Source organism: Maylandia zebra, linkage group LG18 (genome assembly GCF_041146795.1).
Source record: "Maylandia zebra isolate NMK-2024a linkage group LG18, Mzebra_GT3a, whole genome shotgun sequence".
Taxonomy (NCBI): Eukaryota; Metazoa; Chordata; class Actinopteri; order Cichliformes; family Cichlidae; genus Maylandia; species Maylandia zebra.
In genome coordinates, this window is record NC_135184.1 from 33483696 (window position 1) to 33724962 (window position 241267).

At 41.3% G+C, this 241267-nt stretch overlaps 2 protein-coding genes across 7 annotated transcripts; both read left to right on the top strand.

The window, feature by feature from the left end:
- The first annotated feature begins 1577 nt into the window (after positions 1–1577).
- On the top strand, positions 1578–164409 carry dlgap1a (discs, large (Drosophila) homolog-associated protein 1a). Of its 6 annotated transcripts, XM_004565093.3 has the most exons (17): positions 1578–1736; positions 45356–45430; positions 63296–63362; positions 89360–90898; positions 101655–101869; positions 104154–104349; positions 105717–105996; positions 138617–138741; positions 141240–141365; positions 141511–141669; positions 141990–142072; positions 142982–143027; positions 144349–144630; positions 149314–149446; positions 151374–151465; positions 152163–152315; positions 156826–164409. In XM_004565093.3, the coding sequence occupies exons 4-17, from the start codon at positions 89474–89476 to the stop codon at positions 157048–157050; spliced, it is 3540 nt and encodes a 1179-aa protein (XP_004565150.1). In that variant the 5' UTR covers positions 1578–1736; positions 45356–45430; positions 63296–63362; positions 89360–89473; the 3' UTR covers positions 157051–164409. The 6 variants fall into 6 exon arrangements, with proteins under 6 accessions (XP_004565150.1, XP_004565149.1, XP_076732617.1 ...); XM_004565092.3 differs by lacking the exon at positions 63296–63362; XM_076876502.1 differs by lacking the exon at positions 63296–63362 and having other exon boundaries at positions 104154–104211.
- Positions 164410–178656: 14247 nt separating this feature from the next.
- On the top strand, positions 178657–180070 carry ptf1a (pancreas associated transcription factor 1a). Its single transcript, XM_004565098.2, has 2 exons — positions 178657–179349; positions 179575–180070. The coding sequence occupies exons 1-2, from the start codon at positions 178731–178733 to the stop codon at positions 179775–179777; spliced, it is 822 nt and encodes a 273-aa protein (XP_004565155.1). The 5' UTR covers positions 178657–178730; the 3' UTR covers positions 179778–180070.
- The last annotated feature ends 61197 nt before the right edge of the window (positions 180071–241267 follow it).

A 241267-nucleotide genomic window follows, 5' to 3' on the forward strand; every position in this document is an offset into this window, starting at 1 on the left:
ATACTTTTCTGAGACAAGGCTTATGGAGCAAATACTGCAAATACCTCAGAAAGCCCCATCTGATTCTGCATAAGGACAGCAGACTCCAGAGCATGAAGTATAACTCTTTCACAAACATTAAACATCTCGAACAAATGAGTATCTGCATAGAAACCATTTACAAATCATAATCAAACATTCACATGTACACTGTTGTACACAAGCAGATGGAACAATTGAATTTAAGATGAGTTAGGAAATATAATATTGGACATTTTTATCCCATCGTACATATATAACATGACTGAACACAGACAACAGTGCTGCTGTAGGTAAATTAAACCGTTCTATTGCATGCCATAACATGTGATAAACTTGGTTAATAGTAAAAATTAATTAGATGTTGATTATGCAGTTACGCAATATTTCTTTAAAGTTTATTGACTATGGGTTTAATTCAAAACGCTTAAGGTTACTTGGCAAAGGTGTCTTTGTGTCATTAGCATTCATCACATAAGTTAGCACTGGTGGTGTTGATTTACATGTTAATATGTGTTTACTGTGCTAGTGTTACTTTTTTTCCTGTGTTTTTCCATTGCCAGTATAACCTGATGTTTTATATGGAAATGATGAAATAATTTGTGCCCACATCCATTTAAGGGCTAAAAATGAAGCCAAAACCAAGCTTGTCTGCGTTTAAGATTTCACCAACATGTGAATATCGCCAGCAGACTATAAACAATTATAGCTCACCATTAGCGGTTTTGGCAAAGAAAGACAGACAACCATTTAGTTTATCACTTAAAAGAGCAGGTGAACAACTTCATTTAAATTGGTTATATGTCTGTGTGTTTACAGTAATGAACAAGAGCTCCATTGCATTATACTCAATACATGAAAATGATATACCTCACGCATAATTTTTGTGTACCTCCAAATTTATACATAAAGACATTTCTATGATAAACTGATACAGCAAAATGAGAAATTGCTGCATATAGTTTAGTAGAAGGCTGGAAATGGAGTCTCTGCTCAAAATTACATTGAATAAAAACCTTATCAACACACTAAGATTCCTGTTTTCCTTTATCTTAACCCTCAATTCTCCAAGTCCCTTTTCCCCCGGAGTTAAGTTTGTTGCAGTAACAAAATTGCACTTCCTTTCTGTTTCAAAATAAAATACACTTGATTGTATTTACATAAATGTATGCTGTATCAGTATCAGAAAAAGACTCAAATATTTTGGACTGATTTTGAATTATTGATTGCAGTAGTCACTGTTGGTGTCACATGGTTGCCAAAGGCTAGATATGCTGTTTAGGGCATTTACACGTTAAAAAAAAGCAGATCTGCATTAGGTATATATGAAACAGTTCGAACACATGTCTGCCTGGAGGCTCGTATATAACGACACCTCTGTCAAAGGATGACCTGAGGATAGTACAAATTCCAGAAAGACCCCAGTCTAATTTTGGTAGGTAAGCCATATTAATTCATTAAAACTTGCTGTAACCCGCCGGTCTTCCGGTGTCATTCTGGCTGCCTGTTGGTAATTTATCGTTTGCGGACGGCTGTCTTGCGCCACCCGTGCCCCCACATCCACGCTCACGCAAAAACGCACATCCAAGCGAGTCACACACATACACACACATTCCACCGGTGACTCTGTAGTCATCGCTTTGCTTCCAGATACCGACGTGCTTTTGGATTTAGCAGCCGGTGCGTCCTTTCAGCGATGGTGTAAGGAGCTGCCAGAGGTAAGATGTGCTTTAATTGATAGATTCAGGTTGGAGCGCGTGACAGGATACAACAGTTTATCAATACATCCGCTACCTGTTTTGGAATGAGTCACACCGGTAACAGAACGATACCCGGTGATACCTTTAGACGCGCTTCGTAATGTGACAGCTGTCATTAACAGCCGTATGCTTCACATTTATTTTGCCCTGAGCTGCAGCGGCGTTAATGGAAGATCCAGCGGCAGCCCTGAGAACGTGCCAGGCTCGCGCGTGGGAATGTATGCTGCTGTCGCCTTTCAAATTGTCGGCTGATTTGAGGTGGTATTGCTCTGTTCTTAAGCTGTCAAATCCTTAACATATTTTGACGAAAATCTTCGATGTGTTCAGCAGAAATCGGTTAAATGTCTCCACGCAACGCGTCATCAATATCAGTGCAAGTCAAAGTTTGTGGATGTGATCGGCGCCGAGCCGCTAGCAAAGAAAATAGTGCTGACAAGAAGCCAGTGGAGCTAAAGAGAAGGTGTGTCGAAATTTGAAGGATTTCCCCAAAGAGATTGTGAATAATAAGCTAGGGTATTGCGGGGGGGCTGTCGGCTTCAAAAGACACATAACGAATGACTGGACATGTAATGTGGCTTTCGCTCCGTGCCAGTCAGACATAACTGATGAAGGAATACCTCGATGCTGTTGGACTGGATGTGCCTGTGCAGACCGCACTGGCACAGCTGGATGGAGGTTTTTGTGGAGAAAAGCAGTCAAGGTTACGTTGGCCGAAAATGAGCTTATCTCGACATTAAATGCAAAGGTTGATGAGATGTCAGACGTGCTGTATGTTGCAGTCTCATGCGGGGATGTACGCACTGTATCTTCCGCTCCAGTGAGGAGTTGTGAGCTCAGAGGAGCTATGTCAGTTGTCGCCTGTGGCTGAGGATGAGAGGACATGCAGATCCAGCATGTTTCTAATTCAAGAAGACCAACTGGTAGGCTAATGATAACAGTGTGGGCAGTGTGAGTGTCAGCTCTGAAAGGATTATTTTATCGTGATTATTCTCCCACACAATGTGGAAATCTCAGTTATGCAGTACAGTCATTTCTTACAGAAGTGACTTAGACAAAACATCAGACACAAAATTTAGTTTACCCTCTCTCTATTTATACATTCAGCATAAGAAGAAAGCGTTGATATTCCACACAATAACACATTGTAAATGCATAATTATCTGATAGGGAGGGTGGAAGCAGCATTTGCTATTCATTGGCATTATTAACAAGAATCCTGTGACAGTGTTTGTAATTGTGTAATGATTTCAGTTCAAGGCGTTTTTGCAAAACTCAACACAGTATGAGGATGTGCTCCAGCTTTATGCCATTGTACATTAAACGTTAGGGTTTTATAGCGTCCAAGTCCATTAGAAAGGTTGATTTTGCACCAGAATAAAAAGCATTTCTTTTAAACATAGAGTAGCTGCAGTGGTTAGCAGTGTTGCCTCACAGGAAGATGGTTCCTGGTTCAAATCTCCTGGGGGGGGTTGCTTTTCAGGTATTCCAGCTTCCTCCCACAGTTAAAAGATGTGTGTGCTTGGACAATATTTTCTTTATCAACTTCATTAGTTTAATCACATCTTGAGCCTTTAAAAATAATAATATACAAAGTGAAGACTGCTCTTTTTTAAGTTAAAACACATGTAAATGCATATTTATTGGCTGTCCCCGATCTTGTTCTCTTGACCGGTTGTCAACATATTGAAGCTAAAGAAACTGAACTTTAACACTAAAAGATGCCCTCTGCTACCCTTCGTGATTAACTATTACTCTGAGAGCCAGATGTCACCAGCACCAAGACAAATACAAGCAAGTCCTGTTACTAAGCAGCCATGTTGAAATACATCTTTGCTCATATTTGGAAGCAACATCTGAATTAACTTTTATTTCAGTGGTCAAGGAGACATAAAAACTGCATATACAGAACATCCAGCAAAATATGATCGATGCTTTCGTTTTAGAATTCTAATCTCAATTCAGATTTCTTTGAGTGACATGCCACTCTGATAACATCTCTGCTGCTACCCAGGACCTGCTCCTCTAGCAGTGGCTTGGATACACTTGGCCCTGTAACAGACATAACGGTCCACAGCATTCAATGGACACACATGCAGAAGTTGCAGTAAGCTGCAGGACCTGCAGAGAGATATTTTATTTCAAGTAAACATGAAAATAATCAGGCAGACATTACGAACACATTTACATATAAATACATATTAGCCACCTAGCTTAATCATTTCTGGCATAGAAGGACCCTGAAATGTACGTCATACCTTCCTTGCACAATAGTAACTTCTTAGCTTTAAATAAATGATCTCCCCTGTTGGTACTGCAACTTCTGTGTGTGAGTACATTTCACGCTTTGGAGAGGCAAAGTGTGAAATGGACACAGTGGACTGGCGCGTCTGACATGACATGCTTTGCTGTGATATTGTGTTGAAACTGTACCAATGTTGAATAACGTGGAATGTCATGCAGGCCATCTACTAATCAGAAGTTTAGTGTTTGGATCCCAGTCTGCATGCCGACATGCAAACCCCCCCACATAGTAAGGAGGTCTGGCCCGGATGTGGTATCAAGCCGGCACTGCTGGCTGACTTCTGACATGATAAGACGTATGCCATCCAGATATGGGCTAGGCCTGGCATAGATGGCACTGTTTATGTGATGGCATGCCACATCTGGCTTGATTGTGCTTTGGTTTATGTGGCCCAGGCTCATAGAAAACAGGTCTGGCCCGGATCCAGCATCAAGCTGGCACTTCTGATTGGCTGGTGTCATGGCAGGGTGTATGTCAACCAGATGTGGGCCAGGTCTGGCAATGATATTTATGTTCCTATTTTCCTATTTTAGGTAGAAGACCAAAATGCCATGTTGCAATACTATACTGCTATGGTAGCCAACGTTTCTAATGCAGGTTTGACAGGTTTGTGAGTGTACACTTTATCCAAAACCTAGTGAGGGTTTACTCATGTGTACCACTGGTTGGCTGTAGCTCAGGAGGTAGAGCAGGTCACCCACTGATCGGAAGGTTAGTGGTTTGATCCCTGGGTCCTCTAGTCTGCGTGAATGTGTGTGAATGTAGTTAGGAAGCACTCAGTTTAGAGAAAGTGTGTGAATGTGGCATGTTGAATAGAGCACTTGGAGTAATCTGGGAGACTAGAAAAGCGCTATATAAGAGTCAGTCAATTCACTGTCTGAACAGAGTTTTTTCACGTTACTTTTGCACTGTTTTGCATGTTCTGGCGCATGTTGTTATTACATGGCTTGATTAAGGTACACATTAGACTGACATCTGATGCCAGAGCTGAAACTGTTCTGGGCCAGCACAGGGCCAGCAGTGTGTCTGCAACTGGCCCGTGGGTGCACAAAACTTACATAGGCCCACATACCGCAAAGAATGACGGCCCTTTGGTGGCCCACATTTGGTTTGCCAGATGTGGCCCACACATGGACCAGCACAGGACCACCAGTGTGCCTGCAACTGGCCTTGTGCTGGCCCATGTGTGGGCCACATCTGGCAAACCAAATGTGGGCCACCAAAGGGCCGTCATTCTTTGCGATATGTGGGCCATGTGTAAGCACATTGTGTGGGCCAGATCCAGGCCATACCAATTTTGCTATGTGGGCCAGGTTTATCTCTGACGTGTCTGCTAGAGTATGAATTTGTATGAATGTGTTTAAATTGGTGAATGAGGCATACGAAGCATGTGTGCTCAGGTAGAGTAGAAAAGTGCTTTACAAGAACCAGTCCATTTACCATTTAATTTGATATTAAAGATATTTCTCTATATAAAATGGCAAGATAACTTGAGCAACCTATCATGTAGATTTACTGTCAAAATCTAACATACTTCACACAAATTCACATTTAAGCTTTACATTTCCAGTTTATCGGCAGGTCTTGCTTTAAAAATAACCTCTCATCTTCCTCTCCTGTCTTCTCTTACTCATTTTTTTCTCCATCTCTAAGAGTGAAGTTATCACACATGGCAAAACCCCCCTCAAAAAACAGAAAACCAAAAAACAAATGACTCAAATGATTCTTTTAAGTGCCATGATCACAGTTGAAATCTGCATGCATGACTGCATGACAGTCATGCAAGCCAACGGGGCCTTGTGCTGACTTAAGTGCCTCCATGATCGAAACTCAGGCTACATCTATGGGGTGGCTGTAACTCAGGAGGTAGAGCAGGTCATCTACTGATTGGAAGGTTGGGTGGTTCCCAGTATTCAAGTAGCCAAGTGTCCTTGGGCAAGATACTAACTCCATTGGAGTATGAATGTGTGTGAATATTAGCTTAAGAGAACAAAGTGCTTGGGTGAATGCAGCATGTATAGAGTGCTCCAGGAGAGTAGAAAAGCGCTATAAGAATCAGTCCATTGGCAGCTAGAGCTCGAACAATAAAGGAATTCTAAGACTGTTATCTATGCACAATATTTTGTGATTAAAAATTATATAAATTGGTCTAAATCTTTTCAGACAAATGGAAAACAAGCAAAGTGTGTTTTCAGGTAGTATGATTTAAACATTGTTTACTGTTAAAGGTCAAGGAATACCTGTTGCCAACAGGGCTGTTGAAGAATGCCTTCTGGTGCACATCATTAATCTCAAAACATCACACAGAAACAAAATTGTGTGATGAGTAGTTTGAAAGAAAAACCCCATATTCATTTGTGTTTTGGAGATGAACTAAAACTTTTGTTTTTGGACAGGGATGGTGACAGAAAATCTTTTTCCAGTTCCCGCTAACCTAACTCACTCAGCTGTGTTTGTGGATGCAGTCAACAAATCACAGTGACACATTACATTGCAGTGTCCTTAAGCTCTTACTGCTGCGTATTAAGAGCTTAAAAATAGCTAAAATTAACAGTCTTTCTTGTGTTGATCACCTGCGAGCATTGTGCATTGACCAGTCACACAAATGCAAGACAAGTTGCTGTGGGGAGAAATCAAATACATACTGCTGTCATAAACTATAATATGCTAGCTGAGATTGACGCTGTATTCTCTTAATCTATCCTTGCTCTGGACACATGATCTGTTTTGTAAAGAATGATTTACAGTGTGGATTCTTACTAATGCAGGTTTGATTTGGGTCTGGTGAACTCAAAGCTCACGGTCAGAATCTGTCACACAGGGTAAAGTGGAAGAAGCACAGCCTTGAAATTCTTTTTCTTATATAGTCATCATCCTTTTTTCCCCTCTTGCACTCTCTGCGCCTCTCTCTTTCCCACTAATGCACAAATGGACGTAAATGTCAGAATCATTTGGTCTAACCATGTTTTTGGTCATCATTTCAAAGTCCTAGCCTGTTCCCATGTTATTTGGTATGTCTCTCATATTTATCCTTGCAGTCAATGCAGCACTCATTCGACACAATGTGTTAGAGGCAGTAAAGTGTGTAGTAATGCGGAACTTTTTCTGAGCATTATCAAGCTTCTCTGTTTTTTCCAAGTACTTCCTGTGACTCACGTTCAGATTCATTTCTCTTTTCTGTGACTCAGATGAAGTTTGGATGTTCAGTGGCCAGTTTAATAAGTAAAAGAAAAGAAATGTGATACAACACTGTAGCAAAGCTGACAAAGAGTTAGAGATCAGTTGAGACTGCTCAAAGAAGTTTCACACTCAAAAATGACCCCATGTTATTTGACTGTTATTTAAAGCCTATAGTGTATATAGTTCTGTGTTACATCTTTAGTCTTAGTTCAGTTCATTACCACAAAATCTTCTCTTCATTTTGGAATTCAATTCAATTCAATTCAATTCAATTCAATTCAATTTTATTTATATAGCGCCAAATCACAACAAAAGTCGCCTCAAGGCGATTCATAGATACAGAGAAAAACCCAACAATCATATGACCCCCTATGAGCAAGCACTTTGGCGACAGTGGGAAGGAAAAACTCCCTTTTAACAGGAAGAAACCTCCGGCAGAACCAGGCTCAGGGAGGGGCGGGGCCATCTGCTGCGACCGGTTGGGGTGAGAGAAGGAAGACAGGCTAAACACATGCTGTGGAAGAGAGACAGAGGTTAATAACAGATATGATTCAATGCAGAGAGGTCTATTAACACATAGTAAGTGAGAAAGGTGACTGGAAAGGAAAAACTCAATGCATCATGGGAATCCCCCGGCAGCCTACGTCTATTGCAGCATAACTAAGGGAGGATTCAGGGTCACCTGGTCCAGCCCTAACTATATGCTTTAGCAAAAAGGAAAGTTTGAAGCCTAATCTTGAAAGTAGAGATAGTGTCTGTCTCCTGAATCCAAACTGGAAGCTGGTTCCACAGAAGAGGGGCCTGAAAACTGAAGGCTCTGCCTCCCATTCTACTTTTAAATACTCTAGGAACAACAAGTAGGCCTGCAGTGTGAGAGCGAAGTGCTCTAATAGGGTGATATGGTACTACAAGGTCATTAAGATAAGATGGGGCCTGATTATTTAAGACTTTGTATGTGAGGAGCAGGATTTTGAATTCAATTCTGGATTTAACAGGAAGCCAATGAAGGGAAGACAAAACAGGAGAAATCTGCTCTCTCTTTCTAGTCCCTGTCAGGACTCTTGCTGCAGCATTTTGGATTAGCTGAAGGCTTTTCAGCGAGTTTTTTGGACATCCTAATAATAATGAATTACAGTAGTCCAGCCTGGAAGTAATAAATGCATGAACTAGTTTTTCAGCGTCACTCTGAGACAGGATATTTCTAACTTTAGAGATGTTGCGCAAATGGAAGAAAGCAGTCTTACATATTTGTTTAATATGTGCGTTGAAGGACATGTCCTGGTCAAAAATGACTCCAAGGTTCCTCACAGCGTTACTGGAGGCCAAGGTAATGCCATCCAGAGTAAAAATCTGGTTAGATACCATATTTCTAAGATTTTCAGGGCCGAGTACAATAACCTCAGTTTGATCTGAATTAAGAAGCAGAAAGTTAGCGGCCATCCAGGTCTTTATGTCTTTAAGACATTCCTGCAGTTTAACTCATTGGTGTGTGTTATCTGGCTTCATGGACAGATAGAGCTGGGTGTCATCTGCGTAGCAGTGAAAATGTATGCTCTGTCTTCTAATGATGCTGCCTAATGGAAGCATGTATAATGTAAACAGAATCGGTCCTAGCACTGAACCCTGTGGAACTCCATAATTAACCTCAGTGTGTGAAGAGGACTCTCCATTTACATGCACAAACTGGAGTCTATTAGATAGATATGATACAAACCACTGCAGCACAGTACCTGTAATACCTACAGCATGTTCTAATCGCTCTAATAGGATATTATGGTCGACAGTATCGAATGCTGCACTAAGGTCTAGCAGGACAAGCACAGAGATGAGTCCACTGTCAGAGGCCATAAGAAGATCATTTGTAACCTTCACTAAAGCTGTTTCTGTGCTGTGATGAGCTCTGAAACCTGACTGAAACTCTTCAAATAAACCTCTGCAGATGATCTGTTAGCTGTTTGACAACTACTCTTTCAAGGATGTTTGATATAAAGGAAGGTTGGAGATTCGCCTATAATTAGCTAAGACTGCTGGGTCTAGAGATGCTTTTTGAGTAAAGGTTTAACTACAGCCAGCTTGAAGGCCTGTGGTACATAGCCGATCATTAGAGATAGGTTGATCATATTTAAGATCGAAGCATTAATTAATGGCAGGACTTCTTTGAGCAGTTTTGTAGGAATGGGGTCTAAAAGACACGTTGATGGTTTGGAGGAAGTAATTATTGAAGTTAACTCAGAAAGATCAATTAGAGAAAAAGAGTCTAACTTAACATCAATGGTACTAAGAGTAGCTGTAGATAATATTACATCTGTGGGATGATTATTGGTAATTTATTCTCTAATGATAAAAATTTTATTTGTGAAGAAGTTCATGAAGTCATTACTAGTTAATGTTAAAGGGATGGTTGGCTCAAAAGAGCTCTGACTTTTTGTCAGCCTGGCTACAGTGCTGAAGAGAAACCTGGGGTTGTTCTTATTTTCTTCAATCAGTGAATTTAGGGCCAATAGAACTCGTTTCCATTAAAGTATATCACACCTCGTCCTCTAGGGTCAAAATTGGCCCCATGTGGTTTAATTGTTATTTAGAGAATAGAAAGGTGATACTTCACCCAATTCTGTTACACTTCCAATTACAGCTTGTTCAGACACATTAACACAATTTCTTTATGCCATCTGAAATTTGCCAATAAGACCTCATTCACATGACCTTTTTTGAGTAAAAATAAATAAAATCATCAAGTATTCTTATTATAGTTAACAATCAGAGTGACTTGTTTTGATAGATCATCACAGACTGATATAAGTAGATGTTGAGATAGGATGCTGGTTTTAAACCACTTCAATTTTTTTTAACGGCTGCACATTATCACACCTGTTGTCCTCCTGGGTTAAAAATGACCCCGTCTGGTTTCGCTTTGTATAAGGCATAAAGTATTATCACCCACCTCTGTGTTTCAATTTTTTGTTCAACTTTATTCCAGCTTGTTACCTGACTTATGAGATGTATGCATTGCATTTTTGGCACATTTTTGATGTTTTGAGATCACTCTGGCGAGGGCAGAATTTGCACCCTCTGCTTTTGGGTGATGAGCCAGGAGGGGCAGCTAGGCAAGGAAGGACTGGTTCTCCATAACCAGTCTGGCTGCTGCTGGTGTACGGGGAATAGCCTGTCAAGTCAAACTTTATTATAACAAATCACAGTGCAAATACAGTAGTTCAAATTCTGAGATCACTATAGAAGGAAGAGCAAAAGAAATGTAGCTTAATTGCTAACCTCCGTCGCTTGATGTGAGGTATCACCAGTTGTTGCCCAAGCTCCTCCATGAACAGTCTCCTTTGTATACCTGAATGTTATACAGAGGATTGTTGCAAATTATGCAACAATCCTCAGAACGGTGAAGAGCCAGTCCATTGTTCTGCGACCGGAACAAAAAAATTTTTTTTTCTCCTGTACATCCCAAAAGGTTGATTCTGTTCATCTGGACGAAGCGTTTTCAGTGGGAAAAACCTTTCGTCAATCATCCAGGTGACTTCTTCAGTCTCAGCTGACTGCAGGTTTCCCCAATCTTATAAACAGTACATTTGCATAATGACTGAAACCAGCCCACTGAATGAACAATGGGCTGGGAGGTCAGTTCCTGGATCATTAATATGCAAACTGTCATGGCCACTGATCAATGGCCATGAGTAGGGATGGGTATTGATAAGATTTTAACGATTCGATTCCTTATCGATTCTCTTATCGATTCTTTTTAAAAAAAAAGGAGAACACTAAAGTAGATTAGCTTAGAACTGTGTTTTATATCTTCTCTTTGAACAAGATAGAAATTTAGGAGTAACATGGCCTTACAAACCCAACAGTGAGATCTTAAGAGATCCAGCCTACGGCTCTTCAATGGGGTGTCACAGGGTCCCCAGGAAAAAAAAATGTATATGTAAAATAATAAAATAAATATTCTCCTGTAGCAATAACAAAGTTTAACATAAATTATTCTGTAGCAATTACACAAGAATATCCAGTAATGTCCTGCCTACAATTAAACACATTCACTTACCAAAGTGAAATCGGGGGCATCTGCTGTGGCAAATGGGTGCAAGCCTTTGACCACAAACTTAGACACTGCTGGGTGACATTCGTCTATCCTGCCTGAAAGGAGACGCTACCGGTAGACTGCAGCGAGAACTGCCAGCATCTGAGCCAGCCAGACTCTGTCTCTCTCATCATGGTTATCTAAATGCAACGCACAGTAATAGCAGGTTTTGTAATAAGGTAAATCGCGCTAACATAATATGCAATGCTAATTGATTAGTTACCTGCAGTATTAACGGGAGAGGACGTGGAAACGCTACCGCTGCTGCTGGGTTGAGCTTCGCTAGTCCGGAGCGGATCAAAAACACGACATTCGTTGAAAGCAATCGCGTGTTTTTTGAGCAAATGCTTTTGCATGTTCGTAGTGTTTCCTCCCTTTGATGAAATCTCTACTTTGCAAGTATTGCAAGTTGCCCTGTTGTCATCCTTTCTCATAAAGTGTAACCAAACTTTTGAGCGTTTGTGCCGCTCAGGCGCCGTGTTTCCTACTGGGTAAAAGACGCTACTCAACGTGATGACGTCATTCGGGGCGACTGGAATCAATAAGGGAATCGTTTTTAAAAGTGGCAAACGATTCCAAGGAATTGAAACAGTGGGAACCGGTTCTCAACAAGAACCGGTTTTCGATACCCATCCCTATCCATGAGTAGCATTTACAGAGAGTTGGGGAATGGCTGCAATCACAGCATTGTAAGATGGCGAAAGATGTACCCTTAGGCCCCCTCCTCGATTCAGAGATGGTCTTTCCCTTTTCACGTAAATGGCCTCCTTGACTCCGCCCTCAAACCAGCGTTCCTCCCTGTCTATCATTGAAAGAGTGTCCACTGGCCTGTAGGTGTGAATAGACTGTAGAGTCCTGGCCTGACGAGGTGGCTCTTCTGTGTTATGCCATCCTCTTCGCCAGAGGTTGTTTGGTTTCCACGATGTATAAATCATGGCAGTCCTCCTGGCACGTAACAGCGTACAGTATATTACTCTGTTTGTGTCGGGGGACCCGATCCTTGGGTGGACCAGTTTTTTGGCGCAGCGTGTTTTGGGGTTTGAAAGCCACAGAGATGCGATGTTTAGAAAAAATGTGTCTCAACTGTTCGGATACTCCTGACATATACGGGATCACTACAGGTTTTCGCTTAGGTGGCGGTTGTCCTTCTCTCCTGGATCGGCTGGACCTTTCTTTAGGCGCCTTCCCAGCTTTGACAAAAGTCCAGCTGGGATAACCACATTTACTCAGGGCCTTCTTGGTGTTCTTCTGCCTCCCTGGCCGCTGTGTCTGTGGGGATGGTGTTCGCTCTGTGTTGTAGCGTCCTAATGACACCCAGTTTATGCTCCAGTGGATGATGAGAGTCAAACCTTAAATACTGATCCGTATGCGTAGGTTTACGGTACACGTCAGCTTTTTGCACATTTGCACAGCCCATTGTTCATTCAGTGGTGCTAGTTTCAGTCATTGTGCAAATGCCCTGTTTATAAGGTTGCAAACCTGCAGTCAGCTGAGACTGAAGAAGTCACTGGATGAGTGACGAAAGGTTCCTCCCAGTGATGAACAGAATCAACCTGGGTTTTACTCACCTGGATGATCGAACATGCATCAAGACTTCCTCCTTTACAGTTTCCACGTACAATGGTTAAAATGGCTTTATTGTAACCATCGAGTATAGGTTGCCATGGAAATATTAAGCTATCTGCATGTAATTCACTGTGAGTTTTTTTTTTTCTCACACGGTGCGAATTCATAATAAATCCTCCCCCGCACCCGAAAAACTTTCTACCCGGCACACTGCGGCGAGCATGCTTGTTTAAATGCGACCAAATATGGCAACAGCCTGAAATTCCTGCTGTGAAATTATTCCACCAGATGAAAAGTCATCCATTGCAAAATGAAGAATGTTTTAAACTCTGCATGTCGGTGTCTCCCCACACACTAAAGAAAACGTTAAATAAACCAGCTGTGATACCTGTGACTGTTCTTGGTCAGTCGTATTTTTTGTCACTGTCTAGGCTTTTGTTTCTGCAATTTGAGTTCATCACATTTTTTATTTTATAATTTTATAAACAAGAAAATGTTGAATAGTTGATTTGAATGAGTATACCAGTGCTATTTTAGCCACTATATGTTTGAAAATAACATTTGTTTTTGGACATGATTTAACATCTGAAGCACCACTGGGCTTTCTGAGCTTCCTGCTCCAAAATGAATAAAGTATTCCTCTGCAATTACAAACTCTGTGTAAACAATATTGGTATCAAAATAAAGCTAACACTTTCATCAGAGTGTAAATATTACAGCAGATGTTAAGTGACTGAGGCTGGAACATAGAAATGCTTTAACATTTTTTTCTTTGCCTAATTTAATTTAGGATTTTATTGCATATACCCACTTTGAAAATATGCATCAGAAGACAATAAACTCCAGAAAACCAGGAATGAACATGGATATTATTTGTGCAAAGACTGATGCTGCTGAAATGAAACAGTGAAAAATGAGGTTTTAAAAACAGAGCTTTAAAATGTTCTGCCAATGAACAGTGATAATAAAAACCGAGAGGGGCCGACAGTGATCACTGACTTTTCTTTTTAGGGGCTTATTCAGATTAAGTAGAACAAGATACAAAGCATTAAAACATGTTAAAAACACAACAGCATTAATAAACGCAGAGTAGGTTGGAGCCACAAGCAGGGTTCATATGTCATCACTTAACAACTAGATTGTGTCCAGTAAAGGAGCTACAGCGGCTATTGGCGAGAGGAACAGAGAAAAATAGCATGTGCAAGTTTCCATGTTATTGTTTTTCGAATTTGAAATATATTTGTAGTCTTCTTTTGCGGCTGGAATTTTGGTCGGGTATGACGAAACTTGCAGTCTTGTAATCGGTGCGATCTCTGCTTTTAGACAATGTGGCGTTTGCTTGGTTAAATGAAGCTGAGTGAGTTCATGGCTTGGTTGTTTGTGTTTAGGCATATTTTGTGAAATTATGCAACTGCTCTTTTAATTGTTTGTTGTTTTCACTGTGTTTGGTTGGTTGTTTTGTAGAAAAGGTTTATATGAGCTTTTAGTGGAGATTCAGAGGTTTCTGTGGATAACACGCATGCCAAAAGACTTGACTTCACGGAGTCGATCCGTGAAGTCAAGCTCAATCAAAAGTTCAATCTAAACTACAGCTCACCCCCTGATATGTCGGGGAATACATACATTACCAGTCAAAAGTTTTAGAACACCTTCATTTTTCCAATTATTTATTGCAGTTCAAGTCGTTCAAGTCCAATGAATAGCTTGAAATGGTACAAAGGTAAGGTGTGAACTGCCAGAGGTTAAAAAAGAAAGGTAAGGTTACCCAAAACTGAAAGATAATGTAGATTTCAGAATAACTATACCAGAAAGCCTTTGGCCACAAAAAGGAAGGAAAGGCAAGTACAAGGTGTAAAAGTTTCTGATCCGGGAACCTGTGCAAAGATCGTTAACAGCTGCAGCTGATAGTTGCTGACAGCAAATCAACACACGGGTAGCGAGAGCTGTCGGCCTCACATCGCTGTGGCTGCTGTAGAGGTCTCCTGAGTCACGTGACTCCACTACAGCCTGAGCTTCTCATTGTGCCTTTCTGCCATCACAGACATCCTATGATGGAGACTGCAGGCTGATAGAGACCAATTTGTGCCTTGTGACATGGGCTTTACTTTCAAAAACACCTGTCAGTTTGGGCTTAACTCCACGACTCCACAGGACCCTGGGTCTCCTAACGTGCCCCCCGACAAATAGTCTTTTTATTGGGCTATTTAAAATTGATGAAAATCCTTGTGAAATATGACGTCGATAAGTTAATTTTACAATATTTCCCCAAAAGAGTCCATTTAAGTACTTGTCATATAGACTATAATTTAAGCCAGTTCAGTGAAAAAAGGGCCTCACACTACAGCAGCGTTCTCAAATAGTGGGGCGGTGCGATGTCAGGCGGGGTGCGCGTAACCCGGTGGAACATGCTTTTTTGCCATACTAGAATAAAGTGTAATTGCACATCCACCACAGTAGGTGGCAGTGTTTTTTGCACCAAGAATAGAAGAATAGTAAACAAACCATCAAGCAAAAAGGAAAGATATTTAACAGTGAAGAAAAGAAAGGCAGAGATAATGAGACAAATGAGAAAAGGAACTATGACGAAGCATATGTAGAGCTTGGCTTCACTGTGACTACAGTGCGAGACGAGGAAAGACCGCGGTGTCAAAAAATGTTTAAAGTTTGAATAAGGATTTAGGTTTTTTCTTTGTTATTTCAGGCAAATTGATGCAAATTGGAGCATATCTCAGTTGGGGCAGGGATAGCTCAGTAGTTAAAGTTGTTGCCCCATGATCACAAAGTCAGGGGTTCGAATCCACTGAACGGCTACCCTTAAGTACCCCTGAGCAAGATACCATCCCCACATGCTGCACTGGTGGCTGCCCACTGCTTCACTGGGTGAATGGGTTAAATGCAGAGGAATACCCATATGGAAAAGAAATAGTAAAAACTTATAAAAGACTTGCATAAGATGTGGCTTACTTCATATAGTGAATCATATAAGGCTTATATGATTTACTCATGAAAGTGGCCACTTTCATATATTGTTTTAGTAAGTATCCAAAACGTACAAGTTTCACACAAGACAGATACAAACTTTATAAGATTTATATATCTTTTCCATATGAGTAATTTCCCTACGGGGACTAACACATATACATTATTAAATGTAGTAGCAGTTTAGAGAGTTGCAGTACTACATGCACTTCAAATCTTTACTGTTACAGACTAAAAAACAATGTTAATAAAGTTATTCTTTGTTTTAAGCTGATCCAAATTTCTTTCTCTCTCTTTTTTTTATGTTTATAAGGATACAATGTTATACGGAGATGTAGTTATAATAACAATTTTATAAACAAATGATACTATTTGTAGTCACGGGGGAGAGTGGTGGGCGTTTTCCTCTTCCTAAGAGGGGGCATAACAGAAAATAATTGAGAAGCACTGCACTACAGTGAGCTGGAAGGCAGAATTTGTCCTGGGTCACTGTGTCGCATTACTGGTGCCTAGGCATGGAACTAAGCACTTTCAGCCACCAATTAGTCTGTGTTGCATTATTTGACAGAAACCTATACATACATACATCTTTGGAGAAGGTTAAAAAAAGCACAAGTGTTGTACAATAGTAAAACAGAAACAGTTAAACAGTTGCATTTAAAATCTAAAAAGTTGTAGAGTCACCCTTTTGAACTAAAATAATTAGTACATGTACAAACTAGTACATTTTTGTCAAGGTTAGGCAAGAAGGACCCAAACGGAGGACTCACAGGTGCTGTGGAAATTCAAAACAGGAGCATAAAACACACAAGGGAACAAACATGGGTATTACAAACAGACAACCTGACAAAGTCTGAAGAGAGATAAAGGTTACATATATAAACAAATACAAATAGTTAGCAAATAAAACAGGAAGTAACAAATCACAGAAACATTTAACACAGAGAGGACATACATGAATGTATGACAAGGGGAACACGGAATGAAACACAAGGAGGGGAACATGGGAACAGAAAAGGGAGATGAAATATAACGACACAACTAAGGCTACGGTCCACATGTACACACAGCTGTTTCTGTGGCTTTGGGCCTTCCGTCCACTTGTAAATGAGAATTTTAAAAAGATGATTTTCGAAAACGGTGTTTTTGTGTTTATGTGTGGACGAGGAAAACCGAGATTTCAAAGCCTTTTTTGACATCATGCTGTGCGCCACCTTATTGTTTACATGAGATGAATTTCTACAATGGCAGATAGAAACAAAATACTGTTACTGTCAATCTACTGTCTGCACTTTTTCACGTTTTCTTGTGTTTTATATTCCAGTGTGATATTGAGGAATAATTCCACTGTCTGTCCATATTAGGACTCATTTCTGCTTCCATGCACCATCTTTGTTTACCTTTTCCCTCCCAGGCTTCTAGATTTCTGATTGGTCAACATTCCTACACAGTATGGATTATATCGCCACCTGTTGCTTTGGCATGTTCTTAATAGCGTTTCACTTTGTTTTTTGCGTTTACATGTGAATGGTTTTTTTTTTTTTAAACAAAAACGGAAAATTTCAGAAAAATACCCGTGCACACGTGGACGTAGTCTAAGACACACCGAGGGCGAGGGAGTGATATGCACAGAAACGTAAACACGGACGAACAGACATGGAGACAAAGACAAAGGCACAAAAGGGACCTAATAGACAAGAGAACATGAACCAGAATTTACCAATAAAATCAGTTACAGTAAAAGGGCTAAATTCAATAATAAATTATAGAAACTAAATCATTACTGCTCAAGGAACCAGAAAAACGCAGTTAACTCAAGGAGCTGGGTCCAATGACAAGTTCTATTTAAGAAACCGAACCATTGAATTTTGTTTCTGGTGTCCTTGTTTAAAAGTGTTTGTTTGTAGGTTTCTCCTTTTCTTGTAAAACTGAAAAACAACAAACATATTTGGGCAAAAGTGATTCATGGTGTCAGAGAGAATTCCTGTGGGTAGTTTAGAGCGCTTGGTTTTGGTGTGCTGCCTAGACGACACATGTCATGTGAACACAATGAGTGGCTTGACACTTAAAATGTGATGCAACATGTTCTATCTGAATGGCTTGTTACTCATCCTCTGTTATTTCTACTCAATGTGCAATGTTCATTGTCCTCAGTAGATTTAATAATAATGTTTCTTTTTGTTCTTCCAATGTGTCACGTTTGGCTGATTTTATGCATGGCTGCCATCTATTGTGGAAATTTGGAATACTGAAAATGCATTTTCAGAGTTTAACAGTTAATGAGCCACAGACCTAAATTTACTTTCAGTGAGTTATTCACTGGGATTTTATTTAAAAGAAATTCCTGTTGTTGCTGGTTTCTGCTTCCACATTCAGCAAAAACCAAAACCATTTTGTTCTGCTGTTTAAGAAATAATAAAGGTTCACCTATACCAGCGGTGTCCAAGTCCAGGCCTCAAGGGCCGGTGTCCTGCAGGTTTAACCACTTAAGCCCCACGCCCTGGGTACCGGGGGCAAAAAGACGTAGCATCGTTACTGTGATCCTATTGGCTCAAACGATTAAAATGAGGTGTCAATCATGCAAATTGACCAAAAGAAACCAAAGTTACGGCCCCTCAGAGTTTAAAGGGCCAGAGGCCAATTAAACACATGGCAGAAAAGGGCCATTGCCATGTAAATATGTGGTTAATTCTTCAATTCTCTTTGAGGCCTGGAATTGGACAACCCGACCTATACAGTTGCTTATTCTTGAGCACTCGGACTAATATGTTGGGTAATGTTCTTTAGTGTTTCCAATCTGTACATCGGTCATTTGTTGACTTTATGCACCTTTAAGGAGGAAAGAAAATTACATGCATTGACACCATGGGGAAAAAGAACACATGCTTAATCATATTTTCTTCTTTTGGCTGCTCCCTTTAAGGATCACCAAAGTGGATCATCTTCCATCTTCCTCCATATCACCTTATCTCTAGCATCCTTTGACTACATACATTCCTCAGAGGAAGCTGCCTGCTTAAGCATAAACATATATCTTCTTTTGTTTTTTTGTTTCTACATCAGTACATCAAATCTGCTTGTTTACTGACCAGCTCGTACTACATGATCAGGAGATGACCAACCAAAATTGGCACGCAGGTACATTTTGTGGTTTCTTATCTTCATTGGGTATTATGACATTCAAAAAGAAACCATTTGTAGTGTCTTATAAAAGGAATACTTCATTTTAATTTTAGTGCAGGACATGTATGAGGACAGAGAGACAGTGGTGAGATGTGTGGTAGGAGTGGGGATGGATTTTCCCTGCTCTGAGCCCCTTGTTGTTTGCAGTGCTGATGGACAGGCTGACAGGTGATGTCAGGCTGGAGTCTCTGTAGACTACGATGTTCGCATATGACACTGTGATCTATTGTGAGAGTAGGGAGGAGCTGAAGGAGAGTCTGGAGAGGCGGAGGCATGCTCTGGAGGGAACAGGAATGTAAGAAGCAAGTGTATGAATGAGAGGGAGACAGGTGTGACAGTGCTGGGAGTGAGGGTGGACGAGTTTAAACACCTCAGGTCAGCCACCCAAAACAACAAACGGTGGACAAGCAAGGTGAAGAAGAGAGTGCATGGAAGGGTGGAGGTGTTGAAGATGAGTTATTTGGGGTTATTGTGACAGAAGGATAGCAGCAAAAGTGAAAGGGGGGACTTATAAGATTATAGTGAGACCATCTATAATGTATGGTTTGAAGATGGTGGCACTGACAAAAAAGACAGGAGGCAGCTGAAGCTGTTGATTGGGAGGGAGCTGAATAAACAGGATTAGAGTACATCAGAGGGACAGGTTAGGTTTGACAAAATGTTAGAGAGGCACGGCTGAGATGGTTTGAACATGTGCAGGGAGGGAGAGTGGAGGATGAAGCTCGAGCTGCCAGGGAGGAGGGTAGGAGGAAGACCTCAGAGAGGATGGATGAAGTGAAGGAGGACACATGCCGAGGGTTAGTGTGACAGAAGAGGGTGCTAGGGTTAGGGTGAGATGGACACAGATGATGTAGTATAACTACAATGACTACTTGGCCATCGATTTTCCAGCTGTCTGTGCCTATGTCTGCAACGGAGTATAATCCAGGCTTAACAATAGGATTTGTAGAGCTTAACGTTTTGCTCTAGTTTCAGCTGAATGAGTGCATACAGCTTTTTAAATAAAGCTGAGTTGAGTTAAAAGTAGTAAAAAGTTGCAACAGCGATAATAATGGTCACAATGATATTCATAAAAATTACAGAAGAATAGATAATTTCCAGCATTGTTCTTTGTGGGTTTTTCTCATTTTTCAAGCCATTCTCCTACTATCCTATTTTATTCAGTAATCTTTACTGCGTAATTGGCTGTGGTGGCTGCTGCAGGACAAACAGGTCTGGGTGCTCTTTATCTGTAGTGAGTTTAGTCTGTCTGCTGTTGACCTCTGCTGGTATCCACGTCTGTTTACTGGAGAAGGCTGTTAAAAATTTGGGATATCTCAGGCCCTCCAAGGTATGGAGGCCTATCTCCCCCCACCACTCCCCCTGCCGGTGGCAGACGCCCTCAGACATCGGTGCATCGGTGGTTCTTTGTGTCCGGGGATGGGCGTCCAGGTACACACCGGCTCACTCCTGGTGGCTGCTTGTCGGGGCCTGGAGCCTGGGGCTCGCTCGGGCCACTTCGGAGGTGGGGTGCCCCCGGCCTCTCGGCCTGGGGCTCGGTCACTCAGGCACAGCTGGCTGCCGGCGGAGCTCACGGGCACGTCACTGCAACCCCCCCTGGCTTCTGCTCCGCGGCTGCTGAGCGACCCCTCATCTGGGACTCTCCTCAGCTCTTTCTGGGATAGTGTCACGGCTGCCCCTCTGTTGGTCTTCCTTGGTCTACTTTGCTCTTGGGGCCTCTGGATGTCTGGAGTTTTGATCTCCTCCATACCTGCTTCATGCCCTGGAGGACGGGGCTGTGGCCCCCCCACACCCTCTAGCAGATCATTACATGAAGGAACCTTTTAAAAACAAGCGCGTCCATGCTCACAGGTGTACACACGGGTGCTCAAACACACAAACTACACCCTTTTTGGCTCCTACCTCAAAGCACACTGTGCGCTGTCGATCCTACACAATAATGTTTAATATTTAGTATTTACAGTTATTCCCATAGATCATCGTAATGATGTTGTTTATTATATTACTCTCTTTTTCTTTGCTTGTCTTCTCTTTTTTCTTTCTCAACAGGTGATCCAGGTGATTGATAGATGTATTTTTTGTCTGTTTGTTTTGTTGGTTTTTGCCCTTTATCACCGTCCCTCTTCCCCGCTCTTTTTCTTTCCCTCTTTTTTTCTCCCTTTTCTTTCCCCCAGTCAAGTCTATCCCGTGTTCAGCAAATGAAAATAAAATAAATAATAAAAGCAAAGGTGAATCAAATAGACCATTACGGCGAGGCTGGGATGGTCCATTTGGTAAAGTAAATCTGTTGGGCATCTTTCTTTGCCCTTAGACAACAATTCTGATGGCTAAAGATCCAAACGGGACAGGCAAAAAAACCCAAAAAACGTTGTGGAGCTGTATTTTGTCTTGCATTTTTTGTCAGTTATATCATTATCGCAAATGTTCATATATCGTATTCCTATATATCGTGATAAATATTTTTGCCCATATCGCCCTGCTCTCTTGTGGATGGATTATCTCAGTTGTTCTCCTGACTGAAGTTTGGTCCGTTTACAGCATCCTGCAATGCGATTGCATTTCTCCCTAACCATCAGGAACCCTCACGTTAACTTTTATCGAGTGAAAAAAAGTTAGCGTTCATCCTCCAGCTTCACTGTGTTTATGTTATGCTAAAAAAGTCACTACTGTTTAGTTTTCTGTCTTCATTTATGTTGGAAGTGATAGCAGAGCTGTACGTTTTAATTTGTTTCAGAAATCTCTCAGACAGAACATGGTATATCATGTGTAGGTGGAAACTAGCGAGCTAACTTCCTGCTAACTTCTAACTCCGTTAAATTGAATAAATTTTGTTTTCATGGATGTCTGGACGCTGATCATTTTATTAAAGATGAAAGAATTTAGACAGTTTTTAACTCTCAGTGATGCCACAGTGTTCGTGTTAGTGTTTATATCAGTCTGTGTTTGTTCATCTCCTGTGTCTCACCAGTCAGCCTCCTTTTCAAGTCCTTGCCTGTCTCCTGTTTCCTGTTTTATTTTGATAGTCCCTGGCTGTGTCCAAATTCAGGGGCAGCATGTTTCGGAGGCCGCATTTGTAGGCAATTACATCACAGCGACGCGACAAAGGCTGTCCAAATATCTGCTCTTTTATCAAGACATCACATATTTGCAAAAGAGTTCTGATGTTTTCGGAGTTGCCTGTTGCCCTACTAGGTCGATAGCTGACCGGGAGGTCGAGGCTCACTAGAACTGTTTAACTGAGTTTTCAGTGATGAGTGTGTTATCAGTTGAAGTCAGCAACACCCCACCCCCATTATAAACAGTGTGTCTAGGGCACTAATTTCTCATCCACAGTTACCTGAGAATTTAACAGAATCTCACTGAGGTAAACTTTTCCATGGCCTCACATAAATCATCCCATGAGGTTTTGCTAGAGCTACTGCCTGGGCAACATTCCACTTGGCCTGCCAGCACTCATCAGCTGCTTCTGAAGACCCACAGGTTAACCATCTCTCATAGGACTCCTTCTTCAGCTTTGGCTCGTTTTACCTCCAGTGTCCACTCTCTAGTATTTGGATTATCACCAAACAGGCACCAACCACCCTGTAGCCGCAGCTCCTTGCAGCAGCCTTGGCAATTGAGATGCAGAACATAGTCCATTTGGACTCACTGTACCCAGCCTACTTTGGAATGTCGTTGAAGTTTTGCCAGTGATGGGAGTTGAAAATCTCATGGACCCGGGCTTCTCCACAGCATTCCCAACACACCCTCACAATACATTTAGGTGTGCCAGGTCTGTCTGGCATCCTCCCCTATCATCTGATACATCTCACCACTATGTGGTGATCAGTTGACAGCTTAGTTCCTGTCTTCACCTGAGTGTTCAGAAGATACATCCAGAACTCACCATATATCCGATGATACGATTACAAAATCAATCATCAACCTGCAACCTAGGTTGTCCTTGTGCCACATGCACTTTTGGACATCCTTATGTTCGAGTCTGTCGTTCGTTGTGGGAAAACTGCTATTTGCCCAGAAGTCCAATAACAGAACACCAGATAAGGCAGGACGTTCCTCCCAAGTATGCCCCCTTCACAAAAAACAATAAGGACCCCAACCCCAAGGCGCATGGAAACAACCCTCTCGTCCACTGGCCTAAACCTCAAAACACAGCCATGTGCAGCCTGAAACTGAGGAGATATAAAAATACCCAACAGGGCCCGCAATCTCTCACCAAGGACAACTCCAAACTGAAACAAAGTACAGCCCCTCTCCAAGACACTGGTTCAAGAACCCAAGCTGTGCATTGAGGTGAGCCTGGCTATCTCTAGCTGGTATTTCTCAACCTCACAAATTAGTTCAGACTCCTTTCCCACCAGAGAGGTGACGTTCCATGTCCCAACAGCCAGCCTTGATAACTGGGGATCAGTCTGCCAGGGCCTCCACACTAGACTGCTACCTGACACACAATGGACCTGACCCCTTTAGTGCCTCCTGCGAGTTGTGGGCCTGCAGACATTTTTTCCCTAAAAGTAGTGGCTTTGAGATGTCTGTGAGAGTAGTTTGCACAGGGTGGCAAACTGGTAGTGTTGGTAGTGTTCTGTAAAGTCTTAGTCGAATGCAATTACTTAATTAACTAATGTGTGCGTGTGTGTGTGTATTGTATGTGTAGTGTAAACAATGAGCTAATCCTACTTCAAATCCTATAATGGGAAGGTGACTGCTAGAGCAATTTTACTCATGTTGTGCAGACCTTTTTATCTTTACCTGGTTACTTAGTGGAACATCTCTTACTTGTACCATATCTAAGTCAATAAACGTTTGAGATGAAAGCTTGTATTGAAAGTTTGCGTAAGGGTTAGCGCTAGGCAAGTAGAGTTACTGTGTAGAAAATGAATGCAAGTCAGTGTTATGTTCTTTGAAATCATAGATACGCTCATGTTGTGAGAGACAGAGGATTCCCTACTAGTCAGATAATATCTGTGCTGCACAAAGACCATGTAGTAGAGAGGAATATTCCATCTGAAGAGCAGTCTATAACAGGCGCTCACATTGTGTGTGCACAGTAATCTCATTGAATATTTACAAACACTTCCACCACCTTCATGAACTAATGGAAATAGCATACATGTTCCTCTAACCGATATACATGTATGTGAATAAACAAGAAAATTATTTTTACGAAAGTGAAGTATCACACTATTTGTGTGGAAATGAGCTCCACTGCACCAGAGAGAAGTGACTGTCCCACAGGGAGGGCTGAGCCAGCAGGAGACAGAAGATGGAGTGAGGTTCAAGTTTTTCCTCAGGGATACATTCTGAGGGCTTTGTGTGTGGGTATGTGTGTGCCCAGCATTCAGTTAAAACAGCTTTAGTAGTTCCTGATTATTTTGAAGTGCAGTAGCTCACTTCTCTAAAACAATGAATCCCATACTGGGTGGGATGATTAGTGACCAAAATGATCAGGGTTATCTCTGAAAATGTCAAGTGTTCATGTACCAATTCAAATAATTTTTATTGAATGAAAGAAAATTGACATCTAAATTGTACTCACACAGATATGTATGATAGGGTTTTGCATTCTGTTTAATAACTAGTGTGTATGATACTAGGTTTTGTACGTAAAACAACACACACGTTTATCAGTGTTGCAGTAACTTACAGTATATTCAATGGCATCATGCACAATTTCATGAATAAGTTTTTAGAATACATAATAAGGAGTCTTCCATGTAGTCTACGGTTTTTCTCTGGCTGAACACTTAAAACCAAATCAACAACAGCTATTTCTTTTAATGACTCACGTATTTTGATTGGATGGCAAGCAGTATTTACAATACATTGACACCATGAGATCCCTACATGATGTACTGAGGAAACAATAAATAAAGTAGTGGGTGATGGTTGGAAAGTGATGTTCTTTCTTTATATTCTGCAGACAGGGTGACCATGTTTGATCAAGACTCCCTCAGTACTCTTATATAATCCACACTTCAGACTTTGTCCTCTGACAGGGAGGCTGAAAATAAAACTCCAGTGTGCAACAGTAATGGAGTAAACTATCAGAACTAAAATGGCCAAACAAAACCAGGAAAAGGTTATGCTAATTTCTTAGTTGATGAGAAGTTGTTGGGAACATTTATTGGGCCTCCTTTCCAAGCGCTGCATTAAAAAAAAACAATCTGTGCATAAATTATGCATACAAACAATCTGGGATTTATCAATATTTGCTTACTCAAACCTAATGATGAAGGCCTGGCTTTTTTAGAAAATGTACTCAGTGCTCCTACCTCTACTAATGTTGTTGATGTTATTATTATTTTTTATTTCTTTTTGGTCACTATTTAGTTTTCCAAAAGCCTGAAAGTCGAATATACACAGAATTGCAGTTAAATACATGACAGTAATATTTCATTACCTGTCATCACTTACAATCTAATTTCTTGGCACTATCCCACAGATAATGGAAAAGCTGGATGCTTTTAATAACTGCTGTGAGATTTGTGAGATCATGTGCTCCCTGTGTACCTGTGTTCTTATGACCCTATGGGTTTTCCTCTTCCAATGTCATTAGCACTTTCTCCATGTATGTAGGTACTTAGAAAAATGAGGGCATAACTGTATGCAGATTGCAGATAGGAATCTGAGATGGTGCACGGCTTTGCTAAACTAGAAAGACCATCATGAGAAAATTTTGTCACTGCTCAGTGACAAAAATACTTATGAGCCCCTGAAAAGAGACCCAGGAAGTGGTTTTCTGTGTGTTATTGTAGGTTCTTTACCTTACAGTACAGTGTTTTGAGGCAACTTTTGTTGTAATTTGGTGCTATAGAAAGAAAATTAAATTGAGTTGGGCTCTGCCTCTTAGTTCCAGTGAAAGGAATTCTCAATGCTTCAGCATACCAGCATATTTTGGACAATTACATGCTCCCAACTTTGTGGGAACAGTTTGGGGATGCCCCCTTCCTGTTTCAACAAGACTGACCCATGCACAAAACAAGGTCCATGGAGTGAACAACTTGACTGGCCTGCACAGAATCATGACCTCAACATGATAGGACACCTTTGGGGTCAATTAGAGCCATGTCTCCTTGTCCAACACAAGTACATTTCTGGAAGAATGTTAAAAGATTTTCGTAAACACCAGTTTTTGGCAAGTTACTTTGAAAAATTAATTAATTATAGTTACTAGTTACTTCTTCAAAAAAGTAACTGAGTTAGTAACTGAGTTACAAGATTCTAAAAGTAATTAATTACTTTAAAAATAACTATTGCGTTACTTTTAAAAAATGTTTAACCATGTGGTCCAGGGTATAATTGGCCTTTTGATGTTTCCTCTACATTTTACCTTTAAAAACGATTTACTTTGCCTTGTTTGGTATCATCCTTTTCAGCACAACCTCACGTGTCTGAATTTACAGTTATGTTTTCATTTTGACATACTGTATTAACACAATTGATTTAAAATCAGACAAAAACCATACAATCCGAGTACATAAAGTTACATTTTTTACTGTAACAACCACAAACATGTTAACAAAATAGAGCAGGGCGATATGGCCAAAAATATTTTAACATGATATATATTTGAAAATTTGCAACATTAAACTGCAGTGTGCCAAATAAAAAAGCCAAATACGTATTTTTCGGTCCATAAGGTGCTCGGGATTATAAGGCACATTAAACAAAACAAAGCAGTCAGATAAATCAAACTTTATTCAACTCATACGTCTTGCTTCCTCCATTTCTGTATCATTGATTCATTAATGCTGTATTCTATTACAGCTGCTCTATTCCCATGTTGCAGTATATTAATGACTAACCTCATATTGTGGATGGATTATCTCAGATTCTCCAGACTGAAGTTTGGTCTGTTTACAACATCCTGCCATGTGATTGTATTTGTCCCTAACCATCAGGAACCCTCACGTTAACTTTTATCGAGTGGAAAAGTGTTAGCGTTCACCCTGCAGCTTCACTGTTTATGTTATGCTAACATAGCTGTGTCGCTAGCAATCTTGTAGCACATCATTATATGCCAGCTAGCCCAACTTCAGTAACCCTACAAATGTCACTGCTGTTTAGTTTTCTGTCTTCATTTACCTTGGAAGTGCTAGCGGAGCTGTACGTTTGAATTTTTTCAGAAATTTCTCAGTCAGAACATGCTATGTTATGCTTAGGTAGCTAGCGAAACTAGCGAGCTAACTTCTGCTAACTTCCTGCTAACTTCTAACTCTGTTAAATGCAACAAATTCTGTTTTCATGGATGCCTGGATGTTAAACTTAATTGTTACACCTGGTAAAGCAGCAATGCTGATCATTTTTATTAAAGGTGAAAGAATTTAGACAGTTTTTAACTCTCAATGTGCCGCAGTGTTTGTTTGACTTTGGGACCTGAAATGGATGGAGTTTTGGACCCAGATTACTCCCAGATATACGAGCACCTTAGTCCGACAAATATGGTAATAACGACGGCCCGCTTGCATGTTCTACAAAAAAATGTCTTTTGGTGGGTATTTGACGGACAAACACCAAACCAGTTCCACATCACTGAAGTTGCACCATTTTTACAAACCAATTCTGGTTCATCCGTTTCACTCATCGATGCGCTTTCCCCCTTCTCATTCTTTGTTGCCGCCATACTTTTTCGGCCATGTGCGTATGAAAACAAAGGCACTGCGCATGCGTGTTTTACCCATATTCTATCGTGATATATAATTTTCTTATTGTTGCCTAACATTATCCTGGTATTACCGTGAACGGTATAATATGGCCCAGCCCTACAACAAAGTTATTTGCAGCCATTTACCTTTTACTCTTTTTTTATAACCATTTCAAACTGTTTACTTAACATTCAGGTGTTTTGCGTTTAATAAGATGTCACACAAGGGCGTAGATTTGGCATGGACGGAGGGGACATGTCCCCACCAATATCCAGCGATTATTGAATTGTCCCCACCAATAATTTGATCTCTTCAAGTAAAGAAAAACAACCCGATAGAAAGAAAAAAACGATCTGTCAGCGTCTCATTCAGCGAGCGGTGCAGAAAGAGTTAAATTTGTTCTCTACTGGAGTCCAATGTCATGTGACAAATATGACCAATGTGATTGGCTGTGCCTTTCAGGGAGCTCTGTTTAGTTTCAGCAGCGGCAAACCTGCGCTGAGAGGAGGATGGCAGCGCAAAGGAAGAACCTGGATATAAGAAAGTATTTTTCAAAGAAACCTGTAAGTCACTTAAAGTCAAGTGTGTCCGTCACAATAACGTTACAGGCTATGCTAGGACATACATGCCAACACTCCCGATTTTCCCGGGGAATCCCGAATTTCAGCGCCCCTCCCGAAAATCTCCCGTGGCGACCATTCTCCCCAATTTTTCCCGATTTTCCACCCGGACAACAAAACTGAAAACCATATCCCAGACTGGCCCAGCCAATTCCAGTTTCCAACGATGGCTACCATTACTGCAGCTACTTAGTTTTAATATTACTCTTATTACTCTTTCTGGGTTGCAAAATAAACTTTTAACACATTTTCAGGCGAGAATGTAGCTGTGTAAACGTCAAATAACTTAAACATGTTATTGTTTGGCCTTTTTCTGTATTTTATTTGTTGGTGAGTAAATCGTTTTGGCTGAGATTAAAGTTATTCGATTAAATTAGATTAAATAAAACTTTATTAATCCCTCGGGAGGATTCCTCTGGGGTTCTCACACAGCTGAATAAACTGCTGTGTGAAAACAGCACTTTATTCGACCATCTACGCCAGCGTCCGGTTATATTTTAGACAGCAAGGAGCAGACGGCAGGTGACGTAATTCTGAAGGCTAGACTAGTCCGATTTCACCGTTTTTTCACAGTCATTTCCGGTCTACCCGGCTTTTGGAGTACCGGCCCACTTAGACCACAAAGGGCAGATCCTCAGGTGGACGCAGCTTCTGAATTTGGACACCCGCGGCCTGTTTCCGGTCGGACAATAATAACGGTGACATTTAACTTATTTTATCCGATAAATAAACACTGTAAGATTCAAGTTTTTTGTATATATATGTACATGTCATTTCAGCTAACGAGAGGAGCAGGCATGTGTTTGTTGTGTGGGGCATGTAGTCCATGTCTGTTGCTGTAGTTCATGTTTAGAATAAAACATCCCAGCTCACTGATCTGATAGAGGGCAGTAGTGCCTAAAATGTTGCATAATGTTGCTGAGAGATCTTTTACTTTGTGGTAATCTTAGATGAGTAGTTTTATGGACAAAAACCACCAGGTCATTCAGTGTTGCCTTAGTGCTAATGTGTCAGAGATGTTGGTGTAACTGAAGTAATGATGTTAAGTCCTTAAAGTCATATTCTTTTATTGTCATGACTGTATTTGAAGCTATTTTTATTTTTGTATGATACCTGATTTATATGGAATATGGCTGAAGTCTAAAATACTTAGTCAGTCATTGGTTTAATAGTAATTTAACATTATATAATTCACATATAAAACTATGAATTGTAATTTTAAATGGTTTAAAAGCAGGTAGAATAGCATATGTAGGCAAGTATAGTTCTACTTTTATCAAGAAGCAAAAACAAAAAGGAAAAAATAAGAAACGGGACCGGGTTCGATGGTTGAATCATCCATCCCCACCAATGCCACAACCAAATCTACACCCTTGATGTCACACAAATTATTTGTCCCACTCCAAAAAAACATTTTCTGTCCACTATAAAGGAGAACATCACAGCCTGATACCTGCAGGTCTGACAGCAGGTGTATCACTGCTCCTGTTTTCATTCAGCATTTTTTTGACACACAACACAAAACTATCCACAACACTACACACTAACTACACAAGACACCACATTAACTACACACTCTAAACATGCTAAACATCTCAAAACTCGATGTCGCTGTCTTTTTCTGCAGTCTTTCTCTCTCTCTCTCTCGCTCTCTCGCCGTCACTCCTAAAACTTCCCCCTTTCCCTAAACAACCAAATGTCATGTATCATATCATTTTTTCATTGGTCAACATGGTACATTTTTCCACCAACACAAAAGGCCTGTTTTTTGTTTTGTTTTTTGGTCATAAGCAGAGAGTGCTTGCTAGCGCTGTACTTAGACAGTAAATGTGACAAAACTATTCAGGAAAAAACACTGCGTATATATTGTTTATCATGACTCTGGTTTTACGTGGCCTATCAGCACAATTTAAAAGCTGGTATATCTCACCAGTTGCTTTGTTTTTTTTGTTGCTTTGTCATCTTGAAGTGGTCATGTGATTGGCGTACCACGACTACTTTAGTGTTCCTCAGTCAAACAGCAGCACTCATGCAATGTTTTGCCCCCGAGCTCCAGGTGTTGTGCCAAAAACAGTGTTGCCAACTCCTCAGTAAGGAAAATCGCTACTGGATGTCCTAAAAGTCGCTAGAAGTCGCTAAATGACGTCATCACCTAATTTGCATAATTGGTAATGCTTATGTTATTGTAACCGACGCTGTAGGAGAGAGAAATAACATCGTGGAAGAGACACAAAGTGAGTAAAAAACACCCTAAATGCATTTAGAATATATTTATAACTACAAATTAAATTTCTTCTAGCAATTATGTTTTTTTAATGTCACAATTCCAACCCCTCGCCTTTATTCGGGCTTGCGATCAACAAAATTGACCCAAAATAGGCACTCTGGCATAGTGGCATAGTATGTGTGTGCGTGCTTTTAAGTAGTTTTAAGCCTTGTCATCCACAAAAAGTAACAGTAAAAGAAAAACTGACTGCATTACAGTCAGTGCAGGAGCAACGGCTTCGCTCATGCGCGATTTATTTGCAGTTTGGATGCATAGGTGGAAACATCTCCTGTTCTGACAGCAGCTGGAGGCGACTGCTACGTGAGGACTATCCGCAGCCTGTGAGCGCTTTGCACGGGTGAGGTGCCCACGGCAGAACCCGCTGCTTGTTGAAAGTGAAAGCAATACATGCTTTCACGTCAAAAAGCCGTCATAAGTCTTCAATAAATGGTAAATGGCCTGCATTTGTATAGCGCTTTACTTAGTCCCTAAGGACCCCAAAGCGCTTTTCACTACATTCAGTCATTCACCCATTCACACACAATAACACCAACAAAAGTCACCAGATTTGTCGCTAGTCACTTTTTTCTAAAAAGTCACTTTTTAGAAAAAAGTGACTTTTTAGAAAAAAAGTGACTTTTTTCTAAAAAGTCGCTAAGGGGATCTGAAAACTCACTAAATATAGTGACTTTGTTGCTAAGTTGGCAACACTGGCCAAAAAGTGATCGTCTGCCAGAAACTGATATAAGATGCGGTAAGCTGAACACAGCTTCAATCGTCTGTTTGTTGAAAAATAGTAACGCGACCACATTTTCTTGTCAGTAACGTTGTAATGATAGAAATAGTAATTAGTTAGATTACTCGTAACTGAAAAAAGTAATGCCGTTACTTGTAACGCTGTTATTCCCATCACTGGTAAACACACACCTCAACCTTCACAGAAGAGTTAAAGCTGTCAGAGCTGCAAACAGTGGTTGACATCATATTAAACCCTGTGGACTAAGAATGGGATGTCACTCAAGTTCACATGCCTGTGATGGCAGATATTGAACACTATGTTGAAAATTTCGAGTACATTATGACTGTAATATAGCAACTGCAAAAATAAATCCACACTCAAAATATCCCTGGGATTCAAGAAATGTGCACACAGGAATATTTTGTTAACAAAGGTTGCATATGTTACTGAATCAGGCTCTCAGGCCCCTATTTGCAATCTACATACAGTTATGCCCCAATTTTTCTATGTAAGTAACTACATACATGCAAACAGAGAAAATGCTGATGATTGTTGGAACATGTTGGAGGGAAGCCCATAGGGCTATAAGAATAACACTGGTAGACAAGGAGCATATGGTCTCACTAATCTCACAGCAGTTTGGGATTGGAAATGTAGATCCCAATCACTTTCACTTTGTTATAATACCACTAACAGCTGATATGTAATAATTTAACGACTGGACTGGACAGGACCTATCACTGTACTATGCTGGAAATTACTGAGCTCCTGAGAGTAACCCATTCTTTCACAAATGTTTGTAGAAACTGTCTACATGCCTAGGTGCTTGATTTTATACACCTGTGGCCATGGAAGTGATTAGAACACCTGAATTCAACGAACTGGATGGGTGAGTGAAAGCAAATAGTGTACAATCCATATTATTTCACAATGATAAGTTCAATAAGTTTAAGCATCAACATCACGACTAGCTCTTTCGGTACACTGCTCAGCATGTCAGGTTTAATTTCGGCAGTAATCTGTGAAACAGGTTTTCCAACTATGGTGATGAGATTTAACTATGGCGAAAGAAAGAGTACTGGTAACATAGGAAGACAGACTCCTGCTTGGTCTTTGTCAGGATGCTGAAGAAATGTTAATTTCTTGAGCAGGAGTCAGAACGCTGACAGCATGGGAAGATTTTGCCCTCTCAGCACACAGCATACAAACACCTCCCAGAGGACATGTTGGATTGACGGTAAACTCTCTGGAACACTGAGAAACACATCGGAATGTCACAGTTTCTTACATTATGTAACAATACAAAACCGGTTGCATTCAGAAACCTTCTAGCATTTTTTGTGATAGGAAATTGAAGAAGACCTGAACATTTATCCCTGGAAAGAATAGTTTTCACAGTTTACCACGTGTACGTCCTGAAGATTGTCTGTCTGCTTGCATTGTAACACATTTGGCTCTGCATGACTGCTGTGTGGTCAGATAATGAGAGCAAGGAGTTTCAAAAGGAATGGCTACAACACAGACTGTTAGCTTTGTTCCCTCTAATTTTTTATGTGTCTGAGCAAACACACAAACTCCCTGAGCGGTCCCTCGGTGACCGCTGTGAGCAACATCAGACGTGAGCACCATGGTCACGCCAGCATCGCATCCATCCAAGTTACACGGTTAATTAAAAGAACCAAATTACAGCATTTACATTACTGTTAGAATACTTTTAATTAAGTGCTTTGTCCCACTTACAGTAAAAATGACAACAATCTTGTTCATAACCTCTGTAAAATGTTAACACTATTGGAAGTATAAATATTTAATTTTAACTATGGCAAAACATGAACTGCCAACCAAACAAAGCCAACTATAAACTCCAATTTTGAAAACACACTTGACATTTTATTATAATGCTCTGACTTGTATTATGAGTATTAGCCAGTGTGCGAAGCTCCTGGTACTGGGTGAGACTGTCATACTGTGGTCTGGGAAAGAGTCTTGTAACTCTTTGTCTGCAATGTACAGTAGTAGAAATGTATTTAATGACAGTATTTAATGATCAATTTAATGAAAATTATAAATACGCTAGATGAGCACAAATCTGATTGAGAACCTATATTTCAACTTATTTTTCCTGTGTGTCCTTTTCCCATCTCTAATGCTTGTTCACTCCTCATCTGCCACACCGTTTTGCTAGCTAAAATGCGGATGGCGGCGAATAAGGATGATGACTAGCATAAGGACGTTGATTAGCTGCATAAAAGCGTTTGTGAATCGCATCATTGGCTGGAACAGCCAGTCACCGGTCACTCACTGGCTCACATTGCAAAATAGCACAGAACATGTTTATTTTATTTTCAATTCATGTTGGACTTTTTTTTTTGTGCGCAGCGCAGATTGTCTGTGTGCGGAGACCCCGTCAGCAGTCTGCACACGTGCAGCTTAGAGGGAACAGTGCTGTTAGCTGCATGAGCGCAGGTTGGATAATTTGAGCAAGTGAGCTTTTGATCCTATTTAAAACATATGTCTACAAATAAAGGTGTGAAACTCAGACAAAACTACATAAGTCACTACCTCATTTCTAAACAAGAATATAATCTGATATAAAAGTCTTTTGTTAAAAAAGCAAACCTTTGTCTGACACTGTAGCAATCTGAACTATTGTCTGCAATCAAAACGCACAGGATGGGAAAGAGAAGGATGAAGTAAAGAGAAGTTGGGAAGAGACTCAACAGAAGGAAAGGGAAGGAAAAACGGAGGAGAAGAGAGAAAAGACAATAAAAATCAGTTTGATCACCTGCTGAAAAAAAACAAGCAAAAAGAGAACAACACAGTAGGGAAACCACAGCAACGACCAGCATAAGCATTAGTAAAAGTAATATAATAAATATTGAATTTTACTAAGCCTAACCCTAACCCTAAACAGGCACACAGACACAAACATTACTTCCCAACCTCATGCACACATATACAAGTAATGAAATGAACGCATTACACATCCCCGTGCATGCACCCACCCACAACCACAGGGATACACCAGCCTGAACCCCAAGCCCACCCTGGACCCACCCAAGAGCAGTGCAGCTACCAAGGTAATGTATGTCAACCGGCACATACCCTCCCCCACCCCTGCTCTATGCAGCCACCAAAAGAACACCACCCAAGTGCCACCAGAGTCCCGTCCAGGTCATGACCACAGCCCTCAGATTGAGACCCCCAAGAAACCCGTCCCTAGGGAATCCCCAATACCCCGAGCCTGTACCCACCCCCACATGAACTACAATAACAAAGGCGAGACAAAACCATGACCACCAAGCCCCCACTAGGTGATGGAGCCGATCAATGAAAGTGTGAGCAGTTGTTAGAAGATGTAAAACCCATCCTGACATCTGTTGACCTGTATAGTGCACTCTGTGTAGTATTTTATGTTGTGTTAATTGTAGACTGGGGTTTCTAATACATTTAAAGGTTTTTAAGCATATCTGAGACCAGAATTGTTGGTCTAAGCCAGTGGTTCCCAAACTTTCTTTGCTGGCCCCCCCTTTGTTTTACAAGAAAAATGTTCGCGCCCCCCGCGTGCACGCACACATCCTCCAACCGCACACGCCCATATTTTGCTCCACTGCGGTTTATTTCACACCTCAAACATTTAGTAAACAATTAAACAAATAGAAGTAATCTGCAATAAATTACAGGTAGTAAGAAAATAAACTACTAACTCTGTTACGCTGGGTCCTCACCTACAGGGGTATTTGTGAAAACGCAGCTGTTTCGTCCACACGTAAACGGCGTTTTGAATCACCGAAAACTGAGATTTTTTTAAAACTCCTTTTTTGCCTTTACGTGTGGACGAGGAATACAGAGTTCGTCACGCACCGTCAAAGGTATGTGCCTTTATTCATGTCACGCTGTGCGCCACATTATTGTTCACATGAGATGAATAGCAGAATGGCAGATAGAGACAAAATACTGTTAATCTGACTGTCTGCAGTTTTTACACACTTACATACATACAGTTACTGTCCCTCCATTTACAAAGGCAGAGGCGTCACGGTGTGATAATTTTACTGTAGTTGTTTTTTCCTGTGTAATAATATTCAACATTGATCTCAATACATTTTTCAAAAAATGCCTCTCTGTGCAAAATGGGTTCAAAAACATAAACAGCTGTAGGATCCTGTTAGTCCGTGATTTGAACCGGGGGAACAAATCGTGGCAGGATCAGCCTGATGTTATTTGTATCCCACTGTAACTTTACTGTATAAAGAGCTAACATCTCCAAAATGTCAGGAGTAGTTAGTCATTATGAGATGTGTTTGTGAACTAAAAATCAAGAATGTGGGATCCTGTTTGTCCGTGATTTGAACAGCCCAGCGCTGCTCCCGACGAAGGGAAAACCAATCCTGTAGGGGAGACCTACCTCGGCACCTGTGCAGGTGAAGCCAAAGGGCAGATTTGCTTCACCATATTTTCTAGTCTTTGGCTTAGAATGAAGTTGGTTTGGAAACATATTCAGCGATGCTTCATCTCCTGCTTTGCGTTTCTGTAGGCGCCCTGTGCTGGCAGTGTCCAAGTGTTTTGTTTTTTTCCCCCCTTTTCATCCCGCGCCCCACCTGCCATGGGCCCCACACTTTGGGAAGGTCTGATCTAAGCTGACTGATAGAGCCGCCTCCTGTTTTGCAGTAAGAAGAGACATTGATTCATCTATTTTGTCCTGTATATTTTAGACAGTAATTTGGGGTTTTGAGATTAAGGAATTGCACCACACTCAATGGAGTTCGTAATTCTACTTGATTAGGTTTAAATTTCTTTTTAATTATAGATTTAATTTGTTGATACTCTAAAAATCGATTCTTGTTAATACCATACTGTACAGCTAGTCTGTTAAACGTAATAAAGTCTGTTCCTTTGAATACATGTTCCAAGTATTTAATTCCTCTACAACTTCAATCTTGGAAGTTAATCATATTATTATTCTGTAGTATATCAGGGTTGTTCCAATTGGGTGTGAAGACTCTGTCATTTTTAGAAAATCCCAACATGCTGCCAGAGCGTAGCTGATGTTGATGCTTTTGAAGCATACATGTCATTTAATGTTTGAGCTAATGAATGGTAAGTCTGAAATCTCTATATTACTGCATAGTGCCTGATCGCTGTCTATCCAGGGCTCATCTAAAAGGGTGTTTTAACCACCTTGAAATGAATTGTAGCCTGTTGGCTAAGAAGTTGAAAGTTATGCAGAGCTAGTCATCCTTTATCCTTAGTCCTTTGTAGCATTTCGAAGCTAATACATGGGGGTTTATCTTTCCAAAGGAATAAAGAAATAGACAATTCCAGAAATCTAAACCAGCCTGGTGATGGTTAACTTGGGATCATTGAAAATAAATTACTGATTCTTGGCAAGAAGCTAGGGCTGAGTATTCAATTCTGATTCAGTTTTAACTCAGACAGTCAGAAATATTATAATTCTGATCATTTATCAGTACTTATCCATATATATGTATAAAAACAAAGCTGTCACTTGTGAGACTTCATCAGAGGTGTGAGCATCACAGCAGCTGCCTTTGTGTCAAAGTAACTGAGGATAAAACACAGAAAAACATGAAGGAGTAATGAAACCTGCAGCTTCAGAATCTGTGAGATGTCTTCTTTCAGCACCCGACGGCATGTCTGCAGACGTGCTGTCAGGTGAACGAACCGCGCTCTGTGTTTTCATGGTTTTTGTGGAATTCGTTTACCTGCTCTTTAATCATTTACTGTTTTAGCTGTTTGGTGGTTGTTGAAATAGTTTTGTGAGCTTTAACCTGAGATGCTGGCGTTTCTGGCAAAATAAATTTATATTTAAAAACCGATTCAGGATTTAATGAATCGATATCACATTATTCAAACTAAAATCAGTTTGAATTGGGAAACTGATTTTTTTTTAAACCCACCCCTAGTGGAAGCGACCCTTCCAATGAGTGATATGAGTAGAGATTTCCATCTAGAAAGATCGTCTTCTATTTTCTTTTAAAGTCGGATGTGGTTTAATCTGCAAGCTTACGAGAGACATTAACACCTAAATATTTGATATTTCCATATTGCAGTGGGGTAGAAGAAGAATAATGGAAAGGAGCAATTAATCGCAATAACTGTAGATTTCAACCAGTTTATTGAATAATGGGGAAGAGTTTATTAATATAATTACCTCAGAGAGAGTGGTTTGTGAGTACTGGAGAATAGTAACACATCATTTGCATAAAGACTGATGTTATGTTCTACATTCTTGCATTTCATATCCTTCATCACTTTAGCCTGTTTAATTGCTGCTCCTGGTGGTTCAATAAAAATTGCAAACAGTAAAGGGGAGCGTGGGCGTCCCTGCCTGGTGCCCCTCTGGAGACAGACGCTGGAGGATGTTTGGTCATTTGTTCTAACACATGCTTTTGGGGAATTATAATATTAATATAAGATTTTAACCAGTTTGTGAAAGAGTTTCCAAAACCAAATTTATGGAAAGTTGCAAATAAAAATTTCCAGTTAACCCTGTCAAACACTTTTTCGGCATCTAGAGAATAGTGTGGTTTCAATTTTTTTACTACATGAATAGTCTATTAAATTAAGTAATCTACATATATTTGTTGATGACTGATTGCCTTTTATGAAACCGGTTTGGTCAGGATGTTTTATGAGGGGGTTTCTCTTCTCTAATCTGTTTTTAGAGAGCTTTCAGATAATTTTATGGTCAACATTAATGAGGGATGTTGGACAATAGCTGGTGGGAAATACAGGGTCTTTGCCTGGTCGTAGCAGGAGACTAATGTAAATATGAATTCATACTTGGTGGTAGCCAGATTTGTCCAGAATTCTTTGTAGAATTCTGATGGAAAGCCGTCTGGACCTGGAGCCTTATTATTGGGTATAGTTTTTAGGGCCTCCTGGGGTTCACCTGATGTCAGTGGTGAATCCAGTGCCTTTGCTTGACTGTCTGGTAATTTCTAAAGGGTTACGTTGTCAAGAAACTTATCATGGTAGTTTTTAGTTGGGTTTATCTGTAGTGAATATAAAGTTTTATATAAGTCCCTAAAAGTGGTGTTTATTCTTTCAGGGTCATATACCGTGTTCCCAGATAAGTCTTTAATGTCACATATAGGCATTTTTTCTTTCATCCATCCATCCATTCGCGTCCACTTATCCTTTTCAGGGTCGCGGGGGGTGCTGGAGCCTATCCCAGCTGTCATAGGGCGAGAGGCAGGGTACACCCTGGACAGGTCGCCAGTCTGTCGCAGGGCCAACACACAGGGACAGACAACCATTCATACTCACATTCACTCCTAGTGGCAATTTGGATTATCCAATTAACCTATCCCCACAAGCTGCATGTCTTTGGACGGTGGGAGGAAGCCGGAGTACCCGGAGGGAACCCACGCAAACACGGGGAGAACATGCAAACACAGAAAGACCCCAGCCTGATGGTGGAATTGAACTCAGGACCTTCTTGCTGTGCGGCAACAGTGCTAACCACCGTGCCGCCCCATTTTTTCTTTCTTCCTTTTTAAATAGCTAGCTAGAAATTGACCGGATTTGTTACCATGTTCAAAGTTTTTCAAGCAAAGTCTTTGTACTAAGAATTGCATCTTTTAAATTAATAATTTCATTTAATTTAGTTTTACATATTTCGTTCAGTATTTCCTGTTCCTGGCAGGACACATAGGCTTCTTCTAAGGATTTGATGGTTATGCTTACAGTTGGAGTGACGGGAGCGCCATGTGTTGCAAAGTCCGAAATCACTCATGCACTGTTTAAGTATATTTGTGGACTGCTGAGTTCCTGCTGTGTTGAGCCTATCCATTTCTTCATTTAGTCCAATAGTTGAGGTCGCCCCCAAGAACAAGCGAGCAACCTAGGTGTTCAGAGGTGCACCAAAAAAACATGGAGGGGTCATCAACATTTGGGCCATATATACTTTAAATACATAACTTTTTGTTAAGTATTAACAATTTAATAATTACAAATCTACCCTCTGGATCTATAAGTGCGTTGAATACTGCGAAATTAATGTATTAATTAATGTAATGGATTATGTATTAAAGTTGCTACTCCCCTTTGCCTAGTTTTAGAAGACTGAGAACACATTAGGTCTATGAGTCTACTGTAATAAAACAAACATCAGTTTTTTAAACTGGTTGAATACATTTAACCTCTTCTCTCATATTCCATGTGGCAAACCTTAGCATGCCCATAGCTGTGTGTGTACAGCTAATGTTGCACGATGCGTGTGATGCACAAACGAGTGAGGAAAAAGGAAATACATCACTCATTTTTAAGTCTGATTAAGTGTGTGTATATTAATTTATACAAGCGAGCGTGTACACACTTCTGTGTGTGTGTGTTCTATATGTCTGTGTGCACTGGGAGGCTGCAATAGATGCGCTAAAGCTGAGCGTGTGTGTCTGATTGTGCCGTGCAGATGTGTAAAAATAGTTTGTTGTTCATGACTGCGTCGGGAAACAGGTGATCGATGCAGTGAAAGAAAGGGGAAGGAAGAAAAGCGAGGACTTGCAGCACACCTACAGCATTCTCTGTCTCTTACCTTTTCGTCTTGTTTAGTGTTGGTACTAGAGAGTTTTTTTTAGCTAATATGCATAACTGTGAAATCTCCCTGGAAACAGACTTTGATTATTTCACGTGAACTGGTGCTTCAGACACAGTGTTTCCTACGAAGGAGTCTTTCCTTTCATCCCACCATGTAGCTGCAGTCTTAATACCATTAATACACGTTTGATATTCCACGTGCTTCGTGTGTTTCCTTCTTTAAGATCTTTCCCAGTTTTCACGTTGCTCCAGTTGCCCGTGAGTTTAATCTACAAATAGTGTGTGAAAGTCAGTTCAGTTTTCAGAATCACCTGACACACTCCAGAGGCACTATCAGACTACAGAGCTCTACACAATATTGAATTCCTTTGAAAACCTTATAGGGCCTTTCAAGTAATAACTAGCAGCCAGGAGACATGGCAACAACCACACCCATAAAAACAAGAGGGTGGCTGTCATCACTAGAGCTGTGGTTTTGTTGTGTGTGGTATTGTTAAAGAAGTATAGATGTAAGAGTTTGTTCTGGGTGGGTGGCTGTAGCTCAGGAGGTAAAGCTGGTCATCTACTAATTGGAAGGTTTGTGGTTTGATTCCTGGTTGCTCTAGTCTTGCAGAACTGGTTCTTATATAATGCTTTTCTACTCTAACTGAGCACTCAAAGCGCTTTACACAACTTCACACAGGTACTTTTTAAAAGCTCTTTCTATGTAATGCTTCACACACACATTTTTCGTAGATGCACCTATGGTATGAATTTTAAAATTTCCGTTTGTGTTATCCCATTTTCTGTAGAAGAAAAGAAAATCAGGCTCGATCTTTGAGAAAGAGTGTATTTATTTATTTTATTTAACCTTTATTTACACACATTGTCCCATTGAGACCCAATATCTCATTTACAAGACAGACCTGTTCCAGACAAACGTGTTAAACTTACAACATTAAAAAACCTGGTAAAACTGCTAAATATGTCTATTGTACACAGTCATACTACACACATACTAAACACAGCTCTGACTCTTTGTCAGGCTGGCTACAGTGCTGAAGAGAAACCTGGAGTTTCTTGTTCCTGATCACTGATGTGTAGTAAGAAGGCCCTGCTCTATGCAGGGATTTTTTTTTAAACTAGGTTTTTCTAGAGTTGTCAGAGCTCTCATTTCAATTGGACTTTTGATTTTTTAAAAGGATTGCATTATCATTTAGACTTGTAAGTTATTTTCAGTGTGTTTTTGCTGAACAGGTGCTCTATATGAAGTATGCAATCAATTTTTTTTATGATAATGTGCAGCTATGTGCTATACAAATACCTACGGATAAATTAAACTGCTTTGAAATTAATTAGTGTGTGCAGAAAAAACACACACAACAAACTGTTACATATTTCCAGAAATCTCACACTGATACTCATCGGGGAATGCCAAACACTCATGCAGGCAATAAAAAACACAGGAAGTGTGATGATGATTGCCAGCAGGCGTTTGCTGGTTTATTATATGGTGGTCATTACGTTTATCATAACTTGCACTGTAGGTTTTATATATAAATAAGTTGTGCATGATGTATCTTTTTTGCAGTTAGCTGAGTGAAGAGTAGTAGCACTTTGATATTTCCGTCTCACAACATGTAGCATTTAGCACATACAGGCTGAACAGGACTTCAATTCAAACTCTTGGTTCAGCAAGCGCCATTTTTTGAGGAGCCTGTTTCTAGGCAACATCTTAATCAAGTTTCCACCAGAGGGGGAAAAAAAAAAGCTTAATAGGCCCTCAGGGTGCGATTTTCTATCATCAGCTGTGAGACAAATCTGAGCTGTTAACAAATTAATCAGTCAAACAGGGGAAAAAGACATTTCTTATTTGTAGACAATTAGGCAACTGCTGCTCATGTGTGTTATAAGCACACAAGCAGCTACGTTTAAGGCTGATGTCTAATGGAGAAAAACCCAAAGACAAAATGCCTTGTGAAAAATTGTGATTAATTAGAATTTATGCTTTCAAACGTCTTTACTGCCTCAGTGTCATGTGTAATGAGAAATACACTCATGGAGCTGATCACTCAGACACACACGAATCACAGTGAAAAAGTTTATTGTCACACATCTATTTACACAAATCCAACCAAGGGAGCAAGCAGACAGAGAGGGAGACGAGGGTCAGTGAACGGCTGATGCGTAAACACAGTAAGTGAAACGAAAAGGGAGGATTAGTGAAACTAAGAGCTTACTTGTTACATGGGTGGGAGTTTGGGTACAGGTGGCTGAGGCCAGGCGAAGGAGAGAAGAGAATGGATAGATGGACTGGATACTTGTACTGAACTTCAGTGCTCTAAATTATAGAGAATAAAGTCCTAAATACTACGTAACATTTCCCACATTAGTTGTTATTACAGCCTCAGAATGAAAATACACATGCAAATATTAATCCAGACATCATTCTGTTTTAGAACGGAGTCTTGTTCATGAGTGAGGGGCAATGGCAGCAGGAAATTGACAGATGGACTGGGGCTGGAGCTTCAGTCGTGCACATGCTGTGGTCATTGTGGACTTCCTTTCAACATCAAACTTAGACTCATTTTATACATCATTTTTATACTGCTGTGGTCTCATGTTTTCAAAGGGAGACATGGGAAACAGTTATGTGTGAAAGGATGCAGAGCGATCAGTGGACATCTCCAAGATGGCGTGGGGGGTCTTGACGCTAAAACAAAAGTAAGCAGCTGCACAGTGGTTTTCAAGTAGAAATGTCCCCAGCTTGCCACAGGCAGTTTGCAGCAGATAGCAGATAGTCAGTTCATACAAGCACATTTGCACAAACTTCTTGTAATTTCAACAACTTCTCTTCTCAGGTCAATAAAAACAAAGATTACCCAGTCTAAAGGTCAAATGTTGAACAACATATTGATCCAATCCAAGCTGGGTCATGGCTGGACGTCCAATCTGCAGGCCTAGTTTGGACATCATATAGATGTCCAGAATTGGTCACCAACAACCAAACATAGACATGATGTGCATGTCTATCCGAAATCCAGTGTTTAGTGGGAATATCTTCAATATCTAATAACTTGGTCTAACAATAAATGTTTATTCCAGAAGTAGTAACAAAATGTGCTGCTGACCTGTTCCACTTCACTGTCCATTCCCTGTTGTAAAGCTTGTCTTTTTCTTAAGACCTGAACTCATCTATTTTATACATATAATGCACACTTGTGCTTTCATTTATTACTAATTCTCAAACTGTTATGAGAACAAGTTAATAAAGTTCAAAACTTGATTCAAAATTGGCTGATAATTAATTGTTGTGTACCTCTAGAACATTTCCAGCATGGCTGCTATTTCTGATCTCTTACTAGAAGTCCTGCCATGTCCTCTTCTATTTGGGCCTCTACAATGGGAGGTGAACTAAGCTGAATGGAGGCGAATCTAACTTTAAATCATGTGGAAGATAGTACATTGATGAAGAGCACAGGTTGTTTCTATATTTGTTCCTCTTAATGTTCCCACTCAGACCCCTGAGGCTATCACAGCACAACTCCACTTTAATAGTCTGGCCCTTGGAAATGAATTTTCTGAGCAGAATCCAATGAATGTTGGGAGAGAAAAAAATATGCATTGTCCAGGTCAGACTGCTCACCTCACACTGCTCTAAACACAGCCTCTGAAAACTGACTAATCACATGGAAGATCATGGTAACACAGAGAATATAGAGACATTAAAATTCAATGATGATTCCCAACAGTTCTTAGAAGTTTTCTGTTGCCTAATAATTCCTATATTCCTATAGTCAATGACGTGCACTGTAAGCGACAATGATTACTAAAAAAAAACAAAACAAATTACTTTCATGAAATGAATACTACTGTAAACTGCTCATATTTTTCGACAGAAATGTTCGGTCAGCAAATAACTTTCCATTTATGCTGGAGTTCTAAAGCACTTTATGCTGATGTCAGTGTCAGAAGTGTTGTCACCACTGTTGCAGATGGTGTTGAAGCCAAAGCCATGAAGGCCTAGTGGAAATGTTGTGACTTGTGCTACGGCTGTGTTGAGAGCACTTGCATACACAGTGATGATATGAGAATGTTACATCATGTAAAAATATATACCATTATTATTGTGAACAATGGAACAGTCCTACTATCAACTGAAATATTTGAAAATGCACTTTTGTAGTTCCTTGTAAAATACATTGTAACAGTTTTCTCAGTATTCAGGCATGAAGATTTAGCCCAATTATTGTTATTGTTCATGATGGTCCATGCAAGGCATAAACTCTAGTCAAATTGTAATAATTATTACATTTTTAAAGAAGACTTATGCGAATACTGCTAAATACTTGTAAAAATGAGCAGTTTGTTGATGTTTGTGAAACATCCACAGCACTCAAGCACCTCATCATTTTGCGCATGTGTACACTTGACAGTTACTTAAGCATGTTAGAAAATATTGGGTGGTCTCAGAATCTCATCTCTGCTTTTCGCGGATGATGGGTTTCTGTTGGCTTCATCAGGTGATGGCCTCCAGCTCGCACTGGAACGGTTAGAAGTGAGTGTAAAGCGGTGGGAACAAGAATCATCACCTCCAAATCTGAGGCCATGGTCCTCAACCTGAAAAGGGTGGAGTGCCCACTCCGGGTCAGGGACGACTTCCTGCCCCAAGTGGAGGACTTTAATTACCTCGGGGTCTTGTTCATGAGTGACGGGAGAAGGGAGAGGGAGATCGACAGACAGGCTGATGCTGCGGCTGCAGTGATGCGGATGCTGTACCTGTCTGTCGTGGTGAAGGGAGAGCTGAGAGTAAAAGGGAAGCTTTCGATTTACTGGTCAATCTACATCCCTACTCTCACCTATGGCCACGAGCTGTGGGTAGTGACCGAAAGGATGAGATCGCGGATACAAGCAGCAGAAATGAGCTTCCTTTGAAGGGTGGCTAGCCTCTCCCTTAGAGATAGGGTGAGAAGTTCAGCCATCCGGGAGGGGCTCAGAGTAGAGCCGCTGTTCCTCCACATTGGAAGGAGCCAGTTGAGGTGGTTCAGGCATCTGACAAGGAGGCCCACTGGGTGAGGTGTTCCGGCATTTCCCACCGGGAGGAGGCCCCAGGCTAGACCCAGGACACACTGGAGAGATTATATCTCTCGGCCTTGGTGTTCCCCCAGACAAGCTGAAGGACGTGGCTGGGGAGGGGGAGGCTGGGGATTTTCTGGTTAGACTGCTGCCCCCAGATAAGCGGAAGAAGATGAATGGATGGAAAATACTGAATGTTGAATAAACAATTTTGTTGTTTCAAAAAGGGCACATACAGGTAGATACAAAGCTGAAAATGACTCGTAGGACTTCTGAGGAATTTATCTATGTCTCTTAGGTATTTTTTGCACACATGTAACATGTAAGTATAGTGATGGTGTGTTTATGTTGGTGTGTTTTTGTGGTATTTGTCTGTTGTTTCCATCGTCCTAGGCAACTGGAGTTAATGTGAGACCACTTATACAGAGATGTTAGCATCAACTCTACAATGATGGGGATTTAAAGGAGGTGAGTAGGCATGAACCAAAACTCAATGTCTAATACTAACTATTAATAACATTTAATTATACACAACGACAGTATATGGAAGATCAAACAGTGAAGCCAAAACGTCTCTATCACCCTCTGGTGTTATAAACCCCACCTTCTGTCAAATTAAGACCAAAAAGGTCTAATCAGATCACATTTCCTGAAAGATTCATTCTGCCATTATTAGTAGTTCTCATCTTGCTGATTTGGGTTCAAGGGGTCTAAGTTCTCATCAGTTAAATTTTAATTATCAACTGTAAAATTGGGATGCAACGTCATCATGACAGCTTTGATTGTCAGCTGCAGTCACGACAAACTTCCACGTCTCTGCTCCGGGACTGCAGCTAGAACCATATCCACAGCTATCTGTTTCAAACTGACAGTGTTAGGTGTTCTACAATAAACGGGAGTAACTGACAGAAGAACCTAAGGCATCCTGACTTTATTTTGGTAAGTTAAATTTGTGTTTTGAGCTAATCAATAAATTCATGCCTTTAGCAGTCAGCAAGGGAAAACAACAGTGTTTGGTAGCTTTGTACACGAACAAATTTACACTGAGTAGAGAAATCACTTTGTTGAGCTAAGTGATTTAATGCTAATTAAAAGTCAGTGCTCTAGTTCAGACATTAGCTCTGCTGCTCTGACTGCAGCAGGCAGCTGCTCAGTCACTACCTAATGCTATTGTTATTGTACTTTTATTATGAATAGTATACTGTAAGAGCAATAGGCTGGACTCTTATGCAGAGTCGAGAAGAGTAATAAGTGACGAGTAACACTATTCTTTTTGAAAGGACATAAAAAATACCTAATAGAACATAATATTTATATTCTGAGACCAAATCATGATATTTGATGTGTTAGGTTAAAATTGTTGTTTTGATTGAAGAACAGGATGTTTTTCTGTTTTTTCCTGCAGGTGACCATAATTCAGAATCAGGACAAGAAACCTGTTCCTGGTTCATGTCATCTTTGCAACTTTCCTTTTAAAAAGCACCAATAGCTCCAATGTAAAAACATTATACTGTTGGTTAGGGCTGCCACAAACGATTATTTTGATAGTCGACTAGTCACCGATTATTTTTGCGATTAGTCGACTAATCAGATCATCATCCACTGGATGTAAAACGTACAGCTTATTGCACCAGCAGCATCTGCTCTTATATAACTATCATTAGCTTACAGCTTTAAGTGTTTAAGATATGTGCTAACTAACAATAAAGACAAGATGATAGTTTATTAAATTTTAATGAAATTTGCAGATTGTTTCGGTGGAGTTTAATAAACTCAGCCGTCTGCTCCTTGCTGTCTAAAATATAACAAGATACCGAAGTATATTCTCGAGCATCTCACACTTCTGATGATCAGCTGTCTGCTTGACGTTGATTCAGCTGTGTAAAAACTATAACTTTAATCTCAGCCAAACCGATTTACTGAGGAACAAATAAAATACTGAAAAAAGCCAAACAATAACATTTTTAAGTTATCTAAGTGACTTATCTATCATGTTTAATTTGCCTGGAGTTCTCACCAGCTCTAGTGAGCCTTGCCCCCGGCTCGCTATCGAGCTGGTGGGTAACAGACGTCTCCGAAAACGTCGGAGCGCTTTTGAAAATATGTGGTGTCTTGATAAACTGAGCAGATATTTGAGGTTTACACAGCTACATTCTCGCCTGAAAATATGTTAAACGTTTATTTTGTGACCCAGAAAGAATAATAAGAGTAACATTAAAACTAACCAGCTGCCGCCATCAGTGGCGGTCCTAGCCTGTTTGGCGCCCTGGGCGAACACACCCTCTGGTGCCCCCCCTCCCCCACCACACACACACACACACACACACACACACACACACATTAAGGATTGTCCATTGACATAAAACTGTTGTCGGAACCATACTGAATTTCACCAGAAAAACACACACATATGAAATTCAAATTCAAATTTTATGAAGAGAGAGAGAGTATGCATAGTATGCAAACGGCTACCAAACAGCCATCATAATTTGTCATACAATGAGAACGGGACAAATCAACAATTGACAATGACTAATTAATATTAAAACCGCCCCGCCCTCTCCTCCCTGTGCCGCAAGCAGCAGGCGTACCTCGCAAACGGAGGGCTCCCTTACTCCCAGCAAATGGGCGATAGAAAACCGATCGGTGCCTGTACCATTCCCAGTATGCGCTGGCATGACGTCGGGGCAGCATGAATACGAGCAATTTTTATTATTTTTTATTAATTTTTTTGCCGATGCCCGTGATGCTGCCCCCCCACCACGATGCCGCCCCCGGCAACCGCCCGTGTCGCCCGTATCAAAAACCGCTACTGCCCGCCATTGTTGGAAACTGAGGATGGCCGCGCTATGAATTCTGGGATAGAATGGGCCACGAAGTATACACCCGACCCATCCTTCAAATCTGGGGAAATGAAGGACGCATTTGTCGGCCGCATTTGTCGGAGTCTTCGAATTTGGACAGTCATCGTCGTGTCGCTGTAACGTAATCGGCCTACAAATGCGGGCACAGGAGGATGCGGTTCCTGAATTTGGACACAGTTACTGCTTCTTCTTCTTCTTCGAGATTTGACGGCAGCTGGCATCTTTATACATGCAGTGCTGCCATCTTCTGTTTCAGTCCGTTATTACACTCTTAAATCCTACTACTTATTCCTGCGTCTTTTGGGATCTTATAAAGTTTTAAACTACGCGTCGTCTATTAAAATAGTCGTCGACGATTTTAATAGTCGACGTAATCGTGGCAGCCCTACTGTTGGTATATAAAGTTTTTTCTTCACTTAACAAACAGGCCACATCTTAGCTATAGACTGGAAAAAGTTAAGAAAACTTCCAAACCTGAATTCTGTCAGCTTTGAGGAGTACGTGTTTGACAGTTTGTGATGATTCTTTTCTCTTTGTGATCACAGGAGCTGATTCAAATTCAGACTTCAGCATGAGCTAGTGACAGCATCATCATATATGTCCACACTTTATGCTGAATACACTTATTTGTTTTAATACTGGAGTAAATAAAGTACACAGGCTAAACTACCATATGATGTACTGTCAGCAAAACCTGCAGCTGTTCTGTTGAGAAAGACAAATTATGGGTTCAGGTCAAATTGTTATTACATTATAATTATGTAATTGGTTTCATTATACATATGTGTATGTATATATATATATATATATATATATATATATATATATATATATATATATATATATATATATATATATAAAATAATAATTATTATTATTATCATTCCCTGCTCGCCCCTGTGGACGGTCTATCCTCCAAGCTTGGGTCCTCTACCAGAGGAGCTTGAGGGTCCTGTGTAACCAGTATGTAACAAAATATATAAACAATGGGCAAATCAGAAGACTTCAGGAACGACAGGAGCCCAGAGGATGGGTAACCACAATGAAAACACAACTGCAAATGATGAAGCAATGGTTCAACTGTATTTGAAATTTTTGCACTGTATTGCATTTACAATAACAACCAAAATTGTGTGTGCGCGCACAGATACCCAAAATAAAAAAGAAACGAATGTTAGACCCGGGTCTTTTAAAGTGTCAATAGGATCCAGATCAGGCCTGTTTGGTGATCTGGTGAGTTATTGGTGTGAGTTCAGTCCACGATCGATGTATGGTTTGCACTGTTTTGTCCTACCACAGTTCAGGCAACCACACTTCAAGATTAAATTCCAAATGGGCTGTGGCTCGCCATCCATTACAATGGAAATTTATTCCTCTTCTGCGGATTTCCACAAAGTCTGTAATCCAATGTTCTCCGGGGAGTCTCAGCTCATTCTCCAACTGAAAAAAACCTGACCTAAGAGTGAGGTCAGAATTACTTCAAATGAACATTGTTCACACTTAACTAACAACACTTCTGTTTAAAGTATAAAGCATGAACAAAATATGTTTCAATTTCTAATGTTGTACAACTAATCAAATTCTAAACGTTTTCATTACATGGCAATGTAGCTATCAACAATCATTAAAGCAATTCACACTGCTCATTAAAAGCAGCAAACTCAATATACTCTGCTCACTGTCAAGTAAGATAAGATAAGATAAGATAAGATAAGATAAGATAACTCTTTATTGTCATTGCACAGTCATACATAGTACAGTAGTACAATGAAATTGGAAAACTGTCCTACGTCGGCACTACATATAACACAACACGACACGATATGACACATCACAACGCAACAAACAACACAACACAGTATATTAACTTAGTATAAAAAAGAAGAATAAGTGTATTTGTATTGCACACTGTTATTATTGCACATTAATTGTGTGACAAACCAGTGTGTGAATGTGTGTGTGAATGGGTGGATGACTGGATATGTAAAGCGCTTTGGGGTCCTTAGGGACGAGTAAAGCGCTATATAAATACAGGCCATTTACCATTAATTATTATTGCACCTTGTTATAAATATAAATATTATTATTGTTATTGTTTTAAACATTGTTACCTCCCCCCTAAAAAAGTCCAGGGAGGTATCCAGTCAGGTCAGCTATTTACATTGATCAGGGCTATTGCCCTGTTGTAACAGCTGTCCTTGAGTCTATTTGTTCGGGACCTCAGCAGCCTGAACCTCCTGCCAGATGGCAGCAGCTTAAACACCCAGTGTCCTGGGTGTGTGCAGTCCCGTACGATGCTGCGTGCCCTCTTGAGACAGCGAGTGCTGTACAGGTCCTTCAGGGAGGGAAGAGGATGTCCAATGATTTTTTGGGCCATGTTGATGACCCTCTGGAGTGCCTTTCTGTGTGCTGTGGTGCAGCTAGAGAACCACACACCGATGCAATATGCCAGCACACTTTCAATGGAGCAGCGGTAGAAGACGGTCAGCAGCTCCTTCTTCAGGTCCATTTTTCTGAGGATTCTCAGAAAGTGGAGACGCTGTTGGGCCTTCTTTAAGACCGCAGAGGTGTTAGAGCTCCATTGGAGGTCTGTGTCTATGTGCACACCCAGAAACTTGAAACTGGAGACCCTTTCCACGCACTCCCCGTTGATGCTGACAGGCTGCAGCTCGGACTTCCTCCTTCTGAAGTTAACTACCAGTTCTTTTGTCTTGGTGGTATTGAGGTCCAGGTTGTTATCTACACACCAATCTGACAGCCTCTGAACTTCAGCTCTGTACACAGTCTCATCTCCCCCTGAGATGAGCCCCACCACGGTGGTATCATCTGCAAACTTGATGACTGTGTTGTCTGGGTGGGAACTAACACAGTCATGTGTGTACAGAGTGTACAGTAGGGGACTCAGTACACAGCCTTGTGGAGAGCCGGTGTTGAGGTTGAGGGCTGAGGAAAGATGAGGCCCCACTCTAACTCTCTATACACGGTCTGAGAGGAAGTCTCTGATCCAGCGGCAGGTGGTGGAAGGAAGTCCAATTTCCAGCAGTTTAACTATTAGTCTGTCCGGGAGTATCGTATTGAAAGCAGAGCTAAAGTCAACAAAGAGCAGCCTGGCGTAACGGCCCTGCACTTCCAGGTGAGAGATGGTGGTGTGGAGCGTTGTAGCAATGGCATCTTCAGTTGATCTGTTAGCTCTGTATGCAAACTGGAGCGGGTCGAGTGTGGGTGGCAGGCAGGACATGATGTGACGTCGGACCAGTTTCTCGAAGCACTTCATTATAACAGGTGTTAGAGCAACTGGTCGGTAGTCGTTGAGGCTGCTAATGTTAGTACGCTTTGGCAGTGGGACAATTGTGGCTGACTTTAGGCACGGCGGGATGCAGGACTGGGACAGTGAAGTGTTGAAGATCTTGGTGAAGACCCCAGCCAGCTGGTCTGCACACTCTTTTAGGACCTTTGCGGTTACCCCATCTGGTCCGGCGGCCTTCCTGGGGTTCACTGCCCTCTGTGTGTGCCTCACCTCATATTCCTGCACTATGAGGCTTGGGCTGCTGCTGCTGCCTCTGGTCCCTTCACCTCAAAGCGTGGTTCAGCTCCTCCGCAAGCTCCGCGTTACCCTCAGTCAATGTGGTATTGCAAGGTTTGTAGTTGGTTAAATGCTGAACTCCCTGCCATACCTGTTGTGAGTTGTTCGTTGTGAAGTGGTCTTCGATCCTTCTCTTGTACGCTGCCTTGGCCTCTCTGATGCCTCTTTTCAACTCAGATCTGGCTGTACTGTACTGCATACCATCACCGGATCTAAAAGCGGCGTCACGTTGCTTCAGCAGGACCTGGACCTCTTTAGTCATCCAGGGTTTCTGGTTGGAATACACCCGGAGACGTTTGTCCACAGTGACACTGTTGACACAGAAGTTAATATATGAGAGCACTGATGTTGTGTGCTCTTCAAGGTCCTGATGTTCGAACACGCTCCGGTCCGTGTTTTCAAAACAGTCCTGCAGCTGATGTGATGCACCTTCTGGCCAGGTTTTCACAGTTTTTGTGACTGGGGGGGGGGCTCTTCTCCTAATGGGAGTGTATGCAGGGATCAGCAGCATGGACATGTGGTCTGACAAACCTAGATGTGGTAGAGGGGTTGCTCTGTAGCCTTTTTGGATGTTGCTGTAGGCTTTATCCAATGTGTTTTTCCCTCTCGTTGCACATTTAATATGCTGTTCAAATCTGGGGAATACTGACCTTAAATCAGCATGGTTGAAGTCCCCAGCTATAATGTGCACTGCGTTTGGATGGGAGTTCTGCTGATTGCTTATTGTCTTGTGCAGCTCCTCCATGGGCGAGTTAGCATTAGCATCTGGTGGTACATACACAGCCGTTACCATGACAACAGTAAACTCGCGAGGTATGTAGACGGGTCTGCACTTCACAGTCAAATATTCCAAATCTGGGGAACAATGGCTGTCTACAGTCTTTGTGTTTTTGCACCAGCTGTCATTGGTGTAGATGCATAAACCCCCTCCTTTGATCTTACCGGAGTGGCCATTCCTGTTGTGACGGTGGACCGTGCGGCCTGCTAGCTCAATAGTCGAGTCCAGAATTGATGGCTGCAGCCAAGTCTCTGTGAGTTATAATATTATGCTGCTGTTCCGTACACATTTGTTGACTGCAATTTGTAATCTCAGTTCGTCGATTTTGTTGGTTATAGAAACTATGGAAACAAACTCAGAAGGTCCTGACGACTGTAGGTGGACTCTACTTGATGTATAATAATAAAAAACACACACATCCACACAGATACACTTAGAAAAAGTAAAAAACAAAACACTGAACATGAGGAGCAGTGAGCCGCTGCGTCTGTGCGCGCTGCCATCTTGAAAGTAACAACAGTGATGAATAAAAGTAACACAATAAAACATTTCAATGCAACAGAGAGACATACTTTTTTCCCCTAACAACAGCTAATAAGTTCTCAACTAACACTTAACAACGGGAGTGTGCGTTTAGCTAGTACCCGCTAGCTACTTGCATAGTACCGTCACCATTAGCGTTTGTTTTTTGAAGCGAACAACGTCAACATTTCAGGATGCCGATCAGCGGCTATAACAGTTTGGTTACTCACCAGTGCAAAACATGAAAGCACAAGGCGGGACAAACAATCCCATTGGTTGGACCGCATTTGTATCCAGGTCAAAAAATAACCTTTGAGAAACAAAAATAAATAAATAACACAAATAATGCAATTCCGTACAAAATAATTTGGATTTTTTTTCTTTAGAGTCTCTCTCCAATTATGAGTGTTTTCAACTGAACAGAATAAAACACCTTTAATAATAATTACAATAAACAGTCTCTAATTGCATCTGTTTGCCACTGGGCTACACCTGCGCAGTATCTTAGCTGTTCCTAGGACTGCGCTCTTCTGGACAGAGATGTCCGATGTTGTTCCTGGAATTTGCCGGAGCCACTCGCCTAGTTTGGGAGTCACCACACCTAGTGCTCAGATTACCACTGGGACCACCGTTACCTTCACCCTCCACATTTTCTCAAGCTCTTCTCTGAGCCCTTGGTATTTCTCGAGCTTCTCGTGTTCCTTTTTCCTGATGTTGCTGTCATTCGGAACTGCTTCATCGATCACTACAGCTGTTTTCCTTTGTTTGTCTACCACCACTATGTCCGGTTGGTTAGCCATCAACATTTTGTCCTTCTGTATCTGGAAGTCCCACAGGATCTTAGCTCGGTCATTCTCCATCACCCTTGGGGGCGTCTCCAGTTTTGACCTCGGGACTTCCAGGTTATACTCGGCACAGATGTTCCTGTACACTATGCCGGCTACTTGGTTATGGCGTTCCATGTATGCCTTGCCTGCTAGCATCTTGCACTCTGCTGTTATGTGCTGGATTGTCTCTGGGGCATCTTTACACAGCCTGCACCTGGGGTCTTGCCTGGTGTGATAGACCCAGGCCTCTATGGATCTTGTGCTCAGAGCTTGCTCCTGTGCTACCATGCATTAGTGCCTCTGTGCTGTCTTTCAGTCCAGCCACTGGTAGGATTTATGAATATCAGCCACCTGCCGGTGGTACATACCGTGCAGGGGCCTGTCCTTCCATGATAGTGCCTCCTCTTCCTCCTCATTCTTGGGTTTCTGCTGCCTGAGGTATTCACTGAGCACTTTATAATATATAAAAAGAACATTTTATATTAAATGTTAGATTTAAAAACAAGCAAACAAAATATTGTGTAGAAATATAATTTGCTTTTTTCTTTTAACAACAGGACACAGATTCCATATTATTATTGACAGCTACATCCACCCTGGGGGAAAGTGAGTGAGACCATCAGGATAAAGCTGGGTCTGGATTCTTCGGTCCAGTGATTTTTAGAAACTTCTCCCTTTCTTACATCAAAGCTGTCCTGTGTTAGATGTTTTGTTGCAAACGCTGTCAAACCTAAAATGAGGATGTGGGCCCAGCTAGTGAATATGCCAATTGTCATGACCATTGATCAACAACCACTGATCACAGATCATTTGCCATGAGTACCATTCACAGCGAGAGAGAGAATGGCTGCAATCACAGTATGGTGGTGACAGATGTATCCTTAGGCCCCCTCCTTGATTCAGAGATGGTCTTTCCCTTTTCATGTAAATGGCCTCCTTTTCACTTAGGCAGCGGTTGTTCTTCTCTTCTGGATCAGCTGGAGCTTTCTTTAGGCGCCTTCGCAGCTTTGACAAATGTCCAGCTGGGATAAACACAATTACTCCGGGCCTTCTTGGTGTGATGTTCTTCTGCTTCTCTGGCTGCTGTGTCTGTGGGGATGGTGTTCACTCTATGTTGTAATGTCCTGATGACACCCAGTTTATATGGATCCATATGCGTAGGTAGGTTTATGGTACACATCAGCTTTTAGATGTCCCCCATTACTGATGGAAATCTCTCAGTCTAAGATAGCTAACCTGCCACTTTTCATATCCTTCCTGGTGAATTTGATGTGTTGGTTCACTGAGTTAATGGGATCTATGAATTGTGGTACGTCCTGAGATGTGATTTTCAACCAGGTGTCATCCACATACCTGAGTCAATGACTTGGTGGTGTTTCAGGGTAGGATAGCAAAGCTCTCTTTTCCACTTCTTCCATGTACAAGTTGGCCACGATGGGTGAAACTGGGGAGCCCATGGCACACCCATGTTTCTGCCTGTAGTACTGACCCTTGTATGTGAAATATGTGGAAATAAGACACAGTTCCAAAAGCAAACACTTGGTCGATGCTGAGAGTGGTCCTGTCACTTCAGTGACTGGAATACAAGTGAAGAACAAACCGTGCACCTACCCTTGTGTGCCGGAAGGATGATATTGTAGTTGTCATTACTTAGTGATGTGAGTGAAATTACTAAGTGTGAAATTGAACAATGACCCCGAAAAAATTCAAAGAGTAATTCTTACAGTATAAAACCAAAGAAACTGTATAGATGATGCTATATGCACACTTAATAGCATCTTCCACATTATCAGTGAATCTTTTCAATGTATGTACACTCCTTTAGGGTGTGAATAAAATGTAATCCTTGATAAACCCTTTGCACAATTAATACTTGCTCTAGTGTGAAGTGACCTTATTAAGTGCATCTATTTACCTTTCTCTATCTAATCACCCAATCACACGGTAACAACTCAATGTATGTAGGCATGTAGAGGTGTTCAGGAAAACCTGCAGAAGTTCAAAGCTACATCAAAATTGAAAGTTTATGAGGAAAATGACAGAAGATAGGTGTTGAAGATATGATTCATGCTTCTTTTACAGTCAGCTGGTTGTTTCCGTCCCCACCTCTTTCACACATCCCACTGCTGAGCTGTTCCTTTCTGTCTGTCTATTGTAGGTTTCATAGGCAGGCACTAACCCAGGATTTAATTTCAGAAGAAAAAAGGGTAGCTTTACAGCTCTGTGCAGAAGGAAAGCAGGTAGTGAGATAAAGAGAGAAATTCAGGGAGAAACAGGGTAGGCCCACGCTCTTCTCTTCTCAACCTTGCTCTAAAGGGTGAATTGAATCATAACAGTAAGTGGGCGAAAAGAAAGAGAAAAAAATCCTTTCCACGCAGATTCTGACGTACATCTCTAGCTGACTGGGGGTCATCTGATGATGTGATGAAGTAGGATAATGGGAGTATAGGAAAGAGAGAAAGTGATGGAGAGGGAGTTGTTGATAGCTTCCAACAGCTCTGGGTGTCTCCCTCTCTCTCTCTCTATTGGATTTTAATGGCTGTCTCTTTGTAAAATCTGTCCAGCTGGGGGAAATTGTCGTGACTTTCTTCCAGAAGCTGACTTAAACATACATCATATGTCATACATATTAGACATACGTATGACTTAGAAATTAACTGTTTAAAGCAAATGTCTACACTGAGTGTTGGCAATAAAGACTCTACTCTGGTAAAGAACTGTGGAACATATTCAGGGCAATAACAGTAGTTCTTATAGATTAAAACCCCCCCAAAACAAAAACAGAGAGTAAATGAACACTGATGTGTTAGCTGACATTTTATTTTAGCTGTGCAAAGCAGCAACTGCATTTTCATAGTAAACCAACAGAATGGTTTTTTTTATTAATAATGCTGTTATTGCTACGTGAAGGCTTTGTGTTATGTGTTTTTGCCTTTTATGCCACTTAGCTACCACAATTAGTCAACTATTTTGACCAATTTTTTTTTTAAATAAAGATTGTAAAGTATTTCATTTGGACTTTAATAACACAATAATCAGCACATTATGTCAAACAAAGATGCACAGATGGATTAAACAGTGTAATATATATGGTGTTGCATTGACAATGCACAATGATTTGGTCCTCAGAACATCAACTTGGGGAAACCGGGCATACTGTTGTGATTCTGTGTACATTATTAGAGGAGGAGGAAGGCTATAGAGTGAGCATGTGTGTGAGCTCCTCACATTTCTTTTGAATACAGCAACAAGAGAAATAAACAAGAATAACAAGAGAAAACTGGTTATTTAGATCCCCAAACTCAAAAAAAAATAACAATTTGAATGAACATAAACAAAAATCATGGAAAGGATTTCCACGTGATTAAATTGCATTTCTGAATTTCATGCAGCTCTAACATGATATAATTACGTTCACCTTAGAAACAAGAAATTTTTCTGTTCCAATTACAAGTTAGACTCTTGTAAATGTAACAACCACCCAATTTACTTATTTTTTTAATGCATAAGCTATACTGTGACAGTACGGTTACTTCTTTGGTGGTTTCATATATAGCCAGGGGTTTCAGACTTTGGATGAATTGGCATGAAGTTTTTGTCCACTTCAGTACTTCAGAAGCAACAGCATTTCTTTTACTTATCCTTACTTCCTACTACAGATGTGGCTTGTGCAGGTATAAGTAACCAAACAGTGAATAGCTAGAGGTGGGACAGCAAACCTTACTGGCCTTAAAAGGCCTGGCGCTGATTTGAGATGTGGTGCTTCCATTTAGATGGTTTTGCTGTGAACAGACATCATGAAGTCAAAGAAGCTCTCCATGTAGGTGAAACAAGCCGTCCTTAAGCCATCTGAGAAACTGCAATACCGCTCCAATATTAGGAGTGACAAAATCTATAGTTTGGTACATCCTGAGAAAGAAAGCAAGCAATGTTAAACTCAGCAATGCAAAAAGACCTGAATGTCCACGGAAGATAACAGTGCCATTGAGAGCATCCTCACTGGATGCATCACCACCTGGTATGGCAACAGCACCGCCTACAACTGCAAAGCTCTCCAGCGAGTAGTGCGGTGCTCTGAACGGATAATTGGAGGTGAGCTTCCCTCCCTCCAAGACATCTACAGGAAGCGCTGCCTGAGGAAAGCGGGGAGGATCATCAAGGACTCCAGTCACCCCAGCCATAAACTGTTCAGACTGCTTCCATCAGGAAGGAGGTTCTGCAGCATCCGGTCCCGAACCAGCAGACTGAGAGACAGCTTTTTCCATCAGGCCATCAGACTGCTGAACACGTCATAGACACCTCAGCTTCACTACTGGAACTTTAACATTATGCACTCCATACTGTACAGTAATGCCACTGTTTTGCACATGTCTCACTCTGTATATTTTATTTTATTTATTTTATATATTCTATTTATTGTTTACTCTATTTAATTTGTAAAATATGTGTACACACACACACACACACACACACACACACACACACACACACACACACACACACACACACGTAGAAAAATATTTAGTATACACATCCAGAAATGCATACACTATTATATATTGTACATATATTTATTAGTTTCAGATGTAGCCATTCTTGTATTTTGCTTGTTTACGTTATTGTATTTTGCACAACTCTGTTGCTTGTGAAGCTCGCACACAAGAATTTCACTCACATGTGCTGTACCAGTGTACCTGCACATGTGATGTGACAATAAAAGTGATTTGATTTGATTTGGTGGATGATCAAAACAGAATCGAAGAATAAAATAGAATAGCCCTTTATTTTTATTTTTTAGCCAGAATTCAGTTACACTCCTAGACAAAGAGGTTGTAGTAAAGCTCTGATTGTCGCTCCTTTGTTTTGTTTGCAAGGGATATGGTGTTGATGATAGATGGAAGCGGGTTCTTGTTTTCGCAGCTGGAAGCGATAGTCAGTCCTGCATTTTATTTTTTCTCCCTGCACCGTCTGCGTCACTTGCTGTTCCAGACAATTACCCATGGTGCACCCAGTGGTCTCGCAATCTTGGGTGGGATACTGTTGATCCAACTTGAAGTAAAGTCCGGGTTCAGGCTAAGGCTGATGTTTATCAGTTTCTGATGATCAGTGCACTTCAGGAAGATACAACAAAAAGGAAACAAAAACACAAAAAGTGCACAGTAATTAGAAGCGCTGTGGTGCATCCGTACATCCGTATGCAGCGTCATCTCATCTTCATATCCATTGTGATTAGAGCAGAGCGATATGACCAAAAATATTTATACATTAAAGTTATATAAACTTTAACAGTGCAAATGCAAATTTCTCGCTGACAGTTCAACCAAAAGGCATTTCCAGTGGAAACTGGCCGACATATCCTCAGCATAACCATGTATAATATCCACAACACTTAAAAAGAGGTTATACACACACAATACGGTAATATTATGTTTAAGCACAGTACATATCACTCTGCGAGGCTCCTGCCTGCGATAGCCGTAATGCTCCGACAATCCATCAAGCGGTGCGGGTTCGTAGCTTAGAAAAAGTCGTACTAAAACATTTGACAGATTTTCGAGCGCCGTGTACATAAAATCGTTTCGAGGTCAGTAAACACAACCAGAGTTCATACATAAGTCACACGGGATTATAAGGGGATCTGTCGACTTTCAGAAAAATCAAAGGATTGATTTTAAGTGCCGTATTTTCCAAAAAACATGGTAATAACGACGGCCTGCTAGCATGCGCTACCAAAAATAGTGCTTTGTTGTGTATCTGATGGACAAAAGCCAAACCAGTTCCACACCACTGAAGTTGCAGCATTTTTACAAACCAGTTCTGGTTCATCTGTTTCATTCAACGATCCGCTTTCGCCCTTCTTATTCTCCGTCGCTGCCATGCATTTTCCGCCATGTGCGTATGAAAACAAAGGCACTGCGCATGTGCATTTTACCCAAATTCTATTGCGATATTTCATTTTCTTATTATTGCCCAACATTATACCGGTATTACTGTGAACGGTATGATATAGCCCAGCCCTAATGGTGATGAGAAACTGCTTCACAACATCCAACAAAGTGAATATAGTGGATATCCAAGTCTACCATAAAAAGAAGACTGCAGGAAAGGAAATACAAAAGGTTCACTGAAAGTTGCAAGCCACTCATAAGCCTAAAACATAGATAGAATAGACTGCACTTCCAAAAAAAGCTGAAACAATGAAACAGCTCTTCAGTGTCATTTTTATTCATTGTGGCAATGTACAGAACTAAATCCCTCCAGCCCATGGAGGAATACATTAGCTACATATTAAGACTTTGTCAGATATTTTCTCTGCTGGTCACATATTGCATACCTCAGCCCTGACGTGGGTCATGAAGAGTTAGAAGTCCCTGGGCTTTTTGCGTGAGAACCTGTATTCAGGGACAAATACTAAGGTCAGAGAGCCATCGGATCTCATTTTAGGGTGAGTATAGGGTCATTTGATCCTTACAACCATTGCAAGAGCTTGGTCCATGGCAATAAGTTGGACTTATTCCCGGTGGGTGTTGGACTCCACCAGAGATGGACTTTGTCACCGATTGTGTTCATGATTGTGTTCATGGGGCAGGGATAGCTCAGTAGGTAAAGTGGTCGCCCCATGATCGGAAGGTCGGCGGTTCGAATCCACTTAACGGCTACCCTGAGGTACCCCTGAGCAAGGTACCGTCCCTACACACTGCTTCCCGGGCGCCTGCTTAGTGGGCTGCCCACTGCTTCACTGAGTGAATGGGTCAAATGCAGAGAAAAAACAAGTAATTTCCCCATGGGGATCAATAAACTATCCATTATTATTATTTTTATGGACAGAATTTCTAGGCATAGCCAAGTGGCAGAAAGTGTCTATTTGATCTCAGAAACTTGTCACAACTCAAAGCACCTCCAAGTTCAAGGCCATGGTCCTCAGCTGGAAAAGGGTGGAGTGCTTGCTCCTGGGAGAGGTGTTCCTGGCAGGTCCCACAAGGAGGAGACCCCTGGGGCAGACTCAGGACACACTGAAAGGTTATATCTTTTGACTTGCCTGGGAACACCTTGGTGTTCCCCTGGAAAAGCCGGAGGAGGTAGCTGGGGAGAGGGAGGCCTGGGTGTCCTTGTTTCTCTATCCAAATTTGAACTTCCTACAATTATTCAGCTATCTTCCATAATTACTAAGTTAAAGTCATCATCATGTCTTTTGGATAAAAGAACAAGCTGATGCTATGGTGCTCTGAAATTTATTCCACTGCTTCATCCAAAGCAACAAGACAGACAAAGTTTTTATATGATTTAGCATTATAGAAATGAATTCTAAAATGCTAAACGCCTATATACATTTGAATTATTATTGCAAAGTTTGCATTGCATGACTAAGTGTAATTGATTCATACTTTATGCATATTGTGGTCCCTGTATATTGCGTCTTGTATAAGGATTGTACACCAGCCCATTGTCAAAGGGAAAACTACAGAATCCTGATTATAGTTAGCTGGTTTTATCTTTATCTATATTAAAGGAAATTGAAACCTGAACAGTCCAAGCTATATCTAACAGTGAAAGCACCAAGCAACCGTGGGTTCTCCCTGGAAATGCCTCATATTAGACTGCATTCCTTATGTGAAGCATTTGTAATGCAGTCATAAAGTTATGCACAGATCATGGTCAGACCTTCTGAGAGATGGAGTAATATAAATATCTGAGATCAGCTGAAGTGGACTCACTGCTCTACATCTAGTTACAGCTTGCCACTTCCACTGGAGAGTAGTCATGGAGGCAGGTTAAATGAATAAAGGCAAACCTGTAATCACTGATAAAAAATAAAGATAAAAAAAGAGTAGAAGAAACACACAACCTCCTAAGTAAAACAAAACAGGAAGACAGACCAGAAGTAGAAAGACCAATAGAAGAACAATATGGCCAAATTTACTAACAACATCAAACCCTATTTTGGTGTTTAAAAGGCCAATTTTGCCCACAGTAAACAGTGTCTGAAATGAATGGACAATGGAGTTGCGGTGGAGGTGTGTTCTGAGGGGAGGTGCAGCGGGCTTGAGGGACAGTGCCAGGGAGGCTGTTAGGGCAGCTGACAGCACTTAAGTAATTGCGGTCATGCTACTTCAGTGACGCCGAAGAGGAGAGGGAAGTGTAGGATGTGACAGCTCGAAAGCTGCGGCAAAGCACAACACACAATAAAAGAGTTCTCACAGCTGCTGTGTGTGTTCTGGGTCCTAACTGTTCACAGTGGTGCCGCAAGATGTCTGATCCACAGACTGTGCAGCCAGTGCATGCCCTGGCTCAGTTGTTGGCAGAGCTGGGGGCTATGCACCGGGAGCAGGGAGCGGCCCAGTGCAAGCAGCTAGAGGTGCTGCATGACTAGGCTGAGCGGCAGACACAAGTGTTCGAAAACCTGGTCGCTCTGGTGCCTCTTCTCCGCTGTTTTCGCACAGGATGACCAAAGGGGGGTGATCCACAATCCTTTCTGGAGGTTCTCAAGGTCACAACTGCAATCACCCTGTCGTCGATGTTGAGGTGTGACTTAAATGGTGTTTGCAAGGCTATCCCAGACCAGGCGGGTCTGTTCCTGGAGGTCCAGCAGCGCCGGGGGGGTTATATGGTGGTGCAAAACCGACCCTTTGCTTATCCCCAATTGCTGTGGGATGGAGTGATTGCAGCCTGGCCTTTCACCGGGAGAAGCACAGCTGCTCGACCTGATCATGCTGGAGCACTTTATAGATGGGGGTGGGGTGGGAGGCAACGCCAAATTCTGGCCCAGAGGAAAAGGCTTCCCAGCAGTCTCCCAACACCTCCGGCCACTGAGGAGTGCCTGCGATGTAATACTAATCCATTCCTCTCTGCTGCCTCTCCCCAGGTCCCGGCGGCTTCGGGCATTGCACCTGACTCACTGATGGTTGTACAGATGTCAGGGCATGAGTGTTGATGGTACGGGACACCTCCTCCATGAGTGTCTGTTACTGGAGGTGGGTCAGGTGTTCTGCGTCGCCGGGCCCCCAATACCTTCCCTCAGTCCAAAAGGGATGGCTTTGTTCTGTTCAGGTGCCTGGGGGGGTACACGTCAGGCTATGGTGGACTTGGGCTGTATGCAGACCCTGGTCCACCAAACTAGTGCAGAGTTACTCACCAACTAACAAGGACCCTTTGTGGTCACACGGCGAGTGGGTAATGTTGAGTATGAAGTGGCGCAGTCAGACAGGGGAGGAGCCACAAAGGGGGTATCAGCTTAACCTCCTAAAAAGCGTGGAGAGATGGTGATGCCAAATTCCACCATTCCCACCTCTACCACCATCTTACATAGGCCCAGAGAGCAGATTTTCTATGGTTTGTGACATGCCATTATTTCTTGTAGTTTGTCAGGATTTTTAATATATTTGGAATGAAAGGGGGAAGGTTTATCACAACAAGTGGTAGATGTCTCAAAGTTGTGAGCACAGTGTTAGGCTCACTCCTGTAATACTACACTGAGTCTTCAATCTGCAGAACTGAACTGAACCTGGAGTGTCAGAGTGAAGGAGGAAAATCCTGACATAGGCATCCAGACACAAGTATGTGTCTTGCTTTAGAAGCAGCCAAATTAGTTTTTACAATGCGCGATGGGTTTGCAGTGTCACACAACTATTAATGGGATTGTGTTAGAGTAATGTCTAAATTACACAATTTGTATTACTGATATTAACTAGTACCTATAGGCTCTCATATGCACCTGTATATCCGTGAAATCCTCAGGTAGAGGTTTTTTGTCTGTTCCAGGGGTCCACCTGAAAACTAAAAGGGACAGAGCCCCGAGGCTCTGGAACGACCTGCCCAAGGAAATCAGGTCGGTGGAGTCAGTGACTTTCTCCAAGTCATATCTTAAAGCACACTTTTATGATAACAAAGATTTTGATTTGCTTTGAATTGTCTTTTTATTTCCTGTATTTGATACTTTTGCTTTTTTAAGCAGTTTGTACTGTGCTTTCTATATAGAAAGAAACACGTAAACATACAGAAAAGAAAAAACTGATTTAGTGACTTGGTAGGCAGAGATTAGGATCTCTATTCAGTTCAGTTCAATTAATTTTTATTTATATATTTTACCAAATAGTCACCTTGAGACACTTTACATTGTGAGGTAAAGAGCTTACAATAATACAGTCTGACACGTCACACAAAAAGAATAAGTGTATAAGTGTACATAGTGTGCATAATTTGTTTGTCATAATCAAGTTACACTGAGCAAAGATGGAAAGAGAAAGTAAAGGGGATTCGCTCTCTTGGCACCAAGAGTTAGTGCTGTGTCATAAAAACTTTGGCTTGGATACTTAGCTGTAGAAGATTTTATCAGTGTTATTGTAGGGTCTTTACCTTATAATATGAAGCGCATTGAGGGCACTTTTGTTGTGATTAATAAATATTAATATAGATCAAATGAAATGCCTTGAATATCCCATTCTTTTGAAAGCTTTCACTCATGAACCTCTTCACCCATTAAAATATAAAACATTAAAGTGAAAAATAGATGGATACATTTTATACTGTAATCACCATAAATGAAGAACAGTGAACAGTTCTTCATTCATCCATTTCAATCTAATCTAATCTAATAAATAGATACAATATACAGAAAAAAATATTCTTGTGTATTAATTTCCACATGTGGATGTTATTTCTGAGACTGGTGGAAAATGGAAAATGTTCAGACTTCTATTTGAATTGTGAGAATGACTTACAGTTTTCGAGTACTTACACAAGTGGAGGAGTTCAAGTATCTCGGGGTGTTGTTCACTAGTGACGTTAGAAGGGAGCAGGAGATCAACAGACAGATTGGTGCTGTGGCTGCAGTGATGTAGACACTGCACCGGCCTGTTGTAAAAGCGAAACATCTCAACTTACCGGTCGAGCTACATCCCTACCCTCACGAGCTATGGGTAGTGACCGAAAAAACTATGAATTATTATATAATTGTAACCCACATAATAGCAACTATAATCCACATAATTCCCTTAGGGTTTAATAAAGTATGATGATTCTGAAGAAAGAGATTGCGGCTACAAGCGGCATTTTTAAGTTACTCTTTGTTATAAATTCAACATCACCTCACAAAGTTGGCAGATGCCTTAACACCAATTTTAATAACATACTCTGAAATGCATACTTTAAAAAACTGGATTGTAACAGTAATTTAAGAATCAGACAAATCTTTTGTGGCATTCAATAAGAACGTTTTAGAGACAGGTAGAGATGAGGGGGGCTGCTTGTCAACAGATGTGTAAAAATCACAGTCATATTGAGGATATTTGGGCCAGGATTTGGAAGTCACTGCCCTTTTGTGGGGATCGGAGAGCTGTTTGAATGGTCACCTAATGTGTGACAAAAGAATCTCCTGTGATGCTAATAACAGTCTGTGCACTCTTACCTTTGGTCTTAAAATTACTGCAGCGATTTACCAGAGATGTCCAGAGGGCAGAGTTAAAAAAAAAAAAAAAAAAAAAAAAAAAAAAAAAAAATACAGGTGTGTAAACATACACGGCAGACCCAGTGGCATTTTAATGCTTTTTATTAAAGCTTTGACGGTTGCTGTCCACAATACTCACAGAGCTGCAGCTCTCCCGCTGCCCGCTCAACACTATCACAACAACACAACCACAGGACCCAGTACAATATTTAATTCGGTGGGGCGTGATTGCGGATGCCGTGCAGGTGCGTCCACCTCCTCTGCACGGCACCGCAGGCCACGCCCCGCTACATACCCCCATCGCCCGACTGAGGCCGGGGAACCATCCGGCCGAACGTACTCCCCCCCCACCGCGAGCGGGAGAGGGGATCCGCTCGAACCATCGGCGCCCCCGGGCCCTGGCCAAGCGACGGGGAGTTGTGAGTTCAAGTGGCTGCCCGCGAACCCAGCAGCTTCGGCGAAGCTGGTCCAGAGGTCAGCCACGTGGCAGGTGGACGCGGCGCGGTCGGTACGGTCGTGCGCCCCGGCTCGCAGGCAGCTGGGCAGATGTCCGGCAGGCACCGGCCTCTGGTGGAGGTGAGGCCGCTCTGCTCACCCTGCTAACCTCGGGCTTCGGTGGCGCGGACTCCCTTAGCACGGGCACCACCGACTTATCCCGCGGCTTCTCCGCCCCTCCCGGTGGGAGCAGCTCACGTTCCCCTCGCTGCGCCTCCGCCGCTGCCCCTACCGGCTGGAGCGGCTCCTCGGGCGCCGCCATCGCCGCTGCCCCTACCGGCTGGAGCGGCTCCTCGGGCGCCGCCATCGCCGCTGCCCCTACCGGCTGGAGCGGCTCCTCGGGCGCCGCCATCGCCGCTGCCCCTACCGGCTGGAGCGGCTCCTCGGGCGCCGCCATCGCCGCTGCCCCTACCGGCTGGAGCGGCTCCTCGGGCGCCGCCATCGCCGCTGCCCCTACCGGCTGGAGCGGCTCCTCGGGCGCCGCCATCGCCGCTGCCCCTACCGGCTGGAGCGGCTCCTCGGGCGCCGCCATCGCCGCTGTCCCTACCGGCTGGAGCGGCTCCTCGGGCGCCGCCATCGCCGCTGTCTCTCCCGGCTGGAGCGGCTCCTCGGGCGCCGCCTCCACCGCTGCCGGCTCCGCCGCCTTCTTCCGGGGCGCAGGAACGGGCACCGGGCCCTGCAGAGCCCCAGCGGCTCCTACGCGAGGTGTGGGGACAGGCGCTGTGGCAGGCTGCGTGCTAGCTGGTCGCAACCTGGGGGCCGGCACTGGCGCCTGCACGGACTGGATCTCCTCCACTCCAGCGCCATTGGGGAGCGCCGGTGGGGGTGGTGGTGGTGTCGGGCAGGACCGGATCAGCGCCGCCAGATTCTCCATTCTCTGCAGATGGCGTTCAGTCTGGTCCTGCAGCTCTTCCCGCCTGCGGCGCCACACCGCCGCCTGCTCCTGCTGCGTGGCCGCCAGCTCGGCCACCATTCTCGCCAGCTCCTCCCTCTGCTGGCCCACTCCTGGATCTGCCGTGCCTCCCGTCCTGGGTTTCGGCACCACTGTAAACATACACGGCAGACCCAGTGGCATTTTGATGCTTTTTATTAAAGCTTTGACGGTTGCTGTCCACAATACTCACAGAGCTGCAGCTCTCCCGCTGCCCGCTCAACACTATCACAACCACAGGACCCAGTACAATATTTAATTCGGCGGGGCATGATTGCGGATGCCGTGCAGGTGCGTCCGCCTCCTCTGCACGGCACCGCAGGCCACGCCCCGCCACAAGGTGATTCACAGCAGGCAATTTACTGCATTTTAAAATTATGCAATATATAAATTACTGGTAAAACTACTGTTAAGACATTTAATTTTAAGATAGCTACATAATATATTTAATAAATTGTGTTATTAAAGAGTTTACTGTTTGCAGAGTCATTTATTAATAACTATTAATTCTCTTTCCTGTCAGCACATAGAGTTGTTGTACTTACACCTATCTAAATAACTAAATAGATACTGTAGATTGGACATTTGTGGGACATGTACGAGTTGGAATGTCCATATATGTCCCTTTTTAAAGCGCAGAATTTTTTCCAGAGTGCTGAAACAAATCACAAAAGTGATATTCTAAGATTAGCAGCAGACAACCTAAATAAGCAGACATAACTGATGTTGCCAATAATGGTGAGGGTTACCAATAGGGTCACTGACCTTGTTAATCACCTGAAATGTTTAAAATAAAGTTTCACATATTTCTGTAAAAAATACACACACATTGTTGCATAATTGGAGAGCATTTCAATTTCAGTTTTTGCATTTTGTATAAGAATACTGGCAGTGCAGTTATAATAACCACATTCTGTAGGTGAGAGTAACTTCCAGTGTTTTTGCTTTCTTTTCTGTCAGCAATAATCACAGTGTGCAAGCATCACTTTCTGTCTTCTGTCTTGCTTATTAAATGTGCACAACATCCAGTTTATTTGCTGCAGGCAAATATCTAAATCACTATTATATAGAAAGGCACAACACTATGATTCTGTTATAATTATAGAATCCCTGAACAAAGGTCTGCCTGTAAATGAATGCGCATTCACACCGTTCCCAATGGTGAATACACAAGACATCCATCCATCCATCTTAATCCGCTTATCCAGGGCAGGGTTGTGGGGGCAGCAGCCTAAACAGAGAATCCTAGACCTCCCTCTCCCCAGCCACCTCCTCCAGCTTGTCTGGGGGAACACCAAGGCGTTCCCAGGCCAGAGAGATATAATCTTTCCAGCATGTCCTGGTTCTGCCCCGGGGCCTCCTCCCGGTGGGACATACTCAGAACACCTCACCCAGGAGGCTCCCAGGAGGCATCCTTGTCAAGGCAAGGCAAGGCAAGGCAAGTTTATTTGTATAGCACAATTCAACAACAAGGTGATTCAAAGTGCTTTACAGAGACATTAGAAACAAGAACAAATAAAAAGCATGATTTAAAATTGAATAAAACAAGCAAATAAACTAACTAACTAATTAACAAACAAACAAACAACAGTATATAAAATCAAAACAGATAAAATCAGAACAGTAGATAAAATCAGTAGTTAAATGTAAGTTTTGAAATTTAAGCTTAAAGTGTGGATTTGGTGCTTTATTCAAATGCAGCTGAGAACAGGTGAGTCTTCAACCTGGATTTAAATAAACTGAGTGTTTCAGCTGATCTGAGGCTTTCTGGGAGTTTGTTCCAGATATAAGGAGCATAAAAGCTGAATGCAGCTTCTCCGTGTCTGGTTCTGACTCTGGGAACTGATAAAAGACCGGATCCAGATGACCTGAGGGATCTGGATGGTTCATACTGGGTCAGGAGGTCATTGATGTATTTTGGTCCTAAACCATTCAGAGCTTTATAGGCCAGCATCAGAACTTTAAAGTCTATCCTCTGACGGACAGGCAGCCAGTGTAAAGACCTCAGAGCTGGACTGATGTGGTCCACTTTTTTGGTCTTAGTGAGGACTCGAGCAGCAGAGTTCTGAATGAGCTGTAGTTGTCTGACTGATTTTTTAGGTAGACCTGTAAAGATGCTGTTACAGTAATCAAGCCTACTAAAAATGAATGCATGGACTAGTTTTTCCAGGTCCTGTTGAGACATCAGATCTTTTATCCTTGAAATATTCTTGAGGTGATAGTAAGCTGACTTTGTTATTGTCTTAATGTGTATTTCTAAGTTTAGGTCTGCATCCATCACTACACCCAAATTTCTCGCCTGGTTTGTGGTTTTTAGGTGTATAGATTGAAGTTCTCTGGTGACCTGTAATCGTTTTTCTTTGGCGCCAAAGACTATTACCTCAGTTTTGTTTTTGTTTAGCTGGAGAAAATTGTGGCACAACCAGTCATTGATTTCCTCAATGCATTTACCAAGAGCCTGTACAGGGCCTCGGTCTCCTGGTGACATTGTGATATATATTTGTGTGTCATCTGCATAGCTGTGATAGTTTATTTTGTTGTTGTTTATAATCTGTGCCAGTGGGAGCATGTAGATGTTAAACAGAAGGGGTCCCAAGATGGAACCTTGGGGAACTCCACATGTGATACTTGTCTGCTCAGATGTGAAGTTACCTATTGATACAAAGTATTTCCTGTTTTTCCACGTATGTTTTGAACCAGTTTAGTACAGTTCCTGAAAGACCTGTCCAGTTCTCCAGTCGTTTGAGTAATATGTTGTGGTCAACTGTATCAAATGCTGCACTGAGATCCAGTAAAACTAGGACTGACATTTTTCCACTGTCTGTATTCAGACATATGTCATTAAACACTTTGGTCAGAGCGGTTTCAGTGCTGTGGTTCTGTCTAAAACCTGACTGGAAGGCATCGTAGCAGTTATTCTGTTTTAAGAAGTAACTGAGCTGTTGGGAAACTGCTTTTTCAATGATCTTACTTAAAAACGGGAGATTTGAGATCGGCCTGTAGTTGTTCATTTGTGTCTTGTCAAGATTGTCCTTTTTCAGTATAGGTTTGATTACAGCAGTTTTTAGTGATTCTGGAAACACCTGATAATAAAGAAAAGTTGACGATCTGTAACAGGTCTGACTCTAAAGTCTTTGAGACCTTTTTGAAAAAACTTGTTGGCAGGACATCTAAACAGCAGGAGGAGGAGTTCAGTTGACCTAAGATGTCCTCCAGGTCTTTGCTGTTAATAGGTTGAAACTGTTTCATGGTGTTTAAACAGTTTTTTGGTGGACACAGTACATATCCTGGATCTGCTGTTGATGTACCAATTGCTTGTCAAATTTTTTGGATTTTTTCTGTGAAGAATTTGGCAAAGTCATTGCAGGCCATGGTCGAATGAAGTTCAGCTGCCACTGACACAGGAGGGTTTGTTAGCCTGTCAACTGTAGAAAATAAGACCCGAGCATTATGGCTGTTTTTAGTGATGATGTCAGAGAAGTAGGACCTCCTTGCACTCCTCAGTTGTAAATTATAATTGTGAAGTTTCTCTTTATAGATGTCATAATGAACCTGGAGGTTTGTTTTTCTCCATCTGCGCTCAGCTTTCCTACACTCTCTTTTTTCATTTTTCACCAGTGTGGAGTTTCTCCATGGAGACTTTTTCCTTCCAGAGATAACCTTCACCTTAATGGGAGCAATAGTGTCCATTACATTTAACATGTTAGCATTGAAGCTATTGACGAGCTCATTGACTGACCCTCTGGGCAGGTCAGGTGTTAATGGGAAGACCTGGTTAAAAATTGCACTACTGTGTTCAGTTATGCACCGTTTTGTGATCACTGTTGTTGATATATTTGTGTGGGCTGAGATTTTACTTTCAAAGAAAACACAGTAATGATCAGACAGGCCCACATCAGACACAGTAACCTTTGAAATGCTCAGGCCTTTGGAGATCAGTAGGTCAAGAGTGTGTCCTCTATTATGTGTGGCCTCTGTTACATGCTGAGTCAGCCCAAAGTTGCCCAGAGTGTTACTCAGGTCTTTAGTCCCTTTGTCCTGAGGGTTGTCCACATGAATGTTAAAATCCCCAGCAATAATTACACAGTCAAAATCAACACAGATCACAGACAGCAGTTCACTGAGGTCATTAAAAAAGTCTGTGCAGTATTTGGGAGGCCTGTAAACATTAAGAAACACAACTTTGGATGGGGCCTTCAGCTGTAAAGCCACATATTCAAAAGACTGAAAACTTCCAGGAGATAGCTGCTTACATTGAAATGATTCATTAAATAAGACAGCAACCCCTCCTCCTCTCCTGCTCACCCTGGCCTCACTGATAAAACTGTAGTTAGGAGGGGTCGTCTCGATGAGAACAGCTCCACTGTTACTTTGGTCCAACCAAGTTTCAGTTAAAAACATAAAATCAAGGCTGTGCTCAGTGATTAAATCATTAATTAAAAATGTTTTCCCAGCTAAAGATCTAACGTTTAATAAAGCCAACTTAAGTGTTTTAGAGGCATTACTTGTCCCCTCGTGTTTGGGAGCAGTCTGTGGCACACAAGGTATGTTTACTATGTTTAAAGATCTTTTAGAGTGCAGCTCTCTGTGTTTTGACCAGGCCACATGTCTCCTGTCACCTAAAAGTACAGAAATTTTAAAACCTTCTAGTAAACAGGGTCCCAGCTTCTCCTGGGAAAAGTCATCACTGCCATAATCCTCACAGCCCGGACCCTTCACACATCACACATCAGACTGCGGAGACAGGGCATGAAGAGGAACTAAGGGGGGCGAGGCTGGGCAATGTGACTTCGATTGCTCTGTTGAGGGTGGGGCTCGATGGCGAACCTTTGGCCGCTCTGGTGGGGGGTTTATGGGGGACAAAAAGGGATTGGGACGGGGGGTAGATCTGAGCCCAGCATTGACCCGCTCCATCATCTCCTCAGTGAATTTCAGGTGTGGGGAGGAGGGAGAAAGGGAGGGGGAGGAGGGTGATGGCCTGTCAGGGGTTTGGGGGACTGGGGAAGGTCGTGGTCCCTTGTCCTGGTCGTTGGTGTTGTTGAGAGAGTTGGAGGCAAATAGGGACCCCTCTTCTTGCCTTAGATGTCTCTCCTTTCTGAGGCTCTTCCTCAGATGCCATGGATGTCTCTCCTTTCTGAGGCTCTTCCCGGGTGGGGGCAAATGGAGCTCCTCCTCAAGGTTTCTGCTGGGCTTTGTCTGTTCTTGGAGTACTGTTTGTTCCTCTTTATGAGATAACTCCTCGTTTATCTCAGCCTTGGCACCAAGCACGGATGGATGACGTATGGAATAAAACAAGTTGGAGGTGAACAGTTTCACCCCTGACTTGTTAAAATTAAATCCATTTGCTTTGAACAGATGCCTGCGTTCCCAAAAAATATTAAAGTTGTCGATAAAGTGCACTGAGTGGTCAGCACATGCTGATATAAGCCATTTATTCAGTGTAAACAACCTGCTGAATCTCTCGTCTCCTCCTCTGACGGGCGGTACAGGTCCACTGATGAATACAGCTGCATTCAGAGAGTTTACAGTATTTAATAATCCAGTAAAGTCCCGTTTCAGAACCTCCGACTGTTGTTTGGACACATCGTTTGACCCTGTATGCAGAACAATGTTTGTCACAGTTGGATATTCATCTGCAATTTGAAGAATTCTCTCCTTCAGGTTGTTGACCATATCGTTAGGAAAGCAGAGGACTTTAGTGTTCTTACCGCACATCCTTTGTACATCCTTTACGGCAGAGTCACCCACAATCAGAGTTTCAGGCCTAGCCTTTAGCTTTCCCTGTGGCCTTTCACTTTTCAACAGATTTTCAGACCTTATTTCGCTGCTTTTAGATGGATGGTTGTCCGATATAGATCCAGGGTCCTTTGATAGTGGAGCAAATCTGTTCTGCAGTTTCACATTCAGTTGTTTTGGAGGTTTGTTGTTAACCTTCCTATTCACGGTTGTCCAGTCCTGTTTCCTCCCGTATACAGGGGTAGAAGAGCTTCTCTGTCTCGTAGGAAGTGAAGGCCAGTCGGTTTCAGAGATTTCAGCTCGCTGTGCCCTGCCTGTGATACGTCCTCCCCCTTCCAGGAGACATGATTTATGTCTTGGTTTTGCACCAAGACAGTCTAAGGGGGGATTATCACTTGAGGATTTATAATAATGCACAGAGTCAGAGTCAGATGCCCAAACCATCTCAACTAGCTCCTTTTGATATGAAGGAGCAGCGACTCTACTCTGAGCCCCTCCCGGATGGCTAAACTTCACACCCTATCTCTAAAGGAAAGGCCAGCCACCCTTTGGAGGAAGCCCAGTTCTGCCACTTGTATCCGAGATCTCGTTCTTTCAGTCACTACCCACAACTCGTGACCATAGGCGAGGGTAGGGAATAGAGATCTTTCTCTTTTACACTCAGCTCTTTCTTTACCACAACAGACCGGTGCAGCATCCACATCACTGCAGCCGCAGTACCAATCTGTCTGTCGATCTCCCTCTCCCTTCTCCCGTCACTCGTGAACAAGACCCCGAGATACTTAAACTCCCCTACTTGGGGCAGGAACTCGCTCAAAAACCAGAGTGGGCACTCCACCCTTTTCCGGCGGAGGACCATGTCGTCAGATTTGGAGGTGCTGATTCTCATTCCCTCTGCTTCACACTCGGTTGCAAAACTGTTCCAGTGCGAGCTGGAGGCCATCACCTGATGAAGCCAAGAGAACCACATCATCTGTGAAAAGCAGAGATGAGATGCAAAGACCACCCAAGTGAAAGCCTTCCGCCACTTGGCTATGCCTAGAAATTGTGTCCATAAAAATTATGAACAGAATTGGTGACAATGGGCATCCCTGGCGGAGCCCATCACCCACCAGGAACAAGTCCGACTTATTGCCGGCTCTGCGGACCAAGTTTTTGCGATGGTTGTATAAGGATTGAATGGCCCGTAGCATTGGGCCAAACACCCCATACTCCTGGAGCACCCCCCACAGGACACTCCGAGGGACATGGTCGAATGCCAAGTCCACAAACTCATGTAGACTGGCTGGGCAAACTCCCATGCACCCTCAAGTATTCTTGAGATGATAAGAAACTGGTCCAGTGTTCCATGACCAGGACGAAAACCGCATTGTTCCTCCTGTATCTGAGGCTAGCGGACTCTCCTTTCAAGCATCCTGACATAGACTTTCCCAGGGAGGCTGAGGAGTGTGATCCCCCTATAGTGGGATCACACCCTTTGGTCCCCTTTCTTAAAGCTGGGAACCACCACCCGGGTTTACCAATCCAGAGGTACCTCCCGTGATCTCCACACAACATTGTAGAGGCGTGTCAACCAGGACAGCCCTACAACATCCAGAGCCTTCAGGAACTCAGGGCGGACCTCATCCACCCCAGGGGCTCTGCCACCAAGGAGTTGTTAAACTGCCTCAGTGACGTCATCCCCGGAGATTCATCTCCTTCATCCCCAGACTCTGCTTCCACCACGGAAGATGTGACAGTGGGATTAACGAGGTCCTTGAAGTATTCCTTCCACCGTATGGCAATTTTCTCAGTCGAAGTCAGCAGCACTCCACCGGCACCCACTTTCCCCCTCCTGAGTCACCTGATGGTTTGGCAGAATCTCTTCGAGGCGGTTTTTGCTTCAGCCGCTGCCCGTGCCATGTTCCACTTGGCCTGTCAGTACCTAACAGCTGCCTCCGAAGTCCCACAGGCTAACCAAGCCCAATAGGACTCCTTCATCAGCTTAGTGCCTCCCTTGACCTCTGGTGTTCATTGTTTGGTTCATGGGTTACGACCACGACAGGCACCAACCACCTTGCGGCCGCAACTCAGTGCAGCGGCTTCGGCAATGGAGGTGCTGAGCTTGGTCCATTCGAACTCAATGCCCCCAATCTCCCTCCGAATGATGCTGAAGGACCAACACAAAGTGGTGTACACATGAGAAGTGGAACAAAAATCATACATGATTCCAAACATTTTTTACAAATAAATAACTGAAAAGTGGGGTGTGCGTAATTATTCAGCCCCCTGAGTACTTTGTAGAACCACCTTTTCCTGCAAGGACTTCATGGTGTTGTTGCTCCCAATATTCTCTTAGACAACCTTTGAGGCCGTCACAGAGCAGCTGTATTTGTACTGACATTAGATTACACACAGGTGCACTCTATTTAGTCATTAGCACTCATCAGGCAACGTCTATGGGCAACTGACTGCACTCAGACCAAAGGGGGCTGAATAATTACGCACACCCCACTTTGCAGTTATTTATTTGTAAAAAATGTTTGGAATCATGTATGATTTTTGTTCCACTTCTCACATGTGCACCACTTTGTGTTGGTCTTTCATGTGGAATTCCAATAACATTGATTCATGTTTGTGGCTGTAATGTGACAAAATGTGGGAAAGTTCACTTTTGCAAGCCACTGTAGCATGACACAGTAGCTGCAGTTCTTTCAGCTGCGCATCCATAATGTGAATCTCCCAATCTACAATATCAGAGAGGTGCTCTGTTGGAATAAGATCAGGCGACTGTGGCGGCCACTTGAGTACAGTGAACTCATTGATATGTTAAAGAAACCACTTTCAGATCATTTGACCTTTGTCAAAATTACACTTTAGTCATAAAGAAATGGGCGTGGTCAGCAAAATACTAAGGTAGGCTCTGGTGTGTAAACAATGCTCAGTTGATACTAAGCCCTGTTTTGCTGGTACTAAGCGGCTTCTGGACCAACAAACTTACCGTGCTCAATGTCACATATATCACTTTTCTTTCCATTCTGATGCTCAGTTTCAACTTCAGCAGGTTGTCTAGAGTCTTTACGAACCTTTTTTTGTTTGTTTTGTTTTGTTTTAGATAAAAGGTTGTAGTGTTTGTATGTAAATTTAATTTGGTACATTACACAACTTCATGTGTCTCATATCTATGACAAAATATCTGTGCCCGGGTATCGACTAGAGATGGACCAATCCGATATTAGGTATCGGTATTGGTCCGATACTGACCTAAATTACTGGATCGGATATCGGAAAGATATAAAAAATGTAATCCGATCCATGAAATATCACGAAAGCACCTCACAAAACTTGCGACACGCGGTAACTCGCCTCATAACCTTAGCACAACCTTATCATCTCTGAGAAAGTTATCCCAGAGAGAAGTAAAGCAAGTGTGTAAGTTCATCTCTGAATGTTTGTAAAGCATTCAAGTGATTTATGGGGCGACTGCCTCTCTCTCTCTCGCTCTCTTGCTGCTACTTCAATCATGAAACTTCTTAATGATCAGCTGATCGGCTTTTCTGTGGCGAGTTCGTCTCTCTTCTTTGTTTTTGGCCCACTTTGCGCCAGAAAGAGGAAACCAGCGGCTGAACAACAGCAGCACGTTTAAGCTTGATCAGCTGTTGTTAGAATTTATTTAATATTACTTTCTACACCAGGATCTTTTTCTACGTAGCTGACGGCTGGTAACTGTGCAGGGGTGGATCTAGCAAAGTTTAGCCAGGGGGGCCGATAGGGCATTAACTGGGAAAAGGGGGCACAAAGACATACTTTTCTTTCTTATTCTCATTTAAAATGTCGAGCTTTTAATAAATAATTATCTGACACCCAAAGTTTTAATTTGATGTAAAATGAATAGAAGTCCATTACTGTATATAGTAACTATTAAGTCTAATATATATACCCTAGTAACCTATAGTACTTTTTCCTTTGGGAAGATACCATCTGTGCAGTCTGCAGTTCTGTTAAAGAAAGATGTTGAATCTACTTAATATTTCTTGAAAAATAATTGATTTCTGTGCAATAATTGATTCTCACACTGCATCAAATTAAGGTTGATTACGTCGATTAAGCATCATGAGGTGGAGCGTGAGGGGTGGTTCCCTATTTTTTTTTTTTTTGTTGCTGTTACCAACCTAACCCTATTAGTTAGGTTGCTTAATATTTACGCTAAGTACTCTTTAAAATACCAGAATAGGGAGGATGGTGTAGGTCTAAGTTTATTAGATTGATCAGTATTGCTGAACTATGAAATATTTTTTTGCATACAGGTATAACAGAATAGCTTTAGTGTTGTTGTTTTTTTTTTTAAACTTGATTATGAACTTCGGCAAAATGCAGCAAGATATTAAAAAAAACAGTTTTATTGATTAAAAAAAACTATATCGGATTCATATTGGTATCGGCAGATATCCAAATTTATGATATCGGTATCGGACATAAAAAGTGGTATTGTGCCATCTCTGGTATCGACATATATGCCCATCAGACTACATTATCCTGTCATCCTCCACTTCTGGTATCCACCCTCAGAGGGTGACTCAAAGGCTTTTTATTTGCCAGCTTCCATTTAGCCTAAAATAACTTGATCTCAGCCCTATTTTCATTTCTCCTTCTGCCTACACACACAGCAAGAACCCAGCCTGGCTGGCACATATGGCTCTTTGAAAAATGCAGCAGGAGGTGACTGCTGGTGGGGGGATTCAACTGTCAGTCTATCATATTTTATATCTAAATATGATAGATTGACGGCTGAATCCACAGTTACCAGTTTTAATACAGCTATCTATCTATCTATCTATCTATCTATCTATCTATCTATCTATCTATCTATCTATCTATCTATCTATCTATCTATCTATCTATCTATCTATCTATCTATCTATCTATCAAAACACACCTCTTTGTGTGTTTTGATTATTAGAGTTCATATTTAGAGCTCTTTGTGGGTGTTTGGCTATCTGTTGGTTTTGATTATCGCGTTCCCACACTGGCAGTCTCAATATTAACATCATTACTCTATTCCAATCATCTTCTCGCCCTCCTTCTTTGGTCATTAGTTTAAATTTGTGCTCTCCGTTACTGTCCCTTTCAGACTTTCTTTTGTGCTATCGTGCTCCAGTCAGTTGTCATTTTGTGTGCTAGCAGATGCAATGGTTAGTCACTATTTTAGCCAATTTAATTAAATAGCGCTGATCAACTTAAATATGGCTGGTATATTGTTATGTCAAACTCTCTTCACTAAACCTGGGCTCTACATGAGCTCAATACTTGCATCCACTAGGCTTGAGCAGACGACAGCAACCCAACCGAAAACAAGAGCCAGTCAACATCACAATAGAAGACAACCAACAGTGAGTCTCCAGAATAAAGAACTGAACAGCAACAGGATCTGATGCTATCCACACCTACTGGTTGAAGAACTTAACGGCACTCGATGACAGGCTGGCAGCAAAAATAAGGGGGCTCCTAATAATAAAACAATAAATTGTGATCATGAAGGATTTCCATGAAGTTATGACACCATGGTTTAGTTACACAACATGGAAAGTCCTCTTAAGCATCATAGCAACCAAGTAGAGCAGGTATACGAGTCAATAGGTGAATGCAGCTCAGAAGGGCATTGGAAATAACACCAGAGGGCCAAAGAACCTGCTACTGGTTGATAGACCAGTACACCAGGATTCTAAAACCAGACAGCCTATGACTCAATGTCCCACACATGGAAGACTTGCTTGACACATTACAAGGCTAATAGTAAAGATTGCAAGTTATTTTCTTGTGGCCTCTGACAGTGGACTCATCTCTGTGCTTGTCCTGCTACACCTCAGTGCAGCGTTCGAGGCTGTTGACCATAATATTCGATTAGAGCCATTAGAGCATGCTGTAGGTATTACAGGTACTGCACTGTATCTGGTTTGTATCATATCTATCTAATAGACTCTAATAGATTCCAATTTATTCATTCACCAATTAGTTAAACTGCAGGAATGTCTTAAAGACATAAAGACCTGGATGACCTCTAATTTTCTGCTTCTAAATTCAGATAAAACTGAGGTTATTGCACTTGGCCCTAACAAGCATAGAATTATGGTATCTAACCAGATGCTTACTCTGGATGGCATTACCTTGGCCTCCAGTAACGCTGTGAGGAACCTTGGAGTCATTTTTGACCAGGACATGGTCAAATTATCTCAGAGGGCATTTCACTTCATGCTGAATAGCTGGTTCATGCATTTATTACTTGTAGGCTTCACTACTGTAATTCATTATTATCAGGATGTCCTAAACAGTCCCTGTAAAGCCTTCAGTTGATCCGACAGGGATGAGAAAGAAAGAGCATATTTCTCTGATATTTCATTGGCTAATGGTTAAATCCAGAATCAAATGTAAAATCCTTTTCCTCACCTACAAGATCTTGAATAATCAGGTCCCATCTTATCCTAAAGACCTCATGGTGCTCTACTCATATCACCCCAATAGAGCGCTTAACTCTCAGACTGCAGGTTTACTTGTGGTTCCAAGGATATTTAAAAATAGAATGGGTGGGCAGATCCTTCAGCTTCTAGGCCCCTCTTCTGTGATACCAGCTTTCAGTTTGGATTTGGGAGACAGACACCCTCTCTCGTATTAAGGTTTGGCTTAAAACTTTCCTTTTTGCATAGCATATACTTACTAAGCATATAGTTATAGGGTTGAACTGTCATTTGGTTGTCATTGTGCAATAAGTCAAAGTTGCTGAGGGTTTCTCACAAGTTTCTTCATCACTCACCTTTTTCACAAATTATTTACCACTTTTTATTTAATGATTAACTATTATTAATGTCTGGCTCTCTTCCACAATGTGACTTTGTCTCGTCTTCCTCCCCTCACCCCCAATCGGTTCCAGAGCCTGGTTTCTTCCTGTTAAAATGGAGTTTTTCATTCCCACTGTCTCCAAAGCCCATAGGGTGTCATCTGATTCTTGGGGTTTTTCTGTTTGCTCTGTATTATTGCAGGGTCTTTACTTTACAATATAAAACACCTTGAAGCAACTGTTATTTTGATTTGGTGCTATATAAATAAAACGCAGTTGAATTGAACTTATTTTATCCACATAGTGCTTTATCTGTCATACACTCACACATCAATGCATGCGTCCAATTGACAGTTAACCACTGACCTTCCTAATAGTGGATGACGTGTTCGACCTTGTGAGTTACAGCTGTTCCGTGATGGGTTTAAAATTTGTTTTGAATCCAAAACGCTGCTGAAAAAGTCTCACAGAGGCAGTGGAGATGCTTGACTATCTAGTCCAACTCCACTACAAAAAGGGTAATAACCATGTTGCATTGTGTTGTATGTATATGTTTATATGTGAACATACAGAGTCCTACAATGTGTGGATCTGGTGGCTCTGTTGTGAAGTGGGGCATGGTTTGGATCTTTTTGCTCCTTTAAAGGAAAAGGTCACAGCAAATCAGTGTTGTTCTGATGAAACACTTCTTTTCTGATGGGAGTGGTCCTTTTCAGGATTAATCTACTCCATCCATACTTGCTGAATAGTTTGGTGAATATGAAAAATGTTATTAATATGCTATAAACAATCAACACAAAAATTAAGGGATTATGTTTTTGGCAAATGGCATTCATCACTCCATTTAAGCTCCAGAGAATCTATTCAAAGAAACACTTTCAACTGGTGCATTACACAGACCAACTCAGTTTTATTGAACATAATTACTAAGACCATTATTTGGTTTAGAAAACCAAGATTTATTTTCATTGAACTGCAGATTTAGAGCAGGGGCTTCTACTTGAGTAGTCAGTGTGACAAGTCACAGGTCAGTGGGAGTTGTGGGAGCTTGTTAGCAGTCATTCCACCAGTGGAGCTGTCAAATTGTGTTAAGCAGTGATGTCACTGGCCAAGTAGGAGAGAGCAAACACACGCATAAACACACATTAATGCACCTCAACATCTCCACTACAAGTACAAATACACCCAGCTATGCATGCTGCCACCACTGTGTCTCTCTATTGTTCAGTATTAGCACTGCTTGGTTAGCAGTCTTAGAATTTTCCACTGTTATATAAGATCATAGTGGGGACATTTTAATTACTGTTATCTGAAGTGATAAATGAGGGATGTGTTAGTGTAGTACTAATATAGTGTAGCACTAAATAGAAATGCAAACTATGCTTCCTTTGACATTTGTGTGGCTGATATTACCCCAGATAACTGCTTCTTCTTAATTACCCACTGAGCCTTACAGAGTGTTTATGTGATGAGCTAAAGTTTATACTATATGTATGGTAACTTTATACATTTGATCTATGATTTATGCTCCATTTGACTCAAACAACAAAAAACCCAAGCTATGCATTTTCTAATTGATTCTGCAAGAAATCGCTTATAATTATTTAGCTTTGGTTGCAGTACTACTCTTCTTGAAACGCAACGTGTGTACAGTTTATTACTTTTCTGTAACCAGTCACCTTTTAATCCAGTGTAAGTGACTGAATCAGCAACATTGTCACAAAAGGAAAATATTTTTTCACTATTGGTCTGTCAGTTAAACAATTTAGATATGTTACTGTTAAGATGAGAGAACAACTTAAGATTTTCACATTACAAATGTTATGAGTGAAGAAATAAATTAAATTTTGAGAATTAATTTACTAATATGTTGTTAACTTCAATTGTGACAGACTGTGGTTTGCAAAAACAAATATCTGGAATATAAGCTGACTTTCATATACAGTAGCTACATTGTGTGCCTGCCCAAAAAAATAAAACACACACTCACCCAATTAGCCTGGTAGCATTTTCCTTTGAATAACATGTCACACTACAAATACAGTACCATGCAAAAGTATCAAACCACCTCTTATTTCTTTATATTTTATTTTCAATGAGCCGAACTTTCTTGCATATTTTTAATGGCCTTGAGCCATAGTTCTCCAGTTTTCTGAAAGTCTCTCAAAATTCTTCTTTGGACATTGGCTGCTTTTTCTCTTATTTGTAGTCCAGTCCTTGTATCACATTGTTTTCAGAGTCTTGTTTTTTTGATTGTTGACAAGATGCCAAAATGCCTGGAAACAGGAAGAAAAGCCTGTGCATCTTATATTACACAAGAACTGAACTGGTAAATGGACTGATTCTTATACAGCGCTTTTCTACTCCCCCAGACTACTCAAAGCACACAGTATACAACATGCCACATTCAAACAAGCACTGTTTCTATGCTGTGAAGTGCTTTCTAACTACCATTCAGACACATTCATACTCTGATGGATACATCGGAGAGCAACTTGGTTAATATCTTGCCCAAGGATATTTGGCACGCAGACTAGGGGAACCCAGGGATCGAACCACCAACCTTCCAATCAGTAGATAATCTGCTCTACCTCCTGACCTATAGCAGAGAGCAAATATCAAACTATGCATCAGGCTCTGTCATCCTCTGGGCTGCATATTAGTCAACTTTGTTGGGGATCTTAGCAAAATCGATGGAATTAGGAAAGCAAAAAACTTCCAACAGATTTTGATCCACCATACAATACTATCTGCTTCCAAGCAAAAATACTGTCAAATCCAAAGAACCGTCCAAAGAACCAATGAGCATATGCTGTGGTATCCATCTCTTCATGGTAGGTGTGCAAAATTATTTCATTTACCGTTTATTTTTTTCAGATCACAAGGCGCACTGGATTATAAGGTGCATTAAGCAAAACAAAACAGTCAGATGAGTCAAACTATACTCAACTCATTCTTCTTGCTTCCTCCACTTCCCTACCATTGATTCATTAATGTTCTTGCAGCTGCTCTATTCCCATGTTGTTACAGTATATTAATGACTAACCTCATATTGTGGATGGATTATCTCAGTTGTTCTCCTGACTGAGGTCTTGTCTGTTTACAGCATCCTGCCACGCGATTGCATTTGTCCCTAACCATCAGGAACCCTCACGTTAACTTTTATCGAGTGAAAAAAAGTTCATCCTCCAGCTTCACTGTGTTTATGTTATGCTAACATAGCTGTGTCGCTAGCGATCACGTAGCACATCCTTATATACCAGCTAGCCCAACTTCAGTAACCCTACAAACGTCACTGCTGTTTAGTTTTGTGTCTTCATTCATGTTGGGAAGTGATAGGAGAGCTGTACGTTTTAATTTGTTTCAGAACATGCTATATCAGGTTCAGGTGGAAACTAGCGAGCTAACTTCCTGTTAACTTCTAACTCCTTTAAACTTAATAAATTTTGTTTTCATGGATGCCTGGATGTTACACCTGGTAAAGCAGCAACACTGACCATTTTATTAAAGATGAAAGAATTTAGACAGTTTTTAACTCTCAGTGATGCCGCAGTGTTCGTTAGACTTTGGGACCTGAAGCGGAGTTTGGACCCAGATTACTCCGCGAGGCTCCTGACTACGGTAGCCACAAGGCTCCGATAATCCATCAAGCAGTGCAGTGCGGCGTCATAGCTTACCAAAGTCGTACTAAAACATTTTTTGACTGATTTTTGAGTTCTGTGTACCACATAAAATCTGTTCAAGGTCAGTAAGCACAACCAGAATTAATACATAAGGTGCACCAGATTATGGTAAATGGCCTGTATTTGTATAGCACTTTACTTAGTCCCTATAGACCCCAAAGCGCTTTACACTACATTCAGTCATCCACCCATTCACACACACATTCACACACTGGTGATGAAGCTACATTTAGCCACAGCCACCCTGGGGCGCACTGACAGAGGCGAGGCTGCCGGACACTGGCGCCACCGGGCCCTCTGACCACCACCAGTAGGCAACGGGTGAAGTGTCTCGCCCAAGGACACAACGACCGAGACTGTCGGAGCCGGGGCTCGAACCGGCAACCTTCCGATTACAAGACAAACTGCCAACTCTTGAGCCACGATTTGCACTATCAATTTTTGAGAAAATTAAAGGATTTTAAGTTCACCTTGTATTGCAGAAAATGCAGTATATAGAATGAGAGGTGGAGATGTTATCAGAACAAGAGTGACATGTGGTGGATGTCTAAAAGCTGTTTGTAAAGTGCCAGTACTTGAACAGATCCAGACATATTTATGCTCTGAAATAATACTGGGATGTTATTGAAACAAGGCAGAACTGAACTTAACATAGTTCGTCAGCAGTAGGGAGCAGGAGAATCCCAACGTAAGATGCACAAACGGATACATCTTGATTTCCTTTTTCCAGTGAACAGAACAGGTTCCAGTATTTCACGCTTTTAGTCACATTTCTGCACAGAGGTTAGTAAACAATAAACACATCTCACAATAACAGTATCTTCATTAACACATGCACTGCTTGGGATATGATGGCAAATAATATTTTTTGTTCTATTACGTATTGCACAGGTCAGCTGTTACACACATATCATTTTTATATGGAGGAATAGTTTTTAAACAATGCATTTCTCCTCTAATAAGGAGAGATGCATAAATAAGCCTCACTTCTCAGAACCACACACAGTTCTAGCAGTTTCTGTCTAACCCTTACATCATGAACATAGCTTCTTCAGCCTCCTCTCGTGTATGCAGTATGAACAAGCACTTGGCTTTCAGAGAGAAATACTAGTGTAAGTGCAGGTTTTACACACACATTACTCATTCCCCTTTTCAGCTGCAAATTTTGCGACGCTCTTGGTAGAATGCTGGTCATTGCTGAAATGTATGAACTGCATCTTTGTTTGGTTATCAATTATAAATTTCCCCGTTTGATGTGGGCATTCAGTGTGGGTCATAAACTGTTTCCTAATCAAGTTGACTGTTCACGGAAAGCAAGTTACCCTCAGGTCATTGGGAAATATTCAAGTTATCTCAAGTGGCCAGTCTGCCCCCAGCTCTGGCACTACCCCTCTAATTTATAAGGCAAAGGATGTTCAAAAGACCCAATCAATTTGCTGTATTATTACAAACATTTCAGATGTAATTTTTACCTTGTCCTCTTTCAGTCACAGCGTGATAGCGGACGGACTCAGTCTTATCGTGTTTTTTAATCCCTGTTGTAGAGCCATGTTCATGCTCTACAGACAGAAGCTATGTCAAGCTCTACGTACAGGTGCGCTCAAAGTTAGAGAACAGTGCATGTATTTACAGTGAGTAAACAATAATTTCCAAATGACCAAACAGCTGAGACAGTTGACACTGCTTTTCTTCTTAGCTTCAAATTAACCAGACTTTGTTAATTTCTTAGCACATTTTTAGTTATGAACCAAAGCATACACAAATCCATATGCATTCATTGCCTTTCACACAGTGGTCTGCTACAGCTACAGTATATCGCTTTCAATTCGCTTCAGTTGTATTTATATAGCACCAAATCACAACAACAGTTGCCTCGAGCTGCTTTATATTATGAGGTAAAGACCCTACAGTAGAAAACCCCTATGAGCAAGCGCTTTGGCAATAGTGGGAAGGAAAAACTCCCTTTTAAATGGAAGAAACCTCTGGCAGAACTGGGCTCAGGGAGAAGCAGCAATTAGCCTCGACCAGCCTGGTGTGAGGGAAAGAAGACAGGACTAAAGATACACTGTGAAAGAGAGCCAGATAATAATGATAATAACTAATGTTTAAATGCAGAGTGGTGTATAAACGTAAGTGAAAGAAGGTGAGTAAAGAAGAAATGCTCAGAATCATATGAAACCCTCAGAAGCCTAGACTTAATGCAACATACACAAGGGAAGATTTAGGGTCACCTGATCCAGCCATGACTAATGCTGTGTCAGAAAAGAAAGTTTTAAGACCAATCTTAAAAGAACAGAGGGGTTTGTCTAAAAGACACATTGATGATTCAGTGCGTCTTGGCTTGTATTATGTGTGCATGTCTTAGTATTATTGTAAGGTTTTTGAATTATTGTAGGATCTTTACCTTATAACAAAAAGGAGCTTAAGGTAACTGTTGTTGTAATTTTGTGCTATATAAATAAAATAAATATGAATCGAATTCATATGACAGTTTGGCAGTCAGAAATCATGCTCCTCTTCTACTAGTAGAGCTGTGCATGTTTTTAATTGGTCATACACTGTCAATGACACCCTTATCATGAGAACATACTTGTAGCTCAGTTTGGAAATCCTCGGCTGACTTATCACGGGGATAGCTATGTTTATGTGACTGCTTAGTAGGATTACTGATGCTATGGTAAGAGAAGTTAGATAAGGAAAAGCCTGATCTAAATTTACTTTGGACTACAGTTCCCAGGGCTAAATAAAACAAATAAACAAACAAATTCAAAAACCCTATGAAGTGCAGCTACTCCAGCAAAACAAAGTGAAATACTGAAAAAATACTGAAAACAACAGAAAAACAAATTAAGATCCCAACAGAGAAAGCTAATAATGCAGGAGATGAGTAAATCTCTGATCTCAGATGAGCGAAATAAAGTAAACAGAAAGCTATGAAGCATGAGCCTATGCAGGAAATTAAACAGCTAAAGAACCCTTTAAAAAAGATTATTCTGCTAGATATGATAACCTTATGTGATATGATGCATGCTTAACACCAAACTTATGCAACTACTAAAGCTAGAGACTGAGAGGATCTGTGACCTAGAAGCTACAAATACTAGAATAGCAAATGGTAAAAGGACTGGTTCCTATATAGTGCTTTTCTCTGACCACTCAAAACACTTTACACAACTTGCCTCGTTCATCCATTCACACCAGCACTTTTTTCTATGCTCTTTCTATGTAAGTGCTTTCTATCTAAGATTCACACACATTTATACTCCAATGGATGCATCGCAGAGGCTTAGTATCTTGCCCTGTTTGGCATGCAGACTGGATCAGACGGGGACAGAACCACCAAACCTCCAATTAATAGATGACTTGGCTGTTTGTCTTAACATCTTGGAATACTTTCATCAAAAAAGGAATACTTTCATCTGAAAATGTGGATCTATGTGGATTGTATAGACAGGAAAAAAACAAAAAACAAACAAATCTTGTCTGGTCTGGTGTCTATTGATTTCTGCAACATTTGGATCATGCAGTGAGAATCTAGTGTAAACGACTTGGAAACATGGATGTACCTTGCTTTGTATCAATGGTTTGAGATGCTGGTGGTATAATTCCGATTATTCAGAAACGGAAGAAATATAAAATGACATCAATCACCCTCATTTTGAAGCTCCAGGGAGATTTTGCCTCATGGGGTGAGGATGAAGGTGGCACATCAACCCAAAACTACACAGGATGGCAGTTGGGATCACAGTCACCAAGAACACCATTGGTAACATCTCTGAACATCAAAATGATTCAAAGAAGGCTTGGGAGAAAATGGGGCTTTTCAGCATCAACTCAACCTGTTTGGAGGAAGAGAAATGCTGAGCATGGCCCAAGGAACATCATCCTCACAGTCAAGATTAACATAAATCAGTTTACAGCTTTTATGTAATGTGGTGTTTTTGTGTTGTTGATATTTTGTCTCTGTCCATAAAAAAAATATAATTCCTTTGAAAGTGAGCAACCTTACAAATTCAGCAGATGATCAAATAATTATTACCCCAGCGTATCTGTAAAGTCATATGACACAGAACACCAGAAACCATCACTGCCCATAAGACAGATCTAATGAAATAAACCTGTAACCTGTTTATATTAATGATGAGCCTATGGGGCTTTGTTGTCCTCATTAACAATGTCTCAAGATTAAAAAAAAAAAAAAAGAGGAAAAAATCTGTCCAGTAAGAAAACTCAGAAGGAAACAGTCATGTGTGGAAAAGTCATGGATCACAATTGAAAAGAGGATATATGTAAAAAGAAAAATGTACTTTATAAGGTTCTAAAACAGAACTAAAGTAACAGTGGCAGGATCAGGTAACCCTGCATTCTCCTTTATTTGCGCTGCAATAGGCACAGGCTGCTAGGGATTTCCCATGATGCACGTAGTGTTTCTTCCTCCAAACACCAAGGATTTTGGACCCTAAACTGTATATTGCTCTGGAAAAGGTTCAAATGGTTTCTAAATGCAGTGGAACGGGAATTGAATGGTTTGATGTAAATCAAATATCACTACATTACAGCAAAATAAAGTAACAGGGAAATAAAAAAATAAAGTCAAAATTATGATGAATGATATTCAGAGTATGAAACCAAATTTCTGTGTGTTAATTGAATATATATTATGTTGGAAGGCTCAATGTAAACAGGTGTAAAAGCAAAAATGTCCAAAACCATATCATATAAAACTAAAGAGATGTTTGATCTAAATAGTTATTTATATATACAATGTTGGTCCCTAGTCCCATATATAACCTACTCTGTGGCATTATAGAGAAACAGAATTACAAAATTAACAAGAAACTAACAAACATAAAACCCCCACAAATACAGCTTAAATGGTACAGAGGAAATTTACAACAATTATAAATGGACTGGATTATTATGAGCCCACCGTCTTGCTACAAAACTTAAACTTACTTGTCTTCAACATTGCACTGGTAATGTACAAAGAAAAACAATCTTCTTTCAAACTTAAAGTATAATTATCATTGTTCATGAAAAATTAGTTTTGTCTTTTTTTTCTTTTTTTTGGTCATGTCTGCTGGTAAAGTTTAGAACTGTCTGAAACTGCTGACATTTGCAATATGTTGTATATAAAAAGGGTAGGTTTAATAAGCTATAGTAAGGTGTATTAAGGTGAACTCAGCCCTTACCTTTTCTATCAGTAATTCTATATATGCAAACTCTGTACATATAAAGCTTTGAGAGTTTGCTATAAAAATTAGACTCACTTTAAACGTGATCAATTTTAGCTCAGAGTATCTTTTTGAAAACCCTTAAAATGTGTTCTTCCAACAGGGACTTATGAGTTCTGGTGGCTTAAACAGCAATAATTTATGTTGGATTTCTTCTTGAGCCCCAAGGCCACCGGGGAGCAAAGGGGATGAACTGCAGTTTAACCCTCCGTCAGGTCTTTTATGCAGATATCGACCTGTGTGGTATCCACAGAAACCTCAGAATCTCAGCTAAAAGCTCATATAAACCATTTCTACAACGACCAAACGCTAAAGAGCAGTTACATAATTTCGCAAAAGTTCACTAAACACAAACAATGGAGGTAAGAACTCACTCGACTTCGTGTAACCGGATAGACATTGCCTAGTTAGCAACCAGAGATCTCACAGATTCGAAATCTGCAAGTTTCACCACGCTCCGACCAAAGTTCATTGAACCAGTGGCAAAGAAGACCACAAATATGCATAACTTTCCATATGTGCTAAAGCAGAAAGCCGTTTAGCTGAGCGTTTTCCTGCGCTGTTCCCCACCAATAGCCGATAGCTGTAGAAACTGATAATGGCGGTGCTAACACAATGCATCAGAGCCACATCAACAATCCCCATTTTCAGCCAAGTTACAGTCACATTACTGGATTGTGTCTTACTTTTAGGGTCATGTGGAGTTTTCGACTTGCAACTTCTGATTGGAACTGATGTGAACATGGCATAATTACAGTGATTCTATTGGCTCAAACTATTAAAAAGAGGTGTCAATCATGCAAATCAGCCAATAGAAGCTGAAGTTACAGCCCCTCAGAATTTAAGGCACCAAAACCTATTTAAACTGTCTATGGCGCACGGCAGAATAGGCCGTTGGATGTGAGTGTGTGGGTAATTCTTCAAAAATATTCAAAAAACAAGCATTTTTAGACATGCAATTGAGTTTAAATAGTGTCTGCTGTTCAATACCTCAAAATTTTAAATTCACACGTGGTGTCAGAGTGTGCCAAAATTGGACAAACTAGACAACGTCTGAACATTTATTTATTTATTAAAAGCGCAAAAATTTTTCACTGTTTCACTTCAGAAGCATAAATCTTTGCACTTTTCATATGTTGATTACTGGTTTTATGAATTTAAATGTGAACCAAAGTATATTTTCAAAGTGGTTATATGCTAAAAAAAATAACAAATAACTTGAGGAAAAAAAATCTACTTACTTTTTCTGTGTTCCAGCCTCAGTAACTTTGACACAGTAACATCCGTTGTAGTATTTACACCTCTGATGAAATCTCACAAATGTTAACTTTGTTTTGATACCAAGATTGTTTACACAGAGTTTGTAATTGCAGAGAAACACTCCACTCATTTTGGGCATGTCTTTTTTGAGCAGGAAGCTCAGAAAGCCCCTGGTGGCTTAACTGGTTATTAACTGATCCTTTGTTGCTTCTTCTCTCCCTTTCTTTCAGAGTCTGTAGCTCTCTGCTCAGGGACAGTCTTCTGCAGCCCTCCTGTGATCACAGGCCTACCTGGCATTTCTCATCCATATCCTTCTTCTTTCCATTCACCCATCTTTCCCCGTTATGAAAGGCCTGTCCAGTAGCCGGGGTCACCATCATGTGGTCTCCTATGAACCATCATATGATCCACTGGGTCACCATGTTGACCGCAAGCCATATTTGATCAGTCAGATGGACATGCCTGTGCCCATTCCCATGCCACATCCAGCTGAGCTGCCCTACTACAATGCTCAGCGTACCTCATACCCCTCTGACAGCAACAGCATCGTCCCATATGGAACCTTCCCCAGGAGGTGCCACTCTACCTCCTCATCTCACCATCCTGAGGTAAAGGATGAGTGTATGGCCATGGTACCATATGTAGGAGGAGGAGGAGGAGGTGGTGGTGGAGGAGGAGGAGGTGGAGGAGGCTATGGGGGTAAAACACCCACTCGGGTACCAGCAAACTTTGTGGACCCGTTTGAACGTCAGCCATCATTTTCCAGAGATGGCTACCATACATTGCAATACAAACGAGGGGTGCAGGCCCACAGTGGGGGGATGGGGGCCAACAACAACAATGACAGTCCAGGGAGAATTCGCCATCTTGTCCACTCAGTCCAGAAACTCTTCACCAAGTCACATTCATTGGAAGGGCCACACCACACACAGTCCTCCAAGGGGGCCAATAATGGGAGTGTTAATGGTGGTGGTGGTGGCGGTGGAGGAGGTGGTGGTGGTGGCTCGAGGGCCAGCCCAGAAGGTGAAACTCCACCAGTGGGAGTGCGCCATCGGAAACGCAGTAAGAGCCGTGAGCGCTGTAGATCAGCAGAGCCCAAGCATCGAAGCCACCACCACCACCACCACCAGCTCCACGGCTCAGCATCTGCTCCAGGCTCTGGATACTGGAGCTCAGATGACAACCTGGAACGGGAGCTGTGTCTCTACCACCCTCACCACCACCAACCTCCACCCTCACCCTCCCCCTCCATTTCCCCCTCGCCTATTGCCATGACAATAAGCCGGTATCCCGGCAACAACCCAGACAAGTTCCCCCAGACTCCCCTCCCCAGTCTCTCCTCCTCGCAGTCCCAGCAGTACTTCATGATGGACCCTTACGGCACACTAAACGAGCACACACACACCCACGCACACCATGGCCACACACACCACCATTCTGCACTCAAAGCCTCCTGGAGCAACAACGATGTGAAGTATGCAGCGTCGACAGCATGTGTGCCAATTAGTGGTAGCAGCAATAACAGCGGTGGCGGTATCGGTGGAGGAAGTGGCTCCTTGCTTCCAGTGGGTCTTGTGGACGGGCCCCTTGTGAAGAAAGGGCCATGGTCATCAAGCCTAACGGTGAGCAGGGCCCGAGAGGTCTACACCAACAACAGCAGCCACAACCAGCCACGAGCCAGCGCAGGATCCGGTAACCTAAACCTAGATAGAGCTCTAGTCAAATCTAAGGGCAGTCAGCAGCAGGAGCGCGCTTGCCATTTCTTACAGGTAAATAATTCCTCCCCAACCCCCATTCAAATCCAGTCAATTCACCTTCTCCCCCCTCTGTTGATTCCCTTTTCTCCACAACTTACTTTTTTCCATCAATGCTTCCTCTAAGTCAGTGGTGTCCAGTCCTACAGTTCCAGGTAGACAAGGGCAAACCAAGTGGAGTCCATAAGTTTGTTTTTAGTTTAGCAGATATGTGACAGGTTTTTGCTCTATCAATGCCAAAACAACTGGGCACTTGACAGCCCTTTTGAGAAAAATCACTACAAAGACTTCATGAACTCTTAAAAGATTAACACACAAGTCATAAACACTTCTCTTAGATATCTAACTTAATAATAAATAATGTAATTAATTATCATAATATGTGCTCTGTCAATCAGGCACTGTATGACTGATTATTTGTATTCAAAAGTGGGAGAGCAGTAGAGTGATCAAAGACTGAAACTAACTTAAATAAACTGGAAAATAGATTTAATGACAGATATTTCTGGACAGTTTAAGAATGCTCCTACCATGGGAAACCCAGTCATCACAAAATGATGAATAAACGGCAGTGATGGAGGACTTCAGCAAGGGCCTTTCATGCAGGTTAGCTGAAAGAAACATGACCCAGGATGAAATATGTTTCAGTTTAGGAGACAGGGTTTAGTAAGCGATTGCTTAGGTGCTTTGAGAGTTTGTATGTTCCTATGTTGTTTGGTGTTCTGTTGGAGTGAAAACTGCAGATTTACATGACTGGAAAGTACTACTGAATATCACTGACTATAACTGATGGCACACTAGAATAATGAAGGCTTCGCCACATTCATCAGCTTACAACTCTGAGAACCTTTTGACAATGTAAAAAAATATCATATTTATACCACTTATACTATTATATTTAGATAACCCTGGTATTTTCTTCTTTTAAATCAATGACTTAAATACAAATAATTAAATCATTTTATTGAATTAAAACTGATTTCTTACAAATACGATTAGGTGTTTTAGAACATATTATTTGTAAATTGAGAAATCTGACTTCATGAGTGTTTGCACAGAAATGCAAGTAGTGGTGATAACTGCATCGTCATACTGATAAGTTCAGGACACATAAGAGCTATAGTTACTTGCTTCTTTCACATTGAAAGCAATAACAAGTGGAAGCTAGAAACCCCCCCTAAAAGCTACACCAAACACCACCCATTTACATGCTGGGCTTTAAAAGTAAATAAACAAGCAAACCAATGAAAAAGCAACAAGGATTTCAAAATCAGACTGAAAACTGTGAAGATCTACTGCTAAAAAGACAAAAAGTACTCTGGCATTGATGTTTATTTTTTGTCCCAACCAATATTCTATCAAACATGTGTTGCAGACCGGGACAGCAATATACAACATAACACGATTCTTTAGAAAGTTTACTTCAGGAAAATGTTCATTAAAAGAAAATCAAAAGAGCACACATGCGTATGTGAGTATTGGGAAGATAGGGAACACCACCAAAGACAAATCAACCGCAGGTCACTGCTTTAGTACTTCATTAGCAGTCTTAATTTGGGTTTGGGCCTGGTTATCTTTGCACATAATAGGAGCACTTAAAAACAACATTAAGAAAAACCCCACACTCACTAGTAACAGTGCAGTATGTACTCAGAGTCAGGTGATATGGATTTGTTCTAGTGTGTCCAGACCCTTAGAGGGAACATTACTCCCTACCACCAGTCTACTACTCTTGTCTCCCAAGAACCCCACTGCCACCTACTCCTCTTCTCTACCACTTCCCTCTCTGCCTTTCCTCCACTCACCCAACCCACTCCCACGCTTCCACCTACCTTCTTGCCACCCACCAACCCACCTCTACTTCCTTTACTTCCTCTTGGTTTGGAGAGCCTCCCTCTTCCTTCTCCTCTTCCTCCTCTATCCTCCTTTTGCGTTGAAGAGAGAAGTAAGTGCAGAGCCAATAGCAGCCTTACTCTCTGAATGCTAGGTAATGACATGAACTCATGAAGAACAACATCCTTTCCTGTTTGTAGAGTTCATTTTTAATTTAGTAGTGTTTCCCTTCCTGCCTCGCTACCAGTTACCCTGACTTTCTCAATATTTTTTGTTGGATGAATAAATTAATTTTGCTGTTATTTGAAGTGTCGTGTTAAACTAAGTGTTGGGGAGGTATTTAACGCCACACAGGGAGTAGAAGTGTCTGGCAGTTACCTAATGGTGCTGCAAGAAAATGTTTTAATGTAATTACTTGATATATACAGTACATTCTAAAAAAAAAACATATGTAGCAGGATTTGTGCTGCTGGAAAATCTGACACCATCCAAGAAGCACTTGGTTTGGTGCAATTTTCACTTTCTATTATTTGCATCGAATATACGATCATATTTCCGATCATTTTTACTATACTAGTTGTGTACTCAGATTTCTTGGTGGCAGTCATTCTCCAAAGTGTATGAACTGGGATATTCAAGTGATAAAGAAACATAGCATTCAGTGTACCTGTCTACAGACACGTCTACATCAAAGACCCACAATGGCCAGAGAACAATGTTGCAGATGACTTTTCTATATGCTGTTCAGTGTCAAGTTGGATATCATTAGCTATTTGCGCCTTCATTTCATTTCATGTTGAAGAGCAGAACAAATGACATCTTATGGCAGGATGAAGACATCAGAAACAGACAAAAGATGATCTAACCACAACACAAGCCTAGTCATTAATTAATCGTGTTGCTGCATGACTGGGACCTCCAAAGTTGTGATCGTAAGCATAACGTGCACATCAAAATCTTAGTTAACCAGACAGCAATCTTTTTTGAAGCATTCAAATACTCACAGCCCACAGCTTATAGTGTACGCCACGAGTTTTTAAAAAATTTGGCTTAAGGACATGTTACATATGAATATTGCTAACAAAAAGCTTGAGAAGCAAACTATGATAACTGAATAGTCTTGATGCATGCTCAATCATCCAGGTAAGTAAATCTCCAAAAGTTGATTCTGTTCATCTGGACGTAGCGTTTTGTGGGAGAGACGTACAAGCTTTAGGCAGTCCTTGCCAAAGTGGGTTAAAACATCTAAAACGTCTTTGGCCAACCCACTTTTAGTCATTGTGCAAATGTACAGTTTATAAGGTTGGAAACCTGCAGTCAGCTGAGACTGAAGAAGTCACCTGGATGAGTGACGAAATGTTTCTCCCAGTGAAAACGCTACGTCCAGATGAACAGAATCAACTTTTTGGGATTTCCTTACTTGGATGGTTGAGCATGCAAGGCATTTCATACCTGGCATTAAAACACTGGACACAGTGTTCACCAGTGTTAACAGAAATATGTCTATTACAATTTCCATCTGCACAGACTAAATGTCAGAGTGCAACATGAGTTGAATTTAGCTACCCGGCATATGGCTAAGTAAATTTAGGGTTAGGCTAACCCTAACCATAGACATTGTTTGACAACGAAAAATCTAAAATGTTGATGTGATTGGCACTGGGCTGCTTTTTGTAATTCAAAGGGACAGAGATGAGTGACCTGTAAAACCTCAGGTGACTGTGTTATGCCTGTCTCAGTAATTCCCTCTCAACATCAGTAAAAGGTCTGACTGCCACTGCTTAATATGAAAAATAAGGTATGCAGAAGTAGACCCACTTCAAAGTTCCACTGTGTAACTGATAGTTAGTTAAATAACCTCCCCAGTACCTGCTTGTGTTTATGTGTTATTCTGTTTTGCAATGTGGTATAATCTGCAAGTGTGTTTGTGTGTGTGTGTGTTGATGCAAGCTCTTTGTGAGCATTCACGCTGCTAAATACAATACTAAACCCCACAATCACAAACTTTATTTTTAGAGCTTTCTAGATTTGTAATCCTTTGTGAGGTTGCCCATTACCTTTTCAAGAAACCAGTGAATAATTCCTGGCAACACAATGTATCTTAGTTCTCTAGAGGAACAATCGTGACCCAAGCTGAGGAGACAAATGTGGAGACAAATCACCGTTTTAAAACCATTATGCAAAGATAGAGGTCAGCTCATAGCCAAACCCACTGTGGACACATGCCATTCATTTCTGGTTAATCAACTTGAAGATTAGTAGTAAAGAAAATACTGAAACATCAGTAGGCTAAACAGGTGCATTTTGAAGTATTTCAGCATTATTACATTAGATGCAATTTTCTAGATGTAGATATTCCACATAGCTTTGTGTGCTGGCTCACTTTTATCAACAGGAACAGACCTTAAATAAGGACTGGCCAATCAGCTCCGTAGTCAGGATGGTCCTATCATCCCCCGGTAGGACTATAGATAACCAGTATTGTTGGGTGGCAGAGGAGGCTGTAGCAAGAAGGACCTGATGCTTAGCAGTTTGATGACAGTCATTTTTATTTGCAATGCTTTCTGCTCTTTAATCTACATGCAACTTTTAAGCTGTCCCCTACAGCTCACTCACACCACACAGCTCTCTCCTCCAGGCCCGGCGGCTACTGAAATAGGTAAGGTGTAGTTAGTGTGATGAATAACAGGTGAACCCACTGCTCAGAGGGTGAAAGGGCAGACCAGGAGGTAATAACGAACGGAGTCAGCCATCCACTGGATTTTCTCCAACTGGTGCCCCAGATGCTGTACCTCCCTCCATCCAACTGCACTTGTCTTCAGGTTGACTGTAAGCCCCATCTGCCTGAGGGACTCCAGGACCACAGCCACCCACTGCATATGCTCCACTCAGGTGTCACAGTGGATGAATAGAATAGAATAGCTTTATTGTCATTATATGACATAATGAAATCACAATTGCATGTCCCTTTAAAAATCCATATGAACCCTCACCCTCCCCCCTCCCCAAAAAAATGTAAAAGTAAGATGGCTGATGATGATCAAATCACCCAGATAGGCACCAGCATATGCACTGTGTGGATGCTGCACCCAGTCCATGAAGTGCTGGAAAGTGGCTGGGGCTCCAAACAAGCCGAACAAGTGTGATGAATTGATACAAATCATACAGAGTAGAGAAGGTCATCTTTTCCTTGGGCTGTGGAGGCAAGGAAATCTGTCATTATCCCACAGTTAAATCTAGTGTTGCGAAAAGGCGAGCAGTGCTAACTGGTCCAGGAGCTCATCGACCTGGGGCATTGGGTAGGCGTCAAACTTTAATAGGGTGCTCTACGAGATTGGTACTTGTAGGGGCTAGAACACATCTGCAAAATGCTGTTGCAATTGTTTAATAATAATGGATTGCATTTATATAGCGCTTTTCAAGGCACCCAAAGCGCTTTACAATGCCACTATTCATTCACTCTCACATTCACACACTGCTACGGTTGTAGCCACAGCTGCCCTGGGGCAGACTGACAGAAGCGAGGCTGCCATATCGCGCCATCGGCCCCTCTGGCCAACACCAGTAGGCGGTAGGTGAAGTGTCTTGCCCAAGGACACAACGACCAGGACAGAGAGCACGAGGATCGAACTGGCGACCTTCCGGTTACAGATACGCTTCCCAACCCCCTGAGCCACGGTCGCCCATGGCATGGTTTGACATGGTCATCGCAATAGCGTCACAAGACCGCTCCATTGGAAAATCCTCCAGGGAATTATCAGAACTGGTGGGTTCTCCCATGAAGGCCCCACTGTTTCCTCCTCCCCAGAGTCAGCGTTAGATGACCTCACATCACTGCTGAGCACAGCAACAGACCCTGCATGTCCCTACTGGCCACATTCGCACTGCCCCATTAACCTACTGAACTCGATCCAATCTGTTCCAAAATTCAAAGGGTGCATCAGGCTTGAGCTAACTTCAGCCTTCAGTCTATGTGTTGTGCCTGACATAATTAATTTCAACCGGTCCCATGGGATATTTATGAATGTCCACATGCACACACCTAACCACCACCCACTCTGCCTCCAGTAATGCCCCTGGACTAACTAGGGTTTGGTGGACCACAAGGCCACCAAGGCCTGGCATATACTCCCTTGGCACCTTACCAGTATGCAGTCTGTCTCTCTTGGGACCGGAGGACGGTGTCAGAAGGAACATCTGTCCCACCTCCATTACTGGGCAATCCTGGCAAATGTGTCCTGTCATGAAATCTTTTCCTCAGGGGCGGGACTGGTCGACTTCCACTGGCCACAGCTACTCTCGGGACTGCCCCAGCTGCACCACCAAGTGATCTTCAGCTAGGGTCACGGCAGTTTCAAGGCTCGCTGGCCAGTGATAGCCGACCCACTCCGCTCTGCTGAGAGCCCCTTCACGAACTGTTCATGCACTACCACATCCAGCAGTCACACCTCTTTCAGCATGGGGTTGGGCTGCAGCCTGCAGTGTGTGGCATCGTGCAGCCACCCGGCGTAGGTGAGGGGCCTGTCTCCCAACCCCAGATGTTCTCAAACGAGGCCCTTGCCTGGCCCTCGCCTGACAGCAGCTGCATCTAATGTCTGTCACTCGGCCTGGACCCGCAGTTTATTCAGCACCACCTCCAGCTCCTGGTGCATCACTGCCAACTCTCCTACCATCTGTGCCAATGCCTCCACTGCCCGGACTGGCTGCTGATCCATCATACTGAGCTGGGTTTCGGCACAACTGTAGCAAGAAGGACCCGATGCTTGGGAGTTTGATGTCAGTGATTTTTATTTACAATGAAGCACACGCAGCTTTGCAGCTGCCCTCTCCAGCTTACACACACCATACAGCTCCCTTCTCTGAGCCCTGGCGACTACCGAAATAGAGAAGGCATAGTTAGTGTAATGGATAAAGCTGTGCCAGCCAGCCTTCCCTGGCACTGTCCCCAGAGCCCGCTGTTCCACCCCTCCCCTGCAGCTGAACCACAAACCACACCCTGCTGTAGAGGTTAACGTGTAGCCATTAGTGTAGCACTATCCACACTCCATAAAGCCACATTGTGCTTTATGGAGTGTGGAGAAAAGAAATAAATAAAATACGAGCACATGTATGTGAGAGAGGAACACAAACAGTGGGAGTTTATTTCTCATTTCCAGCATGAAGTTTACTCATCGACATGCAACAATGAAAGACTTAGCTGACCATAATTAGGTAGCATACCTGGATAAATAACAGCTAAAACTGTACTCAATTATAAGATGTTTATGGTGCTTTATTTTTTTGTACCTTAAGTTCTAACAACTTGTCCAGATGCCTCACTGGTTTGTTCTGCACTCTTCACTGTGCCCTCCCCACACCCTCACATTTGAACTAAAGAGCATGTTCCTAGCATGATCACATTATGGTCTAATAAAAAAACAACAAAAAACCCCAAAACAACAATTAGAAAGATTCTCCTATTTTCCAAATTGATAATGACGATGGATGCCCACAAATGGATCCAACACAAAAGTGCAAGCTTGTACACGGCTAGACACGTGTTTGTTGCAAGTGTCAATATTTGTGGAAATACAACATGAAATTCTAGAGAGGCAGATTTAATTCATTATGAATCCGAATGAAATGATGCTACTAATTTAACCTGTGGAAATGGGCTAAACATCACCTTGATTGTTGAGCTACTGCTGATCACTTGGCTATTGTCAGCCTCCCTGAGCTCATTGTCCATCTCTTCTATTCATAAAAAGGGCCACTATCCAGTGCTGTGTGCTATGCACTTTAAACAGTATATGACCTCAGTGCACCATCTTCCTATAGGTTTGTTAGAAAGGGGAGCAGTTTTCATGAAAGTTCTGCTTGTGTCTTTTTAAAAAATATAATTTTGTGTAGTGCAATACCCAGACCTAGTCCACACGGGTGACATTTCCTGCTGAGCTAGATTTCACAGATAATAAGTGGGATTTTACAGGAACTCCTGTTTGAACTTTGGACTAAGTCAGCTTGAATTTAATATTCGTGCATAGCTACAATACTTTCACATAAGGAAGATTACAAATGTGCTTCATGAGCGTAGACAAGCCGAATCAAGTCAAAACCAAACTAGAGACAAGGGCAAAAGATTAGCATGACTGGGAAACTGAGGAAAAGCTACGTTTGTCTTACATGCAAAGTCTTGCTGTTAAGTATCAGCTACAAACAGCTTATCAGAGCTGCTCAGTTAGCTGTGTCAAAAGAGCACATTAAAGCTGTCTCCATCCCTCTTGGCTGTATGTTCTGTTCAGCTTGGGTGCTGCTTGCACTGTTACAGTACCTGTTATTTCTAATACTGCTGTCTTAATCTATCAAAACAGTGTTGCCAAGGAAACAGTCTACATTTCGCAGTAAAAAAAACCCCCACAGTCGATGCTTAGGACACGCAGTACATATTGAGTCACGGAATCACATGAACAGGGACTTCTTTATTCATTTATTATGTTAGTGATTTCATTGTAAATGCTTAGAGACGCATCACATTTCTGACAAGCAGCATCTGCATTAAGCGCAGTCTAAACTATCAACTGCAGCAATTCACTATTCCTCAGCCATTACAGCAGAATGAGTGTTGAGCTGCACTGGAAGTGAAGTCTGTGCGTGGGTGAGAAGCACTGCTGCTGCTGACTGCAGCTGGTTCTTTCCTCGCATTCTCTTTTTTTAGCCAAACTGCTCATTTGTGTGTCTTTGACGTCACACACATACAGAGAGAGAGAGAGATATTTAGCTCAGCAGATCTGTTCAGCCTCTTTCCCTGTGTGATTCATATATAATTAGTCAGAGTAGCAGTACATTTCTCCTGCTGTCTGTCTCTGTTATTGTCTTTCAAATTCTCACACTCTGGTCTTAAATGTGAAGGTGGTAAACACAAGTTTCATGCAGCGCCACACTACATCTACACTGGCCAGCCATAATATTAAAACCACCTACCTAATATTGTGTAGCTCCCGCTTGCGCCACCAAAAGATTTGTTGACAACATTTGGGGCACACATTCTGGATGTCCTCTGACCTCTGGCACAGGGACATTGGTGGGTGTCACCAGGTCAGTGCTTTGAACTCTAAGTCATGTGCACATTTCCTTGATACAGCAGGTGCTTGTGCAATGCAGAGGTATGCTGGGTCTGCACACCCCTACTTCAGATGTCATCGCATTTTAATGCAACAATCAATGTTATTCACTTTGCCTGAGACATTTTGGTGCTATATCTTTCCTTAACATAGTGTTATTATCAGTTCAGGCCCAGGTTAATAATGACCACCTCCGGTGCTGTTGGCCAACAATGTGCTGGTGGAAACTGTCCTACTGTTGGCTAAAGACTAAGGTTGAATGAATGAAGTGGTAGAGAGTAGTAGAGAGAGTCCCAAGGGCAGAGAGAGTGGTAATTGGAGCAGATTCCAATGAACTTGTTAAAATGAAGTAGTTAAAATGTAACCCAGTTAATGTAGTTGAAATGAATAGAGGTCTGAGGAGGTGTTTGGAAGGTATAGTGTTAATAAGAGAGATGCTAGGGACAGATGGTATTGGATTTTGTAAATGTTGTGGAGATGACTGTGGTGAACACTTACAGAAGAGGGATGAACAGAGGGTGGTGCACGAAGGTAAATTACAGCTGCAAGAGTTAGGAGACCGCAAGGTCGTGTCAGGGGAGAATGTAGGTGTGCAACATCAGATGGTAGACTTTAGGATGACTTTGGACATCACGAAGAGGAAGAAAGTAAAAGTAGAATCAAGGATGAAATGGTGGAAGTCAAAGAAAGAAGAATGTTTCACAGAGTTCAGGGAGGAGTTGAGACCGACTCTGGGTGGTAGGGAAGAGTTATCAGAAACTAAACAGGTCGGGGAAGTCTGTTTCGTACATCCTCTGGACAGAAGAATGAGGACAAGGAGATTTAGTGGAGGAATGAGGAAGTACAAGAAAGTATTCAAAGGAAGAGGTTAGCAAAGAAAACGTGGGATATTAAGGAAGCTGAAGAAAGTACAAAGGAGTACTGAAAGGCTAGGTGTACGGCAAAGAAAGAGGTAACAAAGGCAAAGAAAATGGTTTATGTTGAGTTGTATGTGAGACTGAGTATTAAATAAGGACAAAAGGACTTGTTTCGACTGGCTAGGCCAGGAGTGTCAAACTCCAGTCCCCAAGGGCCGGTGTCCTGAAACTTTTACGTGTGTCCCAGCTGAATAAAATTAGTAGATCATTAGCAAGACCTACTCATGTTACAGCAGCTCATGAGTGATGAACATGGTGCTAGAGAGGTACATTTTTCCAAACACTTACATTTATTTAAATTTACTTGAACAGGGTTAGGGGTTGCCACCTCAGCATGCAGTCAAGTTCTACTGCATCCTCAGCACTTTTAAAACAATATTACAAACCATTGTTAATATTTTGATTTCAGAAAGATTCTTTCTTTTTTGTAAATTTGCATATTTTGCCCAGTTATTTTTTTGTGTTACAGTTTCTTCTCAGTGAGCAAGCAGGCCCTCAGGTCACGCACATACAAACACACATGCACTTAAAGGCACATATACACTCTGTTATGTTATGCATTAGCACACTTCTGTGTTGACAGATGCGTGGTTTGGCCAAAGAGAAATGCCAGACCAGTCTCTACACATATTGTCCCATGTTGATTACCCAACAGACTGTACTACTGCAGTGAGAGAAATCTGTATGGATGATGTGTGTTAGAGAGAGATATAAAAAGGAAATGCTATCCATCAGTGTAGTACAACTGTGTTTTTGGTCAATATGTTTTGTTCTTTATTGTATTAAATGTTGTTCTGCATGCTAGCTTGGTTTCATGTACCATCAGGACAGTTTAGTTAGTCAGTGTAGTGGCTGGGACTTGAACAGCAGTGGAGCAGATCCTCCTAACACTGTTCTTTGTCCTCTTGGTGTGGTCATCAGGTACCTCAGGATGAATGGAGCAGCTTCTCTCCTCTAGGGAAGGAAGATGACATCCCCTGTCGGAGGATGAGAAGCGGCAGCTATGTGAAAGCCATGGCTGAGGATGACAGCGGAGATTCTGATGGAAGTCCCAAGCCCTCTCCCAAGATCCAAGCTCGGCGGGCCAGCTACCTGAAAGCCACACAGCCATCACTGACTGAGATGACCACTCTACAGTAAGCCCCTCCATTCCTCATTGGTTTATGGGTGACATACTATAAGAAACAGAAGGACCTGTACTTGCAAAGGCTTCCATTAGTAAGAGTTGCACATAGTGAGAACAAGAAATCGTCGAATTTCACCTGAAAATTAAGAACAAATTGTGGTAATGATAAAGCATCTTGCTTCGAAAGCACGGGTGTCAAACTCCAGCCCTCGAGGGCCGGTGTGCTAAAACTTTTAACTGTGTCCCGGCTGCGACACACCTGAATAAAATTAGTAGGTCATTAGCAAAACTCTATAGAACTTGACTGCATGCTGAGGTGGCAATTCAGCCATTCACTTACAATTACTTAAATTCGCTTGAGTAGAGTTAGGGGTTGCCCTCGAGGACTGGAGTTTGACACCCCTGGAAAAAGGTAAAACAAACAAAGAGACAAAAAATGTTAGGAGTGGGGAAGAGTATTTTTAAGCAGCTTAGGAGTTTCTTAAGTAGAGTTCAGGTTGCACCCCTCAAGGACAGCAGCTTATACCCCAGATGTGTCTATAGTTTGTGATGGTGATTTCCTAGACAATTGTTTCTCTATAAGGGCACACCTGTTCCAATCATTTAATTCAATAAAATGTTTACAAAACTCCAAATACGAAGTGTCTTGATGCATGCTCAACCATCCAAGTAAGGAAATCCACAAAAGTTGGTTCTGTTTATCTGGATGTAGCGTTTTCAGTGGGAGAAACGTCTTGTCACTCATCCAAGTGACTTCTTCTGTCTCAGCTGACTGCAGGTTTCCCCAACCTTTTAAACAACATATTTGCATAATGACTGAAACTCGCACTACTGGCAAACAGCTGTGAAGTGAACGTGGCATGTCTGTTATTGCCAGATGGGCTGGCCTGAGTATTTCAGAAACTACTGGGATAGAGTTTACAAAGAATGATCCAAAATTGAAACTATCCAGTGAGCACCATGGTTTGCTCATGGCCTGTTGAAAACTGTTTCTGCATCAGTAATATGTCTTCTTTGTCTGTTAATCATGTGAAACTGCACATGATTATTTGCAGCTAGCGGCTTGTTAATGCTCTCCATCAAATCCAAAAACAGCATGTTGATATATGAAGATCATAAAGGCTCCAAAATTGATCAGGTTATATTTTAAATATTAGTTCAGTTCTCTTGTAAACCCCAGCTGTCGATTGTAAGTTTAGAGTGTTTATTAAGATAAAAATAAAAGCGTTCCAACATCTCACCTGTTTGTTTTTATTCAGGCATACATGTAAACTATTTTTATTAAGAGAGAGATGAAGCTTGTGTTTCTGTCATGTAGTGATTATGCTCAACTGTATGAAGCTTATTAGACATTATGAAACAGGTGATAACAGTGCTTAAGATACTTTTTGAAATTTCTTTCTTAAAGAAATCTACTACATCATGTGTAATTTTTCTTATATCATCTGTCATTTTGTATTGCAAATAAATTGCATAATATTAGCTTAGGGTGACTGGCTTGGAGGGAAAGTTAGGCTGTGATGGTTTGAAAGTATGCTGAGAAGGGATAGTTGATAAAAATGCTGAAAATGGAGCTGCTAGGCAGGAGTCAAAGACAGAGACTACACAGATAGACGGATGCAGTGAAGGAGGACATGCAGAGCGTTGGTTTGACAGAAGAGGATGTTGGGGATGGGTGAGATGGAGGCAGATCATCTGCCAAAGCCACGTCTAAAGGGAGTGGCATGATGGTGGTTTAGACAATGAAGATTATTCCAAGGTGGTTTGAGATATTTATTCACGCATACGTCTTCTCTTTCCCATGCTACAGAGTCAGACAAAGACACAGCTTCTCTACCTTTACATTTATACCTGTTGGTTCTCCGCATCTGATGCCACATATGGTTATATTTAAGAGAGCCTCCTCTTGCTGGGGGTCTCCTGACCTCGACTCCCCTCAGACCTGCTGTCTCCTTTCCAAAAATATTCCAAGTCGCAGGGTCCACATATGTCTCACATGCTCCCCTATCCTAACCTTGACATGTGTACGTTAGGCTCAGTTCTATTTACAGAAAACAGAAAGATTTCTTAAGCCTCTAAACGTGTCCAAAGACAGAAGTTTGTGATGTGTCCATTGGTATGTGCTTGTCTCTCGTGTGCGTCTCCCTAAGGCCTGTGTCTATATTGTGTGTTTGCATGCTTACACCTATATGAGGTTATCTGTGTACATAGGTGTGTGTATCTAGTGTAGTTGGTGAAAGGAAACAAGTCAACCTATAACAGTCAGACATTGTATATAACACCTGTGTTTGCAGGATTTCAGCTGAGCACTCCCCCAAACTGCAGATCAGGAGCCACAGTTACCTGCGTGCGGTGAGTGAGGTTTCAATCAATAGAAGCCTGGACACCCTGGACCCCAAAACCCTCCTCGACCCCAAATCACTGCTGTCCTCACCCCAATACCGCTCACGCAATGAAAGCTACATGAGAGCCATGAGCACCATCAGTCAGGTTGGTTGGCATCACTGCTGTCTTTATATTTACTGTATACCCTATTCAGTCATTTCACATCAAACAGTTTTGATGTCAAACCATCAAAGACTCATCTTTGAAGGTTGACACATCCTAATTCCATTACTGTATACCATTGCGGTTTCCTAGGATCTCACTGTTGCTGTTACAAAAACATCACGGACACATGGACATATTTTTCCACTGGCTGACTTTTCATAGGTTCAAAAGTTGTCTTGAGCAATAGTTCTTCAGGCTTTCTGGAGATCTTTTAATGTTTATCATTGGACATTGTCTGCTTTTTCACTCGTTTATACTCAAATAGTTCAAACAAAACAAGGCACCTAACCCAAGAGATGAACTGATGTTTTGTCTAAACTTAGCAAAGAATATGTGTTTTTGTATCATTAGGCACTTGGTGTCAAGACTGGCTACATGGCCGACAGGAGTAGGACCCAAATGCAGTACTCGAAATGAGAGTGTGAAAAAGTACCCGACAGCTCTAGGGATTCTGCAGATGATCCATGTTTTATTTCCCCTTGCAGTTGATGCACACATGCTTGCACACACACATGTGCGCACACATACATGTCTTTCATGTTGCTTCCATTGTTTCCTTTTCAGCATACTTCAGCCTGCTGTTTCTGCAACTCTCCTCTGCTTCTGGTTCACATCTTCACGAAAGTTAGCAAACTGCCATTTCCCACCAAGAGTCATGCTCATAGTTCACAAACTGTATATCATGTTAAGGATCTAATACCCTAAATTTTCTTTAGAGCCCCATCGTTAAACCTTGAAGGAGTATCTTTTGCCATGGATGTCAAATGCACCATATGGTGGGAAGATTCCCTACCCAGTGGTAGCATGTGGTAAAAGACCCATTGCTCCACAAGCAATGGTGATCACAGTCATCATTAGGTCCTAAACCCACACCTAACCTCCCAGAGGTTAGATGTTTCCTTTAGAGGAAAGGAAAACAGATTTTTTTTATTGCTATAGTTTTGATGTAAATCGGTTAACATGGTTATTTTGGTTTTTGTGATTAACTAGTTTAAGACTTTAGACTAGGTTATGGTTGGGTTCATCACAAGTGATGACTTAGATCTCACATGGTTAAACAGTAATGGTGTTAAACATCCAATCAATCGCTGCACCCATGGCAACTGTTCTACTGATTGCACTGCCATTTAAAAGTGGCAGCAAATAAACTTTTCTGCAGGATCAACAATACTGCCCTGAACCATGCGATACTTTAATAATTTCAGTGATTTGAAATTGATTTGTATAGAGGTTTCCTCATTGTCCTCTAAATCTAAACTCTAAATTATTCCCTCTGTTTGTCCTTTTCTTCATTTGATTTCCATCAGCTGAGTGAGGTGGAAGTAAATGGGCAGATTGAGCAGGTGTGTGAGCAGGTGTACAGTGAGATGCAGTCTCAGGCCATGGAGGCTGCCATGGACAGCATGGACACCATGGACACACTGCCTATGCCGGGATGCTTCCGGATGCGGAGCCACAGCTATGTAAGAGCGATTGACCAGGGCTGTGGGGAGGAGGAAGGAGAAGGAGGGAGACCACTGCTTCTGTTACCGTCCTCCCCACCACGTACATCTGCAACCACCGTCAGGACCATCCAGAGCAGCACGGGTAGGGAATTTTTTACCTTTTTTTTTCCATACAAGGGACCACTGGGAGAAAACCCTACAGTCCTTGGCTTTGAGCCTTTATGTTAATGAAAAAGTGTGAATCTCTTTGTACTGTTTGTTGAAATCTGTTGTGATATGATTTAATCACTTCAAATGCTGCTGAAGAGTAAATATCACTCATAAAGGGAAAATGGATGCTGAAGAATTGCTTTAAGGTCAGTGGTGTCTTGTGGTGAAGCTTTGAAGTGCATCACTGAGGTGACCTTTGTTTGACCAAGGTAATATATTTTCCCATTTTCACAAAAATCCTGGCTTGGAGGAAACTAGAGGGAATTTTGTGCAGCGTTGAAAATTGTTCTGCATTGCTGTGGAAGTGTCACACAATTTACTTATTGTTATTTTTTTTGCTATCACAAAAATATAAAAGATTTTGATTTCAAGACTGGTAGAAAAAATAGCTAATAGGATTTATTTTGTAATCAGTCTGTTGTGGTTAGTTATGTGGGGTGACATGCTGGCAAGGCAGGCAACTTAATAGCTTTATTGTGGTCTTTTATTTGTCAACCTCACTGTAGCTTCTAGTACAAGGGTGTTACTTTAAAAAAGTAATTAATTACTATTTACTTAATCAATATTGTATTTAAAATACTTATCTAATTACTGTGTCTGAAAAGTAACTTAATTACTCAATAAGTAATTTAACTAAATGTAGGGGGTCATATGATTGTTGGGTTTTTCTCTGTATCTATGAAGCGCCTTGAGGCGACTTTTGTTGTGATTTGGTGCTATATAAATAAAATTGAATTGAACTGAATTAACTGCAATGTTCAAATAAGTTCTTTTAAAAGCAAAACATGATTTAATATGAAGGTAACATGAGCAGAGAGTACAAACATGCTGAGGGATTGTCTGTGTTAGTTGAGTGAGACGGTCCAAAACTAATGTGTACACTTTTGTCTGCATTTTGATTTTGTTACATACGAACAAAATGATAGCAGAAGTGCTGCCACGTGTGTGGGCAGAAAGAGAGGACCGATGTGTTTTCAGTTTGGTAGTTCAATGAAAGACTTCAGTTAGTTAAGAGTAAGGCAAAAACAATGCGTTCACGTTTGCAGTTTTGTCTTGTTATACAATATTTGAAATAAAAACAAACAAACAAAGAAAACACTACATTTTTGGAAATGTTTGTGATTGTTTTCTTGTTTGTTTGGGTTTTTTGTACTACTTGAACACTGAAGTAGCCCTCACATGAGATGACAGTGCCAGCAGTGGCCCACAGTTCATTTAAGTTTGAGACCCCTGGTCTAGGAGGTCCTAACAGTTTACACACTGTGTGTTTGTTGTGTTTGTTTGGACATGAAAAAGTCCAAAGCAGACAGAGATTGGAGAGTTTAGTTTCACTTCGAGCATTAGCGCCCTTTCCCCTACTGTCACTAAATTTCATTAAATAATTATTAGGCATTGTTCCATGTAACTCTTAAGTGTTTTGCAAAAACACAAATAAACAAACAAATTAATAGTCCTCTCATTTCAAAGAGGGGATGTTCATAACATTGATCAATGACAAAGCATTTATGTGGGGCTGCTGCTGATCAATATTAAAAAGCTGGTGGGGGGGCGATGATACTCCCTTGTAACAGACCTTCAGCCTGATTTTCAGCATACAGGGTTTATGGAGACATCTTTGGGCCTGAAACACGGCTTCAGTTGGGGAAAATGTGGGCATCTGAAAACCCCACGTATAGACCGCTGAACCCACAGAAGCAACTGCAGACTTCTGGGAATGTTAATGCTTGAGAAGAGGCAGGTAGTCTACTCCCAACCATGATTTTAGAGCTTATCGAACTGACAGATAAATATGTTATTAATGCAATAATTCAAAAAAATTTAATTAAATAATTCAAAATCTGCGAAGACTGTGAGGTTGCCCATCCCAAACAAAAATGCCATTCTTTTTTTTTTTCTTTGGAAAAATAAAGTTTTGTCCACTATTATGGTCATTTATGTAAAAGATTCTGGTAAGTACATTTTATAACAGCTTTCCTAGAAATTCTGGGATTGGAGGGATTTTTCCCAGATCCATGAGCAGCCAAAGTTCATATATTTAGGTTTAGAGAAGCCAAAGACTTAGTGCCAGCCCTTTTTGATTTTGAGCCTAACATTATAGATGTGAGCAAATGTGTTTAATGTTTTGGAGAAGTACAACAATTTTTACACAAACCTTTACTAGAAGTTTGTTTTAGTTTAGGTTAATAAACATTTAAAAGTTTTTTTTAAATAAAAACCTTCTTAGTTTGCTGAGGTTTTCATTGTTTCTCATTGTTTTGTTTTTTTATAAACAAGTGTTTTTAAATTGGGTTTTTCTACCGGTGTGCTGTTCAGTAAAATTAAAAAGTAAAGTAACATTTTAACAAGCATTCATTTTCTTGAATAAACTGATGGTTTGATAATGATTTGTTTACATAGTTAGAGCAACTTTTCTTGAAAAAGCTTATTATGATCATCTTGGTAGTTATGAAGGGGCACAGAAGCTTCTTAGGGGTGTACATACATGTAATAAGTTAAACGTGGAAATGGTTAAAGACATTTGAATCAATTTCAAGTAAACCTTTGTGTTTTGCAACCCTTAGTAGAAGATAATGGTGGTTTTAAGTAACTGTTTTTGATTTGTTTTCCAAGGAAAAGTGAAAAACACGTGTGGCTTCTCCTCAGCCAGTTGTAATCTGGAAAAGCTCACCTTATATTTGCTGTCCCGAAAATTTTTTCAGCGCTGTTAATTCAATCTTGCAGGCCTGCTTACAAAAAATGAGAAAAAAGAGAGCTGATTATTAGCTCATCAAGTGCACTGTTACAATTTCAAAGGGCCCAATTCTAGACATGTCCATGTTTAAACTCCCTCTATTAAAATAAGAAAACAACCCAAACCGCACTGACACAATCACCCCGTCACTCAAACAACAACCCCAAAGATCTTAAACACAGAACAACTTTGCTTATTAATGTATAAATATGTTGTTGGGATTAGAACTTCAGGGCCACAAAGCTTTGCCCTACTCTTGGTTTAATTAATACTTACATAGTCTGAGATCAGACTTAAAATCACTCCCTCTGTTCATTTTTCTCCACATCATATCTCAGCGGCCTCAGACTCCACAGCGTCCTGAGAGTCCGAGGTCACTGACATAATTTCACCTGCTAAATACACAAAAAAATCTTGTTAAAAGCCACAGTTTGCACACAGTAATGTTCCCCTTTAAGCCCTTTAACATACTTAGATTTAGCATAACATGTAAACCCGTTATAACAATGTGTCCTCACTAAATTATACATTTCTTGTCCAAATCTGCCCTTCTGAACAGACCTGACCACCTTATTTAGTTATCCTGTTACTTTACCATTATATCTTTCACCAAATAATCCTCCTCAGTCACTGCTCTGTTTCCTCCATTCAAAGCCTCAGTCACACAGACACACAGGAAGCTTCTTTCTCACCACTCATTTCAGCTAATTTGCATACTGAGTCATATCTCAAGGAGTTACCATGACAAGAGAAAGACAGATTTAAATCTTACCACATTATTAAATTATTTTATTTCCTTCCTAGAGTAATCACTTGTTTTGTTCACTTGACACAAGAGCACTTCCAATTCACTGTTTTAAAACTACTTTAAGCTTTTAATCACTTTTCATTTTCATCAATGTCACTCTCTTGTCATGAAACTTTCCTGAGTTATTCCTCAACTTCAGGGTTTAAGTGTGTTCACACTATTTTAACACTGATAAACAGACTCACAGGCTCAACATGCCGTCTAATCCTCATGAGCTCTCTCGTAGTTGTAAGGTTAATGCATCTTCTGTGTGTGTGTGATTTTGTATGTTTCTTTTTGCAGTGTTTCAGACTCCTTCATAATTTTCCCACTTAACCAGTCAGTTTTCTCTTCCCCAAGTTTGCAAACCCAAATTTTGATTTCCCACCTTAAATAACAGCATTCCTTGTCTTCAGCCAATTCAACCAGAAACTTGGCCTGAAGGTTTCCAGTGATGTTAACCTATAACTTTCTTCTGACCACTGCATGTGGAAAATTGATCCAGGTCTGCTTTACACCTAAAAATGACAAACTGAGACATTTTCATTATTATCATGAGTGCTTAAACGACTCACTTCTCTCTCTCCTGCAAAAAAACCAATTTATTTCATGTATTCACCTTGATAAATGTAAGCGTGTTCTTCCTTGCGTTCATGTTATGTGGTCATGTTAATGGAGTGTAAGCTGCTTCTTCATTGCATACGTATTTTATCATCAGGTTTAACTCATGCCTCTTTGCACTGAGCTGTGGATTCAAACTATCTCAATTCTGCTTCTCCCCAAAAATAATCTCAAATGTAACCATTTGTATATGTGTTTTTTTTACCTTTTTAACCCTTTACAGCCGATCGGAGCGGGCACGCTCCGTTTTGCGTAACTATTTTTAAATCCCGGTAGCTCTGCAACCACGTAAGCTAGCGCAATAATTTTTTTTGCATATGAAACCGGAGGAGTTGTACTTACATCTGATGCCATCAGCTTGTCCTCGGTCACAGTTTCCTTCCACATATAGCTTTGCAAAAACTGCATAAAAATCACTTGCAGCAACAAAAACATGATATTCCAGAAACACGCTTCGCCGATCTGATCAGCTGTTCATAACACTTCCTACGTCCATCAGCGCGAACTATCACATGACCGCATGACCTGCCCGAAACCGGAAGTGACGTCATTTTGCGGAAATGTAGTTTTTTATGATCGGGGCCTTATGAGCTTGTGTTTTACTTGTTATGTGTTTTAAAAAGTTATGTTTGAGTTTATGACTTTATGTGTCGTTTCTGGGATGCTTAGGACTCATATTGCACTGCTGGAAATAGTTTATTTTGATGCATATGCTGTTATTTTGCAAATTTGCACTATAATATTTATTTTTGTTTTTCCTGCAGTATATAAAAATTGGTGTATTTCAAAAATAAAACTATGAAGACACTCAAATTAAATTTCCTGTGGTGGGAAACTAGTTTGTGTAACTTTTTTGTATTTACAGTTTTGAGGGATGAGCCTCTTAAATTTCTCTAACTAGAAATATATGTTAAAAAAACAAAAACGATTTTCAATTTTTTTGTAGTTTATTGCACTTTTTTGCAATTTATGTAATTACTATGCACCTAATGCAGACATATTATTAAAGTTTGGGCTATAATGGTTGTATTGATGTATAGCAACTTGAAATGCTCCCAAAAATGGCTCCACAGCATGTAAAAATATAATATAAGCTCTGGCGAACTTGGTTCTATGGTAGGTCTTAAAGGGTTAACCTCATTGTTGTGATGTGGTGAACATTTCTAAACCTTCATAAGTTCAGCCTTCAATCCAATTTTCCCATATACATTCACTATATCACGTCCAGGTTCACCTCTCACTGTTCTCACAGTTTCCTGTGGGGCCTCGCAGATCAACACAGGCCCAAATCAGCTGTTTCTTCTCTCCATTCCTTCTCTCTTGATCTTTTCAGTCTTTCCTTTGAGGATTACTCCCAGCATGGCAAATCTTAAAATCAGTGTCTAGTGCTTCCACACAGTTGTTTAGAGTTCAGAGTGCATGTTCCATCAAATGTTTTCTTACATGCCTCTGCTGGAGTCGTCAGTGTTATAGTTCAGTTGCACTGTCTTTTTGCCTGCTGTTAACTCTTCAAGTACACGATGTTCTTCTCAGGATAAGGAGACAATGAGAGGTGAAGCTGTCAAATGTTAAGCCAAAGTCTGGCCTGTTTTCCTCCCAATTCTGTTAATCTATCATTTTGCCGCTGTACTCATGTTTTCAGGTTGAGTAGAGTCCACCTGTATTGACACACTAAAACCTTCAATTAATATCCTTTTCATTTCTTTTCTTAAAACATCCATTAGCTTCCTCGTCTGTTTCTCTCTGGGTGCACACTTCACACACCAGCCAGTTTCCTTTTATGGGCATGCAAAGTTCCTGTCACACACACAGCTTCCTGTCACACACACAGCCGCGCAGACTCATATTTTCCTGTTTGTATTTACAGTCTACACACCCTCTAAGTCTTGATCTAAAAACAATGCACCCTTATTACACGCACACACACTTAAATATACTAAACTCTTTGGTTTTGCAAGCATTCACATCACAGTCTTCAACGTGCTCAGCAGAGCTCTTTCAGACATCAGGACCATTCTTTCAGCTCAGTTTGTAGCATCATCCACACAATACTTTCATCAGCATGTTACACTCCTCCCTGAACTTCCTTAAAAAATAAAATAAAATAAAATAAAATAAATTGTCTCACACACACACACACCATGCCCTTTTTCTCTCAACACAATGTGCACCTTTAATCTTTCATCCAAATAACAATTTTACACTTCACTTATACATTCACACATTTATATAGAACAAAAATTGCCACTGCCTGCCAAGATAAATTATTTCCATTACCATATCACAACTTCGCTTCATCTTCCTCTAGTACTAGTCATCCTACCATTTCGACTAATTTAAAAGCATCTAAGCAGAGGTTCGCCCACCTTGCTGGTCAATTGTAGCCGTTATCTGTCCGGGACAGCGGCCCGATTACTAAGTCCTATCTTAATCTATAAGCGCTTCCCGCAGCTCGACATGTACCTCATGAACGCCCAGCGTCCTGCTGGTGCCTGAAGCTTTACGTAAAGCTTACATGTGAGCCACGTTTAAAATGGTCATGCCCGGGGGCCCCGCCCCTGTCGGTCAAACAGTGCAAGAAAAGTGGTGCTTGACCACTGATTAACCCTACCTGTCGCGGGTATCACCTGAATTAAACCTGTCACCTGCAGGAAATTGCAGCGCGTCCGCCGCAAGATGGAGTCATAACACTTAGAACATTTTGCACCCCTAGGAAGTCCAACTTCCCGTCCTAAGTACTTTAAATAATTCTGGAAGCATCACTGTGGACTCTAACTGCCAGTTTATTATCTGATGCTCGGGTCGCACCCTATAATCAATGTGGGAATAAAATTCCCTGACCAAATGTCCTAATCTAATCTCTTTTCTTGGCTGACGTAACACACACATAACACACCAATTTAGAATTCATCCAATGTGCACAATTTTCTACAGGCTTGCGCTTACATATACTCCTTTAGACCGGTCTGTTGTCCGCCTCAAATCAGATCGTACCTTAAGGTCCATATTAGTCCCCTCAGCCGCACAAGAATCCGGGTCACTGGCACCAAGTATTAAATTTGGTTCTTTTGGATTCTTTAGGGCCAAGAAAGACACGGCTCAAAAGTGGTCTTTTTACTTTAAAAAAATGATCCTTATTATACATATCTGGGATATGGAGACCTGAACACAAAACACACAACCCCAGGTCTGAAGCACAAACGGAAGCCTAGTCATTTATATACTTGCTCTCTACGTCACACTTCAAGTTTCAATCAAACAGCCGAGTTGGTTTCACTTTCTAGCTGCAAAAGCACGCTCTGCAAAAGCATGTAATTTCCTGTCAGCCTGCAACCTAGTTTTACACTGAAGTCTGGGCCTCTCTTATATAAATCAGCATATAAGCATTTAAGATCATATATTTATTACCTAACAAGCCCCTTGGCCTGCGCACTCACAACAATGACTGATCGTAAATCGAGTCATGTGTGGACATATTTTACCTCCACAAACAGCCGAGACATGGTTTGCGATACATGTGGCAAGACAGTGAGGTGTTGTGGCCACACCACTAACCTCATCAAACACCTCACAGTAAATCATATCACAGAATATGACGAGCGTATGTTGAGGTGAACTGAAGAGGAGGAGACGGACAGGTGCTGCTAGGGCGAGACAGACGTCTCTCAGGGAGTCCTTTAGTGCTGCAGGCAGGCAAGGTGTTCAAATAGCACAACTTCAGGTTCTTATTTCTATATGATAATTCTGCATTGTCAAGCGATAAGAACAAGTAATCTGATGTCCTGTAATCGTTATGAAGCTATAATTTGAGATACAAGACACGATACAATAAATAAAATACGTTTTGTACAAAGTATCGGTATTGGATCAGTATCATCGATACAACCCTGAATTTTACTTGGAAAATCAGTGGTATCGCACATCACTAGTGATCTTGCCTTCCAGTCCAGTCTAGAACTATGGGAGGTGGCTTTAACCATCTCAGCTGGTAGGTGACACTTGTGCCCCTCTCCCATGTACAGTTAAATCTGAAGGAACTTACGGTGAAATATCACACAAAGCTTTAAGAAGCCCAATTATGATATCTATAAAATATTCATATTAAAGTCAAAATGGATCAGAACAAGACCAAATTTTGCCTACAATAAAGCTATAGTGAAGCTACATTTGTGACCACTAAAGGCTCTGTCATAAAACTATAAAGATGTTAGACAATGCCATATCTTTCATGTTATCATAACCAAACAGGAATTTTCAGGATCACTTGAATCTTTGGTCATGGGTTAGCATCTGTTTCTCACTTTTCAGATTTGTCACACCTTTTGTAAAAAGAGGCATATTATTGCAAAACCACACCTGAAGAGTGCTGTGATGAACATAGCCTTTCAATATTCTGACCAAGGTTGTCAGTAAGTTTAACCAACCTGACACTGAGGGACAGAAAGGGTCCACGAGAACCATAGTTTCTCGTTGGCATTTAAAAGGTCCCCCTGGACAAAGATTGCCATAGCATAAAATCCCCAGAAACAGAAAGACATCACTATTCATCGACAGAGATGATTTCATGAAGGATATATATTGTTTCTTTTTAATTTTCCCCCCAGAAGTTATTCACGCTTTGTCACAAGTCACAAATGAGAATTTTAGGAAGATTAGAAATAGTGGAACCCCAATTTACAAAATAAATTCGTTCCAGAGGGTCTTTCGTAAGTCAAAGTGTTCATGAGTCGAGGCACCTTTTTCCATCGCCTTTTGAGTGAGGCGATGCTGGCTGAAGATGAAGTTCTTGGTGGAGGACCTCGCTCATATTTATCTATAATTTCTCTCTTTGTTTCCATCGAGAGCACTTTACGCTTCTTCTTTTCACTCGAATCACTTGCATGAAGTTTTTTTGGCCCCATTATGAATGAACGATAGGCTAATTGCAAACGAAAAGCACACAAAATAGCACTGCAACAACAATACGTCTTTCACGTGGAGCAGCGAAACGCAAGTACGAAAGCCAAGGAGTTATCACATGATTCAGAAGGCATTCTGGGCATTCTGGGCTCAGCCAGCGGATTTCGTTACACGGACATTTGGCCGAACCACGGGCAGAAATATTGCCGTTAAGTGGGGTCTTCGTAAGCCGGGGTTCCACTGTACATTTCTACAGATGCAGTGCACCTAACAATCATTGTCTACACTTGTTATGACTATCCTGGAAATAAAGTCCAATCGTCAACTTTTGGTTGATTACTTAGGTTTTTGTTTCATATTGTGTTTGGTTCCATAAAATAAACACTCATCGGTTGAAAAGCCTTATGAAGGGGAGATACATTTTGTGGAGTATGGGCTTTAGATGAGCTACCTCTACTGGGCCGATCATGTTTTTCTTTTGTTTAAACTGTCCTGCCCGGCAGTTTCATCAAGCAGAATCATGATCTGAATGCTCTGTTGTGCCAAGCACATTCACTTTGTCAAGAGGAGCATTATGGGACTCTGTAGGTTCCTCTTGTTAATCTTTGTTTTGTTTATTTATTTTATTTTATTATCGACCTTATTATCAGAGTGGGTATTATGCTGGAGCAGACAAGGTGAAGGCCAGGTTGGTTCCCCAGGTGTATGAGCATTTGTCATAAAACATGGTTCAAAATGAGGGTGAGAGACTGCAACAACAACAATTGCCAGGGATGAGTTGTTCAGTTGTTCAGAACTTAGTGTGCACTAAATACCACAAATGTGCATCTGATTGGGCACACATGAATATGGTATGATATATGAAAGTAAAATAACATTTCATGGACTTACACCCTGTTATTTTAGACCTTCTCACTTTTCTTTTTTCTCCATTCTTTAATCATCGCGTGTTTCTTTTTGTTTACGTGTTAATTACTTGGCTGGTACATTATGAGAAATAGCCACACTGCTTTCATATGGGAATACTGTTCAGATGTATGATAAAATTCTGAGCAAAATGAATCAGCTCCTCTGTCTTCTCTGCAGACATGACAGTTATCTGACCTCCATTTTCACATAACTTTCTGTGGAGTTGTAGGACAAGCTTCCATTTACCACAGCCATGTTATTCTGAACATGACAATTCCATCTTAAATTAAGTTTCAGAGGCACTTCCACATTAATCAGTCCAAAAGCTGTTGTAGATAAAGCTTGTGTAGAGGGGGTATAGTTAATAAACTAAGACACAAACACACACACTGTTAGTGGAAAATGATTCTATGTTTCTTTACCTTCTTTTAAATGTACAAAGATGCCTTTTCTCTGCCCTTTGTCTATGGTTAGATTAGTTTAGAATTATCCTTTTAGACTTTCCCAGCGAAGACATATTGTTTTGGGACATATTGTTTTAGATTGTTTTATCTCTCCCAGCTTTCTCCCAGCTCTCTGCTGACGAGACTAGCGCCACATATGGAGTTGTTTATTTTATCTGTTTATTATTTTCTTATCCTGTTCTCACTGTCTTTCCTATAAAAAGTGCCAAGCCTCTGTTCACGGTGTGAGTTGTTTTTAACAGCTTACCCGTGTGCACGTTAAAGCATCAAAAGTAATTCTGTCTCATTGTGTCTTTATTTCTACTGGGTCTTTTGCAGAGTTTTCCCCCAACACACACACACAGTTCCTCTAGAAACAATGTAGGCTATTGGTTTAACAGGGATCAGTCAGGGAAAAGAACTTTTTATTACCACTGTTATTAAAACGTTGTGTATAATTTAACAAATAAAAAGATAAATGCTTTATCATGAAAATGAGAAAATGAAAAACTCCAAATTGTGTCATGGAATAAATTGTTAAAATTGCTCAGTTAAGGAGCTGTTTCCATCATGTGCTCTGGTTTAGTCGCTGTCCTGGTCTGTTTTCAGAGGCAGTCCACTGAAAACAAGAACCCACAGTCTAATAAACCGTAGTGCAATCTAACACACACACACACACACACACACACACACACACACACACACACACACACACACACACACACACACACACACACACACGAAAATGCTTTGAGATATAGTTATGTGCACAACTGCAGTTTTTTATGAACTGCAGCAATGAAACAATGAACCAGAAATCCCACAAGGATAACACTGTAAAAGGCTGTGTTCATGTGTGTTTTATTTTTATGTTTAACTGGAGTTAACCTACATTTGAATCTGCTCTGGGATTTCCCATAGTTAACAGAGAGGATGCATGGACACAAACACAGACATGCAAAAGTGTGTATGTAAATATTTTCCCTAAAGTACATTTTAATGCATTTCTCTAAATTCAGTACAGTGGATGATCAGCATCACTTCCACATGGCTGGGGTGGTTATGATAAAAGTTACTCTAGCATTTGAACTCATAAACTCTAGGGGCTTTCTTGTTGTAATATTGAATTCTCACGCATGCATTCTTACATGGGCTCTTTTCCATTCAATTTTATTTATACACCGCCAGATCACAACAACAGTCGCCTCAAGGCATTTTATATTGTAAGGTAGTGTCATGATATGCAATGGCAGATCGTGTGGAAAAAAGAGGAGGACCCAAAAGTCATAGTCTCTCTGTTTGTCTCCCTTGGGAGAAATTTGCTTTGGAGAGAGGGGTTTAGACCACACAGACCCATTGCACTCCTCCTCACCACCACAAAATAATAAATACATACATGGATTAATAAAAACATTATTTAGAATGAGTAAAAAACAAAAAAACACAATAGAACCTAACACATACATCTGTAACCACAAGATAAAAAAAACACCAAGATAACTAATTAGACAGTTTAGTTCTTTAATGATTTTATTTTTCTGGACCTTTTCATCTCGTGCTCTGTGTTCATTGATAATCTTAACCGGGAGTATACTTCACTTAGAAGGAAAAACTACGACTAACTAAACTACATAATCTTTTTGATTTTGAATTCTGGATTTAACAGGAAGCCAAAACAGGAGAAATCTGCTCTCTCTTTCTAGTCCCTGTCAGGACTCTTGCTGCAGCATTTTAGATTAACTGAAGGCTTTTCAGGGAGCTTTTAGGACTTCCTGATAATAATGAATTACAGTCGTCCAGCCTGGAAGTAATAAATGCATGAACTAGTTTTTTAGCGTCACTGAGACGGTACATTTCAAATTTTAGAGACTGTTTAAATGGAAGAGCCTCTACTGAATAATGTCTAGACAAGTTTAGGACTGCAGCACATGTATGATGTGTTATATCACTAATATATTACTAGTCAGCATGGCTTAGATAATTAGGCAGAAAGCTCAAGCAAAGCGAAAATGTCGGGATACAATGACCAGGTCAGGTTTTTTTTTTTAAAAATTCCTGAAACCTAATGTTAAGCAAATAGCATTTTAAAATCGGATGATATCACTTCAGTGCTGACAGTTCAGATGATTAGAGTTGTCACTAGTCTACATTTTAAAGGTTTTGTGCTGTAGTTCCCTGATGCTGTCTTTTAAGCAAGAGAGCAATATGACAGCTGAAGCACGATAATGTTTGTAGTAAATAAGACAGTGAAATAAGACAAAGAAGAAGTTCAAGTAAGTATCATTGTGGTTGAATGAATGAGAACAGAAGACTGAGAGGCCTGATTGAAAAAAATTAAATGAGGTCAGTTTGAGTTAAGCAGAGGAGGCTGATGTGCTGTGTAAGCCCAGCTAATCACCTCCTCTCTTTGTACTTCCTCCCATAGCCAAACTTTCCCATTAGCCTTCTCTGTGTTCTCTTTTGAGCTACTGAGGTTACACATGACATCAATGATATAATATTTATTTCAGAAAGAAAAAAGCCCATTGTTCCTTCAGTGGGCTGGTTTCAGTCATTATAAGAGTGGGGAAACCTGCAGTCAGCTGAGACTGAAGAAGTCACTTGGATGAGTGACGAAACGTTTCTCCCACTGAAAACGCTACGTCCAGATGAACAGAATCAACTTTTGGAAATGAACATGGATGTCCATGAACTAACTATGGAGCTGACTGCTTTTGCTCTTCAACACATTTATAGCTGACAAAGTAATTCATAGACAACAATTGCAAAGATTAGGAACTTCAGGCATTTGCATTCTTAACATCAAACTATTCACTTTAAGGAACAGTCCTAAAAAGTTAAAAAAAAAAAAGTGCATTTGCATTCAAGTGTGATAATTGGATGACAAGTTCTTTTAAAACAATGCAAACACCTTCATGAAGGATGGAAGGTTGAGTTTGTAAAGATACAGTGGTGTAAAAAAGTGTTTGCCCCCTTCCTTGTATGTTTCTCACACTTAAATTTGTTTGATGATCTGAAACATTTACGTATTAGACTAAGATGACACAAGTACATGGACACCAGCCACTCCCACCCGAGGAGTTGGTAAGGGTGCAAGGAAAAGCTGGGTCATGGCTGCCCTTATCCTGGAAGCTGGGACTGGCACAGGTGACGACTGGGTGCCCGTTGTCCCCACCTGAGGAACAGGTACAAGTGCGAGTCCCTGTTCCCGATCCCAGACCAGTTGAGTCCCAGCCACCCTCACTCGAGGCACTGGTACGGTTGCAGGGTAGATTATATCTCCGAGAGATATAATCTCTCCAGCGTGTCCTGGGTCTGCCCGGGGCCTCCTCCTGGTGGGACATGCCCAGAACACCTCACCCAGGAGGTGCCCAGGAGGCATCCTTGTCAGATGCCCAAACCACCTCAATTCAATTTCAATTCAATTTTATTTATATAGTGCCAAATCACAACAACAGTCACCTCAAGGCACTTTATATTGTACAGTAGATCGTACAATAATAGATACAGAGAAAAACCCAACAATCATATGACCCGCTATGAGCAAGCACTTTGGCGACAGTGGGAAGGAAAAATCTCAGCTGTCTCCTTTCGATGTGAAGGAGAATTGGCTCTACTCTGAGCCGTTCCCAGATGGCTGAACTTCTCACTCTATCTCTAAGGGAGACCCAGCCACCCTTAAGAGGAAGCCCATTTCTGCTGCTTGTATCTGCAATCTGATTCTTTTGGTCACTAGTGTGAGTGGAGTAACATACACAAACCCCCACACAAAAACTGAGTAAAATAACAGGTTTTATTACAAACTTTAAATGGAAAACCAACAGGGCTGTTTAACAGACCACTGGGCAAAATACATAAAGAAAAAAACAGTCAAGAGTAAAAGCTAAGGGTTAACAAAGGCAAGCCAGCATCACAAAATTCTAATGAAACTAAGTTCAGCTATTTACCAGGCAATGTTCCCTCTAATTTTTCATGTGTCTGAGTGAACGTAGACGTATGCACTGTGGTCACACCAGCATCGAATCCATCCAAGTTACATGGTTTAATAAAATAATCAAATTGGAGCATTTACATTTATGTTAAACTACTTTTAATTAACTGCTTTAGCCCACGTACAGTGAAAATTAAAAAGAAGACCTCAAATCATGACCTGTGTAGTATGTTAACACTATTGGAAGTAAAAATAACTTGAACTCCAATTTTGAAAATACAACTTTCTTTTTTTTTTTTTTTATAAAGCTCTGACTGGTATAATGAGTATGAGTCTGTGGTCTGGGAGAGAGTCCTGTAACTCAGTAAATAAATAGTAAATAATGACCAATGTTGGGCAGTTAATTATATAGTCACTTCTTCAAAAAAGTAACTGAGTTATGCAAACAACAAAGTTTTTTGCAGCTGTTTACCTAAAAATGCAGCCAAGGCATTTTTTAAATAAACATTTCAAACTATTTACTGAACAATCAGCTGTTCTGCATCAAATTTGATGCCACACAAATTATTTGTGCCACTCCAAAAAAAAAAATTCTGTCCACTATGAGATAAAGGAGAACAACAGCCTGATACCTGCAGGCCTGACAACAGGAGATGTATCACTACTGTAACACCTGTAACATTCAGCAGTCGCCTCATTGTTCTGACACAAAACAAAACTATTGACTACACTACACACTAACTACACAAGATTTGCGCTAAACGTCGCAAATCTCCCACATCTCAAAACACCGCCGTCACTCCTAAAACTTCCTCCCTTCCTAAACAACTACATGCCATGTTGCCATATCATTTTTTGATTGGTCGACATTGTACATTTTTCGACCAATAGGAAAGGCTGGGGTTTTTTTGGTTTTGTTTTTGCTCACAGGCGGAGCTTTTGAGCATTTTCCTCATAAAACAGTTTTTACCACTTCTTCCCGCAGTAAATATAAACAACTATAGTATTCAGGAAAAAAACAAACATTTTTATCATAACTCTGGTTTTACATGGTCTATCAACACAATTTAAAAACTGGTATAAAGTCCACAGTTTTTCCGTCAATTGTTCCGTCTGTCCTGCTCACATCTCCAATGGTTGTACACGTTGTCATTAACGTGGCTTCACTCCTCATCAGCCGCTTTGCTAGCTAAAACAGTGTCGACACATAAGGACGTTGTCATAGCCTGTCAACGACGTTGATTAGCAGCATTTATACGAGTGTGAATCGCATCATTGGCTAGACTATGGGATAAGGTGACATCATTCTAATCCCATACAGGAGCAGCCAGTCACTTACTGACTAACACTGCAAAACAGAATTGTTAAAGTATTAATTTTCATTTCAATTCGGGTGAGGTTTTTGGGTTTTTTTGTGCGCAACGCAGATTTTCTCTGCGCAGAGACCGTGCCAGCAGTGCACAATTGGTATCAGCTTAGAGGGAACATTGATACCAGGTTTAACAGACAAAGTGCAACACAGCGAACAGGTTTGACAAACAAAGTTGAAACGCGAGGCAGACGAGGACACTGCATGTTCACTTCTGAGCAGCAGTCCCCGTAGTGTGAAGGATCTTCAGCCTTTTATACCCACAGGTGCACACAAACAGCCAGTCATTTTCTCTTGGAGTGTCATGGGATCTCCAGGCAGCCAATCGTCCGCGTGGTCTGGCACACTTCATTCTGCATAAAAGAGGGCTGGCATGGGTCTCCCAGAAACCAATCACCCACGAGTCATAGCACACTTGGATTTGCATGAAAAAAAAAAGGCAGTCTCACTCCCTCCAAGGCCCAGGGCCATAACACTAGCCACAGCTTGTGACCATAGGTGAGGGTAGGGACGTAGATCAACCAAGATACTTAAACTCTTCCACTTGGAGCAGGAACTTGTCCCTGACCCCGAGTGGGCAATCCCCCTTATTCCGAGAGCCATGGCTTCATTCCCTCCGCTTCACAATCGGTTACAAAACTGTTCCAGTGCGAGCTTGAGGCCATCACCCGATGAAGCCAACAGAACCACATCATCTGTGAAAAGCAGAGAAAAGATTCTAAGGTCGCCCAAGTGAAAGCCTTTCACCACTTGGCTATGCCTACAAATTCTGTCCATAAAAATTACGAACAGAATCAGGGACAAAGGGCACCCCTGGCAGAGCCCATCACCCACCAGGAACAAGTCCGACTTATTGCCGGCTATGCGAATCAAGCTCTTGCAACGGTTGTATAACAAGTGAATGGCCCGTAGCAATGGGCCAAACACTCCATACTCCTGGAGCACCCCCACAGGACACTCCAAGGGACACAGTCAAAGTCCACAAACACATGTAGACTAACACACTAGGCAAACTCCCATGCACCCTCAAGTATCCCTGAGATGATAAAGAGCTGGTCCAGTGTTCCATGACCAGGACGAAAACCGCATTGTTCCTCCTGTACCTGAGGCCAACGGACGGACTCTCCTTTCCAGGATCCTGGCATTGACTTTCCCAGGGAGGCTCAGGAGTGTGATTTCCCTATAGTTGGAACACACCCTCCGGTCCCCTTTCTTAAAGATGGGAATCACCAAGAGGTACCTCCTGTGATCTCCACGCAACATTGTAGAGGCGTGTCAACCAGAACAGCCCTACAACATTCAGAGCCTTCAGGGCGGACCTCATCCACCGTAGGGGTCTGCCATCAAGGAGTTGTTTAACTCCCTCAGTGACCTCGCCCCAGCGGGTCATCTTCTTCGTTCCCAGACTCTGCTTCCTCCACGGATGACTTGCCAGTGGAATTAAGGAGGTCCTCAAAGTATTCCTTCCACTGCCCAACAATTTTCTCAGTCGAAGTCAGCAGTCCACCACCTCCACTATACACTATGCAGGTAGCGCACTTTCCCCTCCTGAGTCGCCTGACGGTTTGCCAGAATCTCTTCAAGGCGGTCCGAAATTCTTTTTCCATGGCCTCTCCAAACATCTCCACCACCCAAGTTTTTGCTTCAGCCACTGGCCGCACCTGTCGGTACCTAGCAGCTGCCTCCAAAGTCCCACAGGCTAACCAAGCCCGATAGGACTCCTTCTTCAGCTCACTTCTGGTGTTCACCATTTGGTTCGGGGGTTGCCACCATGACAGGCACCAACCATCTTGTGGCAATGCAGATGCTGAACATGGTCCATTCAGACTCAATGTCCCTAGCCTCCCTCGAAATGCTGTTGAAGCTCTGCCACAGGTGTGTGCTGAAGATCTTGCGGACCTGCGGCCCCTGCTAGGCGTTCCCTGCACACCCTCACTGTACTTTTAGGCGCGCCAGGTGTGTCCAGCATCCTCCCCCGCCACCTGATCCAACTCACCACCAGGTCATGATCAATTGACAGCTCAGCCCCTCTCTTTACCCAAGTGTCCAAAACATATGGTCTCAGGTCTGGTGATACGATTACAAAATCAATGATCGACCTGTGGCCTAGAGTGTCCTAGTGCCACATGCACTTATATTCAAACATGGTGTTCGTTATGGTCAAACTGTGGTTTGCACAGAAGTCCAATAACAAAACACAGCTCAGGTTCAGATCCCGGATGCCGTTCCTCCCAATCACGCCCCTCCAGGTCTCGCTGTTGTTGCCCACATGAGCACTGAAGTCTCCCAGTAGGACAACAGAGTCCTCAGGCGGAGCACCCTCCAGTACCCCACCCAGGGACTCGAAGAAGGCTGGGTACTCTGAACTGCCACTAAGCGCAGACGACAGTCAGGATCCGTTCCCCAACCCGGAGGTGTGCTGCCTCAGGCTCCTTCCTCACCAGAGAGGTGACATTCCATGTCCCAATTGCCAGTCTCTGTGGCTGGGGATCAGTCCGCCAGGACCACAATGCACCTGACCCCTACGTTGCCTCCTGTGGGTGGTGGGCCTGCAGAAAGATGGGCCCATGTCCCTTTTTCGGGCTGTGCCTGGCCGGGCCCCATGGACTAAGGCCCCCCCACCAGATGCTCACCCTCGGGCACCCTCCCCGGGCTGGCTCCAGAGCGGGCTCTGGTAACCCTTTCCCGGGCAGGGTAAACTTTTCCCTCGATCGTCTTCTCATAGGGGTCTTCTGAATCGCTCTTTGTCTGGTCCCTCACCCGGGATCAATTTGCCATGGGAGACCCTACCAGGGGGCAAAAAGGCCCAAGATAACATAACAATAAGAACCTGGGATCCTTGGGACGATCCTTGGGACAATCTTTGGGACGATCCTTGGGATGATAAGGTACCGATTAGCTACCTCATCGTGGGGGATAAGGTCCCATTGTCTCTTGTCTCTAAGGGGACTAAGAACTCCGTCTCTGTTTTTATAGACTTGTTACTCAATCTCATGCCTAACAAGGTCATAACAATCACCTTGAAAATTATCTAGTCCTGAGATGCAATAACCTCACTGGTTTCATTATCAGACTCAAAAATAAACTTAGAAAGTTGTAAAAACAAAAATTCATTGAATTATAATCACACTCAGAAACACAGTCACAATAAACATCCTGTTCAAAAACAAAAAAATCTGTCCAACACTGTCCAGCTCAGAAGTTAAACATTTCTGAGAAATTCTGTTTGACGTGAACATACAAGAGTCACACGCTGTACAGGTTGAATAGCAGTGGTGTTCACCTTAGAGTGTCCGTCAGAACCACAGGAATAAGGTTATTTCTTCTTTACTGTAATTTTTTAACACAACAGATAATGTTGTGTTAATGCAAGTAATGCAACCACAGGCTTACAGGTGTGTCATACAAAAACTTGTAGGTGTGGGAGTGGGTGTGTGTGTGGGCTGTAAACAAAACATATACAGAGTGCTGATTATAATAAACATTCAAGTCATGAATTATGCTTCATTAACTCTCTTCCAGTATAATCAGAAATATAAATGAAAATTCCTGTACAGTGGAGCCCCAAGTTATGAAATTTATTTGTTCCAAAGCGTCTTTCGTAAGTCAAAATTTTCGTAAGTCGACTGAGGCGATGCTGGCTGAAGACGAAGTTCTTGGTGGAGGAGGAGGTGGCGGAGGTGGCTGGAGGCTGAAGAAAGTATACATACGTACGTGTACATGTACATATTATTAAGGAATTTAATTCTAAACATTAAAACTAAAACTTACATTTACGTTAATTAATGTACGGGCATTTTCGTTACGCGGGCATTTTGCAGGGCAGAAATATTGCCGTTAAGTGCCTTCGTAACTTGAATTTTTCGTTAAATGGGGTCTTCGTATCATTTTTTTGTTATTTTATTTTATCATTTTTGTGCACAACTTTCCTAGTCTACTCACCAAACCAAACGGTGCCTTATATATTTTGTAAATACACCCAATACATCGCAGAACACCAAACTCATTTTAGCTTACAGCTTAGGAGTGTGTAACATAACAGCTAGCCTTAGCAGCATGAACTAGCCACATAGTGAACAGATTAATAAACACTCCACTTCTACACAAGCTGATAAATGACAAAAGGTTCAAGACTGTCCTTTCCAGGCAGGAATTAATGTGTACTCATAGTAAGTGACGCATACAACTTAAACCATGCCTAGACGTCCACTGTCGAGTCAGTTTGCAAGGTGCCTCTTGCTACGTGTTAGCTTACCCTCCATGCTCTGGATCATGTGCCCAATAGCTAGTTATGGCACATTTGAAGCTGCTTCAGAAACACTGTGTTGTGGCTTGGTTTGTCTGAACAGAGTCACGTGACCAGTGACGTCCAAATTTTCATTCGGCATGTCACTGCTTCAGTACCTGATTTAATGGTTTATAAGGAAGTAAATGTATAAGGAAGTTTATAAGGAAGTGAATCATTGGCAGGATTTGTGCAACACACACACACACACATAATACATGTTAAAAGGACCATATCAGCCTGATATCAGACAGAACTGTGACATGATATCAAACATGAGTTGTAAATAATTCAGCTCTATAAAGTGGGCAATTATAATGAAGCAGTTTATTTTAAGTTGTAGATTTAAGCTGCTCTTCATATTTTTGGCCATCAGATGTCCCCAAAAAGTACTGTGTTGAAAGCTTTATGTAATGAACCGTTTTTCAATACAAGCTTCAATGCTTCAGAAAGCTTCATTTGGCCATCACTACCAATACTGCAACTGCGCTCTCTTGAAAAACCTGAAGTAGGAAAACTACTGTATAACAACTGAAACGTGGAAGAACCATGGAAACAGAGCTACGTTAACAGATGTTAACAGACAAGCTGACGAAGAACAAATGACAGCTCACACCATAAATACACACAAGGGTGACAAGGAAAGAGGGAACACACGGAGAACAGAGCTGGAGTGAATAAACATAATGACCCAGGAGGAAGCAAAACTGAACACACTGAACACAGGACAAAATACTGTCAAAGTAAAACAGGAAACCCTGAGACATAGACCTAAGACACGTGGGTTTGACAGGGATGAGTGAGCAAGAGAGAGGGACACAGAGAGATACAAACGTGGATACAAGACACAGAGGGGCGAGAGACACACGTGTGACATGACAGACTATTACACTCAACCCATGGGCGAGAGAGAGAGAGACATGACGGGCTGGGGAGAACATACATGAACGCACAACACAGAAAGGGGAGACATGGAATGAAACATGGGAACGGGAGGTTTTAGGACTTCTTGATAACAATGAATTTCAAGCCCAGTCCAGCCTAGAAGAAATAAATGCATGAACTAGTTTTTCAGCGTTTAATAATTGGTTTAATAATTAAGATTGCCTTTAGTATGTTGCTGGTGGAGTGGGAGTTTTATGTGTAGCTGTATTCTAATCATTGCGAACATTCTCAAACTTCAGTGTTTTTCCTGTAGTACTGCTGTTTGCATTAAAAGTGTGTGTGCCCTGTGTTGGGGTCTCACAAGTGTAATTTCCACATTGTTTCATATTTTAGAGATATTGTGCAAATGGAAGAAAGCGGTCCTACATATTTGTTTAATATGCACATTGAAGGACATATCGTTAGCTTCATAGCATAATTGCCTAAGTCATTTGACTAAGTCAATGACTTAGGCACTTATGCTATGAAGCTAACGATATGTAACTCCGAAATGACAACACAGGCACAGCTTCTTCAAGACGGGTGCTTCGCTGCATTTATTGAACGCCGTGAAAACTACAAACATAAAACACAAAGGCTTTAAGCGCTTCAGTCTATCAAAAGTAACTCTTGTGTTTTAACAACAAAAAAAATTACCTAGTGGCCGCCTGCCACTTCAGAGGTCCTGGAACAATAACTTTACAGTCCTGTGCATTCTAATTGAAAACATTTTTATGTTTTCAATTAGAATGTACAGGATAATTAGAACACCATACATTACAAATTTTCACAGTATTACAATACAATTATATCAACTACCTTGAACAGCTGGTAGACTAACCAGGCTTTTGCAGATAGCTCGCTGAACTCCTTAGCATGATTATTAAACGTCGGCTCACAGCCTATATTATCACACCCCAAACCTCGCGATAATAGCGGTGTAACAAAAACTTGTTCTTTGTGACAAGATAAACATGTCGCTTGTACAAGAAGACGCACCTTTACAATATTGTCCACAGAAATGTACAAGCAAGAACATTTTAACTGCTGGAACTATCTATTAAACTTCTTTATACATAAGCCATCTCTGTGACACTTACAACATATCCTGGTCAAAAATTAAGATTCCTCACAGTGTTACTGGAGGGCAAAATAACACTATCCAAAGTAAACATCTGGTTAAATAACATATTTCTAAGATTATATTAGAAGTGGTTAATAAAAAGGATGGCTAAATTGATGTTTTGTACTAGTAAAAGAAAATTTTGTTACAAATGTTTTTGCTTTGTTTTGCTCTTAGCTATAAAAGAGCTTTTACAGTATTACCCATTTCCAGTACCAGAGGTAGGATTTTGTTTAGGGTATCCTTTAATTTGATTGCATTGCATTGTATTGATTGCATTGTATACTACTGTAGATTTTAATACCTCGCAAAACACCAGATCTGTCAATACAACATTCACTATGTATATTTTGAAGTGCAGAGGAGAAATAAATATCCACGTATTTTATCCCCTACTAGCCCTAATCTACATTTTCTTTTTTATATGCAACGTTGTTTGTTGTATCCCTAAACATGTAGAAGAAAGAAATCCAGATTATCCGAAGTCATGGATCAACCAAAAGAACTGGCTTCTAACAGCAAGAGGCTAAAGATAAGAAATAAGAGAGATAACTCTTTATTGTCATTGCACAGTCACACCTAGTACAATAGTGCAACGAAATTGGAAAACTGTCCTACGTTGGCACTACGTACAACACAAGTAACTTAATAAATAAAAAGAAATAAAATGAATGAGTGTATGAATAGAAAGAATGAGAGTATGCTTCTAAAAACAAACATCAGTGAACGTTTAGCATTCTGCTGATACATTGAAAACCATCTGATGAAGTGCCCTGACCCCATCTAAAAGCAACCCGAAAAATCTGTGCTGAAATACGCTATATCCAAACAGAAGTGGAAGAGCGGAGACAGGCTCATTGCTCTGAAAAGCTGACCCAACAAAGTCAGGGAAGAGGAGGGAGGCTTTTCTTTCTGTAAATTTACATGTTCCATTTTTGTAGTGATCAAACAAATAAGACTACACATACAAGTAGCAGAAACTAATTTCTTCTGCTTCTTGTATCTGGATTCAACCTTAGAAAGAGAATCAGGAGCTTGGTCATTTGGGAGGGGCTCAATCTTCAATGAAACCTGCAGCTTCAGAATCTGTGAGGTGTTGGCTTTCAGCACCCAATGGTGTGTCCATGTACATGCCATCAGGTAAATGGGGGGATCCGTGCTTTGTGTGTACTTCTTTGTGTGGAATCCGTTTATCTGCCCTCATTTACTGTTTTAGCTGTTTGGCGACTAAAATCCAGAAATCGATTTTTTAAACCCAGCCCTACTAGAGACTGTGCTGGCCATTCTATGTTTTCAAGCTTACCATCTTGTTCTTTTTTCCTGAGGTTGTTCTGGCATAGCTTGGACTTGTGTTTTGGGTCATTATCTTGGTGTAAGTTGAACCCCTGACCAACTGGTGCACACCAGAGGATACTGTATGGTGTTGCAGAATGCTGTGGTAGCTGTTTTGGTTCAGGGTGCCTCTCACTCTGTACAAGTCACCAACACTGGATCCAGTAAAACAGCCCCACACCATAACACTTCTTCCTCCATGTTTGACAGTTGATGCCATACAGTGTGAAACCTTCCTTTCGCCTACTCGACGGTGTACAAAGATCCTGCATGATGAACCAAAGATTTTAAACTTTGATTCATCAGTCCATAATACCTTCTTCCAGTCTTCAGTAGTCCAATAGCAGTGTTTCATGGCCCTGCCAAGCCTCTTTGTCTTATTCTGACATCTTACCAATGGCTTTCTTGCTGGAACTTGTTTTGTCAAACCTGCAGCTCGAAATTCCAAGTCAAGCTTTAACATGCAACAAGAAGAAAGAGGAGTGAGACAAAACATTTTGTCAAAACAGCCTGTTTCAGTTTAAGCGTTGTTTTCAATAAATTGCATGCTCAAAAAATCTTTTGTCTCACTCCCATTTCTTCTTGTTGCATGTTGAAGCTCTACGTGGAACCTTTTTAAGATCCAACCATGCAAAATATGATTTTTTGCCATTTTTCTAGTGGTCTTAAACTTTTGATCGGGACTGTATGATGGTCTGTCTTTCTTCCATTGTTAATTACCTTTTTTATGCCATTTTTGCAGTGTAATACTGCTTTACTGATGCTTACGGGGGTATGGTATCTATGTTTTTTCCAACACTGTTTTTATGCAGAAAGAGGAGGTTGTAAGTAATCTGGAAAAGTCGCTTTGTCTATCACTACGGCTGTCTTTCTCTTTGGCCTTTCCAAGCTTTGCCATGATCCTATCTTTCAGGTCAGTTCCTCTCGCACTCAACGATCATTCTTCCATTGCACTTGGGGCTTGGTACCCAATCTTGGGTGGGGACGATGGTGACGAGTCCCCCCTGACCTGCAGTCCTGGCTCACCATAGCATATGTGCTGTACCTCGTCAATCTCTAGTGAGAGCAGTTCTTTTTTCTGAATGTTGGAACCCTGAGCTACTACTTCAATCTGGATGCTGGGTATCAAAGATTCCATTGGTCCCTTATCCTAGTCATGTAACCCCTTCCACTGGGATTACTTGCGTAGTAGCATTCCAGCAGCACCCTATATTCATCTCTTGCCCACGTATGCCTTCCTGTTCTAGTAGCCCACTTCTCAGCCCATTTCGAGGTTAGCCAGGCGGCTAATTCTAATGACTGCCTGACAACTGAGGTCAGTGATGTCATCAGAGAGGGACCGGCGATCAGCATTGCAGAGCATGACGTTCAAGCAGCGCTCATGAGAGTGAGCACAAGGAAAGCGGCTGGGCCAGACGGCATCACTGTCTGCTGCGGTGCTGTGCTAACCAGCTAGCAGGTGTGTTCACTTCGATTGTCAACGAGTACCTGGCTAAGTCTGTGGTCCCCACATGCTTCAAGAGATCTACTATCATCCCTGTCCCCAAGAACAACAAGCCCTCATGCCTGAATGACTACCGGCCAGTTGCACTGACCTCGGTGGTTATGAAGGTGTTCGAGAGGCTGTTGAAGAAAACCATCTCCTCTTTCATCCCAGACACCACAGATCCCTTCCAGTTCGCCTACTGACCCAACAGATCCATGGAGGACGCCATCGCCCACGTCCTGCACACTACCCTCAGCCACGTGGACAAGAAACAGGGTAACTATGTGAGAATGCTGTTTGTTGATTACAGCTCAACACAATAGTGCCCGGTAGACTGTTCACAAAGCTGAGGGATCTAGGACTCAACAGCTGTCTGTGTGCATGGGTGTTGGACTTTCTCACTGGCAGAACTCAGGTGGTGAGGGTGGGTAGGTGCATCTCCAACAGCATCACCATCAGCACGGGAGCGCCACAGGGGTGTGTCCTCTCGCCAATGCTCTATTCCTTCTACACTTCAGACTGTGTGGCCACCCACGACTCCAAAACCATTGTGAAATTTGCTGACGACACATTGGTGTTGGGCGCCATCTCCAACAACAATGAGGTGGCCTACATGGATGAAGTGAAGAATCCAGCATCGTGGTGCCGGGACAACTACCTCCAGCTGAACGTCGGGAAGACCAAGGAGCTGGTGGTGGACTTCAGAAGTAGTCAGCACAGAGACTACAAGCCCATTGTAATTAATGGAGCTCCAGTGGAGAGTGTGCAGTCCTTCAAGTATCTCAGTGTCCACATCTCAGATCTGACATGGTCTGCCCACATTCAGGTCCAGACAAAAAAGGCTAGGCAGCGCCTGTACCACCTACGACAACTGAGGAAGTTCAGAGTCTCTCCAGTGATCCTCAGGACTTTCTATACAGGCGCTATGGAGAGCATCCTCACACAGAACATCACATCCTGGTATGGAAATAGCTGTGTCAAGGATACAGATTTTGAAGGACCCGTCCCATCCCAGCAACGAACTGTTCCAGCTTCTGAAATCAGGCAGAAGGTTCGACACCATCCGAACAAGAACAGAGAGGCTCAAGAGGAGTTTTTATCCTCAGGCCATTCGTGTGTTCAATCAGCCCCCCCATCATCCTTAAGTGACTGAGACAGGACTCATTACCACATTCTCATATCATCCTGAATCCTTCTGGCCTCGCTATAGCACAAGACACTTTAACACCCTCCTCACGCAATGTACACAAGCTGTAAATTTCCAGATTGTTTTATTTTGTTCTATTTCTATTTATATAATGTACATAACTTACCCACTTGCAGCACATAATGTCCTCCTTATATATACTCGTGTTGGTTCCTCAACACGTGACGTGGACCTTGTTAATCTGGGCAACGTCCAAGCGAGTATGGTTTCATTTTTCTGTCTCTCACTCATGTCCAAGGTAGGTTTGGTGAGCATGGAAGATCTGGCCTAGGGACCCTTACTGGATGCAGACGCTAGCTGGGAGTTGAACCCACGACCCACCCAAAAGGCTTGTAGTCTTACCACTGCGCTATCTATCAGTATTTGTTTGTTTGTTTTTTGTTCTTTTTTGTTTTTACACATAAGTAACATGGATAAAAGGAAGATAGGTACGAATTATACTGGACCAAATAGCTGTGAACCGGTCCATCTTTTACAGTAAAAAAGTTCCAGGGTCTTTTTGGCTTCAGGCTTGGAACATTGGTTTGTACTTATGTTTACAAGTCACCGAAATTGTGGCTTTCCTGTTGTGTTTAGAGTATTGCTGCTGATAATCATGTGGCTACCGGCGAAAATAATGCAGAAAATCGGTACGGTAAGCCAATTTCTGTCTTAGCGCATTTGCGCAGCTATGTGTTTTTGTGGTTGTGGCTCATTCACTGAACTTTGGTCAGAGCATGATGAAACTTGGTGTTTGGAGTCAGTAATAGCTCTGCATGATAACTAGCCTTTCTTTAGCCGGTTACATGAAGTTTGAAGAATTTCTTGTTTGGTTTTGTTTGTTTAGCGGACTTGTGCGCATTTACGCAACTGCTCGTTTAATCATGGCTTGTTTTCGCTGTGTTTGGTGGTTGTAGAAATAGTTTATATGAGATTTTGGCTGAGATTCAGAGGTCTCTGTGGATACCACACGTGGGACTTAAATTTCTCACCCCACATTATAACCGATTAAACTTGATCTCCTCCTTTTTGCCCCTGGTACCGGGGCGTGGGGCTTAAGTGGCTAACAGAGCCAACTGGATCCCCTAAATTGAGGTCAAAAGTTCAAATTTTCTTTTTTTTTTCCCTGAATGCTTGCAGCAAAGTTATAAGTCTTAAGGCAGAGAATTAAGTACACAAATAGTAGGCTAGTGTTGTTTTCTGAGCCCAAGACCAATATATCCAGACCCACAGGTCATCATCTATGTGTATTATGTCCTTCATTAGCCAGTTCTTTGACTTAGTGTTGCAGAATTCCCTCCTTTTGATCCAAGGATCAAATATTATTGTTAAATATTATTTTTGCACAATTTCTATGTGCTTTATATATCCAGGTTAAATTCTTACTGAGATAAAAGATGTATTTTTCAAGATCGACCACAGATTTCTAAGAGCAAATATTGTCGACTGTAGTGAAGTGCAGAAGATAGTGATAAGGGTTTCATTTCAATTCAGTGACCATGAGAACTTTTACCATGTGAACATGTAGTTGAAGATTTGACATTTTGGAGGATTTTAAATTTTTTTAAATTATAAATAAAATGTCTTCACAGTTAAACTTGTTCCTTTAAATTGGCTGCATTTTCCATCCAATCTACCAGTCTCCAACGGGAAATGTTAAGGTTATTTTGTCAGTAACATACAAGGATGTATAAAAGGACTACATTCCTTATACTACCTATAAACTACAAGGCATAATCTCAAGATTTTGCCTTCAGTTAATGACTGATCAACATGAAAAACTAACCAGAGAAAGGCAACAACTTAACTTGGTCATACTTTAAGCTTTTCCAATAATTTCAAAGAGAACACAGACTGAGGACAGTCGTATTGCTATAATCCTGACCACTGTTATTAAAGTTGCTATTTTAAGGTTGTTGCTCATGCTCACAGCACTCCAGCTGAGACCAGTATATTGGTGCTGTTAAAATTTATTCTGACATAAACCTGATTAGCATGCTGTGGACTAACAGTATGAAGCATCTGAGACTATCTGAAAAAAATATGTCAATAGAGTTGCCAATTTAACCAAGGCAAATTTCTGACATTTTGAAACTATTCCAAATTAAATGAAATCAAAAACAGATTAAATCAATGAATGAACCACACAAAATGAAATGAAGGCGTTTTTAACTCTATTCTTGGCAGTGATTGTTTCCATGCTTGACACTATTGCAACGCAACAAAGCAGCTGTTACAAATAGTTGAAATGACAAAAGGTTTTGATGAGTGACAGGGTGGGAGTCATAGAAAATTTCAAGGTTTTACGAGGCTTCATCTGGTCATCAAAAAACCCAAAGGGCACACAGCAAGAGGGAGAACACAACAAAAAGCAATAAAAAACGAAGAACATTTATACACACACAGGATAATCAGGGAATAGGCAACAGGCACGAACACAGCTGAAACTATCACAGATAATGAAACTGGGGAAAATGGAACTAAACCCAAAGCACACAGGACAAGAGATATAAGACAGGAAATAACTAACATTGAAATCGAGATTAAGACACACATGCTTGACACAAACAGACGTCAAGACTCAGTGAGAAGACAAATTAGAAGGAACCGAATGAAAATACAAAAGAAATAAACAAACCTATCAACTAAACCAAGAACAGAAGAAATGGCACAGAATAAATGGATCACAAGCAGAACAGAAGCCTACGATCTGAGCAAGAGCAAATGCCAACAACTGAGCAACATGTTATTGTGTGTGTATATGGATAACAGCAAACAGTGAAATACATTTCTTGCACACCTCAATGAATTTTTTTCACTCAAATTAAACTTTTTGCTCAAAATAATTCTCCAGTCCGAATGATATTCCGATGTCAGGGATATGCTGGTAGTGTGGATCAGTGAATCAATGTCTCAATCACTCTTGGCATACAGCTTGATGTCATCCATGTACAGGAGGTGGCTGAAAACTGCTCCATTGCGTAGTCAGTATCCATAGTCAGTCTTATTAATGATGTCACTGAGAGGGTTCAGGCTTATGCAGAACAGCAGTGGAGACAGAGCATCTCCTTGGTCGATCCCGCACTTAATGGTGACTTGTGCTATGGACTTGACGTTGGTTTCAAGTGTTGTACGCCACATCCCCATTGTATTCCTGATGAAGGCTCTTAGGGTCCTGTTGATCTTGTACAGTTCTAGGCATTCCAGGATCCAGGTGTGGGGCATTGAGTCATAGGCCTTCCTGTAGTCAATCCAGGCAGTGGCAGTGGTTGGCCGCTATGATGCCTGACAGGAGCTTCCATGCAGTCCTGAGGCAGGTTATTGGGCAGTTGTTGGATTGGACCAGTCCCTTCTGGGGATCCTTGGGAAACAGGACTGTCTGGCCTTCAGTCAGACATTCTGGGTGTCTCTTGTTGATTAAAAGCTGGTTCTTTTGTGCTGTCAGATGCTCATGGAGTGCAGTCAGCTTCTTTTACCAGCAGGTGTGAATCAGGGCCTGGTGCTGTCCAACTCTTCAAACTGGAGACCCTTTCTTGGATGTCTGCCACTGTGATAATTTCTGTTTAGGGAGGTTGCTGTGGTGTACTCTAGTCTCCTTCTCCATGGAGGGTACTGCTCCTTGTGGCGGTTTATCTTGTAGCCAAGCATCTCACTGATCACTGCTGCCGTGGTATAGATCAGCTGATTGGTTTTGGTGATGGTCACAGTAGGGATTGTCCATAGTGCTGCATTCACACATTCTAGTAGACCTTCAGAGGGTACTTCACATAGTCTTGGTAACCTGCTCCATATTGCCATCTTTGCAATCATCCTCTCTTTCAGGTCAGTTTCTCTCACACTCAATTCTCCTTCTTCCATCGTACTTGTCGCTTTGGTACCCAATCTCGGGTGGGGGTGATGATACCCCCCCCCCCCATCCTACCTCCCCCTTGCCATAGTATTTGTTTTGTACCTTGTCGATCTCCAGCTGTGATAGCAGTCCCTTCTTCTGAATTTTGGAACACTGAGCTAGTAGTTGTTTCGTCGTCAGACATGATACTGTGTATCAAAGATTCCACAGGTCCCCTGTCCTCTTCATGTAACCCCTTCCGCTGGTGTTACTTGTGTAGTGACATTCCGACAGTGCCCTGATTTTATCTCTTGCCCACCTATGCCTTCTTGTTCCAGTAGTCACAGTTAGAGCAGGGCGATATGACCAAAAATATTTGTCACGATATACATTTGAAAATTTGCGATAATGATATAACTGATGATATAATTGACACTAGACAAAATACTTTACAACTCCACAACTTTATTAGTGCAAAAAAAAAACCAACATCAATGTATTTTCACTTAAGGGAAGAGCAGCTTATTTCTTCTGCGCAACACTTTTGTACCAGGTCATCCTTTCTCCTCTCTCTCTGGATGTAACATCTTCTGAGATGACATCAGAAGATATCACGACTTATCATCCTCTTTCTTTCTGACTTTTCTACATACACAATTTAAAACAAACTTTAAAATGACTGTATAACATCTTCTTTTCCATGTTATTCTTAGCATGACTTTTCAGTAATTCCATCACATTTGAACTTTCAGTCACATGTGTATATCCTTCTGTTTTATTCAGTTTATGCAATCTTACTTCAGTTGCATGTATCATTACCTTATTTTCACATGAACATGAGAAAACACTCAGGTAACACACCAAAAGGTCTCTAAAGATGGGCACCGCCCTGAACTCTTAAATACGACCTGACCAAACTCAGACAAAGGAAATTCCACAGCACATCACGTAGCTCTATACCTCCCAGTTCAGCTCATCCTCAAACCCTTCCTCCAAAAGGGAAATTTACAACCACCCGTCACCTCCCTTACATGTGGCACCTGGATGTCTCTAACCTACATACAATGGCCCCACTGTGAAAGTGTAATCAGCACAAGGCCCACTTGTGATAACATCCTACATATCTATAACTTTGAGACAAAGTGATTTTACTATTACTAAAGTGATATTGTTCAAACATGTGATCAATGCATAGAGTATGGAAATCTGCCACTACAACACACACCCACACACATACAGACACACATACCTAGCCTCCATGGTCAGACTATCAGTAAGAGTAAGAATCATTTTATACATGATATTTTCTTATTTGTTCTATTGGTTAAACTTACAGCTGATTGTATTTTATCATTATATTTTTATTTCCAAGACCTATTCCACCAACTTACAAGTGTGAGATCTTATTGGGGTGGCTGTAGCTCAGGTGGTAGAGCAAGTCACCTACTAACCGGAAGTTGATTTGATCGTCTTCTACAGACAATCCAGTATGCATGCCAAATAGCCTTGGGCATGATACTAACCCCAAGTTGCTCACTGATGCATCCATTGGAGTATGAATCCATGCAAATGTTAGATAGAAAGCACTTGCATAGAAAAAAAGAGGCAAGTTGTGTAAAGCCCTTCGATTGCTCAAATAGAGTAGAAAATTCCTATATAAGAACCAGTCCATTTACCATCTACTGTGATGGAAGAGTCTGATAATTCTGGCTAAAATATACTAAGGCAATATTTTCTCAGTTATAACTAGAATAGGTATAACACAGTATGAAATGGTGTTCTATGTTCTAAAACCTAGTTTCAGTAGCTGGGGATTAGACTGTTGTGCCCCCACCCTAACTGCTCCCCTAGTGTGTGTCAAGCATAAATATCTACCACTGCATGTTTTTAAGGAAACGTTGTTCTTACATAAACTAACTTAAGATGACTGGTCATTTAATTATCCCTTGTGATTACATAATTATTGGTCAATTACATATTTTGGAGGCCTATTCACAATGCATATCTCCCTGCACACTATTTATATTTAATTAAAAACTAAACTGATAGCTCTAGATCAGTACCCTTGCGAAACTGTCTACCTGTCTGTTGTTTTGTCACCCAGCATTGAACCTGTGACATTAAATCCATTGTGTGGAACGTGTAATAAAGCAGAGGCTTATTTATACATCACTTAAACAAATCTGTTTCACACAGTTATAAGGACACATGTTCCTGTCCACAAGTCCACAACATGTCCTTAGGTTTTATATTCATCTACCCCAGCCACTTTCAGTTGGCTACACCGGCTTTGTTCTTTCATTTTTCTTTTAATTTTTACTTCCGAGTATATAGGATTATAGTTTTTCGTTGCATTATTGAACTTGCACCTTTCAGCATCATAAAAAATAGCTTTCACTTTTGTGAAAATGTGGCTTAATATTGTGTCATAGTTCTGATATATCCACATCCATTTTTAGAATTAAATAAATAAAAGATGTCCTTAAAGATGATGTAGGTTTTCTGGTATCGAAAATGTGATCAGTTATCTTCTGTGGGTATTGTATCTGGGTACAAATGTAAAAATACAACTTTGGTTGTAGGCATAGTTACCTCAAATCTTGTCATTCTGGTGCAGTATTTGTATATCAAACTAATTTATAACATATCCTGTCTCCTCATCTTCCCGTTTTCTTTTCTTCTTTCTTGTTCCTTTAGTTTCATCTTGCATCACCACTTACAAGAAAACTCCTCCTCCAGTGCCACCCAGAACTTCAACCTGCTCCACAGCCTCCAAGCCATACATCTCCATTACAGCCCAGAGCAGCACAGAGTCTGCACAGGTACTGCACAAAGAATTTGTCCATCATATTAATCTGCTCTTTGTGTGGTTACATCCTTATGTGTACCATGGAGGTGTCATTCATAGCAACATAAAGGAAGCATACGTACTTTCATTGTTTCCTGAGTAATAGTGCTTGCATTCACACTAGGTCTTGTGCAGTTTCGTCCATAATTTGGAATTTAGTAAAAAAAAGAAAAAACCTGCATTAACTGTTTTTATACGCAGTCCATCATTTTCAACACAATTTAAAACATAGGAATTAATTTTAATATTTGGATGAAAGTCCTTTCAGGTCATTGACTCCCTGAAGTCTAGATCCCATGGATATCATCATGTGCTGTATTTTTTTCCTTGAGATGCTCTGCCAGACCTTTGTGCAGTGACCTTCAGTTGTTGCTTGTTGTGGGTCTCGTCTGCCTTCAGTTTTGTCCTCTTTGGTTGAGATCAGATGACTGATTTGTCACTGAAGAATATTCTATTTCTTTGCTTTGAGGGTCATTATTAATTTCCACTGTGAAAAATCATCCAATCCGTTTTGTACCATTAGTCTAAATCTGACTATACCCCTGCTCAGCAGTCACATAATTCATCAATATACACTATTTATTCAGTTCCACTGGCAGACATACATCTTCATGTCATAACATTGCCTGGTTGACAGATGATGTTATCTTCTTTAGCTTATGACTTGAGGCGACTGTTGCTGTGAATTGACCCAGTAGAAATAGAACTGAATCAATGAGTTGTTCATGAGTTTCATCTGTCTAAAGATTTTATTTTTACAGAACTGCACTTTTAGATGTTTTCTGGATAATCTGGTCATCCTGGTTACAGAGTTGGGCAGTGCATTACTTGTTCCAGCAGACCATCTGACACCCCTGATTTATACATTCCTAAACTTTGTGGTATCTCTCTGATAGGTTTATTTTGTTTTTTCAGCCTAGTGATGGCCTCCTTTATGTGCATGAACCTCATGTTGAGAGTTCCTGCACATAAATGATTGCTATTGAGTGCAATCATTTCCAGAGCTCTTATCTTCTGAATTGGTTATAAACTAATGAGGGAGTAGGTCTCACTTGAACATGCTTGTCCAATTATTTTCGGGTATCTGAAAATAGGGGAATGTAGTTTCTAATCTGTTAATACAATACTTTTGGTAAATCCCCTGAGTTAAAGCTAAGGGTCTTGTTTAAAATTCACTGTGGTGATGCACAGAGGCACAAATACTAAGAACCTGTTCCCAATAACAGATAAATAATTTGATGATCGATGAACTTCATGTAATGAAGGAGGCCCTGCAGTCCAATCCCCAACAATCAAGGCTGGCTATTGGTACATGGAATGTCACCTCACTGGTGGGAAAGGAGCACGTGCTAGTGCATGAGGTTGAGCGATACCAGCTAGATATAGTCAGGTTTAGCTTAACACATGGGCTCTGAAACTAGTTTCCTGGACAAGGGCTGGACTCTGTTCCAGACTGGACTTGGCCTTTGTGGGTACATTGGGATGCTCTTGGGAGTATCCCCTCTGATGGTGACTCCCTTGTGCTACTGGGAGACTTCAACGCTCACATGGGCAACAACAGCGAGATGTGGAGTGGTGTGATTGAGAGAACTAATCTGAATCTTGGTGGTGTTTTATTACTGGTCTTTTGTGCAGTTTATCCATAACGAAGACCATGTTCGAACATAAGGATGTCCATAAGTGCATGGGGTACCAGGATTGGGGATGGGTATAAAAAATGGATTTTCCTGGTTCAAATCGATTTTAGTTTGAATAAAGCGATTTCAATTCATTAAATCCTGAATAATTTTTTAAATATAAATGTATTTTGCCAGAAACGCCAGAATCTCAGGCTAAAGCTTACAAAACTATTTCAACAACTGCCAAACAGCTAAAACAGCAAATGCGAGCAGGTAACGGATTCCACTAAAAAGATGTAAACACAGAGCACGGTCACCCCGTTCACCCAACGGCGTGTACACGGGCACGTCGGGTGCTAAAGGGCGACATCTCACAGATTTTGCAGGTTTTGTCACTCTCTGACCAAAATTCACTGGACCAGCACAAAAGAATATAAAAACTGCGCTTTTAAAAACTTTTGCCGTTTCGCTTCCACCACCAGCTTCTTGTACTTCAAGAACAGTTGACCATCTCAAATCTCTGTTTTCTGCATTATTCGCCTGCTTATTAAGCACCAGTCTACTGTTGTGTATGGTGCTGTTGGCTGCTGGTTTTTTCCCCCAAAATGACCTCCAACAAGAATGCCTAATTTCTGCTGTTCAATACCGAAGAAATTTAAACTTTTACAAATTCTACCAAATTGCAAAATGCTTAACTGTGTCTCTAATAAGACCTCTGTAACTTTACTCTGCTTCACTTCAGCAGCATCAGGTAATGTTCATCAGCTCATTCATGGTTTTATTCATGGATGGATGGATGAAGGTGTGTGATATAACTTGTCTTAAAATGACTGTGTATTCTAAAACTAACCAGGATGCCTACATGGAAGAAGAGGGACCTAGAGGTGACATGACCATCCAATCAGGGCTCAGTAACTCCACAGAAAGCATTGACAGCATGAAGGCCTTGACAGCTGCCATAGAGGCTGCTAATGCTCAGGTCAGTGCTTTAGTGCTTTAGTTTTTACTGTAAGCATCGTCGTAATAAACACCCACAAATATTTTCCAATTTCAGCTAGAATACACTGTATTTTTATTGTCTTACTGAATATTGTATTTACAGTGTTCTCAATATTCTTGCATAGGTCCACGGACCAGCCAGTCAGCATGTCAACAATAGCACCATGACAGTCAACACCACCATCCCCTCAATCCTGAGCAGGGGGCAAGTAGTTGAAGACCACCGGGATGATTATAGGAAAGATGCGTTCAGGAAGGGAAAATGTCTCTCCATAGGCATCCAGGTATACGTGAGATCACGGTCAACGAAACATTGAGCTTCAGTTACTTATAAATTATGTGGAGCTTGTTTATCTGTGTTTTCATTTCTGCTAAGAACCACATGTTACCCTGCTGGATAAAGAATATTTAACAAGCTTCACACAAAGTAGGGGTCTGTTTCACCTCTTTGTTACGATGACTATTACTATTTTTCTAAAAATTCTAGATCTGCTATTAATCTGTAATCTGTCTTGGGTCTCCTTTACATAAAGAAATGCATATTCATTTTTATGAAGCTTATTGTTGTGATTATTTTTAGTTTTGCTCTTTTTGCCTCCTCTAGGTTGACGGACCAGAGGATGTTCCGGATCCAGAGGACCCCTCCAAGTTCACCTCTGTAGGTGTGCAAGTGGAAGATGACAGAGGGTGAGACTTTTTTTGTTGGATTTAGCCTAATGTATCTAAACACAATAACACAATAGCCCTCTTTTCTACTTCTTTTGTCATTTATACATTTCTTTGAAGCTATTACTGGGAAGCACATTTCAAACAGTTGACTGTTTTAAATGTTCTCTTTTGTTTTCTCCAGCATGTTTTTTTCTGTGTGCTTTTCCTCTGAGAGTGCAAGCAAGGGAAGCAGTACTTACACAAGTTATTTCATTCATTCATCCTCTGTCTTTTGAGTCTGGAAGAATCCTTCATAATCCAGGTTTTCAGCATCCTAACATCCCATCTACTAGTGGACATGGGTTGTGTATTTGTAGCCATTTAATGTGCTAGTTTGATACCCCTTAAGACCATTTAAGCATGTGTTATCTGCTTCAGGGTCTCCAGGTTGGATGTGACCAAGATACAAACATTCAGCTGTATCTAAACAGTTTGGAAAAGCATAACTTTTTCTGTCATGATGGTGGAGAAAGACTGTTGATTTAGCAAAACTGACCGTGTCAAACTGTAAGCCAGCCCAGATTATGATGCATCTAATTTACAAGCAGCTACTTCATCCTTATTTTGCGCTACTTGCAACTTTTTTATTTCTTTTATTGGAGCACTGAACAGTTAAGCTCAGATGGCACTAATGCATTTAGAAAATCTTTTATAACCTCTGGTAGCATTCATTTTACACCTCTTCTCACAACTGACATCCTAGAGTCACAGGGAACCTCAAATCTCCAAACAAAAAAGTAGTAATTGTTAGATGGAAAAAGAATAGACTAGTGCAAATGTAAACTTACAACATTTTAAAGATGTGTATGTGAAGACGTATGTTCTCTGAAAGCAGAGGGCAGAAATTTTATTCTAGTATTTATTCTTTTTTCCCCCTCTGATGCTCAGGTATCGTCGGTTCCAGCGCTCCAATAGTGTGACAGCAGCTGTGCAGGTAAGTTTTGGTACCGACTGCACCCATACAAAATAATGCTTGCAGCTTCCTTGAGACACACTGGTCGCTTTGAGTTTAAAGCAGTGCTAAAGAAAAACCTGCACCAGAGCTGCAAGGTAAAAGAAATGCACTGGCTATATTTTAACAAAACACCCATATTTTAAAAACATGAGAAATACTATACTGAACCAGAACATGGTCCAAGAGTTGGCAGTTTGCTTGAGATCAATGATGCCTCTTAGCTTATGAGATATTTACATTTAAAAAGGCACATATGTCTTTTGTTTGTTTGTCACTATTTCTGTTATAATCAGAAAATATATATATTTACAGTTTAATTCGCATAGTATTCACTTGCAGCCAATTATGGAGCTTTATGAATGCTACATTTTTTGTGCTGGATTACCTACTCTGAGAGCCTTTTTTTATCTATTAGTATTCAAAGGATAACAGTCTTTTACTGAAGTCCTTGTAGTCGAGGAATACCCAAACAAAACCCTTTCTTTCGTTTCTTACTTTCTGGATACTTGCAGGATGGCGTTACCTTGCCCTCCAGAAACACTGTGAGGAATTTCGGAGTAATTTTTGACCAGTACATTCCCTTCAGTGCATATAATAAACACATATGTAGGACTGCTTTCTTGTATTTGTGCAATATTTGAAGGCGCTCAACCTTCAAACAATCAATCAATCACAGCTTGAAGATGAGCCTGGCAACAAAATGTAAAACAAGAATATAGGCACCGAACTCAAATGGTGATATCGTTCTTTAAAAGTTTATCCAAAATGCAGTTTTGGGTTTTTTTAAGATGAAATGTCATAAAATAATTAATTATTGAGGGCATCAGTGCTTTTTTCTGTTAGTTGACATGACAGACATTCGGTTGGTGCAGTTTTGGTATTGAAACTATGACATAGCACATGATGCTACACTGATTATTGATGCTCAAAGCTACTTAAGAACAAATGTTGAGCTTTAAAAAGATCAATTTTGGCTTGAGATTGCGGTGGTATTTGGTTGCAGTTTTAATCGAGTAGAAATCGTCTTTTCATTTGAAAATTTCCTCAAAAGTAAAGTAAAAAAAGCCAAAAAACTAATAAAAATAACCAAATTTGGGCCTACTCCGTTATACTCATTAAACATATTACACTTGTAAAAAACATCATCTGTTTCTGAGGAAGTCAGTTGATTTTTTTTTTATGGCCCCTTCACTTCATCTCTAAATGAGGGTGAACATCATTTAGCAACAAATGCAAACAGGTATAACAGACCTGCACTGCTCACAAATCCACTGATTTCTGTACTCATTATTCCATCCAGGCAGATCTGGACATGCCAGACCTACTAGACACACCTATAAACTCCCCGGACACTGACATGGAAATACTGTCATCTCGTGCCATCCCTCGGCAATATTCCCGCGATGCCACCACTTCCACCGTCAGCATCCAGGGCTCAGGGAACCACTACCATGCCTGTGCCTCTGATGACTATGAGGATGTGGGCTTTGACCCATCCATCCTTCCCCCTCCAGACCCATGGATAGACAGTGTAACAGATGACCAACTTGATGTCAGTTTCAACAGTTCTGCTATACTGGAGGTATGTGGGAGAATATTCAGTGATACTATTTGGTTAACTTTAGTTTTACATTACATTTACAGTTGCGCTCATAAGTTTTGCCTATTTTCTAGATCAGGGGTAGGCAACCTTTCTGATGATGAGTGCCATCTAAAATTCCCTCAGAAGTCAATGTGCCATATGATTGCATTAGCAATAGATGTAATAACGCTGTATATTAACAGTTACACAATATATAGAAAAACCTAGAATAGAATTATATTTGTTGGCAGATGTTGGCAGCTATCAGCGAATAGTTACCAGCTATTTTGAAAAAAAAAAGACTTTTTATGTTTTTTTATGTTTATGGCCTCCTCACAACAATGATAAGAAAAATAAACTGGGCCAATATGGCATGTTTGTTAATACAGAGACACACATGTTAATGTGATCTCTGGTCTCCCACTCAGAGACACAGGTCTCCGAGTGTCCAGCATTCAGACGGCGACCTGAGGACTCATGTGAGAGAAAATCTGCTCACACAGATATGTAGAGCCAAATACTGTCAATAAAGCCTCTGCAATGTTCTGAAGACAGTTAACTTTGTCAGGTAGTGATGAACATGCAGCTCCATGAACACGCACAGCTGTGGATTCCAGCTGCGTCCGTAGTTCTACAAACTTTGACCCCCACAGAGTCGAGCTTTTCAGTTCAATCAGCTGCATTTCGATGTCCTCTGTGTCCAACCAGTTAATGCGAGACAAACCCAGCTGCTCATTAAAGCTTTTTGATTTGATTAGAAAAGAAAACATTGGTCCATACACCTAATACACCTGTTGTGCCGAGGGCTGGACTGGGACAAAACATCGGCCCGGGGATTTTGACTAGAGACCGGCCCACCAGGTATTACAGGAAAAGCCACGAACCCTTTGAATGAAAACAAACGCTGTTGTGACAGTAATGCACACAGTCTTGTTGGTCTATGTATGATTTCTATACATTTTACATCTAATAAAAACTTTGGTTGTAAGCTTCAGATAATTATTTAATAAAAGCGAGACATTTTAAATGAAAATAAGAAAGTATTTCTTTGTGCCCCCCTTTCCCTGTTAATGCCCTACATGCCCCCCTGGCAACACTTTGCTAGGCCCGCCCCTGCACAGTTACCAGCTGTCAGCTGCTTAGAAAAGGATCCTGGTGTTATTTGTCTCTCAGAAACAGTTTATAACTTCCCTTCAACTCATTCATGTCACCTAAAAGGTAAACCTGTTTCTCCATCACCTGTTCAGCTCTGATGGTTCAGTAAGGACATCTCCTGGTTTCATCTTCATGTTTCCCTCTCACCAGATAACCAAACCATATCATGACCAGCAGCTTTACAGCTGTGGCTCCAGCAAACATCAGCTGATACTAGAAAGTAATATTAAATAAATTCTAACAACAGCTGATCAAGCTTAAACGTGCTGCTGTTGTTTAGCGCGACATCCGCTGGTTTCCTCTTTCTGGCGCAAAGTGGGCGATAAACAAACAAGAGAGAAAAGCCGATCAGCTGATCATTGATCAGTTTCATGATTAAAGTAGCAACAGGAGAGAGAGGGGAGAGAATGAGAGAAGAAGAGGCAGCTGTGCAGCGTAAACACAGAATAACTCCAGCTTTGTGTCTTTTTCCATTCTAGCTGAAGTTCGGGACAAACTGTTCTTTTTCAGCTCAACATGAAACGCGTAATATTTTCTCTGAATACGAGACGATTCCAGTTTTTTACGGAACATTTGGCAACTCTACTAACTAACCTTATGAATAAAATAAAGTTCACTATCAGTAACATTATCGCACCCACCCAGCTGTATGGAAACTCCGTCATGCTAGCTAGCACGCAGTACGAGTTATTGTAACTGACTGTAAAAAGTCAGCACAACGAAAACAAACTCCACCTAAACTTGGTTTATATCTGACCCAGATAGACTGCAGGTCATAACTTCTTACCTGAAGTTCAGTTCACCTGACACTCGGACCTGCAGCTGCCTCGGGGCTCTCCTCCTCCTGCCTCCCCTTTCCCTCATCCACCTGCTGCCTCTGTGGAAGCTCCGCCATAGCCACCACCAAACAACTGAACAATGGACTGGCCACCGGTATGCCCGATGGCCAATCCAGCTATTGTCGTGCCATCAGTTAACCCTTAGCTGGCACACGTGCCCAGGGTTGCCGACCCCTCCTCTAGAGAATATGGATGCTAATACAAAAGCTTTTCTTTCACTAATGGTTAGTGGTTGGATGACACCATTGTCAAAAAAACTACCCAACTACCCCAATGACCCTGATCAAAAGTTTACATACCCTAGTTCTTAATAGTGTGTATTGCCTCCTTTAACTTCAATGACTGCTTGAAGTATTTTGTGGTTGTTGTGGATGATGCATTTTATTTTCGCAGATGGTAAAGCTGTCCATTCTTCTTGGCAAAATGCCTCCAGGTCCTGTAAATCCTTGGGCTGTCTTACATGACCTACATGTTTGAGATATCCCAAAAGTGGCTCAATGACATTGTAATCAGGAGACTGGGATGGCAACTCTAGAATATTTACTTTTTATCCTGTAAGAATTTAAGGTGGATTTAGTCTTGTGTTTTGGATTATTGTCATGTTGGAATGTACATGTGCATCCCATTGACAGCTTGCGGGCTGAGGAGTGCAAATTTTCCTCCAGTATTTTCTGATAACATGCTGGATTAATCTTGAAATCAATTTTGGACAGGTTCCCTGTGCCTGTGTAGCTCATACATCCCCAAATCCCCAATGTAAGTAATCCATCCCGGTAATGAGGCTTGCTTCCGAGTTATTTAGCATATTGTAAATAGGCTGCTTTGGGGCATTAGTGAAGTTGTGGTTTTCATCTGGGGACCATGTAGCCCATTGTTCTTCAAGTGCCCCTCTTTTTTTTTTTTCAGCGAGTCCTGTATGTCCGCTGTGGATATTTGTGGGTTTTTCTTTGCAATTTTCTGGCAGTTTTGGCTGAAGCTTTTGTTGGTGTACCTGTCCGTGGCTTGGTTTCACCATAATTCTACTTCTTAATTAGAGTTTGAACACTACAATTGTCTGGATACCTTTTTACGTCCTTTTCCTGTTTTATAAAGTTCAAGTTATCTTCTCCCACAGCTCCTTTGATAAATCTTTTTCTTTCTCTATGGCATCAGGGGAGGAAGACAGGACAAAGACATGCTGTGGAAGAGAGCAAGAGATTAATAATAACTAATGATTAAACACAGAATTGTGTGCAAACACATAGTGAGTGAAAAAAGTTGAGCAAATAAGAAATACTCAGTGCATCATGGGAAACCCTGAGCAGACTACACCTATTGCACCATAACTCTATGCTTTATCAAAAAGGAACGTTTTAAGCCTAATTTGAGTCTTTTAGATTGAATAGAATGAATAATTTATTCATGTTTAATCTGTTGATTTAACACACAGATCGATAAAAGTATTATTTTTATTAAACTTCAGTATTTTCTGGCTCAGACTGACTCACAGTGGTGCTGTTTCAATCTAAGGAGACTGCTGCAAATTAGAGTTTTGAAACTTTAAACTTGATTGGCAGATGGCCCCGCCCCTCCCTGTGCCTGGTTCTGCTGGATGTTTCTTGTTGTTAATAAAATGTTTCCTCCCCACTGTCGCCAAAGTGCGTGATCATAGGGGGTCATATGATTGTTGGGTTTTTCTCTGTATGTATTATTGTAGGGTCTACCTTACAATGTAAAGCGCATTGAGGCGACTGTTGTTGTGATTTGGCACTTTATAAATAAAATTGAATTGAATTAAGATAACCTTTATTAAGATAAGAATCCATCAATGGGTCCCTGCATGGCATGTACCACCAGCAGGTAGAAGTGGTTGATATAAAATATCCTACTAATTCCTGGACAAAGCTGGACTAAAAGACAGCAGACACCCTGGTAAAACAGCAACAACCTATAAGTGTAGAGGCTGGGGTCTGCCACACCAGGCAAGACCCTAGGTGCTAGCTGTGCAAAGACCCTGACACAATCCAGCACATAACGGCAAGATTCTAGCAGGCAAGGCATACATGTAACACCATAACCACGTGGCTTGGATATTATACAGAAACATCTGTGTCGAGTATGACCTAGAAGTCCTGAGGCAAAAATGGGAGACGTCCCCCAGGGTGGTTGAGAATGACCGAGTCCTGTGGGACTTCTAGATACGGATGGACAAACTGGTGATGGATTAGCCATCTGACATAGTGGTAGTGGACAAGCAGAGGAAGATGGCCATAGTGATAGTTGTATCTATACTAAGTGATAGCATTAGGAAGAAGGATCCTGAGAAGCTCGCTACCAAATACTAAGGGCAGAGAGAAACGCTAGAGAAGATGTGGCGGGTCAAGGCAACTGGAGTCCCCGTGGTAATCTTAGCACTTGAGGGAGTGACCCCCAAACTGGGCAAGTGGGAAATTATTATTGTTTGCGTATTTATTTGTGTATGTATGTAGATGCACTTTCTCTGATTTTATATGTTATATATTTATTTAACATAGCACAATAAAACAGCACTTTCTCTATCGTGCACATACAGATGGGGGCAGCTTGGGTTTCAGGAGTGTCCTCATGGCCAAGGCTAAATTCTTGTGACGTGAATTACAACTAACTTATCAACCCTGTAGAAAGTACAGTATACAGTTTTCTGTAGTGAGTTTCATTATTTAAATGGCAGGTGGTGCAGAGATCAGTTTGCCAGAGAGACGGACGGTGGTTTCTGAAGCTGCTGCAGGCTGAAACCGACCGCATGGAAGGCTGGTGTCGACAGATGGAACTCGACCAGCGGGAGAATGACCTGCCTGAGGACAGTACGTCTTTGTGTGTGTGTGTTGTTGTTGTTCTTCATGTCAAAAAATCTCTCTCAGACCCCATCCTTCGTGTGTGTGTGCTTTCCTAATGCTTGAATCCTCTTCCAGAGGTTTAGGAGGCAACATATAAATTTGATTGTTTCCTAGAATCTCATTCAATAAGTTGCGTTTGAGTCAACTGCTACTGAAATACTATAAATACAGTGTATTACCTCCATTGTGATGATATATCAGTTCAATTAAATCTTATTTATATAGCGCACAGAGTGTGAAACAGTTTGATAAGATTAGGCTTTCTGGAAAAGTACTTTTGCCCTCAGTGCTCGATAAATGGTAACATGACCAATATAGCGAGTATATTGGGTCCTAAAGCTGCAGAAGGTCACTGCTGAAAAGATTGGTTGTTAACAAAGTGCTGTATGGAAGCATACTAATGGAAGGGAAAAGTCTGCTAGCAAATGGTGCACAAGTAATAGAGACATCTGCAGCCTTAGGAAGATTGCCAAGAAAAGTGTCAATTACTTGAGAGAGATTCACAAGAGGTGGACTGAGGTTGCTTAATAACAGCTTAATAGTGTTCGTAATAAGCAAGTCTCAGTTTCAACTGTGAAGAGAAGGATCCGAGCTGCAGGTTTAACAGGACGAGTTGCAGCAAGAAAACCATCGCTAAGACATCAGAATAAGACAAAGAGACGTGCCTGGGCCATGAAACACCGCCATTACACTACTGAAGACTGGATTACGGAGTGATGAAGCAAAATTTGAAATCTTCGGTTCACCACGCAGGATTTTTGTACGCCAACAAGGAGGTGAAAGGATGGTTCAACAGCGTGTGGCATCAACTGTCAAACATGGAGGGGGAAGTGGGATGGTCTGGGGCTGTTTGCTGGATCCAGGGTCAGCAGTTTGTACAGAGTGAGAGGCTCCCTGAACCAAAACAGCTACCACAGCATTCTGCAGGCCCATGCAGGACCCTCTGGTATGCACCTATAGTTGGTCAGGGGTTCATCCTACAACAAGATAAGGACCAAAACATAAGTCCAAGCTATGCCAGAGCTACCTCAGGAAAAAAGAAGATGGTAAGCTTGAAAACACGGAGTGTCTCAGTCTCCGGACTTAAACCCCATCGAGCTGATTTGGGATGAACAGAAGTGTGAAAGCAAAGCAACCTACAAGGTCCACATTTATGGGAACTTCTGCAGCAGATATGGGAAGAACTTTCTGAAGAATATCTGATTTCTGTTGTAGAAAGAATGCCACGGGTGTGTACAGCTGTTATATCTACTAAAGGAGGCTACTTTGATGAGTCAAAAGTTTAGAATACACTTTGATCTATAAATTGATTCCATGATTATTTTTAACTCCAATTGCTTATTTGTGATTTGCTTTCATTTCAGAGTGCAATTAGACGCTAAACTGCATAATTTACAAGAAAAAAATTGGAAAAGTATTCCAAAACTTTTGACTGGTAGTGTAAATATATTGTATATATATTATATTTATTATAGTTATTGTTAGCCATTGATGCAATGACTATATTGTACTTTGTGTGTAATGAATGTAGTTTATGTGACAGTTTACTTTTCTGCGTTAAAATCAGAAAAATACGAATGGTTCCAAGATATTCTAATTTTACACTACTGTAAATAATAATATAGTCCTCAGGATTGTGTGTGACCAGGTAGTCAGCTCTGGTATGTAAAACAAATTCAAACAGTCATAAAATTGAGCATCAAGAGCAATGGCATTTAATGGGACAGGGTTACACCCACAATCAGAGTAGGTTCAAATGTCAAGCTCTCAGAAAAGCTCCTGAGGCTTAAACAAATTTGTTAGTTGCCAATCAGTGATGTTGTAGTATGTGCATGTTAAGAACAGATCAATATGTAGAAGAGTCTCTTTCTAAGCTCTGTGTCTGTGCTTATAGTCCTAGAGAAGATGAGAAGTGCTATGGGAAGTGCTCAGCTTCTGATGTCCCAGAAGTTTGAGCAGTTCAGGGAGCTGTGTGAGGAGAACCTGGTGAGTCTGAAGCAGTGGAAAGCGTTTTGTTTCTTCTAACTAAAAAAAAAAAATTTTTAAATTTCATTTCTTCCTTTTCCTTTTAATGAGCTTTTTAATTTCAAATTTTCCAATATTTTTCTTGTGTTTTCTAATGTTTAACCTTTTAAATTGTTTCATTTACTGAAGAAAAAACCTTTACTTTGATTATACAGTGAATATTTGATTGACTGATCAACTGAATGTAATAAAATATTAGTAATGGCAAATGGTAATTAATGCCAAGCTTATCATACAAAATGTCATCATATATTTCTATAACTGCATACCAGTATCTTTTACTATTTCAAGTCAAGTCAAGTAGTGTTTTATTGTCAGCCCAACAATATATACGCTCAAGTATGCGGTGGGACGAAATATTGTCCTCCTGGATCAAATGTGTGTAAAAATAATAAAATGAAAATGAAAAAATTCAAATATACATTTAAACAACCATACAGAAATAAGATAAACTAAGAATAAGTACAGGAGTGTTGTACTTGAATAGAAATAGAGTAAGAATAGAAAAGAATGAGAATATTTACAATACACAGACAGAATTCACAGACAAGTTTTTTGAGATACTATATATACAAAGTTTAACATGAGAGTGTGTATAACAACTTTTTATTCATTTTCTTGTTTTTTTTCTATTCTTCCTGCTTATCTACTGTCATAGAACCCCAAAGCCCACCCTCGTCCAGTAGCCTCAGATCTGGCCGGTTTTTGGGATATGCTTCAGTTGTCAATCGAGAACATAAGCCTCAAATTTGATGAGCTTCACCAGCTCAGAGCCAACAACTGGCGGCCCTTGGATCCCCCAGACAGAAAGGTACATTCACAACTTCCATCATCCATTGGCTACATGATTGCTGATCCAGCTCTTTCACTGCATTACTTGCCAAAAGATGACCTCTGTCGGTTCCTTCAAACCTTTTTAAGCATTCACTGCTGACACATTAGAGGTCAAAGATTCCTGCTCAAAACATTCCTAAAACTAATATGTGTGGCTACACATCATGATTTTGACTTATAATATTAATAATAATAATAATAATGCATTTATTATATTTATTTATATATTTAAATACTATTTAAGTCAGTTTTACACAAGTTCAGTTGATATATACACAATACACTAGACTTGACATGGTACCTGCATTTAATTAAAATAATTAACCTTAAGCTAAGTGTAAATATTGAAAATAAAGGTTTGAGTCATGACAGCACAGAATCTTAGAACAAGCAGTTTTCCATAACTCTCAAATGACTGAAAGCTACAGATAACCTTCTAGTGACGTGCCTCTGTTACAGCCTAAAGCAAACCTCATGTGACTCTGTCAGACTTCATGTCCGACTTAATGATTTAAAAAAATAAAAATAATATAAAAACTTGGTTCACTGTGTTGACATCAGAGAAAAGTAAGCAACACTAAAACAATTGTCTCCCCCAGGACTGTAATCAGAAAAAAACATCTGGCTCTATGATAGTACAGTCCTTGTTATTGTCATGTTCTGTAAAAAAGTCATGATGATTGTTGAAGATCCAAAAAGTTAAATGTTGCTGGATCTGTTTGTTTTAAGCATCTAACTGTTGAACTCACAGGGGTCTGAGTGTGATGATGTCAGACTGCTTAGTGACATAAATGTGCCTGCAAAGTTGTTGGAAGGCTTAAATACTGAACATGAGCAAACACAGTCAGATAAAAATGAAAAAATATTCAGTGTGACAACCAGGATCTGTTTCTTATACTTGATTTAATCTGTCCAGGGTTTACAAGATTGCAAACTGAAAGCACTTTGCCTTTTTTAACAGTTACTATTACACAAACTGTTCATTTTAAGGTCCTTATTCATGTGTGTTCTTAAGCCCCTCTCAGACGTGCATCCACTGATGTTAATTGTATGACATATTAATATGTTTGATCGTGAGTAACAAAAGAAACCAGTCCATTTATTTCATATATGTTTACCAACCAATTTATTAGGTATACTTGTTCAACTCCTTGCAAATATCTAACCGGATAATCACATAGGAGCAGCTCAGTTCATGTAGACATGTCAACATGGTCAAGATGTCCTGCTGAGCATCGGAATGTGGACGAAAGGTGATTTGAATGTATTCTCAAATGGCCTTCTCAGTCACCAGATCTCAATCTAATATAGGATGTGGTAGAATGGGACCCACATATCGTGAGGAATGTTTCCGGCAACTTGTTGAATCTATGCCATGAAGAATTGAGGCAATTCTGAAGGCAACAGAGAGTCCAACCTGGAACCTACACATTAAACAGCCAGTGTACAAATTGCAAATTGCATTCATACCAGTCATGAAGTTATAAGTTATGCTGACACTCTCACACCTTTAACTCAGATGTAAGGTGAGCCTACACTAATGTTTCACTGTTAGCAGAATAAAATGAACACAGTCTTTGAGTGTCAGACTCAGTGAAGGCAGCAGTAGGGGAAATAGGAGCGTCTACTCATTACTTTGGATGGTGACCTACTTTGGAACATCCCTTAAGGTTCACAGGTTGTGTAAGGGTTTTTCTGTGTAGAGATTATCTAAATAACAATAACAGCATAATTACTGTACTTTCACCAAAGAGTGTAGGTGTGGAATTATTTTTGCAATCACTCTGGTATCATGTTTTGATTTTCCTTGTTTACAAAAACTGAGAAAATGTCAGGAAAAAAAATCATGTTTTGGCTTAAAATCTCTATCCATGTAAAGTTGGCAGGGTGTCCTAACAAAAGTCACAAAAAACAAAAGCATCTGACAATTTTGCCCCCTTCCCCACTTGAAAAAAAAGAACAAGAAAAAAACTTTTATCATTAATGTGAATGACAGCTGAGGTTTCTGTGGTTATACAGATACTGTTGCCTGTGCATACGTGTGAGTGGATCTGTAAATGTTGCAGATGTTCAGCATCATTGTGAATATTAACTGGCTTTTTAATTTGCTCTCATTGTTGTCTTTTTCTTTCTTGTGTGTGTTTTTTTGTGTGTGTATTGACAGTGAAGGTGCTTGCAAACATCAGTCAACATAAGAGCAATGCCAACAGCACAAGGCCTTGACCCCTGTGGGCCTCCTAGGATTCATCATGTCTGTCTTTCCATCCATCTATCCATGCTGCTCTCTGCTCTTGCTTCCTTCTTTCACTTACAGCCACCTTCCTGTCTGTGGCTTTTTGCTTTGTTTGTTGTGTGGCTAAAACATTTTACAGGACATCAAACTGCTACACACCAGTTCACAGTAGGTGCATTTATAAGGAAATGAAGCTCAGGCTAACCCTTTATGATTGAAGTATAATTCAAATATTTTATTTCCAATGTACACAGCAAGTCTTCTCATTCTTCTGTTACTTCAATCAATAGCAGATTTTTATTTGCATATCTTTCCATTTAGTTAGTACAGTCCCGATCAAAAGTTTAAGCCCACTTAAGAAATGGCCAAAAATCATATTTTGCATGGTTGGATCTTAACAAGGTTCCAAGTAGAGCTTCAACATGCAACAAGAAGAAATGGGAGCAAAACATTTTTTGAGCCTGCAATTTATTGAAAACAACACTAAAACTGGAACAGGCTGTTTTACAGCTGATCAAAAGGTTAGGCCCACACCTCCAAAAAACCTGTAAGGCCCCCCCCCCCCCAAACAGAAATCAAAGTTCCAAACATGAACTCTGTAATGAGTAGCTCCACCGTTATTGTTGAGCACTTGGAAATTTGTTGCGGCATGCTTGATGCAAGCTTTTCCATGAAGTGAGTGGTGAAGACGGCCGCACGAAGGGCATCTACTGTTCTCAATTGGATTTAGATCAGGGGAACATGCAGGGTGATATTATTCTCCTGGAAGAAGTCCCTTGTCCAGCGGGGATTGTGCACTGTAGCACTGTCCTTTTGAAAAACCCAGTTGTTACCACACAGACGAGGGCCCTCAGTCATGAGGGATGCTCTGCAACATCTGGACATAGCCAGTGGCCGTTTGACGCCCCTGCACCCCTGAACTCCATTGCTCCACTGAAGGAAAAGCACCCCAGACCATTATGGCACCCCCGTCCACTGTGGCATGTAGAAAACATCTCAGGTGGGATCTGCTTGTCGTCCCAGTAACGTTGGAAACCATCAGGACCATCAAGGTTACGTTTTTTCTCATCAGAGAATAAAACTTTCCTCCACCTTTCAGTGTCCCATGTTTGGTGCAAAGGGTCAGTTGTGTGGCGTTCAGGGAGACGAGGCCTTGTTTTGTTTTTGAAGCCCTTCAGTCTCAAATGCAGTCTGATGGTTATGGGGCTGCACCAGTAACGGCCTTAATTTGGGTCGAGGATCGTCCAATGCCTTGATGGACAGCCAATTATATTGTCTGGCTCAGTGCTGAGACATTTTTTTGGGTCTTCCACTTGACTTTTTAGCCACCAGGATCATTTAAAAAAGTCCAAATGACTGTCCTACTGCGTCCCACCTCACTGCTTATGCAGTTCAACAACCCGACCACGTTCAAAAAGGGAACGTTTTTTGCCTTTGCCATCATTAATTGTATCATTTCAATTATATGATTTTTGTAATTTAGCTAGCTTAAAGAGCAGCAATAATTTTAGCAAAATTGTCGAAAGTTTTGTTTTCAAGCCCGCCTTCAGTTCATATTTTTAGCAATTAAAATGAGACGGTACTCGCATTTTAATAGCTGGGATCAGCAGGAAGTGTAAAAATGAAGAGAAAAGACTGAAGCACAGAGCTATAAAATAATTATTTCAGGACATTTATGGTGCCATAGAGTGGAATCTAAATATTGAATAAATTGGAGCTATATCAGTCCTGCAAGGAAATAAAGAAAATGTCATATGTGCAGGAGCAGTCCTTGCCACATGATAGATAGGAAAGATGCATGCACACAGACAAAAGGACCCTTTCTCACTTGAACATATCTAGCTTACAATCATGCCAAAGCCTTGTTTGTTCAGACAAATACATGTCTCTGTCAGAGGTATGACTTCAGCTGTCTTCAAGCATATAGATTGTTACACAGCAACCAAAAAACCTTATTTGAAAGAGAAAATGGAAAGATTCTGATAATCAGTGGGTGACTCATGCAGAATTCTACAGAATGGAAGTCATCTTAACTCATTCTCATTCCTAGGCATACATTAGCACGCACACACACACACACACACACACACGCACGCACGCACGCACACGCACACACACACGCACGCACGCACACGCACACACACACACACACACACACACACACACACACACACACACACACACACACACACACAAATAAGTATGTCTTTTTCCTGAAATGTTCTGCCCTTCCCTCCTACCATCCCCCTCCCAGGAGAGGCGGCTCCCACCTCCAGTGCCAAAAAAGCCACCCAAGGGGCCCCATCATCACCCCCCTCTGGCCAGAGACCGCTCACTGGAAAGCTCAGAGAAACAGCGGCAGGAGGCCAGGAAGCGCCTGATGGCCGCCAAGAGAGCAGCATCTGTACGACAAAACTCAGCTACAGAGAGCGCTGACAGCATCGAGATCTACATCCCTGAGGCTCAGACAAGGCTATGAGGACACTGCCAGAGCCACACAGGGTTGACACGCAGTACACACCATTCACACAGAACACAACAAATGTATGGTTGTCCACACAAAGGAAAAGGGTTTAGACGCATCTGGATATATTATTTCATTATGCACAATGCACTCTGAGGATAAATAGAGCTGGAACATTGATGGAACATGTGCCCTTTCCCAATGCTCACCTGTCTCCTGACTGATTTAGTTACCTGTAAATGTAACCATGCTTCCTCTGGATCCAAACTCATGGTCCACATGGTCCAAACTCGGTCATGTTTAAACATTCTTTACAGCAGCTACATGGCAGACACCCCAAAATTGGTTTTAAAATTTCAGTTTATATTCATCAGTTTTCACAGAGTGAGTGTATAGTAGGGAACACTCTCCTGACTGGAGTTTCACAGGTGGGATCTATCTCATAATCAGGTGTTGAACCATAACACGAGTTTGACTTAACAAGTTTACATATCTACAGAGGAAGCAGGTCTTCTTCCACGGGGTATAGCACGTTCATGCACTGTCTATAAATGAGTGGCTGTGCTTTCCAGGTCACAAAAATGAAATCAGCCAACCTAATCTTTAGCTCCACTAGACTCGTGTTCAAAATGTGTCAACTCCTCTCATTAAATCCCTTAAATAAATTTCTCCAAAAGTTATCATGGTATATTAGCTAATTTTATCACTTTTGAAAGGACTTGCTGAATCAGGTAGTTCATATTAGGCCTCACACAGACACTTGCTCAAATACGATCACTCCTGACTCCAAAGTAACAAAGGTGGTGATTGGTTTCATAAGGGTAGCCCAAAATCCAGTGGGTGAAGTAACTGTGGTTATGCTGTTTGTTGCCATGTTGCATTGCAATAGTAACCAGGGACAGAAAAACTCATTCTAGCACCTTTTATGTTTTTTACTTGTGTTTTTGTAGCCTCTGTAGATCCCACACAGGAGACAGGAAGGCATGGGGTCAGATCCCTGAAATCTGCACCGCTGAATGGTGACGCTATGAAATCCAAACGTTCATTCTTTTAATTGTTTGGGGTTATCAGCTGAACAGATTTGGTCAGATCATACAGGTGTCTTTTAAATGCCTTTTTAACTTGTACAAATGAGTACTGCACAGAAGTGATGGACAATCTTACATAAACACACAGAAGTAATAATAATCTTGTGTGACATGAAAACACTTCACATGCCACTCATACATAATGAACACATGAGTGCTCACAGGCAATTTCTTTGGTCTTGTGGCTGAATGAACACTGCAGACTGGTGTCGTATAAAACAGCGTATCACTCCCCCCTCTGGAGAATGCCGTGATCACGATTGTTCATCTTCCTCTCCATCTCCACGTAATTATCAACTAGTATTTCCTTCCTCTAGATGAACCCTCTTAAAAATGACTGAAATGGTTTAAGAAGATCTCTGTTATTTTGCAAATTTCAATACAATTTTATAGTTTGGACATCCTTCAGTGGACAAACAGAGACAGAGACACTGCTAACACAAGCCTTCAGACAACTTCACTGGAGCTTTTCCATATTTGAGTAGTTTCAAGCCTGTCTGACATGGTTGCTCTGTCTCTGCAGTTCAATGCTGTGCTGACCAAAACAACAACAAAAAAACCAACTTATAAATAAACAGAATTTTATTTTAATGCTTCTTGTGTAAGCAGAAAGCCTTCACATGAATTATTAAGTGCTCATACTGTCAGAAAGGCAGCAGTGTGTCATAAAAGTGTTTGTATCACCACCTGTGCACAGGTTTGCAAATCCTCCCTTTCTTTGGTTTGACTTTAGTTTGTTTCTCCTTGTTGGCTTTCAAGGTGATTTGTCTTTTACCAGGTACTGAAACAGTGTTGGGCAGAGTGCATTGATGGTGCTGAGAGAGATACAGTACATACAGTTGTGGTCAGACGTTTACTGACACTCATCATGGGCATGAATATCACAGTAATTTGGGGCTTTTACTCATTTCTTTTAACTGTTCTTTTTCCAGGGTGGCCTGTGCCACATACATCTTTAATGGACTTAAAAAACAAGTTTGAGTTTATTTTGGATTTTCTTTCATCCACACAGGGTCAAAATTATACATGCAACCTCAAACGCGTACTCCTACGTGTTATTTGGTTAAATGTCCCCTTAGCAAGCTGCACCTCGACCAGACGCTTTTGGTACTCATAAACAATGTTTGATGATGTTTGAGTACTGCTCTTGGCAGAATTGGAAAAGTTCATTTAAATGAGTTAATCAGTTAGTCCACACATTTACAGTAGGGTTCGAGTCCAGGGATTTGGGAAGACCATTCCAGAATCTTAATGTTTTCCTGCTTTATCTATTCCAAAAAGTTTTGATTTGTGTTTGGGATCATTGTCTTTTTTTCACCCATCTAGCTGTTGGTTCGAGTTGAAGTTGAGGTTTGGAGGTTGTCCTCCATTATTCCATCCACTTTGTGCAATGTACCACTGGCAGCATGATGCTGCCACCACCAAATCAAATCAAATCAAATCACTTTTTATTGTCACATCACATGTGCAGGCACACTGGCACAGCACATGCGAGTGAAATTCTTGTGTGCGAGCCCCACAAGCAACAGAGATGTGCAAACACAACAACACAAACGAGCAAAATACAAGAATGGCCAACCTGAAACTAATAAATATATGTACAATATATAATAGTATATGCATTTCTGGATGTGTATACTAAATATTTTCCTACGTGTGTGTGTGTGTGTGTGTGTGTGTGTGTGTGTGTGTGTGTGTGTGTGTGTGTGTGTGTGTGTATACACATTTTTACAAATTAAATAGTAAAAAAATAAAAATAAAATAATAATAATAATAATAATAATAAAATATATAAAATATACAGAGTTGAATATGTGCAAAACAAGTGGCATTTATATACAGTGTGGAGTGCATAATGTTAAAGTTCCAGTAGTGAAGCTGAGGTGTCTATGACGTGTTCAGCAGTCTGATGGCCTGATGGAAGAAGCTGTCTCTCAGTCTGCTGGTACGGGACCGGATGCTGCAGAACCTCCTTCCTGATGGAAGCAGTCTGAACAGTTTATGGCTGGGGTGACTGGAGTCCTTGATGATCCTCCCCGCTTTCCTCAGGCACCGCTTCCTGTAGATGTCTTGGAGGGAGGGAAGCTCACCTCCAATTATCCGTTCAGAGCACCGCACTACTCGCTGGAGAGCTTTGCAGTTGTAGGCGGTGCTGTTGCCATACCAGGTGGTGATGCATCCAGTGAGGATGCTCTCAATGGCACAGTGATAGAAGGTCCTGAGGATGCGGGGGCTCATGCCGAATCTTTTCAGTCTCCTGAGAAAGAAGAGGCGCTGCTGCGCCTTCTTCACTGTTTTGTTTGTGTGTACTGACCACGTAAGATCCTCAGCCAGGTGTACGCCAAGGAACCGGAAGCTGCTCACTCTCTCCACAGCAGCGCCGTTGATGGTGATGGGGGTGTGTACTTCTCTGCACCTCCGGAAGTCCACTATCAACTCCTTTGTCTTTGCGACGTTGAGGGTGAGATGGTTGTCTTGACACCAGTGGGTCAGGGCGCTGACCTCCTCCCTGTAGGCCGTCTCATCACCGTTGGTGATAAGACCCACCACTGTAGTGTCGTCCGCAAACTTCACAATGATGTTGGAAGTCACCATGCTTAACAGCTGGTACAGTGTTATTAACGCTGCAAGCATCACCTTTACTCCTCCAAGCATAGCTCTCGTTATTGTGGCCAGATTGCTCAGCTAATGTCTCCCTGGCCACGTTCACCAGAAGGTTTTCCATTTGGGCAACTGCAAATTTCAGTCAAGCTTGAAGGTTTCAATTTTGGAGAGTAGACTTTTTGCTTGGTCAGTAGCCTTTGATCCCCAGCTATTTAAAACACACTTTACCATGGACAGTGACGCTGGTATTCCAGCAGTTTACAGCTCATGCCAGGCTTGAGCCTGAGTGGTTCCTGGGTTGTTCCTGAACATCCTGAGTAATTTCCTCTCATTTGAGGGTGAAGGTGGTAACACATCTGAATAACTTGTACTCGTGTACAGTTGTTTGAACTGATGATTTGGAAACTGTAGTGGTTTAGAAATAGTTTTAACAGATTTTCCAACTTGTATAAATTTATAATTCTCCTTAGATCTTCACTGAGTTCCTTAGACTTTACCATTGCTCTAACTATTCATCAATCCAGTAGGTGCTGGAAAATAATGTTTATGCTTCAAAGAACAACTACCACTGTCAGACATGATCACTAATGAGAAGTTGATATGTAAGTGGACGGGTTCTTAGCACTTTTCTACTCTACTTGAACACTTAAAGCACTTTATACAACTTACCACATCATCTACGTCTACATACAAGTGATTTCTATGTTACATTCATACACACATTAGACAGCATCAGACAGCATCCTGCCCAAGGATGCTTAGACATGAGACTGGAGTAGCCAGGGATTGAACCACCAACCTTCCAATCAGTACCATGACCCTGTCTGGATTAGAGAAAACAAAAAAATCAAAATAAATTCAAACTTGTGCACTCAATTCTTTTTTTAGTTTTCTAAAATAATTCCGGAAAAGAAAGAACAGTAGAAAAAAGAAAGAATTGTGATCATGAAAAGCTCAAAATTTCCATTACATTTATGCCCATGAGGAGTTTATGCAAACTTCTAACCTCAACTGTAACAGATGACCTTGCCATGATTTGAAGCTGAAGTAAAGCCACAGTAGTTATGCACTAAAAGTGTTCAGCTGATCACCCTTTACATTTGTTTACATTCACTGAGGTAAAATACTGAAATTTATTTGGGTTAAAACCAATAATGACATTGATATAAGCTTACCTGAGCTGTTCAAAAATGTATCATACGTTTTTGGACAGAAGGGGCTCAAAATTTAGTTTTCAGTAGCCATCCAGTGATAGCCATATATATTTTATTTTAACCACAACTATTATCTTTTCCTAAAATAGCCAAGTAGCTAAGTAGGTTTAGTGCCTGGTCAAACAGTGAGTGAAAACAAAGTTCAAGTGTATGACTAATAGAAAAATTTGACAGCCAGTGATCTTGTGTGGGATGTTAACGCTCTAGCTTGTGTTACCAGGCCATAAAGTAAACTTTATTGCATGTGATTCTGACTACAAAACACAACAAATTCATGCCAGAAGCAGAAATTATGATTCGGTTGGTTAATAATCTACAATGTAAAATATTCTTGTTGGATTATAGTTGCAAAACTAAAATAGAAGTTTGTAATTTGAGGGTTGAAGAGAGGTGGTAAGCCATTTGATTCTGTCATGAAACTCTCAGAAGCAGCTAGCAGCTACTTCATTCATGAAAAGCTGTTTGCTCACCTTTTGGTGCCCCAAGTTGAGTTCAATGGGGCATTTGCACCATATGCAAAGTGAAAGTACTTGTGAATTCAGCTGCATTAGCAACTCAAATATTAGCCCTTGTTAGCCAACAGGATGAGGAAAAGTACAGACAATAGTTGGAATCAAGAGAAAGAAACATATTTTCACACCTTATCATGAAGCCCTCTATGCCCTTTTTTAAATTTGCTATCTTTACATCAGATATTTGAAACAGATGGTTCCAGCTGCGCTCAATAAATTTGTCTTCTACGTCTGGAAGCTTCGGGAGAGAATTCACAGTCAGCGGTTGAATTCCATCTAATGGGTTTTGCCAAATGCATTTCAGTTTGCCTGATTACAGAGACTTTGTGTGTAATTGCACCTTATGAATACTTTTCTTAAAGTTTGGTGAAATGCATCATAACCCTGATGATGTCATCAGGTTTATCGTAGTTTGGGCTCGTTAAAAACACATCGTTTGGTGGTGTTAACAAAGAGACACTGTCTGATACTAATGGGTAAAGGTTTGAATCCACGTTGCTTTGATTCTGATTTTGTCTCTTTGGAATTAAAATATGTCAGTGTGCCAAAGTCTTGGAGTACCCAGAAAAACCAGATTGAAGCTTATTAAGTTCAGTATGTTTGGGCTGATCACATTTTTGCAGACTTCTCCTTCAACAGAAATAACTCAGTACTGACGTGAAGTTGCTGCCTGTTACTGCTTACACATAATGAGACATTTTGACCTGGGTACTAAAATGAGAAGACATTCCAATTTCATCTGGGTCTTAGATTTGACTTCTTGGCTAAGAAGCTGCTTCATCAGTGACAAAGGAAAATGTTTAGGGCCAAGCTGATTCTCTCTGAGCCACTTCATGTTGTTAAACTGTGATAATGACATTTATACTACTACAACTGCTATGTATACCAACATGTATCTATTAACAAACTGCCATTCATTTCTTCAACAATCTGGAAATCATCAGTAGGATTCAGAGAATTCTGCAGATGATTCTAAGATAATAATGATGAAGTGTTGTTAATGAAAGTATTCTGTATTATTTTCTTCTTTTGTAATGATGAGGTGTGTGTGTTAGCGTGTGTGGTGAAGGAACGTAATTTTGTACAGGATTTGATTACCTCTGTGTTTTAATGATAATGACAGTGAGCCATATTCAGCGTAAAACACCTTTCTTATCAAGATGAAAGGGCCATACCACTGCAGATTGAATATGCTTTGGATTTTTGGTTTTTGCATTTACAGAATCATTTCTTTTGTATTCCAGTAGCAAGCTTACTGTCTGTGAGTTTGGGGAGACGTGTTGAGTGCGGACAACATGACACAAATGTGAGCAGGAAGCAGGGAGACATACATTTTTAATGTCCTGTATTAAAATTTGCACGTTTCTCAAATTAAAGTGTTGGTTGGACATGCAGAAATGACTGCTAAATAAAAGCTAAACTAAGATTATTAAAAGTGATAAAAACAAAAATGTTAAAGAGCTGTGGAAGATCAGGGCTGCCAGAGAAAATGTAAAGAAAATATCTCTGTTTTGTTGTATCTGTGACAAACAGACATGACAAACAAGAGGAGAATGTTCTGTGACTGATTTGCTAACATTGCACTAACTCACTGGCAGTACAAGTTAATTTCAATAATGACAACCACTCGAGAGCAGTGCAAATTAGCAGGTCAAAGCTATATATTAAAATTCACAAGAAGATCCAATGATTTTAATGATTCTCTAACAGGAAAGAAAGCGTGCTGGAGTTGCTCAGGCAGGTCATTCTACAACTGAGGAGTGCAGCAAATTGTCTTTAAGCGTGAAGTGGGAGCAGCTCCCTGGTTGCTGGTGAGGAGCGCTCGCTGCACTCTGGTTTGTATGCACAGCAGTTCCAAAATGCATTGTGGAGCCAGACATTCTGAACAGTTTAGAATCTATTTATTGATTTGTGGTTGATATCTGGTAAAGGGTTTTATATTTAACGTACTAAAAACTGAAAATAGATCTGCAAAAAATGAATGAACTAAAATGGAATAAATAATACAGAAGAAGTATTAATATTTGTTAGTTTGGTCAAATGATATCACAGCTTGCCTGATGAGACTTTGATGGATGTGTTTGCTAAGACTCTATAAGAGTGAGTCACCACTTTAAAAATTCTCTGTGTTTTTATTGTAACACCTATTTTGATTTTCTAAAATCTTGTTTCTGATATGTGCCTGGCATACAATAATAATTAGGAAGACTAAAATTAAGACCCAGACAAATAGAAACAATAAACCCAAATATTTTCAAGCAATTAAGACAAACTGGGAACTAAGTTAGAATGAAATAAACGTTAATTAGAAAAAACCCTCAGATATAATAATTCTGGTTTGTTAAAAGAATGAAATAAACCCATGAATCATAAATGTAAAGAAAGTGATATTCCTCAGGTGGTAGGAGCAGGACCGAGTGACCTGAAAAGTCAGATTAGAATCAAATAGGACTGATGACTCCTATTCTGTAAATATTTAGTTGAATTTTACTAAAGAAATTGAAAATACCTTTATTTTTAAAAGAGTTTAAAGAGTTGATTGTCATTGAATTTTTTTCTCTATACAGTGTGGCCAAGTAGCCGAATATAGAATTAAATGGGAAAAGAAATAAAGATTTAGCAATTTCTGTTTTATGTATCTTTTTAGTTTTTTAATAGTTCTGGACATTCATTCAACTTTAGATATACTGATGCTGAACATCTCTGCAACTCCAACCAGTGGCGGATTTGAGCTCCCTGATTCTCTGCGTTTTTCCTCAGGAAGGAACGGGAAAGAACAGGTCATTTTTAAAATCAGGGTCTCCCAGACATGTTGATCTGTTAATCACAGTCTGTGTGTGTTTGTGTGTGTGTGTGTGTGTGTGTGTGTGTGTGTGTGTGTGTGTGTGTGTGTGTGTGTGTGTGTGTGTGTGTGTGTGTGTGTGTGTGTGCATTCGAAATTTGGATGTGTATCATTTGTATATATATAAAACCATGTCGAAGATACATTGGATGCAAGGTCTCTATAAAGTGCTTCCTGAGTCTCTTGTTTTCTATGTTGGGCCTTCCCTCTGTACGGTCTGGTAGCCTCATTGGGTCATTCTGTAAATTAACTCTCTACTTATCCCTGCAACCGATTTCTGGTGTTTGTACAGAAAATGATAAGGGTGTTTCATAACGCATGCAGACACAATATTAGTACTTACGAATCTATATCTAAGTTGAAAACATGTATTTGGTTTATTTATGATCTTATTTATTGATTTTCTAAAATATGAAATTCTGTTGAAGTGGTCTGTCATGCTCTTATGATCTTATGTTGTATTGTAGAGAGATGATTATATGTCCATAACTATTGATCAGCCCATAATAAAATAACTATTGACTCTTCCATGACTGATCTCTATTTACAACAAATCATCATCATGGTTGTGTTGATATCTTTTGTAGACATCAGAGGACTGGAAAATCAAGCCCAGTGAGCTTTATTAGTAAAGTATCTCCACAGGTGATCCAGCCTGCTTTATTAGCGAAGACATAAGACATAATTCACACACACACACAGTGAATACAACTTAATTTTGTTCAGTTCAATTGAATTTTATTCATACAGCGCCAAATCACAACAACAGAGTTGCCTCAAGGCACTTTATATTCTAAGGAAAAGACCCCACACAATAGACAAAGCACCACCAGTCACATGACCCCTTTTGAGCAAGCACATTGGCAACGGTAGGAAGGAAAAACTCGCTTTTAACAGGAAGATGCCTCCGGCAGAACCAGGCTCAGGTAGGGGCGGGGCCATCTGCCATAACTGGGTGAGGTGAAGACGGGAAAAAGACATTCTGTAGAAGAGATCCAGAGATTAATAATAAATAATGACTGTATGCAGTGTGGTATAGTGTCTTTTTCTTGTCAGTACTCCAGGAGGATTTCTCAAAGCTTTAGTGACAGCAGAGATACTCAGAGGCTGTGGCAAGGAATACGAACCATCACAGACTACAAGCGCACACTGCAGACCGCTGTCAGTTCCACCTCTTTACCGGATGAGCTAAACAAATTCTTCACTCGCTTTGAAGACTCCCCATAATGGTAGTAGTGGTAACACTATCCCCAGACAGTGTGTGGAGATCCCTTGCCAAGATCAATACATACAAAGCCCCAGGTCCTGATAACATCCCTGGATGAGCACCAAGGGACTGTGCTGCAGAACTCACAGATGTCTTCACGGACATCTTTAATACATCACTGAGCCAGACTGTTGTCCCCACATGCCTCAGAGCCTCCACCATCATTCCTGTACCGAAGAAGTCATCTCCCCCCTGCTTTCTTGACTAACGTCCGGTCACACTCACCCCCATCATTTTGAAGGGCTTTGAACGGTTAGCCATGCATCAAATCAAAACATCTCTTGCCCCCAACCTGGATCCACTTCAGTTTGCATACCGGTCAAACCGCTCGACCAATGATGACATTTCAACTGCCCTTCACTCAGCCTCATCTGGACACTAGAGGCTCATACCTTCGAATGCTGTTCATAGACTTCAGCTCAGCATTCAACATGATCATTCCCCAGCAACTCAGACATAAACTGGATCTGCTGGGGATCAGCACCTCGCTGGCTGCTGGTTTTCCTGACAGGAAGACAGCAGGCAGTACGGGTCAGCAGCAACACCTCCAGCACAAGAGCACTGAATACAGGGGCTCCCCAAGGATGTGTGTTGAGGTCACCTCTCTTCACCCTGCTAACCCACGACTGCACACCATCACACAGCTCCAACCTCTTCATCTAATTTGCAGACAACACAACTGTGGTAGGTCACATCAGCAACAACGATGAGACCTACTACAGGAGCGAAGTCAGGCGGAGTGGTGCAGCAACAACAACCTGTATGTGGAGAAGACTAAGGAGATCATCATAGACTTCAGGAGAGCTCACACCATGTATGCTCCACTAACCATCAATGGTGCTGCTGTGGAGAGGGCAAGCTGCACCAACTCCCTGTGTGTGCACATCTCAGAAGATCTCTCCTGATCTCCTGATTTATTTTATTTTTATCTGTTTATCTTTATATTGTCTTAGTGTACACTGAGGGCCATGGGAGCATTGCAGTTTCCAGTTCCTGTGTATGACTGCACATATGGTCTTTGACAATAAAGCTGACTTAGATTTTGATAATGAATAAAAAGGGTGAGTGAAGAAGAGACACTGAATGCATCATCAGCAGTCTACACCTTTTGCAGCATAACTAAGGGACAATTCAAGGTCATCCAATCCAGCCCCAACTATACGCTCTGTCAAAAAGGAACATTTTCAGCCTAACGGATGTCTGTCTCCTGAACTGAAACTGGGAGCTGAGTTTTCATCACCTCATCGACACTCTTTGTTATGATGTTTGAACTCTGCTGATTCGAGTGATTTTGATGGGGGTGGAAAATAGGATTCTGGATTTAACAGGGAGCCAATGAAGAGAAGCCGCTAGGTTAGTCATTAATATGCTACTGCATGGCTTGTATGAAAAATTCCTGATCCTCAGCTTCATCTACCCACTGAAGTCGTTGCTAGCCCGATAGTGAGTTTTTCCTGAACCATTCATGTATTTGGTGTCTGGTGAACCCTGAGCCAATGACCTGTAGTTATATTGTAAGGTCTGAAAAACTGAACTTAAAGATGCACTGCAGATGTGTCAATAAAAAGCCAGAGAGGCTGACAATGACCACTGTTTACTTTTAAGGCTTTGTTGTAATAAATGAAACAAGATCCAAAGCATTTGCCAAGAGAGGTGGAAAGATAAGAAATGTATCACCAACCCATCATTGTACATGATTCTGAATGAGAGAAACTGTGTTTTGTACTTGTTAGACACAGAATTATAATCAACATGTGATTTTGCTGATAGTTGGTCGTGCTTAATTTCTTAAATATAATCAGGTGGAGTTTAATCAACATAAGGAATAAGAAAATATATTAACGATTGTCTCACTGAGAGTCTGGCCTTTGTTCATGTGACACTTGACCTACTGATAAATCTAAAGGTGACAATGCATAAACTGAATGATGCACAAAGTGAAGTACCTTCATATGTGGTTGAATGATTAGGTCATAACAAAGTACAACATAAAAAAGAAGAAAATGTAATGAAGTGAAGTAGTGAAGTTTAACCTTCATTTTAAATCATGTTTGTGGAAAAGTTGAGTAGATAGAGAGAGGATGGTAAGGTGGCTGGACATCAGGTGACTAAATGTAAACAACATTGATTTGATATCACAGGAGTTATGAGGCCAGATGTTATCTCGGAAGCGGGGGGGGGGGGATGTCTTCTGTGAGATGAGCAGTTGAGAAGATCAACCACTGCCCAAACTGTGAATTTGCAAATATTTTCTTTGTAATTTTGTTTTTTCTCCTGGTTTTTGCCGTGTTACCTTATAGATTCAAGAGGATTTGGCTTTCCATTGTTTTCCTGGGGGACTGGATTTCCAAGGGATGCTGCTTTCCTGTTGGACTATTATTGTCAGCAAGGGACACAGGGATAAGTGCATCTTCAGATTAGGTTGTGCTCAATCCTTTGCGTCACAAAGATCAGAACAAAGTCAACATTAGCTCAGAGTAGGTTCAATAGATTTTTTAACCAGGGAGCCATTCCCAATTTCCTGCACTAAAAAAACATGTTGGATTTAATTCAATAGTGGACATTAGTTGCACACAGATGTTTTGCTTTTGCAGCAACTTAAACGATTTAATAAACCTGTGCATTTTTGTTGATAAAACATGACTAATGAAGTAATTTGAGCTCTTGGAATATTTTAGTCCTTCACAATTTCTTTTCATTTTATTCCAACACTATTCAGTAACTTTTACCCCAATACTACTTGGTCACTTAAACATTATATGTTATCTTCATATTGCATAACGTTCAACAAAGTCTAGAGTCTGGTCAGCATAAAAGGTTAATGGATTTACAAAAGCTTCTGCTCCATCCATCTTCTTATCTTTATCGGGGTTGGGAGGCCTGTGCCAGATGTGATAAGAGACAGGGTACACCCTGGACAGGTTGCAGGTCTATCACAGAGAGACAAACAACCATTTAACTTGCATTCACACTTATGGGCAGTTTTGAATCACAGATGAACCTAACTCTAACAACTGTATGACTTTTAACTGTGGAAGGAAACCACAATACCCAGAGAGAACCTACTATAAACTAGCTGCATTGTGGATTTGAACCCAGACTCTTCTGAGTGTGAGGTAACAGTGCAAACCACCACGCCACCGAGTTGTCGATCCCAACTGAACAAAATTAGGAAAGCTATGATTTCAACCCATATGGAATAAAGTTTGTATCTGTCTTGTGTGAAACTTGTATGAAAAGCATATAAGAGTGAAAACAGATATAAGATCCCTTGAAAAATTATATAATGAAACTTGTATGTTTTGGATACTTACTAAAACAATGTATGAAAGTAATGAGAAAGTGTCCACTTTCATGATCACATATAAGTTTTTACTATTTCTTTTCCATATGGTAAGCCTTGATGCAGAATTTTCTTTACGTGTTGTCCTTGACATGTTAAACCACAATTAATAGCAGTAGCAGACACGCGGTGTGTGTGTGGTTGTCTGCCTCTTAGAACTCCAATGATTTTCCTGTGGTTTGAAATCTCATGTGATCTTGTCAGTTTTGTCCAGGCCACTGTAACCACTGTTACTAGATTGTATCATGTCATTTTAACAAGAACAAATGAAGTTGTTGAATTTCATGCAGATCCCACATGAGTTCATTATGTTCACCATAGAAACATGAAAGTGTTTTGTTCAAATAACAAGTTAGACTTTTGTAAATGTAACAACCACCCAATTTCCTTTTTTTGAGTGTGTATTGGGGTGCTGGTACCACAGATCACGCATTACAACACATTAATGAATGCAGTAAGAGCTTGGACCTGGAAGCAGGGTCTGTACACCATCAGTGAAAATGATAAAACAAACTATAAGGTATTGTAAGTGCAAAGTACAAAGAGCTCATTTTAGGTGTTAGTAGGACGTTGCTAGGCAACATGTCCTAATGCCTGATATATATAAGAACGTTAAGGATACCTGTGAACCAGTTTTGGTTGTTCAACCCTTTATTGTTCAGGAGTAATTTGAAACCAGAGATGTCATGTGTTGGATTAATATTCATCTGTGATGCATATTCAGCTTCATCTGTCCATTTTCTCCTGGCATGCTCATTTTTGATTTTCCTGTTTGTGTTTTGATATTAATGTCTAAATTGAGAAAGTTCTATGTTCCAAAAAATAATCTGACTTGACTTAGTTCCTGTTGCTATGCGCCTCGCTGTACCACTGTCACAGTGCTGGTCAGTCCTCCGTGTGGCATGTACACCCAGGTGCCCTGAGATTCTAAGCAGAGCCATATTTCTAACAAATGAACACTGGCTGCAGGTTTCAATTGGAAACAAAACGTCATACCATTTGTAGCAGGTTAATAATCCTGATCATTTTTTAATTTTAAACTACTTCCTGCATTTATGCATGTTTCAAAATAATCTAACTTTCTGGTTGCAGATTTACATGAACATAGGAGATGTTATTGCCACACACTGTCACACTGTTGGGCATCAGTACATATTTGGTGAGACAAGGGAGAGAAAATGCAGCCATCAGCCTGCATACTGGAATTGCGTTTTCCCCAGTAACCACATGATGGCAGTAGACCACTGAGTGTTTAATAACTCCGCTCTGCTGCAGCGTTACCCTGACTGTCCTCCAGAGGGATTAGCACAACACAGCAAACACTACACCTCGTGTCCATTGGGAGTACATGGGTTACAGAAATGATAGAATACAAACGCATATGTTGAGCTCTGTATTTGTACAAAGTGCAGGCTGCACTAAATGTTGCAGATATCGAAATGTATCTATTTGTTTAGATATTAAAGAATATGACATCCATGTATTGTAACATTTAGTTATATCAAGTTAATCAGATATGCATCGTTTGCATTTCTCTGCATTTAAAGCATTGATTTAAAGAAAAATGATTAAGGTGTGCTTTTGCCTTCTGTATGCTATTTACATTAAATGCAATGTGTGCATTTAATGGTACAATTTTTAAACATGTGGCGTTACAGGGAAATTACCCTGGAAACCTGCAATTTTCTCAATAAATAAATAAATAAATAATGTCATTAATATATCTTTAATGTGCATTTAGAAGTAGGACTGAGCCTGGAAGGCTGCTTTGACAGACAAACACACAAACCATTCAGCCCAGTTGTTTCTGAATAACACTCAGAAATCTTTTTTAATCTTCTCCAATCCTTCTTGTCGTCATCAACAGCCTCCAGGCAGACTTGTACTCTCTCTCCAGTCTCCTGACATATTAGTCTGCCTCTAACATCAGATTAATGCCCAAATCAATTAGAGCTACAGTAGATGAATACCCCACCCCACCCCCCGCAACCCCACCCTGAAGGACTTTTTTGGATTATAATAAAGTTGCCATGCACTTGATATTGTCTGGAAGCGAGACAGTGTATACTTAAACACAGACTTGAACTTTCATTACAAAAGCAATGTCATGTTTAGTCATTTGGTCAAGCAAAACAAACAGGGCCACCCCAGATTTGTTTGATGCTACTCAATTAAGTTCCAAAGTAAGTTTTACTTTGAATCATGATAAGTTGTTTAATCTAAGTGACCGTAAAGGAGGTATGTAGTGTTCTAGGAAGGTATTTGCAGCAGTGGAAATGGCACCGTTAATCACAGTTAAAAAGCAACTTGGTTAGGTTTAAGAAAAGGGATCTAATAATACTCACATAATAATAATCCCAATCATAATCATAATAACTTTTATTAGGTTTGACCATTAAAAGGATAAAGTCAAACATAAAGCCAAAAATGAAAGCCCAAACAATAAAGATACATTTGAGTTATGATTGAATCAAACAAAGCTGGAGATGTAATTCAAAACACTGACTGGTATCCACTCAGACAAATTGTTCCAAATATGGAGGTCACCTTTAGATTGCTGCCTTTGGTACAGCCAGTCCTACCTGAGCTTCAAACTGACTCTTATACTGTCACATTTCTCTCCAGAGCTCCACTTTTCAGCAACTAGCTGAAATAGAATTTATGTTAAAATCAGTCACATAAAGTATCGTAATCTGCCTACTCTTCCTTCTTTAAGTGCTATCGTTGTCTGTCCACCTCTTCCAGTCCCAGAAGAAATGAGCCTTAGGATTGTGAAGAACAACCAATGCAGCTTGGTCGGGCTCACCGCTCACCTACTGCGAGGAGGAGGTGGATGGTCTCTGATGAGTGTCTATCCTGTGGTAAGGACACTTTGTTTACTCCTGTACCTGGCAGGCGTGATCTTTTGCCCGCCAGTAACTGGAGGAATATTGGTAGGCAAGATAAGTAATATCTTCCTAGCACAACTTATGTGTTCAGCTAAACTCACTGTAAGCGCTCACACTCACTCTTGTCAAGAACCTATTGACTCAGAACAAAACATGATCGATCATTGGTTAAAGAGCTCAGCATTTCTCTTATCCCCCTCTCAGAATCCCTGCAAGTTTCCACCTTGAATGGCACCAGGCTCCCAGGAAAAATAGTCTGTTTTTGTTCGATGCACCCAACACTCCCCTGGTCCTTGGGTTCCTTTGGTTGAATACACACAATCCCAACATAGACTTGTTGAAGGGCAGGATATCTGGCTGGAGTTTGTGGCCAAAAGAATTGGCTATAACTCAGTCCTCCCCTGCTGAGCTGCCTAATCTAACCTCTGTCCCTGACCTTGCTGAAGTATTCAAGGATTTAGCCCTCTCTCTTCAGCCATACAGTTTTTATGACTGTGGCATTGACTTTCTGCCTGGGGCTCTATTACCCACGAGCCATCTGTACAGCCTGGTGATGCCTGCAAGGGCCTTGATGGAGAAGTACTTTATGAATTTTTTTGAATGTTTGGGTACCTTGATGATATCCTCTTCTTTAGGTCTGTTTTAGAGCATGAGGTCCACTTCCCCCCAGTCTTGAATTATGTAAGAGGCAAGAAATGAGTTCTATGTTCAGTCTCTTTCCTCTGATAGATCATGGATAAAGGTCAGTTGTGAGCAGATCCTGCCAAGATAAAGGCAGTGGTGTAATGGCTGGAGCTGGGAAAAATGACTTTCTAGGGTTTGCAAACTTTCACTGGCACTTTATCTGTGACTTCAGACGCATTGAAGTCTTGTTAATACTGTGACATCCAAATAGAAAACATCAAACCAGAGATGCTTGACTTCTTGGTGTAACTCATATACATATGCCTTAAAGCTCATAAACTGGAGATGAAACGGCTCTGCAATACCTCATCAGGTCCCCATTTAGCCTGGAAAAATACTTTCCCATGTGTTTATACCCCACTAATGTCATTCAATTTCTCCCATCGTTTGTCCTCCCTCCTCTCCTTTGTCTCTTTGTCTGCTTATTCCCCTCACCCCCAACCAGTTGCAGTAGATGGCTGTCTCTCCCTGGGAATGGTTGTATTGGAGGTTTCTTCCTGTTAAAAAGGAGATTTTCCTTCCCACTCTTGCCAAGTGCTGCTCACATGGCAATGTTAGGTTATTATTATTTTAGAGTTGTCTGTCCATGCACTACTTCCATTCTGATTACATGTGGCGAGACTCTCAGGCCTCCTTGGTGCTTATGCAGCAGCTCACATGCTGATACCCTGTGACCTGCTTTTATCACTGTGCACATATATGTATGCTTGAGCCTGTGGGATGGAAAGAGAGACAGAATGGCGGTAATAAGGATGCATCATAGACTGTAACATGTGTTTGGTTTGCAGATGTGTAAGAATGCTGCTGCTTCACATAGCTTTTCTTTTTCACTGTCCTCTCTGAAAGATGTTGTTTGGTCAAATGACTTAAAACTGATTTTACCATAAATGCCAATTAATACAGTATCTCATTGAGCACGAAGAAATCTGACTTTTCTATTCCAGCCATCCTCACTTCTTCTTGTCAGGGTTGGGGGGGGGGGGGGGGGGGGGGGGTGTATAGCCTATCCCACCTTTGACTGACTGTCCTATCATTTCAGTAAGTTACTCTCTGGATTCAATTACTTCTCATACTTTGTAATAGCTACAGGTTTCTTGCTGATTTCACCTGTGTGAGAAGGACTGCATGAACAAATAAGTACATCTCAACTGAAATTGAATTTATTTTTCAAAGACGAATGAAGCAAAGGTTCTTCTAGATCCACGCCACACAGTGCTCAGTGCTGAAAAAGTATTTGCCCTCTTCCTTACAATATTTTTTCTTTCTTTTCACATATTCGTCACACTTTTGTCTTTATGGCAATGACTTTTTCCACACACAATTAGATGTTTGGATAACTATTTTTTACCTCTTAAAAAACAAAATCATTTATAAAGTGCATACTTGGCTTATCTTTGACGAAGGCTAAAATTTGTTTGATGATCTCACATTCAGTAATAAATAAAAAAGCACTTAGATGTATATTACAGGTGCTTGTGTGGATGGGATGTGTTTATAAGGAGCAGTCCATTTCTCATTGCTTTGAAAGGTTAGAAGTCCAAATTCTTGCAGTAGAAAAACCTTCAATAATACAAAACAAATGTTATAAATTGGTGTATAGTTGTATTTGAAAAGTGGTGCACTGACAATGTTCACTTAAACTTTCTGTTTATTAGAACACACACATTGTGGTCTCTGCATTTCTTGATCAAATGCCAAGTCATGGGTTAATATTTTACTCAAACTTTAATCTTCTGTTAAACAGATATTTAGCCAAACAACTTACTGTCAGTATCAGCTTGTATAAATGCTTAACCGCTTTAAAAATACTAAAAACATGTTGCAGAGGACATCGCCCATGTCCCATGAATGATGTTTCAAAAACATCTAAATGTCACATTGAGATTAATATACTCTGAAAGCTAATTGAGTTTTATATTTGCAACAAATGATTTTGATGAGGTAATAACTCCAAACAAAATAGATTTCCAAATCGAGTAAGCCAGGGAGAGATGAAAGCAGTTGCCTTCAAGTGGGTACTAAAGCAAAGGTCACTGATGGTTGAAGATACTGATCAAGTTGTTAAATTACTGCTCAGTAAATCCCATTAATTTGCTTTAGTCATCCAGATGGATAATCCCCTGTAGGAAGAGATTACAAGGATTAAGCACTGAATCATTGTGCGGCAGGATTAGCTCCACACATTCATCTGCCACAGCTCACTTTCTGGATTTCTTTTTCACCTTCAGAACGCTGCTCATTGGCACTGCGGCACCAAGACTAGGGCAACACATGTACCGTCTGACAAGAGACTCAGAGGATGAGTTTGATTAGGCCTGATATAATTTAACTTGAAAAATTATTAAAATTATAATTACAATTTTTTTATTACTTAAAACAAAATTATTTTAAGATTGTCATTTTTTTAATGTAACAATGATTGAAATTATTTCCTGACAGCTGATACTCACAGAATGGATGAAATCATGTGATGTATGAATGGATCCAGCTGAAAGTGATTCCTCTTAATAACGAATGATTTCCTGTCATGTCCTAAATTGTGTCTGTCTTGGAAACTTAAAAGTGTTAGAAAATAAAATTAGAAAACAACAATACCCCCCCCCCCCCCCCCAAATATAACAATAATAATGATGAATAAATAGAGAGTTAACCGTTTATTCATTTTTCATATTTTTAAGGCTAGAAATCCGTTTTTAATGCTGTTTTTATTTAAGCTGACTTAAAGGACGTTTAATAATAATAAAGAAGTTTGACTCATAATAATCAGATGTAAACGCTAGAAAAGCAGGCGAGTCATTTATTTAATTTGGTTTCTATTTTAGATTCTGTTAGGTTTACGTCACGAGCAGGTGCGCGTTTTTTTTTTTTTTGTTTTTTTTTTGTACACCCACTACTCCTCGCATGCACATCGTGATCGGTGTGGCCGGTTTTTAATGCACCGTCCAGTCTGCTGCATGCTGCAGACCGAGGGACCGCATGGGAACTTGAACACTTGCTGCGCTCGCGCAGGTCGGCCCGTTCAGAGCCACTCTGCGTTTATCAATGACGTTGCGTGGAGCGCGCGGTCACGGCGCGTTAAAAACCTGCACGGTTCATCATTTGGTTTTCAGCAATGGGAGGGGTGACACACACACACACACACAAACACACACGCACACACACGCTTTTGTAGTATGTCAGTGCAAACACACAGGCACTGTTGTCTTACTGACAAAGTGGTAATCGTGGGGTGTCCGAGAGGGAGGACTGTTTTTTCTTTGCTAGCGAGACACAAGCAAATTCCAGAAGCCGAAACTCGCCAACGTCAACAGCCTTAAAGCACAAAGTAGAAATTTCGTTTCGATTTCATATCTAACTGCAGTCAATCCACGCTCGTCACGTGGATTTCCACACAGGATCCAGCTAAATGAAGAAAGATGAAAGTTGTGCTTAGAGAACAGCCGGAATGCCTGGTTGCAGGTCTTCGTTTGTTCACACATTTTCACAAACAGACTTCGCGTAAAGGAGCTGTGCGGCTTTCGGCTCAGCAGGCCCACGTTCAGTCCAGAAGCGAGCGCGCGCGTCCTGCAGACGACTTTAGAGGATGCGCGTGCGGAAGTGTCGGGCCCACAGCTTCATCACGCAGACAGCAACACAGTCTCATTTACAACGCGACGTGTTGCATTGAAGGCGATGAGGACGCAAGTGGCCTTCTTCCCACGGCCGCGGCTTTCCATCTCTCCGCCGATGTCCACACACGCAGTGCGCGCGCACGTAGCCTGCCTGCAGAAGGTCCCTTCTGTCCGCAGAACAAAGTCAGTGTTTGCAGTGAATGGCGTGAATAGACGCGCATTTACAGACCGGCGGGCAGTCTTCTTCGGTACACCGGGGTGCGCTCATTTGTCGCGTGTGTCAATGAGGCGCGCGCTCCGGGGCCCACCACTGTGCTTTTATTTGTCAACCAGTCCTCCCAGTCAAACCCGCACTGGCTGGCACAAGTGGCGCATCGACCGCTCTGCTGGTGCACTTATTTACTGCGGCAGCGCTGCCCACTTACTGTTGGATAAATGACACAGCCGCACTCGCGCGCGCACGGTTTCCCCTCATTGTTAGAGCGGGAATAGAAAAGCGACTGAAACCTGCCAGAGTTCCATTTGTGAAAAAGCTCACCAAGTACAAGCCAAGCGTGTGTGACCGTCTCCCTGCAGCTCCGTCCAAAAAGGAAGACCAAAAGTGACTTTCAGCTGGGGCCATAAATGGAGCGTGACGGAAAAAAGATATTATTATGATTATCATCGCTGTCGCGTGCTGCCTGTGATACGCTGCCTGCCTGTCTGTTTTAATTGAAATTTAAGTGAAATTCATTCAATTGAAACTGACTGTTAAGAAAAGGAAATTGTGACTGTAACAACAACAACAACAACAACAACAACAACAACAATAGGTTGTTTGTTTCTCTGTGTTAGCCTTGCAATAGACTGGCCACCTGTACAGGGGTTACCCCCCACCCTCCCCACGACCCTGATAAGGTTAGTGGAAAAAAACTGATTGATGGATAATAATAATAATAATAATAATAATAATAATAATAATAATAATAATAATAATAATAATAATAATAATTTAGATATCTTTTTGTCATTCGTGGCGTTACCACAGCGCGCGCCTGTTGCACAGTAACCAGTCACGGAGCTCATGAATGTTGGATTGTACAGACTGTTGCTCATCATCTTCTAATACTTGTTTTTATTTATTTTATTTTTTATTTTTGCTAATTGTGATTCTTTAATTAGACAACGAACAAACAAATTAAGGAATGGAGACACCTCTCTCTGTAACTGCTTAATTGTGACGGGTTTAAGATGTCAATTTGCGCATTTTATGAAACATGTTGTAGCAAATGGAGTGTTCATGGAACATGTGCCAAAAAAAAGATTTCGTTGCACTGTATAAACGTTCTTTGTCGTGCACAGGTGACAGCGTGGGGCTGTTGAGCACGGTCCAGCTGGTGGAGCTCAGTTAAGACGTCAGAGCAAGCTCGGACAGCGGGGACAAGGGGCGTGGTTTGGGGGACTATCTCGAGGTGCGCCTCACGGACCGAGCTGTGATTGGTTGGCCCGCCTGGCAAACGGCACGCGACTATGGATGTCGCTATAAAGAACCCTCGCGTGCCTGTTCTTCAGCTAAAAGTTCAGCTAGTGCAGAGCGCGAGCACAGTGTCAAAGGAAAGACGGGTGTGATTGTTTCCGCAGTAACAGCAGGAAGAAAACAAACATGGATGGGGTGCTGGACCCTTTCTCTGGACTCGACTCTTTCTCCTCCCCTCCTTATTTCGACGATGACGAGTTTTTCACCGACCAGTCCTCTCGAGATGGACACTTGGAGACGGATGACTTTCTGGATGACGAAGTGGACTTCCTCTCGGGTAATTTTCAAGACTATTACAGCAAAGACGGCAGCGGCAGAGCACCGCCTCACGATGGAGACTACGACATCGGCAACCTGTCCTTCTCCTCTTCGTCCTCCGTTTTCTCCTACGGCTGCGCAGACAGCACGCCGGAGCTGTCTCCTCGGATGGGCCATCACGGCGGGCCGTTGCTGAAGCGCAGGAGGCGGATGAGGTCTGAGATGGAGATGCAGCAGCTGAGGCAGGCGGCCAACGTCAGGGAGCGGCGGAGGATGCAGTCCATCAATGACGCGTTCGAGGGCCTACGCTCCCACATCCCCACTCTGCCCTACGAGAAGAGACTCTCTAAAGTGGACACTCTGCGGCTGGCCATCGGCTACATCAACTTCCTGGCTGAGCTCGTGCAGTCTGACCTTCCTATTAGAAACTCCAGCAGCGACATGCACGCGCAGCCCAAGAAAGTAATCATCTGCCACAGAGGAACAAGTGAGTGCGCCTTTGTTTTTACAGTGGTCATAATGGAACCAAGCCTGCCTTTATGCGTAATAAGAGACTCGTGGGCGCATCTAATTTGAATCAGACAATCGTCAGAGTCAGATTTATGGTGTCATGGTGCGAAAAAAGCAAAATAAAACAAAGCCAAAAAAGTGGTGCGGAAATTAAAATAAACAATTGTGAAAATTTTATTAATTTTTGCTTTTTCCCCTCCAGGGTCCCCCTCGCCAAGCGACCCCGACTACGGCCTGCCTCCGCTGGCCGGTCACTCGCTGTCTTGGTCGGATGAAAAGCAGCTCCGGGAGCAGAACATCATCCGTACAGCAAAAGTCTGGACACCGGAGGACCCCCGAAAACTGCACAGTAAACCGGGCCTCACAGACATCGAAAACGAGCCTCCCTTCAACCTGGTGGCCTGAACAGCAGCACAAGCCTTGCGCCATGGAAATGTGACGACTGTAAAGTGTATCACGCTATTGTCTGTTAATGTGAAAAGGAGCAGCATGTGAGCTGATTTTACAGTTTTACATACTGGCCTCAGTGCTGTACATAGTTTTATCATGTTGATAATTTTATTTTTGTAATTCAAGCAGCTGGCAATCATGTATTTATTTTGTTTCACAGGTGATAATATATGTTTTAATTTAAATGTACTGTAAGACAAAATGTATTTTTATATCGGTCCACAATGATTTCTATTTATATGCTCTCTTCAAATAAAAGAACCAACTGATAAGAAGACTATTATTATTATTATTATCATTATTATTATTGTTATTATTATTATTATTATTATTGTTGTTGTTATTATTATTATTATTATTATTATTATTATTATTATTATTATTATTATTATTATTGCTGTGTGCGTTAAACATTTCTGTGTTCACAGAAGATGAAACTATTGAATGTAAATGTTTAGCGCCAGTCTTACTGAAAACGGCTTGCTGCGCATAAGTGTGAGCTCTGTGAGCTGTGCCTTTGGATTATCACACTAACGATGTGTTTTGTAGAGAGCAGCACAAATGTGTCCGTTCTTGAACCAGTTAACAATCCAACCAGTCGCAGTTTTATTGCTTGTTTGCCCAAACTTTTTATCGTCAGATTTTAAAAATCACCGTGAATTCGGAACTCTCAGATAACAATAACACATCTTTAAAATACACACATGCGTGTTAGTCGATGAATGGGTGAGGGGAGCATCCTCCTTGCCGTGGAATTGCGCAGTGGCCGCTGGAAGCTGACGCGCTTTGACCTGAAAGTGTGATTGAGTGAATGAAAGAAGAAAGCGCTCTAATGCTGTGACATAAATATGCAAATGAATGCTAATGAGGCGCACTGTACACCCACAGACAGCTGAAGGTGTTTAAAGCGCACGCGGGCGTGCAACAGTATGGTGGGAAAGCAGTCAATACTCTCTGTGCTGCCAGGTGCTGTCGGGACAGATTTTCCCGTGGTAGCGGCATCCCAGGAACATGTGTCCCCACGGCCTTCTCTGCGGCCGCCCCCTCTGCCGACACGCTGGCGTATATATGAAGCATGAGTGGCTAAAAGCTGCCGCACACAGGCTGAGGAGGACCCGCTGCACCTGCAGCAGAGCAGGTATGCTTGTTTCTTCTTCAGCTGCACAACTCGTCTTTCCTTCGTTTTTCCTCTTTTAATGACAGTTACGTTGTTTCTCTCAGCCTCTGTTTAGCCGATTTTCCGCTTCCTCTGTGCCTCCGACAGCAGCATGTAATCCTGCTGCAGCCATTAGAAAGTCAAATGTTAGAGAGTTAATGCAACTTCACCTCCTTGGAAAGAGCTGCAGGTCCGTTCAGACGTTGTAGTGTCGCACTCGCGCTTTTTAGTGTCGCAACGCAAAGCGCGTCTCAGCGTCGTTTGGTGCGGTCGCGGCCAGGCTTAAATCCTCCCAGCTATCTTGTCATTCCGACTACAGGCTTGGCGCGGAAAGTTTGATTTCCTTTAGTTCTGCGCAGGCCTGAACTTTCTGAGCCACAGATAGCGATTTGGTTGAGAAAGGATCTGCAGACTGAGCGCAGGCACGCGGCGCGCTCTTACATCCTGCTGCAGTACAAACGAGTGCGAGTCGTCCGAGGTAGAAGCGAGCTGTCTGACAAACTGATTTCTAAGAATAGCACAGAATTCAGAAAATAACCAGATGCTTTCCAGAGTTCCAACATTTAAATCAGTCACAAAAATCTGATTTTCTGGGACGAAAGCCATAAAGCTGCAAAGACGGTTCACTAAAACTTTTGAACGTGTTCATCACTGCTGTGATAGGTCGCCATAAACAACAGATCCATATTTCTATTGTACGCTAACTCATACTTTTAGTTATGATTTGATAGCTCGTTTTCTTTGCATCTGTAAGTGGATTGTTGAAGGTTTGCAGGGTAATTCTAATGAACACAGTCTCTGCTGTAATAGATGGCACAATGCTACAGAGCACTGTTTTCGCCAGGACATTTATGAGTGAGCCGTTATCCTCCTGGCTTTGCGTCTGCTAAGATCATGCAATGGCTTCATGCATCGGACACTTGCACTGTTACGCACGGGTGACTTTGAATATTTATTTCATGGCACCGAAGGTTGAAAGTGAATTAACAATTAATAAAGAAGTCTGCTGCCAGTTTATGGCGCCGTTTTAAAAAGACACCAGTGCGGAGCTTTAGTTTACCAGCACCGACCGACACAGAGTAATGGGTCCAATACGCTGTATTTTTTTCACATCCGGTTTGAACCCGCATGTGAGCGCCAAAGAAGAACCACAGATCGGCTTGATCTGCAGATTATCTCGCTCGGGGAATGAAGCCCCAGGACTCATTCTAATACACCGGATTATGAGCTTTTGTGCTTTCAGCATGGCATCAGAGTGCCGGCTGTGGAGCTTTTCCACTGGTATAGATTCGCCAAGGTGGCCGATCAGCGCGCAAGGTAAGTCAAAGGTGCTCAGTGGATTTGTGCTGGCTCGGCTCTGAATGCGGAGATGAGGGGAGGTAGCTGAGATCGTTCTCCGGTGCTTCTTCTTTTCAGACGTGACCTTTCGGTCTAAATGGCATCTTTTATGAGGCTTTCTTTGTCACGCTGGCAGAGACTTGTCTGCGCCGTTTTCTCCGAGGATGCACCTGGTAGCTGAAACTTTGTCTCTTTTGATTTCCTCCTTGCTAGTCCCTGAACAGCAGCTGCTTTAAAACAAGCAAAAAGAGAGGCCCTTGCACTGTTCGAGACGGCGTTGGCACCGTTTTCCACGTCTTTAATGTTCCATCGCCCTTTGTCCACGATACAATATGGCCACTGTAAAGCATGACGTTTTGCAATAATAAAGCACAAGTTCAATGACGTGACACTGGGCTAAAAGCGCAGCGCGGGCCGGACGAGCCAAACACATCCCTGCGTTTGTTTTGTGCACCCGCAGTCAATTAACAGCGAGGCCTGGTCGCCGCGCCTTGATAAGCCAATTAAATTTATGTCTTCTATTTTTTCTATGGAGAGAAAAGAGCTGCGTTCTCTACTCGTCCGACGATTTTCTTACCATCACCTGGTGCTTTCCCCACAAGAGAGTAAACCAAGTGGGCCTGAATCATGCGGCTGTCATAGTCCCGCACCATTGTTTCTCGCTTCGATCACTCATTACCGGGATGTAACAAATCCTCGATTAGCTATGTTTTGTGTCATATTTTCATCCCCCGAGATTAAGCAGATGCTGCGATTGTAAAATCCAAACTGTAGGGCTACTCAAGACTGAAAGAGAGACGGACACTTGGTTGCAAGAGAGGGGAAGAAAAAAGCTTTGGGCACATCTTCAGAGGAATAAAACATCTAGGAGCCATAAACAGACTTCAACCTGCTCTATTTCAGCCTTTGTGTTGTTTGTGAATAATTAATGTTAATAGGGACAGGTTTGTATACTTTGAATGCAGGACCACAGGTGCGGAATGACAGGATGAATAACCGGCCCTGATTTTTGCCAGAGCTCGAGGGCTCTTGTCCAGGGTCTCCAAGCTGATGGAAAATATTGTCATGTCTTTGATTCGCAGCATTACTTTCACCGAGAACAAAGCCTGGTGATGAAAAGCTTATGTTGGAGTGAAACGGGCGATGACGGTGGCCGCTTCAGAGTCCTGAAAGAAAGAGAAAGGGGCCGAGTCAATGGCAATGCGCGCTTCTGGTTTTGTGCGCAAGTGCTCCATCTAACTCAAATAAAGGAGCCTTTCCAACTTTTAAAGGACCACTTTTTGCCTTTAATAAAGGCTAGACGGCTGTAGCCATTAAGCATATGGTGCTAAGGCGCTGGTCTTTTGTCCCCGTAAAGCCCTTGAGATACTAACTTGTGTTCCTTCCTGGATATTTAACTTCTCAAAAGCTCTAACTTTATGCGCTGGCAACAAGTGGCTCCGGGGCGCACGAACAGCTTTCCCAATTGAGAAAGCAGGGTGGCAAATACAGAAGACCGAGTGGATAAATTATTACCTCTGGACTGTATTTCTTTGTGGCGGCGCCTGGTGTACATTTAAGAAAAAATATTTTCCATTTTTGACCGCAGAGTGGAGAATTTAAAGGGGTCGAAGTGTTATTTTGGCGCATGAATATTACTAACAGTACACGCAGAGACTGGAGCTAAAACGAGCGGAGTAATTTCAACTGTCTTACAGCGCTAGAGTCAAATAAGACGAGTCACACAGAAATGGCACTTTAGCAGCCGCCTGTGATAAACTGTATTTGTCAGAGTAGTGCATTAGATGGCGCTGTACAATGAGCCGCCAATTCCAGTTAGAAGCTGTAACTAAATAAACTCGAATCCAAAAACCTCCTTGCGAACGTCCCGTTTAACTCACACTTTAGGTATTAACCCTGCAGTTGGTTTCGTCGGGTTCGTGCGTAAAAGGGTACCTTTGCTGTTTGGTTTTACTGCGCAATGGTGCGTTTACTGCTCAGCCGAAAAGGACAATGCTCATGTAAGTCCATGAAAATATTTACGAGAAGTATCTGAATAATAAACTGTAGCGATCCGCCTGGTGGAGGCAGCTGATATTGACCTCGGTGTGATTTCAGGTGTCTTTCGTAAGACGATGCATCACACAACGTACTTGGAATGCAGTCACCAACCGAAGAGACACAATGTACACATTTTAGGAAGAGTTTTTAAAGTGACCTTTTGCTTGAATTTTTATGTTCTACAAACTCACGTGTCTAATCTGAAGCAAAGCGCGTGTTAATTTTTTTTTCAAAACCAGCGTAAAAGCGCATTTTGATGGGAGCTGTGGGTATCTCCATATGATACACGCATTTGTTGAAAACGAGACATTTATTCATTAATTTACTTATCACTATTTCACCTCCTGCTCGGGGGAAATATCACTCAAAATGTCAGCTGTCACTAAAACTCGATCTTGTTTGGTTTTATGGGCATTTGTCGTCCAGTCAATAAATAAATAAATAAATTAATGTGTGTGTGTGTGTGTGTGCGCGCGCGCGCGCGCGCGTGATGGAGCCAGCTGGCCGTCTCTGGCCTCTGAAAACCCCCCTGGTGGACGGAACACGGCGGCCTGACCTCCGCGCCGGAGGACGGGAGATGCGCCTTTGACTGAATTAGCCATAAAGACGTCTTGCTATGATCTTTGTTGCTCCTGAAAGCAAAGTGGATATGAGCGGCATTGTGCACAGCTTTTGCGTGCCCCATCATGAAATATTACAGTCTATTCACAAGGAAGCTCCTTTGAAAAGATATGGAAATGAAGCAGACTGGACTGACTTGGAAGAAAATGTCATGGCGACGATGAATCGAAACTTATAAACGGACAAGAAGGCACCAACTTCTTGCGTTTTCGGAGAAATCTAAAAGTCTTCGAATTCAGTTGGGATGCTGGAGGCTGTGTGATGTCCAGAGGAAAAGCTGTAATTGCTCAGCCTACATGAGCTGACAAATGATCGTAAATTATCATTTTTTTTTTCTTAAAAAATCCCCGAATAACTCAACAAAAAGTGATAAATTACAAATATGCTAATTTCAGTCATGGCCGTTTATACGTGTGCGTCTCCATCCATCTCCTACATTCTGAGCTGCTGATCCCCGTCGCGCGCTAGAGGACACTCAACCCGTTTAGTCCGAGATTCTTTGTTCACTTTCAGCCTCCAGGGAAGGTTTTTTTCTTTTAGTTTTTATACCCCGGACCCTCCACCCCATCCCTTACTCTGTCAGTTGCCAGGATTCAGAGGTGCAAAAGCATGCATCATTTTTCACCAGCTCTCCGTTTTGATATCGACAAAAGCTGCTGCTATGGAACAGCCTCTCCGCTTGTTCGCTGGCTTGAACTTCACTGATGTCCGACTGCTCTCTTTTCCTCGCCTGAACGCGACGCAGCGGGGATGGATTTGCAAGACAAATGCAGCTGTGTGTGAGAGAGAAAGTCAAGTGGCACAAAAAGGCCGTTTCAGTCAGCCGATGGGATGGAGAAAGTCAGCATTATGCGAACGTCAAATCAATCAAAAACAAAAGCCTGCATGCAGAAAATAATGAGTTTATGGTGCTGAAATGGCAGCTTATTTTTGGTCGGATTGGAAAGACTGGAGGTAAAGTATTGGTAGTGGTGATAAAAAAAAAATCAGTTTCATCCACAGCTTGTCAAGTGGCATTGCTCTGGCGTCGACGGTACACATTCAGATATTCTTTCCGCATTTCTTTCTGTATGAAAAGGGGAAGCAGTGGGGGTGAAAGTGTAGTACCGGTGATTTTTGAATACTTGGATAAGCTGAAGAGGTGAAATAAAAGCACCAACACTGTAAATACCCATAACTGAGAGTGTGAGGTAACTAAGTTTTTTAGTCTCTAAATGATCTGCAGAGTTATCAGCGAAAAAGAGAAAATTATATCAAAACAGCTAGGTTACAGTTTGGTTGTTTTTTGTAAAAAAAAACAAAACAACAACAACAACAACAACAACAACAACAACAACAACAACAACAACAACAACAACCCCAAAATCCCCCAGTCTTGTGCTGTGCTGCGCTGTGCCGTTCACGGAGTACAGAAACCAGACTCATATCTCAAAGTGTACATTGATGTAATCAGAGGCTGCACAAAACCTATGGAAATATATATATATGTATTCACCGCGCGTAATCCTGTGTTTTATTGTCTCGTAATCAATTCCAAGAATCACTGACTCAAACTGCAAAGAGTAATGTGAAAGAAGTTTCTCCGGTTATAAAGGAAAATGAACTTCTGCGCTGTGCAAGTTAAAAAGTAGAAATATTAAAGTAAAAGTGCACCAAGAATATGTTTCCCGAACCCTATGTGAGGCAATAAAAAACTTTGTCATCATCAATGGGTTTAAATGTAGTCATCAGACATTTTCTTTTTCGTTTGCCTGCAGCTGAACCCAGCTATGATGTAAGTCAGATCTTCGGTGGCTGGTGGCCAGTGCCGACTGGGACAGCTTCCAGCCTCAGAGGACTGCGATTAACCCAGGAGCGGTCAAACTCGGCAGGACGCCCTCCACAACCAGCCACAGCTATTTATCCACTTTCCAATGAAACCAATTACTTTTACAGAAAGCCCCAGCGCCAACATTATATGTGTTGTTCTTTCAGACCAAAAGAGTATGGCTTTGAAAAGAGAGCCAGCCATGAAGTAGGAAACCCTCCTGAGCTGCTCCAGCAGGCTGTAAAATATACCTAAAGTCAGTATCCATGGAGACTACTTGGTGTGTGAGAGCCGCCTGGACGATACACGTGGATATTATTACTACTGCTATTTACTGTTCTTTGTCTTTTACTTGTTATTGTACAGAGTTCGTTTTTACACTGTTCCCCTGGGATTAATACACGATTCAGATTCTGATATCAGAACAGTAAAAGTGTTGGAGTTGCCACGAATTTCCTTCACGGAGCTACCAGAAGAAATGTTCTTAATGTAAATCTGCTTACACCTTGTTTTTATTTATTTATTTATTTTACAATGTGCTTGTTGCAGGACATCACAGCTTTTAACAAATTCAGGCATTTTAGCTTCTTTTTAAAAAAAATCAATTGAAGTATTTAAACAGTTGTAAAAGTCACAGCACGTTAACTTCACAGAACCTTCTCAGTCATTTTCATCTTCATTTCACTATGAAGGTGATCTTGCAGAAACAGGGAAATGCAAGCGCAAGCGCTTTTCCACACAAACTGTGTAAGAAAAATCTAGAAAACACATCCAGTTATTGTTTGACACATTAAGGACGCACTACTTCTTCCATTAACACTGAGCTGTGTAAGTGTAAATGTTCTTTTTTTTTACTGCTACTCGAGTAAGTTTTAGTCTGATTTTCACAGATGCAAGACCTCGAGCCAATTAACTTTAATTTATCATTATTATAATTTAATATTAATAAAAATATAATTTTATCATTTTCTAATGGTTATTTGTTGTGTAAAAATTTCAAGTGATTATATGACTCATAAACGCACAGAAAATGCTGCAACCAACACTGCAAAGTGCTGACAAACACAGGAAACCAAATAGCTTAAATAACACAAACCAACCACAGTGGTTGCCCCGGGTAACATGTTCAAATTGCTTTTGGCAACTGACTTGCTCTGAAAAACACCCAAAGACGTTGAGTGCACTGAAGTCTTACAAATGTTAACTTCTCAGACTGTGTGACTAAAGATCATTTCTACTTTGTTTGGTGCTGATTAGCATTTTCCTTTACTGCTGAACTAAACTCTATGACACTCCATTTAAGGCTTTTCTTGACATTAGAATCCACAGGTAGCAGTAAAATGAGGGGGCATATTTTTTAAATTATGTTGACAAGATGGTTTTTTTCTGCATCTGTCCAATCAATGTCATGTTAAAGTGTTGTTATTAGGTTACTAGTCGTAAGTAAGGAAAGGATGAGGACAGCAGACTCGGCTAATAAAGCAGTCATATCACTGATCTCTGGCCGGGCTAATTGACAGACACATGAAGAGAAAACTACTAATTGATTATAGGCTTGTCCTATTCTAGCGCAGGAGGTGACTGATGGAAAATGTGAACTGGCCTGAAAGGCGTTTTGTGCCTAGGTCTAGGTTTGGATTTCTGTTTTGATGAAATATTTTCCGCACAGTGAGTTCCTGCTTGAAATTTCTACGTACTTTAAGGCACAATAACAAAAGTGGTGTTTTTTATAGTTATTTGTGTGTCTTGACAGTTGCGCTGTCACTTAGCAGAGGGTCTCCAGGCCCATTGAGCTTATATCCAATTATAGAAGTATTTACTTTTAACCAAGTGAAGCCTGAACCATGAAATGTTTCTTTGAAACTGGGATGTTTACTGAACCTTCTGACCGATAAAAAATAAATAAATAAATGAAATATCAGTTTGCATGTATGAGCATTGATTTGCATAAATTCTGCTACATCTGACTGTATGTCAGGCTTTTCAGGAACAATTATACTAAGTAGGGGTCCCACAAACCCATGTATCAAACACAATACTCTCGGCTTTACTGGATCAGCTTTTCTATTCTAATCTGGTTTGAATGTACAGATGAGTGTAACTGCACAGTGTGCCCATCACTGCCTGTTGTTGTCTGCCTCTGAGCTGAACCAGTTTAGTTGCACTTGATAGACTTTAAACAACAATAAAGCTCAAATACTGTGAGGACAATCCCTAAGAAAATGTTAAGGATTGTGACATTTAACTTGTGCTTTTGTTTTCTTATAGCCTAAATTATTGTTAACAAGCTGATCTTTGCTAGATAGCTCAGGCAGTGTCCAGCCCAGTGTCACAGACATCGAACTGATGGCCAAGAAACATTACAGACATTAACACAATTTTCCATTTAGCAATATTTTGCTCACTGTGACGCAATGTTTTGGAAGGATGTTCAAACAATAGTCATTCAATCACACAAACGACTATGATTTACATTTCAGGAACGTCTCGCACATTTAAAACACTTTAATTCTTTTTTTCTATTAAATTATTGCAATTCATAAAGATTTCAGGTACATATTTGCTTTGTTTACACTGGTTATCTCTCTTGAAGAATTTAGCATGCTATGACCCACAGGCCACCACACCGAGCATATATGCAATGGTCTTAGTTAGCATGAAACAATGCACCATGTAGAGTTGTATTTGCAGTTCTGGGGACCTTCACTACTTATTTAGAAATGAGAAACGTGTGTTTTACTAGGCTTGTTTCCAAATCGTTCAATCAGTCAGCTAGTGCAGGGCTGTGAGCGAACATGGAATTTTCCTTTTGATGTCACTCCTTATCTTAAACCTCATGCTGGAAACTTTTCAAACTAGGGAGAACTCTTTCTCATTATCCTCACTGCACTTTGTTCATGATATGATACGTAACAGAAAAAAACAAATATTCACTTTAGGGGTTTCCAAAAATCAGAGTTCATCCTTTCCAAAATTCTTTGGATGCCAAAAAAAATGATGGCCTGCTAATGGACAACATTCTGAAGCAAAAGGCAACTCATCATCACCACGTCACCATCATCTTCTCTCAGCTTTACCAAGCAAAGCAAATTGATTTCACCATCATCTAGAGTAACAAGCACTGTGCTGTTCAGCAGTCCCAAGGCTCCCACTGTGTCCTTAAACTATTCATTGAGCTTTCATTGACTTCCGGGTTGATTAACATTGTTTTTCCACTCCAGTTGAGCTGAAAACATCTATTGCAATGAATGAGTAAAAGTGCCTTCTGCTGTACTCGTAGCAAACAGCAAACAGCCAGTTCTTTGATGTCTGACTGAAAGAACTGGTCTAACTTCCCAACTTGTGCAACATAAAATATCTCTTCTTCACATAATTTGCATTCTTGTGTTTCTCCATTTTACTTCTTAAATGTCACATCATCTATTTTGCTGTTTGTATTGCAAAGTTAATCTCTATAGATCCACTTTTAACTCCACCACATTTGTGATTTTTGAAACGTAGGTCAAATAGTTTTTTGCTGTTCTAAGAAAACAATGTTAATATATAGAAAATGGCCTTGTTTTTGCAGCACAGGGTAGCTTCTAGTGAACGCCCTGTAGATTTATTGTGCAGTGTTATTCTTAATACAAAACTTTTTAGTGAATGCCCCATCAGTGCTCATCTTACAACTCCAAGACCATGCTGTTCCACTTAACCACAATTCGTTTTACTTAAAAAAAAAAAAACCCATTGGTTCAACCCCATCACAAGTGATTTTTTTGTTACCTATCAAAGCGAATGTTGGGTTCAACCCATGGGAGGGGCAACATGACATTTCCACGGAGGCGTCTAAACAGGTCAGCCTAGGAAACCATATAGTCCAAAGCAGTGGGAGGAGGACACTTTGAACCAACACCGTGTAACTGAATCTAAACCATTGGTTAAACCCTTTCAGCAGTGCAGGAACAGGGAGAGATTTAACAATGCAATACCATTCATGGGCTAACACAGCCCCAGCAGAATGACCAGGGAGGGGTTTTAATCAGGCAGAAAGGCTCTTAGTGAGCCGGCCAGTTCGTCAGTCAGTCAGTCAGTGAGTCAGACTACACAGGCTCTTGCTCCCAGATCTACACACCTACATCTATCCCTCTGTGTTTGTTTTGGATTGTGTGATGCTTGAATCTGTCATTCTTTCAGAGAGCTTGAAGAATAAAAAAAATGTATAGGCGCTTCAGAGATGTGATAAAGTGAAAGGAGATGGAGAAAGGGGAACTGAGAGCCAGTCTGCCCTCAGCTTGACCTGCAGCTTTCAGGGGGCTTGAACACATCAGAAATCCTATTGTGGGTGGTGATTAATTGAGAGTGATAACTTACCATGAACAGAGATTGTTATGGGCTTTAATGCGGTAGGCCTGGCTTTTTAAACGCTGCTTTCACATAGCTTTGTAGTCCAGCATATGGGCCCAGACGTATTCACTGACAAAAGACGAATGGAAATTTATCACGCTTGTACGTCCTGCTAACAACGTGTTCTCTCTTTTTATTTAAATCCTGATTCTCTTTAAGACTTACTTGCTTTTAAACTGAAACTCCTGATGGGAAAACACATTCATATGGCAGTGATCACATATATTGGTTACAACTATGGTAAAATCTAGGATACTTTGTTCAAGATGTATTAATATGTTACAAAGTTTTCCTTTAACTGATCTGCTAATAAAATGTCATACATGAAAAAAACATCTCAGGTTCGAAGTGCGCTCAAGCTGCCTCTGTGGTCGAATCACTAGTTAAACAAAGAAATTGCAGATTTTTGGTGTTTCCACTTATAGTTTGAGTTACTTGAGCTTGAACTAGACAAAAAACATTTTTCAATTCAATTTCATTTATATAGCACCAAACCACAACAGCAGTCATCACAAGGTGCTTCATATTGTAAGGTGGAGAGAAAACCCTAACAATCAAATGAGCCCTTTTGAGCAAGCATTTGGCAACACTGGGAATGAAAAACTACTTTTTAACAGGAAGAAACTGCAGAACCAGGCTCAAAGAGATAAGCTAAAGGCTTTTCAGGGAGTTTTTGGGACAAGCTGATAGCAATGAATTGCAATAGTCGAGCCTAGTAATACATTTATTAGTAATAAATCCATGTTAGTTTTTCAGCACTACTCTGAGACAGGATGTGTCTAATTTTTTTGAAAATGCACAAATGGAATATATGAGAACTTCTTATTCTTTGCTCAATCGAGCATGAACATTGTCACAAATTATTTTTTGTGACTAAGAATTAGATTTTTATAGTCTTTTATAGTATTGTGAAATTCAACTAGAAACCATTGAGAAGTTGTCACAAGTTATCTTTAGCAATGTTAAGTTTTTATTAGTGTGTGCTCAAATATCCGACTTTAGGTGACAGTTTTCAAATTCTTTTCATACATTTCCTCCCCAGTACTAACTTTTTTATTAATGTATATGTCCCAAGTTACAGATCCTGAATAATTGTGATGTTAACAAAGGCTCAAGCTTTTAATTTTAGTAGTTTAGTTTCTGAGACATTCATATTCAAACATTGCTACAGATTTTAATGTGTGGGTCCTGAAGGTGAGTGGACAGATCAGTTTTCAGAAAACGATATATTTGAAAAGTCTTTGATATATCAAACTAAAGTTTCACAGCAATCATAACAAGGTGGTCGAGAGGAAGAAGGCCTGTGCAGATTTGAAAATGAATGACCTTTACCTCTTTTGAGTGTTACTATGTTAACCTTACCATTTTCAGCACTTGGTCCCGTTTTTATTCATTTTACATCTTAATTGTTTGCCACATATAAATCAAAACTTTTAAACATAATTTAGTGAGTGGTTTGAACAACCTGTTCTCAAACAACTTGTTCAAAGAAGCATTTCTTAAGCAGTCTGAGTCTTTCATTTAACAATTTGGCATAAAAGGCACTTTTTCTGCTGTGCCCCTCTGTCCAAACTGATGACTACATGCAAAAATAGAAATCAATTTTGGCTTAAACAAGATTGTCATAAGTTTAAAAAAAGAGCCTCAAAATAAAGTTGTAATCACACAGCAGTGAAGTGCTGTGTCTTAGCTGTTTCACTGGAGTACCACCACTGTAGATATGATTACATTTAATTTAATTTGATTTATATAGCGCCTATTCACAACACCTGTTGCCTCAAGGTGCTTTATTATTGTAAGTTAAAGACGTTACAATAATAGACAGGAACCCTAACATTAAAAAAAGCACCTATGGTGACAGTGGGAAGGAAAAACTCCCTTTTAACAGGAAGAAACCTCCTGCAGAACCAGGCTCAGGGAGGGGCGGGGCCATCTGCTGTGATTGGTTGGGAATGAGGGGAAAAGAAGAGAGAAGAGAGACAGGACAGAAAACACAATGGAAAAAAGACGGAGTTTAATAACTGATTGACTGATTAATTAAATACAGTATGCGGTGTATAAATGCTCTTGGAATGAAAAGTGGAAGCCCCCCCCCCCCCCCCCCCCCCCCCGAGCAGTTTAGGGTCACTCATGCTCCTGGGTGAGCTGGTAGACTTTTAGGGAGTGTTTGGAGCAATCTGATAATAATGCAATAAATGTTTGAAATCATCACTCTGAGACAGCAACGTTGCTCAAAGTCTTGCTGGAGGCCAAGGTGATGCCAACTAAAGCAAACATGAGTTTAGATTACAACAACATCAGCTTTACCTGAATTTAGAAGTAGGAAACATCCAGGCCTATATGTCTTTTACACATGCCTGTACTTGTACTACAGTGATATCAGCCGTGGCTCAGACCAAAGTCCTGTCAGGGATTAAACAGACTGAATGATAGAAGAACAGGAAGACAAGCAGCAGCAGAGTAAAGTGGACCTTTTTCTGGAAACATACATACAATGTTTGAATGTTTGTTCTTGGCTTTTCAGCAGTGTCAGGACCTTGGAGTCTTGTCTGCTGGCTCTTATCTATTCCAGCTCAATTACTGATGTGTCAGCAGTGATCTATGACCTGAGAAGGGAGGGGGAAGGAAAGATTGAGACCTGGCTGGAGCTGGCCTAGGACCACATGGTTGGGTCATTGTGGGTGAGCGTGTGACTCCCTGCGTATATGGACTGGGGTAATGAGAGGTGACCTAAAACTGGTGGTGGAGGTGGTGTGTATGTGGAGGGGGTGGGTAAAGTTGTGGGCAGCAAGCCCAATGGGTCACATCTTTTAGGTCATTAAAAGCTGGAGGCCAGTTGCTTTCTCAATGGTGATTGCCCTCTAGCATGCTCCTCTTGACTTCGACTTGACTGCAGCCCTGGGTAAAAAGTAGAGCAAACATGCAGAGTCACACAGCTTTGTTCACAGGCAGAACAAATACAGTGATAGATGGCTTGCTATATGCTGAGCAGTTTGTTTTTTCAATGTCTGTGCTTGTGCCTAGAATCAAGGGTTAGTGCAAAACATTTTCACACTTACACTAAAAACACAGAAAGAGGTAGCAAGTGAAGGTAGAGGCAAGGATGGAAACTAAAGCAGGAAGATTGTTGCACAGAGTTCAGGGAGTCAAGTCATCTTTATTTATACAGCACATTTAAAAGACATCAAAGTGCTGAACAGAGGGATAATATAATAAAAAGAATTAAAATAGATAAGATGAAAACATTATAGAAAACATTGTAAGACATCCATATGTTTGTAAAAAAATCTGTGTACATGCAAACATGCACATACATATACAAAAGTGTACACATTCACACACAAGCACACATACGTGAACATAAAATACGTGTATAAGTATACACATGCAAACATCATCCAATGAGACCAGAATAGCTAAAACAGAATAAAAGAGGTGTCAGAGAGCTCCGAAAGCCTTGGAAAATTTGAAAGGCCTTCAGATTCGATTTGAAGAGTTCCAAGGATGAGGAGGATTTTATAAAAAGGGGAAGACTGTTCCAGAGTCTCGGGGCGGCAATGGAGAAAGCCCTGTCACCTTTAGATTTGAACTGGGAGCGTGGAACTAAAAGCATCTGACTGGAGGAGCGCAGAGTTCGAGTGGGTAAGTGCAGGCTAAGGAGATCTGAAATGTAATCTAGAGAGCTTTAAAAACAAATAATAAAACCTCAAAATCAATTCTATATTTAACTGGTAGCCAATGTGTATCGGAGTAATACTCTCTCTCTTTCTGGTACCCGTCAACAGTCTTGCAGCTGCATTTTGAACAAGTTGCAGGCGGGACAGGCTTGAGTGACAGATGCCTAAATAGAGAGAGTTCCAACGTCAAGGACAAAAGGTTTCAAACTTGTTCAGGTTATAAACCTCGTGTTTATTCTCCCTAGCAGTAGCAAATGCTTAAAAAAACGCTTTTATGAAAACACTGAATAAAGAATTATTTTCTTGAAAAAGGCTAAATTGTACATCAGTATTGAATATTACATAAAATAAACTATATATAATGACAGTGATGCAGAAATGTCTGCATGTGTCACAGAGCCACGGCTCAGTGTCTAAATGAGCCTCACAGGCCTGAATGTGTGTTTGAAGCCATTTATAATTGTTAACGTGTTTGATCTGCTGCTCACCACAAATAAGCACAAGCAGAAACTTTGGACTTTTAACGGTATTTTCATAAGTTTTACAGCTTTTCCTAATGATAAAAACCTCCTTATGGCCGTTCATAAAACACTAGGTAACTAAGCCATAAACAATGAAATGGCAGAAAAGTTTCTGTTTTTCAGTTTCTGCTACAGAAATCATGTATAAAAACAGTTAAAATGTAACTTCTTTACACTGACAGAAAGAGGAGTTTCAGTGGCCCGGCCTACTCAAGATCACAGTGGGCTGTATGTGGCCCATAATGTAAAATAAGTTTGACACCCCTACTCTAGACAGAGGAAGGATGACAAGGGTGGTGGCGGAACGAGGAAGTAGAGAATATTCCAGTGATGACAAGAAAAAGTGGGATCGCTGAATAAAGGAGACAGGAGTACTGAAAGGCTAGGTGTGAAAATGAGTGACCAAACAAAAAGGCTTATAATGAGTTGTAGGTAAGGCTGGACACTGAGCAAGGAGAGACTGGTTTTTATTGACTTGTATATGAGTAGGCAGAGAAAATGAGCTGGAAAAGATGCACCGCAGAGCTGCTGAGAAGATGAGAGGTGCACTTTGAGGACAGGATGAATGTAGAACATTAGAGTGCTGCCAGGCAGGAGGAGAAGAGGAAGACCTTAGTGAAGATTAAGTGAAGGAGGACATGCTGAGGGTTGGTGTGAGGTTCAGGCATAAGATGTGCTGTGGCAACCCCTAATGGGAGCAGCCGAGGGGGAAAAAAAGCCTGTTGACCCACTTCCAGCACGCTTTTTCAGACATTGATATCTGAGAAATACTTCAACATGAATATCCCCAAAACAGTTCAATTTGATTCAGTTTTATTTAAATTGTCATGATCGCTGTGTGGCAGGCAGGAGAAGGACCCAAGATGCAGACTCACAGACACGGGGATAAACTTAAAGAACACAGCTTTAATGCTGGCACGGCAGAACGTAGGACATACAAAGCTAAACTGGGATAACTAAATACAAAGCTCGCCAAGAAACACAGGGAGGAGCACACACAACATGAGGGAGAACGCGACGCCGAACAGAGGAAGACGCAGACAGAAATACACAGAGGGTTAACGAGGAAAGTGGGAACACACGGGGAACACAGGTGACACAGATAACCATAACGAGACAGGGCGGGGTGAACATAACGCTGACGGGTACAGGCACAGAGGTTCAGACAGGAGGAGAGAGAGCACGGGAAGAACGCAGACATAACGGGCTAGGGAAAACATAGAATAAAGCACAAAGAGAGACGAGGGCTCATAAATACACAGAGGGGCACACAGGGGGTAAGAGTCACGAAGGGAAAACACATAAGGAACAACGTAACAGATCAACCCAGGAAGCATGGCCTAAATAAAGAACAAAATACAAAAATACATGAAAACTAAGAATACTGGGCCCACATGGCCCAGGACCATGACACCACCCCCCCCTAAAGGGCTGGCTCCTGACAGCCCAAACCCGAGAAAAAAAAACAAAAACAGAAAACAACCCACCCAGGGCGGGAGGCGGGGGACCAGGACGGAGGGACCAGAACGGGAAACAAAACAAACAACAGAAAACACAGGAGCACATGACTGTAGTCAAAATAAAGTTCAGGGGGCCGACCCAGAGCCCACAGGCACAAGAGTTCACGGGTCACACGGTCGGGGGGCCGACCAGGCGGGTGGCACAGGTGGCAGAGCTGGTCCGGAGGCCGGCCGTGCGGAAGGCAGCGGCGGCGGCGAAGGAGACGGAGCAGTTCAGGAGGCCGGCCGCGCGGAAGGCAGCGGCGGCGGCGAAGGAGACGACGGAGCAGTTCCGGGGGCCGGCCGCGCGGAAGGCAGCGGCGGCGGCGAAGGAGACGACGGAGCAGTTCAGGGGGCCGGCCGCGCGGAAGGCAGCGGCGGCTCTCCAGTGTCAGGCGTGCTGGCCATGGCCCGGTGGGCACAGGACCAGACGAAGCACAGGCCGAAGCCGCGACAGACGAGGCTGAAGACTCGGAGGCTGCTGCAGCTGACGGAGGCTCGGAGGCTGCTGCAGCTGACGGAGGCTCGGAGGCTGCTGCAGCTGACGGGGGCTCGGAGGCTGCTGCAGCTGACGGGGGCTCGGAGGCTGCTGCAGCTGACGGGGGCTCGGAGGCTGCTGCAGCTGACGAGGGCTCGGAGGCTGCAGCAGATGCAGAGGCTGCAGCTGACGAAGGCTCTGAGGCTGCAGCTGACGAAGGCTCGGAGGCTGCTGCAGCTGACGAGGGCTCGGAGGCTGCTGCAGCTGACGAGGGCTCGGAGGCTGCTGCAGCTGACGAGGGCTCGGAGGCTGCTGCAGCTGACGAGGGCTCGGAGGCTGCTGCAGCTGACGAGGGCTCGGAGGCTGCTGCAGCTGACGAGGGCTCGGAGGCTGCAGCAGCTGACGAAGGCTCGGAGGCTGCAGCAGATGCAGAGGCTGCAGCTGACGAAGGCTCAGAGGCTGCAGCGGACGAAGGCTCAGAGGCTGCAGCGGACGAAGGCTCAGAGGCTGCAGCGGACGAAGGCTCAGAGGCTGCAGCGGACGAAGGCTCTGAGGCTGGACCAGGCGAGGCTGAAGGCTCTGAGGCTGCAGCGGACGAAGGCTCTGAGGCTGCAGCGGACGAAGGCTCTGAGGCTGCAGCGGACGAAGGCTCTGAGGCTGCAGCGGACGAAGGCTCTGAGGCTGCAGCGGACGAAGGCTCTGAGGCTGCAGCGGACGAAGCACAGGCTGGACCAGGCGTAGCAGAAGGTGGCTGGATGGGCTCCTCGGGCCCTCCAGCTGATGTGGCATGGTGCTGGACGAGCTCCTCGGGCCCTCCAGCTGAGACAGGAGGCTGAACGGGCCCCTCGGACCCTCCAGCGGAGACAGGAGGCTGAACGGGCCCCTCGGACCCTCCAGCTGACGAGGCGTGAGGCTGGACGGGCCCCTCGGACCCTCCAGCTGACGAGGCATGAGGCTGGACAGGCCCCTCGGACCCTCCAGCTGCCGAGGCATGAGGCTGAACGGGCCCCTCGGACCCTCCAGCTGACGAGGCATGAGGCTGGACAGGCCCCTCGGACCCTCCAGCTGACGAGGCATGAGGCTGAACGGGCCCCTCGGACCCTCCAGCGGAGACAGGAGGCTGAACGGGCCCCTCGGACCATCCAGCTGACGTGGCATGAGGCTGGTGCGGTTCTCCAGAACCCCCAGCTGACGAGGAAGGTTGCTGAACGGGCCCCTCGGACCCTCCAGCGGAGGCAGGAGGCTGAACGGGCCCGTCGGACCCTCCAGCGGAGACAGAAGGCTGAACGGGCCCCTTGGGCCCTCCAGCTGGAAGAGACGGCTGAAGCAGAAGGCAGTCTGAGGCGGAGAGAAAGCTCACGCCATTCCTAGAAGGCTGAGAAGCGGCCTGTACAGTTGACGTGGAAGGAAGCTGAACGGGCTCCTCGGGCCCTCCAGCTGGAAGAGACGGCTGAAGCAGAAGGCAGTCTGAGGCGGAGAGAAAGCTCACGCCATTCCTAGAAGGCTGAGAAGCAGCCTGTACAGCCGACGTAGAAGGGAGCTGAACGGGCCCCTCGGACCCTCCAGCGGACGAGGTAGAAGGCGGCGTGGGAGCCGCGGAGTCTTGGATGAGCTCATCCGAGCTCCCAGCAGGAGCTGATGCAGAGCCAGAGAGATTAGAGACCCCTGGCTGAATGTTAAGCTGACCAGCGGACCGTACTGCTATCGGGGCCTGCGCTACAGGCGGCACTGGAGCTACTGGGGCCTGCGCTACAGGCGGCACTGGAGCTACTGGGGCCTGCGCTACAGGCGGCACTGGAGCTACTGGGGCCTGCGCTACAGGCGGCACTGGAGCTACTGGGGCCTGCGCTACAGGCGGCACTGGAGCTACTGGGGCCTGCGCTACAGGCGGCACTGGAGCTACTGGGGCCTGAACTGAAACAGGTGGCTCTGGAAACTGAGCTAAAAGTGGCTGTGGGGTAGGTGACACTGGGAGCTGAGCTACTGGAGACCCAGGTGACACTGGTGTACTGGGGTGAAGGCAGCGAGGACGCAGTCTCTCTCTTAAGGGAGGATCGAATGATTTAGCGATAAACCTTGACGGGAAAAGATGCCGATGCTGAGAATACCAGGCAGCGGGGGCTTCCAGGAGGGTAGCTGACTGAACTGAGGGTGGCTGCGAGGGAGCTAACTGAACTGAGGGTGGCTGCGAGGGAGCTAACTGAACTGACCTGGGAGGAGAAACACGAGCAGGAAAAGGAGCAGGCTCAGAAAAAACTGTCCGAGAAATGGCAGGCTCAGGGTCGACAAAAATAGCTCTATCAAAGATGAACCCGCCGTCCACTTCATGTTTTGTAGTCTTAGCATTGTCCGGTTTATGGCGGCGGGCGCGCCGCCTCCTTCGAGCAGAGGAAGCTGGCGCGATGGGCGCTGATGGCGTCAACACAGAGGGTGACGTAGTGGTGAGTTCCCCGTCGTCCGCCCCCATCCTTGCCAGAAATGAGGCAGGCGAAAAATAGCTTAAGCGGATCGGAGACGGCGAGCGGCTGGTAGGCTGTGCAGCAGGTGAGAGGTCCTCCTCCGGGATGAGCCAGGGTTTCCGCCGGAGCTCGTCCTCCCGATAAGCCCGTAACACCTGCTGCCGCTCCTCCTCACCGAAGTCAACAGCCTCGGGCATCTCCGTGCAGGCAGGCGGTGGCGAAGATGCGGAAGCTGATGAAGTGTGAGCCAATGGTGTGTCCGTGGTGAGCCTCACTGTTCCGACTCTGACCGCCACTGGCTCATGAGGCGGCGGGGCAACGGCGCGACGGCACGGCTCTGGTGAAGGTGCACGCCCACCGGGCCGCTGCTCCCGCGGACGGAGTTGGAGGGTGGAGACGAGAAAGTCGCTGACGAGGGGGTGCAGCGTCTCCCATAACCAGGGGAACACAGATACGCACACCCCTACTTGGCGGGCGAACTCCTCTCGTTCCTCCTCACTGGAACAGTGCAGCCACTTGTCGCAGAGAGACTCCACTGTCCGGACGATCCCCCTTCTCTGCGTCGCTGGGTCCGACATGTTCGCGTCGTCCTGGAGGTCCGCGGAGGGGTTGTGAACTGCTGGGTCCATGTTGTGGTCGCGTTCTTCTGTCATGATCGCTGTGTGGCAGGCAGGAGAAGGACCCAAGATGCAGACTCACAGACACGGGGATAAACTTAAAGAACACAGCTTTAATGCTGGCACGGCAGAACGTAGGACATACAAAGCTAAACTGGGATAACTAAATACAAAGCTCGCCAAGAAACACAGGGAGGAGCACACACAACATGAGGGAGAACGCGACGCCGAACAGAGGAAGACGCAGACAGAAATACACAGAGGGTTAACGAGGAAAGTGGGAACACACGGGGAACACAGGTGACACAGATAACCATAACGAGACAGGGCGGGGTGAACATAACGCTGACGGGTACAGGCACAGAGGTTCAGACAGGAGGAGAGAGAGCACGGGAAGAACGCAGACATAACGGGCTAGGGAAAACATAGAATAAAGCACAAAGAGAGACGAGGGCTCATAAATACACAGAGGGGCACACAGGGGGTAAGAGTCACGAAGGGAAAACACATAAGGAACAACGTAACAGATCAACCCAGGAAGCATGGCCTAAATAAAGAACAAAATACAAAAATACATGAAAACTAAGAATACTGGGCCCACATGGCCCAGGACCATGACATAAATAGCACCAAATGACAACAACAGTTGCCTCGAGGTACTTTTTATTGTAAGTTAAGACCCTACAATCACTGGATCAGGATCCGTAATGTGGGACAGATAAATCAAAAACATTTTTCACAAATTGGTTCAATAAATACATTTAAAAAATCAACTTGTCTTGTGTGTCTGAGTACACACTTTTTGGGCTGGCGTTTTCTCTGACAGCTTCAATCAAAATTAGAAACGATGCTCAGAGACTGAGAGAACTAATAGTGCTGCCTGTTGAGCAGTTAGTTTCCAAAACACGTTATTCATGGTTGCATACAATTTTAGACTGACGTGGGTCAAAGCCTGGCATAGCCTGTAATGACGGACACATTTTATGAGTGAGCTTGGCTTTAAGTGACTTACAGGCTTCTTTGAAAAATACCTTCTTATATCCAGGTTCTTCCTTTTTGCTGCCATCCTCCTCTCTTCCCTGCAGGTCCTCACAGCGCAGGCTTGTTGCTGCTAAAACTAAACAGGGCTCCCTGAAAGGCTCAGCCAATCACATTGGCCATATTTGTCACATGAGGTAGGACTCCAGTAGAGAACGTAATTGAACTTGGGTTGGTTTTTCTTTACTCAAAGAGATCAAATTATTGGTGGGGACAATTCAATAATCGCTGGATATTGGTGGGGACATGTCCCTTCTGTCCATGCCAAATCTACGCCCTTGGGATAAACCTATATATGGTGTGTCGTAATGAATTGCTCCACAACACTGCACAGGAAAAATGATTCCCCAGGCTTCCTCTGGGGCTGTCTCTTCACACAGGATCTTCTTGTAGACATTTTTAAGAGTCTTGATAACAGATAATAATCTAATCTGCTCCAATTAATCAGCTGGCTTCTGTGCATCGGATAGCTAGGTTTAAGGTGTTAACTTCCATATTGACCGGTGGGGGGTGGGCTTAAACATTTATCTGCCTGAGTCATGTAAGCTAACTCATTAAGCCCACAAACCAATTATCACTAAGTCAATATCAGGCGTGCAGATTATTGCAGTTAACTAAGTTAACAAGTCAGTGTGAGTATCAGGAGGATATAGTGATGAACTTTGCTTGTTTCTCAGTTCACAAGCCCAAGAAAAGCAGAAACAAACAGAAACAAACAGAAAATAAACACTGCTCAAAAATTATAGCAAAATGTTTAAAATTCTGGGATAGTGATCTGGTCATGAGGACTGCAGTTTGACACCCTTGGGCTAGGGTCACTGTCACTAATCGTAGCATAAGGTGATTCTTGGACCATACAGAGGTTGCACAGGTAGGTCAACCCCCCAGGGATGCCACAGCAATACCTGCCATTGCCACAAGGTTTGATGTGTCTCAAGAACATGGAAGAGATTCCAGGAGAAAACCAGTAATACTAGGAGAGCCGGACAAGGCCGTAGAAAGTCCTCATTTTGCAAAGTAGAAACAGGATCAGCACTGCCAGAGCAACAGAATGACCTCCAGGAGGCCTTATTACAACAGTCTAATCAAACCTCCAACTCAGAAAATAACAGCAACTATATCAAATTTGGCACAGCAAACATAGCAGCAATGACTCATCCAATGTGCTATGCTTAGTGTTAAAAACTGTCTGTGGCCAGAGCAGTCTGAAATCTGAGCTCATAGTAACTGTATGAACATTCCTTTAGAAATAAAATACAACAACTTTGGAATATTTCACACCAGTATACAGGAAATAAGGAACTGTTTAATGTTGTGGTTGGAGAACCTTGCACTGGGACCAGAGTAGAAAGTGTCCACAAAAAGAGAACATGATTCCAGTGTTTCTCTTTCTGAATGACTGCAGAGAAATCCAGGCAGAAGAAATAATCTCAATGCATACATGTTTTGTGTGGCTGCATGCAGTCAGTGTGAATGCATTTTTCTGTGTGGCCAAGAAGACAAATGAAAGCTTAAGTGAATCAGTGTGGTGCCGGTAGTATGAATATTCATTGGCTGAGTGAAAAGCTGGATGAGATGAGTAGGGCTTAATGGAACCTGCACCTGGCAAATCTGTTTATATCAAAATGTCCTGCAGTGAAAAGAAAGTGGAAGAAACCTGTTTGCATAGAAGTGTGGACATGCGTGTGGTACAGTACAGCCACTGCTGGAGAATTGAATGTCTATCAGAATCAGAATCAGAATCGCATTTCTTGGCCATGTATGTGCGCAAACACATACAAGGAATTTAGTTCCGGTAGATGGTGACTCTCAAGCACAGCAATGTAAATCACAACAATATGTAAACAAACACAATGCACACACACACACACACACACACACACACACACACACACACACACACACACACACACGTCTATCTCTCTCTCTCTCTCTCTCTCTCTCTCTCCCTACATATATATATATCTGGACTGGGCTAAAAACACCACAGCACTTTACAGGAAGGGCCAGAGTCGTCTCTATTTTTTGAGGCGACTGAGGTCCTTCAACATCTGCCAGAAAATGCTGAGGATTTTCTATGAGTCTGTGGTGGCCAGTGCGATCCTCTATGCTGTTGCATGCTGGGGGAGCAGGCTGAGGGTCGCAGATGCCAACAGACTTAATAAACTGATCCGTAAGGCCAGCAATGTTGTGGGGATGGAGCTGGACTCCCTCAAGGTGGTGTCGGAGAGGCGGATGCTGTCCAAGATAAAGACAATGTTGGATAACACCTCCCACCCACTCCATGACATGTTGGTCAGTCACAGGAGCTCGTTCAGTGAGAGACTGAGATTACCGAAAAGCACCACTGAACGACACAGGAAATCATTCCTGCCTGTGGCCATCTCCCTGTACAACGCATCCACTTAACACACTGTTTGCTGCTACAACTACACATGTTTCTTTTCCAAATATTTATTTATAAGTGACTTATGTATGTATGTATGTATATATATGTATATATTGTACTATTCTTAGTTAGCGTATTGTCTGTCTTGTCTTAATGTTGGTTTAAAATGGAGCACTGTAACAAAAAATAATTTCCCCCAGGGATCAATAAAGTATTCTGATTCTGATTCTGATATGTGTGTGTGTGTGTGTGTGTGTGTAATGTATATATATATATATATATATATATACACGTACACATGCACACGTATAAACCAACTGAAATAATCTAAATCTTATACACATAAAATACATGATGACATAAGTGAATGAATACTACAGAATGTACATAAGGTGCAGTTGCAGTCTGGCAGTGGGAGCAGTGTGATAGTTCAACCGTTTAGGAGGGAGCTGGCGAGGGGAAAGAAACTGTTCCTATGTCGGGTGGTCCTGGTCTGCAGGCTTCTGTACCGTCTGCCAGAGGGCAGCAGGTCAAAAAGTCTGTGTCCAGGGTGTGAGGGGTCTGTGATGGTTTTCCCTGCCCTGAACCTCCCTGGTTTTTGGGAGGTACAGGTCCTGGATGGAGGGCAGGGGAGCGCTGATGATCCTTTCTGCTGCCCGTACAGTCCGCTGCAGTCTGCTCCTGTCCTGTTTAGTGGCTGCACCATACCAGACTGTGATGGAGGAGCACAGGACAGACTCAATGACTGCAGGTTAGAACTGGATCAGCAGCTCCTGTGGAAGACTGTACTTCCACAGTTGTCTCAGGAAGTACATCCTCTGCTGGGTCTTTTTGAGGATGGAGGAGATGTTGGTCTCCCACTTCAGGTCCTGGGAGATGGTGGTACCCAGGAACTTGAAGATCTCCACAGTTAATACCAGGCTGTCTGATATGGTGAGGGGGAGCAGTGTTGAGGGATGTCTCCTGAAGTCCACTGTCATCTCTACAGTCTTAAGCATGTTCAGCTCCAGATTGTGCTGACTGCACCAGAGTACCAGCCGCTCAACTTCCTGCCGGTATGCAGACTCATCACCATCCTGAATGAGGCCAATGACAGTGGTGTCATCTGCAAACTTTAGGAGTTTAACAGGCGAGTTCTTGGAGGTGCAGTCGTTAGTGTAGAGGGAGAACAGTAGTGGTGAGAGGACACATCCTTGAGGGGCACCAATACTGAGGGACCGAGTTTCAGAGGTGATCTCCCCCAGCCTCACTTGCTGCTTCCTGTCTGTCAGGAAGCTGGTGATCCACTGGCAGGTAGCTGGTGACACACTGAGCTGGGAGAGTTTGGAGGAAAGAAGTTCAGGCACGATGGTGTTAAAAGCTGAAGTCCACAAACAGGACCCTGGTATAAGTTCCCAGGTGGTCGAGGTGTTGCAGGATGTAATGCAGCCCCATGTTCACTGCATCATCCACCGACCCGTTTGCCCGTTTATTAATTATTGGTCATGATTAAGCTTACCCAACACTATCCTTCAGTGTGGCATGTGACAGCTTCATTCCACATAGTCCATTCTCTATCCAATATGAGGCGGCTACATTAGGATACGACCACCGGGGGTCTGGGTGTCCACGCTGTCAATCTCAATACTGTCTAGTCCAATCACCCCCCCACCCCCCTCTTGTTTAAATCTGTGCTCTTCATCATTCTCCCTTTCAGACTCCCACAGACAGACACCTCAGTCCAAGCTCAATCTAAGTCTCGGTCTTCATCTTCACCCACACCACTGTCTACACTTCTGGAGGGGCCAAACCTAAATCCTATCAATAATGCCATTGTGTTCTGCCACAATGGGTCATCGAGGTCTAATTGCCAAATAAATAAATTTCTCTATCTCGAATAAATCATGTTAAAATTCTTCCAAATGATCTTATTGAGCTGATGGCAGCAGTTTCTAATGAGATGGAAGCATTTGATGCACGCACCGCTAAAAGCAGACATAAAAAAACAAAAGCTTCCGTTTACTTTTTAAGGCAATTACAAACTAAAGGATGAGATTTTTAATGAAGTATTTGTTTTGGTGAATACCAACACTACTATTTTGGCTTACTTTGCTGCAGCTACTGCACTGATTACAATGACCGATTTGTTTGTTTGTTTGAAGAGAATCTGAAGCAACATGGAAATATACAGTGAGCGTCACTGTAGAGAATAAATGTGGTGATGTTGATCCTAAGGTCCAATCCCATGTCACTTTCAGCATAGCTTGTAGCACACTGCAGAAATAAACTTTTTCAGACAACCCACTGGAGTGGAAACATCTAACAAGTCCATTTGTAGAAATGTGCCTATGTGCAGCGGATTGACAAATAGGCAGGACACAGCTTTGTCCGTGTCTGTCAACACTGATATTGGCCTGCACCTCATAAGAGAATTTTCAAAACCTTTGTGGGGAAAAACCCTCCAAATGGCATGCCTTCCATTGAAGTGTAAATTTATTTATCATAACCTTTAAGTATTTAGTCATTCAAAAGTCAAACAGTGCAAACATGATTTTGAATAAAGCCTAATGATCCCTGAGTATTTAACTTAAGTGAATACATCACATCTGACCATGTAAAGACGTCATTCACAACATGTTCAGTCTACTTCCTGATTAAGGAGGCGTTACCCTGTATGTTCTTTAAATCTATTGTGTTTTCTGCCTTTCTTAGCCTCCACCCATAGAATAGCAGCATTTGTGTTTTAATGCTTGCTGTGCTTTTAGCTACAGCTTCTACAAAGAGCCAAGGTTGACCTGGCTAGTGCTGTCCTTTCTGATGCCCCATGGGCCTGTATTACCAATGGGCTTGCTGCCTATTCTTCTGAACCTTCAGCCAGTATTGTGAATGGGTTGTGGTGGCTGATTTAAAGCTTGTGGTCAGAAGAGCAGATGAAGGTCAGGGCAGCAGAGGTCAACCCCGGAACAGCCGATTTACCCAGCTTTCAATATGCCAGCAGTCACATCGATGGGGCTGTAATGACCATTAGGACTGAAGCTATCCACCAGCGTAGCTGGTGCACTGTCACACAGGCGCAGAGGGTTATTATTATTTTGCATACTGACGAGTGAAGGCACCCATTATATTACAGTTTGCTTGTGACTCATGAGTCTGGTATCGTGGAGAACGGAGTCTCTGAGAAACTTCTTGCAGCTGGATCTAGCAGATGGGCACCTTTGGTAATGGTTTATGTGTTTATATGTGCTTCACAGGTGTGTAGCTGACAGCTGTGTTCTGAGAAGTCGCTTGTGGTAGAGTGAATGTGATTGTATGACAAATCAATAGTTTTGATTTTGACTGTTAAAAGACGAATACTCAAGGACAAAGGTGGAGTATTCTAGATAATCCAGTGATTTCACTGTGAAACAGATAAATATATACAAACGATTTCTTCCCCTACTTCAGGCCCGTATACGGACGTGAAGAAATGTAATGTAATTTGGCCCTTCAAGGTACTTTTTCTGTTAGGGAGGATTTGTTTGTTGTTGAGTGCAATGTTAAAATAAGTTCTTTAAAAAGCCGAAAGTATTTAATATGAAGGCAATATGAACAGAGAGCACAAACATGTCGAGGCTGTGTTAGTTCAGTGAGGGAGTCAAAAACTAATGTGTACACTTATGTCTGCACTTTGATTCGGGTTTATAAAATGATTTGCATTATTAGATGGAGTAATGAATGCTGACTCAGGACCAGAGCTCCTCAGAGCTTGTTGTACTTTTATTTGCTTTATATACTAGAACAAACTGCTTTTACTGCACAGTACAATTTTTGTCTGCTCTTAATTATCTTTCTATAATGCAGTGTTACTCATCTTTGAATAACTATAGTTCTAGATTTGTTTTGATACCACCCTGAGCATGATCTCGTCTGATCTCAGACACTAAGCAGGGCTGGGCCTAGTTAATACTTGGATGACAGGCCCCCTGGGATTATAGTAGAAAAGAACCATTTACCATTTATGAACTGTAGCACTGTTAGCAGAATGAGAATATTATGGATGGCCACTGTACAAAGACTGTAACAAGATTCTTTTCCTGTGGTTTTTACACAGCAAAAGTATGAAAAGAAAAAAAGAGTTACTTCAAGAACAATGTTAAAAAAAATGATATAAAGGGAAGTTGGCAGTAATGACCCAATGAACATGACGTATCAATGCATACATAGTCACATCATGCTTTCGGGACTTGCATGAAAGCTTTATGTGAGAGTAAGGTTATTATTCATAGAATTGGAGTGAATACACAGAGCTAAGAACTGTCTCAACATGCTATCGACTAATCAAACATCCACTCATCAATGAGTAATGTCCCAGTAAAGAGTCAGGGTATGGGATGGATTCCCATAATCTTCCTCTTCCTTTTTCAATTATACTGAAAGCATGTGTTTAAAAGGCTTTGGCTGCCACTGGGGTCTTAACTGTGTGTGACTCCATTTGTATATACTTGTGCATCCACGGAAGTGTGATCGTGGGTGTGTGTATGTGTTTCTTAGTGAGTGAATGAATAGCAGCTTTGAGTGTCACATTAGCCACGGTCAGGAGTGTTAGTGGGCGTTTTTCTGTTGCTAAGTATTTGGTGTGGCTGAGAGAAGCTTATCAGAGTGAATGTCTCAGTTTGAGAGGCCAAAAAAGAGAAGTTGAAGTAAAGGAAAGATGAAGTGACAGACCTTCTCTGTCCCCGATGTGCTTAAAGAGGCAGTGCATGTGTAGGTGTTTGTCAATGACAATAGAACAGCATCATCTGCCCATTCAGTTACAAACCCACTGCTTAGCCCATGAAACACCATAAGGGGGCATTTCTGATCAAGTTATTTCTTTTCTGTAATGAAGAAGTGTGCAGAGCACCAAACATAAGCAGAAAAATTGGACTGCCTGCCCTCCCTTGGACAAAAGTGGTGGTGTGGGTGTGGGGGACAGGACGTTCAAGCATGAAACAAAAACTGAGAACACACTGACATTCGCACTCATCTGAGCACTCACAGCATTTTTTTTTTAATTTTTAATTTTAATTTTATTTTTTTATGAATCACTCACACATTCATACAAGTGTTCTTTTTTTCTGTGCCTAAGCACTTTCTTCACACTTCAACTGATGCGACGTAGGATTCAACAGCCTTTCAATGGTAACTGACCAGTCTCCTACAATATCCTGGATGTCTTTGCCTACACAGCATCTGTGCTATGAATAGCTGTGGATTAGTCATGGAACTAGGACAAGATCTTCAAGTGGAGGCTGTTCATGGAGAGAAATGCTAATGGCACACCAACTGCTACAGCGGCAGAGCCTCCACTATACACTAGCTGCTGACTCTATAGTGAAGCATCTACAGCACTGTAGTGAAATTCAAGTGGAAAGCAGTGACTCAGGCATCGCCATTAATAAAAGAAAGAGAAAGAGAATTACTGTAGTATATCCATACTGATCCATGGACTGTTAAAATTCATGTAAGTAATAATTTAAAAGAATAGATCCTGATCTAGATGTTACAATTGTGTCAAACTGTTTTAAAGGCATTTCCCCTGACACAAACCAGATGTGCTCCAAAATCAGAGAAACCTGACTAATGAGAGTATGCAACAATACCATGAAGGTGTTTGTGTTCAACAACTTAAAATCCTTCTCCTTGCATGCAAGGTCTTGAATATTCAGGCCCCATCTTGTCTTAAAGATCTCATAATGTTACCCTAATGAGCACGCCGCTCTCAGACTATGGGCTTACTTGTGCACTATAAAATATAACTTGTTGTTTCAACATAAATATTTAGTTAAATTATAAAGGTTACTGGACTTCTCAAATCTTACATTTAAATTTGTGCATTCATTTCAATTGATTTTCAGTTATTCTTACTTCAGATTTTATTTAAAAAATAAATAAATGAATAAAACTGATTCAATTATATCTGATTATTTCAAGCATAAAGTTTGTTATAAGGAAGTGACAATTACCCATGGACCTCCAATATCAAAGATTTACTGCTCCATATTACTCTTGTGAGAAACATCAGTGACATTGCTTAGTGGGTTCACAATCTATCACAATTTCATATAATACTGCCTGTAAAATGATAAATGTGAACTCGGCATTGAGCGCATTTTGAGTGAAGAACGATAAGGTGATTATTCTGACCTTGCCCAGTGATTGATCACCGGGCAAGAAGAAAGTCACCTAGGTCTTTGAAATTGATACCATAAGTACATCTATTAAAAGTCTCAGATTACTTCAAATCCTAGTGATCTTGACCAGTTGTTGTAGTCTCAAACTGCAACAACAGTCTGTGAGCAGAGACAATGAGCAGCAGTGTATTTTGTAAGAAGCTGGGATAAATAATATGGGGCCTGGGCATTTGTTAAAACAAGAATTTTTAAACAAATTCTAAATTCTATTGGGAGCCAATGTAAAGAATATAAAATAGGAGTAATGTGAGCTCGTTAGCTAGACCATGTTAGTAGTCTGGCTGTTGCATTTTGTATAGCTTGGAGGCAAGAAAGTGATGATTCGTCCAAGCTGGTTGACAGGGCATTGCAATAATCTAAATGTGATGACACACATGTATAGGAAAATTTTTCCAGTTCAGCTAAGTAGACCATATGTCAGTTTAGAAAAGTTCCTCAAATGAAAGAAACAGGAACGAGACAAAGATTTGACATGTGAGTCAAGGCCTAGAGAAGAATCAGATATTAGGTCTGAACATTTTCGTTTCGGAGCCTGCTGTGGACACTTTAATTCATTCAGAGTGGGACTATAAAAACTCACAATTTGATCATACTGTCCACAAGAGTTAAAAAATAAGTCAAAGTGGAGCTGTTCTTCATCAACTGTTTCAAGTTACGTTGAAACCAAGCACACCATCGTTTTTCTTGTGACATTACCAATAAGTTTGATGTGTCACATGGCCCTCTTCCTATTGAAAAAACAAAAGTTGTATCCAAGATGGCCGACTTGTAAATGGCCACCATGGTCACCGCCCATCTTGAGGAGTTTGCCCCCTCACATATAATAATGTGCCACAAACAGGACTTTAATATCACCAACCATTCCCATGTTATTACGGTGTATCCATATAAATGGCTCACCCTGTAGATCAGAGCACCTTTAAAAGCACCATTTATTTAAAAATAATAATGCACACAAACATTTCAAATGTGTTCTGTAGAAAATGAAACTGTAGTCTTGTTATATGTGTGAGAGCAGCATGTTGACAGACTGCAGTAGACAAGAAACTGGTAATGCAAAGTGCATCTGCGGATATGCATGGTCTCTAGGGTAGAGCAAAAAAAACAAACGTTTCATTCACAAGGTCAAGTTCACAGTTGGCTTCACATGTTTCCTCTTGAAAACACCACAAGTTTTTGCAGATATTACAAATGTCTATTATGATCAGAAATTGTGTTTGCTGAAAGGTTTTGAAATGGAAGTTGAAGGTTCACCCAAAACATCTGCTGATAATAACTCACGACTTTTCTTTCTAAGCTCCTTAGACTAACATGATCCAGATGACTGAGAACCTACACAGACATGATTACCCTATCATGCATTTAAGCATGTATGCGTTTGTACATCTGTAATTATACCTACCTAATGTCATAGACACTGAAACTGAGGATCCAACGGCAGGATACATGAAGAACAAAGTTAAATACTGGTAGTAGGCTGCCGGGAATTCCCATGATGCATTGAGTTTTTCCAACCCAGTCACCTTTCTCACTCACTATCTGTTAATAGACTTGTCTCTGTCTCTCTTCCACAGCATGTCTTTATCCTGTCTTCCTTCTCTCACCCCAACCGGTTGCAGCAGATGGCCGCCCCTGCCTGAGCCTGGTTCTGCCGGAGGTTTCTTCCTGTTAAAAGGAAGTTTTTCCTTCCCACTGTCGCCAAAGTGCTGCTCATAGAGGGTCATATGATTGTTGGGGTTTTCTCTGTATCTATGAAGCGCCTTGAGGCGACTTTTGTTGTGATTTGGCGCTATATAAATAAAATTGAATTGAATTGAATTGAAAATTGTATAGTCGAAATCTGTTAAGGGTAGGCAAAAGGTAAAAACACACTACAAACTATCTCTTGTCTCATAAGAGACAAGCACTTCTGGACTGAGAGGACGCTGGCGTGAACGCTACTTTTTACATAACAGCTGGATTATGCTACTAATGCCGCTGCGGCTCATTGAACGGACAGCATGCTAATGCTAAGCTAGCCAAGAAGCCAGAGTGAAAGCTGAGTAATGCTGACCCCATGCCCAGCAGCCAGACCCCGAACTTCAACAGGTCACAAACTGATGAGCAATCAGGCTGCAGCCTCCGTTCCTGCCTGTTAATGTTTCTGTTAACGATCTCAACAAACAAAAGGTGACATACCTTCTCATGTCATGTACATTTCCTTATTTCTTCTTACATGGCAGCTTCTGTGTTGCTTCCTTTGAATTATAAAAACACTTTTTATGCATATCAGCACTGACTGTAATAGTGAATAATGTGTGTACAAAACTGTGTATGCACCACCACAGGTGCTTAAACGTTGTGCTGAGGCTCTAAGATATTCAGGCATACATCTACATTGCTGATATTTTAAATGAATGTTACTTTGGAAACACTGATGAATGCACTTTATTGTTAACTCTGTGCTGAGCCTGCAGTTGCATATTAACTAAAATCAATCATGGCAGGAGCTGCATGTGTGTAATCCCTGTCTGTTTCCTCTCCTTCTGATAGCAGTCATGCTGTGGTCAGAAGCTGCAAGGTGTTGTTGATCCAGCATTTAAGGACTGATAGACGTTCCTGTCATGGGCCCCAGTGGTAACACGATAATACTTGACTCAACATATTTCTCTGCTTTATCCTGAACTTGGCACCCTTTAGTGATAAAAGAAAGTCCAGGTGAAATACTCCTAATAGAAACTATATGAAATGGACATATTTCTGTCCCAGTTCATATCAAAATTACGAGGAGAAAGCTGGTCTTTGCAGATGAAATAATGTAGGCAACATGCTTGTTTGCACACAGTGCAAACCCCCCACGAGCAGCACTTTGGCAACAGTGGGAAGGAAAAACTCCCTTTTAACAGGAAGAAACCTCCAGCAGAACCAGCTTAGCCTAGCCAAGACTTGGCTAGGCTAAGCTGAATATATTCAGCATACTATTCTAACATAACTCCTAAATGTAATTCTTCTCAACATCCATATTATCATAAATGTCATACCATAAAAATAACTACACAGTGGGCAAAAACTCTCAGAATTATTTATGAATGCAGAATTTTTCCATTGTTAATATCACCAAAATGTGTTTAGGATAGGTTTACAAAGTGGGAAAAGAAAATAAGAGGGGTCTCATAACACTTGTGAGCCAAATTTTGTTTGTTTCTGAGTGAAGTATTATAGGCCTTTTTTGTGGGACACAAAACTTCCCACACAAAATCATCCCAACCCATCTACTTTGTCTGTTGATCATTGTACCTAGATTATACACCAGGGGAAATATGCTTCCTCCACCATATCATCTTAGCATGTGGAAGTAGCAAAATATGAAGTGAGCACAGCTGATAACTGTCCAGAGACCAACAAGAGGTCCTAGTGTTTGGTTTTCAGTCATTTTCTTGCACCAAAGTAAGAGTAAAATTGTATCAGCTAACTGTATGTGTGTTATAACACGACATATATTTCTAAATAAAGCGTCACTTTATTTGTTGTGACACACTGACAGCCTATCCAGGGTCTTCCCCTACCTCTCACCCACTGACAGGTCCACACCAGAAATGTTTGTCCTTTGAAACCCACATGACAAGCAGTTACATTGTTAAAATGAACATTCTTAAAGATGCGTAAGCTTTTACTTGCTACTGTTTCTGTTTCTCATGGTCTCTCAGTATTGTACAATTAAAACAGCACATTTAAAGCTCAGCTTATCATATTTTACTTGAAGCTCACTTAAGTCATTGTAATCTTGTATTTTATTTCTGAATTATTTTATTTTAACATCCACATTTAAATGATCTGCCTTTATCACTAGATGCAACACATAATGCCAATCTTGTACCCGATCTTCTTTTAGCATTGGCCAGAAAACAGTATTCACATCCAGCTGTGTGCTGCAGTTCTCACAAAGCTGTGTTTTGAGGCTTGCACAGATTGACCACTTCTTAGCACCCAAGCCTGTATTGTTCTTCAGAAGGTCATTACAGAGATCTTTAAGACTGTGCATTAGGAAAGAGCTACTTGAGATTCAAAAAGGAGGTTTCTATTTGAACTCAAGGAAAGGTTAGGGTTCATTCTTGTAAAAGTTTTAGTGGCTAGCCTGAAGATGTATCTGTTCATGCAAAGGGTCTGAGAGGCCCATCATTAAGAGTGGACACAAAAGTGTAACAGAATACTCTGTGGAAATACAGCTCTGAGATTAGACCAGAACTAGCAGACTGCACCTGCTCAGGTTCCTGCACCTAGTGAAAGGTGGAACTTTGCTATGTGTGATGTTTTCATTTTCATAATTAATAATTAATTAAAATAATTTCATTAGGTCTAGGGTTAAGCCAAGGCTTTTATTTTGTAGCCTACGTGTTGAACACTACCCTCTTTTGTTCTGTGTATCTAATATACTGGTGGGGGGGGGGGGGGGGGGGGGGGGGGTTCTTTTTTATGGTGGCAAACAAGTGACAAGTGAAAAACAGGAAGTGGCTTTCTTTGATCATTTTATTTTACAAGCTACTCTATACCTGTTACATTTCTATAACCTTTCTTCCTGTTGTTGTATCGTTATCTCAGCAATGTATTTTTTGTTGCTCTTCTTTATGATTATTAGTTTTAACAAATTGCATTTCATTCCTAATAAATGACCGAATACAGGTAACTCTAGCACTCTGTGTACCTGCTATGGTCAGCTCTACTTTGGGAACACCACATTAACACATTACATCTAACAAATGCTCAGTAGCTATACCTGTAGGTAGGTGCAGAGCGCATGTCATATTAGGCATGCTACAGTAATCCAGCTCATCTAAGAATTTGAATACATACACAGAAAGGTCATTGTGTTTTCACAATTCCATGCTGAGGAAAAATTCTAATTGTCCAAAAAATAATGTGGAAATAACAGAATTCCTTTATAATCCTGAGTAACAATTTTTTTCTTGCTTTAGAGATGCCAGCTGATCCTGCTAAGCAGGAACCTGCATGGTTGGTAAATTACCTGTTAATGTGCATACACGGGGTGGCTGTAGCTCAGGTGGCAGAGCAGGTCAGCCACTAACCAGAAGGTTGGTGGTTAGATCGCAGGCTGCTCCAGTCTGCATGCCAAATACCCTTGGGCAAGATACTAACCCCATGTTGCTCTCCGATGCATCCGTCGGAGTGTGGATGGATGCTTAGAAGAAGTGATTGGGTGAATGAATTAGTTGTTTATAGCGCTTTGAGTGCTCAGACAGAGTTATATAAGAACCAGTCCATTTACCCACTGGAAGGGATTCATGGTGACTAGAGATCATATTTAGTGACTTCAAGAGAATACAAGTGACATTATTGCTGGTTACATGAAGAGGGGAGGACCCAAGATAAGCTGTTATCAATTTCCAGGCAAGTGACTGAAGCGACTGACATATGACCTGTTAATACAGTTAGATCTATATATTAGGACACTGACACAAGTTTAGTTTCTTAACCTGTTTGCTGAAACATATTCCAATTATAGTTCTATAATGGACGTGGACATAATGTGTAGACTCTCAGCTTTTATTTGAGGGAATCCACATTTAAATTGGATGAAGAGTTTGGCAGTTTGAGCTCCTTAACATTTGCCACCCTCTTTTTAAAGGGACCAAAAGTAATTGGACAGTTGACTCAAAGGCTGTTTCATGGGCAGGTGTGGGCAGTTCCTCTGTTATCACATAAGAGATAAAGCAGATAAAAGGTCTGGAGTGGATTTGAAATGTGGTGCTTGCATTTGGAGGATTTTGCTGTGACCAGACAACATGCAGTCAAAGGAGCTCTCTGTGCAGGTGAAACAAGCTGCAAAAACAGAAACAAACATCCAAGAAATTGTTAAGATATTAGCAAAATCTACAGTTTGTTTGAATGTTAGATAGAAAGCATAGAAACAAGTGCTTGTGTAAAGTCTCAGAGTAGAAAAGCGCTATATAAGAACCAGTCCATTTACCATTTTACCGTAAAGAGAAGACTGCAAGAAAGAGTGTTAACTGCAAGGTACGAGCCACTCATAAGGTTCAAGAATAGAAAAGCTAGATTGGACTTTGCTAAAAAAAAAAAAAAAGAAAAGAAAAAACACACACATCAATAAAAGCCAGCTCAGTTCTGGAAAAACATTCTTTGGACAGATGAAACCAAGATCAACCTCTACCAGAAGGCTGGCATGAAAAAAGTATGAGAAGGCGTGGAACAGCTCATGATCCAAAACAGACCACATCATCTGTAAAACACAGTGGAGGCAATGTAATGGCCTGGATGTGCATGGCTGCCAGTGGCACTGAGACACAGGACAGAAGCAGCCCCGTGAATTCTGACGTGTTCAGAAACAAACTGTCTGCTCAGATCAAGCTACATGCAGTCAAACTGATTGGGCAAAGTTTCATAATACAGATGGACAATGACCCAAAACATACAGCCAAAGCAACCCAGGAGTTTATTAAAGCAAAGAAGTGGAATATTCTTGAATGACAAGTCAGTCACCTGATCTTAACCCAACTGAGCATTTCACGTGTTGAAGACAGACAGGCCTACAAACAAACAGCAACTGAAAGCTGCTGCAGTAAAGGCCTGGGAGAGTCAGGAGGAAACTCAGCATCTGCTGATGTCCATGAGTTCATCACTTCAGGCTGTCATTGTCAGCAAAGGGTTTTCATCCCAGTATTAGAAATGAACATTTTATTTTTAGTTATTTAATTTGTCCAATTACTTTTGTGCCCCTGAAATGGAGAGATAAATGCTTTAGTTCCTGACAATTTAATGCAAGCTTTGTGTTAAACCCACTGAATTAAAGCAGAGGTCTGCACTTATAAGCACGTGAGCTGTTTCATTTAAAATGATGTACAGAACCAAAATGAGAAAAAAGTTATCTCTGTTCAAATATTTATTGACCTAACTGTATGTCAGAAGGTCATCTCGGCAACCAAAGCCTGGCATGTCCACAAGCTACTCAGCATCAGGCCTCAAATCATGTGTCACTTCCAATGTGGACCCAGCTTTAGTATTGTGCTGGTTCAATACCAACTACCAAATTCAACTTAGATTAACTGAGGTTTAGACTATAAAGTGTTCTCGCTCTTATATATTCACTTATGTTTCACAATCACGCTAAGACTCCTGAAATAGGTTGCTTTTGTTCAGGTTTTCTTAACCCTCCTGCCATCCTTTAAAAAACTCACACCCATCACCCTAGGGACCATTCTCAGCCACGCCATAAAAAGACCATATATCCATATTTTATTCCACTTTAAATTAGCCAACCTTGTAAAACTACTTCTCCCTGAAATATTCATGTAAAGTTTTAATTATATTTTCGTTGTTTTAACCCTTCAAATCCCAGTGTTATTACATGAGCGCCCTGTGTTATAAGCCCCAAAAACCAAAAAACGAAACTAAATATTTCCACAAAAAACCAGTTGAAGTAATATGTGATTGTCATTATAAGTAGGCCTTTAGATGGACCAAAGATTGGCACCAACATACATTTTGACCTGCCATTATTTCTTTTGCATTTTTTTTGCAATTTAAAAATTAAAACTTCAAGGCCCTGAGTCTTCATTGACATCCAAGAAAAGAAGAAAAAATAAAATCATATGATGATAATTTGGGGTTGAAAAATAGCGTTTATAATGGAAGTCAATGGGCAGAAAATGGTCCCCAGGGTGATGGGTGTGGGGATTTCTGCTGCTCAGCCATTTTAGGCTGATTTAAGGAATTCACACTGGAATATTAACATTGACAGGTAAAAACTATCCTGTGGCAAGTTTGGTTATATTCCACTGAACACAGTGGAAATGGCAGCCATTTAACACATAGCAGTGCCACAAAAAGGTCCCAAGAAGGCAGGAAGGTTAAAGGTGCCTCTGAGGAGGTGCTATGAATCAGCAGTTCAGCAAACACGGTCACTCATAGAATTAACAACAGTTAGATGAACATTTCTCACAGGGAAAATCTCATAGGAACTAATTAATGCCTGTTTACACTTAACAGGAGGCAATTTGAGTAACTGCAGAAACCATGAAAAGTTTTTCTTTATTAAAGATTAAATCAGCACACTGGTACCAGATTATTCCACATCAGTCAAAATAGGATCATAAAGCTTCCAGGTGTTAAGCTTTGGGAATATTTATATTTATCATATAAATAAATAATTATACAAATTCTCATACTGGAGAAGTGATATTAGAAAATCCAAGGAAAATCCCAACAATCATATTATCCTCTATGAGGACCTATTAGCAACACTGACTATAGGAAAACATGCCTTTTTCTTGTTTCTCTGCAGAAATTAAATAAATGTACACGTGTCCTACAAGGTAAGTGATAAAAATGACCCCAAAGGTACTTGAAGCCGCAGCCTGTGGTAATGTTTTAAAATCAACTCCCCAAGTCACCTTACATGTACACATGGCCACATGTTGCCTTACTCCTCACCAGTCTGTAAATCGGTCTATTTTAGACTTTTACAATTATTGGTTATCAGTAAACATCAATCAGCAAGTTGTTTGGGGGTTTCTTTTATTCTTTTGCAGCTTTGCAATTCAACACCATTCTTACTGAGATGGTGTTGAAGATATTTCAGTTACCAAATGTCTCTGACTAATGCCAACATAACAATTAACAACTTTTGCTCAACAGAAATGGGAAAAAAGTGATTGATGCAACTGAATTATTTAAAAAAACATTTTTTTGAATTGCATTAACCATCCATCCATTCTCTTCTGTTTATCCTCATCTAGATGAGCTGTAATTACTGGGTTTTCTCAAGCGCAGCGGTTTTTAGTAGATAAAGGCGAATGGCTTAAACGTGAATTGAGCTGCGGTTTGGGGAAGGCCTCGGAGGGGGCTGGTGGCGGCTCCTGGGCCAGGCAGATCCTCATGCACTAATGAGAAGTGACGGAGTGAAAGAACTGAAAAAGGGCAGGGAGGGTGGAGCACAAAAACAAGAACGAACATCTTGTAGAAATGGGAGGGTCATATATAGATGAGCACCGGAGGAGGCGTGTTTGGAGGCGTGGTCCCGCTCCTGAAGTTCAGATAACACAGGTCTGCAGCCAAAAAGCTGCATCGGATTTTTTCCCTTTTTTTGGTTTCCTGGTATTCTAAACTTGAGTCAAAAAAACACATCCAGTCATGATTTCTTAAATTAATTTAATATTTCTAAGAGTGAGACTCAAGAGAAATACAAATAGAAAATGCGAGGAATTGAGGGGGGCCAGTAGTAGAGGGAGGGTATGGTGGGTTTGGCAGTGCACAGAGCTCAGATGATCGTGTCCCGGCAGGTTTATTTTGTTCACAGCGAAAGGTAAGGGATTTCAGAAAAATTTTGCATAGTTGTAATAAAATATTGGTTTTTTTTCATCACTGTTTTAATCTAAAACTCTTCATGTTTTGAAAAAAAAAAACTATACGTGATGGAGGGAAATGGAGATCATTTTTTTCAGCACACTAAAAACCATAACATTTACCAAAAATATCCCACGCAGCTTTTTTGCAGACCTGTGTTATTTATCTCCAGTTTGAAGTGGCAAATTCTGGTGCACAGGATGGGTAAAATAATAATAATGGATTGGATTTATATAGCGCTTTTCAAGGCACCCAAAGCGCTTTACAATACCACTATTCATTCACTCTCACATTCACACACTGGGGGAGGCAGCTACAGTTGTAGCCACAGCTGCCCTGGGGCAGACTGACAGAAGCGAGGCTGCCATATCGCGCCATCGGCCTCTCTGGCCAACACCAGTAGGCAAGTAGGGTAAAGTGTCTTGCCCAGGGACACAACGACCAGGACAAAGAGCCCGGGGATCGAACCGGCAACCTTCCGGTTACAGATGCGATTCCCAACCCCCTGAGCCACGGTCACCCACAAATATACATGGATCAGGAATATGTGAAACAATTTAAAACCTAATTACTAGTGTTCCTTAAATTTAGTTCATATTTAACACCTTAATACCTCAAAGAAGACGATTTTCAAGTTGTTATTAATTAAACTTCGGACAATGTTCTTCATGTAACAGAGTCAGAGGCCTTAGAAATCAGAATAAAATGTCCAGGATGAATTAACTGGCAGGGCAGAAAACTTGTGGTTTACACAAACCAATAAAGATATTAATACTGTCAAAAACACCAACTTCAAAAATCTGCACTTACTATGTAGCCACAGTGTTTTTGCCAGAAACTCATTCCTGGGTTTGACCATACTCAACATGTCCCCAACAAGTCACTCTCTCATCTAATGTAAATGTAATCTGACCTTTACCATTTAGTTGTCTAAACTTTAAACTCTAGACTGCAGCACATATTTAGTTATAAATATGCAAATACGGCAGTTGCAGAGAATTTAGTCAAAGCAATTGGCAATTGACTTGGTGCACGTCCTCAGAGTGGACACCATACCAAAGAGTGCTCTATGAAGGACGCCACCTGGAAAACAAAACAAGGCAGACCTAACACCTGGCATGCATCTGTGCAGACACACATACATAGTTGTAAATAAATATACATATACCTGATTTGTCATAATTCTTATAACATCATTCTTATTCTTAAAAGAAAATGAAATAAAAATAAACAGATAAATTGCATGTCAGTTCTGGCAGAATCATCATCATCTTACTTTTAACTCATTATAATTATTTCATGTTGGCTTGCTGGGGACTCATAAAACTACCGCTCACCATGTGTTTCAACCATTCCTAGTTTGCAAGTGTGTTAATGATTAACTGGATTTGTATTGCCTTAGGAAAAGCTGATAACATCCAATAAAGCCATTTAGTATGTCTCCATAACTCACCTGTTGGTTTACAGTAACACACCACCTCAGATCTATTGGCATCTATTGTCTTTGGTGAAAGGTTGTACAAATATAAGTGAATGAGACAAGTTTACCCCATCCAATCTAAAGTATGGCCACTGTAAAATGTTGCCATATGCTCTTGAAGTCTTTGTTTCCCATTATTTGTCAGCCAAGGTACAGTATAGCAAAAACTGAGGACAACCTGCAATATCAATAAAATGTTAATGATTCAAAATTGTAACCTCTTAAAACTGCAGTAATTGTATGCTAAACTGGCACTAGTTACCACAGCGATTGTACTGCTGTGACTGCAGTTTCCCACATGGAAAAGAAATAGAAAAAACTTATAAAAGACTTGCATCAGATGTGGCCTACTTCATATAGTGAATCATATCAGGCTTATATGATTTACTCATGAAAGTGGCCACTTTCTCATTACTTTCATATATTGTTTTAGGAAGTATCCAAAACATACAAGTTTCATTTATATAATTTTTCACTCTTGTATGCTTTTCATACAAGTTTCAAGACAGAAAACTCTATAAGATTTATATCTATCTTTTCCATATGAGTTATCACAGTGTGGAGACTATATATCCTCCTGTCAATCATGTTAGTCTGTTCCTGTTAATCTGAGAGAGGGAGGGGGACTTCGTTTTTTGATGTTCCACTTTCGAACTGTGAAGTCTGTTCATATTTCTGACGGCTCTTCAGGTTCTGACTTTTAGACCACTCAGTTCAAAGTTCAAATGCGTATTTGCATCCAGCACTTCTAAGTTAGGCTAACAGAGTCTGCACTGAAGCTGGGAATTTAATGCCTTTGATGACAACTATAATGAAATGCTAACAAAGTTTAGCCCAGTCAAATCTGCTAGCAAGTTTTACATTACATGAAATTAACACACTGACCACAGCATTTCATTTCACAGTGAACCTGCTAACTTCCCAAATCACTGCTGCTAGCTGAGAGAGAACACCATCAGAACACTGGAAAACATTTCCGGAAAATTTAATTTTTTGATTAAAGCACGACAGCCAAAATATCTTCAATGCATTTCAAGGTTGAATGACTGAACAGCAATGTTGGCACATTCCATGTTTTTATTCTAGAAGGTAATTACACTTTAGCTGCATTACCCACAGCAACAATGAGCAATACAAAAGAAGTAATAATAATAATAATAATCTTGCCTGTACATCCTTAGCGAGAGTGTCATGCACCAGAACTTACTGCTAAACCATAGATTTGGCTAGATCCCATGGGGAACGTGATGCTCCAAACGGTTTAAATTAGGCCAAAAAGCCATATGTGTCATTGTCTTCTCTCTCTGTTACTTTTCTATAATTTCACGTTAGGTTTGGTTCCTTTTCCTTGATCAGGCAAAACCTACAGACCCCATGATCCCTACAGCGTGTCTCTTTTTCTTGTTAAGTCATCTTATGATTCCCATATATTGTGTTTTAACAGCATGCAACAGGGCTGCATTTGCTTCACTCTGAGAAATTATTTTACAAACGTGGAAACATCAGTTTTAACTTGATCACACTTGCTAACAAATCCCCCAACATTTGGATGAATAACGACATGAATTCATACATGTCACACAGTCATCAACTTTTATCCTAACACGTCCTTGGTCAGTCTGGGAAAAAAAACATTAAAGGGGATAATGTATTATTGTATTTACCTTACAATATAAAGCACACTGTTGCGGTGATATGGCACTATATAAATACAATTTAATTGAACTGAAATTAAATTAATCCCTGCCGCTGAAGTGAACAACACATCAATCACCGACAGTATATTATGTATATTAGCATTTTGCCTGGAGCCCTTGAGGTGGCTATCCAAGTTACATAAGCATGGTGAATGGTAGCAAACATTTGTGCTAGATAAAGAAGCCCTTGAAAGCTGTGAATCCACCTGTATACTGTTTGTCTTCTCTCAGAGAGCTCCCACTCGCTGTCTGACAGTGTTCAAATATACAAGTGTTGCCAAATACTGCTGGGTGTTTGAAGTCTACCCCAAGTACTTTGCTTCCCTCAATATGTATTTGTACATGAACATACAAATACAAGCAGGCAGTCACTACATGAAGCTAGAGAAAAAACAGTTAAATAATTAAATAGCATTGGAATCCCTTGAAAAAACATTTGCACCCATTTCATGTTCTGATCTGTCACTGCAGAAAGTACACAGTCCTGGGACTTTTAATCTTTTTTTAAATGTGATTAATAAAGGTGTAGTCCTTCCTGTAATGTTCTGCTCTCTGCACATAAGTATTTGGAGAGTTCATTTAATAAAGACGTCAAGTTGTGATTGAAATATAGACTTTTGACTGCCATTGTTCAGAGTAACTCAAATTATGCCATGACTGCATAATTTAAAGTAGTATACTATTTCCCTCCTATATCAGCATTCATGTCTGATATTTAATAATGGAAAATGTAATACTTGAAAATTACAGGTGACGTGCACATGTATTCATCCATATTGTCATTTTCTTGGAACTGTAACCGTTGGAAACGTTATGCTAAAACGTTACTATATTACTGTTTTTGAAACTTATTAGAAATCTTCCATTTGTCTCAGCAGTGACATTGCTGCCATTGTCCCCGATGGCCGTCCCTCCCTGAGCCTGGTTCTGCCTGCTGTTCAAAATGAAATTTGTCTTCCTGCTATCCTATCATGTCCTTGCTCATAGGTCATGTGATTGTAGGATCTTTACCTTACAATATAAACCACCTTGAGGTGACTGTTATTGTGATTTGGTATAGAAATGCAACTGAACTGTGTCCTGCATTTACAGGCAGCTGTATGGTGTAGAGACACTCTGGTTTGATCTGCTCTCTCAATTAGGATTTGACACGGCTCAGTGCTAGGACCAATTCTGTTTACATTATGCATGTTTTTAGTTAAACTGCAGGAATGTCTTAAAGACATAAAGACCTGGATGGCCGCTAACTTTCTGCTTCTTAATTCAGATCAAACTGAGGTTATTGTACTCGGCCCTGAAAATCTTAGAAATATGGTATCTAACCAGATTCTTCCTCTGGATGGCATTACCTTGGCCTCCAGTAACACTGTGAGGAACCTTGGAGTCATGTTTGACCAGGACATGTCCTTCAACGCACATATTAAACAAATATGTAAGACTGCTTTCTTCCATTTGTGCAACATCTCTAAAGTTAGAAATATCTGTCTCAGAGTGAAACTAGTTCATTATTACTTCTTTCATTATTATCAGGAAGTCCTAAAAACTCCCTGAAAAGCCTTCAGTTAATCCAAAATGCTGCAGCAAGAGTCCTGACAGGGGCTAGAAAGAGAGCAGATTTCTCCTGTTTTGGCTTCCCTTCATTGGCTTCCTGTTAAATCCAGAATTGAATTCAAAATCCTGCTCCTCACATACAAGGTCTTAAATAATCAGGCCCCATCTTATCTTAATGACCTTGTAGTACCATATCCCCCTATTAGAGCACTTCGCTCTCGCTCTGCAGGCCTACTTGTTGTTCCTAGAGTATTTAAAAGAAGGGTGGGAGGCAGAGCCTTCAGTTTTCAGGCCCCTGTTCTTGGAACCAGCACCCAGTTTGGATTTGGAAGACAGACACTATCTCTAATTTTAAAATTAGACTTTAAACTTTCCTTTTTGATTAAGTTTATAGTTAGGGCTGGACCTGATCCAACCCTGATTCTAAGCTCCTGGGGTTCATGATGCACTGTGTTTCTTCTTCAGCTACCTTTTTCACTCACTATGTGTTTATACACCTCTGACTCACTGCAGCTGACAGGTTCTCTTTTCCAGCGTAAAAAGGAGAGCGCATCACTGAATTGTCCAATACTCAGCAACATGAGAAAGTACAAGGAACTCAGTGAAGAAGGAATTAAAAATGTAAAAGTAAAATGATGGATTTAATTACAGCAGATATCGTTCTAAAGTGCTGTAACTAAATTTAAGGATATAATTCATTCACTCTCTTCAATACTATGTGCCAACACAGTACAGAGCAGGAACCTAAACTCTACTCCCAAAGAGGTCAATCATCTCCTTAATAATGTACCACCATCAGTGTATACGACTCTCTTGGTGAATGAGGCATTTTGAAAGTGCTATCTAAGAAAAAGTCTATTTACTAGAAGCTTGTTGATGGCTTCCTACAGTGATTCTTATGTTGTTATGAAGGTCTCACACACATTCGGTTGGACCGCTGTTGCCTTAATTCTTCATGAAACAGATTCAATAAAGTTTTGGAAACATTCCTCAGAGACCTTGGTCCATATTGATGTGATAGCATCACACAGCCGCAGTAGAATATTTTTGGCTGCACATCCATGTGAATCTATTTCCTCTTTCTTAAAAACTCAGACCAGCCTGTCTGGGATCATTGACCGTGCGCTTTGAGTCACTTAAATGACCGGAACCATTACAATGCTTTGAATTTTAATTTAATGTCCTTGCTGTTGTTCACACATACGGCTGGCAAAGTCTGTGTGGGCTGTTATTTTCTGAGGGGTCTGACTTTACTTTTGTGTAAGTAGTAATTTCAACTTACTCGTTCATCTCCTTCACCAAGGAACTTTTTTTTTTTTGCAGCAAATGCTTCTGGTCCTTCCAAAAAGTTAAAAAGTTTACCGCTGATGCTGTAAGTGGCACACTGGCATTTGCTTCAAGCACACACAAAGACCTATACCCAAATGCACCCCATCTATTCTTTTAATATAGCCCACAAAAGGCATGACTCTCCAGCTGTGTAGCAAATATGAGCTCCATTGTGGGAGAAAGAAAAGAACAACTTTTTGCCTTCAGCTCCACCTAATATGAATAATAAAAAGCTCAGGGCAGTACATTAGAATGAGTATAATTCAGAGGGCCTGTTTGTTGGGGTGGATAATGTGCCTCATACTGGTGCCTGCTGTCAAGGCCAGTATTGGCAGTTGAGAATACACACGCATGTGCACACACACACAGGGTTATGAATTTCTCTTTATTTCCACTTTAGACTCGTGATCTAGAGGCCATTAACTTATTACACTCCTGCTGCTTGTTATTCTTTTGCTGTTCATATTTATATCCTTGTTTATGACCACTGGACGTTTATACATGGCACTGCTTTTGCTTGATCCTCATGTAGATTGTTTGCTACACTGTTTCATTTCCATGTACAATCTGCCTGTCATTCCGATCAAAGATTTGGATTTTGGACTTTTATTCTTCCTACTGCTGTCCTGCATTTGGCTCCTCTTCCTATTAAATTTGTTACAGTCACATTTGTCCAATAATCTCTGGAGTGATGAAAATGTGCTTATGTTTGGCTTGCTTATATTCAATCTGAAAGACACTGAGTAGAAGACGTTTCCACTTTTCTTGAAAACTGAAAAAGAGCTTTTCTTCCCCTACTGGAATGAGTCCAGGAGCTTTTCATTAAAGCAGACTCAACACAGGCCTTCATAACACTTTCTTTCATTCAGGGTGGCAAAATGACACAGTGAAACTCAAAGAAAAGGAAATACAGGCAGGGGAGCAAAATTCAGTTCAGCCAGTGTCAGAAGTCACACTTCACGAAGCTATGTGTGTAAATGGTAACTGCACACAGTCAGAGACAAGACAGGGCATCATAAACAGCCTCAACAAAAGATATAAAACAATCACTCGGGAATTAGTGCTTAGCATCTGGACTTCGGTGCATATGGGTCTATGTGGTTGTGTTGTCCGCTATGCTTGGTTAGCCAGTTATAGTAGTTGCCTTATGTATTAGCATCTTGCTGGCTCAGTGGCCCTGGCTAATTGCCAGCCTGCTTAATCCATGTGGGCACAGAGCCTTGGTTTCAGCAGATAACAACTGCTGCATATACTAGGACCACTGATGTAGCTTGGGGGTCACTGCACCAAACGCTCCGATTAACACTGGGACCACTGTGGTAATCTGTGCGCATCTATATATATAGATCTATAGATATATATATAAGCTTTTATCCTGGCAGCAGTGTAAGGGGAGGGATTCCCGACACGATACAGAGTGATGTAGATATCACTGAACCGGAGCTCTGGGATTGATGTCACCACTTTCAGTGAAGTTAAGTAGAATGGGAGACAGACACCATCTTTTAAGATTAGACTTCAAACTTTGCTATTTCAGTTCAATTCAGTTTTATTCGTTTAGCGCCAAATCACAACAACAGTTGGCTTAATGTCTTTGACCAAGCATATAGTTAGAGATGCTTCATTTACTTATGGTGCAATAGGTCAAGGCTGCTGGGGGTTTCCCATGATGTCTTTTCTTCATGTGTTTATACACCACTGATTAGCAATAAAAATGCCCCGCAGTAATAAATGCAATTGATATTAAATGTAAAGGTTTTCATTTATGAGGAAGAATATGCCAGGTAAATTAAACGGGACTCAGTGAATTCCTCTACTAAAGAATAGGAAAATACAAAACTATACTTCCAGGTTCCAGAAACCCAGCCGACTCCTACTTTCCAACATCCACTATAGACTGCGAATACGTTTGGAGATTTGAGGCTGTGCTGTGTTTTGTAACAACTATTGGTGTGTATGTTTGAAGACTAAACTAATGCCCCATTATGATTTCTCTGAGTCCGCCTCAAGCCTAGCCTTTCACCCTGTTCTCTGCAGCATTTTCTGAGCTCTGTGTTGAATGAATGAGGAATGAATGAGGACCACAGTGTCTGGAACTGGCTGCCATTAGCCTGCCAATCAATTTGTTTAACTCCCCAGGCGAGGGCAGTGATTGGTGGACCCTGCACACACACTCCCTTCCTGCCAACAAAGCAACCCATATGCCCTCCCAGCAGGGGCCAGCCCTGATATGGGGCCCATGCATTTACAGAGCCAGTTATTGGAATCTGAAGCTAACAGGATGAAAGGACAACCATCAGTGAATTGAATCTCTGAGCAAATCAAGTGGAATGCACATTCAGGGTGTCACTCATGCTCCAAGTCTGAACCTCTATTCCACAACTCACAGCCACACCAGTCTGCTGACAAGAAACACTCATAAACACTCTCAGCAGCATGGTGGGTCACATAATGACTCAAAACATATACACAACTGTCAGTAATCAAAAACTAGTTTTTTGATGACAGTTTAAAAGGAAATGACAAAAAGGGATGTATATTTTCAAATGAAAACTTAAACTGACCCCATGCATTTCTACAAGTTATTCCTCACATAGCTTAGATTGTAATATTTGGCCTTTTGTTGTCTCAGATTTGGTAATCTTGAAAAGTCTGTATCTGAATCAGAGTAATCCAATCCAATGGACCTTTGAAAAAAAAGCCAGTTTTTCTGGACAGCAAAAACTCTAATTCCCAAATCTATTATTATGATTATTACATTTTTTTAAGCTGGGCCCAGACTAATCATTTTTTAAGTTTTCCACATAGAAAAGGTCAAGGTAAGTACATTTTTATCAAACCTTGTTAACTACAAGTTCATATTACTTGTTTTCTGAATTTTCTCATTTGTCATATTATTCTGTCTGGTTTTTGAGTTAATTGAGAGCAACGGCTATATGTGGATTTCTATGTTAGACGTGCTGTTGTTTCATTAAAATGGTGTTCCTTAAATCTGTGTAACCTCTTTCCATTTGTTTTAAATTCGAACCTCAATTTACTTTTATATAGTAGGAACATTGGGCTCTTGAGATTCCGACTTTTTTCTGGAGTCCTGACTGAAACAAATATTAGTTCAAATCAGTATAGACTGGATAACAATTTACAATTCATACACACCAAAAATACAAAATAAATAAACACATATACATAAGGATGACAGACGATTAAAGAAATAGAGTAAGTAATTTCCACAGTCCCTTTAAAACAGACCATAATATTTCTGTAACCACACCAAACATAAACATAAAAGTTAAGTTTCTACATGTCGGTATTTTGGCAGAAAACAAACAGTAAAGTGTGAACTGACTAAAAAGAAACTTAACCCTTAGCTGGTGCATGACACCACCTTATCTAAGATCCTTTGAGGGGACAATTCTATATAAGTTAACACTATAAAAGTCCTGGGTTGAACTTCCTTGTCATTTGGGACTTTTCTGTGTGTAGTCTGCACGTTCTCCCTATCTCTGTCTTGGCCACCTCCCCAGTCTATGCTTTGGGAAGAGTGTGAATTTGAGCAGAAATGACTGTCTATAAATCTTTCTAGTACACAACTAGAGGTTAACAAATGAGCTAAAAAAAGACAAGGAGAAATAGACATAAGTGAGGAACAGAGACAGCTGAAACTATTCAAGACAATGAGACAACATAAGCAACACTAAATGCAATAAAACAAGAAACAAATGACTACCAAAATAAAACAGTAACAATCATTTGCAACAGGCAAGAACTTTCCAACACTAAAGGGCCCCACAGGTGGAACGCTGAGGGAATAACCTAAACTCTATAATTACAACTACATTAACTTTAACCAAATTTTCACCTGGATCCTTAAAGTACTGAATCAACTTCTTTACTCAAGTAAAACATAAAAAGTACCTGCTCTAAAATGTACTCAAAGTGAGAAAGTAAAATAAGTCCTTAAAGAAGGTTTCTACCAGATATTTTTGTGTAAGACGAAGTGAACATTGTGCTATATTCAAGTAATAACAAAATGATATTAGTAGATAGGAATACAAACTTTATTGTAGTCTAATATTTAATTCTAATTATACTCAGCTTGAACCAGTTAACTAGAACATGACCGGAGACAAAAGAAGGAAAGATAGCTCTATTTTCTGTTGCCTACATTTTAAAGACAAAAATGAGTAAAGTCAGGGGTTTAAGTGGGACTCAGCAGGTGGAGGAACCCTGAAATCAGTTGTAGTGGCTCAGCGAGGGAAAAAGAATCACAACTAAAGATAATAACTATTGAGTGGCCTAGTAGATTTTCTTAATTCAGTCTGTGATCAGCTGACCTGTGCTACTGAGGTTTACTGCTCTTTGTGGGTTTACACAACTGAATTCAATAAGATATGATGATTTATGAATTGTCCTGGCTGATTTCCGTCCTCTACACTGACAGTAGATTTTTCATGCTGTCTTTGTACTAGACTGAATAAAGTTGGTATGAAGGTGGAATTCAGTGAATGAAGTTTCATCAGTTTCATTTCAAACTTATCTCATCTTGATGTAACCATGAAGCCACAGCCACTGTGCACCACACACTGTTCTTTACTTTAGATCCATCACAGTACAGCAAGCTAACCTGTTTATCCTGCACTAACTTGCTGTATTTTTATGCAACCTAGAATAACATAGTCTGCCTCTGTTTGTTTTGCTGAATGTTTCACAATATGAAAAAAACATAGTGTCACACGTTCAAAGCCAAAATTTGATTCAAAAGGGCTTTGAACATGTAAGCTTTTATCAGCTGTCACTGAACAGTCCTTACCTTTGAATTTAACTCTGTTCTTCCTCTCCTGGCCTGTCTTTCTTATCTTTCTCCATCTCTGAGTGAAGTTATCTTGCATTTTTCTCTCCCTGTAAAATACAGCAGCTTGACCTTTAGCTAGCAACACACTGTGCGACAAACTGCACACAGTTTGTGTGTTTGCTGATGTTTGCTGAGCTGATAAACAATGTTCCCTCTAATGTTTCATGTGTCTGAGCGAACACACAAACTCCCTGAGCGTCCCTTGGACCACTGTGAGCAACAGCAGACGTGTGCACTGTGGTCACGCCAGCATCCAAGTTACATGTTTATTAAAATAATCAAATTACAGCATTTACATTTCTGTTAGACTACTTTTAATTACCTGCTTTAGCCCACGTACAGTGAAAATTAAAAAGAATCTTGACCTCAAATCATGACCTGTGTGGCATGTTAACACTATTGGAAGTAAAAATAACTTGAACTCCAATTTTGAAAACACAACTTTCTTGTTTTTTTGTTGTTGTTTTTTTAAATAAAGCTCTGACTTATATTATGAGTCTGTGGTCTGGGAGAGAGTCTGTAACTCTCTGTCTGCAAAATACAGGATATACTGACCAATGTTGGGCAATTAATTATATAGTCACTTCTTCAAAAAAAAGTAAACGAGTTATGCAAACAACAAAGTTTTGCAGCTGTTTACCTAAAAATGCAGCCAAGGCGTTTTTAAACAAACATTTCAAACTATTTACAGAACAATCAGCTGTTCTGCATCAAATCTGATGCCACACAAATTATTTGTGCCACTCCAAAAACTAATTTGTGTCCACTATGAGATGAAGGAGAACAACAGCCTGATACCTGCAGGCCTGACAGCAGCAGATGTATCACTGCTGTAACACCTGTAACACTCAGCAGTCGCCTCATTGTTCTGACACACAACAAAACTATTGACTACACACTAACTACACACTAACTACACGAGATTTGCGCTAAACCTCACAAATCTCTCACATCTCAAAACACGCCGTCACTCCTAAAACTTCCCCCCTTCCTAAACAACTACATGCCATGTTGCCATATCATTTTCTGATTGGTCGACATTGTACATTTTTTGACCAATAGGAAAGGCTGGGGATTTTTTCGAGCGTTTTCCTTATAAAAAGCCGTTTTTACCGTTTCTTCCTGCAGTAAATATAAACAACGACAGTATTCAGGAAGAAAAGCAAACATTGCAGATATTTTTATCATAACTCTGGTTTTACGTGGCCGATCAACACAATTTAAAAACTGGTATAACGTCCACACTTTTTCTGTCAGTTGCTCCGTCTGTCCTGCTCACATCTCCAATGGTTGTCCACGTTGTCATTAACGTGGCTTCACTCCACATCACAGCAAAAAAAAATTTCTGGCACAACTTCACCTGCTTCCAAGGTGCATGGAGAGGATGAAAGAATTCACAAAGCAGGAACTCCTCCACATCAGCCACGCAGCTTTGCTCGCTAAAACACCGGTGTGGGCACATAAGGACGCTGTGTAGCCTGTCAACGACGTTGATTAGCTGCGTATATGCGAATGTGAATCGCATCATTGGCTGGACTACAGGATAAGGTGGCATCGTTCTAACCCCAAAGTATTAATTTTAATTTCAATGCAGGTGAGGTTGTTGTTTTTTTTTTTGCATGCAACGCAGATTTTCTGTGAGCAGAGACCATGCAAGCAGTGCGCAATTGCGCACGCGCGCAGTTTAGAGGCAACACTGCACTACTAAACACTACTAAGAACACTGAATTTAAAATTACCTGCCGCAAAATGTTACTCCCTTCATGTTCGCTCTTCTTCTGTATCACTGGCTAGATGCCGAAGTATGAAGACCGCAACACCACATCTCTTATTATGCGACATCACCTGGTGATTAATACAGCAAACAGGCCGGGCTTTCATGTGTTACTATTTAGGCTCAAATGGGTTTGGTCATGTTATGTCTATGTGTTCTCTTTACCTGAGTCAAACTATTTCTCCCCACATTTTTAGCTTCTTGCTGACTTGTTGATAAGTCTTTTCCAAAAGATCTAAAACTCTAACCCCAACCCGTGGAAGTGTCCCATAATCCACAATGGTTTTTCTGTGTAAAGTCGGTTTCCTTTCCACATCTTTGTTGATTTCAGAGTTAAACTTTGTTTCTTTTTAAAAAAGGAAACATGCAAAATTTTAGAGGTTGAAGAATGGTTCCTGATTTGACTCTTTCACTTCTTATTGATCTTTTCATATTATAAAACCTAATAAAATAATAAGGACTTAAGGTGTTACAAGGTGTTACAAGCTTCATTTACAAAGGATTTATATTTAAACGATTTTGAATGATAAGGATTGTATTTGATTGAAAATACTATAATTATAGAGATATTTAACATTTGTTTTTCAGACTTATTAAATAACTTGTGGATATGTATATAATGTGCATTTTTTTAAATTTATTTTTACATTTTTGTAATTTTACCAATTTTGGTCAATAATTTTAAAAGAAATGTAATAAACATATGAAACACCATTGTCCTTATACCTTTTAACAGTTTACTAATACTTGTTATATAATAAGTATAATGTTATATACAAAAATTAATATTTATTTATTTATATATACACCATTTTTCACCATTTTAGTAGGGAACACTTTCATAACAAATCCCCTTAAAATTGCAGTCTATTTTTTCCTGTCATTTTTGTGTCTTTTTTTACTCAGTGCATCAAGTTTTATCTTTTAAATGAACATTGTGTTTTTTATGTTAATTTTGATTTTTACAAGCTTTTTAAGTCCAAAAACATTTTCCTAATACAAAATTTTAAATTCATATTTTTCTGTCAGTTACATGCTTTATTAGTCATTAATTAGTTAATGGCAATTCACCGGCTATTTTTGGATTATTTTCTTGATAGCTCATTCATTTCAAAATTTAAAAAAAAATCAGTTAAAATTTTTTCTTTTCTTCATATAATGAACTTCACAGCTGATACTGTCAAAGTGGCAACAATACAGTATTGTTATTAATTCAGCAATTATTTTATTAATGCCATACAATGTTTTTTTTAATCTATGCATTAGGAATAATCTCATCATTTGGTCAGTTCAGCTTGGATTAAGGTTCATGATAGTGTTAGGACTTCTAATTATACCCCACAGACATATTTTCAGCCATTCTAATTGGGTGCTGAAAGCTTTCTGTTAATATTTTTTGGATTAGTAAAGTCAAGCCAATTACAATCTAACCTCCAAAACATATTGAAACCAATGGATCTAAGGGGATTTACAGGGCAGATTTATCTTCCAGTACCGTCGCTTTTACATCTGTGTGCCATTTAATGCCTGTACCTCATCACAAAGCTGATTGTTTTCACCCAACAAAACTATTTGGAAATAGTTATTAATCTCCCTCCACAGTGGAGTCTGTTTTGCTGAGACATAATCTGCCAGAGTCTGATTGAGCTACATAATCCCAGCCCCTCGAGTCTCTATTGGATGTCTCTGTTGGTGGCTGGAGATGTGACCCCACCCCCGCGTCCTCTGGCGTAGCTTCTCTACTGTATGAGTCTGCCCTGGGGGCTAAACAATATGCTCCTATTTTTTTTTTTCATTTTTTAATTAATCAGAACCTAAATCTGTGTGTCTGAGAACAGAGCTGCACCGTCTGACGGATGATGATTCTCACACATTCTGTTAGCTTTTCTACATTGATTTCTTACCTTCTTCTTTCTCCCTTCTTCCTCTGGTTCTTTCCTTCTTTATCATTAACCACCTCACCCCGTGTTTGCTTCTTTTTCTATCTCGCTTTTTAATCCTGCAAATCCACACTGCTATCTTTTTCCCCCTTTGGCCCCGACCCTCACCACCACTTCATTGCTCCTTCCTCAACTCACACCCGTACCTTCTTTCAACCTTGTTGTCCTGTCTACCTCCTTTTCTGCAACCAAGTGTCCCAACAGGAGCAGATTCAGGGTCAGTAGTTTTTATCCTGGATCATTTGTATCAGTGAGTGTGCAAAGTGCATAACTGAGCTTAAATCATCACTTGCTGTGACACTGCGCAGCCGTTGGAGATGCACTGACGTGGAAGTGAGTGACAGCTGGGCTGGTCTAGGAATGAATGGAGGATCAATGACACATATCAACAGACAACTCTGAGCTGCGGGAGGGGAGGAGGTCTGTGTGTGTGTGTGTGTGTGTGTGTGTGTGTGTGTGTGTGTGTGTGTGTGTGTGTGTGTGTGTGTGTCTGGGAGGGGAGGAGGTGTCTGTGTGTGAGAGGGAGACAGAGAGAAACATTTGTACACACTTCCATTACACAGTTAAAATGTTATTAACGACAAAACTTCCTAATATGACGTTTTTATGATCTAAGAAGGGCAAGTTAAAAGTTAGAGTGAACATAAAATGCTGGACCTATACTGCTATATGTAATAAACTATTAAATGCAAAGAAGATGTTAATTAATAAAGTATGTATTTGTGTTGTCTCAAACTTAAAATCAAAATTCAAATTTACCTTTAATGTACCTTGTTTCATAATGAGGATATACATTATATATTGTTAATATTTATTCTCCAACCAGCGGTCAAAAACAAATACTGTTTAAATTGCAAAACGACCAAAAACTAAATATGTAATGAAAATAAAGCTAACAACTTTCTTTGTTTTGTTTTTGATGGAGGTTTCTTTTTCTGTTACTGATTACTATACAGCTTCTATATTTAAAGACTTCGTTTTTTTCATTAAAAAAAAACCCTGCATACTGCACAGTAGTATATTGAAAAAGCTCACTCTAGCATGAACTTTGTATCCTTTTACAAATGTTTACCTAGTAACAGCAGTTCTTCATTCTGTGAGTCTATTATAGCCAATCGATGAGCTCCCTCTGCTGGTAAGAGTGGAGCAGCACTCCTTGGTCATATGACCAAGGAGCCCACAAAAAGTGAGTGGTATGTATGTATATTTATCTTTTGGTTTATATTTTTGAACCAGTGGTGAGGTATCTTTTGAAGATCAACTGGTTTTTGAGAAGTTCATGTTGACATTATGATTTACAGTTTTTTCTGAATGCTTAAACCCTAACTGTGATTCCTGTAGCACAATCTCTAAAACTATTCAGACTTATAGCAAAACCACTCACTGAGTTTGCAAAACTAAAAGCACAAAAACTGCTTTGCACTCAGTTTGCAATTTTGTAACACACACTTTGCAAAACTGTAGGCACAATTCACTGCACAACACTCAATTACCAAATTTCCAACACACTCCTAGCAAAAGTATACACATGTATGGCTATCATTAACACTAATTTGCCAACTGTCTGGCACACTTTCACATGTGAAAACTTTTTTAGATAATTAGTTCACTTTGCAATCAGCCTAAGCACTATAATACAGGTAAGCTGTGTGTGCGGAGTACAATGGAGGGAGCAGAAAGAGTGAGAAGTAGAGGAGGCCGAGGAAGAGGACGTGGAGGTGAAGAAGTAGGATGAAGAGGACGACAAGGACAAGGAGGAGCAAGAGGAAGACGAGGAGGGGGGAGAGGAAGATGAGGAGGGGGGAGAGGAAGGGTAGGAAGAGTAAGAAATAGAATTACTGATGACATCAGAGCTACAATAGTGGACCATGTAATCAACCGTGGAATGACCCTGAGGGTAGCTGGCCAACGGGTCCAGCCTAACTCGAGCCGCTACACTGTAGCAAGCACCATAAGGACATCTTGAAATGAGAATCGGTTAATACAGTCACTTCGCACAAAGACTTGTAGCACTGCCATATGCCAATGAGAAACACACCAATACCATTGATGTAAAAATACTGAAATTGTTACTTTACAGAATTGCTAGATGACCAGATGCTGGGGCAGAGGAAGCATGTTCACTGCAGACCAAGTAACCCATATAGTCATTATGGCGATTGCAAATAATCCTATACTTGGAAATGAACACTTGTGTTTGTTTTGATGTGTGTGAATAAACACCAGTACTTGAAGTTTGGATCCCTCTATGCTTATGGATCTATGACAGAAGTATGAGCTCAAACTGACATAGCCTACCTTGTGCACAGAGAAAGCAAAAGCCAGATGTGTTTTGTATTCATACCATCAGTGTGCAGTTGGCGCATTGTGTGCTTAGTAGATGATGGCTTGTGTGTACTGTTTGATACGGAAACACCATTTTTACGAAGGTGTGACGAGTTAATCTAGCTGTGTTTGCTTTTGCAAGAGAACTACAATGTTTTGATGATTGGGTGACAAGTTTTCTTATTTGTGTGAAGAGTTTTGCAAAATTAGCCAATAGTTACAAAAAATGTGCTTAAGCTATCAGACAAAACTGTAAAAAGCAAACACAATTGTTTGATAATAATTCTGAACCTCGTCAACTGAAAACTCAAACAGTTTGTTTGTTCTTCATCCATCTGGGCCTTACTCTTTCTGTCTAAATTTCTCAGACTTTTTATCTGATTTAATGCCCACCTCAGATAAAATAATTATTCTGGATAATTGTGACATCCATGTAGATAATGAAAATGGCAGCTTCAATGTTAATCTATTATCAGACTCAACTGGCTTCTATCAAAATGTGAAAAAGCCACCCACCACTTTAATATCGCTGGAGATCTTGGTTTGACACATAGCATAGAAACTGAACGTTTGACAATATTCCCTGAAATCCCCTCTCATTTCCTAACAACATTTAAAATCACAATAATGGATTACACAACAGTGGGGAATAGATTTCATTACAGTACGTGTCTTTCTGAAAGTGCTGTCACTAAATTTAAGAATATAGTTCATCCACTGTTGTCTTTTTCAATGCCATATGCCATCATAGTGCAGAGCAGCTACCTGAAGGCACCTCGATTATTGAGATCAATTATCTTGTTAATAATCTTCACTGTGTATGACGCTGGAGACTGTAGCTCCTCTAAAGAAATTCTGTGTAATCCTCAAATTCAGACTTAAAGCAGATGATGCATAAGCTGGAGAGGAAATGGCATCTTGATGATTTCAAAGATCATCATTTAGCCTGGAAAAATAATTTGTTGTTCTCTTAAAAGCCTTCTTACAGCTAGAACATTTTATTATTATCACTGATTCTTCAGCACTGTAGCCAGACTTCCAACAGCTCATAGCACTGTTGAGTGAAGCATTACTTTAAATTTAACTAGTAAAGACTTCCTGAATTTCTTCACAAATAAAATTTTAACCATTACAGAAAAAATTGCTCATATCCATCTCACAGACATAACATTATGTACAACTACTTTCAATACCATTTATTATTCTACAGAGTCCTTCTCCGATTGATTTTTCCAAGTTTGTCCCATGGTTCAGTTTGTTTTCACACAGAGAAAAATCCAAGTAAACTCCCAGCAAACCAAACTGCTTCACTACAAAGCACGTGAGACTGTTTAGTCCACTCATTAGCCAAATGTGTCCGAGGCAGGAGCAACAAAAGGAAATACAGGAAGAAGGTGCTGTCTGAGAAAACTGAGACTTTACAGTTTGTGACAAAGTGTTCACATCTTCCTGATTTCTTTTTTTTTTTTTTTTTTGTATGACTTAAAGGTTTCAGATCATCAAACAAATTTAAATAATACAAAAAGATAACATGAGTAAACACAAAATGCAGTTTCTACATGAAACTCTAAGACAACACTAAACCACCTGCAGGTTTAGTGTTGATCCAGTCTGATAAATGAACCAAATACAAATTAATGTTGAACTGCTTATGAAGACTTTCAATTTACTTGGTCAAATGCCCGCATCTAAAGAGACAACTGTGGTTTCTAATTTGCTGATAGAGCAAAAGTCTGTTATATTTATTAGTCTATATTATTAGCTGAGTATCTAAAACCTGTCTTATCAGGATGTGTTATAAATGGAGTGATTTTTATTTTTGTTGTCTTATGACAAGGACTTTGATTACATTTTTTGTTCTATTTCCAATAGATTTTCTAAACCATTTTTTCCTTTTTTCTCTTACGTGAAGAGCAAGATTTTATTTTGCCTTTCCTGTTTCCTATAGAACACATGGTCATTGTTATCTAAATACAGTGCCCATTCATTTTTTTTTAACTCTTGTTCTTTAATTCTTGTTCTAATTGTTGGTGTGACTCTTTTTCTGTTAATTAATATGGCTACGCCTCTTTGTTTTGAGTTGTAACCAGCTGAGAACGTGAGACTTGTGTGTACAGATGTTTTGGACATTAGAGTGCACTGCAGAAAAGCAACATCTGCCTGTAAGTTATTAAATCGATTAGTAATTTTAAGATTCTATTCCCTGCAACCATCCACACATATATTCCATGTGACAAACCTCAGTATGTTCATGTTTAAACTGACTGGTGAAGTGTTGAATGTTCACTAAAGTTTTGTGTGTGTGTATCTTGTATGGCTGTATATTGGTGTGTGTATGTGTGTTTGGGATGGATGTATGTTTATGTGGTAAAATGCAGCACTGAAGGCAGAGCACACATAACGCTGAGTGCAGAAGGAGAACAGAAAAGATGTGAAAGGTGAATAAGGCAGTGCAACCACCCAAGAGCCACTCTGAGTGACCTAACAGTGTTTCCCAACCGTGGAAGATTATCTGGTTCCACCAGGGAGAACAATTACATTCTCCTCCACTAGGGGACGACGACTACTTGCTCTAATTAAATGGGTTGCCAACTGCCAGTAAAAGAGAAGAAGACAAAGAAGCAATTACATAATAGTCATGCTGCGAGATGACGCAGTGCGTAATAGCAATAGATAAGTAAGTAGTCAGTCTGGCCCTGCCCTGGAGAAAATCCAACCCAGATGAAGACCCTAGCATGAGTAGTGGTCAGAAGAAAGCAAAAAAGGTATACTGGGATCAAAGCGAGCCAATTCCTCTACACCTGGTGTGCGGGGGAAAATGATCAATGTCCTTTTTGTGACGTTTTTGTTTGGTGGAGTGTGCTGTGCCTCCAAAATGTTGGGAAACAGTAATAACAACAACAAAAACATGGAGAAAAACCCTAACAGGGTATGGCAGATAGACAGAGACGTCTGTCAGTGGGAAATGTAAGGTGGGAAGAAAAAAACAGAAGGAGGTGTTTGTGTGTAGAGCTTCAACCAACTGAGTTGATTCCAGAGTATCTAAAGAGGGCAGCTAAGCTTTGGAAGGTTGATCCGGGCGGGAGGCCAGATATTTCAGGACTTGCAGGAAACCCTAGAAGGAGGTGTGGGATTGGACAACTTGTGGATGATCACCTCCAGCATCGTGTGCATCGAAACAGGAAAAAGGAAGATCAAGAGAAAGAAGAAATTTAAAAAAAAAACGAATAAAAATGTCTGAACTACCACATGGTAGAGACGGAAAAGAAAATGAACAAAACAAAGGAAAAGGCCAAGCAGATTCAATTTTATTAATACAGCGCTCGATCACAACAACAGTTGCCTCAAGGTGCTCGGTTGGGACCAAGCAGATGGTGGCAACACCTACAGATTTGAAGCCTGAGATATGTTAAAGAGAAATATTTTCATATATGGTTAAGATGTCTTTTATATATAAGCTGGCTCCCGTGCATGTCCAGGGCGGGTTTACTTCGGGGATGGCGTTCCTTTGCTGCTGGAGGGAGTTGCCAGAACTTCACCGCTCTGGTCCTCCAGGCTGAAGTTGGTTGGAATGTAAGCATAATTCCTGCTGTAACCGTAAAAGCTGTCATAGAATAAACTGGCAGATAAATTTAGTGGCTGAAATGTTTTCAGTGGTGCGCAGTGTTAACTGTTAATGAGATTTTGCTTTGTCTCACATTACTCCAGCAAAGCTCTCCTCACTTACCTGAAACTTCCTCTGCAGCCTGCTCATTCGGCCCGGTTCTCCCGGATCCATTTCTGTCTGCTTTTGGCTCCTGGGGGGTTATTTCGACTTCCACCTTCATTTTCAAAGAGAAAGACACTCACACCCGACATTCCCTCTCTTTCTCTTTCTCACGCTCACACACTCCACAAGAAGATTGTTGATTTATGTGTCTGTGCATTTTTGCATGTTTGCTTTTCTTACAGGTGCGGCAGTTGGTGATTTCAGACCATAATTCTGATCACAAAAGCTGACAGATAGGGCAGGATTTTAAAAAATTAATAAATAAAAATGATGATGACGATGAAGCTGTGACGGATTATTAGAGATCCTTCTGGACTGTGTGACCTCTGTGTGTCTGATTCAGCAGTTGTGCTAGTCTCATCTGTCACACACCCCGTCTTCTAAGGTAAGGTTAACTTACATAGAGGAGAACGGGGGTCTAGACAGGGGAAGGTGAGACTGGGACACCGAGGAACACACAATGGGACAAATCGGGATTATCAAGACGCGCAAATTAAACTCAATACCATCAAAATAAATTGGTAACTAAGACAAACAGACACACAATTTCACATCAGCTATCAAGGATTATTTTTACTGAGTTTATACTTTTGCTGCATTCAATTTGAGAAAAATTGTCCATCATTTTCTGTGGAATAAAGGACAATTTTGCTCATTTGATTTTAAACTATGGTAAATGGCCTGTATTTATATAGCGCTTTACTAGTCACTAAGGACCCCAAAGCGCTTTACATATCCAGTCATCCACCCATTCACACACACATTCACACACAGGTGATGGCAGCTACATTGACAGAGGCGAGGCTGCCGGACACTGGCGCCACCAGGCCCTCTGACCACCACCAGTAGGCAACAGGTGAAGTGTCTTGCCCAAGGACACAACGACCGAGACTGTCCAAGCCGGGGCTCGAACCGGCAACCTTCCGATTACAAGGCGAACTCCTAACTCTTGAGCCACGATCGCCCCACACAACTATGCACAACTGTGGTGTAGGTGAGCCAGAGGAAGAAAAATGTATCAGAAAATTTAATGTCAGCTTTAAAATAAATTTTGCTAGATTCAATTCAATTTTATTTACACAGCGCCACATCACAACAACAGTCACCTCAAGGTGCTTTACATTGTAAGGTAGACCCTACAGTAATACACACAG

What these genes read in the sequence shown, in the direction of transcription:
- ptf1a (XM_004565098.2), top strand. Translation starts at nt 178,731, where the DNA reads ATGGATGGGGTGCTGGACCCTTTCTCTGGACTCGACTCTTTCTCCTCC. An exon ending in CATCTGCCACAGAGGAACAA is followed by an intron (nt 179,350 to 179,574) that starts GTGAGTGCGCCT and finishes TTTCCCCTCCAG; the next exon opens with GGTCCCCCTCGCCAAGCGAC.
- dlgap1a (XM_004565093.3), top strand. Translation starts at nt 89,474, where the DNA reads ATGAAAGGCCTGTCCAGTAGCCGGGGTCACCATCATGTGGTCTCCTAT. An exon ending in GCAGCACAGAGTCTGCACAG is followed by an intron (nt 138,742 to 141,239) that starts GTACTGCACAAA and finishes AAAACTAACCAG; the next exon opens with GATGCCTACATGGAAGAAGA. An exon ending in GTGTGACAGCAGCTGTGCAG is followed by an intron (nt 143,028 to 144,348) that starts GTAAGTTTTGGT and finishes TATTCCATCCAG; the next exon opens with GCAGATCTGGACATGCCAGA.